At 43.4% G+C, this 288,358-nt stretch overlaps 4 protein-coding genes across 16 annotated transcripts in view; all 4 read left to right on the plus strand.

The window, feature by feature from the left end:
- Nucleotides 1-6,160: 6,160 nt before the first annotated feature.
- On the plus strand, nt 6,161-65,826 carry LPAR3 (lysophosphatidic acid receptor 3). 4 transcript variants are annotated; one of them, XM_056532528.1, is made up of 3 exons: nt 6,161-6,177; nt 39,774-40,529; nt 65,333-65,826. In XM_056532528.1, exons 1-3 carry the CDS (start codon nt 6,165-6,167, stop codon nt 65,653-65,655), a joined length of 1,092 nt encoding a protein of 363 aa, XP_056388503.1. In that variant the 5' UTR covers nt 6,161-6,164; the 3' UTR covers nt 65,656-65,826. The 4 variants fall into 4 exon arrangements, with proteins under 4 accessions (XP_056388503.1, XP_056388505.1, XP_056388504.1 ...); XM_056532530.1 differs by lacking the exon at nt 6,161-6,177 and adding an exon at nt 13,246-13,403; XM_056532529.1 differs by lacking the exon at nt 6,161-6,177 and adding an exon at nt 27,348-27,852.
- An 11,359-nt stretch (nt 65,827-77,185) lies between these two features.
- Nucleotides 77,186-161,516, plus strand: LOC130283282 (atrial natriuretic peptide receptor 1-like). Of its 5 annotated transcripts, none has more exons than XM_056532524.1 (22): nt 77,186-77,486; nt 81,513-81,603; nt 82,920-83,052; nt 90,786-90,909; nt 93,371-93,475; nt 111,495-111,597; nt 114,626-114,771; nt 117,393-117,462; nt 117,754-117,832; nt 121,909-121,995; nt 123,086-123,226; nt 124,108-124,229; nt 124,921-125,059; nt 126,218-126,266; nt 126,387-126,488; nt 133,551-133,670; nt 138,395-138,488; nt 148,085-148,172; nt 150,595-150,734; nt 152,948-153,199; nt 158,152-158,243; nt 160,980-161,516. In XM_056532524.1, the coding sequence occupies exons 1-22, from the start codon at nt 77,439-77,441 to the stop codon at nt 161,043-161,045; spliced, it is 2,391 nt and encodes a 796-aa protein (XP_056388499.1). In that variant the 5' UTR covers nt 77,186-77,438; the 3' UTR covers nt 161,046-161,516. The 5 variants fall into 5 exon arrangements, with proteins under 5 accessions (XP_056388499.1, XP_056388498.1, XP_056388500.1 ...); XM_056532523.1 differs by having other exon boundaries at nt 77,187-77,486; nt 117,688-117,832; nt 160,980-161,334; XM_056532526.1 differs by lacking the exon at nt 77,186-77,486 and adding an exon at nt 81,304-81,378 and having other exon boundaries at nt 117,688-117,832; nt 160,980-161,269.
- Nucleotides 161,517-170,667: 9,151 nt separating this feature from the next.
- Nucleotides 170,668-213,787, plus strand: SSX2IP (SSX family member 2 interacting protein). 6 transcript variants are annotated; one of them, XM_056532534.1, is made up of 15 exons: nt 170,669-170,834; nt 184,546-184,682; nt 185,985-186,087; nt 192,165-192,307; nt 193,127-193,336; nt 193,439-193,549; nt 201,512-201,647; nt 201,744-201,819; nt 203,395-203,572; nt 203,656-203,806; nt 203,890-204,026; nt 208,842-209,015; nt 209,911-210,022; nt 211,569-211,710; nt 213,434-213,784. In XM_056532534.1, the coding sequence occupies exons 3-15, from the start codon at nt 186,051-186,053 to the stop codon at nt 213,468-213,470; spliced, it is 1,644 nt and encodes a 547-aa protein (XP_056388509.1). In that variant the 5' UTR covers nt 170,669-170,834; nt 184,546-184,682; nt 185,985-186,050; the 3' UTR covers nt 213,471-213,784. The 6 variants fall into 6 exon arrangements, with proteins under 6 accessions (XP_056388513.1, XP_056388509.1, XP_056388511.1 ...); XM_056532536.1 differs by having other exon boundaries at nt 184,611-184,682; XM_056532538.1 differs by lacking the exon at nt 184,546-184,682 and having other exon boundaries at nt 170,668-170,834; nt 208,890-209,015; nt 213,434-213,787.
- A 9-nt stretch (nt 213,788-213,796) lies between these two features.
- The window catches only part of LOC130283217 (uncharacterized), an 83,767-nt gene continuing 9,205 nt past the window's right edge, over nt 213,797-288,358 (plus strand). Inside the window, 57 exon segments of the mRNA XM_056532421.1 lie at nt 213,797-213,929; nt 242,759-242,779; nt 243,771-243,922; nt 244,722-244,973; nt 245,077-245,238; nt 245,328-245,476; nt 245,573-245,723; nt 245,832-245,989; nt 246,101-246,266; nt 246,361-246,486; nt 246,735-246,953; nt 247,044-247,267; nt 247,520-247,617; nt 247,698-247,822; nt 248,392-248,493; nt 248,575-248,694; nt 248,782-248,971; nt 249,055-249,148; nt 249,260-249,445; nt 249,586-249,733; nt 249,818-250,040; nt 250,135-250,307; nt 250,404-251,054; nt 251,133-251,177; nt 251,335-251,430; nt 251,514-251,726; nt 253,002-253,144; nt 253,277-253,415; nt 253,505-253,640; nt 253,723-253,903; nt 254,569-254,663; nt 254,755-254,852; nt 255,873-256,032; nt 256,141-256,296; nt 256,414-256,503; nt 277,105-277,168; nt 277,878-278,073; nt 278,637-278,888; nt 279,353-279,517; nt 279,598-279,746; nt 280,249-280,399; nt 280,583-280,740; nt 281,324-281,483; nt 281,746-281,871; nt 282,806-283,024; nt 283,135-283,358; nt 283,443-283,540; nt 284,005-284,129; nt 284,236-284,337; nt 284,417-284,536; nt 284,619-284,808; nt 285,220-285,313; nt 285,445-285,630; nt 286,402-286,549; nt 286,757-286,976; nt 287,388-287,557; nt 288,002-288,358. The exon segment at nt 288,002-288,358 is cut by the window's right edge and continues 132 nt beyond it. Coding sequence (XP_056388396.1) covers nt 213,818-213,929; nt 242,759-242,779; nt 243,771-243,922; nt 244,722-244,973; nt 245,077-245,238; nt 245,328-245,476; nt 245,573-245,723; nt 245,832-245,989; nt 246,101-246,266; nt 246,361-246,486; nt 246,735-246,953; nt 247,044-247,267; nt 247,520-247,617; nt 247,698-247,822; nt 248,392-248,493; nt 248,575-248,694; nt 248,782-248,971; nt 249,055-249,148; nt 249,260-249,445; nt 249,586-249,733; nt 249,818-250,040; nt 250,135-250,307; nt 250,404-251,054; nt 251,133-251,177; nt 251,335-251,430; nt 251,514-251,726; nt 253,002-253,144; nt 253,277-253,415; nt 253,505-253,640; nt 253,723-253,903; nt 254,569-254,663; nt 254,755-254,852; nt 255,873-256,032; nt 256,141-256,296; nt 256,414-256,503; nt 277,105-277,168; nt 277,878-278,073; nt 278,637-278,888; nt 279,353-279,517; nt 279,598-279,746; nt 280,249-280,399; nt 280,583-280,740; nt 281,324-281,483; nt 281,746-281,871; nt 282,806-283,024; nt 283,135-283,358; nt 283,443-283,540; nt 284,005-284,129; nt 284,236-284,337; nt 284,417-284,536; nt 284,619-284,808; nt 285,220-285,313; nt 285,445-285,630; nt 286,402-286,549; nt 286,757-286,976; nt 287,388-287,557; nt 288,002-288,358 — 9,228 coding nt within the window. The 5' untranslated portion in view covers nt 213,797-213,817.

The raw sequence follows: 288,358 nt of genomic DNA on the forward strand, positions 1-288,358 counted from the left end.
ATAACATAACCCCTTACACAAAAGTTTAGTCTAGCCCTCAGTCCTCCACTCTCACATACTCTGACTAGGCATGAGGTTGCTAGGTAACATACTTAAAGCTACAGACACCTAATAACGGATTGCTAAGTTATAACAGTGCAAATACACATTAGAAATGGTTGAGTCCCTGCAGGGGAGCCCCCAGGACACTGGAGGTCTCAATCTGACAGGGCCTAAAATACCTTGACACAATTTACCTGTACTGGGACACCACAAGATGTCTTGGGGCCGGAGTACCCCTTTAAACGTGGCCACAGTATTATCGTTTACAGCCAACAACATAGTGTAGTGTATTTTGTATTATTGATGAAGCCCTACAGAAGTGTTTCCCAACCTTCGGCTGTCCGGGCATGCTGGGAGTTGTAGTTTTGCAACAGCTGGAGGCCATAGGCCCTATAGAATTTCTCATGCACGTCTTTTCTGCTGGCACCTGGTAAACTATTCCTATGTTTTGTCTGCCCCAGTAGGTGAGCGCCTGCGAAAAGCACTAGGACTTAGTGTTCAGTAACCGGATCCAAACCATATTATATATACTCCATTTCCTTTTACTCCGCAAATGGAATCATTAATGTAGTTTCTAGTGTATTCTCAGGATGGACCGGAAGCTTTACAGGACAGACAGCGGCAATGTACTGTAGGAGTACCATCAAATGGTAAATAAGGTTCTCCCTCATTAGAGGGGGATTCTGTTCTGAGAATCTAGCAGGAATTAAATATAAAGCTACATCTCTGCTGAAATGTTCACTTGATAACGTGAATAGTACGAGATTTTGTGCTCATATAGGGACATATCTGTTGAGCTAAACAGTAAAACTATGGATGTCATAATTCAGAAACATGGAAAGACTGTTTAAAGAAAATATTAATGAGCTACTATATACAAGATTTTAGATAGTCTTTATAATAGAGACACAAAAATCTATAGAGACCTAGACACAGTTTACAGCTTTGCAGATGTAAGATTCTTGGTATCCTATTACATGTCTTTACTGGAATTGTATTTTATATATTTTTTTTTGTATTCTTTTTTTTTCTCTTTTACCCTTGTTCCCATTGGGTATTTCCCCTTTTCTCCCTTTTTTTTACTGTATTAAAAATGTTCTTCTATTGATAAAACAATAAATAAACAGTTAAATAAAAAAAAGAGGGGGATTCTGACCCCAGACATTTATGGCATATTTATAGGATATTCCATAAGTGTCTACTAGATGTGGATCCAGCTCAAGCACTTATTTTTAGAGCCAGGGCCCCTCATCCGATCTGTCATGATTGTCTGAGATAGGACTCTGACAACCTTCAAAAAGAAATGTATTTTAGAAATGTACTCCATCACTATGGGGGAGAAATGTTTTCAAAACCTGTATAGAGGAAGAGCAGTGCAGTTGCCCATAGCAACCAATCAGGTCGCTTCTTTCATTTTCACAAAGGCCTCTTAAAAATGAAAGAAGCGATCTGATTGGTTGCTATGGGCAACTTACTGCACCACTCTTCCTCTATACAGGTTTTGATAAATTTCATTAGTCTGGCATATTAAAGGGGTACTCCGGTGGAAAACCTTCTTTTTTTTTTTTTTTTTTAAATGAACTGGTGCCAGAAAGTCAGGCTGGGTTCACATCACGTTTTTGCCATACTGTTTTCAATCAGTTTTTCTAAAGAAAACCGTATGGCAAAAAAACGGATGGACTGTATGGGAAAAAGTAAACCGTATGCATTTTTAAACAGTATACTGTTTTTAAAAGTGCATACAGTTCCATCCGTTTTTATTAACAAAAAAACTATACATTCTTGAAAATGTTGTCCATTTTTAATGGGTGGGGACTTTAGGATCCAAATGCACATGTGCAAAGTAAAAACCGTATACGGTTTCCCGTATGGAACTGTATACATGTGCGTTTTCCATTGACGTCCATGTTAAAAAAAAAAAAATGCACACATACCTACTGAGGAAAGGGCCGTGTTCTGCTTCTGCTAGGTGTACGATTTTAGCACCGATATTTTACTCACCTCTGAAGGACTGATTGTGGGTCAAACCAGCAATACCATCTAAGTCTACACATCCAGGCGGCGTTGCCAAGCGCCTGAGACGTCACACGCCATCAGGATACCACGAGTTCTGCACCGCTAAGATTCCAACTGGCAGCGAAAGATCACGGGAGCGGCTATCATTCACACTGGTCTGTGGCAGGCAGACCGCCGCGGTGACGCATGCCAGCGTCTTTTCACCACCCGAGATTTGCGGACCTCATCAGTTGTCCTCAGGTGACGTTACAGTGGGACTCTATTCAAGCTGGTAACTATTAACCCACCCATTCCTTTCAGTATATCAGGATTCTATATCAGTTATGGGACTTTAACACATCTCTGGATTTCCAGTTACCAGACTATTGAAAAAGTGATATATTTTATTATATTTTTTTTGTATTTTATATTATATTTTTGTAGAAATATCAGTTTATATATTGCAAGTGTATGTCTAAGTAAATCTATTTCTTCTCCTCGGCACAAGGGCCCTGTGCAACGAGGCTAAGTTACATCAATTGACATTTTATATAATTTTTAATAAAATTGTATCCTATATTTGAAGCACGATCCAGCTAATTATTTGTATTATTTTTCATCCATGTATCAGGTAACTGGTACTAGTCTTGAGGGGTTGGTTATTGTTTGAAAATATTAATTTACAAATCTGTTTAACTTTCTGGCACCAGTTGATGTGAAAATTTTTTTTTTTTTATTCCACAGGAGTATCCCTTTAAGGCCTTGTTCACACTGGCAATGTGCTCCGGTAATGGGAGCTCTGCCGCTCAGTCCGTTGGAAGGACGAGAGATTTCTGAGCGGGGGGAAAAAAATAATCCATGTCCTAATTCTTCTCCACTCAACTTCTGTAAAATACCAGACACCGACAAACCCCATTCAAGTTATGCTGGGAGTTGTAGTTTTGCAACAGATGGAGGCCCCCTGGTTGGTAAAGGCTGCCCCAGCGCAATGTAGACCAGGCGGTCATCTAAATTCTCCCCTTTGTGTCACAGTTTCTCACCATTTTCAAGATCACTGGTTGCCCTGAGTGAATGGAAACCCTGTTTACATCCAGAAGCTAAAGACCGTACAGACCTAACAGGTCTGGTGCAAAGATTTTTGCCTCCATGTCTGCCTCGAAGGTAGCGCTGCGCTTCTCCCGCAGGATGAAAAATGCAGATTGTGGTGTGGAGGTGAGGTGTATGGGGCAGATGTAGCACTGGGGCAGGTGTTCTTAACCCCTAAATGTTCGTGAGGCCAGGGCGTGGTTTTCCTAAGTAACCACCCAAAGGTAGCTCCACTATCCCTAGGTTAGGCGGGGCAATAATAGTCCAAGACCAAATTAGGGTTAACGGTAGCTTTACTGAGTTAGACAGATGGGAATAGTCTTTACAGCTAGGCCAGGATCCCAGAGAGGTGACCAGTAACATAGAAGGACCTCACAGCTTGCTGGGACTTGTAGTGACTTTGACAGACTTTAGGACAGCCACGCTTACCATAATAGACTTGACTGTAGGTAGAGACAGCAGACAGAGATGACTTACCGACATGTGGCTGTAGATAGGCTTGAGGCCTCCAGATGTGCTGGACACTGGCTCTGAGTAGTCTGGTCTTTACTGTACCGCAGGATCTAAGAGCAAAAGAGGCAGATTGCAGCTCCTCCCTTCCTTATAAAGGGGGGCTGAGCCAGAAGCCCATAGGTCAAGCTGCAGGTCACATGGTTAGCTGGTGCTCTCTGGGTAACAAACACATCAGGTGAACACATTATCATGTGACTAACTCAAAGGTCCTTTATACATAACACACAGAACACTATACATAATATATATTACTACGGGGGAGACCCTGCAGGAGGGCCCCTAGGACACAGAGGGACTTAACCTGACAGGGCCTAAGTACTATACGGGACTATATCCCATACTGGGACATCACAATAGTATGGGTGGGGTAGCATGGCAGAGTTTTGCTTGATGGGTGGGTGCTTCGGATGCTGGCTAGCTTTATTGCGGCAGGCAGAGCGGCGCCCCCATCAAGAGGACTCTGTAGGCTGCTGCCTATTTTGCCTATAGGCAGAGCCGTCCATAAGACTTAATTCAGCTGAGGGTTTGCTACAATTGTATCTAGTCTTAGCATAAGCAAAACCCATTAAATTGCTGACTATTATATTTATCCACACTTAATATATTGTAGCATATTATCAAGACAGGGACAGATGAACATGATGAATTTTAGCAAACTCTCCGTTGTAAAAAGTAATATTCGGTCTTTCACAAAGCCTCTTTGAAATGGACATTTTTCTTTTACTCCCAATCAGCTTCTGAAACGTAAAGAAAACTGGAGAATCGTGTTATACGGGCGGCGTGTGCAGACCTGCTGCCTGAGTAACCTGAATCCTCTCCTTGTTAATTTCAACCGCCATCTCATCCACACTGTGTTATATATGAAGTGAAGCTTCATATCCAGTGTGTGGGCGCGCTAATGTCAATCAGTCTGGCTGCCCAATGCCCTGAAAAATGGAGATTCAAGTAACCGGATACATGTTAAAAGGAAAGTAGCACAGTAATCATAATGAACCTTCATGCAAGATACCTGCAAATTGTCATGTGTGCGAACATCAGGAACAGCGCTATTGCTGGCCATTCTATGACTTTTACTGGTATTTTCACCAGTTTTCCCCTCTGCAGGCAGTTGTCAGTTTTCTCTCAGTCCAGCTCCTGAAATGGAGCAAAGATTAGCTTCTATCTTGTCTCCAATGCACAACACAAGCACAGAAGAGAAGATCATCTCCCCTATGTCTCTCTAGAAGGTACCTCAAATACACGATAGGGGATACATTTTTCTAAACTGGACTATGCCTTTAATTCAAACTGTATATGGTGATCACAGTGCACAGTATATACGTTCATATAATGGGGGCTCAGTATACAGTATGAATCAGGAGGCACGGTGTATGCCTGTTATACTTAGAAGGCAAAGTGTGGTCACTGTTATTCACAGCGGACAGTGTCTGGTAGAGTTACATACAGGGGGCACTGTGTTTGACAGGGTTATATTCAGAGGTTACAGTGTGTGGCAGGGTTGTATTCAAAGGGAACAGTGTGTGGCAGGGTTATATTCAGTGGTGCAGTGTGGCGCAGGGTTATATTCAGTGGTGCAGTGTGTGGCAGGGTTATATTCAGTGTGGCAGGGTTATATTCAGGGGGCACTGTGTGTGGCAGGGTTATATTCAGAGGGTACAGTGTCTGGTAGGGTTATATTCAGAGGGCACAGTGTCTTGTAGGGTTACATTCAGAGGGTACAGTGTCTGGCAGGGTTATATTCAGAGGGAACAGTGTGTGACAGGGTTATATTCAGGGGGCACTGTGTGTGGCAGGGTTATATTCAGAGGTGCAGTGTCTGGTAGGGTTATATTCAGGGGGCACTGTGTGTGGCAGGGTTATATTCAGAGGGTACAGTGTCTGGTAGGGTTATAGTCAGAGGGTACAGTGTCTGGTAGGGTTATATTCAGAGGGTACAGTGTCTGGTAGGGTTATATTCAGAGGGTACAGTGTCTGGTAGGGGTATATTCAGGGAGCTCAGTGTGTGGCAGGGTTATATTTAGATGGTACTGTGTTGCAGGGTTATATTCAGAGGGTACAGTGTCTGGTAGGGGTATATTCAGAGGGCACTATGTGGCAGGGTTATATTCAGAGGGTACAGTGTCTGGTAGGGGTATATTCAGAGGGCACTATGTGGCAGGGTTATATTCAGAGGGTACAGTGTCTGGTAGGGGTATATTCAGAGGGCACTATGTGGCAGGGTTATATTCAGAGGGTACAGTGTCTGGTAGGGGTATATTCAGGGAGCTCAGTGTTTGTCAGAGTTATATTCAGAGGGTACAGTGTCTGGTAGGGTTATATTCAGGGAGCTCTGTCTGCGGGTGTCCGTCATGTCAAGTAGGTACCTGTTGTTAAAAATGTAAGTCTCATCGCTGGGTATGCCAATGCTTCATGTAACAAAAAAGAATATCCAGACGGGCAGAATTAGGGGTCCTTGTCTTGCTTTCTTATTGAGGGTGAAGCAGATCTATGACAAGATACCCACTTCCTTCTCCACAGGACCCAAAGCAATGGCCGTGCATGGTAAGTATGCGACTGAATTGCTTGGGACCTCTGTCTCCTATATCCAATGAGTTTCATACGTTGCAAAACTAGAATTTCTAGCATGGCCTTACAGTAGTACCCACAGTGTGTATCAGCATCCTTTTGTTTTTATTGTACGAAAAAGACAACGCTTTTTCGCACAATAAAAACAAAAGGATGCTGATACACACTGTGGGTACTACTGTAAGGCCATGCTAGAAATTCTAGCATGACCAAATGTGGTCAGATGATACAATAGAACCATTTCTAACTTTTGCATCGATAGCTAATAAGACAATGCAGAAGATTTAGCGGAGAAAATCGTCGTACTGCATTGCAATTATAGAAGAGAAAAAGACCTATTAGGGGGCATTTATCAAGGCCTGTGTGCCTCATCCGAAAATCATCCATTAAGACTGGCGACTGCGCATAAGTCGCACTATGGGACTTTTCGTCAGCGCACATGCTATTTGCGCTGTGTACGCCAGAGGGCGTGCTAAGTAGGAAAAGTGGTTTTACCAGCATTTGCTTATTAATTAAATAATCCATTCATTAATTATTTTAAATTATCTAAATATATATATATTAATTATTTATTAATTATTATTTTACGTTTGAAAAGTCGCACTTAAGGGAGTATTCCAGGAAAAAAACTTTTTTTTTATATCAACTGGCTGCAGAAAGTTAAACAGATTTATAAATTACTTCTATTAAAATATCTTAATCCTTTCTATAATTATCAGCTGCTGAAGTTGAGTTGTTGTTTTCTGTCTGGCAACAGTGCTCTCTGCTGACATCTCTGTCTGTCTCGGGAACTGCACAGTAGAGTAGAAGAGGTTTGCTATGGGGATTTTCTTCTACTCTGGACAGTTCCCGAGGCAAGTGTCATCAGAGAGCACTTAGACAGAAAAGAACAACTCAACTTCAGCAGCTCATAAGTACTGAAAGGATTAAGATTTTTTAATAGAAGTAATTTACAAATCTGTTTAACTTTCTGAAGCCAGTTGATATGTGTATATATATATATATAAAGTTTTTTCCTGGATAACCCCTTTATTTGTGCATTGTGTCTTTGTGCGCCAAACGACAACATCACGTCACACTTTACAATTAGCTGGAATTAATAACAAAGGGTATTACTAGACAGTGAAAATTGAGCAGAATATGTGCGCCAGGTCGTACCAAAACACAGCAAATAATAAATCGCCCACAGAATAGGCCTAAAGGGGATTAAATGTATACAACATGATAGAAGATGACAGTTCTCGGTGTATTCCCTGTAGTGGGGAGCACTGTAGAGTCATGGGGGCAGCCATGTTTACTTTAGATCAGTGTTTTCCCCAACCAGGGTGCCTCCAGCTGTTGCAAAACTACATCTCCCGGCATGCCCGGACAGCCTTTGGCTGGTTGGGAAACACTGCCATAGACTATAGCAATAAATATTGAAGTGTATATACTGTTACAAAATAGGAGATACAACAGTGGATTCTCCAGGACACGAAGCTAAAACAGTGTTTACAATGGAGAAGGTAAAGGACGGTAATGTATATAATAGCCTCGGAGATAACGTAATATTTCATGTATAGGGTATAATGAAACAATAAATTTTGCAATGTTTAAACTACAACACAATATAACGTAGTAGGTAAAAAGAACATTTTCCATTATGTATCAGAAAGGCCTATTATTGTGGTCTCCAAACTGTATGGTGGTCTCCGAGCTGGTGCAAAACTACAACTCCCAGTCGTTGGCAGTCCGGGCATGCTGGGGGTTGTAGTTTTTTCAACAGTTGGAGACACACGGTTTGGAAACCACTAAGCTAGAAAATCCCTTTCAAGGGGTACTCTGCTGCTCAGCGTTTGGAACAAACTGTTCCGAACGCTGGAGCCGGCGCCGGCAGCTTGTGATGTCATAGCCCCGCCCCCTCAATGCAAGTCTATGGGTGGGGGCGTGACGGCTGTCACGCCCCCTCCCATAGACTAGCATTGAGGGGGGCATGGTGTGACGGCATGAGGGGGCGGGGCTATGACATCACGAGCTCCCGGCGCCGGCTCCAGCGTTCGGAACAGTTTGTTTCAAACGCTGAGCAGCAGAGTACCCCTTTAATTGCCAATGAATCTAATAACCGTTTCCTATACAGAGTGCCATTCAAGGGTGTACAGGCAGTCCTGCATCTTTAAGTAGGCCAACAAGGCCCAGGCCTAGGGCGGCACTTTATCAGGCGGCGGCTAGGATTATTTTTTTATTTTTTTTTCATTAAATCTTCTTTGGACAACCAACTTTAGAGAGTGGCACAAGTGACACTGTGACAGCCCCCTGATGAGTGTAGGGTAATACTCCTGTGTAAAGGGTGCGGCCTTACGGCAATTTCGATTATGGGGGTGCATGAGTTTAGTTTAGGCATAGGGCAGCTTAAAACCTAAATACATCACTGTGTGCAGGGTCTGTATGGTTCTAGATCTAGGCACTCTACATAGAGTGTCCTGTGGCTTCGGACTACCTCAGGCAGACCTGCGGCATAGGTGTTGGGCCCGAGGGACTTATGATTGTGTTTATTATGTCCCAGCACTTTGCCAAGAATTAATGTATTTTTATAATTGTTCTGTTGTGTTATTTTTATATGCGTTAATTAAATGTTATTGTGGTGTCCCGGTACCATATTACATACCGTACCTAGTGTAGAGGTCCCCAAAGTCAGAGTAACTACGTTCAGGTAGGGTCCCTCAGGTGGGACAGCCCCTAGTTGCCTCTCCTCAATTCTAATTCTCCAGTGTTGATCCATGTATATATTTAATAATAGTGTATATCTAATATAATGTATAGTACTTACCTTGTTTAGCGTCGCAGGACCTATGGTCATGTGACCACGTTTATCTCTTCTATGGTATGTTGGAGGACCTTTGGAGGTCCTTGGGTCACGTGTTGCCCACAATCCTTTGTAATGGTGATTGACACAAGTGTGGACCAATTAGCACTAGTCCAGGCCCTGCCCATATAAGGGAGCTGTAGCCAATTATCACTCTCTTGAGTTGCTGCTCTCGTGGATGCCGGACTAGCAGGACGGATCTGCGCAACTTGCAAAGACACGCTAGGCCTGAAAACCTACCGGCCTCAGCTGAACTAAAACTGTGAGTTCTAAACTACAACGCTAAAGCTAGTGTGACTACTGGACCACAACTAAATCCCCTAAATCCAGTGGAACAGCGCATAATACCTTAAAGACTCTAAATTGCTAAAGTCCCAACCTTTGTCAATCGCCAAAGAAAGCAGTTGTATGCATAGAGACTGTTCCGTTTATGAAGCTTGCAGAAAATCTTCAGTAAAAGTTATACCTGTTTCAGAAAACTCTCCGGTAGTGGACATTCTATTATTATCTACCTCCCTATCCCTCTTGGAAGGGTGGCGGTAGAACAAGCATTACTGAGGAGCCCTCACCCTGGCATCACGAATATCAAGGGTTAACAAGCACCCTTTAATTACCGCACAGCTACACTCCCCATACCCTACACCCCCCAGGCCATCACATTATTGTACCTTTAAGCAGAGGAGCAGTGCACCCCATGTGACCTTCCTGCCAATGGGAACCCCTAAATTCTTGTCCATATAGTGTTTAGGGGGCAGGATTTACCCCAGTTCAGTGCTAGTCACTGTGGAGAGCGGAGCTCAAGTGTGGAGAAGCCCCAAGGGAAGGCCCAGATCAAATCTATCTCATCCAGTCATTCTGCAAGGATCACACGCATGGTGGAAGTTCATGCCCTGGCGGAGACAGCTACAGGACCTTGACAGAACCCCAGCTGCCAGGATCAATCTTCAATTCTCTCAAGTCAGTATCAATTTATTGGGTAAAAGCATCACAAGTCCCAGCAGTGAAACAGGGCTCCCAAGGGGTTATGCTGCATCCTCTCACTCTGCACCATACTGTCCGTGTAATACCATCTGCTCCCAGCTCAATGAAGAAGCTGTCTCCAACCTCGGACCGTGTACAGGATAACAGTGCCCTGGCGTCACGAAGTGATAAGGTATTTTCCCTACACCATCCGTGTACCGCATTATACTGCGGATAGGGGATAAGTTTTAGATTGCAGGGGGTACCCCCGTGATCTCCTATACGGGTCCCTGGCTCTCCCCGGGAGCGGCGCTTCAAGCCCCCCATGCCCCGTCCATATATCTCTATAGGAGAGCTGAAGATTGACGAATGGATAGGGGATGAGCTTTTCAGTAATGTTTAGGATGAGAAACCTCCTATAACAATCAATGGAAAAGGATTTACAGTCTAGGCCAAAGATTTCAGTAGGTGCCGTATTGTGACTCCGTACAACTCTGCTGTACAACTCATGTAATACGGTTGTGTGCATGACGCCAATTATCACCAACCAGTGGCATCTGTTTCATGACACCTGCTAAGGGCTCGTTCACACTGTAAATAGAGCTCAATCGGCCAGTCTATCGGAATGATGGGAGATGAGTGGGGTAAAAAAATAGCGCACGTCCTAATTTTTTCTTCGCTCAACTACAGTTAAAAACCAGATTCCAGTTGGACCCCATTTTTTATTTAAAAGAAGAAAATCTTTCACAAGAAGATATAAATTAAGGGGATTAGGGTTCATGCAGTAATACCAGAAAGTATGACTTTACTGAGAGAGTAGTGGATGCATGGAATAGCCTTCCGGCAGAAGTGGTCGCTGCAAATACAGTGAAGGAGTTTAAAGGGGTACTCCGCCCCTAGACATCTTATCCCCTATCCAAAGGATAGGGGATAAGATGTCAGATCGCCGCGGTCCCACTGCTGGGGACCCCCGGGATCCCAGCTGCGGCACCGCGCTATAATTACAGCACAGAGCGAGTTCGCTCTGTGCGTAATGACGGGCGATACGGGGGACGGAGCAGCGTGACGTCATGGCTCGTCCCCTAAATGCAAGTCTATGGGAGGGGGCGTGACGACCGCCACGCCCCCTCCCATAGACTTGTATTGAAAGGGGCGGGCTGTGACGTCACGAGGGGCGGAGCCGTGACATAACGATGCTCTGGCCCCTGTACTGCCCATCATTACGTGCAGAGCGAACTCGCTCTGCGCAGTAATGATAGCGCGGTGCCGCAGCGGGACCTCGGCGATCTGACATCTTATCCCCTATCCTTTGGATAGGGGATAAGATGTCTAGGGGCGGAATACCCCTTTAAGCCTGCATGGGATAGGCATATGGCTATCCTTCATATAAGATAGGGATAGGTATAAGGATATCCTTCATATAAGATAGAGATAGGCATAATGCTATCCTTCATATAAGATAGAAATAGATATAAGGCTATCCTTCATATAAGATAGAGATAGGTATGAGGCTATCCTTTATATGAGAAAAAGATAGGCATAAGGCTATCCTTCATATAAGATAGAGATAGGTATAAGGATATCCTTCATATAAGATAGAGATAGGTATAAGGTTATCCTTCATATAAGATAGAGATAGGTATAAGGCTATCCTTCATATAAGATAGGGATAAATATAAGGCTATTATTCATTAGTGTTGAGCGGCACAGGCCATATTCGAATTCGCGATATTTCGCGAATATATGGACGAATATTCGTCATATATTTGCTAAATTCGCATATTCGTAATATTCGCATTTATTTTCGTATGTGCGAAAATTTGCGTAGGTGAAAATTATCATATGCGAAAATATGCATATACAAAAATTAGCATATGCGAAAATTCTCCCGCCTGTCTCACACAGTAGTATTAGAACCTTCTTTACACCACATAAGCTGGAAGTAGAGAGGGATGATCACTGTGATGTGTACTGTGAAAAAAAAAAAGAATATTCATAATTACGAATATATAGTGCTATATTCGCGAATATTCGCGAATTCGCGAATATGTGATATTCGCCAATAAAATTCGCTTTGCGAATATTCGCGAACAACACTATTATTCATATAAGATAGAGATAAATATAAGGCTATCCTTCATATAAGATAGGGATAAATATAAGGCTATCCTTCATATAAGATAGAGATAGTTATAAGGCTATCCTTCATGTAAGATAGGGATAAATATAAGGCTATCCTTCATATAAGATAGGGATAAATATAAGGCTATCCTTCATATAAGATAGGGATAGGTATTAGGATATCCTTCATATAAGATAGGGATAAATATAAGGCTATCCTTCATATAAGATAGGGATAAATATAAGGCTATCCTTCAAATAAGAGAGATAGGTTTAAGGCTATCCTTCATATAAGATAGGGATAGGCATAAGGCTATCCTTCATATAAGATAGAAATAGATATAAGGCTATCCTTCATATAAGATAGGGATAAATATAAGGCTATCCTTCATATAAGAGAGATAGGTATAAGGCTATCCTTCATATAAGATAGGGATAGGCATAAGGCTATCCTTCATATAAGATAGAAATAGATATAAGGCTATCCTTCATATAAGATAGAGATAGTTATGAGGCTATCCTTCATATAAGATAGAGATAGGTATGAGGCTATCCTTCATATAAGAGTAGAGATAGGTATAAGGTTATCCTTCATATAAGATAGAGATAGGTATAAGGCTATCCTTCATATAATATAGAGATAGATATAAGGCTATCCTTCATATAAGATAGAGATAGGTATAAGGCTATCCTTCATATAAGATAGGGATAGGTATAAACACATCTATGTTTCTATAATATCATTGTATCGTAACACAAAAACCTATCTTAGCAGATTTTGTGATACATTTGTTTCTCCACATCAAAGTTGCCCCCGACCATAAATCCAGTTAATCGTAGGTCACAAGGGGGTAAATCTTGAGGACCCCCTGACTTGACCTTTGTATTGAGCTTGAATGTTGTAGCTGTAGGTGTAAAGATCCAGGATAAGTGCGTTGGAATGTGGTGTATATGTGGGTACAGCAGGTAGGTAGTTTATTGTACAGGTGCTCCTGGTGATTTATAGAGTTGAGGTTTTTTTAGACAAAGCATATGATGAGTTAATCTGGGAGGGAGCGGAATGCTCTTCGTTGCGTGGGGTGGGACAAGTAGAAAGCAAGCAGACTGCCTTACAAGTTGTAACCAGCAGCTCTCCCCACATCACTATAGTGTGATCGTCTCCTGTGTCCATCCAGCACCATGTCCTGGGCTCCTGTGGAGCAGATGCTGCGGATGCATCGACCTGCACCGGACACCTGCGAAGACCAACAGGGCATCTGACTTAGAGACCAGCCCAGTGGTGAGTACCCTAAAAGCACTGGACTCTTTACAATATTCTGACCTAAACTTTCATACGAAGTAATAAGACTTTCATTTATCAGGTTCCACATGTACACTGTCATGGTTTAAGGGGTACTCCTCTGGAAAATATTATTATTATTATTATTATTATTATTTTTAAAATCAACTGGTGCCAGAAAGTTAAACAGATAGTTACATAGTTACATAGTTAGTACGGTCGAAAAAAGACATATGTCCATCAAGTTCAACCATCGAATTAAGGGGTAGATTTGTAACTTACTTCTATTAAAAAAAAATGTTATGCTTCCAGTACTTATCAGCTGCTATATGTTGCACAGGAAGTTGTTTTCTTTTTGAATTTCCTTTCTCTCTGACCCCAGTGCTCTCTGCTGACACCTCTGTCCATTTTAGGAAGTGTCCAGAGTAGGAGCAAACCTCTCCTGCTCTGGACACAGAGGTGTCAGCAGGGAGCACTGTAAGCAGACAGAAAGGACTTCCTGTGAAACATATAGCAGCTGATAAGTTCTGGAAGGATTAAGATTTTTAAATAGAAGTAATTTACAAATCTGTTTAAAGGGGTATACCAGGAAAAAAAAAACATATATCTATCAACTTGCTCCAGAAAGTTAAACAGATTTGTAAATTACTTCTATTAAAAAAAATCTTAATCCTTCCAATAATTATCAGCTGCTGAAGTCGAGTTGTTCTTTTCTGTGCTCTCTGCTGACATCTCTGCTTGTCTCGGGAACTGCACAGAGTAGAAGAGGTTTGCTATGGGGATTTGCTTCTACTCTCGACAGTTCACGAGACAGGTGTCATCAGAGAGCGCTTAGACAGAAAAGAACAACTCAACTTCAGCAGCTCATAAGTACTGAAAGGATGAAGATTTTTTTATAGAAGTAATTTACAAATCTGTTTAACTTTTTTGGAGCCAGTTGATGTGCTTGGAACTTGCCAGATAAGGTGGCAGCAGACGCCAGGGGAGGAGACTACCGAATCTCAAAGCTCCTGCAGGTATCCAGCAGGTAGTGCCCATTGGTATACGCCTCCAGTACATCACCCGATACATTTCACATGGCGTCTCTGGACACCTTTTGGCGAAAAGTAACATTTTAGGGTATTTTTTTTTTTTTCTTCTGAAATGTGGTAGTGAGGAGCAGAGAAGATAGATATATCTGTGCTTTAATAGGACTCGTATAAGAAGCTTTTGATATCTCAGTATAGATATGAGTAGGAATAGAGGAGTTGATCCCTTACCCAGTGGATTTGGGAATCAAGTTGTGCCTAGGGTTGCCACCTGGCCGGTATTTTTATATTAAAAAAATACCAGCAATGCAATGGACAGTATTTATCCAACCAATCCTCTAACTCCTGGAATGTTGCGCCATATACTATACCAGTGTTTCCCAACCATAGCACCTCCAGCTGTTGCAAAATTACAACTCCCAGCATGCCCGGACAGCCGTTGGCTGTCCGGGCATGCTGGGAGTTGTAGTTTTGCAACAGCTGGAGACACACCTGGTTTGGAAACACTGACCTATACTATATACTACTATATAGTCCAACATGCTGGGATTTGTAGTTTTGCAACAGCTGGAGGCACCCCTTGGTTGGGAAACACTGAACTATACTTTATACTACTATATAGTCCAACAGGCTGGGAGTTGTAGTTTTGCAACAGCTGGAGACACTCCTGGTTTGGAAACACTGACCTATACTATATACTACTATATAGTCCAACATGCTGAGAGTTGTAGTTGTGCATTAGCTGGTTCACCCCTGGTTTGGAAACACTGACCTATACTATATACTACTATATAGTCCAACATGCTGGGAGTTGTAGTTTTGCAACAGCTGGAGGCACCCCTTGGTTGGGAAACACTGACCTATACTTTATACTACTATATAGTCCAACATGCTAGGAGTTGTAGTTGTGCAATAGCTGGTTCACCCCTGGTTTGGAAACACTGACCTATACTATATACTACTATATAGTCCAACATGCTGGGAGTTGTAGTTTTGCAACAGCTGGAGGCACCCCTTGGTTGGGAAACACTGACCTATACTTTATACTACTATATAGTCCAACAGGCTGGGAGTTGTAGTTGTGCAATAGCTGGTTCACCCCTGGTTTGGAAACACTGACCTATGCTATATACTACTATATAGTCCAACATGCTGGGAGTTGTAGTTTTGCAACAGCTGGGGTCACCCCTGGTTTGGAAACACTGACTTATACTATATACTACTATATAGTCCAATATGCTGGGAGTTGTAGTTTTGCAACAGCTGGAGGCACCCCTGGTTGGGAAACACTACCTATACTATATACTACTATATAGTCCAACATGCTGGGAGTTGTAGTTTTGCAACAGCTGGAGACACCCCTGGTTTGGAAACACTGACCTATACTATATACTGCTGTATAGTCCAACATGCTGGGAGTTGTAGTTTTCCTTTGAGGCAGCTGCTGAGCTACAGGCTGTATCAGAGCATGCTGGGAGTTGTAGTTAGTAACTAACTGCAACTCATGAATTTAATTTAAAAAAAAGCGACTAAAAAGTCACATCAAAACAAAAATGGTACTGTTAAAAACTACAGACCGGGGCGCAAAAAATCCGCCCTCATACAGGCCTGTATAAGGAGAAATGAAAATGTTATAGGGGTCAGAATAGGACAAAATTTCCCCCGCATATGTAATTGATTATGCAAATGAGCATGGCCGGTATTTTTTTAGTTGCAAGAAAGATGGCGACCCTAGTTGTGACCTGTCATTGGGATCCATTGTATGAATTCAAATGTTGTACTTTGATGACTTTATTGACTCGGTCACTGGATTTCTTCTATGGGTGGATGATAAATGGGAGAACAGGTTGATACATCACAACCGAATTCCAGATCTGACTGATATAGTAGGAGCTGAATGATTTATAGATCATATTAATGTCATTATATATATATATATATATATATATATATATATATATATATATATATAATCTGCAGTGATGGGGTGTCAGGATTATCCTCCCAGATAGAATGTGGTTTGTTCTGTTACTTCCTTGCAAAGTCATTGACTCGAAATGGCAAATGATTCTTAAAGGGGTACCTCGGTAGAAAACTATATATTTTTTTTTAAATCAACTGGTGCCAGAAAGTTGAACAGACTTGTAAATTGCTTCTAATAATAAAAATCTTAATCCTTCCAGTACTTATTAGCTGCTGAATACTACAGAGGAAATTATTTTCTTTTTGGAACACAGTGCTCTCTGCTGACATCATGAGCACAGTGCTCTTTGCTGACACCTCTGTCCATTTTATGAACTGTCCAGAACAGCATATGTTTGCTATGGGGATTTTCTCCTACTCTGGACAGTTCCTAAAATGGACAGAGATGTCAGCAGAGAGCACTGTGCTCGTGATGTCAGCAGAGAGCTCTGTGTTCCAAAAAGAGAATAATTTCTTCTGTAGTAATCAGCAGCTAATAAGTACTGGAAGGATTTTTAACTGGAACCTTTTTAACTTTCTGGCACCAGTTGATAAAAAAAAAAAAAAAAAGTTTTCCACCGGAGTACCCCTTTAAGCTAATAAAAAGAAGGTTACGTGTGAGAGGCCAGAAATCCAATAACACATACAAAATAGATAGGGCAAAATTGAATAAAACTGGCATGGGTGTGAATTCGGGGATATAAGTGGGCAACAGACTGAACTGTATCAACTAGTGTCAGGCAGCTGCTGCTTAAAGGACATCTGCAGCGGTACAAACACTTATCCCCTATCCTCAAGATAGGGGATAAGTGTTTAATCGCAGGGGGTCAGAACGCTGGGGCCCCCGGCGATCTCCTGTACGGGGCCACGGCTCTCCCGTGCAGGGGGCGTGCCAGCCGCAGCATGACGTTGCGCCTGCACACCTCCTCCATACATCTCTATGGGAGAGGCGGGGAGGCAGCATTCGTGCCTCCCCGCATCCCCCATAGAACTGTATGAGGACGGGGAGGAGACGGGGCGTCACCGTCGACCTCTAGGTCGACGTTACGCCACCATGGGCGCTAATGCCGGCGCCCCGTTAGGGAGATGGGGGGGGGGGGGTCCCAGCGGTCGGACCCCCCACGATCAAACACTTATCCCCTATCCTGTGGATAGGGGATAAGTGTAATGCCGCTGCAGTTGTCCTTTAAGCAAATAAGATCACAGGATGATTCCACAAAGGCAAAGATGATAAGAAAATGGTTCAGACACTTTACAAATCAATAGCCAGAATTCTCCAGGTATACGGGGCCCAATTTAATATTACTGTCTGAAATTTAGAAGGCTTAAAACTAGGCTAGACAGCCAGAAGATGGGCCAAAATTGTTATAGTAGTGCACTCTGGGGAAGGAAATCCAAAGAGGAATGGCCTCCTGTGGCCCAGCATATTTTCCAATATTTATGACTTATAAACTTATAGCTGAAGTTATAGCTGGCGTAGATTTCAAAGTGCGGCACAAAGACAGTCACTGATGCCCCAGATTGATTAAGAGGTTGGTGCCTCTTAGGCCCCTTTCACATGGACGTTGTGCCCCGTCGTTTTTTTGTGTGCCTTTTTGGACAATCTATTTGACAGGGCACAACGAAAAACATCAGGACCCGACAGATCCCATTTATTATTATGGGGTCCATTGGGTGCCAATGTTTTTTGGCGGGAGTAAGAGGAGGAAAAAATGTTGCATGATGTATTTTTCCTCCCGCTACTCTTCCCGGCTTCCCCGACGGATGTCACACTGCCGTAAGAAGCCTTAATAAAATTGGTGTATCTTGCGCTAGGGCACCCTCCCTTAAGGACCAAGGGTGTACATGTACGCCCTGAGTCCACTCCCTTTCTATAACGCAGGTTCACGCCGTGACCCCGAGTCATAACCCCGACCTTTAACAATGGCTGGGACCTGTAGCTAATAGCGCGCGTCACCGATCGTGGTGCAGCATGCTATTAACCCTTCTAAAGTTGTATGCACCCCCCGGCAGCTCAGTCGGGCTGATCGGGACCATCGCGGTGTAACCGCGATGTCCCGATCAGCTAGGACACATCACAAGGGTCCCTTACCTGCCTCCTGCACTTCCGATCGCCGAATGACTGCTCCGTGCCTGAGATCCAGACAGGAGCAGTCAAGCGGCAGAATCAGTTATCAATGTTATCCTATAGGATAACAATGATCAGTGTAAGAGATCAGTGTGTGCAGTGTTATAACCCCTAGAGGGGTCTATAACACTGCCTAAAAAAAGTTTTAAAAAAAAGTTAATAAAGATCATTTAACCCCTTCCCTAATAAAAGACCAAATCACCCCCCCCCCCTTTCCCATTTAAAAAAAAATACAGTGTAAATAAAAATAAACTTATATGGTATCGCCGTGTGCGGAAATGTCCGAACTATTAAAATATATTGTTAGTTTAACTGCACAGTTAATGCCGTATGCGCAAAAAAATTTCAAAGTCCAAAATAGCGTATTTTTGGTCACTTTTCATACCATAAAAAAATTAATAAAAAGCGATCAAAAAGTCAGTTCAAAACAAAAATGGTGCCGATAAAAACTTCAGATCACGGCGCAAAAAATAAGCCTCATATCACCCCTGTACGTGGAAAAATAAAAAAGTTTTAGGGGTCAGAAGATGACAAGTTATGATTTTTTTTCAGAAGTAATACAAAATCAAACCTATATACCGGTAAGTAGGGCATCATTTTAATCGTATGGACCTACAGAATGAAGAGAGGGTGTAATGTTTACAAAAAAATGCATTGCGTAGAAACGGAAGCCCCCAAAAGTTAAAAAATGTTGTTATTTCTGCAATTTTGTCGCACAATGATTTTTTGTCGCATATGGATTTTTAGGTGCAAATTGAAAGGGTTATGATTTTTAAAAGGTAAGGAGAAAAAAAACGAAAGTGCAAAAACTGAAAAACGCTCAGTCCTTAAGGGGTTAAAGGGTATCTGTCATGTGTATTTGCTGCCTAGAGCTGTAGACACCAATGAATAGCTGTTAGGGTATAAAAGCAAACTGTATATTTCCTGGAGCTGATGGTGGCTGCCAAACGTATAAAAATCTCCTTTTTATTTCTCAGCCAAGTGTCAAGGAGGAGGAGCTCAGCTGCTCAAGTGCCTGGAATGCCTCCTCACTTGCCCTCACCTCCCATTAGCTCTTTGAGTGATTGAGGAGGTGTGCCAGAGTGTGGCACTTGAACAGAACAGCTCCTCCGGTCCCTAGACTGGGCTAAATGCCCGGGACATCAGGAGAGGTATGACAGGTCAGGTCAGCAACACATCGGCAGAATAGATACCAAATCAGCAGTCAAGCCAGAATATCAAAACCTGGAGGACAGCGCTGTAAGAAATCAGAAGGCAAAAGAATAGTCAGGGAACAGGCAAAAGGTCATGTCACATTAGATCAATTTAGGGAAACAGCCAAGTAAATCTGTTGAAGGGAGAAATACACAATCACGGACAACTAAGCTGCCCGCTTAAATATCCCACTGCCGGGAGGAGCAAGTTTCGGCACTGCAGCTGATTGCTGATTGATAGGCTGAGACGGCTATGTCACAGAATGAGGAATGGCCCTCCAACGTTCAGGGTCATTGTCAGGACAATGAAATACAGTGCCCGCCGTGCCAATTAAAGACTGGAGGTGGCGCTGGAATCAGGCCAGGTAAATCAGTTGGGTTAGTCCCAAAAGAAAGGCCCACTGAATGGCTTGTATGATGCTACAGGAGACATTAAAAGCTCACGTTTTGGGGGGGGGGGGGGGGAAATAATATATTTAATTTGATTATTAATGCCATAATTTGAGCCATAATCGAATGAAATCTGCAATAAAGTCTTATGTGTTCTGGGGGGATTAATGGATTGTTCTGAATAGACTGCAATGGTTTGCTGGAATCTATCACTTTACGGCAGTGTTTCCAAACCAGGGTGCCTCCAGCTGTTGCAAAACTACAACTCCCAGCATGCCCGGACAGCCTTTGGCTGTCCGGGCATGCTGGGAGTTGTAGTTTTGCAATAGCTGGAGGCACCCTGGTTGGGAAAGAGTGCTTTATGGTATTGTTAATGTCACTTTATGGTGGTGCTAATGTCCCTTTATGGTGGTGTTTATAGGGGAGGGGGGGGGGGGGGGCTTTCAGTATTTCAATATTGTAAGTAATATAAAAGAAGCATTCATCCTTGTTTGAGTTCCATGTGGTTTGTATCCGTATGTAAGAATTTAGGAGTTCTAGTGAGTCATTGTGTAGTTGTCAACTGTCTCTAATTCCAAAGATTATCACAGATTATAAACACTTGACCATTACACTGGCGTATAAACAGTAGAGACTGTTATACCTCTTGTCCTGTGTATGCAATATAGTCAGGGGTCAAGTCCTGGGAAAAAAAGTGAGGGAACTCACCCAAGATTTCCACTCAAGAGCTGGTCCTGCAGGACTCCTGCTAATGGGAATGGTGTTCCTGCTGTGGAAAAAGTGCAGGAACTCAGTTCCCACATGTTCCTGCAGGACTTGAGCCCTGAATATAGTACAATATATATATATATATATATATATATATATATATATATATATATATATATATAATTTTTATTTTTTTTATTCATATTCTAGATATCTGATATTTGTCAATAGTAAGACGATAAACAAGTCGCACTCACCCGAGTATTTTCATAATCCCAAATGTGATAGCCTGGGGGATGTAGGGTATGAGGAGTGTAGCTGTGCGATGATTAAAGGGTGCTTGTTAACCCTTGCTATTCGTGACGCCAGGGTTGGGGCTCCTCAGTAATGCTTGTCCTACCGCCACCCTTCCCAAGAGTGATAGGGAGGTAGATAATAATAGAATGACCACAACCGGAGAGTTTTCTGAAACAGGTATAACTTTCACTGAAGATTTTCTGCAAGCTTTATAAACGGAACAGTCTCTATGCATACAACTGCTTTCTCTGGAGATTGACAAAGGTTGGGACTTTAGCAATTTAGAGTCTTTAGATATTAGGCGCTGTTCCACTGGATTTAGGGGATTTAGTTGCGGTCCAGTAGTCACGCTAACATTAGCGGGGGTAGTTCAGAACTCACGGTTTTGATTCAGCTGAGGCCGGTAGGTTTTTTGGCCTAGCGTGTCTTTGAAAGTTGCGCAGATCCGTCCTGCTAGTCCGGCATCCAAGAGAAGCAGCAACCCAAGAGAACGATAATTGGACGCAGCTCCCTTATATGGGCAGGGGCTGGACTAACGCTAATTGGTCCAATACTGATGTCAATCCCCATTACAAAGATTTGTGGGTAACACGTGACCCAAGGACCTCCTAAGGTCCTCCAACATACCATAGAGGTTATTAACATGGTCACATGACCGAAGGTCCTGCGTCACTAAACAAGGTAAGTACTTTACATTATTATTAGATATATATTATTATTATTATTATTAAGTATATACATGTATTAGCATTAAAGAATTAGACTTAAGGAGAGGCTACTAGGGGCTGTCGCACCAGAGGGACCCTACCTGAGCGTAGTTACTCTGACTTTGGGGACCTCTACACTAGGTACGGTATGCAGTACGGTACCGGGCCACCACACAAATCTTGCTTTATTCCAAAACCTGCAGTTTCCAAACAATCAGTCAGACAAACGCGGGGAGTGAGAGCAGCTGGAACACCTAGGCCGGAAGAAGCGTCTGAACATGACGTGAAACTAGTTGCCTCCAGTGGTGTACCCCGCGTCCGAGGCGGCTGCTCTTGCTCCCCGCATTTGTCTGACTGATTGTTTGGAAACTGCACGTTTTGGAATAAAGCAAGATTTGGGATTATGAAAATACTCGGGTGAGTGAGATTTATTTATCTTCTTACTATTGTCATATCGATGAACTGTTGGATTGAAGAGTCTGCACCCTGGAGCAAATCCTGAACACTTCAATATCCAGTCTGTGCTCCGTCTTATTGGGAAGAAGTGGTATATAGCAGTGCCTGACCAGCCACTGCTGTTTTCCTACTATATACATGGACACTGATATTTGTCTCTACATTGGCCCAGGTTCTGCCGTCACCCCAGGCCTAGAGAAAAGGCTTCTGGCTTTTGTAAGGCAACTTTTAGACATGGTGGATTTGTCCAAGATGTTGTTTGGTGCATTACAATGTGGTGTGCCACTGTGGTGAGTGGCAGGGCCACGGGTGTTGCGGTGATGAGTGTTGGGATCAGATGTTATTAACCCCGGGGATCAGATGGTATTAACCCCTATGTGTTTGTGACGCCAGTGTGGTTTTCGGGTTCCGGAACACCACACGCCTGGATTCTCCGCTATCCCATGGGCTAGTAGTGAATAAAGAGTCCACAACCAGTTGAGGGTAAATGGAGACTTTACTGTATAGAAGACAGGTGTAATTATCGTCACAGCTATGGCCAAAATTCACAGAGAGGGGACCAGTACCCAGAGGACCTCGCAGCTTGCTGGACCAATACTTGTACTTTGACTTGTAATTAGACTTGACTTGTAATTAGACTTGACTTGTACTATATGCAGAACTTGACTAGTGGTAGTGACAGCAGACATAGACTTGTAGACTTACTAAAGAGACACGTTGCTTTGTGGCCTCCAGATGCTTCAGCAAAGACTTGTTCTCAGATCAGATGGTAGGGTCTAAGAGAGCTAATTAAAGATGGCCGCCCCTTTATATAGTGGGGGGCTGCACTTTAGCCCATTGGTCAAGCTGTGGGTCTGAAGACTGCCGATCACGGGGCCGGAGTATCGTGACATCACGGCTCCGCTCCCATGTGATGTCACGCTCCGCCCCCTCAATGTAAGTCTATGGCAGGGGGCAAGACAGCTGTCTCGCCCCTGCCATAGACTTGCATTGAGGGAGCGGGGCGTGACATCACACAGGGGCGGAGCTGTGACATCACGATCACCGGCCCCGTCATCAGACCCGGAGCGGATGTTGGCTCCGGAGCCTGATGAGAGCGGGGTGCTGCATGCAAGATCGCTGGGGTCCCCAGCGGCGGGACCCCGCGCGATCAGGCAACTTATCCCCTATGCTTTAGATAAGGGATAAGTTGTCAGCACGGTAGTACCCCTTTAAAGGCACATACACCACATTTATAAATTAACAGGAGAACAAGGGGAGTCCCTGCAGGGGAGCCCCCAGGTCACTGAGGGACTCAACCTGACAGGGCCTACAGGTAGTACAGGACCGTGTACCTGTACTGGGACATCACAACAACATGGTGAAATCTACGGAAAAGCTGCAGTAAAATCTGCATGTAAAACACATATTGCAGCAGAATTCCCGAGTATAATCTTACTTCTCCTAAATCTCCTAAAGGTACTTCTGATATCTATATACTTAAAGCACAACGGTCTGAACCTTTGAGTCCTATAACCTAACACCAGTATGCTATAGGGCTTTAGAATTGTAATTGAACATTACTCGTGTTCCCTTTATAGCAGCTTTGCTCATCCTTAAAAACGTTTATTTCTGCAGTCACCAACAGTCGGATAGGCATGGCCAGGGGTACGCAATGCCATGGGGCCGTCACCCCTATCTCCTCTACGTAAGGGCTGGGACCGCTGTGTGATTGACGTGCCCATGGCGAGTTCACTGAGCAAGTGCTCCCTCTGGATACTTTCCTACTTAGAGGGCTTGTGCAATGTCAAGCGCCTGGCAGACGGGTACAGGGAATAGTTAGTATGGGGGATAGGATGTGAGGATAGGAGATAAGGACGGGATATGAGGTAGTGATATAAGGTTGGCATATGAGGTTGGGATATGAGGTCGGCATATGAGGACGGGATATGAGGACGAGATATAAGGACAAGATATAAGGACTAGATATGAGGACGAGATATAAGGATGGGATATAAGGTCAGGATATGAGGTCGGGATATGAAGTTGGGATATGATATCGGGATATACAGTAAGGAAAAGATATAAGGATGAGATATAAGGACGGGATATAAGGTCGGGATATGAGGTTGGTATATGATATCGGGATATAAGGGCAAGATATAAGGACAAGATATAAGGACTAGATATGAGGACGAGATATAAGGATGGGATATAAGGTCGGGATATGAGGTTGTCATACTAGGGCAGGATATGAGGTTGGGATCTGATATCGGGATATGAGGACGAGATATAAGGATGGGATATAAGGACGGGATATAAGGTCGGGATATGAGGCCGGGATATGAGGTCGGAGCCTTCATTTTTACTTTTCCCACAAGGTTAGGGTAGTAAGAGCGGCAAGTCGGGTACTTTGCCAGTTACATAATAATTAAGGAAGAACAGTCACCTCTCCAGACATATCTGTTTCAGAAAACAATTGTATTTCCCATTATATAATGTGATGGAGAATCTTTTCTTCAATTTTATTCTTCCTGGAAATCTATAAATAATACCATCCCACTTGTCAAAGGGCATATCCTTCCATATTACCACAGTCATCGGGACATGCTCTACTGCAGTGTTTTTCAACCTTTTTTGTGCAAAGGCACACTTTTTTCATGAAAAAAATCACGAGACACACCACCATTAGAAAATGTTTAAAATATTTAACTCTGTGCCTATATCAGTATTTCCCAACCAGTGTGCCTCCAGCTGTTGCAAAACTACAACTCCCAGCATGCCCGGAATTGTAGTTTTGCAACAGCTGGAGGCACACTGGTTGGGAAACACTGGTCTATATTGACTATATATAAAGTAATATACAAATACAAATAAAGTAATAAACAAATTCCTATGCACACTGCATATATCTTATCTTGCATATATCTTATTTCCCCCACATTAGGTTGGCAGTATAGTTACCCCCACATTAGGTTGCAGTTCCCCAACATTAGGTCCAGTATAGTTCCCCCACATTAGGCCCAGTATAGTCCCCCCACATTAGGTCCAGTATAGTCCCCCCACATTAGGTCCAGTATAGTCCCCCCACATTAGGTCCAGTATACTCCCCCCACATTAGGTCCAGTATAGTCCCCCCACATTAGGTGCAGTACAGTTTCCCCACATTAGGTGCAGTATAGTCCCCCCACATTAGGTCCAGTATAGTCCCCCCACATTAGGTCCAGTATAGTTCCCCCACATTAGGTGCAGTATAGTCCCCCCACATTAGGTCCAGTATAGTCCCCCCACATTAGGTCTAGTATAGTTCCCCCACATTAGGTGCAGTATAGTCCCCCCACATTAGGTCCAGTATAGTCCCCCCCACATTAGGTCCAGTATAGTCCCCCCACATTAGGTCCAGTATAATCCCCCCACATTAGGTCCAGTATAGTTCCCCACATTAGGTTCAGTATAGTTCCCCACATTAGGTCCAGTATAGTCCCCCCACATTAGGCCCAGTATAGTCCCCCCACATTAGGTGCAGTATAGTTCCCCCACAGACATACAGCCTTCAGCCATACAGTGTATTACTGAAGGCTGTATGCCTGTGTACTGCCCCACTTCGGTGTTCCGAGCACCGCTCCTCCGGTCCGGCTATAGCAGTAGGTCCCGGGACCGGAGGAGCGGTGCTCGGGACACCGAAGAAGACGCGCCGCTGGTAACACTTACCAAGTTGACAGCGCGCGTCCTCCTCGCTGCTTTTGTTGCTATGTTGCGATGGGCGCACGCAGGGACGTCAGTGATGTCCCCGCGTTTTTAAAGTAAACGCGGGGCCGCAGGGACTTAATAGAGGCATCCCTAAGCAACTTTCGGGACACAGAGATGTCCCGCGGCAAAAAACACCCGGCGGGTGTTTTTCCCACGGCACACCTTACACTATGTCGCTGCACACTAGTGGTTGAAAAACACTGCTCTACTGAATGCTAGGCTCAGTTCTCAAAACATTCATGTATTTCCAGGAGTTTTATAACAAAGGAACAAAAACAGCACATGGTTCTAAGATAAGATTATTAGGAATTTTTATGGGGACTTCAACTATCTAATAAACATGTTGATAGCTGACCTCTTTAAATAATGAGAATTAAAGGGGAACTCTGGTTTTAGGATACTTTTGGCCACTAGAGAGCACAGCGGACATGTGATACATGCACAATAAGGCACTTTATAAGCATGCTAGGACTTGTTCCCATAGATTCTCACTATGACACATATCCATAATATAGTCGTGCAGGATTTTTGCACCTTAGGCAAAAGCGAATCTTGCCGCCCCCTTGACCCCGTCCATTGTGACATGCTCCACCATACTACTTGGGTGACACACTGTAACAACCCCCCCCCCAATGTAATCTCCTTACTCTTAGGGGGAAGCACTGTAACGAACCTCCTCCTCATGTAATCACCCAACTATTGAGGTGACACACAGTAACAAATCCCCTCCTCATGTAATCACCCTACTATTGGGGTGACACACTGTAACAAATCCCCTCCTCATGTAATCTTCATACTATTGGGGTGACACACTGGGAGGGGGAGGGGGTGGTGGCGGAGAGACGGATGTTATGAGAGGCAAGTGCTGTCAGGATGCTGGATGGACCTCAGAGAGGAGAGATGCATGCAGTGGTGCTGCGCTCCTCTTGCAGACTAAAGAATGCTAATTATTATGGTACCGGGGTGGGTGTACTGGGTGCACGCTGTCAGGATGCTGGACAAACCTGACCTGGGTGATCGCGTCTGTGTGCTTCATAGAGGAGGAGAGCAGCGCTCATCTCACAGGCTGAAAAATGCTAAATATTATGGTAACGGGGTGGGGGGCATTGATGGGAGTGGTGCTGGCTGTGAGTGGGTGGTTCAGGTCGTGGCTGGCTAAATTTTTTGCGCTAGGAAAGGCAGCGCCCCCCTCAAGAGGGCGCCCTAGGCAGCTGCCTATTTTGCCTATAGGCAGAGGCGTCTCTGCAGTTATGTGAATGAGACCCAGTGATGCCCCAATTATTATGTAGCATAATGCATAAACAGCCCAACATGATAGATAACCATAAGGCATGTTAAAGCCTTGCGTACTTGCAGTATTCAGCAGCTTCTGTTATTGCAACAGTATTGCTATAAAATCTTGTGCCAGCCCATGTGCCAGCCCGTGCCCTTCAAGGGCACCAGAAGGAATGTTTATTCATCCTGGAACCAGCTATCTGTTCCTCGTACACTCCTGGCACTACACTAGATGCACGGCTGGTAACTTTTGACACATTTTAGCCGCTTGGTTCAGACTGTGGGAATTGTGTCACTACACACCCATCTGTGCAGGGAATTAAAAAAACATATAATTATCAACATGGAACCTCCTTGCGTTTCCCTGATAGGATCGAATACTCTGAAGTTGATGTATGGAGGGTGTAGCATGACTCCGGGATACTATTCCTTGATTTTAGGTATGGATAGTCTCTATGACAAGGGCATACATACTATAGAGGAAAAACACGTGGCTGCTGCAGGGTCCCTGGTGGATCCTATTCCCGGTGAAAATAGGTGGCGAGAAGCTGTGGAGGACTCTATTACTGAACATGGGTAAGTTGGAAGACAAAGTGGAATTGTGGGAGTGTAAAGCATTGTGGTAGCCTGGGGATGTAGGGTATATGGGGTGTAGCTGTGCAGTAACTAAAGGGTGCTTGTTTAACTCTTATCACTCGTGATGCCAGGGTGACGTCCTCTGTATATGCTTGTCCTATCGCCACCCGTCCCAAGAACGATAGGGAGGTATAATAAATGATTTTCCACAACTGGAGGTTTTCATAAAATTGTCGGAACCTTTACTGCAGATTTTGAGCAACATTAAACAGGAACAGTCTTGGTACAAGAGTCTATTACGATCCTGACAGTTGGTTGGGACCTTATGAGTTCTGAGCTTAGAAAAGGAATAAGTGCTGTTCCGCTGGATTTAGGGGATTGAGTTTAGGTCCAGCAGTCACACAGCTTTAGCGGGGAGTTGTATGGTAACTCACGATTAGATTCAGGCTGAGGCTGGCAGGCTTCAGGCCTAAGCTTGTCTTTGTAAGTTACACGGATCACTTCTCTCTCCACTAATCTGGAACCCAAGAGAGCAACAATTGGTTGCAGCTCCCTTATATGGGCAGGGGCTGTCCTTAAGCTCACTGGTCCATACCATCTGTCATTCACTTTACAAGGAATTATGGTCTAACCATGTAACCACACATGAGACCTCCAAAGGTCCTTCAACACACCTTACTAGAATTAACATGAGTCATGTGACCTAAGGTCCTGCGACACTATATAGCTAATTAAATATACAACTATTTATACATGTAAACATCACAGAATTGCATAAGAAAGAGGCGACTAGGGGCTATCCCACCAGGAGGATGCTATTGGAACGAAGTAACTCTGACTTTGGGGACCACCATACAAGGTACGGTATACTATACGGTAGCGGGACACCACAGCATGGTGAAGAACTTTAAAGACTAACCACGAAGTTTCGCTAGAGTTCGAAACTATTTCTTCAGAAGTAAATAGATAAAAATGAGCAATGTAGATCCCTAAAACACTTCAACTATAGTTATACTGAAAATTATACACACTTCTCAAAAAAATAAAGGGAACACTTAAACAACACAATGTAACTCCAAGTCAATGACACTTCTGTGAAATCCCACTGTCCACTCAGGAAGCAACACTGATTGACAATCAGTTTCACATGCTGTTGTGCAAATGGAACAGACAACAGGTGGAAATTATAGACAATTAGCAAGGCACCCTGAATAAAGGAGTAGTTCTGCAGGTGGTGACCACAGACCACTTCTCAGTTCTTATGCTTCCTGGCTGATGTTTTGGTCCCTTTTGAATGATGGCAGTGCTTTCACTCTAGTGGTAGCATGAGATGGAGTCTACAACCCACACAAGTGGCTCAGGTAGTACAGCTCATGCAGGATGGCACATCAATGCGAGCTGTGGCAAGAAGGTTTGCTGTGACTGTCAGCGTAGTGTCTGGAGGATGGAGGCGCTACCAGGAGACAGGCCAGTACATCAGGAGATGTGGAGGAGGCCATAGGAGGGCAACAACCCAGCAGCAGAACCGCTACCTCCGCCTTTGTGCAAGGAGGAGCACTGCCAGAGCCCTGCAAAATTACCTCCAGCAGACCACAAATGTGCATGTGTCCACTCAAACGGTCAGAAAGAGACTCCATGAGGGTGGTATGAGGACCCGATGTCCACAGGTGGGGGTTGTGCTTACAGCCCAACACTGTGCAGGACGTTTTGCATTTGTCAGAGAACACCAAGATTGGTAAATTCGCCACTGGCGCCCTGTGCTGTTCACAGATGAAAGCAGGTTCACACTGAGCATACATGACTGACGTGACAGAGTCTGGAGACGCCGTAGAGAACGTTCTGCTGCCTGTGACATCCTCCAACATGACTGGTTTGGCGGTGGGTCAGAAATGGTGTGGGGTGGCATATCTTTGGGGGGCCGCACAGCCCTCCATGTGCTTGCCAGAGGTAGTCGGACTGCCATTAGGTACCGAGATGACATCCTCAGACCTCTTGTGAGACCATATGCTGTGCGGTGCGGTTGGCCCTGGGTTCCTCCTAATGCAAGACAATGCTAGACCTCATGTGGCTGGAGTGTGTCAGCAGTTCCTGCAAGAGGAAGACATTGATGCTATGGACTGGCCAGAAGTTGGCGGATGCTTTAGTCCAGGTCTGGGAGGACATCCCTCAGAAGACCATCCTCCACCTCATCAGGGTCATGCCCAGGCGTTGTAGGGAGGTCATACGGACACGTGGAGGCCACACACACTAATGAGACTTATTTTGACTTTTTTTTAAGGACATTACATCAAAGTTGGATCGGCCTGTAGTGTGGCTTTGCACTTTGATTTTGAGTGTGACTCCATATCCAGACCTCCATGGGTTGATAAATTTGATTTCGATTGATAATTTTTGTGTGATTTTGTTGTCATCACATTCAACTATGTAAAGACGAAAGTATTTCATACGATTAGTTCACTCATTCAGATCTAGGATGTGTTAACTTAGTGTTCCCTTTAATTATTTGAGCAGTGTATATATATATACAGGCTGTCCGGTCATGCTGGGAGTTGTAGTTCTGCAACAGCTGGAGGCACACTGGTTGGGAAACACTGCTTTAGATCATTATTATACATAAATATCAGTGTTAACAGAAAAAAAAAAAAAAAAACTAGCTCGGCACCTAGATCTGGTGGTTTGCATCCTAGTGCTCTTAGAGAACTTAGGTCAGCACTTAGACCTGGTGGATCGCATTCTTGTGTTCTCAGAGAACTTGGGGGAGATTTATCAAAACTTGTGCAGAGGAAGAGTGGTGCAGTTGCCAATAGCAACCAATCAGATCGGTTCTTTCATTTTTTAAACGGCCTCTGAAAGATGGAAGAAGCGATCTCATTGGTTTCTAGGGGCAACGGCACCACTCTTCCTCTACACAGGTTTTGATAAATCTGCCCCACTGGTCCGGCTGCTAGACTTCATAGTTTGTGTCCTTGTGTAGTCAGCAAAATTAGTTCAGCAACTAGATCTTGTGGTTGACATCTATGGGGGAGATTTACCAAACCTGTCCAGAAGAAAAGTTGCTGAGTTGCCCATAGCAACCAATCAGGTCGCTTCTTTCATTTTTGAAAAGGTCTCTGAAAAATGAAAGAAGCGATCTGATTGGTTGCTATTGGCAACTCAGCAACTTTTCCTCTGGACAGGCTTTGATAATTCTTCCCCTATGTGTTTTTAGAGAACTTAGTTTAGCACCAAGACCTGGTGGTTTGCATCCTTGTGTTTTCAAATAACTTAAAATTGAGTCATTAAAGGGGTACTCCGGAAGAAAAAAATTGTTTTGAAATGAACCGGTACCAGAAAGTTTAACACATTTGTAAATTACTTCTCTTAAAAAATCTTAATCCTTCAAGTACTTGTATGCTCCAGAGGAAGTTGTGTAGTTCTTCCAGTCTGATCATAGTGCTCTCTGCTGACACCTATGTTGATGTCAGGAACTGTCCGGAGAAGGAGAGGTTTGCTATGGGGATCTGCCCCTGCTCTGACAGTTTTTGACACAGATAGAGATGGCAGCAGAGAGCACTGTGGTCAGACAGAAAAGAACTACACAAATTTCTCTGGAGCATACAGCAGCTGATAAGTGTTGGAATGATTATGATTTTTATATAGAAGTAATTTACAAATCTGTTTAACTTTCTGCCACCAGTTGATTTTACCCCTTCGGAGTACCCCATTAAAAGAAAGCGTCCTGTGTGTGGAACCCCATTATACAACACACACATGCCTACTAGTGTTGCTCGCGAATATTCGCAATGCCAATTTTATTCTCGAATATCGCATATTCGCGAATTCGCGAATATAGCACTAAATATTCGTAATTACGAATATTTTTGATTTATTTATTTATTTTTTTCACAGTACACATCACAGTGATCATCCCCCTCTGCTTCCAGCTTGTGTGGTCTAAAGAAGGCTCTAATACTACTGTGTGAGATTGGCGTACGAATTTTCGTTTATGCTAATTTTAGCATATGCGAAAAAATAGCGTGAATATTACGAATATGCAAATTTATGACGAATATTCGTCCATATATTCGCAAAATATCACGAATTCGAATATAGCCTATGCTGCTCAACACTAATGCCTACACATGTCTACAGAGAATACGGACGGTGTTTATCTTATTCTTACAACCCCTTTAGGTTCAACACACCAGTCAAAACATGGAGAAATCCAAGGTGTGAACAAGCCCTGACAATTTTGTACATTTGTCTGAACAAATACAATAGATATGCATTTGCTATTGGTTCACCTGTCGTTAGTAACTAAACTTAGTTTTACTTTAAACATTTGAAAGTATAAACAACTCGGAATGAGCAGTGCTGCAGTGTAAAGCATGGCCAAAGTACACCAGAGAAACCCTAAAACGAGGGGAGAATGGATGCAGATTTCAGACTCCCTAAGAATAATCTACAGTTGTGCCCTAGTAGAACCAAAATAAAAACTAGCCAAAGAAATGCATATTAAATCAATGCCCAGTGAGAATTACCGTATTTATCGGGGTATACCACGCACCGGCCTATAACACGCACCCTCATTTTACCAAGGATATTTGGGTGAAATTTTTTTTTTACCCAAATATCCATGGTAAAATGAGGGTGCGTGTGTGCGCGTGTATACCCCGATACACCCCCAGGAAAGGCAGGGGGAGAGAGGCCGTCGCTGCCCGCTTCTCTCCCCCTGCCTTTCCTGGGGTCTAGAGCCCTGCTGCCGGCCCTTCTCTCCCCCTGGCTATCGGCGCCGCTGCCCGTTCTGTCCCCCTGACTATCGGTGCCGGCGCCCCATTGCCGGCGCCGATAGCCAGGGGGAGAGAAGCGGCGCCGACAGCCAGGGGGAGAGAAGGGGCAGCGGCACCCATTGCCTCCCCCCATCCCCGGTGGCATAATTACCTGTTGCCGGGGTCGGGTCCGCGCTGCTGCAGGCCTCCGGCGTGCGTCCCCTGCGTCATTGCTATGCGCTGCACGGCGCGGCGCATGACGTCATGCGCCGCGCATAGCAACGACGAAGGGGACACACGCCGGAGGCCTGCAGCAGCGCGGACCCGACCCCGGCAACAGGTAATAATGCCACCGGGGATGGGGGGAGGCAACGGGGCAGCGCCGCCGGCAATGGGTGCCGCTGCCCCTTCTCTCCCCCTGGCTGTCGGCGCCGGCAATGGGGCGCCGGCACCGATAGTCAGGGGGACAGAACGGACAGCGGCGCCGACAGCCAGGGGGAGAGAAGGGCCGGCAGCAGGGCTCTAGACCCCAGGAAAGGCAGGGGGAGAGAAGCGGGCAGCGAAGGCCTCTCTCCCCCTGCCTTTCCTGGGGGTGTATCGCGTATAACACGCACATAGACTTTAGGCTAAAAATTTTAGCCTAAAAAGTGGGTGTTATACGCCGATAAATACGGTAAACTATGTTATAATGGTGATTGACATCAGTATGGCCGCAGATCCCAGAGCAGTGAGGGACTCTTCTATCCTAGGAAGAGGGTAGGCATCCTTGTGGGTTACATCATTCAACTTCCTGTAGTCCACAGTTATTTTTACTCATTTTACACTAAGGGTGTTTAAGATTACACAAAAAAATTGTCTGTACAATATGAGTTGAAGCGTGCCTGTCATATCACAGAAAAAAAAGTGCTTCTATATGTTACTTACTAGGTCATATAGATTCTTTATGTGTCTAGCATCTGTATTCAGCTCACAAATCCCTGTGTTCTGCTTTTCACTCATTCTGACATCCACTGCTTAGGAAGCGGTGTGGCTGAGGCAAGCACTGAGCCCGCCTTTACTCACCATGCATTAAAGGAGTAGTCCGGCGCGCACTTTTCTCATTTTATCCCATCCGGGCTGCAAAATAAAAGAAAACAAACTTTCTTTTACCTGCCGATGAGCCCCATGAGCTCCGGTACAGGTGTTCGGTCCCCGGGCTGTATTCTTCTTACTTCCTGTTAGCCCGGCACGTCACACGGAGCTTCAGCCTATCACCGTCCGCAGCGATGTCCCGCCTCGGCTGGTGATAGGCTGAAGCTCCGTGTGACGTGCCGGGCTAACAGGAAGTAAGAAGAATACAGCCCGGGAACCGAACACCTGTACCGGAGTGTACCGGGGCTCCGGGGCTCGTCGGCAGGTAAGAGAAAGTTTGTTTTCTTTTATTTTGCAGCCCGGACCGGATACAATGAGAAAAGTGGCGCCGGACTACTCCTTTAACTTCCTCCCTGAGTCTGCTGTGCTGTGTCTCTTCCAATCACTGCAGGCTGTTCTGTAACCCCCTCCTCTTTTTTCATTCTGTAGTCTGATAGGACAGGAGTGAGCACAGAAGAATGCTAGTCCCTTCCTCACTCACTAGACTTTGTCCCGGCCTGTGCTTCAGCTGGGACAAAGATGATGCTGCAGCCGGACAGGATTATATTCTGGATGGAATGAGGACCCCTAGTTGTCTTTTTTTATGAGCCATGATTTATATAAAAAAGAAGATAAACATTTTTATGGAGTATATAAGAAAGGTTCATATAAAAAATTAATTTTGATTTAAGAACATTTAAGAAATTGGCTTGTGATGTCCCAGTACAGGACATGGTCCTGTACTACCTTTAGGCCCTGTCAGGTTGAGCCCCTCAGTGACCTGGGGGCTCCCCTGCAAGGTCTCCCCCTGTTGGTTTTATAAAGGTGGGTATATCACTTTAATGCCTAGACAGTCTACTAATGTATAAGTAGTACAAAGGACCTGTGGGAAGTCTCAAGGAACTTTGTGAGATTGTCACATGTTATGTTATGCAGTCACATGATTTGTTGTTACATGTTCTCCCAGAGAGCACCAGCTTAACCTATGACTGCAGCTTGACCAATGGGCTTTAGTCCAGCCCCCCACTATATAAAGGGGCGGCCATTACAATTTCTCTCAGATTCCATCTTCTATTGAGCACAGCTACCACCAGAGATCTCAGTGCAAGTGATCCGCATCTGGAAGACCCCAAAAGCTACAGTCATTCCAGTAAGTCTCAAGTCAATGTCTGCTGACACTACAAATAGTCCAGTCCTGCATATAGTCAAGTCCAATATCAAGTAAAGTTAATTGCAAGTATATTGGTCCAGCAAGCTGCAAGGTACTTCTGGGTTCCTGGCCACCTCTCTGGGAAATCTGGCCTTAGATGTGAAGATAATTCCATCTGTCTTCTTCTCAGTAAAACCTCCGTTTGACCATAACTGGTTGTGGACTCTCATTTCACTACTAGCAACTGGGATAGAGGAGAATTTTGGTGTGTGGTGTTCCGGAACCCTAAAACCACACTGGCATCACGAACACTAGGGGTTAATACCATCTTGCCCACGGGGTTAATACCATCTGATCCCACCACTCACAACGCTACACCCGTGGTCCCGCCACTCACCAGTGGTCACCCAAAGGCTTTTTATGTAATAATGACTTCAATGCAAAAAAAAAAATGGCCATAATTCCAATGTTGTGTGCGCCCTATTTTTCATGTAATTTTACAATGTGTGTACCCAGCCTGAGAATGCGCAATTCACAGGGGATTTCTATTCCTTTATTGTAACAAACAATGGGGGAGATTTATCAAAACCTGTCTAGAGGAAAAATTGCCGAGTCGCCCATAGCAACCAATCAGATGGCTTCTTTCATTTTTCAGAGGCCTTTTCAAAAATGAAAGAAACAATCTGATTGGTTGCTATGGGCAACTGAGCAACTTTTCCTCTCGTCAGGTTTTGCTAAATCTTTCCTAATGTGCTTCCCCTCTGATTTTTGTTGACACCTTCTTAGTGTTCATAGTTTAAATCATTTCAGTATTATGGTAATAGATATGTGTTTCACAGAATGTTTTTTCAGACTAGACGGCACCAGGCAGCACTGTCCGGCTAAACATTATTTTCATGATTTAATCAACAAATTACAAAGGACATATAATGCACCCAAATTGTGGGGCGGGATGTGCTAATCTCTGCTCCTATAATGAAAAAGCTTGTGGTAGCCCTTGGGGGGTGTATGGTAGTTGGGGTGTTGTTCCGGTAAATGAGGGGTTAATGTTAACCCTATAGTTCGTGACGCCAGGCTGAGGGCTAGTATGCTGAGGTAATTCTCCGGCCTATCGCCGCCCTTCCCAGTAACGATAGGTGCATATACAAAATGACTGAAGGTCCACAAGGTACTTGAACTTGAACAAACTTTACTGAAAGGCTTGCGGTACATCCAATGCACAATAACAGTCTCAGGAATACAGTCTCTATATAGTGCAATGACTGACAGTTGTTGCGGACCTTGACTTTTAGATACAGTCTCTGAATTTAGGGTAATATTTGCAGATCCGTCCGGATTTAGGGGATAGATAAGGTCCGGTGATCATGCAGAGTGCTTAGGGATTGATACACTCTCAATTTAGACTCGATTAGCCGTTGCCACAAGGCTCGGGCCTAACACTGCGGAAGATGTATAGACCCCTTCTCGTCAGGAGCGCAGGAGCAAAGAGAAAGAGCAATGGCCGCCGCTCCCTTATATGGGCAGGAGCAGGGCCATTTTGGATTGGTCCCAGTAACTGTCACTCACCGTTACAAGGAGTGATGGGTAGAATACGTCACAGGGACCTCCAAAGGTCCTAAAGCAAAAACCATAGAGTTTACCTGATCACGTGACCCGCAGGTCCTGCTACGCTGTATACAGGTAATTAACTATTTATAGACATTTATACAATCATATTTACATGCATCTTAAATAAACCATTAGCTCAATAACTATCTAGATGAGAGGTGACCAGGGGTGAACTAGACAATGGGGACCCCGACGTCCTAGGGACTCTGGCTAAGGGGACCCACATACGCAGGTACCGGATAGGATATGGTACCGGGACACCACAAGCTCATATGGGAATACAAACACCTAAAGGGGTACTCCAGCGTTTTAAAGCTGATTAACAGCATAGGGGATAAGTGTCTGATCTCGTGGATGTTGCCCGTCCCCTCCATGCACTTTCTATGGGATTGTTGGCGATACACCAGCGCTGTACTTGTGTATCTTCGGTGCTCCCATAGAAAGGTATGAGGCACTCATACATTATTGTGTTTCCCAACTAGGGTGCCTCTTAAAAGTCTCCTGGAAAACCCTTTTAGAATGTGTGGTATGGGGTGTGATGCAGGGCAGATGGAATTACCCTAGGGGCAGATGGCATTAACCCCTTGTATTCCTGACGCCAGGGTGTGGTTTATCCTCAATACCACCCGAAGGTATACCGCTGGATCCTGGGCTAGGCACGGGGGCCATAATGACTCAGACGCCAAGTTACGGACAATGGTAGCTTTACTGAGTGACAGATAGTACAGTCTACACATTTTAGCCAGGCCCACAGAGGTGACCAGTGACTTCAGAGACCTTAAGGGCTTGCTGGGACTTGCGGTGGTTTTGGACAATTTAGTGCAGGCCACATTGACTTGACAATAGATGACAGTGACTGACATGACTTGACTGGAGACAGACTAAGCTGTGACTTTATATTACTTGTAGACCTGTGGCTGTAGACTTGACTTGAGGCTCCTATGACTCTTAGACTCGACTGCACCTCAGCAAAGACTCAGGAACTAAGAGAGAGAAGAGACTCCTCCCAGGGCTTTTATGGGGGAGACTCTGGTGGGGTCCCAGTGGTCACTCTTAAGTTACCTGGTCACCTCCTGGGTAACAATCACATGACAACTGATGACCACATGTTAACCTTTCTTAAAGATACAACATTCTTATATACATAACATAGGGGATAATATACAATTACAGTAGAACAGATGCAGGGGGGGGGGGGGGGGGCACAGGGGACACTGCAGGGAGGCTGCCTGACAGGGCAGCAAGGGTACGGGGTAACAACTCCCGTACTGGGCCACCACAAATGGTGCTATGGTAGCTTTATTGATCATTCAGCCGTCATTACAAGTCATAAAATAAATTACAATCACACAAAGCATGATGGTACAATATACTGCACAGGTTCCCGAAGCTATACACTATGTGGTGGCCCAGTACGGCACGTGTTTTTGGACCCTTGCTGCCCTGTCAGGCGGCCTCCCTTCAGTGTCCCCCATGTAAATATGTTTATTAAGTATTATACTGTGTAATGTGTGGAGAAAGCGTTGTCACTTTAGTACTGTTTACCGTGTGAGTTGTCATGTGATTGTTACCCAGGAGGTATCAGTGACTACGTGCCTTAAGGGTGACCAATGGGATCCCCCTAGAGCCTCCCCCATAAATGCCCTGGGTGAAGCCTCTGCTCTCTCTCTCTTGCTTCCTGCTGAGGTCCAGTCAAATCGAGCCTAAGATTGTGTCCAGAGTCATAGGAGGCCTCAAGTCCAGTCTGCAGCCACAAGCTACAAACCTGCAAGTAACCACAGTCACAGCCTTGTCAGTCATCAGTCACAAGTCAAGTCAGTCACAGTCATCATTTGTCAAGTCAACATGGGCTGCATTAAATTGACCCCATCTCCTACAAGTCCCAGCAAGCCCTTAAGGTCTCTGAGTGACTGGTCACTTCCATGGGCCCTGGCTGAACTGTATAGACTTTTCCACCTGTCTAACCTCAGTAAAGCTACCGTTATCCATAACTTGGCGTCGGAGTCATTATTGCCCCTGTGCCTAGCCCAGGATCCAGCGGTATACCTTCAGGTGGTATTGAGGATAAACCATTCCCTGGTGTCATGAATACAAGGTGTTAATGCCATCTTCCCCTAGGATAATTCCATCTGCCCTTTGCATCACACCCCATACCACAACTATACCACATGCTACACTAACATTCCGCTCCATCACTCGATATCGAAGAAACAAAGTAAAAAAACAACAGTGCCCCAGTTACGCACCAAACAGTAAGGGACTTTTGTAGGTACAGGGATAAATTATAGGGTGGTACCAATTAGTATTTCCCCTTAGGGATAGTGCTGAGTAGATTAGGGTGCACCTTACAGACTGCATTATATCATTTCTTTTTCACCATAAGTGACCCCTGTCACTAGCCTCCGGGTTATTATTCATATCCCTTATCCCATAATCCTATAAAGGTGCTTCAGGGTTTGGATTTGTAAGGAGTATCTTTTAGCCACCTGGGGTGTGTGGCAGGCACATTGTTGGGGTTCGATTTTTCGTTCATTTTAAAGGATATATTAAAAAGGTACATTTGAAACATTTCAGTACTACTATACCCCAGTTTTTAAGTATAATTTTTATTATCAGGTGTTTTTGCACAAAGCTGCAACATAACAAAATGTGAAAAAAAGTGAAAGGGTCTGAAAACTTTCTGAATGAATTGTAGATGTATTGCATTGTATTTTAGAGATTGGGAGGAACCAGGTTCCCAAAAGAAACACAAAAAGAATATATATATATAAAGTTCCAAGCAGATGTTGCATTCGTCGCATTGAAGGTTGTGGCCCAAGTGCTGCAAAAATTGTTCGGTCACCCAAAGTTGTCAGGCGGCACAGAGTATTTTAGGAGATGATTATTTTAGAAGTTATGTTTTATACTACAGGCTGAGTATTATGATCTGATAAGGGGAATGTAAGCAGGATATGTATAAAAAAGAGTATCCACCCCTTACAGTTAAATGGGTACTCTGCCCCTAGACATCTTATCCCCTATCATGCCACGCCCCCTCCATTTATGTCTATGGGAGGGGGCGTGATGACCGTCACACCTCCTCCCATGGACATAAATGGAGGGGGCGTGGCATGACGGCACAACCACGGCCGGCCAAATATCAATGTTCAAAACGCCAGGGTGCCGGCACGGAGATCACAGACCCCCCTGCGATCATACGTCTTATCCCCTATCCAAAGGATAAGATGTCTAGAGGTGGGGTACCCCTTTAAGGAAAGCTTTGTCTTACTGGATATATTACAATGATTTTGTCTCTCGCCCTGTAGGATGCGGGGTCCCTCTCAGGATGAACATCTGCCACTATGATAAAAGCATGGACTTTTTCTACAATCAGAGCAATTCACAGACGGAAGACGACTGGACAGGAACCAAGTTGATTTTGTCCTTCTGTTTCGGGGCCTGCTGCTGTTTGTTCATATTCATCTCTAACATGCTGGTCATCGCGGCCGTGGTCAAGAACAAGAGATTCCACTATCCCTTCTATTACCTTCTGGCCAATTTAGCCGCTGCAGACTTTTTCTCTGGAATTGCCTACGTCTATCTGATGTTTCATACTGGGCCGGTGTCCAAGACACTTACTGTACACAAGTGGTTCCTGCGCCAGGGCCTCCTGGACACGAGCATGTCAGCATCACTGGCCAACCTTTTGGTTATTGCTGTTGAGAGACATATATCCATCGTCCGAATGAGAATCCACAGCAACCTGACAAAACGGAGAGTGACTTGTCTCATTTTGCTCATCTGGGGGGTGGCCATTTTTATGGGCGCTGTCCCTACCTTGGGCTGGAATTGCATCTGTAACATAACCACGTGTTCCACCCTTGCCCCCATCTATAGTCGGAGCTACCTCACCTTTTGGACGGTCTCTAACCTGGCTGTTTTTATTATCATGGTGATAGCTTATCTCAGAATCTACATGTATGTACAATGGAAGACAAACGTGTTATCTCCACACACCACCGGTTCTATAAGCCGACGGCGGACTCCAATAAAGTTGATGAAGACTGTCATGACTGTGTTAGGTAAGGCTGGTGTATGCTTCACATGGATAATCTGACATGTGACCAAGTCCTTTGTATGTCCTGTACTCCGGTGGAAAACAAATTTTGTTTTAATCAACTGGTGCCAGAAAATTAAACAGATTTGTAAATGACTTCTATTTAAAAATTGTAATCCTTCCAGTACTTATCAGCTGCCAGAGCTGGAGAGGTTTGCTATGGGGATTTGCTTCTGCTCTGGACAGTTCCTGATATGGACAGAGGTGTCAGCAGAGAGCACTGTGGTCAGACAGAAAAGAACTACACAACTTCCTGTGGAGCATACAGCAGCTGATAAGTACTGGAAGGATTTTGATTTTTAAATAGAAGTAATTTACAAATATTTTTTTACTTTCTGGCACCAGTTGATTTAAAAATAAAAATGATTTTTTTTCCCACTGTAGTACCCCTTTAACAGGGACACTCACACATAGATGATTTCATAGGAACATGATAAAAGGGGTATCCCAGCATGTCTTGCTGAGGCAGGTGAACAATAGACAAAAAAAAAAAACACCCTTACCTAGCACCGGTCCCTCGCTGGTCCCCTGCAGCTCCCATTCAGTTCTGTTGGGTCCCTTGATCTCCTTCTGAGACAAGCACTTGGTGCAGAATCTGCCAGCTCAGGCAATTGTGGTGAGCCAAGGGGCGTGAAGGTGAGGTGTTGGGGCAGATGTTGTAGCCCAGGGGCAGATGGTATTAACCCCTAAATGTTCATGATACCAGGGCGTGGTTTTGCTAAATAACCACCCGAACGGTAGCACCGCTATCCCTAGGTTAGGCAGGATAATAATAGTCCAAGACCAGCTTAGGGTTAATGGTAGCTTTACTGAGTTAGACAGATGCTAATAGTCTTTACAGCTCGGCCGGGATCCCAGAGAGGTGAACAGTAACATGGAGGGGACCTTGCAGTCTTTGGACAGACTTCAACTCAGCCATGCTGACTATAATAGACTTGACTATAGACTTGACTGTACGCAGTGACAGCAGACATAGAGGACTTGACTTACTGGGATGTGACTATAGGTTAGGCTTGAGGCCTCCAGATGTGCTGGACACTGGCTCTGAGACGTCTGGTCTTTACTGTATCTCAGCAGGAGTCATAAGAGAGAGATTGTAATGGCTCCCCCTCTTATAAAGGGGGCTGAGCCAGAAGCCAATAGGTCAAGCTGCAGGTCACCTGGTTAGCTGGTGCTCCCTGGGCAACAAACATGTGACAACAACATCATGTGACTAACTCAAAGGTCCTCGAAGGTCCTTTATACCTAATACACCTAATATGCAGATAAAACAATGGGTGAGACACTGCAGGAGAGTGGGATACAGAGGGACTTAACCTGACAGGGCCCAAGTACTGTACTGTACGGGACCATATCCCATACTGGGACATCACACAATCACTGACCATATTGGTGTCCCGTCTTGGCCAATGATTGGCTGCATGGGCAGGTGGACTTGTCTTAGAAGCAGGAAGAACATAGAAGACATGGGAGCTGCAGGGAACCAATAGGAGACCTAGGCTAGGTCAGTATGTAATTTTTTTTCACTTTTCACTTGGCCAACAAAATATATTAAAACTGAAGAACTTCCCATCCAGAAGCAGACAACTCTGTACATTGCGTCATGGAGATGACAGCCACTGCAATTCAGTGGCAATTTACTTCTATAGGGTCCGAGCTGCTGTAACAGATCAGAGCCTCTACAAAGTATACAGGGCCATGTGCTTCCATCTCTTTTTGCTGTATGTGGGGGCAGTGTTGCTCTGGTCAGCTGATCAGAGAAGGTACCTGGTGTTGATCAGATATTGGCGGCCTAAGTACTGTAAAACCTTATAGGTGTTCCCTTTGGCTGTGCTCCTGAAGTAATTTAATGGGGAAGTATGGGATCAGCTTGTCTGTTCTTGCCTGTATGTTCACACGGCAGAATTTCTGAGTAAAATCCAGCATAAAAATTCAGCTCGGAAATTCTGTTGCAGCAGAGTCCCTCATTATTTTCAATGGGATTCTGCTGCACCTTGCACTTGGCGGAAATCTCTATTTTGCGGAATTTACTTGGAAATGCATTGCTGTCTATGGAGAAGTGGTCCTAGCACCAGCTAGACATTCCACAAAAATCTGCCATGTGAACATAGCCTTAGGGTATTTCTTAAAGGGGTACTCCGCCCCTATACATCCTATCCCCTATCCAAAGGATAGGGACTAAGATGTCTGAACGTGGGGGTCCCGCCGCTGGGGACCCCCGCAGTCTCACTGCTGCACCCGGCTTTCATTTAGAGCATCGGGTGCAGCGCCGGAGGCTCGTGACGTCATGGTCACGCCCCCTCAATGCAAGTCTATGGGAGGGGGCGTGACGGCCGTCACGCCCCCTCCCATTGACTTGCATTGAGGGGGCGTGGCCGTGACATCACAAGCCTCCGGCCCACATCGCCAGTCATCCGGCACAGAGTGAAGTTCGCTCTGTGCACTGTATATCTGGGGTGCTGCGGCCGAGATTGCGGGGGTCCCCAGCAGCGGGACCCCCGCGATCAGACATCTTATCCCCTATCCTTTGGATAGGGGATAAGATGTCTAAGGGCGGAGTACCCCTCTAAAGTAATTGACTGATTGCTAAAGGAAGCTCCTCTAAATTTACAACCAATATGGCGGCTACTGCAGCTTCCTAAGATATTGTTTATGCAGCTTTCTAGCACTCAGATTGCTGAAACAATAGAAAGATGTTTTATCTATGAGGCCATATTGGCTGTTGCTTGGTTTCCCCAAAAAATCAGTTGTCCTATTTTCTTTTATCATTATAATGATTGACATATCCCTATACATCAGTCCAGCAACTAATTTATTATAAGGCACGTTTATACATCTATACGTTTATATATATATATATATATATATATATATATATATTGGAAAATCGCATGATCCATATATAAACATATCCATAGACCTCATACACCTGATAAAGGGCATAAAGTGTCATTTCGGGCTCCATATGTACGTCTGCCTTTTTATTGAGGTTTATGTTTATGTACCGGATGTAATAGAGTCGGATAGCAGAGGTATACATCAGGGAGACCCCCAGCACATACCTCCACTGGACACTGCAAGAACGCAGTGTGAAAAGAGGCATAAATATGTAATAGTCACTGACCACATTACATTGCTGAGATAACTGCTATGAGGATGAGATTACAGGCCTGTTGCATGTTGCAGCCGCTGACTCATTGTTGTCCATTAGGCTCTGTTTTAGTAACTGGAATGCCTGACTTGTAGGAAATTGTATTTGATTTTGACTGATGAGTACATTAAAGCGTGACTGTCATTTCTGGTGACTTTTCAGGATAAAATACCCTGTGCGTTTACATGAGGAACATTATATAACTTGTATATGGTATTTTTCAGCAGATTCAGCTGATTTTCAGCTTTATCTCTATTTTACAGTTCTAGCAGAGCTGGTGGGAAGAGCTCCCTCACCTATATACTTGTGTTGCTTGTCTTGAGCTCCCTCCTGCCCTCTTCATAGACTTGTATTGCTTGTCTTGAGCTCCCTCCTGCCCCCTTCATAGACTTGTATTGCTTGTCTTGAGCTCCCTCCTATCCGCTCCATAGACTTGTATTGCTTGTCTTGAGCTCCCTCCTATCCGCTCCATAGACTTGTATTGCTTGTCTTGAGCTCCCTCCTCTCCCCTTCATAGACTTGTATTGCTTGTCTTGAGCTCCCTCCTATTCGCTCCATAGACTTGTATTGCTTGTCTTGAGCTCCCTCCTCCCCCTCCATAGACTTGTATTGCTTGTCTTGAGCTCACTCCTGCCCCCTTCATAGACTTGTATTGCTTGTCTTGAGCTCCCTCCTCCCCCCTCCATAGACTTGTATTGCTTATTTTGAACTCCCATTATCCCCCTCCATTGTCTTGTATTGCTTGACTTGAGCTCCCTCGCCCCCCCCCATAATCTTGTATTGCTTGTCTTGAGCTCCCTCCTCTCCCCTTCATAGACTTGTATTGCTTGTCTTGAGCTCCCTCCTATTCGCTCCATAGACTTGTATAGCTTGTCTTGAGCTCCCTCCTCCCCCTCCATAGACTTGTATTGCTTGTCTTGAGCTCACTCCTGCCCCCTTCATATACTTGTATTGCTTGTCTTGAGCTCCCTCCTCCCCCCTCCATAGACTTGTATTGCTTGTCTTGAGCTCCCTCCTCCCCCCTCCATAGACTTGTATTGCTTATTTTGAACTCTCATTATCCCCCTCCATTGTCTTGTATTGCTTGACTTGAGCTCCCTCGCCCCCCCCCCCCATAATCTTGTATTGCTTGACTGAGCTCCCACCTTCTCCCCTCCATAGACGTGAATCGCTTGTCTAGAGCTCCCTCCTCCATACACTTGTATTGCTTGCCTTGAGCTCCCCCCCCCCATAGACTTGTATTGCCTGTCTAGAGCTTCCTCCTCCCCTCTCCATAGACTTGTATTGCTTGTCTTGTAAACACAAGACAAAGCTGAGCTGATTTTCAAAGTGGAATACAGTCTCACAGCAGAAGGGGGAAGAGGAAAGAAGCTTGATAACAGGAGAAAGAAGCATTTTTGTTCAATAAATCATATAACAAAGTTTCTTATATCCGCTTGTACTATTGATCTATGCAAAGTTTGTTCAAATGACAGTGCCCACTTGAGCAATAAAAAACATATATTTATTCTTGCTCTGCACCTGTGTCATTATCACTTGACCAGGACCGAGAAGGTTCTCATTGCTCATTGCATAACTGCAAGCAGAGATCTTGAAAATTAGGGGGAACTGATAAAGAAAGTACACTGGAAAATTATACAACTTTTTTTAATGAATGTATTATTATTATTATTATTTTATGTATTATTATATTAACTTTATTATTATTATTCAAAGAATAACTATTATTTGCTTTTACAATTACTTAGCACCAGCTATTAGAATTATTATTATTATTTTATGTATTATTATCATAATTATTATTATCATTATTATTATTAACTTTATTATTATTATTATTATTATTATTATTCGAAGAATAACTATTATTTGCTTTTACGATTACTTAGCACCAGCTTTTATTATTATTATTATTATTATTATTTTATGTATTATTATTATTGTTATTATTATTATTATTATTCAAAGAATAACTATTATTTGATTTTACGATTACTTAGCACCAGCTTTTATTATTATTATTATTATTATTATTATTATTATTATTATTATTTTATGTATTATTATTATTGTTATTATTATTATTCAAAGAATAACTATTATTTGCTTTTACAATTACTTAGCAAAAGCTTTTTTTATTATTATTATTTTATGTATTATTATTATTCAAAGAATAACTATTATTTGCTTTAACTATGACTTAGCACCAGCTTTTATTATTATTATTATTATTATTATTGTTATTATTATTATTCAAAAAATAACTATTATTTGCTTTTACGATTACTTAGCACCAGCTTTTATTATTATTATTATTATTATTGTTATTGTTATTGTTATTATTATTCAAAGAATAACTATTATTTGCTTTTACGATTACTTAGCACCAGCTTTTATTATTATTATTATTATTATTTTATGTATTATTATTATTGTTATTATTATTATTCGAAGAATAACTATTATTTGCTTTTACGATTACTTAGCACCAGCTTCCAGATAACTCAGATAAGCCGCAACCACCACTTTATTTGCTTCCAGACGACTTCCTTGCAATTTACAGACACATTTTTTTTATTGCTTTGCTTTCTGAATCTTCGCACGATGATTTTTTTTGTCTTTTATCCCCTTAATGTACTTCTCTCCTTACAGGCAAAAACAGAGCACATTTCTTATAAGTCATGCATTCTGATCATTTAGCCGAAGCGTAATTAACCGAAATGAGTCAGTGACTGGAACCGGCAGCCGGCCCAGAGACTCATTTTATACCCTGGTTATCTCAGTAATGTAATGTGGTCGGTGACTGTATAACATGTTTATGCCTTATGATGATTATTAGTATTAATGTTATTTTCTGAATTTCCCTATGATTCATATATTATAAATCAGTGTTTTCCAAACAGCGTAACTCTGGCTGTTGCAAAACTACAACTCCCAGCATGCCCGGACAGCCGAAGGCTGTCCGGGCATGCTGGGAGTTGTAGTTTTGCAACAACTGGTGGCATCCTGTCATAGATGTTGTACATCATGGTGATCCTCAGTAGTGTTGCTCGCGAATATTCGCAATTCGAATTTTATTCGCGAATATCGCATATTCGCGAATATTTGCGAATATAGCGCTATATATTCGTAATTACGAATATTCTTTTTTTTTTTTTTTTCACAGTACACATCACAGTGATCATCCCTCTCTGCTTCCAGCTTATGTGGTGTAAGAAGGCTCTAATACTACTGTGGGAGACTGGCGTGCATATTTTCGCATATGCGTAAATTTGTGTATGCCACTTTTTCGCATATGCGAATTGTAGTCTGCGGCGATTTTCGCATATGCTAATTTTCGGTCATACAAATATTCGCATATGCGAATATAAAACGATAACATTACGAATATGCGAATATTCGTGATTATGACGAATATTCGTCCATATATTCGCGAATAATCGCGAATTCGAATATGGCCTATGCCGCTCAGCACTAATCTTCAGGTGCTTGCCCCCGGAGCAAAAGAAAAGAAAGCCTGCATTTACCCATTCACAGGTGGCAGTCTGGGTGATCGGTCCCTAATATATCCAGTTACAAAATCAAAGTGTTGACCAGTGGATAGTGTTGAGCGGCATAGGCCATATTCGAATTCGCGAATATTCGTCATAGTCGCGAATATTCGCATATTCGTAATAATCTCGGTTTATTTTCGCATATGCGAATATTCGCGTATGTGAAAATTACCATACGCGAAAATTTGTATATACAAAAATTCGCACGCGCCGAAATTAGCATATGCAAATTTTCGTATATGCGAACATTTGCACACCAGTCTCACACAGTAGTATTAGAGCCTTCTTACACCACATAAGCTGGAAGCAGAGAGGGGTGATCACTGTGATGTGTACTGTGACAAAAAAAAAAAACGAATATTCGTAATTACGAATATATAGCGCTATATTCGCGAATATTCGCGAATATGCTATATTCGTGAATAATATTCGAATTGCGAATATTCGCGAGCAACACTACCAGTGGATACAGCTGCTGCAGAAACTCTTCTTCTTTGGTATAAAATCAGTACGTATCTATACAGCCGGACAATAGAGCGGGTTTGACGCGTTTCGGTGTACAAACCTTAGTCATAAACCATACTCTGTACACAACATACCACTCAAAGGCGTAGCTTGTAGCTTCTGGGCCCCGATGCAAAATCTGCAACTGGGCCCCATATACCAATTATAATACTGGTCTCTTATGGGGCAGATTTGCTTGGGGGCCTCCCTTAGGCACCAGGGCCCCAATGCGACTGCTACTTCTATAGCTACGCCCCTGATACCAGTATTAAATAGGTAGGGAGACAGTCACATGACTTGGGTGTGACTTAAAGGAGAACTCCAGCGAAAGTAAACTTAGCCACTATCCACAGGATAGGAAATAAGTAGCTGATCGCGGGGTGTCCAGACACTGGGACCCCCCTGTGATCTCTGGGATAGCTCTCTCAGTGAGGAGTGCGTGTCGCCCCCCCATTCATTCCTATGTGAGTGCCGATGATGCCCGAATGCTGTACTTGGGTCTTTCTGGGGCTCCCATAGAAATGAATGGAACGCATGCCCCCTGCAGCCAGATCTCGTCGTGGTGATTGAGGGGGGGGGGGGGGGGGGTATATGTGTGTGTGTGTGTATGTATATATATATATATATATATATATATATAACGGGTATATGTTAACCCTTGCTATTCATGACGCCAGAGTGAGGGCTCCTCAATAAAGCTTTTCCTACTGCCGCCCTTCCCAGGAACGATAGGGAGGTAGATGATACTGAGTTTAAGTAGATAGTAATAATGGATTGTCCACAACCAGAGAGCTTCTGAAAACAGCGTTAACTTTACTGAAGATTTTCTGTATACTTCATCAACATAACAGTCTCTCATTAATACAGCTTCCTTTTGGAGATTGACAATGGTTGAGACTTTAACTTTAAGAGTCTCTAGACTATTGCGCTGCTCCACTGAACTTTAGGGAATTAGTTGCGATCCAGTAGTCAGGCTAGTATTAGCAGGAATTAGTATAAGACTCACGATTTTTTGTTCTGCTGAGGCCGTAGGTTTTGAGGCCTAGCGTGTCGTTGAAAGTTGCGTAGCACACCGTCATGTTAGTCCGGCATCCACAAGAGCGATAATTGGATGCAGCTCCTTTATATGGGCAGGGGCTGGACTAACGCTAATTGTCCATATGGATGTCATTCACCATTACAGAGAATGCTGGGTAACACGTGACCCAAGGACCTCCTAAGGTCCTGCAACATACCATAGAGGTTACCAACTTGGTCACATGACCGAAGGTCCTGCGACACTGAACATGGTAAATACTATACATTCCTATATAATATAGCTATAATTATTAGTGTTGCTTGCGAATATTCGCGAATTCGCGAATATTCGCGAATGTAGCACTATTCGTAATTACGAATATTCAATTTAAATTTATTTTTTTGTAATTTTTTTTTTTTACACAGTAAACATCACAGTGATCATCCCTCTCTGCTTCCAGCTTGTGTGGTGTAAAGAAGGTACTGTGTAAAGAATACTACTGTGTGAGACTGGCGTGCGAATTTTCGCATATGCGAATTTATGTCGTAATTTCAGTATATGCTCATTTCCGCATATACGAATATTTGTTACTGTTGATTATGGTTGATGATACTTTTCGCATATACGAATTTCGGTTAAGGTAATGTTCGCACGTTACCAAATATTCGCATATGCGATTATTAGTTTAGCCGCATTTGTTAATTTTCGTATATGCGAATATTGATTTATGCTGATTTTCGCATTTGCAAATTTTGCTTATGTTGATTATGGTTTGTGATAATTTTCGCATGTCAATCGCATATTGCGAAATATTTCGCATGTTAATTATGGTTGATGCTACTTTTCGCACATACGAATATTGAATATTCGCATGCTGCCAAAATTTCGAATATGCAAATATTGGTTACTGTTCGCATATGCGAATTTTGGATTGTATAGCTTTCGCATATGCGAATATTGGTATATGTTTTCGCGAATGTTAGTATATTCGAATTTTTGCTTATGTTAATCATGGTTTATACTAATTTTCGTATTGAGCGGCATAGGCCATATTCGAATTTGCGATATTTAGCATATACGAAAATTTGCATATGCGAAAAATTAACACACGAAAATTCGTAAATGCGAAAATTAATATACGCGAAAATTCGTAAATGCGAAAATTACCATATGCCAAAATTTGCATAAGTGAAAACTCGCAAAATTCGAAAAGTTGCATATGCAAATTTTCGTATATGCGAAAATTTGCACACCAGTCTTACACAGTAGTATTAGAGCCTTCTTTACACCACACAAGCTGGAAGCAGAGAGGGATGATCACTGTGATGTGTACTGTGAAGAAAAGAAAAAAAAAAGAATATTTGTCATTCCGAATATATAGTGCTATATTCGCAAATATTCGCGAAATCGCGAACATGCGATATTCGCAAATAAAATTCACATTGCGAATATTCGCGAGCAACACTAATGATCACTGTGATGTTTACTGTGAAAAAAAATAAAAAAATTTAACGAATATTCGTAATTACGAATATATAGTGCTATATTCGCGAATCCGCAAATTTTTTATTGCGAATATTCGCGAGGAACACTACAGTGATGATGTCCTAAAATGGACACTGTACATGCAGAATAGCAGTGCAACAGACAAAATGTAAATGCGTACAAGCTGAACACACTACACCCATACGGTGCAAACAGTACACTGGCTATATTAGGCCCAGAATGATACTGCAAGTATAAACCCACACCCAAGAACCAGTCGGACGAATAGAAGGGGTACAGCTTACAAATCCATATAATTATAAGTATGCTCCACCAGTATACTCCACCAGTATACTCCACCAGTATGCTCCACCAGGACCCCATACGTTCCTTTGAGCAGCTTCCTCAGGGGTGTAGAGTGTGAAACAAACAAGATTTCTTATGGACCTATACATATTAGCCTCAGCTGGATTAGTATACCCGGTGGGTGGGTGTCAGTCAGGGACATTTAAAGGGGTACTCCGCTGCTCAACGTTTGAAACAAAGTGTGCGCTGGGAGCTCGTGACATCATAGCCCCGCCCCCTTGACGTCACACCCCGCCCCCTCAATGCAAGTCTATGGGAGGGGGCGTGACGGCTGTCACGCCCCCTCCCATAGACTTACATTGAGGGGGCAGGCCGTGACATCATGAAGGGGTGGGGCTAGGATGTCACAAGCTCCCGGCACCGACTCCAGCGTTCGGAACACTTTGTGCCAAATGCTGAACAGCGGAGTACCCCTTTAAAAAAAAAAAAATTTGGTGTAAAGATTTATCAACCTGTCTGAGACAAAAAAAAAAAAATATGTCCGATTTTTGTTTCTGAAAGATAGATTAGCTGTGATTGGTTGGACAAAAATTGGACACATCTGTGAATCTGGTCCTAATATGTGAGGGATTGTTTTTTGCAGGGCGAGCTGTAGCTTTTATTGGTACTGTTCTGAGGTAGATGTAGCTTTTTAATTGATTTTTTTTAAATTTTTCGTGAGACAAGCATAAATAACATTTTTGTTTTAAAGGGGTTTGTTCAGTGCAAAAAAAAAAATTATCAGATTGTCGGGGGTCAGACCGATGAGACTCCCATGCTCTCCAAAATGGGGCACCAGAGCAGGAGAGGTTTCTATTGGGTTTTGCTCCAACTCTGGACAGTTCCTGACACGGACAGAGGTGTCAGCAGAGAGCACTGTGGTCAGACAGAAAAGAACTTCACAACTTCCTGTGGAGCATACAGCAGCTGATAAGTACTGGAAGGGTTAAGAATTTTTTTTATAGAAGTAATTTACAAATCTGTATAACTTTTTAGCACCAGTTGATTTAAAAAAAATAAAAATATTTTTTTTTCCCACTGGAGTACACCTTTTAATTTCTATAGGAGCGCTGGAGATGCCAAGTGTTGTACTTGGGTATCTTCAGTACTTTCTAAGAACCCCGTTCTGGAGATCATGTGGGTTCCAGCTGTTGGATCAAGTATGCTTAGTTATTTCTTTTTAATGTGTTTTTCATAGGATAAATAGGGAGAAAGGGTGAATGAAAAAATTTTTTTACAGTGTTTTTTTTTTTTTCATTTATACTTATAGCCCTTAGGGGATGACGTGACAGCTTAAATTGGTATTCCAGGAAAAAACTTTTTTTTTTATATCAACTTGGCTCCAGAAAGTTAAACAGATTTGTAAATTACTTCTAATAAAAAAAATCTTAATCCTTCCAATAATTATCAGCTGCTGAAGTTGAGTTGTTCTTTTCTGTCTGGCAACAGTGCTCTCTGCTGACACCTCTGCTTGTCTCGGGAACTACACAGAGTAGAAGAGGTTTGCTATGGGGATTTGCTTCTTCTCTGGACAGTTCCCGAGACACGTGTCATCAGAGAGTACTTAGACAGAAAAGAACAACTCAACTTCAGCAGCTCATAAGTACTGAAAGGATTACGATTTTTTATAGAAGTAATTTATAAATCTGTTTAACTTTCTGGAGCCAGTTGATAAAAAAAAAAAAAACTTTTCCACCGGAGTACCCCTTTAAAACAGTCCAGACAGTGGTAACTTGCAAACAAGGGTGAACTTTACTTGGCAATGGCTTCCTTTTATGACACAGGGTTGCAATGTGTATATATAAAAAAGTTTTTTCCTGGATAACCCCTTTAATCCCTTTTATAATACACTACTAATATACAAGACAATGCTAAAATATTGCAGTGTATTACAATCCGGCTCCTCTGTAAGAATTAGAAAAACAGTAGGAGGTATCCAGCATCACAGCAAACTGTTAAAATGTTCAAGCTTTAATGTAATCCATTAAAAACATGGTGATATATGGTAAAAACAACCGCGCCGACGTGTTTCATTCTTACTATAAGTCCTTAACGGGGTACTCCGGCGCTAAGACATCTTATTCCCTATACAAAGGATAGGGGATAAGATGGTTGATCGCGGGGGTCACGCCCACTCCATAGGCTTGCATTGAGGGGGCTGAGCGTGACGTCACACAGGGGCGGAGCCGTGACATCACTATTAGAGATGAGCGAACTTACAGTAAATTCGATTCGTCACAAACTTCTCGCCTCGGCAGTTGATGGCTTTTCCTGCATAAATTAGTTCAGCCTTCAGGTGCTCCGGTGGGCTGGAAAAGGTGGATACATTCCTAGGAAAGAGTCTCCTAGGACTGTATCCACCTTTTCCAGCCCACCAGAGCACCGGAAAGCTGAACTAATTTATGCAGGAAAAGTCATCAACTGCCGAGCCGAGAAGTTCGTGATGAATCGAATTTACTGTAAGTTCGCTAATCTCTAATCACTATGCTCCGTCCCCGTGATCGCCAGTAATCAGACCCGGAGCGAGCACCCTCCGGGGGCTGATTCTAACGGGGTGCGGTGTGGAAGATCACGGGGGCCCACAGCGGCGGGACCCCTGCGATCAGGCATTTTATCCCCTATCCTTTGGATAGGGGATAAGATGTCTTAGCGCCGGAGTACCCTTTTAATCATGGCAAGTTATGAACAGAACTGTGCTGGTTTAAAAAAATTACCTGAATGTAACACAGTACCAGGGCTGTGCTAGGTGCCTCATTGGGCCCCCAAAGGCCATTTCAGTCAAATAGCATCCTGCGATTGCATTGGAGGCCCAATTGGAAGCAAGTACAACTATCCGGTACCTAACCACTTAGATGCTGCGGTCTCTATTGACTACTGCATCAAGGGGGTTAAGATTAGCTCTGATCCCAGGTGCTGATAGAGTTATCAGCTGCAGGTCGCAGTCTCCGCTCCTAAATCCACTCCGTGTCGGCTTCCCCACATTGTGATGTACGTGGACATCGGAAGCCAGGAAGGGGTTAAAGCCAGGTGACACAAGTCTGCCATCACTCCTATGGCGCTATTTATTTCCGTACTAAGATCAAACAAAGAACAAAACATTCACAATATGTTATCTGCTACTTTCTGTGCTCAAGGTCTGAGATGATACCGGCGGGCGCCTATTTAAAGGACGGGGGTCATGGGAGACGCTCGGACTCCAAATAGTTTTTTGTCACGTCTGAACTTGCCGACTTGCTGATAGGGATAAACATCTAAGTAAATTGCTTCTCTAAAAATCAGTCGTAGACAATGGGGTTTATTTACTAAGAGTGGAGTTTTCTCTGCGGGTTTTGATTTCCGACAGGAATTTTCCCAAGGTATTTACTAAGGTTTCCCTACATTTTGCGCTTTTATCTACATTTTGCGCTTTTCCCTACATTTAGCTTATTTTACACGTGCTCTGATCTGTAGGGTTTTCTTCTGCTCAAATCCACCACATTTTCTGTGGAAACCTTAGTAAGGCTGGGTTCACACTACGGTTTGTATTTACGGTTCCCGTATACGGCTGGGAGGAGGGGGGCGGGGCTCAGCCGTATTCGGGAACCGTATTTAATGCATGTCTATGAGCCGACCGGAGTGAACCGCAGCCTCCGGTCGGCTGCGTTTTCGGCCGTGTGCGTTTTCCCGACCGCAGGCAAAAACGTTGTCGACCGCGTTTTTGCCTACGGTCGGGAAACCGCATACGGCCGAAACGCAGCCGACCGGAGGCTGCGGTTCACTCCGGTCGGCTCATAGACATGCATTAAATACGGTTCCCGATTACGGCTGAGTGCGGGTGCCACGATTAAGCCCCCTCCTCCCAGCCGTATACGGGAACCGTAAATACAAACCGTAGTGTGAACCCAGCCTAAATATGTTGCGATTTTTTCAAAACTGTCGGGGACACGCCCAATTTCTCCATTGGCCATGCCCCCTTTTCGGGTGTTTCTTGTAAAATGGAAGGTTTTGGGTTTTTTTCAGTCGCAAATTGTGTCGCATGGAACGTGCGACACAATTTGGGTGCAAAACCCGACAAAAAAAAGAGACGGGATCACGTTAGTAAATAAACCCCAATGTGTTATCGGAACGCCATATTTTTCCTCGCATCAGTTCATCATCTAGATCAGTGGTCTCAAACTGTGGCCCTCCAGATGTTGCAAAACTTCAACTCCCAGTATGCCCGGACAGCCGTTGGCTGTCCGGGCATGCTGGGAGTTGAAGTTTTGCAACATCTGGAGGGTCACAGTTTGAGACCACTGATCTAGATAAACAGTAGTAACTGAGCTGTATACTAAAAAGGTCTTCTCCACTGTATACACACTGAAATGTCAGAGATCCATAGTCTCACTGCTCTTACAGTAAAGAATCCCCTTCTATGTTTGTTTTGCAACCTTCTTAAAGGGGTACTCCGGTGGAAAACAGTTTTTTTTTTCTTCTTCATATCAACTGGTTCCAGAAAGTTATACAGATTTGTAAGTTACTTCTATAAAAAAATCTCAATCCTTCCAGTACTTATCAGCTGCTGTATGCTCCAGAGGAAGTTGTGAAGTTCTTTCCAGTCTGACCACAGTGCTCTCTGCTAACACCTCTGTCCGTGTCAGGAACTTTCCAGAGCAGGAGCAAATCCCCATAGCAAACCTCTCCTACTCTGGACAGTTCCTGACACGGACAGAGGTGTCAGCAGAGAGCACTGTGGTCAGACAGAAAAGAACAACTCAACTTCCTCTGGAACATACAGCAGCTGATAAGTACTGGAAGGATTAATATTTTTAATAGAAGTAATTTTACAAATCTGTATAACTTTCTGGCACCAGTTGATTTGAAAACAATTGTTTTTCACCGGAGTACCCCTTTAAAGTCCTCAAATAGTGGATACCCCTTTCTCATGATTGCAGACCTAAAAAATAACAAGATTATGAGATATATTATCTGTGTACTGTCCATTCTATGTGCTAGACTATATAATTGCCAGAAGCATTTATGTCTTAAGATGCATCCCGTTAGTTTAAAGCAGATCTGTCAGTATTTAGGATATAAAGTTAGGCCATGGATGTATAGGGCTTTTAATTATGAATCCATACATACCTCTCATTAGTTAAAGGGGTATTCCAGGATTTTTTTTAATTTAACTTCGCTACAGGGGATGTAACATTATTGTAGTTCATAATATATGTGTCTGTACCTGTCTGTGATCGTGGTCTCCCAATTCTTCTGTGATTTTTGGCCCAATGTTCATTTTTAACAGCATACAGAATGAGTGTCGTCTCAGGTTTTCCCAGGTTGCAGTGCGGCCCGAGACATTACATCACTAGTCAGGTGTTCAGAGGTAGCCTGTCTTTGCTTAACCCCTTAAGGACCGGAGGTTTTTCCGTTTTTGCATTTTCGTTTTTTGCTTCTTGCCTTTAAAAAATCATAACTCTTTCAAATTTACACCTAAAAATCCATATGATGGCTTATTTTTTGCGCCACCAATTCTACTTTGTAATGACGTCAGTCATTTTGCCCAAAAATCTATGGTGAAGCGGGAAAAAAAATCATTGTGCGACAAAATTAAAAAAAAAACGCTGTTTTGTAACTTTTGGGGGCTTCCGTTTCTACGTAGTACATTTTTCGGTAAAAATGACACCTGATATGTATTCTGTAGGTCCATACGATTAAAATGATCCCCTACTTATATAGGTTTGATTTTGTCGGACTTCTGGAAAAAATCATAACTACATGCAGGAAAATTAATACGTTTAAAATTGTCATCTTCTGACCCCTATAACTTTTTTATTTTTCCGTGTATGGGGCGGTATGAGGGCTCATTTTTTGCGCCGTGATCTGAAGTTTTTAACGGTACCATTTTTGCATTGATAGGACTTATTGATCGCTTTTTATTCATTTTTTCATGATATAAAAAGTGACCAAAAATGCACTATTTTGGACTTTGGAATTTTTTTGCGCGCACGCCATTGACCGTGCGGTTTAATTAACAATATATTTTTATAATTCGGACATTTCCGCACGCGGCGATACCATTTATGTTTATTTTTATTTTTATTTACACTGTGTTTTTTCTTTTATGGGAAAAGGGGGGTGATTCAAACTTTTAATAGGGAAGGGGTTAAATGATGTTTATTCACTTTTTTTTTGCACTTTTTTTTTGCAGTGTTATAGGTCCCATAGGGACCTATAACACTGCACACACTGATCTTTTACATTGATCACTGGTTTCTCATAAGAAACCAGTGATCGATGATTCTGCCGCATGACTGCTCATGCCTGGATCTCAGGCACTGAGCAGTCATTCGGCGATCGGACAGCGAGGAGGCAGGTAGGGGCCCTCCCGCTGTCCTGTCAGCTGTTCGGGATGCCGCGATTTCACCGCGGCTATCCCGAACAGCCCACTGAGCTAGCCGGCATGCTTTCGGTTTCACTTTAGACGCGGCGTTCAACTTTGAACGCCGCGTCTAAAGGGTTAATAGCGCGCGGCACAGCGATCAATGCCGCGCGCTATTAGCCACGGGTCCCGGCCGTTGTTAGAGGCCGGGCCCGACCCGCTATGACGCAGGACCACGCCGTGGCCCCGCGTTATAGATCGGGAGTGGACACATGACGTTCCAGTACGTCATGTGTCCTTAAGGGGTTAAATGGGTGGAGGGACCGCTGGGTGGGAGGGAGATCATTCTGCAAGAATTGTAGTTGTGTAACAGCTGGAGGCACCCTGGTTAGAAAACACTGGTCTATTGCATGGAAGGGAGCACAGTGTGTGTTTTATTGGGCGGGGTGGCTGATGTGTGGGAGGGAGAAAAATGACCTCACACTTATAAACAAGGAATTATAGGACTTGTAGTTTGAGGCAGGTAACTCCAACAGTAAAGCCAGTTCACAAAAAGACAGCCTCAGTGTTATGGTTCATGGACTCAGAATATAGCTGTTTAGCTCCAAAACAAGGACGGATCCTTCCTAAGCATGCCCATTACTGGCAGGTAAGTTAGAAAATCACCTTATTGGGGATAACTCCTTTCATTGACCCCTCCAGCGCCGAGATATCAAAGTTAAAAAAAATATGCAAATTAAGATTTGGAGCCCCCTGGGTGTTCCCTTACAGGGGTACTCCCATGGAAAACTTTTTTTTTTTTTTTATCAACTGTTGCCAGAAAGTTAAACAGATTTGTAAATTACTTCTATGAAAAAAAAAATCTTAATCCTTCCAGTACTTATTAGCTGCTGAATACTACAGAGGAAACGGTTTTCTTTTTGGAACACAGAGCTCTCTGCTGACATCACGAGTACAGTGCTCTCTTCTGACATCTCTGTCCATTTTAGGAACTGTCCAGAGTAGGAGAAAATCCCCGTTGCAAACATATGCTGCTCTGGACAGTTCCTAAAAGGGACAGAGATGTCAGCAGAGAACACTGTGCTCATGATGTCAGCAGAGAGCTCTGTGTTCCAAAAAGAAAATAATTTCCTCTGTAGTATTCAGCATGCGCTATTTCTTCCGTTCATTCTCCCATCACAAAATAACGTCCGTTATTAATAACGGACTATAACGGATTAAAACGGATAATGTAAAAATCCCATAGACTATAATGGGATTTTCTAACGGACGTTTAATGGCCGATTTTCTGGGTTTTCATAACGGAACATCAAACGGATCTTTAAAACGGATGAATTTTATAGTGTGAAAGTAGCCTAACACAGGAACCCGGACACCACACCATGATGTCCAATAATAAAAAATAATCCTCCCAACTAAGAATCTATAGGGGGAGATTTATCAAAACCTGTCCAGAGGAAAAGTTGCCCAGTTGCCCATAGCAACCAATCAGATCGCTTCTTTCATTTTCAACAGGGCCTCTGTAAAATGAAAGAAGCGATCTGATTGGTTGCTATAGGCAACTGGGCAACTTTTCCTTTGCACAGGTTTTGATAAATCTCCCCCCCCCCATAGTGTTTATCTTGGAATATACAATGCAGCGCAGTTGGTCTGATTTTACTATGCATTAAGGACGTTCCTATTAGCCCACAGTAGTATCGCCACTTTATATGAAATACATCATTATTCTATTATCTTTCTATACACTCTGTATGTATTGGGTGCTGGAATGTTCTAGACAGATTCACAGAATTGATGCAGGTTGTGGGAGCCGACTCTCATGTCGTGCTGGGTGTTTCTGTTCTGTCATTTCCTGCTCTTCTGTGTTTTCGCTCCTGTTGGGACCTGTCGAGAGTTTTGCCACTTTCTTCATCAGAGTCATTATCCAAAAGAGCAGAGACTGGAAAAACTCCCTTTTCACTGGCAGCTTTGAAACTCATCATCAGATGAAAGGAGCGAGTGCGAGGCCGGACGTATCCATGGAGTCCATGCATGCTGGGAATTGTGTGTGTTCTGCAATCACGGAATCGGATTTGGGAACATTAGATAGCATTGCCTGTCCCTTTCTGTACAGAAGTGTAGAGTGTGACAATCTAAACGTTCTGTGCTTTTTTTGTTCATGTCTTCTGTCGTCCATACTGTGCAAAAAAAAAAATAATTAGAAATGCTAAGGTCTGGTCATTTAAAAATTTTTGCAAAAGAGAGCCTCCAGCTGTTGCTAAACTACAACCCCCATCATTCCCAGACAGCCAAAGGCTGTCTGGGAATGATGGGGGTTGTAGTTTAGCAACAGCTGGAGGCTCTCTGATGCTAAATTACAACTCCCATCATTCCCCGACAGCGAAAGACTGTCTGGGAATGATGGGGGTTGTAGTTAAGCAACAGCTGGAGGCTCTCTGATGCTAAATTACAACTCCCATCATTCCCCGACAGCAAAAGACTGTCTGGGAATGATGGGGTTTGTAGTTAAGCAACAGCTGGAGGCTCTCTGATGCTAAATTACAACTCCCATCATTCCCCGACAGCGAAAGACTGTCTGGGAATGATGGGGGTTGTAGTTAAGCAACAGCTGGAGGCTCTCTGATGCTAAATTACAACTCCCATCATTCCCCGACAGCCAAAGACTGTCTGGGAATGATGGGGTTTGTAGTTAAGCAACAGCTGGAGGCTCTCTGATGCTAAATTACAACTCCCATCATTTCCCGACAGCCAAAGACTGTCTGGGAATGATGGGGGTTGTAGTTTGGCAACAGCTGGAGGCTCTCTGATGCTAAATTACAACTCCCATCATTCCCCGACAGCCAAAGGCTGTCTGGGAATGATGGGGGTTGTAGTTTGGCAACAGCTGGAGGCTCTCTGATGCTAAATTACAACTCCCATCATTCCCCGACAGCGAAAGACTGTCTGGGAATGATGGGGGTTGTAGTTAAGCAACAGCTGGAGGCTCTCTGATGCTAAATTACAACTCCCATCATTCCCCGACAGCCAAAGACTGTCTGGGAATGATGGGGTTTGTAGTTAAGCAACAGCTGGAGGCTCTCTGATGCTAAATTACAACTCCCATCATTCCCCGACAGCGAAAGACTGTCTGGGAATGATGGGGGTTGTAGTTAAGCAAAAGCTGGAGGCTCTCTGATGCTAAATTACAACTCCCATCATTCCCCGACAGCCAAAGACTGTCTGGGAATGATGGGGTTCGTAGTTAAGCAACAGCTGGAGGCTCTCTGATGCTAAATTACAACTCCCATCATTTCCCGACAGCCAAAGACTGTCTGGGAATGATGGGGGTTGTAGTTTGGCAACAGCTGGAGGCTCTCTGATGCTAAATTACAACTCCCATCATTCCCCGACAGCCAAAGACTGTCTGGGAATGATGGGGTTCGTAGTTAAGCAACAGCTGGAGGCTCTCTGATGCTAAATTACAACTCCCATCATTTCCCGACAGCCAAAGACTGTCTGGGAATGATGGGGGTTGTAGTTTGGCAACAGCTGGAGGCTCTCTGATGCTAAATTACAACTCCCATCATTCCCCGACAGCCAAAGGCTGTCTGGGAATGATGGGGGTTGTAGTTAAGCAACAGCTGGAGGCTCTCTGATGCTAAATTACAACTCCCATCATTCCCCGACAGCCAAAGGCTGTTTGGGAATGATGGGGGTTGTAGTTAAGCAACAGCTGGAGGCTCTCTGATGCTAAATTACAACTCCCATCATTCCCAGACAGCCAAAGACTGTCTGGGAATGATGGAGGTTGTAGTTAAGCAACAGCTGGAGGCTCTCTGATGCTAAATTACAACTCCCATCATTCCCCGACAGCCAAAGATTGTCTGGGAATGATGGGGGTTGTAGTTTAGCAACAGCTGGAGGCTCCCTGATGCTAAATTACAACTCCCATCATTCCCCCACAGCCAAAGCCTGTCTGGGAATGATGAGTGTTGTAGTTGAACAGCTAATCCCCGGTCGGCTCCTTGGAATATGAAATCACGGCACTGTAATTTCATATTTCCCGCCGGGAGCCGTGATTGGCAGGGCAGTCTTTCATTTTGAAAGCAGTTTTTTTGGGGCCCTGTAGCACAGCGCACCCTAGCCACACCTCTTTGACATTCAATGCACCCCTTAAAAAATGTTATTTTTGTTTAGCGAAATAAAGGAACAGACAACATCTATGAAGATACTATACGCAAAGTATCCAGACATCAACATCTTTTTGGCTATGCTAGCAATTTCATAGGTAGAAGGCTTCTTTCACACTGCCGCTAGGACACGGTAGTGTGACGGCTGTCGGGGGAGCCTGGGGGAATAGCGGGAGAAAAATTACGTTGTTTTCTCCTGCTAGTCCCATTACAAAATAACAGCGCCCGACGGACCCCCTTATAGTAAATGAGATCCATCGGGACCCGTTATTGCCTGTTGTGCCCCGTCCCAAAAAAGGCCATTTAAGAGCCGGGAACAACAGCAGTGTGAAACTAACGTACGACAGATGCACTTTAAACAAATTAAATTTTTCGCAAGTGTGACCCCGCCTATCTATAGTGCCCAAATGGTAATGCCATTTCTTTGTGGGACTCACAGGCAATATCTTTTCTTATTAGAGTCGTCCTCTTTTAAAGGGGTACTCCCCTGGAAAACATTTTTTTTTAAATCAACTGGTACCAGAAAGTTAAGCAGATGACACGTTTCGGGTCAAAGTGGACCCTTAATCATGCCATGATTAAGGGTCCAGTTTGACCCAAAACGCGTTGGTGTTTCTGTGTGCTCCATGTGATCGCTAATAAAGTTCCTGTTTGACCTTATCCTGCGCTGGACATTCCTTCTTCTAGTTCTGACTAAAAGTTATAAGTAAATCTATCTATAGTAGCTGAGCGAAGATAAGCAGATATGCCATTCAGGAGCCCAGAAAAGCTAGGTGACGACTTCTCACCTTGCGTTTTCATGCTCCTGAATGGCATATCTGCTTATCATAGCTCAGCTATTATAGACAGATTTGACTAAAAGTTATAGGTAAATCTATCTATAATAGCTGAGCTATTATAAGCAATCATGCCACTCAGGAGTATGGAAAAGCTAGGTAAGAAATTGTCACCTAGCTTTTCTGTGTACCTGAATGGGAAATCAGTTCATGGCTGGTGGTACCTTTGGGGAGACTCCAGAGGCAGAGACCGCTGGCGGGACCACAGGCAGGCAGCATCCAGTAGGGGAGGAGCTTCCTACACTACCCTGACGTCACATGGGGCACGCAGCAGTGACATACGTACGCAGGTCAGGAGGTTACGCAGCCCATGTCATCAACCAGGGCCTAGGTAAGGAAACAGGGCAAGCCTGGGACATCGCAGGGCCGGCCCTCTTTTTCTGCAAATGTAGCTGCCACGGGCCACCTATGCAGGCTGCTGGACCTATTTTAACATAGGGGCTAAAGGGCTAGGTGCTTTGGGCACCCAGGAATGACAGGGCCCAGGGCAGCTGCCCCTTTTGCCCTGCTTTAAAGACGGCCCTGGTGATTGGTAGGAACTGATCGGGGAAGTTACAGTGCCCTGGTTTCATATTCCGCATCTGAAGCCGTGATTGGCCGGTCCTGACCAATCAATGCTCCCAACAGGGAGTATGAAATCCTGACACTCATACTAAACCTAATGTTCCCCGCTGGGAGCCATGACTGGTGGGGAGCAACTGGACAATCACGGCTTCAGGCAAAAAATATGAAATCATGCACTCTAAAGGCAGTTTTTTTGTAAGCCAGGTCTGGGCTGTGTAGATTTGCAGTATTTTTGTGCGACATTCGTACTTGATTCTTTATCACTGCAAAGTAAAAATCTGAAATTGCCTTTGGAAAGGCTGTGCTTAGACGCATGCGCGACATTACATGCGCCAAATGGTAGCAAGAAAAGAGCCTTAAATCAATGATAAATTTCCTCCTAAGTCCCTTTACAAGACTTGAGTTACAAAAAGCACATCTCACTCTGGAGGACCAGACATGTCTGTGCGTGACACCGATGGTCAGAACACTGCACCTTAATAGGACATATTAGTGTCACATTGCCAGTGTGACCCCATTCTTGAAAATTGGGGTAGATTTACTAATACTGTCTGATACCTGTTACTACAGTGTAAACTTAGTCTAAAATATGCCAAATTTATCACAGTAGCTCATGCTGTATAATAAATCTAGTGATAAATCTTTAGACTGTCTAAACCACTCTTCATACTTTTTCATACGGAAATTGCTTGCTCCTTTCCTTCTAAGCCACGTACCATATCAATGGGCAAAAAAATGTTTAGAAAGTGTCTATTATCCATTTTGGAATCGATAACTTTGTAGTCCATGTTAAGGCCCTATAGAAATAGAATATTGATTTAGGATTTAGAGCAGACTGTGGAGAAAGTAGAATGGGATCACTTAGGGCTGGTACAAGGATTTTTGCCACCCCCTTTTCTTAGCCCATTGGCTCCACCCTTTGACATGCCCCACCTTACTGCTGGGGTGACACACTGTAACAAGCCTCCTCTTCATGTATTCTCCTTACTACTGGGGTGACACACTGTAACAAGCCTCCTCTTCATGTAATCACCTTCCTACTGGGATGACACACTGTAACAAGCCTCCTCTTCATGTAATCTCCTTACTACTGGGATGACACACTGTAACAAGCTTCCTCCTCATGTAATCACCTTACTACTGGGGGGACACACTGTAACAAACCTCCTCCTCATGTAATCACCTACTACTGGGATGACACACTGTAACAAGCCTCCTCCTCATGTAATCACCTTACTACTGGGGTAACACACTGTAACAAGCCTCCTCTTCATGTAATCACCTTACTACTGGGATGACACACTGTAACAAGCCTCCTCCACATGTAATCACCTTACTTCCGTGGCTACACGCTGTAACAAACATCCTCTTCATTTAATCACCTTACTACTGGGGTGACACACTGTAACAAGCCTCCTCCTCATGTAATCTCCTTACTACTGGGGTGACACACTGTAACAAACCTCCTCCTCATGTAATCTCCTTACTACTAGGGTGACACACTGTAACAATCCCCCTCCTCATGTAATCTCCTTACTACTGGGGTGACACACTGTAACAACCCTCCTCATGTAATCTCCTTACTACTGGGGTGACACTCTGTAAGAAACCTCCTCCTCATGTAATCTCCTTACTATTCGGGTGACACACTGTAACAAACCTCCTCCTCATGTAATCACCTTACTACTGGGGTGACACACTGTAACAAACCTCCTCTTCATGTAATCACCTTACTACTAGGGTGACACACTGTAACAATCCCCCTCCTCATGTAATCTTACTACTGGGGTGACATACTGTAACAAGCCTCCTCCTCATGTAATCTCCTTACTACTGGGGTGACACACTGTAACAAGCTTCCTCCTCATGTAATCACCTTACTACTGGGGTGACACACTGTAACAAGCCTCCTCTTTATGTAATCACCTTACTACTGGGGTGACACACTGTAACAAGCCTCCTCCTCATGTAAGCTCCTTACTACTCGGGTGACACACTGTAATAACCCTCCTCTTCATGTAATCCCCTTACTACGAGGGTGACACACTGTAACAAACCTCCTCCTCATGTAATCTCCTTACTACTGGGGTGACACACTGTAACAAACCTCCTCTTCATGTAATCACCTTACTACTTGGATGACACACTGTAACAAACCCCCTTCTCATGTAATCTCCTTACTACTGGAGTGACACACTGTAACAATCCCCCTCCTCATGTAATCTCCTTACTACTGGGGTGACACACTGTAACAAGCCTCCTCCTCATGTAATCTCCTTACTACTGGGGTGACACACTGTAACAAGCCTTCTCCTCATGTAATCTCCTTACTACTGGGGTTACACACTGTAAAAAAAACTCCTCTTCACGTAATCACCTTACTACTGGGGTGACACACTGTAACAAACCTCCTCCTCATGTTATCTCCTTACTACTGGGGTGACACACTGTAACAAACCTCCTCTTCATGTAATCACCTTACTACTGGGGTGACACACTGTAACAAACCTCCTCTTCGTGTAATCACCTTACTACTGGGGTGACACACTGTAACAAACCTCCTCTTCGTGTAATCACCTTACTACTGGGGTGACGGACTGTAAAAAAAAAAAAAAACTCCTGGAGACAGAGTGCAATAACTTTTTAGCGGCAGGTGGATGGTGCCCCTTATTAAGAGGGCGCTATAGGCGGCTGCCTATTTTGCCTATAGGTGGAGCTGGCCCTGGGATCACTTATAGTTAAAATGTTCTAAATATGTGTAAATTTTGTCTTAATGTTAAGATCTTCTCCTTGTATCACTAGGTGCCTTTGTTGTGTGCTGGACACCAGGGATGGTTGTTCTTCTTCTCGACGGCCTCAACTGCACTTCTTGTGGCCTCCAGCAAGTCAAGCGGTGGTTCCTCCTCCTTGCCCTGATGAATTCTGTCATGAATCCCATTATCTACTCGTACAAGGATGAGGAGATGTGGAGGACTTTCAAGAGCATGTTATGCTGCTTCATATACAAGGGGAAACGACGGTCCTCCAGGTTTCCATCAACCGTACACAGTACGAAAAGTACAGATACCACCAGTTATTACCTAGAAGATCTTGCCAACCAACTACCGCCGGAGAAAGTACCCTAACGCCATAACAAAACATCCCAACGACCCGGCATTACCCTCCTTGCTTTTATCCCCATATTTATGTCACAATGAAAACATTGTTATAAAAAATATGGGGGGAGATTTATCAAAACCTGTCCAGAGGAAAAGTTGCTGAGTTGCCCAAAGCAACCAATCAGATCGCTTCTTTCATTTTTCACAGGCCTTTTCAAAAATGAAAGAAGGAAGCTGATTGGTTGCTATGGGCAACTCAGCAACTTTATCAAAACCTGTACTGAGGAAAGTTGCTGAGTTGCCCATAGCAACCAATCAGATTACTACTTTCATTTTTGAAAAGGTCCTATGAAAAATGAAAGTAGTAATCTGATTGGTTGCTATGGGCAGCTCAGCAACTTTTCCTCTGGACAGGTTTTAATAAATCTCCCCCATGTTGTGTATAGTGTATCATAAAGGATAGAGAAACAAGATATAAAATTGCCCTCCGAGGACAATACTGATGTAAATAAAACAATGTGTGTTTAGTGAATGTTAGAATTTTTTTATGTAAGATATTTGTTGGTTTTTTTTAATGTGTTTTATATGTTACTTTGTGCTTTGTCTCAGGTAGAGTATTTGCATATAGCTGACTTAAAGGGGTACTCCACTGGAAAACTTTTTTTTTTTTTTTTTAACTCAACTGGTGCCAGAAAGTTAAACATATTTGTAAATGATGTGTAGCAACCAGAAAAAAAAAGAGAGAAAAGCATAAAAAAAGGAATTGGCACTGAATATGTCACTATGACGATTACAGTGTATCGGAGTGTGCGGACAATAGGTAGGGAGGAGGTGTATAAATTCCAATATAGATCTCAGGAGGTGCTCCCCCTGCTGTACATTCCGTTAAGAGTCTGCTGACCCCCAGAGATATATGTACTGGGTGAGTGCTCTGTTTTTCGATATTTTTGGTATCAATATATTTGTAAATTACTTCTATTAAAAAAAAATCTTAATCTTTCCAGTACTTATTAGCTGCTATTTGCTCCACAGGAAGTTCTTTTCTTTTTTGAATTTCCCTACAGTGCTCTCTGCTGACACCTCTGTCCATTTTAGGAACTGTACAGAGTAGGAGAAAATCCCCATAGCAAACCTCTCATGCGCTGGACAGTTCCTAAAATGGACAGAGGTGTCAGCAGAGAGCACTGTGGTCAGACAGAAAGGAAATTGAAAAAGAAATGAACTTCCTGTGGATCATATAGCAGCTGATAAGTACTGGAAGGATGATTTTTTTTTTTTAATAGAAGTAATTTGCAAATCTGTTTAACTTTCTGGTAGCAGTTGATTAAAAAAAATATATATTTTTTTTCCAGTGGAGTATTCCTTTAAGATCAATGGTGTCAAACTGTGGCCCATCAGACATTGCAAAACTTCAACTCCCAGCATGCCCGGACAGCCGTTGGCTGTCCGGGCATGCTGGGAGTTGAAGTTTTGCAACATCTGGCGGGTCACAGTTTGAGACCAGTAGTTTAGAACGTATGAGCCAACCTCTTGACGGCAAGCAGTTGGGTTAGCCATACGAGTTGATAGGTTAGCCAGTTTAGGGGCCAGTATAAAAGGTCAGCTGATGACAGGACTTAGCTGTGGCCATTCATCATCTTAGTCAAGGGAATATATAATAGAAGAAGCTTATGTGGCCTTTATAGGGTTACTGGAAAGAGGGGCCCAAATCTGGTAGATCTCATCCTCTTACATGCTGTCCTATTCCATTGTTAGCAAGTAAGTGTATAGAACATCGTCCCAATGGACATGGAAGAAGGGTAAAATCACCAGTGGCACTATAAAAAGGAACTTCTTAAAGGGGTATTCCAGGAAAAAACTTTTTTTTTTAATTTTTTATATCAACTGGCTCCAGTAAGTTAAACAGATTTGTAAATTACTTCTATTAAAAAAATCTTAATCCTTTCAATAATTATCAGCTGCTGAAGTTGAGTTGTTGTTTTCTGTCTGGCAACAGTGCTCTCTGCTGAAATCTCTGCTTGTCTCGGGAACTGCACAGAGTAGAAGAGGTTTGCTATGGGGATTTGTTTCTAAACTGGGCGGTTCCCGAGACAGGTGTCATCAGAGAGCACTTAGACAGAAAAGAACAAATCAACTTCATCAGCTCATAAGTACTGAAAGGATAAAGATTTTTTTTTTTTTTTTTATAGAAGTAATTTACAAATCTGTGCTTGCAGTAAGAAACAGCATTCGGCACTGCCAGCCGTGCAGCCTAGTAATCGCTCTTGGTAAAACAGGTGTGCATATATGTCGCTGCTGGTGGGGTGCTCGGCCGGGACAGAGTCATACATCAAACGTGTGAGAGAGCATAGAAAATGAGCGGCACTCACCACAAACAGCTAGCGACAACTTCTTTATTTCTTAGACGTGCAGTTAGAACATACAGGTGCAGGGAGACAGGAACGCCGGTAAATCTGGCTGACTGGTCACAGCCGTATCGTGTTTCCGCACTTCGTCTGTTTGTGGTGAGTGCCGCTCATTTTCTATGCTCTCTCACACGTTTAATTTACAAATCTGTTTAACTTTCTGGAGCCAGTTGATATATAAAAATTTTTTTTTTCCTGGACAACCCATTTAATGGTCTTGTGATTAGTATTCACATTACACCCAAATATGTAAAGGTTTTGGACAGCGATGGTAGCCAATGGTGTATGGGGCCCATTGGGTACCTCATGTTGGTCTTCTACATCTTCACCTACACCACAGGGCTCTCTATCTCTATAAGGAGCACAATGTTAGTAGAAAAAGTGGGCAACCCAGGGATTATGGCGGCCTAATCCTCTACTAGGCACACACATGTTGGACCTCTGTCATGGGATGGGGGGGGGGGGGTTTGAGGGAATTAAACAATTGTTAACTTTTTCCATGTCTGAACATTACATAATATTAATGCCTCAACTTCCTGTTTATCCCCGGCTATATAAACCATAGGGCAGTGTATATACAGTAAAGTACATTAACTAGACCTAATAATGCCGTGTTGTTTTGGATTAAGGGATGACACGATCTAATCCTATTTAAGACATTTTTTTCCCCATGTATTTTGGAAACAGTAGCGAAGAGGCCATATGCGTATGCATTCTGTGAGTTATTTTAGTGCTGATCTTCTGAGGTTACTCACATCAGGACTCTATGGCTTTCTAAAAGTTTAAAGGGGTACTCCCGTGGAAAACTTTTTTTTTTATTTAAATCAACTGGTGCCAGAAAGTTAAACAGATTTGTAAATTACTTCTATTAAAAAAAATCTTAATCCTTCCAATACATTTTAGGGGCTGTATACTACAGAGGAAATGCTTTTCTTTTTGGATTTCTCTGATGTCAAGACCACAGTGCTCTCTGCTGACCTCTGCTGTCCATTTTAGGAACTGTCCAGAGCAGCATATGTTTGCTATGGGGGATTTTCTCCTGCTCTGGACAGTTCCTAAAATGGACAGCAGAGGTCAGCAGAGAGCACTGTGGTCGTGACATCAGAGAAATCCAAAAAGAAAAGCATTTCCTCTGTAGTATACAGCCCATAAAAAGTACTGGAAGGATTAAGATTTTTTAATAGAAGTAACTTACAAATCTGTTTAACTTTCTGGCACCTGTTGATTTAAAAAAATAAAAAAAAAGTTTTCCACGGGAGTACCCCTTTAATGCAGTAGCAAGAAGGACACGTTTATTGTACTTGAACGTAGACAGGGGTTCAGCTGACATTTCCCTAATGTGTATAGGGGCCTTTAAAGTATTACAAGGAGCAAGTACCAGGTACAGGACTCTTATTTAGCCAGTGTGGAGAACAGTCATACAAGGATTCTCCCTCTTGGTGAGGGGCTTGGCGCTGTCATTTATTTTCTATGGGCATTGCAATACTTTATTTCCCCAGTGGTGGCACTGCAGGGAAAATGAACACTTACATCCATTAGATCACAACAGATAATTGGGGGCCTGAACAAGAGAACTATATATCAGCTTAAAGGGGTACACCCATAGACATTTTATCCCCTATCCAAAAGGGATAGGATGTCTGATCGCGGGGGTCCCGCCGCTGGGGACCCACCCCCACGATCTCCCTGCATTTGTTTAGAGCGTCGGGGGCTTGTGACGGTCACGTCCACGCCCCCTCAATGCAAGTCTATGGTAGGGGGCGTGACGGACGCCACGCCCCCTACCATAAACTTGTATTGAGGGGGTGTGGCCGTGACATCACAAGTGGGGCGTGATGTCACAAGCCTCCACCCCGCATCGCCAGTTATCCGGCACGAGCGAAGTTCGCTCCATGCACCAGATGTCTGGGGTGCCGCAGCCGAGATCGCAGGGGCCACCAGCAGCGGGACCCCCACTATCAGACATCTTATCCCCTATCCTTTGGATAGGGGATAAGATGTCTGGGGGCGGAGTATACTTTTAACATTGGGTGACCTGTCTGGCAAAAAACGTATTGTTTAAAGTAAATAACGCCAATTAAATGACATATTAAGCTCTACTACATCAGTATATGGCTATTGTTTTAAGCTAATACAGTAGATAAGCATGCCCAAGCCCCATTTGGGTGACCATGTTTACAGCCTGACCCTGTCCATTTAGCAATATATTTAATATTTTTGATCTGAAGAACAGATACTTTTGAAAAAAATCTATTTCATTAGAACCCTCCAAGGTATAACATACTGCCATTAATACTCCAACTAATACTTAATTTATTCTTCAAAACACTGTATTCTAATGCTTTCTTGGATAAAATTACAGGGGGGGGGGGATTATTCAAAATTTTATTTGCCTTTTTTTTCCCCGTAAACTGTGGCAGAATGGTTGAAAAAAATGTCTTGAGGCACATTCTCAAATTAACTTTGCCTTGTTTGCGCCATGTGCCTGGTTTTTCCCAAAAGAGGGCTTGGCCTCTGAAATAGAGCTTAAATTGTGCTAAATTGTCAACAGTATTCCCCAAAAATTCCTGGTGAAGACGAAGACTAGATAGTGGTAAGATACACCAGATTTTCAACACTGTTAAGAATCTGATGGGTACTTCTCTGGAAAAAATATTTTTTTTTTAAATCAACTGGTGCCAGAAAGTTAAACTGATTTGTAAATTACTTCTATTTAAAAATCTTAATCCTTTCAGTACTTATCAGCTTCTGTATGTTGCACAGGAAGTTCTTTTCTTTTTGAATTTCCTTTCTGTCTGACCACAATGCTCTCTGCTGACACCTCTGTCCATTTTAGGAACTGTCCAGAGTAGGAGCAAATCCCCATAGCAAACCTCTCCTGCTCTGTACAGTTCCTAAAATGGACAGAGGTGCCAGCAGAGAGCACTGTGGTCAGACAGAAAAGAACTACACAACTTCCTGTGGAGCATACAGCAGCTGATAAGTACTGGAAGGATTAAGATTTTTAAATAGAAGTAATTTACAAATCTGTTTAACTGTCTGGCACCAGTTGATTTAAAAAAATAATGTTTTCCAGAGGAGTACCCCTTTAAGTTAAAACTATTACATTTTTGAATATCTCCCCTAAAAAGTGAAGTAAATTTTTCAGTATAATTGTTAAATTTTTCATTGTCTCTGCTGTATGTAAAGAAAATTATACTGTAAGGATTTAAGCATTGTGGCAATGTTATAACCTATTAAATCGGTATTTCCATCTCCTAAATTCGTCTCCCTGGACCCCTTCGGGCTGTTTGTGGCTGAAAAGCACAAAAAAAGTTACGCAATTTGGGTAACTTCCATTTACTTTAATGGGAGTTGCGCAAACTTCGTAGCCCCGTGAGCTTCACTGTTTACGTACACTGGTTGCTCAACTCCCATTAATGTCAATGGGAGTTATGAAAGTTGTGTTACTTCCCCATTATGGCAGCTTTTGGCCTTCCCGGCCCTCCCGACCACCCTACAGTGGCCATAAGCAGGGGGGGTCTGAAAAGGGAAATTTAGGGGTTCTGCTTAAGAGTTTTGCCCTTAATCTGTTTATTTGATGTTGTTCCCTCTATCATGCATGACTTACCATTATCCCCTAGCCCTCACCCATACAGAACTGTGTTTTAGTTTCTAAATAGCTAATTCTAAATTTGTCCAGATAATGTGTATATTAAAGGGGTACTCCTGTGGAAAACGTTATTTATTTATTTTTTTATTAAAATCAACTGGTGCCAGAAAGTTAAACAGATTTGTAAAATACTTCTATTAAAAAAATCTTAATCCTTCCAGTACTTTTTAGCAGCTGTATACTACAGAGGAAATGCTTTTCTTTTTGGATTTCTCTGATGTCAAGACCACACTGCTCTCTGCTGACCTCTGCTGTCCATTTTAGGAACTGTCCAGAGCAGCATATGTTTGCTATGGGGATTTTCTCCTGCTCTAGACAGTTCCAAAAATGGACAGCAGAGGTCAGCAGAGAGCACTGTGGTCGGGACATCAGAGAAATCCAAAAAGAAAAGAAGCATTTCTTCTGTAGTATATAGCCCCTAAAAAGTACTGGAAGGATTAAGATTTTTTAATAGAAATAATTTAAAAATCTGTTTAACTTTCTTTCACCAGTTGATAAAAAAAAAAAAAAAAAAAGTTTTCCACGGGAGTACCCCTTTAAAGGGGTTATCCAGGAATCCAAAAATAGACCTATATTCTTTTAAAGAACGCTCACTGTCTGTCCCCAGGTTGTGTGTGGTATTACAACTTGGCTCCATTGACTTCAATGGAACTGAGCCGCAGAACCGCACCCAACCTGGAGACAGACAGGGAACGGTCTTTGAAAGAAATTATCTCTGTTTTTTTTACTCCTGGAAAACCCCTTTAATACAATGTGCCTCTAAAAGTGAACACCTGTATGGCAGATGGATACAAGATGACAGCATTCAAGATGGTCATCATGTTGGTTGACATAGCCCAACTGGGATTTCCCGTCCTTCTCAGCTCGTGTCTGAAGTTAGATCCCCATCTCCCAAATAGTTCATTTTCTGTACTGTTTACCTCTTCTAAGACATCCTTATATCTTAGGGGTCCATTAGATTGGAGATTGTTCCGCTCTCCGGCTATAGTAGAGGAAGTGCTAAATGGACGTGCACAGACATTTTGGGGGCAGGGCCTGAAGTGAATTAAGGAAACTTCTCATAATTAATTATGTAAATGCCCAAATAATGATGCCCCACTGCCCAGTGTCAAAAGGGCAGGGGCTCATGTGTGCACGTCCCTGAAGTGCTACATGAGTGGTCTCCAAACTGTAGACCTCCAGATGATGGAAAACTACAACTACCAGAATGCCCGGACAGCCAACGGCGCACTGGTCGAAAAACATTGCTCTATACTCTCTATTTTGTATGACCAAGAATATGTTTAAAGATATCGGGGGAGATTCATCAAAACCCGTCGAGAGGAAAAGTTGTCCAGTTGCCCATAGCAACCAATCAGATCGCTTCTTTCAGTTTTGAAACGGCCTCTGAAAAATCAAAGTGATCTGATTGGTTGCTATGGGCAACTCACAACTTCTCCTCTGGACAGGTTTTGATAAAGTTGTGGAGTATAGAAACCAATCAGATCGCTTCTTTCCTTTTGCAGAGGCCTTGTCAAAAATGAAAGAAGCGATCTGATTGGTTGCTATGGGCAACTCAGCAACTTTTGCTCTCGACGGGTTTTGATCAATCTCCTCCATCATGTCTGTCGTCACTACCAAACCCTATGCCTGCCAAATATATTCTACTTAACACATTTCAGAGGGAATATTGATACAAATACTAGACGTAGAAGCCGTATTGTATGTCACCGCCGTATATCACCCACTGCACTGTAAGTCACTATGGTTTGCTGGACAGATCAGAACATTTTGCTGTTGTTAATAAAGAGTCTTATTCTCTGCGTCTGCTTGATTTTTTTTTTTTTTTGAGTCCTATAATGCCTTTATTCAAAATGTTCAGTTTAAGGGAGGAAATAAGCCGCTGCCAGACACTTCTGGCTCTGCTTAAAGGGGTACTCCAGTGGAAATTTTTTTTTTTCAAATCAACTGGTGCCAGAAAGTTAAACAGATTTGTAAATTACTTCTATATAAAAATCTTAAGCCTTCCAGTACTTATCAGCTGCTGTATGCTCCACAGGAAGTTGTGAAGCTCTTTTCTGTCTGATCACAGTGTTCTCTGCTGCCACCTCTGTCCATATCAGAAACTGTCCAGAGCAGGAGAGGTTTGCTATGAGGATTTATTCCTGCTCTGGACAGTTCCTGACATGGACAGAGGTGTCAGCAGAGAGAACTGTGGCCAGACTGGAAAGAACTACTCAACTTCCTGTGGAGCATACAGACGCTAATAAGTACTGGAAGGATTAAGATTTTTCAATAGAAGTAATTTACAAATCTGTTTAACTTTCTAGCACCAGTTGTTTAAAACATTTTTAAAAAGTTTTCCACGGGAGTACCCCTTTAATACTGTTCATAGAGATACCTAAAAACTGTAAGATACAACAAGGAAAAAAATGTTTTTCCCACAGCAAGTGGAATTTCAAAATATACGGATAAAGCCATAAAGGCCTGAAGCAAATACAAGCAGGAGAGTCTGATCTACTGATAAAAAGAACATTTCCAAATAATAAACTAATCTAACATCAGGTATCTTCGCTTTAAAGAGGGGTACTCCCATGCCCGAGCCTTCTGAACAACCAGTTCAGAAGCTTTGGAGCAGCGGCGGCAGCCGCGACGTCACCCCCCCCCCCCCTCTCGTGACATCACGCCACACCCCCTCCATTGATGTCTATAGGAGGGGGCGTGACGACAGTCACGCCCCCTCCCATAGACATCAATAGAGGGGGCGTGGCGTCACGAGGGGGGGGGGGGGCGTGAAGTTGCGACCGCTGCCGCTGCTCCAAGCCTTCTGAACCGGATGTTCAGAAGGCTCTGGCATGGAGTACCCCTTTAAGCACCTAATACAGAAATATACAAAAAATCTACAGAAATAATAATAATAAAAAAATAATTAAAAGATAAAGTAAAGCCCATAGGCAAACTTCTATAAAAAACTTAAAAAAAAATTAATTGCCATCAAAATGAAAACAAGAAGGATCAAATTATTTGGGGTGAATGGGAAGAAGCTGAAATTATGATTTAAAAGGGTACTCCGGTGCTCCAGCTAGTGTTGAGCGGCATAGGCCATATTCGAATTCGCGAATATTCGCGAATATATGGACGAATATTCGTCATATTTTCGCATATTTTCGCATACGCGACAATTCGCGTATGCGAAAATTAACGTATGTGGAAATTATCATACGCGAAAATTTGTATATGCGAAAAGTAGCATATGCGAAAATTTGCATATGCGAATATTCGCATATGCGAATTTACGCACGCCAGTCTCACACAGTAGTATTAGGGCCTTCTTTACACCACACAAGCTGGAAGCAGAGAGGGATGATCACTGTGATGTGTATTGTGAAGAAAAAAACAAAAAAAAACGAATATTCGTAATTACGAATATATAGCACTATATTCGCAAAATGAAAAAATATTCGCGAGCGACACTAGCTCCAGCGTCCTGAACATTTTGTTTAGAACGCTCGGAGCCGGTGACCATGATCATGACGTCACAGTCACGTCCCCTTGTGACGTCACACCACGCCCCCTCTATTCATGTCTATGGGAGGGGGGGTGTCGCCTTCCATAGAATGGAGGGGGGCGTGGCTTGACGTCCTGAGGGCATGTGGCCGTGACGTCATGACCCCTGCTGCAGGAATGCGTTTGTTTAGAAAGCCAGGTGCTGAGGGAGATGGGGAGATGAGGTAGCGGATAGACATGAATGGAGGGGGCGCGTCATGATATCATGAGGGGGCGTGGCTGAGGCATCTTGATCACGGGCTCTGAGCGTTCTGAACAAAATGTTCAGAATGTTGGAGTACCCCTTTAGCTAAGCTCCTGGTTCTGGCCACGACTTGGTCGACCAATCAGGAGCGACCCCGCGGCCAACGTGCTTAAAGGCCATCTACAATAAAGTATAAAAAATGATCAGCAAGGGGAAGGGGGCATTAAAAGCTACTCTTTGCTGGTGACGCTCTACTATGACTAATAAAGAGATTCATATGTGCGGACCCCACTATGGCAACCATAAGCCCTAATAGAGGTAAGAGGTAATTAAAAGATACATTGTTTGTAATTAACAAATTACGTGTGTACAAAAGTCCCAAAAGGAGGGACTCAGGAATGAGCAGCTGTTGGGATCAGGATTCTATTTCCCTAAAGTCACATTTAAGTGTCTTTTATACTCTCTATAGTATCATTACAGACAGTGGTTTACAGTAATCTCTATATCTCCTTTACATCTTTCCTACCGGTGAGAAAAAACATCAGCTTAAGAAGATCGTGAGCGATAAGGCGGCAAACCTGAACTAGGGCAAAGAACTCGGTGAGTCGGAGAGTGAGTCATTGTCATAGACATACAGAACGTGTAGGAACAAAGCACGAGAGCAGAAGAATAAGATCTTACTCCTTCTATGTCAGAAGTCTCAAACTCGCAGCCTGCAAGCCATTTGGGGCCCGCAGAACAAAAATAGGCAGCCATGTAGGAAGGCCAGGTATGTACATAGTTAGGTAGCCAGGTATGTTGGTAGGTAGCAAGATATGTTGGTAGGTAGTTAGGCAACCAGGTATGTAGGTAGTTAGATAGCCAGGTGTGTAGGTAAGTAGTTAGGTAGCCCGGGAGTTATTCAAGTAGATAGCCAGCACCCCCTCCACCCAGTGTCAGATCCTGAGTCTAGTCTCGGGAGGGGCATTATGAAAAAAACCCTATGTAGTTAGTAGGTAGTAGGGATCGACCGATTATCGGTTTGGCCGATATTATCGGCCGATATTCACGATTTTGGACGTTATCGGTATCGGCAATTACCTTAACCCCACCCATTGGCTCCACCTTTGACACATCCCACCTTCCTACTGGGGTGACAGACTGTAACAAACCTCCTCGTCATGTAATCACCTTACTACTGGGGTGACACATGGTTACACCCCCCTCTGTAACACCCCCCTTCCTGCGAAGGTGGTGCTGGCTGGGCGGGTGCTTCGGATGCTGGCTTCTAACTTTCTTGCAGCAGGCAGAGCGGCGCCCCATCAAGAAGATGCTCTAGGCGGCTGCCTATTCTGCTTATAGGTAGAACCGGCCCTGGCCACAGTTTAAGAACACTGCCCTAATAGATCATAACCCCAGGACCTGTCTGCAGGAGACAACCCCTTTAAGCAAACCAGATACCAATTGGTGAGATGGAACTTATGTCCACTGGGATCTTTGATCCTCCTCTAGGTCTCCAATGCAAATCATTATAATGGGTTGAGCTCAACGTTCATGTTATTTGTGGATTACAACCCTAGAAGGTGAATCTCACCGCGTTCATCTCCATATCCTTCCCAACCTAAAGCCTCCATCTCTTAAAGATTTAGCCGTTGCTCTTACTCTTCCTCCTCCATGTCCTCCTCCTCGGAGCCTCCTGCACACATTACATTGTGGACTATGTCTAATATTTGGAGATGTTTTTCCTAAAAATGTTCTTGGTACCTTCTATGATAACCTGCCCCTTCATTTCCTCAAGAACTTGACTTGAATCATCTGACGCTGCTTATTGGATTGGATTTAAGACAAATAAAGTCGACATCTAAAAGATATTTCTTCTTGGACATATATGTTGTCTCCATCAAATGCCTGGACCTCAAGACGGGTGAAGTCTAGGAACCAACATCTAAATTGGCGTAACTCTACGATAGATACGAGTGCCATAATTTATCATTGAAGTTCTATCTGGCTTGTAGGATCGGTACATGGTGAACCTCTCGTCCAAATGCAGCTGTCATTATTGTTCGGATCACATCTGCTCCTCTTCTTCAAGGTAAGTGAGACCATTGATGGACTGAACAGAAGGGGAGATTTATCAAAACCTGTCCAGAGGAAAAGTTACTGAGTTGCCCATAACAAACAATCAGATCGATATAGAGGATAGAAGAAGCGATCTGATTGGGGAATTTATCAAACCATTTCGGCCTCGTTCACATTGCCGTTCGCATCCATCTCATTAAAGGGGTGCTCCACTGGAAAACATTTTTTTTAAATCAACTGGTGCCAGAAAGTTAAACAGATTTTAAATTACTTCTATTAATAAAATCTTAATCCTTCCAGTCCTTATCAGCTGCTGTATGCTCCACAGGAAGTTCTTTTCTTTTTGAATTTCCTTTCTGTCTGACCACAGTGCTCTCTGCCGACACCCCTGTCCATGTAAAGAAACTATCCAGAGAAGGAGAGGTTTGCCATGGGGATGTTCTCCTACTCTGGACAGTTCCTGATATGGACAGAGGTGTCAGCACTGTGGTCAGACAGAAAGGAAATTCAAAAAGAAAATTACTTCCTGCTGATCATACAGCAGCTGATAAGTACTGAAAGGGTTAAGATTTTTTTTTTAATAGAAGTAATTTACAAATCTGTTTTACTTTCTGGCACCAGTTGATTTAAACAACATGTTTTCCAGTGTAATACCCCTTTAACCCCTTAAGGACTGATCCATTTTTTACCCTAATGACCAGGCTCTGTTTTTTATTTTATTTTACATGTGTCTCTTTAAATGTTAATAACTTTAGAACGCTTTTTCTGAGCGGAGCGATTCTGAGATTGTTTTTCGTGACATATTGTACTTTATATAAGTGGTGCATTTTTGTTCACACATGCAGCATTTTTTGTGAAAAACTCCAAAATATTGTGAAAAACTGGAACATTTCTGGTGTTTTTTTTTTTTTATATTTCTTTATGGTGTTCACTGCACAGTAAAAGTGATGTTCTATTTATTCTGTGAGTTGGTACGATTGTGGCGATACTCATTTTATATTGCTTTTTATGTTTTTTTTCCTTTTCTGAGCAAAATTCTTTTTTTCCCCTTTTTTGTGTTATCATTTCCGACAGCCGTAACTTTTTTATTTTTTGTCCTACACCATTGAACAAGGTCTTATTTTTTGCGGGACAAGCTGTACTTTTAATTGTTATAATTTTTGCGATACATGCTACCTTCTGATCTTTTTTATTCCACTATTTGCACCAAAATTGGCAAATTTTGCTCCGCTTTTTTGTTGATTTTTTTTAACGTCGTTCACCATGCAAGATAATTTACATTATAGCTTTATAGTACACGTCATTACAGAGGTGGCAATACCTAGTATGTATATTATTTGTGTTTTATTTTTTTTTTTATCATAATACATGGCTTTTGTTGGGAAAGGGGCATTTATTTTATTTTTTTTAACATTTTATACTTTCATTGAAGAACCTTTTATAATTTTTTTTTTCCACTTTTTACAGCTTATACTATGCTGCAATACATTTGTACTGCAGCACAGTATGACCTGAGGAGCTGCCCACACTACAGCCTCTGGCTGTATCTCACAGGCTTCCATAACAGGCATACAGGAGGTCATCATCTGACCTCCTGCTGCCATAGCAACCAACGGCGACCCGCGATCATATCACGGTGCCGCTGTTGGTGAACAGAGGGAGCACCCGCCTCCTGTCAACACCATAGATGCCGTGATCTGATCAGGGTTGATCACGGCATCTATGGGGTCAATGCTGCCGGGACCAACGCGATCGCGGCCCCGGCAGCTGTGATTGACAGCCGGGTTCCGCAGGCGATCTCCTGCGGCACAGAGCAGGAGATCACTAGGACGTATGCATATGTCAAGTTGCGCTAAAAAGCTAGCAACTTGGATGTATGCATATGTCCTGGACGGAAAGAGGTTAAGGGTCTGATCAGCTGTTTTCTTTTTTTTTGCCTGAAACGGGTCAGATGCAGACAGCTACAACCGGTTTCCGACGGACCCCATTCACTTGCATTGGGGTCCGTCGGTGATCCGGTAATTTTACAGGAATTTAGCGGAGAAAAAAATAGTGCTTGCACTATTTTATTTTTCTGCTGAACTCCCGTCCTGCTGGCCAAATTACCGACAGAACTCCGAATCGCGGAGTCTGACGTCAATGTGAACGAGGCCTAAAACTGCATTTCTGTCTAAAAATTTGTCGCTTGAAAAGTTGCAAGTTGGCCCCGTGCGACATTTTCAGCGACATTTCATTTAGAACGTTTATATTTCCCGACCATGAAGTGTTCTTATCTAGAGCCCCTTGTGCAGTGGTCACTGATTTATCACGTGCAACGTGGAATGTCGCAGAATGATCGCAAGAATGTCACACGGGCCAGATTTAGGAGTTATCACAGGGCAGCTCATTGGTTCTGTGCGACCATTGTATTAAAGGGGTAGTCCAGTGATGAAAAACGTATCCCCTATCCTAAGGATAGGGGATAAGTTTCAGATCGCGGGGGGTCTGACTGCTGGGGCCCCGACTCGCTGGCCAAATAGCACGTGTTGACCACAGCACGAAGTGGCGGATGACACACCCCCTCAATACATCGCTATGGCAGAGCCGGAGATTGCCGAAGGCAGCTCTCCGGCTCGGCTCTGCCATAGAGTTGTATTGAGGGGGCGTGTCAGCCGCCACTTCATGCTGTGGTCAACACGTGCTATTTGGCCAGCGAGCCGGGGCCCCATACAGAGAGATCGCGGGGGCCCCCAGCGGTCGGACCCCCCGCGATCTGAAACTTATCCCCTATCCTTAGGATAGGGGATACGTTTTTATGCTTATGCTAATTTTTGTATATACTAATTTTCGCATACGTGAATTTTTCGCATATGCGTCGCATGCTCGTAATATTCGCGTTTTATTTTCGCATATGCGAATATTCTCGTATAAGAAAATTAGCACAAGCAGAAATTCTAATATACGAAAATTAGCTAATACAAATTTTCGTATATGCGAAAATTCGCACGTCAGTCTCAAACAGTAGTATTTAGAGCCTTATTCGTTAATATCGCACATTCGCGAATTCGCGGATATAGCACTATATATTCGCAATTACGAATATTCGTTTTTTTTTTTTTATAGTACACATCACAGTGATCATCCCTCTCTGTTTCCAGCTTGTGTGGTGTAAAGAAGGTTCTAATACTACTGTGTGAGACTGGTGTGCGAATTTTCGCATATGCGAATGTTTCGCATATGCGAAAATAAAACGGGAATATTGCGGTTATGCAAATATATGACGAATATTCGTCCATATATTCGCGAATATTCGCGAATTCGAATATGGCCTATGCCGCTCAACACTAGTCAATATCAGGGTATATTCACACGGCAGAATTTCCGCTTGTGGAATTCTGCCTCAAATTAAATCCCATGGACTTCTATGGGTTTCCGCACTTGTGGAAATTCAGAAGTGTGAATGGGAGTGCGGAATCCCATAGACGTCTATGGCCTTTAATTTGAGGCGGAATTACGCAAGTGGAAATTCTGCCGTGGGAATAGACCCCCACTGTGATTGTCTGCAGCGATTATCTGATATGTCATGTCATTGCTGAAGTTAGGCAAAAAGGCACTAAGAGGGGCCAGGTAAGCACAATGGGGGAGATTTATCAAAACCTGTGCAGAGGAAAAGTTGCTCAGTTGCCCATAGCAACCTATCCGATCGCTTCTTTCATTTTTCACAGGCCTTCATAAAAATGAAAGCAGCAAGCTGATTGGTTGCTATGGGCAACTGGGCAACTTTTCCTCTGCACAGGTTTTGATAAATCTCCCCCAATAGCAGTAAAACTGTCGTTTTTTTTTGTTTTTGTTTTTATTGTGATTTGTGCAGCTTAAGGAAAATGGCACAATTTTTGCTGCAACTTCAGAAGAATTGCTAGAAAAAGGTTGCAAAAAAATGCGGCACAACTGCAAAGTGTGAACGCCTAACAAATCTTAACACAATTTTAATGCTGCAAAATTCTGAGAATGTAGATGAAATTTGTACAATCAAATGTATTTGTCATTCTTTTACTTACAGATCACTTCTGCCTGGCATGACCTTGATAATACGGAATTCGACTGCTGGCCCAATGATCAGCCCAATGAGCAGAATATGATTGACTGTATGGGTATGTATGATGAGCAGTTAAAGGGGTACTCCGGAGGGGGGGGGGGGGGGAATTCAAACCAGCTGGTGCCAGAAAGTTCTACAGATTTGTAAATTGTTTCTATTTAAAAATCTTAATTCTTCCAGTACTGATCAGCTGCTGTATGCTCCACAGGAAGTTGTGTAGTTTTTTCCAGTCTGACCACAATACTCTCTGCTGCCACCTCTGTTCGTGTTAGGAACTGTCCAGAACAAGAGCAAAGCCCCATAGCAACCTTTTTTTGTTCCTCTGGAATACCCCTTAAGGGGGTATTCCGCCCATAGACATCTTATCGCCTATCTAAAGGATAGGGGATAAGATGTCTGATCGCTAGGGGCCCGCTGCTGGTACCCCCCGGGATCTCCGTGCAGCACCTGGCATTATGTGCGAGGCTGCTACTCCAGTCTCGGACACCTCTGAGTTTCCTAGACTGGAGACATGACGTCACACCACGCCCCCTCCATTCATGTCTGTGGGAGGGGGCGTGACGGCTGTCACGTCCTTTGGATAGGGGATAAGATGTCTATGGGCAGAATACCTCTTTAAAGGGGTACTCCGGTGGAATTTATTTATTATTATTATAATTTTTTTTTTTATCAACTGATGCCAAAAAATTGAATGGATTTGTAAATTACTTCTATAAAAAATTCTTCATCCTTCCAGTACTTATTAGCGTCTTTATACTACAGAGGAAATTCTTTTCTTTTTGGATATCTTTTCTGTCACAACCACAGTGCTCTCTGCTGACACCTCTGTCTGACATGGACAGAGTTGTCAGCAGAGAGCACTGTGGTCGGGACAGAAAAGAAATCCAAAAAGAAAAGAATTTCCTCTGTAGTATACAGACGCTAATAAGTACTGGAAGGATTAAGATTTTTTAATAGAAGTAATTTACAAATCTGTTTAACTTTCTGGCATCAGTTTCTTAAAAAAAAAAAAAAGTTTTCCGCCAGAGTACCCCTTTAAGTGAGTCATGTAGTGGCGGCTCCTCTTAAAATGGTATGTTTCCTTTAAATTCAAACAAACATACCCTTTTAAGAGGAGCCACTACTTGTGTCCATTTAAAACAACATTTAGGACCACATAGCACATGTTTGTGTTCAGTCTTTCAGAGTGAGAGACCATTTTTGTAGCACATCTGGCTAATAAGAGGGTAATAAAGATCTACAGCTCCAATCATGCCCTGCCAGGTTTCCCATTGGGAATGGTGTTTTGTAGCAACTTAAAATTCTAAAAGTTCCCTTTTCAATAATTTAACATCCATTGGGGGTGATTGATTCCAGCTTCCTCTGTTGCAGGGTTGGAGATGGACTGGATTGACAGGCCTCCTGCCAAGGTGATAGCCGGACAGGACTTCAATGTTAGTTACACAGTTTGGGTACCAGATAGTTTTTACCAGAAGGCCGTGGAACAAAACATTCTCAAATTCAGGTGAGTGCTATACATTTGAGTTCTATACAAATATTTTTACGTTCTTTTCCATTTCAGTTTTATCACAGATAGTCTTATAAAGGATTCAACTACACCACATCATCAACCATACTGATCGAAACCAAAGTGGCAGAATTAGAATTATATACATATGTGTTGTATATAAGTGCTCATGTTTGTTTGCTCCTTTGACTACCCTTTGGTGTGGTTATGGCGGGTGGGGGGTTGTGGGTTGTTAGGGGCTTTTTTTCTGTTTGTTTTATTCCGTTCCATAGGTGGTATTGCTATCTTCCCTTTGGCCATCTGCCTTTAGCTGAGATGGGCTGGTATTGCCCCCACTTTGGGTTGGTGGCTGGTGGGATGCAGCCTTATAATGCTTCACTGGTACTTGTTTTGGACTTGGCCCTCTGGGTACCTGGCCATCTTTACATGTCTATTTGTCTTTCCTCTTGGTCAGCTTCCTTTCTAGCTGTTCCTATTGTCTGTCTCCCCCTGTTTTGCTCTTCTCTTGCCTTTTCTCTTAATGCACGACAAGATCTCCCACTACCTTACCCTCCATAAACTTCCCTCTTTATCCTCTGATGCATGGGATCACCTTGAATTGCCGCTGGAGCTTGAGGAGCACTTTTTAGATCTTGCCCTGTCGCATTAGGCTATGGGTCCACAATTTCATCATCGTATCATGGCCCATCATCAAGTTGCGACAGCGCAGGTGAAGGTTAATGGGACTCTTTCTGAGCCTTTTACCATCCACAATAGGACACGACAAGGCTGCCCTCTACCACCTCTATGTTATTGCCATGGAATACCTGGCGGTAGCTCTGCGACAGAACGATTCTATCACTGGCCCGTCCCTGAATACTAGCTGTTATAAACTTTCCCTTTTTGCAGACGACCTGCTCCTCTATGTCACTTCCCCGTTAGTTTCCCTTCCTGTTACTTTAGCTGAATTTGAAGAATATGGCGCCCTCAGCAGTTTTAAAGATAACACCCATAAGTCGGAACTCCTCAACATCTCTCTCTCCTCAGTGTTGTTTGGACAGGTCTCCTCCCTTTTCCCTTTCAAGACTTTGCCCAGTCTTCTTCGTTATCTTGGTATGATAGAGGGTATGATGCAAAGGGCAGAGGGAATTACCCTAGGGGCAAATGGCATTAACCCCTTGTATTCGTGATGCCAGGGCGTGGTTTATCCTCAATACCACCCGAAGGTATACCGCTAGCTCCTGGGCTAGGCACGGTGGCGATAATTACTCCAACGCCAAGTTACTGATAACGGTAGCTTTACTGAGGGTAGACAGATGGTAAAATCTATACAGTTCAGCCAGGGCCTACGGAGGTGAGCAGTGACTCAGAGACCTTAAGGGCTTGCTGGGACTTGTAGTAGATGGGGTCAATTTAATGCAGGCCACGTTGACTTGACAAATGATGACTGTGACTGACTTGACTGATGACTGACAATACTGAGACTGTGGTTACTTGTAGCTGCTTGTGGCTGCAGACTGGACTTGAGGCCTCCTATGACTCTGGACTCTCTCTAGGACTTGACTTGACCTCAGCAAAGACTTGTAAGGAAAGAGAGAGAAGCTCCACCCAGGGCTTATATGGGGGAGACAAGCAGGGAGCCCATAGGTCACCCCTGGAATCACCTGGTCACTGGAACCTCCTGGGTAACAATCACATGACAAGTCACATGGTAAACAGTCTTAAAGAGACAGCACTTTCTGAACACATTCCATGGTATAATACATTAGAAACATATTTACATAGGGTGACAGATGCAGGGGGGCCAGGGGACACTGTAGGGAGGCTGCCTGACAGGGCAGCAAGGGTACGGGGTAACACCACCTGTACTGGGCCACCTCATTGGTATTTACTGCTTATCTCAATACTCTTTTTGAGGTCAACTACCTCCCGTTATTACGGGTCCTTGAATGGGACCTTAGCTCCTGGAGCACCCTCACTCTTTCATGGTTTGGTAAAATGACTGTGATTAAAATGGACATCCTTCCGCGACTTCTTTATTATATGCAGACGCTCCCCATGCGGATCCCGGCCTGCTTCTTCTCCCGTCTTTGGACTCTAGTGACATGCTTTATCTGGTCTCCGGGAGGACCTTGCCTCCGTCACGCGCTGCTTGTCCGGGGATGGGAGAGAGGGGGGGTGGTCAGTCTCCCAGATTTTCATCTTTATTATATAGCGGTAATCTGCTCCAGAGTTCTTGACTTCTGCCACAATGCCGCCTCGAAGCAGTGGGTGTCTCTGAAGATTGACCTTTCCGTAGTTCACCTGGCGGCCCTCCCTTGCCACCTGACCTCCCCCCCCCCCCCCCCCCCGGGTTCTCGCCCATCTTGCTTAGAATTTCCCTACTTCTCTCGCCTACTTCTTCCTGTCTGGGATTCTCTTCTACTCACCCCTGCCCTTACCTCTAGACCAGGCCCTCTTACCCCTTTGTTCAGTAACCCTGGCCTTCCCTCTGACCTTGAGGTTCTGTCTATTTTAGGTAGTCCTGATGCCCCTTGTCCTTGCCTTCGGGCTGTCCTCCAGAACAGGTCCTTGATTCCCTTGGAGTCTCACCCTTCGACCTCCCCGGGAAGCTGGTTCACATATGAACGGCTTCGTTCCTACTATTTATCCCTTCATCCCAAGACGCAACTGCATCGCCTGTTAACGGTGTTTGAACGGCTCTGTGTTTTAGATTCCCCCCCCCCCCTTACATACTGTATCCTTGGTCTATGGAGTGCTGCGGGGATTGGTGGAGATGCCTTTGAAACCGGCTTACTTGCTTAAATGGGAATCTGATTTGGGAAGGGAGTTTTCTGAGGTGGAGGTAACTCGAATGTTTACCTTGACTCATAGAGCCTCTCTTTTGTCCAGCAACCAAAAAAGTGCCCCAAGAGGAGGGGAGGGTATATCTGACACTAAGCAACAATTGTGCCCATAACCCACTAAATTCCTCCTAATCCCTACTCTTATAAAACATAACTTTTATTTAAATTAAACCGGGAGAATTATTAAAATCACAACTAGTTCCATTGTATTTAATCCACTATCCTTCCCAGTGTATGTATCACTGTTCCTGTTCAGAACTAGTTTGGGAAGGATATTCAGCACCAACTAGTGCTGACTAATATAGCGAGATTCCAATGCCAGATCGGGCACCTGCAGTGTGCAATGCCTCTCACTTATCCTAATGTGCCAGTGGATACTAGTGCAATTAAAATCGTATCTCTGCTACCATCCTACATGTTTCACCACTATATGTGGCTTTATCAAGGATGGCAGGTAGCAGGATGAATGCTCCGTGTGTCAGCTCGGGCTTTTATGCCCTCCGAGTCTGACGTCATGGCCAATTAGTCCGCACTTGTTGCACAATAGAACTGCAACACCAATCACTATGTTCTTTACCTGTAAACATACACACCTTCATAGACGCTGTGTCAGTCCCGATCCAATCATTTGTCTAAAATACATACCTCTGGACGTACCGGGCTCCACCCCTGGATTGCATCTGTGATCGTGCACCCGTGGCGCCTAGGTTTGCGCCGCGCATGCGCGTCAACAGCCAATCCATCTCATCTCATCCTTGCCGTCCCGGGTGAAGTGCGCATGGCATCGAACTTAAACTGTTCTTCACACTAAGGTTTCTATGGCGCATGACGTGACTGTTCATTGTTTCTCATCTTGTTTATTCCACGGAGTGTCTGTCCTATATGCGATCTGTCATATGTCAGTTCTAGCCACAGAATCATGATATGTCTCAGCCATATAAATTTCTGGAATCAAAATCAGACTATTCCATTTCAGATATGGTATCAATACTTAATTACAAGGATTACAAAAATTATTACCAGAGTAACAAAAATCATTAAAATTATTATTATTCTATTTTATTTATAACCCATAAATAGTGTTGCTCGCGAATATTCGCGAATATCGCATATTCGCGAATTCGCGAATATTCGCGAATGTTCGCGAATATAGCACTATATATTCGTAATTACGAATATTCGTTTTATTTTTTTTTTTTTATCATCCCTTTCTGCTTCCAGCTTGTGTGGTGTAAAGAAGGCTGTGTGAGACCGGCGCACGTATTTTCGCATACGCGAATTTTCGTTTATGTTAATTAAGGTTTATGCTAATTTTCGCATGTGTTAATTTTCGCATGTGTTAATTTACGCATAGGCGAAATTAAATCGGGAATATTACGAATATGCGAATATTCGCCAAAATATGACGAATATTCGACCATATATTCGCGAATGATCGCAAATTCGAATATGGCCTATGCCGCTCAACACTAGTGTTGCTCTCGAATATTCGCAATTCGAATATTATTCGCGCATATCGCATATTCGCGAATTTGCGAATTTCGCGAATATAGCGCTATATATTCGTAATTACGAATATTCGTTTTTTTTTTGTTTGTTTTTTTTTTCTTCACAGTACACATCACAGTGATCATCCCTTTCTGCTTCCAGCTTGTGTGGTGTAAAGAAGGCTGTAATACTACTGTGTAAGACTGGCGTGCGGAAATTCACATATGCGAAAATTATCATATGCCAATTTTCGCGTATGCTAATTTTGTATATGCTAATATTCACATGATAATTTTCGCATACGCGAATTTGCGCATATGCGAAAATTAAACGAGAATATAACGAATATGCGAATATTCGCGGATATATGACGAATATTCGTCCATATATTCGCGAATATTCGCGAATTCGAATATGGCCTATGCCGCTCAACACTACTCAACACTACCCATAAACCATTTTATTTATAACCCATACCAAAGTTATAGAGAATATTGATCCATTATTTCATTTTATTTTGATTCTATTTAGATTTTATTTATTCTAAATTTATTTTAATCTAGATTGATTTCATTTTCTTTGTTTTGGCCTTTTATTTTATTTATCTCCTCACATCCTTGATGCTCTTATAATATCAATTATATGTTTACTATGTAGTCATTTCATTCATTTCCGTCCTTGTTGTTACTACAATAAATATGGTGTTCCTAGACTTACCAGATACACCAATTATATTTAATTATACATATGACATATATGTTAATATATGGCCAAGGGTCATAAAAATGGCGGCTCATGTGGAACTGGTGTATAATAATTTTGGATCAATTCTAATCAATTGGTCATGTGCGATTTCATATGTAAATGGAGCATTCACTTATATCCTCTCTGTTTTGTTTCCTTTTTCTTATTTCTTTATTCTATAAATCCCATATCACAACTGTTATTCAGATGAATGGTGTAAAGGTGAACCCCTCATTTAATCCCAAGGGGTTCAAACTCTTTAGGTGAAGATCCACTTTGCCTCTTCCTTCAATAAGATCTTATCCAGGTTTCCTCCTCTTGGACCCATTTTAATTTACTGTATACCGAAAAACTGTAGATCTTTCGGATTCCCTTTATGTTTGGTCCAAACATGTCTTGCCAGGGAAGTCTCGACGGGCGCACGATCACAGACGCGATCAGGGGGTGGAGTCCGGTACGTCCGGAGGTATGTATCTTAGATAAATGATTGGATCGGGACTGACACGACTTCTATGAAGGTGTGTTTGTTTATAGGTAAAGAACATAGTGATTGGTGTGACAGTTCTATTGTGCAACAAGTGAGGACTAATTGGCCATGACGTCAGACTCGGAGGGCATAAAAGCCCGAGCTGACACACGGAACATTCATCCTGCTACCTGCCATCCTTGATAAAGCCACATATAGTGGCGAAACATGTAGGATGGTAGCAGAGATACGATTTTAATTGCACTAGTATCCACTGGCACATTAGGATAAGTGAGAGGCATTGCACACTGCAGGTGCCCGATCTGGCATTGGAATCTCGCTATATTAGTCAGCACTAGTTGGTGCTGAATATCCTTCCCAAACTAGTTCTGAACAGGAACAGTGATACATACACTGGGAAGGATAGTGGATTAAATACAATGGAACTAGTTGTGATTTTAATAATTCTCCTGGTTTAATTTAATTTAAATTAAGCAAAAGTTATGTTTTATAAGAGTAGGGATTAGGAGGAATTTAGAGCCTTATGGGCACAATTGTTGCTTAGTCTCTTTTGTCCAGGATACAAGAACAACATTTAAAAATTCTTTCTAGGTGGTATAGTTGTCCTGACCGCATACATGCTATCTTTCCATCTGCTCCGGCGACCTGCTGGCGTTGTGGTCGGGAGATAGGTACCTACCTGAACACCTGGTGGTCCTGTCCGCTTCTCCTACCTTTTTAGGAAGCTGTCTTCTTTAGTGTTGAGCGGCACAGGCCATATTCGAATTCGCGAATATTCGCGAATATATGGACGAATATTCCTCATATATTCGCGAATATTCGCATATTCGTAATATTCGTGCTTTATTTTCGCAAATGCGTAAATTCGCGTATGCGAAAATTTACATATGCGGAAAATTTGCATAGCCAAAAATTAGCATAAACGAAAATTCGCATTTGCGGAAATTATCATACACAAATGTTCGTATATGCGAAAATTTGCACGCCAGTCTCACACAGTAGTATTACAGCCTTCTTTACACCACACAAGCTGGAAGCAGAGAGGGATGATCACTGTGATGTGTACTGGGAAAAAAAAAAAAAAAAAAACAATATTCGTAATTACGAATGTATAGCGCGAAATTCGCGAAATTCGCGAAATCGCGAATATGCGATATTCGCGAATAATATTCGAATTGCAAATATTCGCGAGCAACACTAGTCTTCTTGCTTTATAACATGGTCTCCTCGTGCGCCATTCTTTTTAGCCCCGATGTAGCTCTTCTTCCCCTCCTGCCTGGATCTCTTTCCTTGGCACAGAAAGGCCTCCTGAGACATTTTCTGGGTGCCGCCAGGGCTGTTATCCCCCGGCACTGGAAAACAACAGCCTCTCAGCTTTATGGGCACCTTTTATGGGCACCTTGGGACCGTTTTCGGGAGTCACCTGGCTTCCTAGGATGGCTGCAGTAAGTCGTCTGTTTCCATAGGATCTCTTTCTCATGTGTTTTCCATATGAGACCTACCCTCCCTTCCCTTCCCTCCCCTCTACTTTTCCCTTTCCCTCTTACCCTCTTTCCTCCTTTCTTTCTAACCACTGCCCCTCTCTTGTCTCTTTTCCCCTCTTTCTTTCTTAATTTTTGTTTCTTAGTTTGTACTCCTCTGTCCTTAAGGGTTATTTATCCAAGACTTATTGTCTCATATAATCCCAGAGGTTTGGAGTACTAGGGGTATCACCCCTTTCCTCCTGGGATATGTGTAAATATTTCTTGATGGGTTAACCCCTGATGTTTCTTCTCCCTGGGAGATATTATTCCTGTGTGAGATTCTTATACATGACCATGAGTCTGTTATTTATCATTGTTTTGTTGTTCTGTTTCTTCTGAAAACTTTAATAAAAACAGATTTACCATTGAAAAATGGAATCGGAATTTCCACGGCAGATGTTTCTGCCGCAGAAATTCTGCCATGTGCGCGGTGCAGCAGAATCCCAGTGAAAACATTAGGACTCCGCAACAGAATTTCAGAGCAGAGTGTCTTCGCCGGATTCCGCTCGAAAATTCTGCCGCGTGAACGAGGCCTTAAAAGTTAATTTACCATTGCGTGTAATGGATGAGTGAGAGCATTGCAGTAATGGATTATTTCTGTAGTCTCTTTTATTCTATAGTATGTGACAAATAAATTATATGTATATAAATATGTATTTTTAGTAATGCCAGTGAAGCTAAAAAATTTTGCGAAGAGGTTGAATGTCCAGCAGACTGGAAATATGCTAGTGCCGAAAACTGCTGTATCTACCATGCAAATATCCACTCCTGTCCACTGGCTTTTATGGTTAGTATCTATTTATCTATCCCATGTCTATCTATCTATCTCATATCTATCTATCTATCTATCTCATATCTATCTATCTCATATCTATCTCATATCTATCTCCTATCTATCTCATATCTATCTATCTATCTATCTTATATCTATCTATCTACATCATATCTATCTCATATCTATCTATCTCATTTCTATTTATCTCCTATATATCTATCTATCTCATATCTATCTATCTTATATCTATCTATCTACATCATATCTATCTATCTATCTCATTTCTATCTATCTCCTATATATCTATCTATCTCATATCTATCTATCTATCTCATATCTATCGATCTCATATCTATCGATCTCATATCTATCTCTCATATCTATCGATCTCATATCTATCTCTCATATCTATCTATCTCATTTCTATCTATCTCCTATCTATCTATCTCATATCTATCTATCTCATATCTATCTATCTCATATCTATCTATCTATCTCATATCTATCTCTCATATCTATCTCATATCTCTCTCATATCTATCTCTCATATCTATCTATCTCATATCTATCTATCTCATTTCTATCTATCTCCTATCTATCTATCTATCTCATATCTATCTATCTATCTCATATCTATCTATCTATCTCATATATCTGTCTGTGGAGGCTAACAGTGTGGCGTGTTGTAGTGTAGTGACAGGGTGTAATAACTGGAATAGAGTTTGTGAAGCCAGGGTAGTGTTAACCTCCACACTCCAAGGATAAACAGCATCCTGGGCCAAGTGCTAGGGAAATAAAGACTACAGATGCAGGGTTATGGAAACAACTTTTACTGAACGTTCTTGCAGGCAGATGTTACAGTCCATGCAATTATAAAAGCAAACTTTTGTAGTGCAATAACTGGGATAAAGTTGCATAGGATGCCACTTTAAATCTCTGGGCTCTCTGGGACTTGTAGTGGTGATCCAGCTTTGACCACTTGACTTGACTGGACATAGCTGAACCTAAGACTGACTGAGAAGAATCTATCTATCTATTTAACTTATATATCTATCTATCTATTTTTCTATCTAAAATATCTTTATCTATATATCTATCTTTCTATCTCAAATCTCTCTTTCTCTCATCCATCTTTCTGTACATCTCATAAATCTATCTATCTCATATATCTATCTCATATATCTATCTATTTATCTATATGAAATATATATCTATCCCATCAAAAACAATCGGAAGTTGCTGCACCGGAATTAGTAAGCGCAGCTTAGGGTGGGTTTATTCTGCGCTTGGTTACGTTTATACCTATTAGACACTTGAAAAGGAAATAACCTATACGTTAATGGATGCTAAAAACAGATGCCGCTGTATACCATGCAGAATGGGTTTTTTATTGACTTACATTATAAAAAGAAAAAAGAAAAAACAGATGGCAATGTTTACTTTTTTTGGAGTACACAATAGCATAGCTGACTATGTTTTTGTATACAGAAAAATTAAACGTACTGTATGGATATAAAAACGCAGTGTGAACCTACTCATACAGTGATCCCTCAACATACAATAGTTTCAACATACAATGGTCTATTCTGGACCATTGTAACTTGAAACCAGACTCAACACACAATGTACAGACAGTTCAGATCTGCGAAACGTGTCGATGGCTGGAAGAACCAACCAATCAGAATGGACATTCTCTGGTAAAAACTCCTGTATTACTGAAGTGCATGCACTGACTGGCTGTCTGGTAGCGCCCCCTACAGTACAGGGACGTATTACATGTTCTGTACTACTATTTACCAGTTTTTTTTAGGACACTGTGTACTGTACAGGACCCTGAAGAAGCTCCTGTCCTCTACATAGAAAGTGATTACAGCTCCCAGCAGATCTTTATTACTTTTATATGTAAGGACTGGCTTTATCTGTATTAGTTATTTACTTATTTCTATTTAATCCTCACTTTTTTCCTATTTTTGGATGACATTTTTGGGGGCTTCAGAACCAATAACCTGGTTTCCATTGAGTTATGGTCTCAACATACAATGGTCGTCCTGGAACCAAGTAATATTGTAACTTGAGGGACCACTGTATATAGTTGGAAAATCCCTTTAAAAGTAAGTGTTCACACAGTGACTGACTCATTTGTTTAGGTTGAGGAGGGGAGGAGGGGGGAGGGGGGGTTACTATGCAATCCCAGGATGTAGAGAAGATTAGTACGGACATGTATACATATGAGAGACTAATGACAGGGAACGCTACTAGTCACCCACCGCCGGGGATTCCACCAGTTCCTCTCTTTGTTGTGACTGGTGATGGTGTCTTTTTGGGTCCGGTTTTCCTGAGTTTCGAGGAGATCTCCTGATGTCACCGGAGCTGTAGTATACATTCCTAGGGGTCTGGGAATAAACAATCTTTGATCTGATCAGCTGCTATAGACTCTTACTATGTTGTTTTACCTCTTGTTTTTCCAATACAGAAGCAGCGTGGGATCTGTGGGCCGTGGATCCCGGACGATGGTAAAATAGTCACACATACTGTGTCACAGGCCGGGAAAATGACACAGCTGAACTGGACAGCTAAGGTAAATTCTTCCCCTTAAAGGGGTACTCCACCTCTAGACATCGTATCCCTTTCCAAAGGATAGGGGATAAGATGTCTGATCGCGGGGGTCCAAGGGGCATCACAAGGGGGTGGTGTCACAAGGGGCATGGCATCACATGGGTCATGGCCGTGACGTCATGACCCCTGCCACCTGCTCCAAGCGTTGGTACAGTGTCCATTTTAGGACATCGTCAGTCAGCATCCCGCCTCATCCCTCGGACCAATCGCCATCAGGCATCAGCTGCAACTCCCTCCTTTGTCATCCTAAAGTCTCTCATCCAAAACTCCGTCATCCTTCAGACGAAAAACCATCCTGCCATGTAGCAGAGCCAAGTCAGTGTCGGCTCTCTGCTATACGGGTTCTGCTGTACATGCTATTAAATGTCGACTCTGCTATACAGTGCTGTGCAGTGTCGGCTCCGCTATGCGGCAGGCAGTTGCGTCTGAGGGAGAATCGTCTGAGGCATGACGGCGTTTTGGATGAGGGAGTTGGGGCTGAACGATGACAGCGAGTGGTGTGAGGGAGGAGGCGGGATGCAGTTTTACCTGATGGAGGACGGAGTTGCGGCTGACAACTGACAACGATTGGTCCGAGGAAGAGGCGGGACGCTGTTTTGCATGACGGAGGATGGAGTTGCGGCTGACGACTGACAGCGATTGGTCCGAGGGAGGAGGTAGGACGCTGTTTTGCCTGACGGAGGACGGAGGTATGGCTGAGGACTGACAATGTCCTAAAATGAACACCGTATGTTCGGAACAAAATGTTCCCAATGCTGGGCAGCGAAGTACCCCTTTAAGTCCAGGTAAGGCTATGTTCACACCAACAATAGAGCCGAACGGACCCTTTGCAAATCAATCACCGCCAGGTCCTGATGAATCCTATTGACTTGAATGGGGTGCGTCGGATGTCCATTATTTTAGGAGAGTTGAGCGAAAAAATTACTAAATGTCCACACATTCATCCTAAATAACTGCAAGGCCTTTTTCACATGGTAGAAATATTGGGTGGAATCAGATTCCACTCGGAAATTCCATTGCAACAGATTTGCATTGTTTTCAATTTGATTCTGCTGGATCGGGCACATGGCAGAATTTCTGCAACAGAAACATCTGTTGTTGAAATTCCAATTCTAGCCTCCACAGAAAGAATTGACATGTCTGCAGAATGCGTCCAGAAATTTTCCGGTTGGACTTTCCACCGTGTGAACATAGCCTAAATTTGCAATTTGTCTAAATTCTGCACAGTAAATTTCAGTAAAGTTTATTCCTGTTTGTAAGTTACACGTGTGTCTGTGTGTTGGAGTGTCTCAATTACACAAACACTATCATAGGTTTATCCCCCAGACACCTCACCACGTGTACCCCAGGGTCAAGGGCTTCTTATGGTGTGCATACCCCTATTGACAAAAACTTCTACCAAGGGATCTACAGCAGGGCCGGCCCAAGACATTGTGCTGCCCGGGTCCATGAGTAAAATGCTGCGCCCCCCCCCCCCCAAAAAAAAAAAAAGAAGAAAAAAGCATTAGGTAGGCAGCAGTTCCCCCACATTAGATAGGTAGCATAGATTCCCCACATTAGGCAGCAGTTTCCCCACATTCGGTAGCAGTTTCCCTACATTAGGCAGCAGTTTCCCCACATTAGGTAGCAGTTTCCCCACATTAGGTAGCAAAGTCCCCCCCCCCCCCCCCCCGCGACACACAGACACACACAGACAGACACACAAAGACAGACAGTCACACACACAGACACACTCACCTTGCCTGCGCAGCGCTTCTCCTCTCCAGTGACTTCCTCCTGCGCGGGTCTGCAGAAGAACTTCACTTGCGCAACGTCCCTCGTCAGACCTGGGCCGGCTGACCGCAGGCTCACTGTGGTAAAGTGGCTGCTTTAGAACAGTGAGCAGCTGCTGGTCTGTCCCAACCATGGACCTAGGTGGCACAAAAAAAAGGGGGCAGCAAAGTGCCAACCCTGAAAAGTGCCACCTGGGACCAATGGTCCTACCAGGTCCCATGGTAGGGCTGGCTCTGATCTACAGGGTTAGCAAGCCACAAATCCTTTTTTTTTTATATATATATATTTTTTTATTAACTTTTTCAAAATAATACAAGCCAAAGTCCACAAATGGACGTAACAGTATGGCACAATGGCGTAGACATCCAATAAACCTCGCAAAGTATCAAATCTACCCCCCCCCACCCTCCCCAACTCCCCACCCTTGAACATACGTGGCAACAAAACACATGAGGCGAAGAAGACAAAAAGAATATACTCACAGTTATGAAGAAGCGCAGCATGCCTATTCGACCCCCAAGAAACCAAGGGATAGGTGTGGCTAATTTCCACCATCATCTAATCGTAACCTACCTAATTCTCCTGAGACATCTCTAGTCAGATACCACGTTGCGTCTTTAAATATCGTCATAACCCGTATAATGTCATCTCTAGAGAGGAAAGACTCAATAAAATTTCTCCACTTCTGAAAAAAACCCTTGGCAGATTTCTCTCTTGACCTACCCAACTCAGTCATGTCCATGAACAGATAACGTTTCATCTGCATCAAGACCTCCGGTATGGATGGAACCGAAACTTCCAACCAATGCGCCAGAATACACCTCTTAGCTACCAAGACGAATGTGTGTATCAGCAGAGTCATATTCGTATTCTCCGGTGGAATGTGTAATAAGAGCATAGGTACATCAAAGGGTAAGTGAATTTGCAAATGACGGTTAATGTAGGAAAGTAAAGCCATCCAGAATTCCTCGCTCTTAGGACAGGTAAGTAACCCATGCAGGAGGTCAGTCCGGAAGGCCTCACACTGCGGGCAATGTTCTATTCTATCAGGGTGTTGGGAAGTGTGGGGGAACGAGAAGCCATATGTGGCGTGATGTATGATACGGAATTGGGTTTCTCTCCAAGTTTCGCTTATCGCTGCCTTTTCGCCACCCTTCCAATATGGGTAGAGTCAACTCGGATATATTCAACTTGTCCTCGCAGTATCTGAACAAACGGACATGCAAGGTATCACTACCCTTTCTCTTCACATGCTTATATAATAATGACAAGGAATGATAAGCGGAACTTGACGAGATGAAAGGGTCAAAGGATGTTGAGGCATGTTCCCTGGTCAAGTCCGTGAGCCTAGATTTAAGGAAGTTAATTACTTGACAGTATAGGAGGTAGTGACCGTTCGATATGCCAAACTCACTTCGGAGTTTGGAAAATGTGAGGTAACGAGCTTCCGCACTATGGAACAACTGACCAGCTATTGATATTCCCCTCTCTCGCCACACACGGTACATCTTATTATCCCGACCCTGAGGGAATTCCGGTTGTCCCCACAGCGACATATGTTTGCTAATAGTGAATGGCAGAGACATAGCTGCTCTACAGGCTTTCCAAGCTGCAATAGTGTCTCTCAGAATTAAGCTGGAACGAATCTTTCTGGGGAAGGCTCTGAACATGGTATGTAGCAAAGCCGACAAATCCCAAGGTTCTAACAAAGCCCTCTCCAGAGCGTTATTAGAAAAGGAGTCACTACCTCTCAGCCAATCAATACCATGACGATAGAGACAAACAAAATTATAGTGTCGGACATCAGGGAAGTTAACTCCCCCCTTATCTTTAGGCAATATCAGCTTTCTCAGCGCTATCCTGGGCCGTTTATTGGCCCAAATTAATTTGGTGAATGAAGAATTGAGAAGGTTAACATCCTGATGTCGTAGTAGTACTGGGATCGTTTGAAGAGGATACAATAATTTGGAAAAACTAAGCATCTTAACCAGATGGCAGCGGGCTAACAGAGGAAGCGGGAGAGACACCCATCTGCGCAATTCGTTCACTACCTTCGTAATAAGGGGGGTAAAATTGAGACTGTATAGGGAAGCGGGAGTCCTGCCAACCCAAATCCCTAAGTATTTCACCATTGAGGAGGTCACCTAAAGCTCGAGTGGGAAGTCAGATGCAGCAAGACGTGGGGCGCCAGGGGATAGGTCCAGCAACGCACTCTTACTAACATTCATTCTATAGCCTGAGGCGAGTCCAAAATCAGCGAGTCGCTGAAATACCAAAGGGACATCTCTAACAGGGTGCTCTAAAAATAACAATACGTCATCGGCAAAGAGAGCATGCCCCACCTGGATATCACCCACCCTTATCCCCTGAATGTCCATATCAGTTGCCAAAACTATAGAGAGAGGTTCAATTGCCAGATTAAAAAGCAACGGGGAGAGAGGACACCCCGGTCTCGTACCTTTTTGCGGGACGAACGGGGACGACAAAAACCCTGTCGTAGCTATTCTAACTAGGGGTGTGGAGTACAGAGCATTCAGGTAAGTAAAAAAGGGGCCCTGAAAACCCATATGCCTCAATACCCGCCACAGCCAATCCCACTTGACATAGTCAAAGGCCTTTTCAGCATCTATTGATATTAAGGCCGTTGAAGTGTGGAGGGACGGACGCATATGGATTTCATTTAAGATAGTAATAACTTTTCGTAGATTAGTGACCGTAGAGCGTCCTTTGACAAAACCCACCTGCCTGGGAGAAATTAAACGGGGCAGTACAGAAGCCAATCGGTCGGCAAGAATTTTGGACATTATCTTAATGTCGATATTTATCAACGAGATCGGACGGTATCCATCAGGCGTAAAGTGATCTTTCCCAGGTTTGGGAAGCACCCTAATGTGAGCCGTATTCATGGATTCAGGAATTGGGGTCCCCTGCAGGTAGGCATTATACAACGGAAGCAATGCAGAGGACAACTTGTCACAAAGGATTTAGTAAAAGTCCCCGGTAAAACCATCCGGTCCGGGGGCTTTACTCCCCACTAGTTTTTTAATCCCCTCCTTCCAGTCACTATCTGTGAGCGGAGCGTTTAAAAGCGCAAGCTCATCATCAGACAGTGTCGGAAGATGAGCAGCCCCAATCCAATCTAAAGTGGGAATTTGATTATCAGGTGTCTGCGAGTAAAGGTCTTGGAAATAGTAGCGATGAATATCAGAAATGCATTTCGGATCCCTGTGGCAGCAGCCATGGACATCCTTCATCATTGATATATGAGAATGAGGGAGAGCACCCTTGGCAAAACGAGCCTAGAGCCTCATATTGGGTACGTGAGAATGCCTCCTTCTTTTCCAACCAAACCGAATATGCCGACTTGGCCAGGGACCATGCCTCCCTATTCTGAGATGTGGGTGAATCTGAAAATGAAGTGTACGCCTGTTTAAGAGCTGAACCCAATCGCAGCAGTTGTGCCGCAACCTTTTTTTCAAAGACGTAGTATACGCCAGTATGCGACCTCGTAAAACCGCCTTAGCTGCCTCCCAGAAGAGTTGTGGGTTAGATTTGTGGGCCTCATTATCTGTCACATATTCAGTCCACCAACCCTTGAGCATAGATCTAAAACTGTCGTCTCTTGCTATCCCCGATGGAAATCTCCAAATGTAGTCCGTACCCCTTGGTAATAAATCGGTCAAGTGTAAAGAAATAGGGGAATGGTCCGATATCACCATGTCTTCAATAGACACTCGGTGTACCCGAGACAATAGAGAAGTGGGCGAGAATACATAATCTATTCTCGACCAGGACTCGTGGGCATGAGAGTAATGGCTAAAATCCCTAGCTTCTGGGTGGAGCGTGTGCCAAATATCAGTCATTCCCACCCGAAGGGCCCAATCTGCCAGATAATCATCCAAAGGCCTATGCGCAGGGTTAAGAAGTCTGCCACTCCTCCTGTCTTCCTTCGGGTCCATGACCAAATTAAAGTCCCCCGCTACCACGTTAGTCTGAATCCCACTCCCCAGTATCCGGTGCGTCAAGTCATAAAAAAAAACATCATCTAGTAAGTTTGGGCCATAAACATTTACCACCTCAAATTCCTCTGCTGCAGTTCTCACATGCACCGAACAGATGCGACCGCTCGAGTCATGCGAGGAGGCCAGCACCTCCCCCTGAAAAGATTTACTAATAAGAATGAGTACCCCAGCCTTCTTATTTACCGAGGGAGAACCAACTACTTGACCAACCCACCATTTAGCCATCCTACCATAATCTTGCTCTTCCAAGTGGGTTTCCTGCAAGAGGGCTATATCTACCGACAGGCGTTTCAGGTGACAAAGAACCATGCTGCGCTTCTGAGGGGACCTAAGTCCCTTGACATTCCAGGAGACTATGTGCATTAAGAGAGAAGAAAAGTAGAGTTAGCATAACATGCCTCAACAGTAAATCAGGTGATAACAATCAGGCCAACAACATGAATGAAAAACATTTTCCGTCCCCCAACCCGACTCCCCCCCCAAACAACTCACCCTTGAACACCGATATGCCCTGCAGTAACATAGATTTTTTTTTAAATTAGTATAAAGAAAGCACGTGTGTGTTGTTTATCCCACCCCAGGGTAATCCCCACCACCAGCTACCCATCCCCTCTCCCACCACCATCCTCCCCCTCTACCGCCACGCCCCCCCCCCTAGAACCTCAACTAAAGATAACAAACAATATACAATATACAGGTATACCGGTACCCCCCCCCCCCCCCCTAGCCTCAGATCCCCCCCCCCCCCTAGGTAGAAGGAGGACTAAAGGAAACCTAAAGCATAATCGGTCCATCCTTATGCGTGTACAAACCAACACTATACAAGTGAGCGCCACCCTCAGTCTATCAGCAAAGCAGCTCCAGAGAGGTCCGTAGAGCTTGAGGGGTTCTCAGTCCATGTTAGCTGCAGGCAACCTCCCCAGCGAGGCAAGGGGCAGCTGACAAATAGAAGAAAGAAATATGATGCGCTCATTCCGGGGTCAAGCGGCGTCAGTCAGGTTCCTAGGCCTGGGGGCTTTAGGCGATTGCGGCCAGTCGTCACTGCGAGGCGGGGAAGACCACGAGGTACCTCTGATTCCCGGCTCCCCAGACAGCTCCTGTTGAGAGTTCTGCAAATCTGGGTCCATGCGACGAGGAGGAGTCGCAGCCCCCAGGGGTGGCAAGTCCCGCAGACCACTCGAAGCATCCTCCGGTGTACGAAATGTCCCAATAGATCCGTCAGGGAAGAATATTCTTAGGAGAGCAGGATACATCAATGTGAAGCGTATTCCTCGCTTATGTAGAGAAGTGCAGGTTGGCGCAAATAATTTGCGCTTTCTATAGACCTCGGCAGAAAAGTCCCCAAATAGTAGCAGCCTGGCACCGTCGAAAATGAGCGGGTCCCTGCGTCGACGGAAAACCCGCAGTATAGCCACTTTGTTCGTAAAATCGAGGTATTTGATAATAACTTGCCTCGGTTTGTTTCTGTGAGCAAGGGCAGGGTGCAGGTTATCAGTGGAACCCTGACGCAGGTCCGGGCCCAGACGATGCGCCCGCTCCACTTTGCAGGGCTTCGGCAGTCCTAGGGCTTTGGGCAATTCCACCTCACAGATGTAGACTAAATATCTCCCCGGCACAGTCTCAGGAAGGCCCACTACCCTCAAATTGCTCCTGCGTGATCTATTCTCGAGGTCCTCCACCTTGTCACTCAGGCGGCGACACTCCACCTCGAGCGTGCCTAGTTGAGAATCTGTCTTCTCTCCCCGTTCCTCCTCTCACAGCACCCTTTCTTCAACCGTTTGCATCCGCTCACCTTGTTGCGATACAGCCTGCTGTAGGAAGGCCAGGGTGGACTGGATCGTGGCTATAATAGCCTACTGCACTTTGGGGGCTATAGATTTAGCTACCGCTTCTGCGAGCCGGGAATAGTCAAGCCGCTGGGGTTCAAAATCATCCCCGTCATCCATAGATCCCACGTCCGAAGGTGAGGGTGAAGCAGCGTGACTCGAGGCAGGCGAAATCGCCATCTTGGATTTACCTCCCCAGGTCTTTGCGGGCTGCGCCCGAGTCTTGGAGCGGGAGGGCCGGTCCATAGGTAAGAGGAATCGGTCCATAAACTTGTTCTCTCTCAAGAGGTTAAGAAGCGGGATTGTCCGGTAGGAGATTGCCGGTATAGATAACCGGAAAGCAGGTGGTAGACCGGGAGCTCACACACCGCACGTCTTCACTCCATGGCGCCGGAACCGGAAGTCGCCACAAATCCTTTGATGACATCATCATAGGTTTTGCCCGAGGGACTACTACCTCTGCTACCCCGGACTATCTTCCTTGTGGGCACCCCATTTGTGAAAAGTGTTGGTAAATGTTATACTTAAAATCCTGAACTTTAAGGACTTTAAGGACTGTCTGTGACCTTACTACCCAAATGAATGGACACCCATGCAATATATATTATGCAATCCGTGTGCCCCAGAGTGAAACCCATTGTTAAGGAAGAGGGTGGCTCAAGGACCTCTCTCTATCACATCTATATACCATAATACAGTGTAGCTTAAAAAGCCAAATCCATTGTGGTCAGTTAAAAAGCAAATTTTCACCATTACGGAAATGTCTTCACAGTTGCATGAGATCCCACTCTTGCTTGTCTGGTCACAGACCTCACAATAAAGGAACTCTAGTGCTTATCTGCTTTATCTATACCAGTGTTTCCCAACCAGGGTGCCTCCAGCTGTTGCAAAACTACAACTCCCAGCATGCCTGGACTGCCTTTATTTACTGAACAACGGCTTTGAACTGCAACAAAATTCCATGTTTTGAGCATACAGAAATTCCGCCGAAATTCTGCTCAAATTCTGCAAAATTGCAAAAATTACTCAGCAAGCTTTGCAGAACGGAATTTGAGCAGAATAGCAGAATTTCGGCCATGTAAACATAGCCTAAGGCTGCATTTACATGATGTTTGGGGCATACAGTAGCCGGCAGGAGAATTAGGAATCCCTCTGCTGCGTATCCTCATAGTACCTTATTCATTTCAACAAGCTGGGCAGAGACAGGGAGTGACTCCAGTCAAATCATTTTTGAGCTGTATTTTGGACAGTCCAAAAATGATGTTTTCGTTGCCAAATGAAAACCGGAGCAGAAAGCGGTTTTAAGTTTCAAAAAGAGAAAAAAAAAAACGATATGGTCTAAAAATTACCCAATCGGAGTCAATAGCTGACTTATTCAGGTGCATTGAAATGAATGTGGTACGGCACAGGTCCGGCAGCAACCAGTTTTCAAATTCTCTCACTGGATCTGGCTGCTGTATGCTCCAAACGTGATGTGAATGCAGCCTTAGGGTGCCTTCACACTACGCAATTCCCGTGGAATTCCATGGGCAGAATTCCACTAGCGGAATTAGGCACAGTGAACTTTTGCATCAGTGTGAATGGGTTTCCACGAGACCTGTTCACACTGGGAAATTTCAGTGGCGGAAAATTCAGCCGCTGAAATTGTTACACACGGAGAATGAAAATGTTCATTCTTTGTGCGGAATTTCGCGAGCACTGCATAGCCGTCCATGGTGACGGCGCAGTGCCACAGGGTCCTACCGCCAACGGCGGCTGCCAGGCTGAATCTCTGCTCACTGAATTCCGTGAGCGGAGATTCAGCATGTGTTCCACTGTGTGAATGCACCCTTACTGTTCACATGAGCTGAAAAGTCGCCACAATGTGATTTGCACTGATTCAAATAAGATTTCATACCGGATACAAGTGAGGTCAGAAAATCCTTTGGCCCTTTTTTATCACAACTATTTAAAAGATAAACTGCCCATAGTGACCAGTCAGAGCTCAGCTTTCATTTTACCTGAGCAGCTTACAGGGGTACTCCACCGGAAAACATGTTATCCCATATGCAAAGGATGTCTAACTGCGGGGGTCCTGCCGCTGGGGATCTCCGCTGCGGCGCCCCAGTCATCCGGTACACGCAGCAAACTCTGCTCTGTGCCGAATGACTGACGATTACAGCCGCCACGCCCCCTCCATTCATGTCTATGAGAGGGGGCGTGGCGTGATGTCATGAACACGAAAGCTCCAAGCTTCCCATGATCAGATATCTTATCCCCTATCCTTTGGATAGAGGATAAGATGTTTTCCAGCAGAGTACCCCTTTAAAAATGTTATTGAAATTGGTGGCTATGAGCAACAAAGGCTGTCCGGCATGCTGGAAATTCTAGTATGACTATGGACTATGCACAACTAGTGACTATGCATATAACAGACATAAGTGACTATACATTTCTGACTGACTAGGACATTTTATGACACCGGACTATGTCTGACTTTCTATTATGACTATGACATCACACTTTATGAGTACTGCGACATTTGATTAGTACTATGATATATCTGACTATGACTGACATTTGATTGACTATTAGACTTGGTATGCATGGTGACGGCAATGCTTATATATACACTTTGACATTATACCATTGTTTATTTTTGCTGTAAGACACTGGTTGTGGATTAGGTTGCCGGAGGCTTTCTGCCCAATACCTTGGCTACTAAGGTATATCGGCATTACACACTTACCCCTAGAACACTTTACTTTAGATAACATTTGACATTCTGTTACCTTACTTTTGTATGTGCATTTGGTTAGCTACAGGAATACCTTCTGGCCAGTAAAGTACCCTGGGCACGCAAAGAGAAGAAGAAATTACATTAGTTACATGACATTTTAGAGACTAACAGTGATGTGGACTGATATAAGAATGATTCAGTCCCTAATGTACATTTGACTCAAGTTTGTGACTGATGTACATTACTTTTGTGATTTAGACTTATGTGTACTGAACATATGTGTGTACACTATTTAGGTCAGTCTAGATATCTAGCTGGCAGTTGTTCTTGTGTCGACCTTTGGGACAAACGCAACACCACCTCTTGGGACTCAGGAACATTCTCTGCTTCGGAAGCTCTTGGTGCTTCTGGAGTAGCAGGACACTCTTGCAGACTGAACTCCGGAAATGAAATAGGTCCTGGACTAGCTCAATCCACATGGTTTAAAAGTGATACTGAGGAACTGGAATCCGGAGTACAAGCTGATGCCACATGAGACAGAAGAGGAGCCGGTGAAGGAACTAGGGATGGTTGCACCAGCCCTTCTGATGCCATAGCACAGAAGACTGCAGGCTGACTAGGGGAGAACATAGGGACATCCATGGATGGGTGTATCCCCTCTCCAGGTACATACTTCCTCACGGGTCTAGCAACAGGTGGAAGAGGTGCAGGAAGTTCAGGCAGATCTTCTCTAAGGGACAATTTTATGCAACCAATCTTCTGAATCTCGGACATCGGAGTCTGGATAGGGTACTGCGGTGATAGTGTAGGGTTCTGTTTCCCAAATGGAGTCCATCTTATGCGTCCTTGGGAACTTCCGCAGCCAAACTTTGTCTACCAACTGTAGACGCTTGGCAGAGGCATGACGGTTATAGTCTCTTTGCTGTCTTTCTTGAGCCTCGCCCATTCTTCTACCAACAATCTCCTTCGCTCTGGGATTCTTCTCTGATGGTCTGAGGCCCAGTCTCGTGAAGCCTGCGCAGAGTTGTTAAAGGGCGCTTGCAGTCCAAATGCCCGATCTTTTGGCAGTTGCCCATGTCGACCCATCATCAGGAAGAACGGGGTGCATCCAGTGGAGCAATGAATGGTATTGTTATAGATCTCCAACAATTCTGGCAACAGCCGGGGCCACTCTTCATGCTTATACACAGACGCTGCTCACAGCATGTGGATGAAGACTTGATTGATGCGCTCACATAATCCATTCCCCTGGGGGTGGTAAGCTGTAGTCCGGAATTTCTTGCAGTCGTGGAAGAGACACAATTCTTGGAACAGTTGTGCCTCAAAGGCTGTTCCCCGATTTGTGAGGACCGACTCTGGACATCCCAGGGTCTGCACCCAGTTAGAGTAGAATATCTGGGCAGCTGTTTTGGCTGTGAGGTTTTTGACAGGCTCAACTACTACCCACTTTGAGTAGTGATCTACCATGGTAAGAGCTTGAGTGTACCTAGACCGGGTAGAAGACAACTTGACATGGTCTAGCGCGACCATCAAATGTTGGAAAGTAGCAGGGGCGTTACATAGCCCAAAGGGCATACTCTTGAATTCAAAAAACCCCATCGGGGTAACGAAAGCAGTCTTCTCTCGGTCCTCTTCAGTCAAGGACACCTGCCAGTATCCGCTGGTTAAATCTAATGTGGAGAAGTATGTGGCTGATCCTAAAGCAGTTAAGGACTCTTCTATCCGGGGTAGAGGATAGGCATCTTTATGCGTGACATTATTCAATTTCCTATAGTCCATGCAGAAGCGGATGTCCCATCCTTCTTTTTGACAAGGACCAGAGGAGCTGCCCAGGGACTTTGACCCTCTTGTATGACGTCAGCATCCTTCATTTCAGCCAATATCTTCTTGACCGTCTGGTACATGCCCGATGCCTCTCCTTGATTGGTGGACTGTCGCCTGTTAGGATCCGGTGTTGTATCATGGTGGTCTGGCCGAAGTCGGTGGGGTGCCTGCTGAAAGCTTCATGGTACTGCTTGGCCACTTTAATGACTCCACTGACCTGTTCTTCTGGGGTGTTCTCGTCCCCCACTTGGAACTGGGTCCACCAAGGTTCAGGATGACTTGTTCCAGGCCCCGAGGCTGGCTGAGTTGTTCGCAACTGGGCCACCTGGGTCCTAGTGAGGATGTCCTTTGACCCGATGAGATACAACTGAGCAATTGGAGTATATTTCGGCAGGATGGTGGCAGTGTTGGACAGGTTAACTAGACAGACTGGGACTTTCCCTTCAGAGACAGTGACCAGACTTCTTGCTGCCCGGACTAAAGGGTGATCCTACAGCTGCATCGGCTCCAGCAATGCTTGGTAATCTTTGTTCCCAATTCGAGGTCGGGCATGGCACCAGATGATGGTCTCCATATGAGGCTGCAAGACTACTGACCGAATGTCTCGAATCCGCACTCTGCAAACTTCTCCTCGGCGATTGACAAACTTCTGCTCTACTTAAAGGATCTTCAAGTGGTGCTGCACAGCCTGCTGGCCTAAAGGTGACTAGTAGGGAAGCGAGGCATGCAAAGAACCCACTACTTCAGCTAAACAGTGTCTCATAATATTCATTCCCAATATAAACTCTGCAGCCCCCTTATCGGATACATTGGTTACAATCACTCCCTGTCCTCTGAGTATATGCTCTCCCACTTGAATGGCTGGCTCCCAGTATTCATGTCTGGTTACTGGTTTCCCATTCCCTGCCACTACCTTAAAATCAACATCATCAGGTTCACATAACAAGTCAGCACTCCAATATTTATAAAAGATATCCTTGGGTATGGTGGACACCTGAGATCCCGTGTCAATTAGGGCCACCAACTGTACCCCTTCTACAACAACTTTTACAAAGGGGCCTGGGGCAACGTAAAGGGAGAGTCCTGACATGCTGAATATGGACCTGGTGACGACTCTCCTGAGGGCAGGTCCACGACCTCAGGGGATTCCCATTTAAATCCCAACATTGTGCTCCAATGTTGTCTTATTACTATGGCTACAGAAGGGTCTCTGAGTCCCTGGAGGTCTGTTAGAGGGAAAATTACAGGAGTGAGCAGGACGGGGAGCAGGGACAGGTTTTCTAAGTGTAGGTGATTCCCGGCTAGGCGGATTGGTCTGGCTAGAAAGCTCTTTTACGGCCTTGGTCAGCTAATCAATGTCCTGCTTAACACTTTGAAGTTCTGAGGCTGCAGGGACAGATGGGGCAGGTGTTACTGGCACGGGAGAAGGTGCCAGTCCGGACCCAGCCCCGGACTCAATAACTTGGATGGCCAGTCTCTTAAAAGCAGGGAATGACAAACTAGGGTTCTGTACCGCTAACATTCCAAGTTGAGCATTGTCCCATTTGTTATGAGCCCCATCAATAAATCTGTCCATCAATACCTTGTTGCCCTGCTCGGGAGTTGTACCATCTAGTCTCTGGACAGTCTCTAGGACATTTTGTAAGGCTACAGCATAAGCTCGAAGGGTCTCACCTGGTTTCTGTCATCTCTCATACAGGCGAAGGCGTACCTCTGACAGAGAATGAGATTCAAACACTTGGTACAGCCCCTCAAAGATCTGCTCAACCGTTGCCTTCTTGGAGGCGGGCCAGGTGCAGACTTCCTCAAGTGCTGGTCCTTGTAGCTGTCCAGTGAGCAACTGCACCTGTTGATTAGGGGGAAAAGAATAAAAAACAAAAAGGCTTTGGATCTTCTCTTTAAAATCTTGCACAGTGAAGGGCTCCCCATTGTATGTGGGAAGAACGGGGTTCCCCAAGAAGACTGGTGCAGCCACTGGAACTCCTAAATTGTTGCGATGACCTGGAGGTGGAGAGGGTAGAACCCTCCAAGTTTCCAAAGCAGGTGGTGATCCAATGCCTGGGTTGAAAAGGCCCCCTCGTTCCATTGGTCCTGGAGAACTGGGTGCTGACATCTTGCAGGCTTGACTGAGTGTGTTGTTGCTTTAAGAAGTTTTGCATGCGCTGTCTCTTTAAGAAGTTTTGAGCGCACTGTTGCTTTAAGACATCCAGTGATGTGCTGCAGCAGCATGGGTAACCTTTGGCTGGGGTCCCCTAATGTATACCACTTACTGGTATCCCCTGTTAACTTTCACAGAGTCTGCGCAGCGGTGGACTGATACGGTGATGCAGGCGCATCCGCCGGAGCCTTTAAGACGGCTACGCCCGGGGAACTTCCGCTGGGTCCAGTTGAGAAATGCCTCCCCACTGCAACATGGGGCAGACTTTCGTTCCTCCCTGCAGGCAAAGGAGGCGTGACTGCAACGGACTGGTGGGGCAGAGCTGCGACAACTCGCGAGAAGACCCAGGACTGACTGCTAACCCTTGCAGGTACACTTCGCAGCAGCAATACAGTGTTCATCACCTCCCCCTTACTTTTTTATCGCCCCGGCAAAGCACAATCTCACAGACAATGTCCCGTACACTTTTTGGCCACAATCTCTGTCGCAGCTTGCGACAATTCCGCACAATTCCTTGAGCACAGTTTTGACTAGGGGAAGGACTAGTTGCTTTGTGGCAATGGCACACACCCGTATTCTGTTCGTGAAAGACTGTGGTACCCGGGTGGTGTAGTGCAGGTAGTAGTAGGGCAGATGGAAATAACCCAGGGACAAATGGTAATATAATCCCTTGTAGTGTTCGTGATGCCAGGGTGTGGTTGTATGGTGTAGGGCACCACAGAGTCCAAAGCACTTCTACAGAGGCAACCGGGACACAGGGAACCTCTCAGGCTTGCTTGGACTAGTAGTGATGATAATGATGATGCAGGCCACTGTGCTACTGTTATGACTTTTGTAGGGACAGTAGAGACTTCACTTGTAGACATAGACGAGACTTACAGATTAGATGTGGCTGCAAACTTGTAGCCTTTGGCTGTACTGGATTGGACTGAACTTGTACAGGACTGGTGCTTGCTTTATTGTCGAAGAACCAAGAGCAGGAACCAAGAGAAAGAGCGTGGAGACTACAGCCCTTTATGTAGGGGCTGGACAAAAGCCCATTGGTAGCTGGTTGCCTGTGGTTACCTGTGCCCCTGGAACTCTGGGTATCAGGTGATCACCTATCACATGACCATAGGGAGGTCCTATACAGTTTAAACATCCTAATAACCTTTACACATAGCTTGTATTCACTGTACAATGTGGTGCCTTGGGGTTGCAATTATGTAGCAGGGTCTGGTGGTATTAACCCTGTGGTGTAAGGTATTATTAACCCCTGATTAGTCGTGACACAAGGATATGATTGTTTCGGTATAAGGCCCTGCCAACAACCAACCCAGAAAAGGCAGGCAATAAAGGAATGTCCACAGCAGGAATTGTGAAAATAACTGGAACTTTTACTTGGAATTCTTATCAAACTGTTTCTCTAGAGGCAATCGGGATGCAAGACTTGTAGTATTGAGATGATTTATGCAGGCCACTGTGCTACTAATATTATTCTTGAGTTGAGTAGTAGTCACTAGAATTGTAGATAGAGCTTGATAACTCACGTTTTAAAGTGGCTGCAGGTTCTTTAGGCTTTGGCCTAGATGAGATGAATTTAGATAGTACAGGTATTGTGCTTTCTTATGAATCCAGGAATCAAGAGAGAGAGTTTAGAGACTACAGACCCTTATATACTAGAGGGGCTGGACTAAAGCCCATTGGTTGCTAAGCCTGTGGTTCCTGTGCCCATGGCACTCTGGGTAGTGTCACATGACAGTGGTTCACATGACTAACCTCTATACATTTGTACAACTTTATGTATAATGAACAATATGTACACAACACATTTACAATGCATTAACAGAAGGTGAGCAAGGGGTGAGCCCTGCAGGAGAGCCGTATGGACTGCAGGGACTCTTCCGGAGGGGACCTAGAGGGGACACCACAAATACCTAAAATAAACGTATATAATTAATGTACAATAGAAATCATAATAATGACCTAGGGAGATCCTGCAGGACGGCCCTGTGGACTTAAGGGACTCTACCTGAGGGGACTTTAGGAACTGTGCAGAGCCATGTTCTATACAGGGACATGACATAAGTTTAAGGGGGAGGAGTTCAGGGGAGTACTTTAGGGCCAAAGAGGTGAAGGTCCTGCCTTGGAACTGGTTATGGGGCGTTGTGTAGGTGTGTTGGCAGATAAAAGGGTCCTTGGAGGTAGTCATTTTCAGGGTATGGAATGGGCCTCCTGGTGTTTGGGGCCCCAGGAGTTATTGGGAGCATGCACTGGGTGCCCTTGGGTCAAGTGAATGCAGCCAAGGGTAAGAGATTGTTATTGCATGAGGTTATTTATGAAATGAATAAATGGTTTAGCCCACGTTATTAGATTTTCAAATAAATATCTTTATGATGTTATTTAAATATTTATTATGTTGCGCTTAATAAACGGGCCGAGGGGCTCATTTTCATCTTATTTAGTGTCCTTATATTCTGTGGGTTTAAGGGGGTTTGGGAGTTATGGTAGGGGTTTTCTTAAGGGGTTTTAGGTTAGTGGTGGCGGGGTGTGTGGTGCAGGGCAGATGTTGTTACCCTAGGAGCAGATGGCAATAACCCCTTGCATTCGTGATGCCAGGTCGTAGTTTAGCCTATAACCACCCGAAGGTATACCGCTGGATCCTGGGCTAGGCACGGGGGCAATAAAGACTCCGATGCCAAGTTACGAGTAACGGTAGCTTTACTGAGGGTAGACAGATGGTAAAGTCTATACAGTACAGCCAGGGCCCAAGGAGGTGACCAGTGACGCAGAGACCTTAAGGACAATGTAATGACTTGACAGATGACAGGGACTGACTTGACTTGACTCATAAAGCTGTGACTTTATCTTACTTGACTTGATGGTGGCTGCAGGACTGGACTTTGAGGTCTCCAACACTCTGGATATACACACTAGGCGACTGCACTGGACCTCAGCAGAAGAGCAGAGCTCAAAGAGAGAGGAACTCCACCCAGGGCTTATATGGGGGAGACTAGCAGGGAGCCCATAGGTCACTCTTGGGGTCACCTGGTCACTGGAACCTCCTGGGTAACAATCACATGGTATAACTCTTAAAGCAACATTACATTTTATAACACTTTACATGGTAAAACATATTTACAATGGGGAAACAATAAACGGGCCGAGGGGCTCATTTTCATCTTATTTAGTGTCCTTGTATTCTGTGGGTTAAAGGGGGTTTGGGAGTTATGGTAGGGGTTTTCTTAAGGGGTTTTAGGTTAGTGGTGGCGGGGGGTGTGGTGCAGGGCAGATGTTGTTACCCTAGGAGCAGATGGCATTAACCCCTTGTGTTATATATTAAATATATATATATATATATATATATATATATATATATATATATAAAATTAACTATTGGGGACACTGAAGGAGGCTGCCTGACAGGACAGCAGAAGCACGGGGTAACACCTCCCGTACCGGGTCACCACAGGTTAAAGGGGGAATGTATCTAAAATCCTTTCAGTCATGTTTTCCTCAGAGATGAGCAGTGCTAGATATATCTGGCAGCCACTGATCTCTCCTTTTCATTTTAAAGTGGTAAAAGACAATTTCTCAGTGGTTGTTGCTGTTGTGTCATCTTGGTTTCTTTATGCACAGTAAAGGGTTGTACGGTGCTGAATAAATGGGTGTAATTGCAGGTTGTTTTGGTCCACCTCGGCCTCACCTCATTGATCGCTCACATCAAAGTCGGAACTTTTCAGGTCGCTTTAGAAGCTGAATCCACCGTGGTCAGTGGAAAAGGTAATTTTCATCATTACGGAAATGTCTTCACGGTTGCATCAGATCCTGGTCTGTACTTGTCTAGTCACTGACGTCACATTAAAGGAACTATTGCGATTTTGTCAGGCCCTTTTGTCTGCTTTGTCTATAGCAGTATTTCCCAACTAGGGTGCAAAACTACAACTCCCAGCATGCCTGGACAGCCAACGGAGTTGTGGTTTTGCAACCGCTGGAGGCCCCCTGGGTGGAAAACATTGATCTATAGCAGTGGTCTTCAATCTGCGGACCTCCAGATGTTGCAAAACTACAACTCCCAGCATGCCCGGACAGCCGTTGGCTGTCCGGGCATGCTGGGAGTTGTAGTTTTATAACATCTGGAGGTCCGCAGGTTGGAGACCACTGATCTATAGTGTAGTCCATGTAACAATGGGGGAGATTTATCAAAACCTGTGCAGAGGAAAATTTGCTGAGTTGCCCATAGCAACCAATCAGATCGCTTCTTATATTTTTTTACAAGGCCTCTGCACAATGAAAGAAGCGATCTGATTGGTTGCTATGAGCAACTAGTCAGCTTTTCCTCTGCACAGGTTTTGATAAATCTCCCCCGATGTCTATTGTTTTGCACTAGTCTTTTCCAATATGGCACCTCTACTTGTAAAGACTAGTGCAACAAACCACACGACTAAGGCTGCATTCACACCACGTTTTTGCAATACAGTTCCCGTATAAGCTTTCAATGTGAAAACCGTACGGAACCGTATTGAAAACCGTATGCATTGACTCTCCATTGAAAACCGTATGCCAAACGATGCATCCAGTTGCATCTTGTACGGTTTTGTCCATTTTTTTTCCTGTACCCAAAAACGTAGCCTACTACGGTTTTTGGTCCGGGTGAAAAACCGCATTAAACCGTATAAGTTTTTTTTTTTTTTAACATGGGAGTCAATGGGAACTGTATAGAACCATATGTGTGTACGGTTCCATACGGTTTTCACCGTACGGTTTTTGACTTTGCTCAGTTTTTTTTTTTCTTGGAATTTCAATCAAACAAGAGAAACTCTATTCATTGTGGAATGAAAAGTTAAAAGCTTATGTTTTTTTCTTAAAAAACGGATGCAACTGGACATCATTTTTCAAACCACAAACGGTTTTTAACCGTATATGGGTTCAAATTTGTACACACGTTTTGATACAGTTTTGTCCGGTGTTGAGGAATACGTTTTTCATCAAAAACCTGATACGGGAACTGTACTGCAAAAACGTGGTGTGCATGCACCCTAAAGCTGGGTACACATATATCCCGCAGCTTTGCTCAGTGAACCCAGCCTAAAACTGGCCGCAACTGATGCCACAACTGATCACTTGATATTGGTTGTCTAGGAGGCGGCGGTATTGTTTTTGCAGGCCACCCTGAAGAAGAAAAAATTAAAATTAAAATGCATGTGAACTGTTAAAGGGGTAAAATATATCCCCTATACAAAGGATAGGGGATAAGTGTCTGACCACAGGGGGGGGTCCGACCGCTGGTATCCTGCACAGCACTGTGACTCTCCTAGAGCACAGAGCGGGGGTCAGCACGCGTCCTCCATGTATCTCTATGGGAGAGCGGAAGTACTGTACTCATGTATCACCATCTCTATGGGAGAGCTGGGGCACCGGACAGGAGAAGGCTGAGGGTCCCAGCGGTCAGACTCCCCACAATCAAACACTTATGCCCTATCCTTTCGATAGGAGATACATTTTCCTAAATTGGACCACTCCTTTAAAGGGAACCAATCATCAGATTTTGCCCTATATAATGCTTGGCAAAGCGTTATATAGGGTAAAATCTTTATTTTCACCATTCCCGGGGGACGCTCCTGCCCCCAGAGATGGTGAAGATATGAAGTTATAAACTAGTCACCGCCACCGCCGTAAGTAGTCACCTGGGCGGGGAGCTCTTCTCATCTACTCCCGTTCTTCGGCCGGGAGCGACGCCCCCTCCGCTTGATTGATGGGCCGCGTCATTGTTCCGCTCACTGAAAAGACGGAGCAGAGCGATGACGCTGCCCATCAATCAAGCGGAGGGGGCGTCGCTGCCTGCAGAAGAACGGGAGTGGGTGAGAAGAGCTCCCCGCCCAGGTGACTACTTACGGCGGCGGCGGTGACTAGTTTATAACTTCATATCTTCACCATCCCTGGGGGCAGGAGCGTCCCCCGGGAATGGTGAAAATAAAGATAAAATCTGATGATTGGTTCCCTTTAAGCATTTTCCCATTCAATTCAATGTAATTCAGTGGAGAAAAAAAATTGCTGTAAAAACGGGCATCAGAACAAACTAAGGCTAAGTTCACACATAGTAAAATGTACTAAAGTATTTTATTTTACGATCGTATTTTCACCCTCAATTTTTTTCCCGTTACCACAGAAAACACGCATTCCTAACCTAGCCTAAAAAACTGTGTGAACATGGCCTTACACAATGGGGGAGATTTATCAAAACCTGTGCAGAGGAAAAGTTGTCCAGTTGCCCATAGCAACCAATCAAACCTTTCATTTTTAAAAAGGCCTCTGCAAAATGAAAGAAGCAATCTGATTGGTTGCTATGGGCAACTGGGCCACTTTTCCTTTGCACAGGTTTTGATAAATCTCCCCCTCAGTGTTTTTTACCCTTTTTTTTTTTTTTTTGCGTGTAAATGCTTCAAAACTCTTGAGAATTCCAGGCAAAGGTTTTGGCGGACATACAATATACATGCATGTTTTCCAACCAGGGTGCCTCCAGCTGTTGCAAAACAACAACTCCCAGCATGCCCGGACAGCCTTTGGCTGTCCGGGCATGCTGGGAGTTGTAGTTTTGCAACAGCTTGAGGCACCCTGGTTGGGAAACACTGGTATACATAGTAAGGGTGGGGATTGGTAGGAGTAGCTCACAAATATACTAGACTCATTAACTATGGCGCAACCCTTTTATGTGCCGTTTTGGCTGCTAGGAGTACTGACCTGAAGCTGTAATATGTTGCCCTTACCCAATGCAGCACAAGGCGGCTCTAATGTCTCTTCTCGTTCGCAGTGTGTGGGGATGACGTCTGCAGTCAAGATGAGAACTGTGCCCTGTGCCCTGCGGATTGTGGCCCATGCCCAATGCCAACTACAGTGAAGATCGCCATCGCATTTCCCCTGACACTGTTCTGTAGCGGTTTCATCTTCACACTAGTGGTATAATTTATTTATTTTTTGCCTTAAAGGGTACCTCTCATCAAAAAAACTTTTGATATATTATAGATTAATGTATGCAGAATAACTTTACAATTGCAGGTTATTAAAAAATATGCTTCTTTCTATTTAATTTTCCATTTTGAAGAAATGACCACTAGGGGTCTCACTACCAGTCCTGGCAGCAAGCATTTCAGACTCATGCTGGAGTCCTAAACACTACGAGCTGCCAGTCTGCTTTGTTCACAAAGGAGAACACTAAGAGCTGCCAGCCTGCTTTGTTCACAGCCTGTTTGACTGTGAACAAAGCAGGCTGGCAGCTCTGAGTGTTTAGGACTCCAGCATGAGTCAGAAATGCTTGCTGACAGGACTGATCGGGAAAAATACAATAGAAAGAAGCATATTTTTTCATTAACATGCTATTGGAAAGTTATTCAACATTCATTAATCTAAAATATATCAAAAGTTTATTTGATGAGAGGTACCCTTTAACAACACAGGATGTAAATGTACTTAACGCACCAGGACCGGTGCTTGCATCATGCACGGCAGGTCCCGGCTGTTATCAGCAGCCACGGACCCACCGGTAATGGAGGACATCGTTAGGGCCGCCGTCAGGGGGGTACAGCCAGTACTCCAGTAAGGGGCCCCGGGCCCCCGCTGTGCCCCCCTGCAGCTGCCGCAGCACAAATGCAGGGGACCGCTGTCTACACACCGCTGTCCAGGACGCATTAAACTATAAGCGCGTCTTACAGACGCGCCTATAGTTCAATGAGGCGCTCGGGCTCTGCTGATTGACAGAGCGAAGATCCATTAGCTCCTCGCCCTGTCAATCACTCTCATGGCCCACCCACATTATGGGGGGGGGGCAGGCCTTGAGCTGTGTAAGGGGTCCCAAAATTTCTGATGGCAGCCCTGGACTTCTGCAATAGCGCTAATGTCCACCATTAACCCCTCAGATGCCGTGATCAATATAGATCACGGCATCTGCGGCAATGCGGTCGTTTGAATGGATAATCGGATCGCCCATGGCGCTGCTGCGGGGATCTGATCATCCAACATGGCGGCTGGAGGTCCCCTTACCTGCTCCAGCCATCATCCCGAGGTCTTCTCCTCTAGTCTGACATTGTGTAGACCAGAGAAGAAGTTCGCCAATAATACTGATCAGTGCTATGCCTATGCATAGAACTGTTCAGTATCTGCAATCTATTGATTGCTATAAATAGTCCCCTATGGGGACATAAAAAGTGTAAAAAAAAATTTTTTAAAAGTTTTAAAAAATTTGAAAAATCCCCTCCTTCAATAAAAAATTAAATGGCCCCTTTTTCAATTTTATCCCAAAAAGCGTAAAAAAAATATAAACATATTTGGTATCGCCACGTTCTTAAATGTCCGAACTGTAAAAAATATAATGTTAATGATCCCGTACGGTGAACGGCGTAAACTTTTTTTTTAAAGTCCCAAATTGCTGCTTTTTTGTCACATCACATTCCAAAATAAATTAATAAAAAGCAATTAAAAAGTTACATATACGTAAAAGTGGTACCAATAAAACTACAGATCACAATGCAAAAAATTAGACCGCCCCGTATATGGAAAAATGAGAAAGTTAGTGATGGTCAAAATAGAGTGATTTTAAACATACTCATCTTGCTAAAAAAAAAAAAAAAGTTAGAGATTTTTTTTAAAGCGGTACAATAATAAAAAAAAAGTATTTAATCATTTTTACCATAAAGTGTACAGGGTGACAACTTAACCTTCAAAAGTTTGCAAAATTGCGGTTTTCTTTTCAATTTCCCCACACAAATAATGTTTTTTGGGGTTTGCCGTACATTTTATGGTCAAATGAGTGCTGTCATTACAATTGGTTGCGCAAAAAACAAGCCCTCCTATGGGTCTGTGAATGGAAACATAAAAGAGTTATGATTTTTAGAAGGCGAGGAGGAAAAACGAAAATGCAAAAATAAAACTGGCTGTGTCCTTAAAGGGGTACTCCGGTGGAAAACTTTTATTTTTTTTAAATGAACTGATGCCAGAAAGTTAAACAGATTTGTAAATTATTTCAATTAAAAAATCTTTACCCTTCCAGTACTTTTTAGCAGCTGTATGCTACAGAGGAAATTCTTTTCTTTTTGAATTTCTTTTTTGTCCACAGTGCCCACTGCTGACACCTCAGAAGTGGTTCGCAGCATAGGTTTGCTATGGGGATTTTCTCCTGCTCTGGACAGTTCCTGATACAGGTATCAGGTGTCAGCAGAGAGCACTGTGGACAGAAAGTTCCTGATACAGGCATCAGGTGTCAGCAGAGAGCACTGTGGACAGACAGAAAAGAAATTCAAAAAGAAAAGAATTTCCTCTGTAGCATACAGCTGCTAAAAAGTACTGGAAGGGTAAAGATTTTTTAATAGAAGTCATTAACAAATCTGTTTAACTTTCTGGCACCAGTTGATTTAAAAAAGAAAATGTTTTCCACCGGAGTACCCCTATAAAGTATAAGATCAAGATAGACCCCCTGTGAGTGGATCATGTCCCGGCACCAGCGTCCCCTACCACCTCGGAACCAGAATGGATTCCTGTTCTTCATAATGATATAGTATTCTGATGATACTGTCTTGTTTTCGCAGTGGTTCCAATATCAAAAGCAGAAGATGCTTTGGGACGAGAGTTGGATTCTGACGGTGAAAGACTTACCCGGTAAGTTGTAGTGTCAGTCCTGTTACATTGAGGGAGTGTTTCCCAACCAGGGTGCCTCCAGCTGTTGCAAAACTACAACCCCCAGCATGCCCGGACAGCCGAAGGCTGTCCGGGCATGCTGGGAGTTGTAGTTTTGCAACAGCTGGAGGCACCCAGGTTGGAAAACACTGCATTGCCATAATAAACGCCACTCAAAAAAAATGTTTTTAAATCACTTTCCTTTAGGAGATGAGGTTTGGAATCAGCTTGGCAGTACCATCAGCCTGAGACACAACAACAACCTAATTCCAGGTCAGCGTCCGGAGTTATTGGCGAAGACGGTCTTCATATGTGGTTCCTCTACAGAAAACTCAACACAGACAGGGATCTAGTGAGTAAATTATGGTACATTCCACTAGGAAGATGTTACCCTGTCTCTTTGGTCTGCTATGAGCAGAAGTATATTTGAGCCATCATTTAGGGCTAGACAAATCCCAGGCGCCAGGTCATGCCGGTGTCCATCATTTGACAGTTTAAACTAGTGCCCATACCTGGTGGTCCGATTGGCCCCTCCCTGCGATGAATAGTGTTGAGCGGCATATGCCATATTCGAATTCGCGAATATTCGCGAATATATGGACGAATATTCGCCATATATTCGCGAATATTCGCATATTCGTTATATTCTCGTTTTATTTTCGCGAATGCGAAAATACGCGTATACGAAAATTACCATATGTGAAAATGCGCATATGCGCAAATTAGTATATGCTAATTCTCGCATATGCGAATGTTCGCACGCCAGTCTCACACAGTAGTGTTACAGCCTTCTTTACACCACACAAACTGGAAGCAGAGAGGGATGATCACTGTGATGTGTACTGTGAAAAAAAAAAAATAAATAAATAAATATTCGTAATTACGAATATACAGCGCTATATTCGCGAAATTCGCGAATTCGCGAATATGCGATATTCGCGAATAATATTCGAATTGCGAATATTCGTGAGCAACACTAGCGATGAAATCGAGAGGTGCCGATCAGTTCTCAAGCCAGCCCTAGGCAGTCTGTAGCAATAGAGTCTGTACCAATCTTCTTAATTCATGCTGTTTTAGGAAAACACTGAAAAAAAAAATGATATAGATATATATATATATATATATATATATTAAAAAATAACACAAATATAGTATAACACATCTAAATATATATATATATATATATATATATATAAAAAACTCAATGTGTGTGTGTATGTTCCAGTATCACGTCTAAACGGCTGAAGATATTAACATGAAACTTGGCCACATATAACTCATATGTCAACAACAACCATAGGATAGGTAATTTAACCCTTACTCACCCCCATTTGCTAGGGTCGGGGTTTTTGTTTAAAGTCCCATACAAATCTATGGGAATTATATGTTACTGCATAACTTCCAAATGGCTGGAGATATTTCAATACCTGGTACACATATTACTTACATGTCAAATAAAAATATATGATAGTTAAATTAACCCTTACCTACACCCTTATTTAAAAGATGGGTTTTTGTTTCAAGTCCCATGCAAGTATATGAGACTTCCAGTACCTTACTCCACAAGCTCCGCTCTGCTTCTCCTGATGAAGGTGTCGGTCCGGCTTGCAAGCCACATCCCATCTCACAGAGATACATCCACTGTTTAAGCCCCACCCCTTTTATTATCTACCATTTTTGTGCATCAGTCTGGCTTGCAAATCACGCCCAGTCCCACAAAGCCACTTCCCCTTCTATTTTCAGCTTACAATATCTTCATCACAAATCAGTCCCACCTGAGGATTAGTGTTGAGCGGCATAGGCCATATTCGAATTCACGATATTTCGCGAATATATATATATATATATATATATATATATATATTCGTCATATATTCGCTAAATTCGCATATTGGTTATATTCGCGTTTTATTTCCGCATATGCGAAAAGTAGCATAAACCATAATTAGAATAAGCAAAAATCCGCATACACGCATACGCGAAAATTATCATATCCAAAATAATTCGCATATGCGAAAATGAGTAAACGTGAAAATTGTCAACCTAAATTCGCATATGCGAAAATTAACATAAACCATAATCAACATAGGTTAAAATTCGCATATACGAAACTTAGCACATGCGAAAATTACCATGAACCAAAATTCGTGTATACGAAAATTAGCAAAAGCCATAATTAACGTAAACAAACATTCGCATATATGAAAATTAGCAAATGTGAAAATGAACATGCACCACAATTCGCACATGCGAAAATTAGCACATGCGAAAACTTATATAAACCACACAGGGTTTATTTTCGCATGTGCGAAAATTAACATATGTGAAAATTAACATAATTAGTATACACGTAAATGCGCATATGCGAAAATTAGCATTTCGCACGCCAGTCTCACACAGTAGTATTACAGCCTTCTTTACACCACACAAGCTGGAAGCAGAGAGGGGTGATCACTGTGATGTGTACTGTGAAGAAAAAAAAACAAAAAAAAAACGAATATTCGTAATTACGAATATATAGCGCTATATTCGCGAAATTCGCGAATATGCGATATTCGCGAATAATATTCGAATTACGAATATTCGCGAGCAACACTAGTCAGGATATGAGGACAGAATATGAGGTTGGGACATGAGGACAGGATATGAGGACAGGATACTTGTAGTGTTGAGCGGCATAGGCCATATTCGAATTCACGATATTTCGCAAATATATGGACGAATATTCATCATATATTCGCCAAATTCGCATATTCGTAATAGTCGCGTTTTATTTTCGCATATGTGAAAATTCACGTATGCGAAAATTAACATAAACCAAAATTTGCATATGCAAATTTTCGCATAACAGAAACTTCGCACGCCAGTCTCACACAGTAGTATTAGAACCTTCTTTACACCACACAAGCTGGAACCAGAGAGGGATGATCACTGTGATGTGTACTGTGATAAAAAATACAAAAATAAAAAAAACTAATATTCGTCATTACGAATATATAGTGCTATATTCGCGAATATGCGATATTCGCGAATAAAATTCGCATTGCGAATATTCGCGAGCAACACTAGATACTTGGATGGGAAATGAGGATGGGATATAAGGTCGGGACTTAAGGACGGGACATGAGGTTGGGATATGTGGGTTGGGATATCAGGTCGGGAAATGAGGACGAGATATGAGGATGGGATACGAGGACTAGTGTTGCTCTCGAATATTCGCAATTCGAATTTTATTCGCGAATATTCGCGAATAAAGCGCTATATATTCGTAATTACGAATATTCTTTTTTTTCGTATATGTGAAAATTCGTATATGTGAAAATTTACATATGCGAATGTTCGCATATGCGAATTGTCGCTTATGTTGATTTTTTGGGATGTGCAAATTTTCGCATATGTTAATTTTCGCGCATGCCAATATACGCATATGCGAAAATAAAACGAGAACATTACGAATATACGAATATTCGCGAATATCTCGAATATTCGTCCATATATTCGCGAATATTCGCGAAATCGAATATGGCCTATGCCACTCAACACTAATGAGGACACAATACGAAGTCGGCATATGAGGTCGAGATATGGGGACGGGAAATGAGGACGGAAAAGGAGGACAGGATATGAGGACGAGATATGGGGACGGGATGTGAAAACACTATATGAGGATGGGGTATGAAGTCAAAAGCTTCCTCCATTGTTGATTTTCCTCCCCAACAAGGATTAGGAAGGAAAAACCGGGCAACGCCGGGTACTCAGCTAGTATAATAAAAAAAATAATTATCACCCTCTTTACGCATTTACCAAATGAAATAAAATATGCAGATTTGGTATCGCTGTGTGTGAAATTTTCCAAACTATGAAATTATTACATTCCTGATCCTGCACAGTCAATTGCGTAAATGCAAAAAAAAATTCCAAACGCCAAAGCGATTTTTGGTCGCATCACATCCCAGGAAATTTTTTTTTTTTAAATCAAAACTATGCAAAAGGGGTATCGATAAAAACTACAGCTCTCGGTATAAAATCTCCCTGTTTAAAAAAATCCTTTATGGAAAAGATAAATTATATATATGTATTTAAAAAACAAACAAAAAAATATTTGCTTTCAACTTTTTTAGCTTGCTCCTAAATTGCAAAACAAATTTCAAAACGGAAAAACTTGCAACATCATTTTCAACATTTATACACCAGAAAATTTGCATAAGTTGGTTAGTAAATTCTCCCCAATGTTAGGTGTAAACATTTTATAAACAATTATCTCCCTCTAGTGGCAGCAAAAAACAATACAGGGGTGTAATTTTACGTAGTCAATTCACAATTCAGACAGGAAATTTCTTGTGTTGCCAAAAAGTCTAATTTTATGGTGTAGAAACCAACGTGATAATCCCTGCAGTAACGGAAATTCTTCTTCTTGTTGCCTTTTAGCGACGGGCGAATTGTTTACGTCAAAAGGATATTTAAGAAAAATTTCGCCATTACTAAAACCGTAAGAAAGGAGGTGCAGCTTGTACGGTAGGTGATATCTACATCGCTCCTCACATGTTCTTCCAGTATTGTCAGTATAGAACAGTATTTACCAACCAGTGCGCCACTAGCTGTTGCAAAACTACAACTCCCAGCATGCCCGGACAGCCTATGGCTGTCCGGGCATGCTGGGAGTTGTAGTTTTGCAACGGCTGAAGGCACACTGGTTGGGAAAGTGCTGCACAGTGTGTCCTTTATGGCAACTACAATAAATGGACGTTAAATGAAAAAAAAATGTTTTTAAATCAACTGAAGCCAGAAAGTTAAACAGATTTGTAACTTACTAATGTATAAAAATCTTAACCCTTTCAGTACTTATCAGCTGCTGTATGCTCCACAGGAAGTTGTGTAGTTTTAGCCAGTCTGACCACAGTGCTCTCTGCTGCCACCTCTATCCGTGTCCAGAGTAGGAGCAAATCCTCATAGCAAACCTATCCTGCTCTGGACAGTTCCTGACATGGACAGATGTGTCAGCAGAGAGCACTGTGGGAAGACTGGAAAGAACTACACAACTTTGTCTGGAGCATACAGCAGCTGATAAGCACTGGAAGGATTAAGATTTTTAAATAGAAGTTTACAATTACAAATCTGTATAACTTTCTGGCACCAGTTGGTCTAAAAACATTTTTGTTCCTCCGGAGTACCCCTTTAAAAGTCAGAAAAGTGTTAACAGAATACTACAGTATCTTGGAAAAGATGGAGTACAGCCCTTACCCCTGAGGCCAGAGATTAACACTAAAGCTGCATACAGAGCCTTATGTGCATACTCTGTATGTGGTTTATTGTATTACAACAGAGCTGTCATCCATTGTAAGTTCCTTGCTTCTAATGATAATGAGACGACATTGCTGACTCTGCCCCAGTCTACACAGCAAAGCTACAAGATGAGCTGCAGAAAACAGGAAATGCCAGCCTATTGTGTGTTCATGTGAAAACTGGATTAATCAAGCAAAAAGACACAAAATGAAAAATGTTGGCCTAAAAATCCATATGTAGCCTCGTCCATAATAATCAGTGATAGCCCGAAAACTGGAAATACTTGATCGAATCAAATCATGTAATTATTTTTAACCCGTAGGATGCTGGATCACCAGAACATATGTAAATTCATGGGGGGATCAGTGGAAGGAAACATCTTCATCGTCACAGAATACTGTCCGAAGGGAAGTCTGAACGATGTATTGTTGAATGACGATGTCCCTCTCAACTGGGGCTTTAGGTGAGTTATGGCTTCTTGTTTATGTTCTGTTTACATTGTGTTTTTAGTATATGTCAGGCCTGTTTACAAGCAGGAATTTCTGAGCAGAATCCAGCGGAAAATTCCGTCGCAGCAGAGTCCCAATGTTTTTAATGGGATTCTGCTGCACTGTGCACATGCCCAATTTCCATGTCGGAAACTTGTGGCGCGGAAATTCGCTCCCATAGACATGCACATAACGTGTGCCAACACACCACTCCATGCACAGAAAAAAAAAGCCCTGTTCTGGAGGTTGTGGGGGGTCCCAGGCCCACCCTTACAGGCCCACCCCTCTACTACATCTATGTGCCCACCCCTACAGCCCCACCCTTCTACTACATATATATGCCCACCCCTCTATTACATCTATATGCCCACCCTTACAGGCCCACCCCTCTACTACATCTATATGCCCACCCCTACAGCCCCACCCTTCTATTACATCTATATACCCACCCCTACAGCCCCACCCTTCTATCACATCTATAAGCCCACCCCTACAGGCCCACTCCTCTCTTGCATCTTTATGACCCACCCCTACAGGCCCACCCTCTACTACATCTATATGCTCACCCCTACAGGCCACCCCTCTATTACATCTATATGCCCCCCCCCCTACAGGCCCAGCCCTCTATTACATCTATATGCCCCCCCCCCTACAGGCCCAGCCCTCTATTACATCTATATGCCAACCCCTACAGGCCCACCCCTCTATTACATCTCTATACTTACCCCTACAGGCCCACCCCTTTATTACATCTCTATACTTACCCCTACAGGCCCACCCCTCTATTACATCTATTTGCCCTTTTTTGATTTAGCCTTATATAATGACAATAACTAAGTTTTTCTGTCATTTCTAGACTTTCCTTTGCCACAGACATAGCACGAGGAATGGCTTACATGCACCATCATAAAATGTGCCACGGGAGACTGACGTCACATAATTGCGTCATAGACGACAGATGGGTTTGCAAGATCTCAGGTACAATATAGGGTGTAAACTGGAGCTGAGCTTTGGAAAGAGACCTGTATACATGATTATGATTCCACAAACAGCGCCATCCCTGTCCACATGTTGTGTTTAGTATTGCAGCTTAGGTCCATTGACATATATAAGGCTGAGTTTTCATACCGCACACAACCTGTGACTGACTGTGATTTTCTGCTGCGGAATTTCCGATGCGGAAAATCCGTCACAAGCCCGATTGAAGTCAATAGGGTCAGTGGCGGATTTTCCGCAGCAGAAATTCTGCAGCAGAAAATCTGCTACGGAGAGCCCGCCTCCTAACCAGGGTGCCCGCAGCTATTTCAGAACTACAACCCCCAGCATGCCCAGACAGCCGTTGGCTGTCTGGGCATGCTGGGGGTTGTAGTTTTGCAACAGCTGGAGGTACCCTGGTTGGGAAACACTTTCAGAAGTCATGACTGGGACCCCAAAAGCTGATATTACTAGTTGCTTTTGTTTACTAAAGAGTTACTATGGTCATACTTATCAGACATGGAGTATGAGAATCAGCGGTGTCTGAATGACCGCCTATGTTTGTAACTTCCTGTTTGAAATCAATGGGACTCTGCTGGAGTAAAATGTCTATGTGGAATATTCCAGTAGAATTTCGCACGGGTATTCCGACGTGTGAACATACCCTGATCCTGCCATTTTTGTTTGTGTATAGATTACGGTTTAATGGTTTATAGACGGGATGAGTTTAAAGAATTAATCGAGAAAAAGCCGGCGCCTATCTACTGCCCCCCAGAGGTTATTCAGAGTAACAGCAGTCCTGTCCTGCCGACCCCCGCTGCTGATGTATACAGGTAAAATCCAGTAAAGCAGAATTATAGTACCATTGATTTCTGGGTGACCAGCACGGTAAAAAAAAAAAAAGATACACATCCAAAAAAAAAGAGAATCCAGTTTTTCGGTGTAAAATGCTTTATTTTTTTCATCCAAAGAGGGGTACTTCGCCCCTAGACATCTTATTCCCTACCCAAAGGATAAGGGATAAAATGTTTGATCACGGGGTCCCGCTCCCTGCTACACGGGGCGATTATTTAGAGCATTGGGTGCAGCGCTGGAGGCTTGTAATGCCACGCCCCCTCAATGCAAGTCTATGTGAAGGGGTGTGACAGCCGTCACGCCCCCTCCCATAGACTTGCATTGAGGGGGCATGGCCATGACGTCACGAGCGGGGCACAGCCTTGACGTCATGAGCCTCCGCCCCGCATCGCCAGTCATCCGGCACAAAGTTTCTCCGTGTACTGGATGCCTGGGGGGCCGCAGCCGAGTGGCGGTACCCCAGAGATCAGACATCTTATCCCCTATCCTTTGGATTGGGCATAAGTTGTCTGGGGGCGGAGTGCCCCTTTAAAGGTCATACTGACCCCAAACCCATCAGCGTTTATTGTCCTATGTTTCTTATGGCCATGATTACTCTGGTGGAAACCTTTTTTTTTTTTTAAATCAACTGGTGCCAGAAAGTTAAACAGATTTGTAAATTACTTCTATTAAAAAATCTTAATCCTACCAGTACTTATTAGCTGCTGAATACTACAGAGGAAATTATTTTATTTTTTGAACACAGTTCTCTCTGCTGACATATCTGTCCATTTTAGGAACTATCCAGAGCAGCATATATTTTCTATGGGGATTTTCTCCTACTCTGGACAGTTCTTAAAATGGACAGAGGTGTCAGCAGAGAGCACTGTGGTCATGATGTCAGCAGAGAGCTCTGTGTTCCAAAAAAAAAAGAATTTCCTCTGTATTATACAGCAGCTAATAAGTACTGGAAGGATTAAGATTTTTTTTTAATAGAAGTAATTTACAAATCTGTTTAACTTTCTGGCACCAGTTGATTAAAAAAAAAAAAAATTCCACCCGAATACCCCTTTAAGGCTGATGCTACACACATCCACATATCCATACTGTCTTTTACTTCAGAGAACAAAAGTTTTATCCTGTGGTTCTTCTTGCAGTTATGCCATTGTTCTAGTTGAAATTGCCAGTCGCTGTGATACGGTTGCGGTAAGTGTTTGGGTTTTGGCCTCCATTAACTGAATATATTGGGATCTGATCATTACATATGCAATCATAATAAATAAATGACACGTTACATTATCTGGACATCTTTCGTTAAATTTCCAGGGATATTCTTACCTTAAAGATGTGACATGGAGACCGGAGATACCGGATCTGAGTGTCGGCAAATCTGACCCTGACTGCCCAAACCAGGCAGATTACTCAGAGGTTAGTACTACTGCCAGATTGTCCAGATTTGATGATGGAGGGCCGTAAAGGGGTTATCCAGGAACAGAAGAACACAGCAAATTTCTTTCAAAAACAGCTCCACGTCTGTCCCCAGGTTGGGTGTGGCTTTACAACTTGGCTCCATTCACTTCTAAGGAACTGCGCTGCAGAACCACACCCAACCTGGAGACAGACGGGGAGTGGTTTTTGAAAGAAAGTAGCTGTGTTTTTCTATTCCTGGATAACCCCTTCAATTACTATGGCTGTGGTTGGTTGAAGTGGAGGTCAAACGTATTAATTAATTAACTACACACAGGTTTGTTTGTTACATTGGAAACCCAAAAGTTTGCATAAAAGCTGTGTACACAAAGGGATAGGATATGTTTTATATAGACTATTCTCCAGGATTCGACTATTTGAAAATGAAATTTAAGAAGCACTCCAGAATACTCTTTGGTTGTATAGTGTGTCATTAGAGAATTATGTAGAGGTTCTTGTGTATGCCTTGTGCTTACCTATTTTAACTGATGTGTCAGACATGGGATCGGCTCCATACTTATTCCAGTTCCGTCAGTGAAATGATTTCCTAATGCTGCTTACATTTTCCATGGCTTTGCAGAGAGAGGGGGTGGAGTTCATTGTACCTGGTCATCCCATTGGGCTGCCTGTGCAGGAATTCCCCCAGATGAACTGATCACACTCATAAATGGGTTGGTGTCAGTTCACACTGGGGGAGATTTATCAAACTGTGTGAAAGAAAAAAAGAGAGTGATTTTCCCCCAGCAACCAATCACCGTTCAGCTAACGAGCTCTGGTAAAGTGAAAGCTGAGCTGTGATTGGTTGCTGTGGAAAAGTCACTCTATTTTTTTCTCTCAAACAGTTTGATAAATCTGGGCCATTATGTGCAGTTTTGATAGCTTTCATTTTCAAAGTGAGTTTGTTAGTGAAACATTTCCAAGAGGCGAAAGGGATTTGACTTAAAGGAAATCTGTCGGTAACGACAGGTAGTGCAGGTGACAATGATGACAATGGTACTTACCTTGTCCCGTTCCGTGGCGGGGATATTCGGTAATCTCCTCTGTTAGCTCCGCTCCAGGCACCTGGCTTGGGGCATGGGCGGAGCTTAGTGATGTCACTGCTGCTGTTCTCTAACAGCGAGACTCAGCAGAGATCAGCAGGGGCATGGGGCGGAGCTTAGTGACATCACTAAGCTCCGCCCGAGCCCAAAGCCGGGTGCCCGGAGCGGAGCTAACGGAAGAGATTACCAAAGATCCCCGCCACGGAACGGGACAAGGTAAGTACCATTGTCATCAGTGTCACCTGCACTACCTGTCATTACCGACAGGTTAGTGCAGGTGACACTGGTGACAGATTTCCTTTAAAATGACAATTGTGGTGTTTCATAAAGATTAAAAGTCTTTAGGCTGTGTTGGCAAATTTTTCACACATTTTGACTGCATTTTTGCTGACATTTTCCAATGTCTGTCGTTACCGTCAGGTGTCGACTGCCATAATGTAAATGTATGTCATGGGTCGGGAAGGGGTTAAGGAAGGGGTTAAATCAGTTATCCATTGGCTGGGTTCAAAACTATGCCCACTCCTCAGCCTCCTGCCCTCCCAGGATGCCTCAAATCTTCTGTTCTGGGCCCGCAGCGATCGACTTCTTGAGCTGCAGAGTGACGTTTTGGGCCCAGAAAGCACCGGAGCCCAGCGTGTGTCACTGCAGCTCAGCCAATCATCGGCCGCAGTGATGTCCCGCCTCAGAGATATGACATAGTCCCTTAAAACAGTGGTCTCCAACCAGCGGACCTCCAGATGTTGCAAAACTACAACTCCCAGTGTGGTGAACCAGGAGAGTTGTGGTGTCTGGGGTGTTGCGATAATGTTACAGGGTCTGGTGGTATTAACCCTTGAATGTCGTGACGCCAGGGTGAGGTCTCCTTAGAGTTAATGGTTCTACCGCCAACCGGCCCAGAAACAGCAGGGAACAAACGGAATGTCCACAGCAGAGTTTATGAATAAACTGAAGAACTTTACTTGAAGATTTTATGCAACAGTCTCTATACATAACAGTCTCTTAAGCGGTAATCGGAATGCAGGTTCCTCACAGGTTTTGCTGGGACTTTGAAGCAATGAGCTTTGATGCAGGCTACTGTGCTACCAATTATAATATTCTAGCTGGTAGTATTCACACAAACCCAGGGCCTCAGCCCGGGGGCACTAAATCCCTATAGTTGAACCCCCCCAAAAAATTTAATATAACTTTTAATCAATATGAAATAAAAAGATGATATGTAATTAAAATGACAGTTTCCCAGCTCCAGATATATATATATTATAAGCACTGGGATATAGTTCCAAACAATTGGAATGCTGTAAAACTAGGTTAAAATCAGAACATTTGCCTCCTCTACTAGTTTCGGCGCAACTGCACCGTCCTCAGGGGGAATGTTTGCCATTCATTCCCCCTGAGGACGGTGCAGTTGCGCCGAAACTAGTAGAGGAGGCAAATGTTCTGATTTTAACCTAGTTTCACAGTATTCCAATTGTTTGGAACTATATCCCAGTGCTTATAATATATATATATATATCTGGAGCTGGGAAACTGTCATTTTAATCACATATCATCTTTTTATTTCATATTGATTAAAAGTTATATTTTATTTTTTGGGGGGGTTCAACTATAGGGATTTAGTGCCCCGGGCTGAGGCCCTGGGTTTGTGTGAATACGTTTAGTGGGATCCCTAACCCACCTAGGGGAACCTTTGTGTATATCTAGCTGGTAGTAGTCACACAGGATTTGATAGATTGAGTTTTGGTAACTCACGGTTTAGTGGCTGCTGGATTCTTAGGCTTTGGCCTAGTTGAATTGAGATTTGTGCTGAGATATTTGTGCCTGCTTCCATGTACAGGTCCTAAGAGTAAGAGAGTGAATTTAGTGACTACAGCCCTTTATAGAACGAGGGGCTGGACTAAGCTCATTGGTCAGCAAACCTGTAAGTCTTGAACCCAGTGAACTCTGGGTACATCACATGACCCAGTAAGGTCCTTAAGCAATTATACATTACAACTGTACATCACGTGACCCGGGAAAGGTCCTATACATATGTATTTCCTATACATTCAATAATATATTAACATATGTTGTATGAGGCGACCAGGGGTAAGCCCTACAGGAGAGCCCTATGGAAATGGAGGGACTCTAGCTGAGGGGACTTTAGTCAGGGACAGGACCAGGTCCTGTACCGGGACACCACACCAGCCTTTGTTTTACAGCATTATGGCAGTGGTCTGCAACCTGTGGACCTCCCGATGTTGCAAAACTACAACTCCCAGCATGCCCGGACAGCCAACGGCTGTCCGGGCATGCTGGGAGTTGTAGTTTTGCAACATCTGGAGGTCCACAGGTTTCAGACCACTGCCGTAATGCCGTAAAACAAAGGCTGTACATATCAGTGTTTACCAACCTGTGGCTCCCCAGCTGTCGCAAAACTAAAATTCCTGACAATTATAGGCTGTCAGAGCATGATGGGAATTGTAGTTTTGCAACAGCTGGAGAGCCAGGGGTCATCAACTTGGTCTGCAGAGCCTCTCTTCAGAACTTGTTGGCAACAAAGAAGGGAATTTAACTCAATAAATATGGAGGAAATGTGGTGGAAGAAACATATATCAATCCCTTTATGTCCTACGTGACAAAAACTGGCACCATAGTGGGGACCAATTATGAGCCTTGCTATGGGACCCCCCTCTGAATGCACAACACTTATAGGACTTCAAATAGCTGCACATCCTCAGGCACACAGATGTCCTTGCATGACATGTTTAGCTTCCACTAGCATTTGGCACGATCGCTTGTAAATTGGAGTCATTACTCCGGACTGAGTCACTAAACCCTTGTTTACTAGAGATAAAGGAAAAAGTAAGTGATGTCCCTGCAGCTGTTTACATCACTCCGTCTGTTGTTTCTACCCATAAAATGATATAGCAATGTTATGGCCCCCCCAAAAGTATGATCCATGGTACTGTTGGGGGGGTGGGGAGTCAAATATTCAATCAAACATAAAGTTTTCCAAAAGATAAAATGGAAAAGTATAAAACAATATAAAGTCAGACAATAAAACATTATGAACACAATTGATACAACATGTAAATGTTATTAATGGGCCTGGCGAAGCCGATGTGTTTTACCATTAATATTTAATCCAGTAATCAAGTAGAGTTTACAGAAACTCAAGTAAAGCACCGAGGGGCCCTTCATATGGTTTACAGGGATAGCAAATACAAGGAGCTCGGAATGAAAAAGATATTCATTAGCTGTAAAAAATAATTATGTTATGTAAGGGCCCAACCTGCAGAAAATGGAACCGCAAGTGGGAAGTCCTAAAGGGTATTTGCTTCCAAAAATAAAAACATTAGTAAAGATGAGTAATTGTTATGATTCGGCAGGCTGGAGGTGGATCCTCTGTGTCAGAGAGGGATTGGCGTGGACCGTACCGGTGGACCGGTTCTAAGTTGCTACTGGTATTCACCAGAGCCCGCCGCAAAGCGGGATGGTCTTGCTGCGGCGGTAGCAACCAGGTTGTATCCACCGGTAACGGCTCAACCTCTCTGACTGCTGGGACGGGAGCGGTACAAAAGGACAAGGCAAGAGCAAGGTCGGACGTAGCAGAAGGTCAGGGCAGGCAGCAAGGGTCGTAGTCGGGGGCAACAGCAGAAGGTCTGGAACACAGGCTTGGGACATACACTAAACGCTTTCTCTGGCACAAGGCAACAAGATCCGGCAAAGAAGTGAAAGGGAAGTGAGGTTATATGAGCAGGGAGCAGGTGGAGGCTAATTAGACTGATTGGGCCAGGCACCAATCATTGGTGCACTGGCCCTTTAAATCTTAGAGAGCTGGCGCGCACCCTAGAGAGCGGAGCCGCGCGTGCTAGAACGTGACAGCCGGGGACCGGGACAGTAATTTGTTGATGCATACTTAATGGAAGGGAAGAGTATTCTTGTACAGTGCATGGTATCCTAACCTATCTGAAGGGGTGGCTAGGGTGAAATGCAGACTATCACCCTACCATTACTAGGTAAACATTTTGGTGCATATTTTTTTGCTGCAGAAAATCATCTGCAGAAAATCGGAAGCAAAATCCATCTGTGTGAAGGCCCTAAGGGCTCGCTCGCAAACGGATTTACTTTAAAACTTGCAGTGTGTTTCCCGCTGCGAGTTTGAAAGGGGGCAGGCTCTATGCAGCAAATTTTCGGCAGCGGAATGACTTCAATGGGTATGTGGTAGCCTGGGGGTGTAGGGTATATGGGGTGTAGCTGTGCGGTAACTAAAGGGTGCTTGTTTAACCCTTATCACTCGTGACGCCAGGGTGACGTCCTCTGTATATGCTTGTCCGATCGCCACCCGTCCCAAGAACGATAGGGAGGTATAATAAATGATTGTCCACAACTGGAGGTTTTCAGAAAACTGTCGGAACCTTTACTGCAGCTTTTATGCAACATTAAACAGGAACAGTCTTTGTACAAGAGTCTATTACGATCCTAACAGTTGGCTGGGACGTAGTGAGTTCTGAGCTTAGATAAGGAATAAGTGCTGTTCTGCTGGATTTAGGGGATTGAGTTTAGGTCCAGCAGTCACACTAGCTTTAGTGGGGATTGATATCGTAACTCACGATTAGATTCAGGCTGAGGCTGGCAGGCTTCAGGCCTAAGCTTGTCTTTGTAAATTGCACGGATCACTTCTCTCTTAACTAGTCCGGAACCCAACAGAGCAGTTACTGCTTTGCAGTACAGGAACAAGAGAGCAAGACAAGAGCGCGATCACAAGAGAGCGAGGATTGGCTGACAGCTCCCTTATATGGGTAAGGGCTGGCCTTAAGCTCATTGGTCCATACCATCTGTCATTCACTTTACACAAGGAATTATGGTCTAACCATGTGACCACACATGAGACCTCCAAAGGTCCTTCAACACACCTTACTAGTATTAACATGAGTCATGTGACCTAAGGTCCTATATAGCTAATTAAATATACAACTATTTATACATGTAAACATCACAGAATTGCATAAGAAAGAGGCGACTAGGGGCTATCCCACCAGGAGGATGTTATCTGAACGAAGTAACTCTGACTTTGGGGACCACCACAGAAGGTACGGTATACTATACGGTACTGGGACACCACAGGTAGCACAATATGCTGACGAAAATCTTCAGCAAAATACGCAGCAAAACATGCACCTGAAAAATGCACCCAAAGGGACCGCATCTGCTGTGGATTTCTCACCGTGGGAAATCCACTGTGTATTCTGCGGACCCATTGACCTTAAAGGACATCTATAGTGCAAAATAACTTATCCCCTATCCGAAGGATAGGGGATAAGTTATAGATCGCAGAGGGTCCGAGCGCTGGGGCCCCCCGCGATCTTCGGTACGGGGCCGCGGCAATATGCAGGAAAGGGGGCGTTCCGTCCCCACATGACGCGGCGGCCGACACGCCCCCTCCATGTACCCCATAGTGATACATGGAGGGGGAGTGTCTGCCGCGGCTTTCTGCTGGGGACGAAACTTCACTTCCGAAAGACTGCCGCGGCCCCGTCCAGGAGATCCCGGGGGCCCCAGCGCTCGGACCCCCCGCGATCTATAACTTATCCCCTATCCTTTGGATAGGGGATAAGTTATTTTGCGCTGGAGTACTCCTTTAATAAATCTGCAGTAAATATGCAATAAGGGTGTTCTTGCAGATTGTCAGCTGACCCAGTCAGGTCAATGGGTAGCAGAATACGCAGCAGATTTCCTGCAGTGTGAAATCTGCGGTACATGTAAATGTACCCTAAATGCGTGTGTTCAACCCAAGTGCCTAGGGCAGGACGAGCTGTACGGGTGCCATAGCTGAACCTGATAGATTCTGAGTCAATGGTGCCTGCGGACTGCTGTTGGTGCCCATCACATGACCCAATCCAGCACTTTATCCTAAAATAAAGGGGAAACTAGAAATAAGAATGCAAATGAGAACAGAGTGTGACTATAGTAAATATTAATTTTGGTTTTCTGTTTGGCGTAGCTGATACAGAAGTGTTGGGCCCATAATGCTATGCTGCGACCCCCGTTTGAGCAGATAAAGAAAAGTCTAGAGAAGATGAATCCTCACCGAGTCAGCCCGGTGGATATGATGATGAACCTGGTAAGTCTGGCTGTAATATTCCTCGGATCTGAATTCCTTAATGGAGGGGTCACACATGCCATATTTTGCTTCAGATTTTCTGCAGATTTTCCAGTAAAGGAGAACTTCAGCGAAAGTAAACCTATCCCCTGGATAGGGGATAAGTAGCTGATCGTGGGGGTGTCTGACCAGTGATCAGTGATCAGTGAGGAGCGCGTGTCCTATACTAGTAGGCGGCACGCCCTCCATTCATTTGTATGAGAGCCCAGATGATGCTGCACACCGGTCTTTTTTGGTGCTCGCAGGTGGCATGCGCTCCTCACTAAGCACCGGGTTCCGCGCTCGGACCCACAATGATCAGATACTTATCCCCTATCCTGTGAATAGGAGATCATTTTATTTTTGCTGGATTTCTCCTCTAAAGGGGTACTCCGGTGGAAAACATTATTATTTTTTTTTTAATCAACTGGTGCCAGAAAGTTACACAGATTTGTAAATGACTTCTATTAAAAATCCAGTACTTTTTAGCAGCTGTATGCTACAGAGGAAATTCTTTTCTTTTTGAATTTCTTTTTTGTCTTGTCCACAGTGCTCTCTGCTGACACCTGATGCCCGTATCAGGAACTGTCCAGAGCAGGAGAAAATCCCCATAGCAAACCTATGCCGCTCTGGACAGTTCCTGACAAGGACAGAGGTGTCAGCGGAGAGCACTGTGGACAAGACAAAAAAGAAATTCAAAAAGCAAAGAATTTCCTCTGTAGCATACAGCTGCTAAAAACTACTGGAAAGGTAAAGATTTTTTTAATAGAAGTCATTTACAAATCTGTTTAACTTTCTGGCACCAGTTGATTTAAAAATATATATATATATTTTCCACCGGAGTAACCCTTTAATTTCAGTAGGTAGGAAAATATGCCGCAGCAATATATGCAACAAAATACGGCACATGTGACCCTACCCTTATTGAGTGTTGCTGCATTCAGTTTATCTTAGTATGAGACTGTTTATAGTTATGTATTAATAATATTTATTCTACATAAAAACCTCTCTTTAACTTGATTGTAAATTTCTGATTCAAAAGGCCAAATTGGTTTCGCTTTCTATCTCTTTCTAGTATATCGGATGTTGCTTATAACCAGGGGCGCAACTATAGGGGTGAAGAGGCAGGAGCAGCACCTAGACCCAGTTCTCTAATGGGAAAAAAAAAGATCCCTTTTTCTATTCGAAAGCTAAATTCAAACACCCAGTTACATGGGGATTTTTACATCCGAAAAAATCTCAGTCTTGAGTGTGGTGAGCCACAGGGTTGCGATCTGAGGTGTATGGGGCAGATGTGTAGCCCAGAAGCAGATGATATTAACCCCTAAATGTTCGTGACGCCAGGGCAAAGTTTTCCTAAGTAAACACCCGAAGGTAGCTTTGCTATTCCTAGGTTAGGCAGGGTAATAATAGTCCTAGGCCAGGTTAGGGTTAACGGTAGCTTTACTGAGGTAGACAGATGGTACAGTCTTTACAGCTCGGCCGGGATCCCACAGAGGTGGCCAGTAACACAGGGGACCTTGCAGCCTGCTGGGACTTGCAGTGACTTTGACAGACTTTAGCTCAGCCACGCTGACTATAATAGACTTGACTGAAGATAGTGACAGCAGACAGAGATGACTTGACTTACTGACTTGTGGCTGTAATTTAGGTTGAGGCCTCTAGATGTGCTGGACACTGACCCTGAGACATCTGGACTGGACTTGACCTCAGAAAGTGTTGTGGAAGAGAGTGATTGTAATGGCTCCCCCTCTTATAAAGGGGGGCTGAGGAAGGAGCCCATAGGTCAAGCTGCAGGTCACCTGGTTAGCTGGTGCTCTCTGGGCAACAAACCTGTGAATTGAACATGTGACAACAGTATCATGTGACTAATTCAAAGGTCCTCAAAGGTCTGTGGTAGCCCTTGGGGGGTGTATGGTAGTTGGGGTGTTGTTTTGGTAGATGAGGGGTTAATGTTAACCCTATAGTTCGTGACGCCAGGCTGAGGACTAGTATGCTGAGGTAATTCTCTAGCCTATCGCCGCCCTTCCCAGTAACGATAGGTGCCTGTATAAAATGACTGAAGGTCCACAAGGTACTTGAACTTGAACTTGGATAAACAAACTTTACTGAAAGGCTTGCGGTACATCCAATGCACAATAACAGTCTCATGCAAACAGTCTCTATATTGTTCAGTGACTGACAGTTGTTGCGGACCTTGAATTGTAATACAAGTCTCTGAATTTAGGGTGATTTGCGAAGATCCGTCCGGATTTAGGGGATAGATAAGGTCCGGTGATCTTGCAGAGTGCTTAGGGATTGATACACTCACGGTTCTGAATAGATCAGCCGTTGCCGCAAGGCTCGGGCCTAACTCACTGCGGAAGACAGCTGCGCAGATCCTGCTCGTTTGACAGCCCGGGAACAAGAGAGCGAATAATGGCCGCCACTCCCTTATATGGGCAGGGGCGGGGTTATTCTGATTGGTCCGAATATCTGTCATTCACCGTCACAAAGCCTGGTGGGTGCAATACGTCACAGGGACCTCCAAAGGTCCTTAAGCAAAAACCATAGAGTTTACCTGATCACGTGACCCGCAGGTCCTGTTACGCTCCGGACAGGTAACTAACTAGTTATATACATTAGTACTATTATATTTACATAAATCCTGAATAAACTATTAGTTTAATGACTATCTAGATGAGAGGTGACAAGGGGCAGATTAGACAAAAAGAACCCCGACGTCCTAGGGACTCTGGCTATGGGGACCTATATACAGGTACCGGATAGGATGCGGTACCGGGACACCACAGGTCCTTTATATCTAATACACATAACACTATGGGGGAGATGCTGCAGGAGGGCCCCTAGGATACAGAGGGACTCAACCTGACAGGGCCTAAGTACTGTACGGGACTATATCCCATACTGGGACATCACATGAGCTTTCTAGATCTTACTGTGGTGTCCCGGTACAGTATTTCATACAGTACCTTGGTATGAGTCCCCTAAGTCAGAGTTCCTAGGAACCGTAGGGTCCTCAGATTTAGTCCTCCCTTAGTCACCCCTTAGATAACTAATATATTGCATAATTAAATGTATATAAATGTATATAGAAAGTGTACTTACCTTGCGCTAGCGTCGTAGGACCTACGGGTCAAGTGACGAGGTTTAGTCTCTATGGTTAATGCAAAGGACCTTTGGAGGTTCATAGGCCATGTGATACCCACAATGCTTTGTGAGGCTGATTGACAGATGGCATGGACCAATCCTAAAACAGCCAGTCCCTGCCCATATAAGGGAGCTGCGGCCATTATTCTGTCTCTTGTTCCTGCGCTGCCAAGCAAGCAGCATCATTGCTCTTGGGTTGCTGTCACTGAATGAGGTAGGACCTCCGCAACTTTCAACGACAATTACTAGGCCAAAGCCTTGCGGCCTCGGCTGAATTACACAGTGAGTTATCCTAAATTCTCCTTTGATAACGGCAAGGACCCTGGACCTAAATATATCTCTACATCCAGCGGATCTGCGCATACTAAATTTCTACAAGATAAAGATCTTACTAAAAGTCTCAACCAACGGTCAATCTCAGCCAAGCTGTTCATAGACTCTGTTACAAAGACTGTTTGTATGTTCGCAAGTTACAGAAAATCTTCAGTAAAGTTTATGAAAGTTTTCAGCGAAGCTCTGTTTGTGGACAATACTTTATTCTGCAAACACCTATCGTCTTTGGGAAGGGTGGCGATAGGCCAAGTCATACAGCATTTAACCCACACCCTGGCGTCACGACTGACAAGGGTTAATAGCTCCCTTTATAACCTGCACAGCAACATCCCGACCACCACATCCACCCACAAGGCTATACCACAGAGCCCACCACATTACTATACTATTCCGAAGCAAAAAAAAATAAATTGCGTGCAATTAAACTGATGAAATCAGTAATACGATTCAATACAATTTACATAGGCCAATAACCCCTTTAATGTCTATATCAGTGATTTTCAACCAGGGCCCCTCCAGCAGTTGCAAAACTTCAACTCCCAGCATGTCCGGACAGCCAATGGCTGTCCGGGCATGCTGGGATTTGTAGTTTTGCACCCGCTGGAGGCATCCTGGTTGAAAATCACTGATATAGACATTAAAGGGGTTATCCAGGAAAAAAAAAACTTTTATATATCAACTGGCTCCAGAAAGTTAAACAGATTTGTAAATTACTTCTATTAAAAAATCTTAATCCTTTCAGTACTTATGAGCTTCCGAAGTTAAGGTTGTTCTTTTCTGTCTAAGTGCTCTCTGATGACACGTGTCTCTGGAAACGCCCAGTTTAGAAGCAAATCCCCATAGCAAACTTCTTCTAAACTGGGCATTTCCCGAGACAGGTGTCATCAGAGAGCACTTAGACAGAAAAGAACAACCTTAACTTCAGAAGCTCATAAGTACTGAAAGGATTAAGATTTTTTTAATAGAAGTAATTTACAAATCTGTTTAACTTTCTGGAGCCAGTTGATATATATAGAAAAGTTTTTTCCTGGAATACCACTTTAATGTTATGAAAATCGGATTTTGAATGAAGTAACCATATCTGATAAACACATAATCAGACAAACAGGATTTGTTCTATAGAAGTCAATGGATAAAACTAGAAATACGACTGTAGACAATTTTCAGGTAACAAATCCTGTTAACTAGTGTAAAACTAGACTTATTGTGTTGTTTAATTGTAGATGGAGAAGTACAGTAAACATTTGGAGGCCATTGTAGCCGAGAGAACTCAAGATCTCTTACAAGAAAAGCAGAAGACTGACCGTCTGTTATACAGTAAGTAGACAAATGGAGTGACCGCTACAATGGCTACCATGAGACGTTCTGCTAAAAACACTAAACGAAAACCAACCACATTTGTATTCAGCCCTAAATCAAGGTTTATCCATGATAAGGCTATGTTCACACAGTGTATTTTGTCCATGATTTTGCTCATTATTTTTAACTAAAACCATTATTTTTGATCAAAACCAGGAAAAACCGAACCACAGAAAAAAGTGGAAAAAGCTGTAAATAATATAAATAATATAAAAAATAACAAAAATGATCAATAAAATAATATTCTGCATTTTAATAATGAATAGAAATCATATATGCCATAGATACTCATCCCCTATCCGCAGGATAGGGGATAAGTGTCAGATCGTGGGGGGTCCGAAGGGACCCCCCACAATCTTCTGTACGGGGACCCGGCATTACGTGGCTCTGCGTGGCTAATGAGCGTGTCGTCGACCTCACTGAGACACGCCCCCTCCATACAGCTCTATGGGAGAGGCAGGGATGCACAAAGGCTGCATCTCCGCCTCCCCCATAGAGATACATGGAGGGGGCATGACACCTCCTGCTCGGATGAGCCGCGACAGAGCCGGGGCCCTGTACAGGAGATCGCGGTGGGTCTAAGCATTCGGACACCCTGCGATCAGACACTTATACCCTATCCTGGGGATAGGGGATAAGTGTCTATGGCTGCAGATCTCCTTTAAAGGGGTACTCCAGTGGAAAACTTTTTTTTTTTTTTAAATTCTTAATCTATTAAAAAAATCTTAATCCTTCCAGTACTTATAAGCTGCTGAATACTACAGAGGAAATTCTTTTCTTTTTTTAGAACACATAGCTCTCTGCTGACATCACGACCACAGTGCTCTCTGCTGACATCTCTGTCCATTTTAAGAACTGTCCAGAGTAGGAGAAAATCCCCATAGCAAACATATGCTGCTCTGGACAGTTCCTAAAATGGACAGAGGTGTCAGCAGAGAGCACTATGCTCGTGATGTCAGCAGAGAGCTATGTGTTCCAAAAAAGAAAATAATTTCCTCTGTAATATTCAGCAGCTAATAAGTACTGGAAGGATTAAGATTTTTTTAATAGACCTAATTTACAAATCTGTTTTCTGTTTAACTTTCTGGCACCAGTTAATAAAAAAATAAAAATAAATAATAATAATTTAAAAAAAAGTTTGCCACCGAAGTCAATTTACATAGCATATTTGCAGTGTGCACTTAGCACCACACATTTGCATGTCTGTTCCCTTAGTCTAGTGCAGCGCTTTGCAACCAGGGTACCTCCAGCTGTTGCAAATCTACAACTTCCAGCATGCCCGGACAGCCGAAGGCTGTCCGGGCATGCTGGAAGTTGTAGTTTTGCAACAGCTGGAGGCACTCTGAATGGTAAACAGTGGTCTAGTGTCCCCTTCTCTACATATTACATAATCTAATGGTCTATATTGGAAAATATCACAACTTACGTAATCCACCTTACAGGACCATGTTATGGCTGCAGTATGAATGCTGCAAACAGATGAAATATATAGATATGGCCATACGTGTCAGGAGTAGTAAACAAACTATACAAGGCAAAAGACGTGACATACCTTGGTGGTCTAGTTTCTCTACGTGACCCTTCAGTATGCGCCATTGCTGACGGATGCTGTTCCAAAAAGAAAATAATTTCCGCTGTAGTATTCAGCAGCTAATAAGTACTGGAAGGATTAAGATTTTTTTTAATAGAAGTAATTTACAAATCTGTTTAACTTTCTGGCACCAGTTGATTTATTTAAAAAAAAAAAATTAAAAAAATAAAAAGTTTTCAGCTGGAGTACCCCTTTAAGGTCTGTTTATCATTTAAGAAAAAACAAATAAATTTGACCAAATGTCAAAAGATTTGATCTCAGGGTCAGGGTCTCAGTGCTGATACCCCCACCTCCCGATCAGGAGAATGAATGGGGAGAAGCATTAGAAGTCTATGGGACCACAGGACAGAGATTACTGTGAGCCGGCGAGTGAAGAGTGCTACCATGTTCTTCTCCCCGCTGGTTCTTCAAAACGTTTGACTTGTCTCTGTGATATGGAAAAAGCTTTTTTTAAATGACAGGGAAGTGCAAGGTTTGCAATTTTTTTATTTTTTTTTCCTCCAAGGGATTTTGAGAAATTAAAGGGGTAGTCCAGTGGTGAAAAACGTATCCCCTATCCTAAGGATAGGGGATAAGTTTGAGATCGCTGGGGGTCCGACGGCTGGGGCCCCCTGCGATCCCTCTGTACAGGGCCCCGGCTCTCCGGCCAGATAGCGGGTGTCGACCACCGCACGAAGCGGCGGCCGACACGCCCCCTCAATACATCTCTATGGCAGAGCCGGAGATTGCCGAAGGCAGCGCTTCGGCTCTGCCATAGAGTTGTATTGAGGGGGCGTGTCGGAAGCCGCTTCGTGCGGAGGTCGACACGCCCCCTTCCCGCAGGCTGTCGGGGCTCCATACAGGAGATCGCAGGGGGCCCCAGCGGTCGGACCCCCCGTGATCTCAAACTTATCCCCTATCCTTAGGATAGGGGATAAGTTGTTCACCACTGGGTCACCACTGGACTACTCCTTTAAACAAATTTGTAAATACTCCTTATAAAAATAAATGTCTCCATGTTAACAGACTACAAATTAACCCCATGTAGTCGGATCTCTTGGTCATATTGCTATCCTTTTTGTTCTTTGTCCTAGTGTCCTAGTGTACATTTGGTATATTTACAGTAGGGGGATTTTTTTTTAAATTACTGCGCAGGTGGACATAGGCCAGGGTGCTCACGCTACGAATACCAAATGTGGACAGACCATGTATCCTATAATTATACGCGACAAAGATAAAAGTTATTTCTCAAAAATAAAATATGAGGATGGGGGACATTTTTTTTTATTTTTTTATAAACAGGCAGATCCTTAGAGGCCGACACAATCCCCTCTATAGGGGGAGATTTATCAAAACCTGTCCAGAGGAAAAGTTGCTGAGTTGCCCGTAGCAACCAATCAGATTACTACTTTCATTTTTGAAAAGGCCTGTGAAAAATGAAAGAAGCGATCTGATTGGTTGCTATGGGCAACTCAGCAACTTTTCTTCTGGACAGGTTTTGATAAATCTCCCCCATAGTGAAGATTTGGAACATAGGAATATCGTAGCAGAAATAGAACGCCAACAATAAAATATGCAAAAATAGATACTTTATTAATTGAGAATATAGAAATATTAAATTAAATAGATATTACAGTTCAAGACAATATAATGGATGCAGTGACTGTCTGCATGCGACTTTGTTAATGGAGAACTCAATAATGGCTTTTCAATATTTTGCACTGGAGACCAGCAAAAAAAAAAAAAAAAAGGCAGAATTTATATGGCGCAAAAGGGGTCATCTACAATTTTGGAATGTAACCAGGTAGAGTGGAAATTTTACATGTTCCTGGTTTGGGATTTAAAAGGGGAACTCCCGTGGAATTTTTTTTTTCTTTTTTGAATCAACTGGTGCCAGAAAGTTAAACAGATTTGTAAAGCACTTCTATTAAAAAATCTTAATCCTTCCAGTACTTTTTAGGGACTGTATACTAAAGAGAAATCCAAAAAAGAAATGTATTTCCTCTGATGTCATGACCACAGTGCTTTCTGCTGACCTCTGCTGTCCATTTTAGGAACTGTCCAGAGGAGCATATGTTTGCTATGGGGATTTTCTCGTGCTCTGGACAGTTCCTAAAATGGACAGCAGAGGTCAGTAGAGAGCACTGTGGTCATGACATCAGAGGAAATGCATTTCTTTTTTGGATTTCTCTTTAGTATACAGTCCCTAAAAAGTACTGGAAGGATTAAGATTTTTTAATAGAAGTGATTAACAAATCTGTTTAACTTTCTGGCACCAGTTGATTTAAAAAAAAAAAAAGTTTTCCAAATGACTACCCCTTTAAATGCATATAAGTGTGATGTATGCAAAGAACCATTATAGATAAAAAAAAAATTTAAAAAAAGGTCACTTTCAGGTATTTATTAGTGTTGCTCGCGAATTTTATTCGCGAATATCGCATATTCGCGAATTCGCGAATATTCGCGAATATAGCACTATATATTCGTAATTACGAATATTCTTTTTTTTTTTTTATTTATTATAATTTTTTTTTTTTTAATCACAGTACACATCACAGTGATCATTCCTCTCTGCTTCCAGGTTGTGTGGTGTATTGAAGACTCTAATACTACTGTGTGAGACTGGTGTGCGCATTTTCGCATATGCGAAAATTTGCATATGTTAATTTTCGTATATGCAAATTTTCACTTACGCTAATTTTCACATATGTTAATTTTCGCATATGCAAAGTTTCACATATGCGAAAATAAAACGCGAATATTATGAATATGCGAATTTAGCGAATATATGACCAATATTCGTCCATATATTCGCGAATATTCGCGAATTCGAATATGGCCTATGCCGCTCAACACTAGTATTTATATGGTAGTTATCGCAAAATGACCCCATCAGTAATTTAGTGTACCACATGCGACATACAAGTAGAGCAGTGGTCTCAAACTGTGGCCCTCCAGATGTTGCAAAACTTTAACTCCCAGCATGCCCGGACAGACGTTGGCTGTCCGGGCATGCTGGGAGTTGAAGTTTTGCAACATCTGGAGGGCCACAGTTTGAGACCACTGACATAGAAGATCCAGATAAAATGTAAAGAAGTAATTCGGATTCTGAGCTGTTGTTCATAATGGAGACCAATTGAATTTCCAGCTTATTCAGGGGGGACAGATGGCGCACAGCAGGCAGGTGTCGTTTGTCGTGTTGCCTAGGACACTGTAAAAGGCCTCACTTCACAGTCTGAATAGGGACTTGAAATGAATGGAGATCGTCTATATCAGACATAGAGATCTTACACATAGAGGCTGCTTGTTTCCATATACAGTCAGTGACAACTCCTGAATTGGTTAGAAATCAATAGACATTATGAGCCAACCGTGTAAGGCTGGGTTCACACTACGTTTTTCAACTACGGTTCCCGCATACGTTTTCTATCAAAAACCGTATGGGAAAAAAACGGATGGAACAGTATGGGAAAAAGTAAACCGTATGCGTTTTTAAACTGTATACTGTTTTTAAAAGTGCATACTGTTCCGTCCGTTTTTATTTTTATTTTTAAACTTACGTTTTAGAAACTTTTGTCCATTTTTAATGGGAGGGGTGTTGGGTGGGGACTTTAGGATGCAAATGCGCATGTGCAAAGTAAAAACCGTATACGGTTTCCTGTATGGAACTGTATACATGTGTGTTTCCCATTGACGTCCATGTTAAAAAAAAAACATATGCGCTTGCAGTACGGTTTTTAAACCGGAGGCAAAAACGTGGTCAACCACAGTTTTGACTCCGGTTTAAAAACCGTACTGTAACCGCATACGTTTTTTTTTTTAACATGGACGTCAATGGGAAACGCACATGCATACGGTTCCATACAGGAAACCATATACGGTTTTTACATTGCACATGCGCATTTGCATCCTAAAGTCCCCACCCAACACCCCTCCCATTAAAAATGGACAACATTTTCAAAAACGTATGTTTGTTTTTTTTGTTTTTTTATACAAACGGACGGAACTGTATGCACTTTTAAAAACAGTATACGGTATAAAAATGCATACGGTTTACTTTTTCCCATGCTGTTCCATCCGTTTTTTTGCCATACGGTTTTCTTTAGAAAAACTGATTGAAAACAGTATGGCAAAAACATGATGTGAACCCAGCCTCATACATGTCAGTATGAGAGCTGCTCTAATATATATATATATATATATATATATATATATATATATATATGTGTATATGTATATGTATATATATATATGTATATATATATATATATGTATATATATATATATATGTATGTATATATGTATATATGTATATATGTATATATATGTATGTATATATGTATATATATATATATATATATATATATATGTATGTATATATGTATATATATATGTATATATATATATGTATATATGTATATATATATGTATATATATATATATGTAGAGGCTCTAGGAGGACATATGGAAAGTTCTGGCCTTAATGACACAACCCCTTTAAAGAGAGTCCCTCAGAATTTTTTTAGCCTACCAAACAACACACAGCGCTAAAGTAGGTCATATCCCATGGCGTACCATTATTTCATGTTAAACAGGTCGCTCTCATGAGTTGGCATCAAACTACTTCCTTGTGATGGTGTGGGCACAAGAGCTGGACCTGTGCCATCACTTATTGTACAATGGCCACCCTACTCTTAAATGCCCCAGCCATTGCTGACCATCCATGACATCTATTGGTTTGACAAAAGAAGGGGGTGCCCTCTATGACCCCACCACCCTCCATCCCCCTGTGTGCCATCTTGGAATGCCAACTGTGTGCTGTAACATAACATCTAGTGTGGACCCGCTGGTTCGGCTCTGAGCTGATCCTAAAAGAGGAGTCTGAGTACCTTGTAGGTTTCACCCTTTATCCCACTCCAGGTTGGGCAACTGGACTTCTGCTGCTAAAGGGTAGCAGGTTCCCAAGTGTGATCCAGGTGTGGGTAGCAGCTGGCCAGACAGACTAGACCAGTGGTCTCCGACCTGTGGACCTCCAGATGTTGCAAAACTACAACTCCCAGCATGCCCGGACAGCCGTTGGCTGTCCGGGCATGCTGGGAGTTGTAGTTTTGCAACATCTGGAGGTCCGCAGGTTGGAGACCACTGAACTAGATGGTGCCTTGTGTTGGGACTGTTGTAGGAGTGAGTAGAAGACTGGCAACTAGGTAGCAAATTTAAGTCCAGGTAGCAAAGATTTGGCAGGTGAAACAGGTTTAGTGTCAGCGGTCTTGGGGATACAGAAGAGAGTCAGTGTGGTATAGACATGTGCAGAACCAAAAATTTCGTTTTGTTCGTTTTAGTTTTAAAAACATTTTCGGCTCTGTGAATATTCGGAATGCTGTGCATTCGTCATATTCGGTTTTCGGATGCATCCACGAATTTTTTTTGCGTTTTCGGATGCATTCGTTAATAACATCGAATGCATTCGTTAATTCAGATCTTTCGTTATATCTGTAAAATTTGTTAAATTTAGCATTCGTTACTAAACGAAATGCACATTAGTTTCACTTGCTGATCCTCTTTTGTAATAAGTAGCAGGTGTTACCTTAGGATTCTTGTTGTTTTCACCTTTTTTTGCAGTTTTCTCTGTGTAGGAAGGCAAGTTTTCTTCAGGTAAACCCAATGAAAAAAATCTAATTAATTCCTTACTTTCTGTTTACTGATAACGAATGCATTCGTTAACTGTATATTCGTATTCTTTTTCGGAAATATTCAATTTTTTTTTTTTTGCGTGCATTCGGATTTTAACGAACACCCGAAAACGGGAAAATTCGTTACGTTTAGTATTCGTTCCGAAACGAATTGCACATGTCTAGTGTGGTACACAGGGGTCAGGCAGAAGCAGCCTCAGGTAAACAGGCACAGGTCAGGATAGGAGATCAGGAAAATGCCCCTTCACAAAGGCAAAACTACAATATTTTTTATATCAACTGGCTCCAGAAAGTTATACAGATTTGTAAATGACTTCTATTAAAAAAATATTAATCCTTCCAGTAGTTATCAGCTGCTGAAGTTCAGTTGTTCTTTTCTGTGCTCTCTGCTGACACCTCTGCTTGTCTCAGGAACTGTCAGAAGCATTAGAGGTTTGCTATGGGGATTTGCTCCTACTCTGGACAGTTCCTGAGACAAGCAGAGGCGTCAGCAGAGAGCACTGTTGTCAGACAGAAAAGAACAACTCAACTTCAGCAGCTGATAACTACTGGAAGGATTAAGATGGAAGTCATTTACAAATCTGTTTAACTTTCTGGAGCCATATATAATAAAAAAAAATCCTGGACTATCCCTTTAAATAGGTAATGCCAGGCAGGGATAGGTGGTGGATACATAAAAATGAAACCCAAATAGCAGAACCCCCAAAAATAGTTTAATGGATTTGGTCCTATTGGAAACATTGATGAGAAAACAATAAGACTTAAAATAAATTTTGTATTGCATAAAGAAAAAAAAACATGCATAACATAACAAACAGTAAGGTATAGTATAGCACAAAATCAGACAAATGCAATGTGTATATTTGCCTCACCTACCCAAGCACCCCAAAAGCCCACGCTTATCTTCACCCTAGCAACTGTTGGGTACCTTCAGTTGGTGCACATTAAATAGATGAGGTTGTGGTGTTGGGGTGTGAGGTGCAGAGTAGATACATGTCAGATGTTATGCCCCAAGGGGCAGATGGTATTAACCCCTCTTGTCGTGATGCCAGGGCGTCGTTTAGCCTTAACCGCTGATCCTGGGTTAGGCATGGGCAATGAAGACACCAACGCCAGATTAAGGATAACGGCAGCTTTACTGAGGCAAGACAGGTGATCTAGTCTTTGCAGTACAGCTAAATATCCCTGGGAGGTGACCAGTGACACAGGGGGACCTCGCAGGCTTGCGGGGACTAGCAGTAGTTAGACTGACTTTAGTGCAGGCCACGGTGACTACAGATGAACTTGACATGACAGAGATGGTGACTGACAATACGATGACTTGATTTACTGATGACTGACTTTTGGCTGCAGGACTTTAGGCTTGAGGCCTCCGATGCTCTGGACACAGACACTGAGATGACTTGACTGCACTGGACCTCAGCAGGAAAGAGAGAGATTGCAGCCCCCCCCCCCCCCCCTGGTTATATAGGGGGCTGTGCAAGGAGCCCATAGGTCACTTGGTGGGTCACCGGGTCACTGGAGCCTCCTGGGTAACAATCATGTGGTACAAACATTAAAGCAACAGTACATTAAATGGGGCAAACCTATATACATAATAAGGTTATGCTGCAGGGGAGCCCTGGCGACATGCAGGGACTCTATCATCCAGTACTGGGACATCACTGGGTCCCTACAAAGTCCTGCCCCACAGTGTTACTTGGAGTAGGCCTAAACTATCAAAATGTCCGCAAACAGATCCCAAGGTCTTTTTTTTTATTGGTACGTGTGTTCAGAGCGGCCTGTTGTGGGACAGGGAAGAAGGGTTTCAAGACTACCATTACACAGGCTGTAAATCAGGTCCGTCCAACTTCAAGTTCTTTTCACTGCTCACGAAGGCTTTCCTGCTACCAGCACTGGGTTCAACCTGCTAGCCGATTCCTCTCAGCTGCTGGAGGCACTCCAACCAGGATTCCTCACAGGCTGTCCCCGTATGTTATCTCTCTCTCTCTCTCTCTCTCTGCTTGCTATGTTGGAACTGAAAAATTCAAGATAGCTACCAGCACATGTCCACAAAACTCCTCCTTCTCCAACTTTAGTCACTGCTCACTTCATTTGTTTGTGAAGCCCGCCATCTATTGGACACTTCATGTAATTGCAGGATAATATACAACTATAAACCTAGATTTACAGTGGATACTGACACACACTGAACGACTGTCAATGAATTTCCCTTCACTGTAATTTTTCATAATTCTTGTTCATGTAGGCAAGCGCAATTCTAACCACACATTGTAATATATGTACGTTACCAGGTATGCTTCCCAAACCGGTAGCGGATGATCTGCGACAAGGCCTGACCTGTGAAGCCCAGAGTTACTCTAGTGCTACTGTCTACTTCAGGCAGGTTTTATGCATGTGTCTGTGGTTTTGTGAACTTGACTGTGAGTGTTCCTTTATTATATTCCTTTATACAGTGGTCCCTCAACATACGATGGTAATCCGTTCCAAACGGACCATCGTTTGTTGAAACCATCTCATGTTGAGGGATCCGTGCAATGTAAAGTATAGGACAGTGGTCTACAACCGGCGGACCTCGAGATGTTGCAAAACTACAACACCCAGCATGCCCGGACAGCCATTGGCTGTCCGGGCATGCTGGGTGTTGTAGTTTTGCAACATCTCGAGGTTCGCAGGTCGTAGACCACTGTTAGAGGAAGTTGTACTGACCTGTCCCCGCCGCTCCGGACCGTCACCACTCGTCACCGCTTCCCGAGATGTCGCCGTCCATCACTATCGCCGCGTCCCCGTGGTGTCCCCGACGCTCCGGCAAGGCCTCTGCTTCCCCGGCATCCGCGCTCTCCGTCGCCGCCATCACATTGCTACGCACGCGGCTCCTATTGGATGACGGGACGGCGTGCGTGGCGACATGATGACGACAATGGAGAGCGCAGACGATGCAGGGAATCCCGAAGAGGACGCGCCGGAGCCCCGAGGACAGGTAAGTGATCGTCAGCGGACCACACGGGGCACCGTAAACGGCTATCCGGTGGCAGCTGAAGCAGTCTGAGCTGCAGGATAGCCGTTTATGCGATGGCCCCGACATACAAAAGCATCGTATGTTGATGCTGCCTCTGAGAGGCCATCGTATGTTGAAATTATCGTATGTCGGGGCCATTGTAGGTCGAGGGGGCACTGTAATAAAAAAAAAAATTCCTGGGGGGAATAATAGCAATCACTTACATCAGTCAGCACTTAGGCATTAGAGCCATATGTGGCCACATATTTTCTTGCATAGGGGTCCCATGAGACCCCCATTTCTGATTTGGAATTCAATAAATATTGGATGAAGTGCTACATCTGGGCCAATATCTGGTTACTGTCTGATGCAAAATAGTGTTATATGGTGTCAGAACTGTTATAAACAGGAAAATGAGAGGTATGGAGGGGAGTAAGGGTGGGCTCACACCACGATTTTACTATACGGTTTCATAAAAAAAAAAACGTATGCTACCGTACAGAAAGCTGTGCCCATAGACTTCCCATTCAAAACCGTATGCACCATTATGTACAGTGACCCCTCGACCTACGATGGCCCCGACATACGATAATTTCAACATGCGATGGCCTCTCAGAGGCAGCATCAACATACGATGCTTTTGTATGTCGGGGCCATCGCATAAACGGCTATCCGGCAGCGCAGACTGCTTCAGCTGCCACCGGATAGCCGTTTACGGTGCCCCGTGTGGTCCGCTGACGATCACTTACCTGTCCTCGGGGCTCCGGCGCATCCACTTCAGGATCCCCTGCATCATCTGCGCTCTCCATCGTCGACATCACGTCGCTGCGCACGCCGTCCCGTCATCCAATAGGAGCGGCGTGCATAGCGACGTGATGGCGGCGACAGAGAGATGCCGGGGAAGCAGAGGCCTTGCCGGAGCGTCAGGGACACCTCGGGGACGCGGCGACAGCGATGGAAGGCGACATCCAGGGCAGCGGTGACGGTCTGGAGCGGCGGAGACAGGTGAGTACAACTTCCTCTAACATTGGTCTACAACCTGCGGACCTCCAGATGTTGCAAAACTACAACACCCAGCATGCCCGGACAGCCAACGGCTGTCCGGGCATGCTGGGTGTTGTAGTTTTGCAACATCTGGAAGTCCGCAGGTTGCAGACCACTGTCCTATACTTTACATTGCACGGATCCCTCAACATGCGATGGTTTCAACAAACGATGGTCCATTTGGAACGGATTACCATTGTATGTTGAGGGACCACTGTATACAGTTGTCTCCGTTTTTCAAACCAATACGGTTTTTTACTTTTTTTTTCTGGACAGAAAACCTTGGCCTTCCACAGTTTTTGGTCCGGGTGAAAAACTGTATTAAACCGTATACGTTTTTTTTAAACATGGGAGTCAATGGGAACCGTACAGAACCATATGTGCATACGGTTCCATCCGGTTTTCACCGTACGGTTTTAGCCTTTGCTCAGTTTTTTTTCTTGGAATTTCAATCAAACAAGTAAAACTTTATTCATAATGGAGTGAAAAGTTAAAAAAACGTATACGTTATTTTTCTTCAAAAACGGATGCAACCGGACATCATTTTTCAAACCGTATACAGATAAAAATTTGTACACACGTTTTGATACAGTTTAGTCCGGTTTTGAGGAATCCGTTTTTTTATCAAAAACCTGATACAGGAACTGTACTGCAAAAACGTGGTGTGAACTCAGCCTAAGATGTAAAGTACCTGTATAATCTTCTGGGTCTTGTTGGGTTCTGTAATGGCTGTCATCTTATCTCATCTTATCTTATCTTTAGTGACATTGTAGGTTTCACGACACTGTCTGGGGCAAGCACGCCATACCAAGTAGTCAATTTCCTAAATAAGTTGTACACCAAGTTTGATGATATCATTGACAACTATGACGTATACAAGGTGGAAACCATCGGCGATGCATGTAAGTATGGGAATTTCAATGTACCTATCTGAAAAGTTTATCTATGATGTGGGAGGATTTCTGCATTGCGACTCTTATTTTAGAGATCTTGCATGTAAAGCTGCACGCTCTGGGCTTAGTTGGTGCTCACTATGAAACTGCTGTCTTTTGTATCAAAATATCACTTAAAGGGTACCTCTCATCAAAAAAACTTTTGATATATTATAGATTAATGTATGCAGAATAACTTTACAATTGCATGTTATTAAAAAATATGCTTCTTTCTACTTAATTTTCGACTTTGAAGAAATGACCACTAGGGGTCTCCCTACCAGTCCTGGCAGCAAGCATTTCAGACTCATGCTGGAGTCCTAAACACTACGAGCTGCCAGTCTGCTTTGTTCACAAAGGAGAACACTCAGAGCTGCCAGCCTGCTTTGTTCACAGCCTGTTTGGCTGTGAACAAAGCAGGCTGGCAGCTCTGAGTGTTTAGGACTCCAGCATGAGTCAGAAATGCTTGCTGCCAGGACTGATCAGGAAAAATACAATAGAAAGAAGCATATTTATCATTAACATGCTATTGGAAAGTTATTCAACATTCATTAATCTAAAATATATCAAAAGTTTCTTTGATGAGAGGTACCCTTTAAAGGAGTACTCCGGACCTAAGACATCTTATCCCCTATCCAAAGGATAGGGGATAAGATGTCTGACCGCGGGGGTCCCGCCATTGGGGATCTTGCATTCGGCACCCACCTCTTTGAGCTGCATGCCGCGCCGCCAACTCACAAACTGCCGGGTGCCGACCACGGGGCCGGAGTATCGTGACGTCACGCCCCGCCCCAGCTATGCAAGTCTATGGGAGGGGCCTGTCCGGGCATGCTTGGAGTTGTATTTTTGCAACAGCTGGAGGCACCCTGGTTGGGAAACACTGCTTCAGATAGTTGTTGGCCGGATGTTCATTAGGCCTAATGTGATCTTTTCTCAGTGTGCGCGTGTTTTTTAATAGGGAAGTGGGTGAAGGCTTCTACCTTTCCTGCTGTCTCCCCAAAAACGAAAGGATTAGGAATGTTGAATTTGAACATTTCACCCTTCTCTCTGTGACATCTGCCATCAGAGGATATGAAAACTCCTTTTGGGCACGTTGCCACTTGGCGTATGCGCAGCATATTTCATGCTGCGCAAAATCTGCAGAAGCAGGGGGAAATATGCTGTGTATCTCTCGCTCACCATTCACACAGGGCTTTCCGGCGGCAGCCCTATGTGTGCAGTGAGTTTTGGAGGCGGGGCCGTGTGTTGGCGTGACTGTGATGCGCGGCTCCGCCTTCAAAACTCACTGCACACATAAGGCTGCCGCCGGAAAGCCTTGTGTGTAGGGTGAGTGAGGGATACGCAGCGTATTTTCCGCTGCTTCTGCAGATTTTGCACAGCATGAAATACGCTGCGTATACGCCAAGTGAGAACGTGCCCTTAAGGGTTTGGCTGACCATCTAATGCAGTGGTGTCCAAACTGTGGACCTTCAGATTTTGGTGGCCTCCAAACTGTTGACCTCCAGCTCTTGCAAAACTACAAATCCCAGCATGCCTGTACAGCCAAGTTGTAGTTTTGCATCATCTGGAGGTCCACAGTTTGGAGACCACTAACATCTGGAGGCCCACAGTTTGGAGACCACCAACATCTGGAGCTCCACAGTTTGGAGACCACCAACATCTGGAGCTCCACAGTTTGGAGACCACCAACATCTGGAGGCCCACAGTTTGGAGATCACCAACATCTGGAGGCCCACAGTTTGGAGACCACCAACATCTGGAGGCCCACAGTTTGGAGATCACCAACATCTGGAGGCCCACAGTTTGGAGATCACCAACATCTGGAGGTCCACAGTTTGGAGACCACCAACATCTGGAGGCCCACAGTTTGGAGACCACCAACATCTGGAGGCCCACAGTTTGGAGACCACCAACATCTGGAGGTCCACAGTTTGGAGACCACCAACATCTGGAGGCCCACAGTTTGGAGATCACCAACATCTGGAGGTCCACAGTTTGGAGATCACCAACATCTGGAGGCCCACAGTTTGGAGATCACCAACATCTGGAGGTCCACAGTTTGGAGACCACTGCAATACTATTGATAGACCATCATACATTTTAGGTCAGAAAACCCCTTTAAGGGCAAGGTTCATGGTAATGCTAATCCATTGCTACTCACCAGTCAGTCTTGTGCCCTGTAGATATGGTGGTGTCTGGAGTACCAAAAGAAAATGGCATTAAGCACGTAGCCGAGATCGCGAGTATGGCTCTAGACCTGGTTGCTGTCTGCCACTCCTTCAAGATTCCACATATACCAGATACTAAGCTGAAGATCAGAGCTGGAGTACATTCAGGTCCTTTAGTAGCTGGAGTAGTTGGGACTAAAATGCCACGTTATTGTTTATTTGGAGATACTGTGAACACAGCTTCAAGGATGGAGTCAAACAGCGAAGGTAAAATCCGCACCAAAGTGAGGAGGGCATTGTGTACTGTGCAGTCTGGTATGTATTAATATCCAATCAGATATATGACCCTAACACCGATCTACATCAAAACTCTGCTGCACACTGGTCGGTGGATCTAGATTAAGATGTCTGGCTTCAAAACATTGGCCCCCCCTGATTTACTCAAATCCGAGTGTTCTTTCTGGAGTGTTTTAGATTTCACTCCTCTGTTTCTGGGAGCTGATTTACTAATGTGCCGCACAGGAAAATGTGTCGCATATACTCATCAATAGCATGTGCTAAACCAAACAAGCAAGATTTAATGGGAATTAAGCAACAAAATAGAACAAAACAAAAAATAAAATTAAATGGACTTAGACCATCTAATATTGGAGTTTAAAAACACCCTCACAAAAAAAAAATGTAAATAAAAAATACAATTAAAGGCATATTTTAAAGTTTAAAATGCATTGTATATTCGGAAAATCCTTGTGTAGAACTTAAAAACAACGAAAGAAAAAATAGTTTAAGCACTCCCCACCACGTCAAGCTGTGCCTTTGCCAAAACCACTCGCTTTTGGTAGTTTTTACACATCCTCTTGGCTGTTGGTTTTTCAGCAAATACAATTTACATAATTTACAGAATGTATTCCAACTTTTTGCATTTTGTCGGAACCACGCCCTTTTAACAAAAAACACGCCCATTTTCTCAGTAAAAAAAAAATATAAACTCTTAGGCTAGGTTCACACTGCAGAATTTCTGGGCAGAATCTGAGCCGGCGGTGCTAGGACCGAGCAGACTGCATTGCGGTCCCCATAGACTGCAATGCATTTCTGGGTGGATCTTTTGGGAGATCTGCTCAGAAATGCATTGCCATCTATGGGAACGGAAATGTAGCCCACGCGATCTTAGTGCCGCCGGCTCGTTCTCCGGCAGAAATTCCACAGTGCGAACCCAGCCTTAGTGTTTGAAAAACTGTTGGTTTTGCGGTGTAAATTTCGGGCACACATTTGGTCGCACGTTCAAAGCCTTTAGTAAATGAGGGCCATTGTGTTCTTCGTTGTTGCTCTGGGGGTCTCATATTAAGGTTTCTGATCTGGGTTAGATTTTTGGTACTTTAGGGGTCTGGTCTGGGGTTAGATGTTTGGGTCCCTCAGGGGTCTGTTCTGGGGTTTGATTTTGGGTTCCCTTAGGAATCTGTTGGAGGGTGTCTTCTCTGGGCTTTGATTTCAGGGCTCCTCAGAGGTCTGATTTAGGGGCCTGGTCTGGGGTTGGATTTTAGGGTTCCTCAGGGATCTGATTTCGTGGTTTAGGGTCTGAATTAATATAGTGTTCTGACATAGTAACACAGTTCCTAAGGCTGAGAAAAAATCCATCCAGTTCCTCGTACAACCCAACAGTATAGACCCAGAGCAGGCAAAAACTTTCCCCATTTTAGGTAGAGAAAATTCCTGGATCAATGCCCTTTCTCCAAAATCTAGTATAACCTGTAAAGTTATAACTCTCCAGGCCCCTGCTGCTCTATTTTACGGAGTTCACCATGACAGACAGATAGATAGTAAGATAGATGATGCTTGAAAAGGGTCGCATGTGGTGACCAAAACGTAGCACTTTGGATGGAATCAAATAATCTAATTTTCACCTGGACATGAGTTCTGCAACCCATTTTTTTGTATGTTGTAAGATAGATAGATAGATAGATATGAGATAGATAGATATGAGATAGATAGATAGGTAGATATGAGATAGATAGATATGAGATAGATAGATATGAGAGATAGATGAGATAGATAGATATGAGATAGATAGATATGAGATAGATATGAGATAGATAGATAGATAGATATGAGATAGATATGAGATAGATAGATAGATAGATAGATATGAGATAGATATGAGATAGATAGATAGATAGATAGATAGATGCAATTGTGTATGGCTTTATTCACCCAACATCAGAGGCAACGTTTTGTCGCCTCTGATGTTGGGTGAATAAAGCCATACACCTTTTACTCCAGAAAGAATTGTGTGCCGCCATCTTCTATTTTTTGGATTATCTGGGACTTTTTCGGGACAGAGTCCAGCTGTGGCAAGCACCTACCAGAACTTTTCTTAAAGTGCTGCCCAAATTTCTTGGAAACTAGATAGATAGATAGATAGATAGATATGAGATAGAGAAGCAGGTGGAGCAGCACTCAAGTTGAGTTAGGTGCAGTGGGTGCAGGCTGTGGATGGGCCCTGGTCCTCGGGCCCCGATGAAATACAGCAACCAAGTAAACGCAGCAGCACTCCAGCGTAGTGAAGAATAGTGACTTTTATTTATCACCAAAAAGTAATAGCGACGTTTCAACCACCTCACGTGGCCGTCCTCAAGCAGTGCAAGTTACATAGTAAGTGCATTAAATAGGGAGAGACAATGTGACCTCACTTCCTGTGGGCGTACAATAATTTGCAAGTGTAAACAAACAAGTAAGATTACAGTAATGTACCTCTATACATCTCATGTACAGGGAACCCTGTTCTACTGCAAAAAATAAAGTGTAACAACAAAAGATGAAAAAAACAGAACATTTGTGCTACGCATACAATATACGATTGCTATGCAGTGCAGTGTTAAAGAACATTATTCCGTGCCAGTCAGTCCATACCTCCAGTCCCAGGCGTGGGACCCGAACATACAGATCCCAAACAATCCCCCTGATACCTCCATAGGAACAAAAAAAGCAAAATGGTAAATGATCGGCGTCCTTGCCGACTGTAGTAATTTCCGATGGCCGGATCCAAACTTCCGGTTCAAAGGCCTGTGGTACTCCAATTCACACATGCGGGGCGTTCCAGCTGGAGACTATGCGCCATCTTGAGTATTGGCAGGCCCTTATTCGTAGTGCTGGCGCCTGCGCACTTGTCGACCGAGCTCGCGCTTGCGCATCGACGCCTTGAGCTCCCGGTCGGCCATCTTAGGTGCTGGAAAATGGACAGTTTAAGGCTTGACATAGTCCCTGTGTTGCCAGTACTTCTCCCAGCGGGCCCCCGGTGTCAGTGCAACTGATGATTATTCCCCCACTGGTAGGGGTAGTTCACCAGTGCACCGTGATCCATGCTAAACCGCCAATATAGAGCGGGTTATAGCAGAGCAGACACCGGCCCCTGATATGGAGAATAAATGTACCCAATGGATGTCTAGCCCGTCCATAGCATCCAGTTCTCCATAGCAGGAAAACGCCACTTTAGTTAAACTGGAGTCCACAACCTGGCCCAAAATAGATAATAAAAAATATAAGGTATATAAAAAAAGGAGAAACAAAGAATACTCCTAATGGAGGTTTCAGCTTTCAGGTGGATGATGGAGATCTCGTCGGGTTTCCACGTTGGACCTGGATCTTCTTGTGCTTTGATCCAGGTCCAACGTGGAAACCCGACGAGATCTCCATCATCCACCTGAAAGCTGAAACCTCCATTAGGAGTATTCTTTGTTTCTCCTTTTTTTATATACCTTATATTTTTTATTATCTATTTTGGGCCAGGTTGTGGACTCCAGTTTAACTAAAGTGGCGTTTTCCTGCTATGGAGAACTGGATGCTATGGACGGGCTAGACATCCATTGGGTACATTTATTCTCCATATCAGGGGCCGGTGTCTGCTCTATATTGGCGGTTTAGCATGGATCACGGTGCACTGGTGAACTACCCCTACCAGTGGGGGAATAATCATCAGTTGCACTGACACCGGGGGCCCGCTGGGAGAAGTACTGGCAACACAGGGACTATGTCAAGCCTTAAACTGTCCATTTTCCAGCACCTAAGATGGCCGACCGGGAGCTCAAGGCGTCGATGCGCAAGCGCGAGCTCGGTCGACAAGTGCGCAGGCGCCAGCACTACGAAAAAGGGCCTGCCAATACTCAAGATGGCGCATAGTCTCCAGCTGGAACGCCCCGCATGTGTGAATTGGAGTACCACAGGCCTTTGAACCGGAAGTTTGGATCCGGCCATCGGAAATTACTACAGTCGGCAAGGACGCCGATCATTTACCATTTTGCTTTTTTTGTTCCTATGGAGGTATCAGGGGGATTGTTTGGGATCTGTATGTTCGGGTCCCACGCCTGGGACTGGAGGTATGGACTGACTGGCACGGAATAATGTTCTTTAACACTGCACTGCATAGCAATCGTATATTGTATGCGTAGCACAAATGTTCTGTTTTTTTCATCTTTTGTTGTTACACTTTATTTTTTGCAGTAGAACAGGGTTCCCTGTACATGAGATGTATAGAGGTACATTACTGTAATCTTACTTGTTTGTTTACACTTGCAAATTATTGTACGCCCACAGGAAGTGAGGTCACATTGTCTCTCCCTATTTAATGCACTTACTATGTAACTTGCACTGCTTGAGGACGGCCACGTGAGGTGGTTGAAACGTCGCTATTACTTTTTGGTGATAAATAAAAGTCACTATTCTTCACTACGCTGGAGTGCTGCTGCGTTTACTTGGTTGCTAGATATGAGATAGATAGATATAAGATAGATATGAGATAGATAGATATGAGATAGATAGATAGATATGAGATAGATAGATATGAGATAGATAGATAGATAGATAGATAGATATGGGATAGATAGATAGATAGATAAATAGATAGATAGATAGATAGATAGATAGATATGAGATAGATATGAGATAGATAGAGAGATAGATATGAGATAGATAGATATGAGATAGATAGATATTAGATAGATATGAGATAGATAGATATTAGATAGATAGATAGATAGATATGAAATAGATGGATAGATAGACATGAGATAGATAGATAGATATGAGATAGATAGATATGAGATAGATAGATAGATAGATAATGATATAGATATGAGATAGATAGATAGATAGATAGATAGATAGATAGGAGATAGATGGATAGATATCTAAGATGGATAATATTTAATTCATTTTTCTTTCTTTAGCCTTAAAGATTCAGTGCAGCTCCAGCGCAGCCGAACTACTGATGAAAATAGGCGGCTACACGCTGGTATGCCGGGGCACGGTGGATGTAAAGGTAATATAGTGACTCCATGGAGGCTGAGATGTGATGGGTGACATAGATAAGAGGACCCGCACATCACCAGATAATGGCTGTATCCATTATAACTCACAGAATCATCAGATGGCAGATCGATATATTAGACTGAATCAGACTGCGAGTCACTGATAAGATTACGGTGAGATGAGAAGGACACGTGTAAGGCGGCATTCACACCACGTTTTTGTAATACAGTTCCGTATCAGGTTTTTCATGAAAAACCGATTCCTCAAAACCGGACAAAACTGTACAAATTATAACCCCTGTACGGTTTGAAAAATGATGTCCGGTTGCATTGTTTTTTGTTTTTTTTAAAGTATATGTTTTTAACTTTTCATTCCATTCGGCGTGCACTGCGCATGGGCAAACTCAAAAACCGTATTGTGCAAACCGGATGGAACCGTACGCACATACGGTTCTCATTGACTCCCAGTTAAAGGAACCGTATACAGTTTCAATACAGTTTTTCACCCAGACAAAAAAACGTGGTAGGCTACAGTTTTGGGTACGGGAAGAAACGGACAAAACTGTACAAGACGCAAAAAGTACACAACCGGATGCATCTTTTGGCATACAGTTTTCAATGGAGAGTCAATGCATACGGTTTTCAATACGGTTCCGTACGGTTTTCAAATTGAAAACATACATGGGAACTGTATTGCTAAAACGTAGTGTGAATGCATCCTCTTAAAGGGGTACTCCGCCCCTAGACATCTTATCCCCTATCCAAAGGATAGGGGATAAGAAGTCAGATCGACTGGGTGCCGCTGCTGGGGACCCCCTGGATCTACTATGCAGCACCTACCTGCAGCGGCTTCCGGAACTGCTGGAGGTCCTCAGGCTGAGTCCATCTCGACCACCGGGACAGACGATCGTGACGTCACGACTCCGCCCCCGTGTCACACCCTGCCCCTCAATGCAAGTGTATGGGAGAGGGCGTGACAGCTGTGACGTCACAATCTTCCGTCCCGGTGGTCGAGATGGACTCAGCCTGAGGATCTCCAGCGGTTCCGGATGCCGGTGGGTGCTGCATGGTAGATCCAGGGGGTCCCCAGCAGTGGGACCCCAGCGATCTGACATCTTATCCCCTATCCTTTAGATAGGGGATAATATGTCTAGGGGCGGAGTACCCCTTTAAATACATGAGGTTCATGTCCAAACACCTTATTTTGTGGCACGTGATCATAGATATTTTCTTGCTGCTATTTTATAAGATAATTCTAGCACTAATTTGACAGAGGTTATTTAACGATGGAGGATAAGTAGCCATGAATCAGCTATGGGGCCGCTTATCAGATTCCTTGTATTTAAAGGGGTATTCCGGGCAAAAACATTCTATGCGGGGACTGCGTCTCTAGTTTCAGAAACCTCCGGGTTTCCGGGGCTGTGGATGTGATGTCATGCCACGCCCCCTCCATTCATGTCACGCCATCACGCCCGCTCCCATAGAGATGAATGGAGGGGGCATGGAGTGACGTCACGTCCCAGTCCCGGAAACCTGGAGGTTTCCTAAACTAGAGATGCAGTCCCCGCATAGAATGCGGGCGCTGCAGGGAGATCGCAGGGGGTCCCTTTGTGGTGTCCTGGTACAGGACATGGCCCTGTACCATCTCTGGGTCCCTATAGTCCCTATAGTCCATAGGGCTCTCCTGCAGGGCTCACCCCTTGCTCACCTTCTGTTAATGCATTGTAAATGTGTTGTGTACATATTGTTCATTAAACATAAAGTTGTACAAATGTATAGGGGTTAGTCATGTGAACCACTGTCATGTGACACTACCCAGAGTGCCATGAGCACAGGAACCACAGGCTTAGCAACCAATGGGCTTTAGTCCAGCCTCCTTAGTATATAGGGGGCTGTAGTCTCTAAATTCACTCTCTTAGTCCCTGGCTACAAAGCGAGCACAATCTTTGCATCTACTAAATTCATCTGCACTAGGCCAAAGCCTAAGGAACCTGCAGCCACTTCAAAACGTGAGTTATCAAGCTCTATCTACAACTCTAGTGACTACTACTCAACTCAAGAATAATATTAGTAGCACAGTGGCCTGCATAAATCATCTCAATACTACAAGTCCCAGCAAGCCTGTGAGGTATCCTGCATCCCGGTTGCCTCTAGAGAAACTGCATATTTGTAAAGACTGTTTAATAAGAATTCCAAGTAAAAGTTCCAGTCATTTTCACAATTCCTGCTGTGGACATTCCTGCAGGGCCTTATACCGAAACAACCACATCCTGGCGTCACGACTAATCAAGGGTTAATAACACCTTACCCCACAAGGTTAATACCACCAGACCCTGCTTCACCGTTGTAACACCCCGGCACCACACCAGCAGTGACCCCCCCCCCCCCCCCCCCCCCCCCCGCGATCAGACATCTTATCCCCTATGCTTTGGATAGGGGATAACATGTTTTTGCCGGTAATACCCCTTTAATCTGTGGTCCGGAGGCCCTCCTTTGCCTCACACAGTCATGTCCTTAGGCTACATTTTCCCAGGGAAGCAGCAGATTTTACAGCTTCTATTGAGTTCAATACTAGCTATATAAATTCATATGAAATGAGCGCCCCCTAGTGGAGGCAAAACATGAAAACTGCAGCTCTGATACATGAAGTGACAAACAATCAAAACTTCTAATAAATGTATTGTAGCAATAAATTGTTTGTGGGGGAAAGGTTGAATAGTCATCTTATTTTTATTACATATTTACAGGGAAAAGGAGCAATGACAACATGGTGGCTGGAGGGGAAAGAGAAAGATGGAAACTGGAACATTTAATAAACTACAAATTCATCTGATAAATGTCATATATACCGTGTGCAGTCATGTGACTTTGTCTTAAAGAGATTTTAGATCAAAAAACATAATCACTGTATAAATAAAAATTCTAACAACGTGTGCACATTCATTGGCTGCCGTCCTGTACAAAGCTTGCCCTGCTGAGATGAGAATATTAAATGTATCTACCCTGGAAAATGCTCTGTGAGCTAAAAGTGATAATACGCACAGCACAGTGATGTTACAGAACAAGGATAATGCACACAGTGATGTCACAGAACAAGGATAATGCACACAGTGATGTTACAGAACAAGGATAATGCACACAGTGATGTCACAGAACAAGGATAATGCACACAGTGATGTCACAGAACAAGGATAATGCACACAGTGATGTCACAGTACAGGGATAATACACAGTGATGTCACAGTTCAGGGATAATACACACAGTGATGTCACAGTACAGGGATAATACACACAGTGATGTCACAGTACAGGGATAATAGACACAGTGATGTCACAGTACAGGGATAATACACACAGTGATGTCACAGTACAGGGATAATACACACAGTGATGTCACAGTACAGGGATAATAGACACAGTGATGTCACAGTACAGGGATAATAGACACAGTGATGTCACAGTACAAGGATAATAGACACAGTGATGTCACAGTACAGGGATAATACACCCAGTGATGTCACAGTACAGGGATAATACACAGTGATGTCTAAGTACAGGGATAATACACACAGTGATGTCACAGTACAGGGATAATACACACAGTGATGTCACAGTACAGGGATAATACACACAGTGATGTCACAGTTAGTGTTGAGCGGCATAGGCCATATTCGAATTCGCGAATATTCGTGAATATATGGACGAATATTCGCCATATTCGTAATATTCTCGTTTTATTTTCGCATATGCGAATATTTGCGTGTGCGAAAATTAACATATGCGAAAATTTGCATATACAACACATTAACATAAGCGTAAATTCGCATATGCGAAAATTAGCATATGCATATTTTTGCATATGCGAAAATGCTCACACCAGTCTCACACAGTAGTATTAGAGCCTTCTTACACCACATAAGCTGGAAGCAGAGAGGGATGATCACTGTGATGTGTACTGTGAAAAAAAAACAAAAAAAAAACAAATATTTGTAATTACGAATATATAGCGCTATATTCGCGAATATTCGCGAATTCGCGATTATGCGATATTCGCGAATAAAATTCGAATTGCGAATATTCGCGAGCAACACTAGTCACAGTACAGGAATAATATACACAGTGATGTCACAGTACAGGGATAATATACACAGTGATGTCACAGTACAGAGATAATACACAGTGATGTCACAGTACAGGGATAATATACACAGTGATGTCACAGTACAGAGATAATACACGGTGATGTCACAGTACAGGGATAATACACCCAGTGATGTCACAGTACAGGAATAATATACACAGTGATGTCACAGTACAGGGATAATACACAGTGATGACAAAGAACATGGATAATACACCCAGTGATGTCACAGTACGGGGATAATACACACAGTGATGTCACAGTACGGGAATAATACACACAGTGATGTCACAGTACGGGAATAATACACACAGTGATGTCACAGTGCGGGGATAATACACACAGTGATGTCACAGTACAGGAATAATACACACAGTGATGTCACAGTACGGGGATAATACACACAGTGATGTCACAGTACAGGGATAATATACACAGTGATGTCACAGTACAGGGATAATACATACAGTGATGTCACAGATAGGGATCGACCTATATTGATTTTTTTTACAGCCGATACCGATGCCAATAACCTGTGAACTTTCAGGCCGATAGCCGATAACTTATACCGATATTTCGTGCATTTTAATTTTTGGGCATTTTAAAGCAGGTCTCTGTACACTGAGGACAAGCATGTTCTGTACACTGAGGACCAGCAGGGCTCTGTACACTGAGGACAAGCAGGGCTTTGTACACTGAGGACAAGAAGGGCTTTGTACACTGAGGACAAGTAGGGCTCTGTACAATGGGGACAAGCAGGGCTCTGTGCACTGAGGACAAGCAGGGCTCTGTGCACTGAGGACAAGCAGGACTCTGCACACTGAGGACAAGCAGGACTCTGTACACTGAGGACAAGCAGGGCTCTGTACACTGAGGACAAGCAGGGCTCTGCGCATTAAGGACAAGCAGGACTCTGCACACTGAGGACATGCAGGACCCTATACACTGAGGACAAGCAGGGCTCTGTACACTGAGGACAAGCAGGGTTCTGTACACTGAGGACAAGCAGAGCTCTGTGCACTGAGGACAAGCAGGACTCTGTACACTGAGGACAAGCAGGGCTCTGTACACTGAGGACAAGCAGGGTTCTGTACACTGAGGACAAGCAGGGCTCTGTGCACTGAGGACAAGAAGGGCTCTGTACACTGAGGACAAGCAGGGCTCTGTACACTGAGGACAAGCAGGGCTCTGTACACTGAGGACAAGCAGGGCTCTGTATGAGAGAGAAAGAGCAGGGCGGCGGGCACACTGATCAGTGGCACAGTGAACTCAGACGTGGCGCTGCTGCGCTTAGACGTGAGGTCACATCACCCCCACGGTGACGTGACCTCACGTCTAAGCGCAGCAGATCCACGCCGGAGTTCAAAGCGCCTCTCCCAGGCAGCCAATGTGGTTCTCTTACAGGGCTGCCGTGACAAAACAGCAGCCAGCAGCACCGTTCTCCAGGCCCGGGAGTCGAGGGCAACACGCATTATCGGCAAAGTTGGATGCCGATACCGATAACTAACAAAATCGTGAATATCGGCCGATAATATCAGCCAATCCGATAATCTGTCGATCCCTAGTCACAGTACAGGGATAATACACACAGTGATGTCACAGTACAGGGATAATATACACAGTGATGTCACAGTACAGGGATAATACACACAGTGATGTCACAGTACTGGGATAATACACACAGTGATGTCACAGTACAGGGATAATACACACAGTGATGTCACAGTACAGGGATAATACACAGTGATGTCACAGTACAGGGATAATACACACAGTGATGTCACAGTACAGGGATAATACACACAGTGATGTCACAGTACAGGGATAATACACACAGTGATGTCACAGTACAGGGATAATACACACAGTGATGTCACAGTACAGGGATAATACACACAGTGATGTCACAGTACAGGGATAATGCACACAGTGATGTCACAGTACAGGGATAATGCACACAGTGATGTCACAGTACAGGGATAATACACACAGTGATGTCACAGTACAGGGATAATACACACAGTGATGTCACAGTACAGGGATAATACACACAGTGATGTCACAGTACAGGGATAATACACACAGTGATGTCACAGTACAGGAATAATACACACAGGAATATCACAGTACAGGAATAATACACACAGTGATGTCACAGTACAGAGATAATACACACAGTGATGTCATAGTACAGGGATGATATACACAGGAATATCACAGTACAGGGATAATATACACAGGAATATCACAGTACAGAGATAATACACACAGTGATGTCACAGTACAGGGATAATACACAGTGATGTCACAGTACAGGGATAATACACACAGTGATGTCATAGTACAGGGATAATATACACAGGAATATCACAGTACAGGGATAATACACAGTGATGTCATAGTACAGGGATAATACACACAGTGATGTCACAGTACAGGGATAATACACAGTGATGTCATAGTACAGGGATAATACACAGTGATGTCATAGTACAGGGATAATATACAGTGATGTCACAGTACAGGGATAATACACAGTGATGTCACAGTACGGGGATAATTGATGTCACAGTACAGGGATAATACACAGTGATGTCACAGTACAGGGATAATACACACAGGAATATCACAGTACAGAGATAATATACACAGTGATGTCATAGTACAGGGATAATATACACAGGAATATCACAGTACAGGGATAATACACAGTGATGTCACAGTACAGGGATAATACACACAGTGATGACACAGTACAGGGATAATACACACAGTGATGTCACAGTACAGGGATAATACACACAGTGATGTCACAGTACAGGGATAATACACACAGTGATGTCACAGTACAGGGATAATATACACAGTGATGTCACAGTACAGGGATAATATACACAGTGATGTCACAGTACAGGGATAATATACACAGTGATGTCACAGTACAGTGATGTCACAGTACAGGGATAATATACACAGTGATGTCACAGTACAGGGATAATATACACAGTGATGTCACAGTACAGGGATAATACACACAGTGATGTCACAGTACAGGGATAATATACACAGGAATATCACAGTTCAGGGATAATACACACAGTAATGTCACAGTACAGGGATAATACACACAGTGATATCAAAGTACAGGGATAATACACACAGTGATGTCACAGTACAGGGATAATACACACAGTGATGTCACAGTACAGGGATAATACACACAGTGATGTCATAGTACAGGGATAATATACACAGTGAAGTCACAGTACAGGGATAATACACACAGTGATGTCATAGTACAGGGATAATATACACAGGAATATCACAGTACAGAGATAATACACACAGTGATGTCACAGTACAGGGATAATACACACAGTGATGTCACAGTACAGGGATAATATACACAGGAATATCACAGTACAGAGATAATACACACAGTGATGTCATAGTACAGGGATAATATACACAGGAATATCACAGTACAGAGATAATATACACAGTGATGTCACAGTACAGGGATAATACACAGTGATGTCACAGAACAGGGATAATACACACAGTGATGTCACAGAACAGGGATAATACACACAGTGATGTCACAGTACAGGGATAATACACACAGTGATGTCACAGTACAGAGATAATACACAGTGATGTCACAGTACAGAGATAATACACACAGTGATGTCACAGTACGGGGATAATACACACAGTGATGTCACAGTACAGAGATAATACACACAGTGATGTCACAGTACGGGGATAATACACACAGTGATGTCACAGTACAGAGATAATACACAGTGATGTCACAGTACAGAGATAATACACAGTGATGTCACAGTACAGGGATAATACACAGTGATGTCACAGTACAGGGATAATACACAGTGATGTCACAGTACAGGGATAATATACACAGTGATGTCACAGTACGGGGATAATACACACAGTGATGTCACAGTACAGGGGGAATACACAGTAATGTCACAGTACAGGGAAAATACACACAGTGATGTCACAGTACGAGGATAATACACACAGTGATGTCACAGAACAGGGATAATACACACAGTGATGTCACAGTACAGGGATAATACACAGTACATGGATAATACACAGTGATGTCACAGAACGGGGATAATACACACAGTGATGTCACAGTACAGGGATAATACACACAGTGATGTCACAGTACAGGGATAATACACACAGTGATGTCACAGTACAGAGATAATACACACAGTGATGTCACAGTACAGGGATAATACACACAGTGATGTCACAGTACAGGGATAATACACACAGTGATGTCACAGTACAGAGATAATACACACAGTGATGTCACAGTACAGGGATAATACACACAGTGATGTCACAGTACGGGGATAATACACACAGTGATGTCACTGTTCGGGGATAATACACACAGTGATGTCACAGTTCGGGGATAATACACACAGTGATGTCACAGTACAGGGATAATATACACAGTGATGTCACAGTACAGGGATAATACATACAGTGATGTCACAGATAGGGATCGACCTATATTGATTTTTTTTACAGCCGATACCGATGCCAATAACCTGTGAACTTTCAGGCCGATAGCCGATAACTTATACCGATATTTTGTGCATTTTAATTTTTGGGCATTTTAAAGCAGGTCTCTGTACACTGAGGACAAGCATGTTCTGTACACTGAGGACCAGCAGGGCTCTGTACACTGAGGACAAGCAGGGCTTTGTACACTGAGGACAAGTAGGGCTCTGTACAATGAGGACAAGCAGGGCTCTGTGCACTGAGGACAAGCAGGGCTCTGCGCACTGAGGACAAGCAGGACTCTGCACACTGAGGACAAGCAGGACTCTGTACACTGAGGACAAGCAGGGCTCTGCGCATTAAGGACAAGCAGGACTCTGCACACTGAGGACATGCAGGACTCTATACACTGAGGACAAGCAGGACTCTATACACTGAGGACAAGCAGGGCTCTGTACACTGAGGACAAGCAGGGCTCTGTACACTGAGGACAAGCAGGGCTCTGTACACTGAGGACAAGCAGGGTTCTGTACACTGAGGACAAGCAGGGCTCTGTGCACTGAGGACAAGAAGGGCTCTGTACACTGAGGACAAGCAGGGCTCTGTACACTGAGGACAAGCAGGACTCTGTACACTGAGGACAAGCAGGGCTCTGTACACTGAGGACAAGCAGGGCTCTGTACACAGGACAAGCAGGGCTCTGTACACTGAGGACAAGCAGGGCTCTGTATGAGAGAGAGAGAGCAGGGCGGCGGGCACACTGATCAGTGGCACAGTGAACTCAGACGTGGCGCTGCTGAGCTTAGACGTGAGGTCACATCACCCCCACGGTGACGTGACCTCACGTCTAAGCGCAGCAGATCCACGCTGGAGTTCAAAGCGCCTCTCCCAGGCAGCCAATGTGGTTCTCTTACAGGGCTGCCGTGACAAAACAGCAGCCAGCAGCACCGTTCTCCAGGCCCGGGAGTCGAGGGCAACACGCATTATCGGCAAAGTTGGATGCCGATACCGATAACTAACAAAATCGTGAATATCGGCCGATAATATCAGCCAATCCGATAATCTGTCGATCCCTAGTCACAGTACAGGGATAATACACACAGTGATGTCACAGTACAGGGATAATATACACAGTGATGTCACAGTACAGGGATAATACACACAGTGATGTCACAGTACAGGGATAATACACACAGTGATGTCACAGTACAGGGATAATACACACAGTGATGTCACAGTACAGGGATAATACACACAGTGATGTCACAGTACAGGGATAATACACACAGTGATGTCACAGTACAGGGATAATGCACACAGTGATGTCACAGTACAGGGATAATATACACAGTGATGTCACAGTACAGGGATAATACACACAGTGATGTCACAGTACAGGGATAATACACACAGTGATGTCACAGTACAGGGATAATATACACAGGAATATCACAGTACAGAGATAATACACACAGTGATGTCACAGTACAGAGATAATACACACAGTGATGTCATAGTACAGGGATAATATACACAGGAATATCACAGTACAGGGATAATATACACAGGAATATCACAGTACAGAGATAATACACACAGTGATGTCACAGTACAGGGATAATACACACAGTGATGTCACAGTACAGGGATAATACACACAGTGATGTCATAGTACAGGGATAATATACACAGGAATATCACAGTACAGGGATAATACACACAGTGATGTCATAGTACAGGGATAATATACACAGGAATATCACAGTACAGGGATAATACACAGTGATGTCATAGTACAGGGATAATACACACAGTGATGTCACAGTACAGGGATAATACACAGTGATGTCATAGTACAGGGATAATACACAGTGATGTCATAGTACAGGGATAATACACAGTGATGTCACAGTACAGGGATAATACACAGTAATGTCACAGTACGGGGATAATTGATGTCACAGTACAGGGATAATACACAGTGATGTCACAGTACAGGGAGAATACACACAGGAATATCACAGTACAGAGATAATATACACAGTGATGTCATAGTACAGGGATAATATACACAGGAATATCACAGTACAGGGATAATACACAGTGATGTCATAGTACAGGGATAATACACAGTGATGTCACAGTACAGAGATAATATACACAGTGATGTCATAGTACAGGGATAATATACACAGGAATATCACAGTACAGGGATAATACACACAGTGATGACACAGTACAGGGATAATACACACAGTGATGTCACAGTACAGGGATAATACACACAGTGATGTCACAGTACAGGGATAATACACACAGTGATGTCACAGTACAGGGATAATACACACAGTGATGTCACAGTACAGGGATAATATACACAGTGATGTCACAGTACAGGGATAATATACACAGTGATGTCACAGTACATAGATAATATACACAGTGATGTCACAGTACAGGGATAATATACACAGTGATGTCACAGTACAGGGATAATACACACAGTGATGTCACAGTACAGGGATAATACACACAGTGATGTCACAGTACAGGGATAATACACACAGTGATGTCACAGTACAGGGATAATACACACAGTGATGTCACAGTACAGGGATAATACACACAGTGATGTCACAGTACAGGGATAATACACACAGTAATGTCACAGTACAGGGATAATATACACAGGAATATCACAGTACAGAGATAATACACACAGTGATGTCATAGTACAGGGATAATATACACAGGAATATCACAGTACAGAGATAATATACACAGTGATGTCACAGTACAGGGATAATACACACAGTGATGTCACAGTACAGAGATAATACATAGTGATGTCACAGTACAGAGATAATACACAGTGATGTCACAGTACAGGGATAATACACAGTGATGTCACAGAACAGGGATAATACACACAGTGATGTCACAGAACAGGGATAATACACACAGTGATGTCACAGTACAGGGATAATACACACAGTGATGTCACAGTACAGGGATAATACACAGTGATGTCACAGTACAGAGATAATACACACAGTGATGTCACAGTACGGGGATAATACACACAGTGATGTCACAGTACAGAGATAATACACACAGTGATGTCACAGTACGGGGATAATACACACAGTGATGTCACAGTACAGAGATAATACACACAGTGATGTCACAGTGCAGGGATAATACACACAGTGATGTCACAGTACAGAGATAATACACAGTGATGTCACAGTACAGAGATAATACACAGTGATGTCACAGTACAGGGATAATACACAGTGATGTCACAGAACAGGGATAATACACACAGTGATGTCACAGAACAGGGATAATACACACAGTGATGTCACAGAACAGGGATAATACACACAGTGATGTCACAATACAGGAATAATATACACAGGAATATCACAGTACAGGAATAATACACAGTGATGTCACAGTACAGGGATAATACACAGTGATGTCACAGAACAGGGATAATACACACAGTGATGTCACAGAACAGGGATAATACACACAGTGATGTCACAATACAGGAATAATATACACAGGAATATCACAGTATCAAAATCACAACTCCCATCGTGTACATAACGCTCTCTCCCCCGCTCTCACTCAACACTGTCTAATAGGCCCCGCCCACAAGCAGTAGCAGGTGTCCCAGCTCTCTCCCTTCCCGACATCCTTCGCGCTGCGAAACAGGTGCCGAGGCCCCGCCCCTCCGCTCCCTGGTTGCCTGGTGACCAGCCAGGTCCCGCCCGCCGCTCTTTGGTTACTTAGTAACCGCTGAGGCCTACGGGGCCGGTAGTTGGTGGGACGAGACTATAAACCGCCTTAGGCCAAGGAACCCCGGGCTCTGTGCTGCCGTGTATCCCGGTGAGGTGGAGGAGAGCAGGTACCGGGCTGGTGAGAGGCGGGAGGTGCGTTAGTAGCGTCACATGGGGCCGCAGCCATGTGCACTGTGCATGACACTATCCCTGACACCTTCTAGTGAGGGGGCTACTGCTTGTCAGGGCATGCTGGGTATAGTAGTCCGTCATTTACTGGTTGTCAGCCCGTGTCTGGCGCTGTAGGTGTCATTTATTAAAGGGGCAGGCACACTTTGATTTTTATATGGGGCTTCTACGTTGTTTTCCCAACCAGGGTGCCTCCAGCTGTTGCAAAACTACAACTCCCAGCATGCCCAGACAGCCGTTGGCTGTCTGGGCATGCTGGGAGTTGTAGTTTTAAAACAGCCAGAGGGGCACTGACTGGAAAACACTGGTTGTCATGATTAAAATTCTGTGCAGCAAATGGGGGAAAATGATACGATTTTGACCCCTGTTGGAAAAGCCAAGATGGGGTTAAAAGGGGGTACTCTGATGGAATGTTTTTTTTTTTTTTTTTTTTTTATCAACTGGTGCCAGAAGGTTAAACAGATTTGTAAATTACTATTATTAAAACATTTTTTTCCCTTTCCAGTACTTTTTAGCAGCTGTATGCTACAGAGGAAATTCTTTTGTCTTTGAATTTCTTTTTTGTCTTGTCCACAGTGCTCTCTGCTGACACCTGGTGCCCGTAACAGGAACTGTCCAGAGCAGGCGAAAATCCCCATTGCAAACCTATGCTGCTCTGGACAGTTCCTGACACGGACAGAGGTGTCAGCAGAGAGCACTGTGGACAAGACAAAAAAGAAAAGAATTTCCTTGGTAGCCTACAGCTGCTAAAAAGTACTGGAAGGTAAAGATTTTTTTTATAGAAGTCATTTACAAATCTTTTTTTACTTTCTGGCACCAGTTCATTTAACCCCTTAAGGACTCGGGATTTTTCCGTTTTTGCACTTTCGTTTTTTCCTCCTTACCTTTTAAAAATCATAACCCTTTCAATTTTCCACCTAAAAATCCATATTATGGCTTATTTTTTGCGTCGCCAATTCTACTTTGCAGTGACATTAGTCATTTTACCCAAAAATGCACGGCGAAACGGAAAAAAAAAATAATTGTGCGACAAAATCGAAAAAACGCCATTTTGTAACTTTTGGGGGCTTCCTTTTCTATGCAGTGCATATTTTGGTAAAAATTACACCTTATCATTATTCTGTAGGTCCATACGGTTAAAATGATCCCCTACTTATATAGGTTTGATTTTGTCGCACTTCTGGAAAAAATCATAACTACATGCAGGAAAATGTATACGTTTAAAAAATTTTCCACGTACGGGGCGGTATGAGGACTCATTTTTTGTGCCATGATCTGAAGTTTTTATCGGTATGATTTATGTTTTGATCGGACTTTTTGATCACTTTTTATTCATTTTTTAATGTTATAAAAAGTGACCGAAATACGCTTTTTTGGACTTTGGAATTTTTTTGCGTGTACGCCATTGACCGTACGGCTTAATTAATGATATATTTTTATATTTCGGACATTTACGCACGTGGCGATACCACATATGTTTATTTATTTATTTATTTTTTTTACACTGTTTTATTTTTTTTATGGGAAAAGGGGGGTGATTCAAACTTTTATTAGGGAAGGGGTTAAATGACCTTTTATTAACACTTTTTTTTAACTTTTTTTTTGCAGTGTTATAGGTCCCATAGGGACCTATAACACTGCACACACTGATCATTGTTATCCCATAGGGACCTATAACACTGCACACACTGATCATTGTTATCCCATAGGGACCTATAACACTGCACACACTGATCATTGTTATCCCATAGGGACCTATAACACTGCACACACTGATCATTGTTATCCCATAGGGACCTATAACACTGCACACACTGATCATTGTTATCCCATAGGGACCTATAACACTGCACACACTGATCATTGTTATCCCATAGGGACCTATAACACTGCACACACTGATCATTGTTATTCCATAGGGACCTATAACACTGCACACACTGATCATTGTTATCCCATAGGGACCTATAACACTGCACACACTGATCATTTTTATCCCATAGGGACCTATAACACTGCACACACTGATCTCCTATGCTGATCACTGGCGTGTATTAACACGCCTGTGATCAGCATTATCGGCGCTTGACTGCTCCTGCCTGGATCTCAGGCACGGAGCAGTCATTCGTCGATCGGACACCGAGGAGGCAGGTAAGGGCCCTCCCGGTGTCCGGTCAGCTGTTCGGGACGCCGCGATTTCACCGCGGCGGTCCCGAACAGCCCGACTGAGCAGCCGGGATACTTTCAGTTTTCTAAAGGGTTAATACCGCACATCGCCGCGATCGGCGATGTGTGGTATTAGCCGCGGGTCCCGGCCGTTGATTAGCGCCGGGACCGACGCGATATGATGCTTCATATCGCGGGAGCCGGCGCAGGACGCAAATATACGTCCTGCGTCGTTAAGGGGTTAAAAAAAAAATAATAATTTTCACACCGGAGTACCCCTTTAATAATGTCCATGGTGAAGGTGGGGGGTGCCTCTGCTAAAAAGGATGTACTCTGATATTCCAGATGTACACTCCATGTAAATCTGACTGATCTAGAGAGCAGCGGCGCTTGCTGTGTGTTCCTGGTAGATAAGTGGTGTCATGTGTTCAGGCTTCATTGTAGCTCAAGAAATATTACTGCACCCATCATGCCCTGATGGCCAATCAGGACACACTGAGAGTTGTAGTTTTGCAACAACCGATGTGAAGGAACCCTATTTAAAGGGGTATTCCAAGAGAAAAAAACTTTTATATATCAACTGGCTCCAAAAAGTTAAACAGATTTGCAAATTACTACTATTAAAAAAAAATCTTAATCCTTCCAATAATTATCAGCTGCTGAAGTGGAGTTGTTGTTTTCTGTCTGGCAACAGTGCTCTCTGCTGACATCTCTGCTTGTCTCGGGAACTGCACAGAATAGAAGAGGTTTGCTATGGGGATTTGCTTCTACTCTGGACAGTTCCTGAGACACGTGTCATCAGAGAGCACTTAGACAGAAAAGAACAACTCAACTTCAGCAGCTCATAAGTACTGAAAGGATTAAAAAAATTTATTAAATAGAAGTAATTTACAAATCTGTTTAACTTTCTGGAGCCAGTTGATATATATATATAAAAAAAAATTTTTCCTGGTTAACCCCTTTTTTAAAGCAACTCCAGCTGTTGCAAAACCACAACTACATTTGATACGTGGCGGCGGGTAAACATGTGAGTTCAGCAGCGGGTGGCTCTGTGAGCGGCGGCAGGCATGTGAGCAACTCAGCGGGCGGACATGGGAGTGGCGGTGGCTGGCGGCAACATGAGCAGTGGCTGGTGGAGAGAGTGCTGAATAATGTGCGGCGCGAACCCCGTAGCTGCACCAGCCGTCATCGGCTGTTCCCCCGTGCGCTCAGCGCTCTGATGTCGGCTGTTCCCCCGTGCGCTCAGCGCTCTGATGTCGGCTGTTCCCCCGTGCGCTCAGCGCTCTGATGTCGGCTGTTCCCCCGTGCGCTCAGCGCTCTGATGTCGGCTGTTCCCCCGTGCGCTCAGCGCTCTGATGTCGGCTGTTCCCCCGTGCGCTCAGCGCTCTGATGTCGGCTGTTCCCCCGTGCGCTCAGCGCTCTGATGTCGGCTGTTCCCCCGTGCGCTCAGCGCTCTGATGTCGGCTGTTCCCCCGTGCGCTCAGCGCTCTGATGTCGGCTGTTCCCCCGTGCGCTCAGCGCTCTGATGTCGGCTGTTCCCCCGTGGGCTCAGCGCTCTGATGTCGGCTGTTCCCCCGTGGGCTCAGCGCTCTGATGTCGGCTGTTCCCCCGTGGGCTCAGCGCTCTGATGTCGGCTGTTCCCCCGTGGGCTCAGCGCTCTGATGTCGGCTGTTCCCCCGTGGGCTCAGCGCTCTGATGTCGGCTGTTCCCCCGTGGGCTCAGCGCTCTGATGTCGGCTGTTCCCCCGTGGGCTCAGCGCTCTGATGTCGGCTGTTCCCCCGTGCGCTCAGCGCTCTGATGTCGGCTGTTCCCCCGTGCGCTCAGCGCTCTGATGTCGGCTGTTCCCCCGTGCGCTCAGCGCTCTGATGTCGGCTGTTCCCCCGTGCGCTCAGCGCTCTGATGTCGGCTGTTGTGGAGCTCCGGGGTGGTGAAAACTCCTGCGTCCCTCATGGCTGACAGAACCTGGAGGGAAGCAGGAGATTTCATCACACAGGCAGTGCAGGTCTTTACTTACCCCGTCCTCACTCCCGGCTACGCACTTACACAGGCAGAGTGGGGGCCGGGAGCGAGCATACATGCAGCCCTGTCAATTACCACCTGTGTCCATGTCGTAGGTGATGACAGCTGGACACGGCCGGACTGGTATGTGTCCAGGCAGGCAGGGGGACATTTTTTTTTCAGTTTTTTTTTCAGCATGAATTTGTGAAAAATCTCTGATGAAAGCAATTGTAAAACTTATGGTTTTGAAATGCTTTACAACATATCAAAAGTTTTTGTATCTGACAGTGCCCATTTAAGGCCTCTTTCACACTGTTGTTGTCGCACGGTAGTGTGACGGCCGCCGGGGAGAATAATGGGAGAAATGTTATTTTTTACTCCCATTGAAAAACAGCGACGCCTGACAGACCCTATTGACTATAATGGGGTCCATTGGGACCGGTTATTGCTCGTAACAGCCGTCAAACTAAAAAAAAAAAAGTTTAAAGACCATACTAAAGGGGGAACAACGGCAGTGTGAAAGAAGCCTAACCCTATTGTCAACGCATGATTCTTCATAACCCTGTTAGTGTCCGCTGATATGTGTTATGGTGGTCGCTGACTGGCATTGTTTCACCCATTGGGTGTTTTTTTTTTTTTTTTTTTTTAACGGCACAGTGGAATTACCCCTTACAGGAGGTCTAGTCTGGTAGTAGCAGGTGCTCCAAGGCCTCATTCACACAGCAGAATTTCCAAATTTTCCATAGGCTTGTATTGAGGGTTCGGAGCGTGACGTCACACGGGGGCGGAGCCGTGATGTCACTATGCTCTGTCCACGCTCCGGGGGCTGATGCGGCGTGGAAAATCACGGGGGTCCCCATTGGCGGGACCCCTGCGATCAGGCATCTTATCCCCTGTCCTTTGGATAGGGGATAAGATGTCTTAGCGCCGGAGTACCCCCTTAACTACTTCATTGCTGCTGTCAGTAGTGACCACAGCAATCAATTAACTGGGGCTCCCACTGTCAAGCCACCAGTGCCACAGGCTGCTGGTAATGTGCCATGGTAGTCGGGGAGCTAATGATGAACACTGTATTGCAACTAAAACAATAAAACCAAAAAAAAAATATATATATATATATATATATATATATATACACACATATACATGCAGAAAATCAGTGGAAAAAAATTGGTCACTATGGCTCCAAATGGACCTGCTGTTTATTTGGTGTAAGCTGTCACTGTAAATCGGTTCCTTCCGATTGCTGGTATAAGGAACACTGGTGGCAAGTTTGTGGTAGTGCCCAGCATGTGGATCCAGTGGTACGTTGCTTTTTGTTGCATGGGTGCTACAGATATCCCAAAATGAGTAGCTGTTCATGGTGTTTTATCCAGTGACACCCTCTACGCTGAGTGACCCATAGGACAGTGTTTCCCAACCAGGGTGCCTCCAGCGGTTGCAAAACTACAACTCCTAGCATGCCCGGACAGCCAACGGCTGTCCGGGCATGCTGGGAGTTGCAGTTTTGCAACAGCTGGAGGAACCCTGGTTGGGAAACACTGCAGTAGGAAGATACTGTTATCAAACCCTTGTAAATGAATATAACCGCTCTCCTCATAGGAACTTATAATACATTTCAGTGAGTGCTGATGCTGTGCTACCTGTCATCAAATAATCCAGTGTTTCCCAACCAGGGTGCCTCCAGCTGTTGCTAAACTACAACTCCCAGCATCCCTTGGCTGTCCGGGCATGCTGGGATTTGTAGTTTTGCACTGGTTGGGAAACACTGGAGCTCTGGGAAAGGGGGGGGGGGGTGACTCTGACCCCTGTGGGGTATTAATTTGAGATGGGGGGGGGGGGGGGGGTTTGACTTGTACTTTAATTGTCATTGGAACCTGTTACCCCTGGTGTTTTATTTAGGTTTACATGGACACCTTCCTGAACAGATGCTCTCCCTGACAGCTGAAAGGTCTTTGTTTATCCAGCTGATGCCTCTGTTTACAGGTTTATGGTGTTAATCAATGGGAAGGTCAGATCCCTTTATCTACAAAAAGAGGATGTGACCATTGACCCATTGCACACTGCTGCGTCCATATACAGTATTTTTATGGCACAGGCCCTATATGGCAGGCAGCACATGGAATCTCTATGATCCCTCATGGTATCCTGCCCAATAGGGCATCCAAAGGGCACCGTGTTCTTATAGACTCTGTTCACATCTTCATTAGTTTCCCTTTTTTTAGGGTGCGTTCACACGCTATTATTAGCAGCGAGTTTCACGCTGCAGGAAACCTTCTGCAAGTTACGCTACCATTAATTTAAATGGGTCCGCGGACAGTACGCAAATCTGAAACTATTGCGGACGGTCTGTGGACCCATTCAAATCAATGGTAGCGTAACTCGCAGCGTGAAACCCGCTGCTAGTAATAGCGTGTGAACGCACCCTTAACCCCTTAAGGACCAGGCCATTTTACACCTCAGGACCAGAGCGTTTTTTGCACATCTGACCACTGTCACTTTAAACATTAATAACTCTGGGATGCTTTTAGTTATCATTCTGATTCCGAGATTGTTTTTTCGTGACATATTCTACTTTAACATAGCGGTAAAATTTTATGGTAACTTGCATCCTTTCTTGGTGAAAAATCCCCAAATTTGATGAAAAATTAGAAAAATTTGCATTTTTCTAACTTTGAAGCTCTCTGCTTGTAAGGAAAATGGATATTCCAAATAAAAAAAATTTTGATTCACATATACAATATGTCTACTTTATGTTTGCATCATAAAAGTGACGAGTTTTTACTTTTGGAAGACACCAGAGGGCTTCAAAGTTCAGCAGCAATTTTCCAATTTTTCACAAAATTTTCAAACTCACAATTTTTCAGGGACCAGTTCAGGTTTGAAGTGGATTTGAAGGGTCTTCCCATTAGAAATACCCCACAAATGACCCAATTATAAAAACTTCACCCCCCAAAGTATTCAAATTGACATTCAGTCAGCGTTTTAACCCTTTAGGTGTTTCACAGGAATAGCAGCAAAGTGAAGGAGAAAATTCACAATCTTCATTTTTTACACTCGCATGTTCTTGTAGACCCAATTTTTTTATTTTTACAAGGGGTAAAAGGAGAAAATGTATACTTGTATTTGTAGCCCAATTTCTCTCGAGTAAGCACATACCTCATATGTCTATGTAAAGTGTTCGGTGGGCGCAGTAGAGGGCTCAGAAGTGAAGGAACGACAAGGGGATTTTGGAGAGTACGTTTTTCTGAAATAGTTTTTGGGGTGCATGTTGCATTTAGGAAGCCCCTATGGTGCCAGAACAGCAAAAAACCCTCACATGGCATACCATTTTGGAAACTAGACCCCTTGAGGAACGTAACAAGAAATTAAGTGAGCCTTAATACCCCACAGGTGTTTCACGACTTGTGCATATGTAAAAAAAAAAAAAAAAATTTTCTCACTAAAATGTGTTTCCCCCCAAATTTCACATTTTTGCAAGGGTTAATAGCAGAAAAGACCCCCCAAAATTTGTAACCTTATCTCTTCTGAGTATGGAAATACCCCATGTGTGGACGTCAAGTGCTCTGCTGGCGCACTACAATGCTGAGAAGAGAAGGAGCGCCGTTGAGCTTTTGGGAAAAAAAATTGTTTGGAATGGAAGTCAGGGGCCATGTGCGTTTACAAAGCCCCCCGTGGTGCCAGAACAGTGGAACCCCCCACATGTGACCCTATTTTGGAAACTACACCCCTCACAGAATTTAATAAGGGGTGCAGTGAGTATTTACACCCCACTGGCGTTTGACAGATCTTTGGAACAGTGGGCTGTGCAAATGAAAAATACAATTTTTCATTTTCACGAACCACTGTTCCAAAAATCTGTCAAACACCTGTGGGGCGTAAATGCTCACTGTACCCCTTATTACATTCCGTGAGGGGTGTAGTTTCCAAAATGGGGTCACATGTGGGTATTTTTTTGGGGGGGTTTATGTCAGAACCGCTGTAAAATCAGCCACCCCTGTGCAAATCACCAATTTAGACCTCAAATGTACATGGTGCGCTCTCACTCCTGAGCCTTGTTGTGCACCCACAGAGCATTTTACACCCACATATGGGGTATGTCCGTACTCAGGAGATATAGCGTTACAAATTTTGGGGGTCTTTTTTTCCTTTTAACGCTTGTGAAAATAAAAAGTAAAGGGCAACACCGGCATGTTAGTGTAATTTTTTTTTTTTTTTTTACACTAACAAGCTGGTGTAGCCCCAACTTTTCCTTTTCCTAAGGGGTAAAAGGAGAAAAAGCCCCCCAAAATTAGTAGTGCAATTTCTCCCGAGTACGGAGATACCCCATTTGTGGCCCTAAACTGTTGCCTTGAAATACGACAGGGCTCCAAAGTGAGAGAGCGCCATGCGCATTTGAGGACTAAATTAGGGATTGCACAGGGGTGGACATAGGGGTATTATACGCCAGTGATTCCCAAACAGGGTGCCTCCAGCTGTTGCTAAATTCCCAGCATGCCTGGACAGTCAGTGGCTGTCCGGAAATGCTGGGAGTTGTTGTTTTGCAACAGCTGGAGGCTCCGTTTTGGAAACACTGCCGTACAATACATTTTTCATTTTTATTGGGGGGACAGTGTAAGGGGGTGTATATGTAGTGTTTTACTCTTTATTAGGTGGTAGTGTAGTGTAGTGTTTTTAGGGTACATTCACACTGGCGGGTTACGGTGAGTTTCTCGCTAGAAGTTTGAGCTACGGCGAAAAATTTGCCGCAGCCCAAACTTGAAGCAGGAAACTTACTGTAAGCCTGCCCGTGTGAATGTACCCTGTACGTTCACATGGGGGGGGGCAAACCTCCAGCTGTTTCAAAACTACAACTCCCAGCATGTACTGACAGACCGTGCATGCTGGGAGTTGTACTTTTGCAACAGCTGGAGGCACCATGGTTGGAAAACCTTCAGTTAGGTTCTGTTACCTAACTCAGTATTTTCTAACCAGTGTGCCTCCAGCTGTTGCAAAACTACAACTCCCAGCATGTACTGATCGCCGAAGGGCATGCTGGGAGATGTAGTTATGCAATAGCTGGAGGTACGCAACTACAACTCCCAGCATGCCGAGACAGCTGATTGCTGTTTGGACATGCTGGGATTTGCAGTTTTGCATCTGGAGGGCTACAGTTTTAGAGACCACTGCAAAGTGATCTCCAAACTGTGGACCTCCAGCTGTTGCAAAACTACAATTCCCAGCATGCCCTGACAGCAAACAGTTGTTTGAGCATGCTAGGAGTTGTAGTTTTGCAAGATCTGGAGGGCTACAGTTTAGGGACCACTATATAGTGGCTCAAACTGTAGCTCTCCAGCTGTTGCAAAACTACATATTCCAGCATGCCCAAACAGCAGTCTGGGCATGCTGGGAGTTGTAGTTTTGCAACATCTGGAGGGCTACAGTTAGAGACCACTGTATAATGGTCTCAAACTGTACCCTCCAGATGTTGCTAGGCAACTCACCGGCTTCCGTCGGATCCAGCCGCACGTCATCGCCGCCCGCCGATCTCCGTCGCCTGCAGCCTCCGACGCCCGCCCGGATCGGTAAGTGGATCTTCGGTGCCGGTCCCCGTCGTTTCCCCGTCCCGTCCTGCCCTGCCTATTGTGGGAGGGCAGGACGGGGAAAACGAAAGTAAACCCCCCCGCCCCCGATCTGCTATTGGTGGTCGCGTCTAGACCACCAATAGCAGGGATAGGAGGGGTGGCACCCGTGCCACCTCACTCCTATCGCTTCAGGGGGATCGTGGGTGTCTTAGACACCCGCGATCCCCCTTAAATTCCGGGTCACCGGGTCACTATAGACCCGTAATGACCCGGAATCGCGCAAATCGCAAGTGTGAATTCACTTGCGATTTGCCGCGATCGCCGACATGGGGGGGGGGGTCTGATGACCCCCCTGGGCATTTGCACGGGATGCCTGCTGAATGATTTCAGCAGCCATCCCGCTCTGATCCCCGCCCGGCGCACGGCGGGGACTAAAACTGCCCATGACGTAAATGTACGTCCCTGGTCCTTAAGACCCAGGGTGTCGGGACGTACCGTTACGTCATGGGTCCTGTAGGGGTTAAAGGAGTACTCCGGTGAAAAACTTCCTAAAATGGACAGAGATGTCAAAGAAAAGAATTTCCGCTGTAGTATTCAAGTATTCAGCAGCTAATAAGTACAGGAAGGATTAAGATTTTTTTAATAGAAGTGATTTACAAATCTGTTTAACTTTCTGGCACCAGTTGATTTAAAAAAAAAAAAAAAACGTTTTTCACCGGAGTACCCCTTTAAAAGAGAACCCACACACCATCCAGGATCCAACCATACGCCTGACACCAGCTACTCCTGATATATATATATATTTTTTTCCCTATTGGTTTTTGCTTGGGGTAAAAACTTAATGCTGCATATAATTATCTTTTTTATTTTTTTTTTTTCTACAAATGTGACAGAATCTGTGACGGCGCCTTCAGTGCAGATGTGAACAGAGCCTTAGATCTGTGGTCCCCAAATGGTTTTGCAACATCTGGAGGTCCACAGTTTGGAGACCATTGGCTTAGATGAAGCATTACACAGTTCCCAATTAAATCAATGGTTTTCTTTTTGTAACATATGGATGTGCCCTGTCTTTTTCCACACGGCGGAGTTCAGCAGAAAAATTCCACTTGTTTTTTTTTTTTGTTTTTTTTTAATGCCCGGAATTTCTGCAGGCGAATAATTCTGTATTGTGCATCCGGTCTTAGAGTAGTAGTCTCCTAAGGTAAGATGAATATCACGACCAGGGGACTGCTTCTCTGAGAGGTGTATCCCAATGTTTGCCAACCAGGGTGCCTCCAGCTGTTGTGAACCTACAACTCCCAGCATGCCCGAACAGACTTTGGCTGTCTGGGCATGCTGGGAGTTGTAGGTTTGCAACTGCTGGAGGCACCCTGCTTGGGAAAGCTTAGTGTATCCAGCTGAATATTACCTATCCATTACAACCTATAAATCTCAACTGGTTATAAACTACATCTGCCGCTTGCAGACCACTTTGTTGCTGCACATTATTGGGCCATCACACATCTGAGATTAATATGACCCTTGTCCATTGCTGGTGAAGGAAAAGCTTTAGTATTTGACCTTTTAACACCAGGCGGGGTGAGCTGTATGGGCTGTTCCCCTGTATAAGCTTCTTATCTCCCAGTGCAGAGTAGTAAATGCTGGAGGAGATAGACTCCACACGCTCCCTGACATTGAGGCGCTTTGTCTTCTGCAGTAAGTGTGTTGTGTTGTAGAATATTTCTCTGGATATTTTGTATTTACTTTGTTTTTACAGTCGTGATACATTCTTATGTGTTACCTCCTTACATTAGACCAGTGTTTTCCAACCAGGGTGCCTCTAGCTGTTACAAAACTACAACTCCCAGCATGCCCGGACAGCCTTCGGCTGTCCGGGCATGTTGGGAATTGTAGCTTTGTAACAGCTGGAGGCACCCTGGTTGGAAAACATAGCAATAGGCCCCTTTCACAATACCGGTATCATCCTGTATAAAAAAAAAAAACCTCCGTTATTACTCCCGGCAAAAAGTCCTGAAAACGGCCGTTAAAAAAACCCATTCGTGTCAATGGGATTTTTTTGAACATCCTTTTGCATCAGGTATGTCCGTTTTTACTAATGTCAGTTATTTTTGCCGGCACAAAAGTGCATGCACTAATTTTTGGTCCGGCAAAAAAATTTAATAAAAAAAAAAATGTTGAAAAACCGGATGCTAAAATTTTACATTGTAGTCTATGGGAACTGGATGTTCAAAAAAAATCATCAGTTATTGTCAGTTTTTTTTTAACATCAGTTTTTTTTGTACTGAGCATGCTCAGTAAAGCTGTACAAAAAAGGGTTTAAAAGCCTGAAAAAGAAAAACCTTATGTAACTGGTAATAATGGATTTCATCAGGTTTTTTAAGAAAGTAAACAAAAACAAAACAAAAAATAACATTTGATGGTGATCAGTTATTGCATCCGTTTATTTTTTTATTTTTTATTTTTTTCATCAGTTATTGTAAAATAACGGCAGTAAAAAAAAAAAAAAAAAAAAAAAAGTTATGGCTATTTAGGATTGTAGAGTTGTATTTACACAATCTATCCACAATGGCGCAGACGTTTCTGACATCAGCATCAGTACGGTCACTATATAAACACCACCGAACAACTACACCGGCCAGTGTAATGTAAATATGTGATGCTTGGCATTTACTGATTATTTTCACATACATTTTTAATCAAACTATAGTAATTATTATTCAGTTGACACGGCGACCGGCACGCTCCCCGTATATCCCATAGAGATACATGGAGGGGGCGTGTCATGGGGGTCAAGTCCTGGGGAAAAAAAGTGTGGGAACTCACCCATGATTTCCACTCAACGGTTAGTACTGCAGGACTCCTGCTAATGGGAACAGTGTTCCTGCTCTGCAAAAAGTCTGTTTAGGCGCAGTTCAGCATATTTTGAGACTTTTATGCGTCTTTTTATATAGACAGTTTAACTTTTTTTTTTTTTTTTTTTTTTTTTTAACCAGTGAAACCTTTTTCTTTCTGACCATGCAGTGGTCGCGTATTTATCATTTGCGACTTTTGTCAAAAGTCGCTATTTTATGCGCAAAGGTACTTTTTTTTGGGGCGCAAAGCTACACCACCTACTAGTAGGCGTGAGAATCACTTCTACCTTCCGCAATTCAACCTTTAACCTCTTGTGGACGACAGCGTCCCACTCCCCTTCTATGACACGTGTTTAGGAGCTGAGTGCGGGTCATAGCTGGGTGGTCCTGGCCACTATCTGCCACCATGACCCATCTCTAATGCCAGACATCAACGATCACGGTGATGCCCGGCTTTAACCCCTTAGACACCGCAATCAAATTTGATTGTAGAGTCTAAAATGCAATTAAAAATGTCCCGGCAGCTCTGAAAGTAAGTAAAAACCCCTAACCTGCCAAATTCAGGACCCAGGAAAGTGTTTACTTCCCTCCCTCACAAGTGTCCAGAAAAAAAGTGTATGTGGTAGAGCTTTTCCCACAACAAAATTCATCATCCTGCTGCACCTTCTTGATAAATAAGATGCCCGCTAGTCAAACCCACCACCCAAATAAATGTGGAAAAATACCTCTACCGTAGACATTCTTTGATAAATCTGGGCCATGGTGTCCTTTATCAGTGCCATAGTTATAAGTATAGTAATACCCTATTGTCCCTGTGTTAACTTTTAATGGGGTGATGAGGGGAATGTATGTTTTGTTTTAAAGGGGTAATCCAGTTGGGTGCTGCGGGCAAGATCACGGGGGTCCCCAGCGGCAGGACCCCCGCAATCAGGCATCTTATCCCCTATCCTTTGGATAGGGGATAAGATGTCTAAGCGCCGGAGTACCCCTTTAATCCTTTACCAGGACAGTGAACATTTTATGATCCTTTGCTTGTTTTGTCCTAATATTTCTCTCCATTTATATTATAGTTTCTGGTGAATACTAGTTCAGGAATACAGAAAAGATGATCTGTCCCTATTCTTTGCATTTGTAGAATAGACTAGAAGTGTATTTAATGTGAGCAGGGCCATCTGGAGGGGATTACATGGATAAAACAGAGATGTCTGTAAGTAGATTGAAGGCTTAATGTTTCTTTACTCGCTGATTCTTACCAAGCAGTGGTTACTGTCCGGGTTAATGTGTACAGTAGGCGGCATTAACTATACTGGTTGTGATAAATCAGGTGGCACCAGATGGCATGTGTTGTTATACCCACATGAATGAGGGCGCAGAGTAGAAGAGACCTGGAAGTGACACAAGGGTTGGTTCATATCACTACAGTGGCCCGGATTTGCTAAGAGTGGAGTGTAAGTTTCTTTGTGGGTTTTATTTCCCTACAATTTTTTTTTCCACGGTTTTTAGGCTGTATTCACATCTCGTTTTTCCATTATGGGTGCAAGATCCGGCTGGGGGAGGGAACAAACCGGGCACTCCCGTACCCCAGCCGGACCAGCGCTAAAACTCCATTGACTTTAATGAGCCGACCGGAGTCAAACAGTGACTCCGGTCGGCTCATTTTTGACCGGTATCCAGTTTTGTGACCGGACTAAAACCGTAGTATACGGTGTTGTGTTTTTTGTTTTTTTTTATTAAACTTTTTTTTTTCTTTATACACTTTATTAGGAGAGATCATTAGATTCCTCATACAGATCAATGCAGTTCTATTGAACTCCATTGATCTGTGTTCATTTGATTGAGCCTGCTCAAGGCAGGCTCAATCAAATGCAGATCCAAGGGGGCAGCCATGAATGCAGAGGTAAGCTGCGGCTACCCCACAATTGCTCTGCAGGCGGGGCGATCCTCCCCACTAGACCACCAGGGATGTTTCTAGATCAGGGGTATCCAAATGAAATTCAAAGCTGTCCTGTAAAGGAAAATTTCCTTAGGCAAAGGTATGAAAAATCATAATGACTAACCTGCTGTATAGTATTGTAGTATTGTGTTATAGCCTGTGGGTAGTGAAGGCCCCATCATGATTTTATACATGTTAAGGATTTGGCAATAGTACTTGACCAAGACGATGACAAAGTAGAAAAGTGAAGATATTGGTTTTAAAAGAGGGTTTAAGAAAAAATGCAGAAAAGTTTGGAACATCTGGTACTTTCATTAGAGGTGGATTTGATGTAGACTTTTTAGTGCGGATTCTATTCAGAAATCTGTGTCAAAATCTTGTGAACTTGGTAAAGGTGCGTAACATAAACAAGACACTGGTTCCTATGTGTTGTGTGTATCCTGGAACATGTGAACACTGTCCTGTCCCTCTACTACTGAGCGTCTTTATACCAGCAGTATTCTGATGTACGACCATTGTCTGCTTTGTGTTGGGCTCCCAGGTTTGTTGATTTCATCTTCTATTTTTTTATTATAGGGAATGTCTACATAGAGGATTTCTCCCTCTGCTGGATATCGCTGATCTGCATGTTGTAGGCTGGCTATGGGTGACTGGAGGACGGGAAACATGCCGGAATCAGGTAATTCTACATTCTTGTCGGAGTCACATTAAATGTGCGTGAATGTTGCTATAAGTTATTGCAGGCCGTCTGGATTTTGCTGTACTGCAGATTTCACCCCTGATACGTTGAAGTCTGCTGTGAAAATCAATGATGTCTGCAACTGAATGAACATGCTGTGGGGATGGGGATTTGTATGGAGATGTTGCCAGGAAATATGGAACGGCAGTGGTTCTGCAACACAGGGGTACATTTTATACATAACTGTACCACATGGGATGTGGCTGAGATAAAAATTAAACTTTCCCTTGTGTCCTGCTGGTCCATTCTAGTGGTACCCTATCCTGGCTTAGCAGCACCTTCTGCTTCCCTATCGACACAAAAAAATAGCCATTTGCTGCCTAAGGTGGGTCTCTGAAGGTATTTGTGATGGAGGCTCCGACACAAATGTGAATATAGGCTACTCTTCCTCAGTTTGGGCCATTAATATAAGATTAAGGGTGGATCCAACTACTGGCAACCCTCCTGATCAGCAGTTTACAGAAGCTATCACCACAGCCTCCTTAAAGGGGTACTCCTGTGGAAAACACTTTTTTTTAATCAATTTTAAATAAACTGGTGCCAGAAAGTTAAACTGATTTGTAAATTACTTCTATTAAAAATCTTAATCCTTCCAGTACTTTTTAGGGGCTGTATACTACAGAGGAAATGTTTTTTCTTTTTGGATTTCTCTTCTGTTACAACCACAGTGCTCTCTGCTGACCTCTGCTGTCCATTTTAGGAACTGTTCAGAGCATCATACGTTTGCTATGAGGATTTTATCCTTCTCTGGACACTTCCTAAAATGGACAGCAGAGGTCAGCAGAGAGCACTGTGGCCGTGACAGAAGAGAAATCCAAAAAGAAAATAATTTCCTCTGTAGTATACAGCAGCTAATAAGTACTGGAAGGAATAAGATTTTTTTTTTTTTAATAGAAGTAATTTACAAATCTGTTAAACTTTCTGGCCACAGTTGATAAAAAAAAAAAAAAAAATTCCAGGGGTTATCCAGGAATAGAAAGTTTCTTTCAAGAACAGCACCACGTATGTCCCCAGGTTGTGTGTGTTATTACAACTTGGCTCTATTCACTACAATGGAATGGAGATGCAGAACCATACCTAACCTGGAGACACAGGGAGCGTTATTTGAAAGGAATTCTGTTTTTTCTATTCCTGGATAACCCCTTTTAATGTTTTCCTCTTCTCATCCATGCATTGCTTTACTACTGTTAGCATTGTCCCGTTCACTCAAGTGGAACAACATTGCAGTACCATGCACTGCCGCTACCAATAGTACAATGATGCAAAAATGAACACAAGTAAACATCAAAGACTCTGTGGCACTCACCCGAGCAGCTGATTGACTGGGATACTAGAATCTAATATTGATGGCTTATCCTGAGGATAGCGCATACATTTTTAAAGGGGTACTTCCGTGGAAAACAGTTTTTTTTTATTTTTTTTTATTTTTTTTATTTTTTTTTTTTTTTTTAAATCCACTGGTGCCAGAAAGTTTAAACAGATTTGTAAATCACTTCTATTAAAAAATCTTAATCCTTCCAGTACTTTTTAGGAGCTGTATACTAAAGAGAAATTCATTTCCTCTGATGTCATGACCACAGTGCTCTCTGCTGACCTCTGCAAACATATGCTGCTCTGGACAGTTCCTAAAATGGACAGCAGAGTTAGAAGTGATTTACAAATCTGTTTAACTTTCTGGCACCAGTTGATTTAAATAAAATAAAAAATTCACGGGAGTACCCCTTTTTAAAGCCCAGATAACCCCCCTTTTTAAAGCCAAAATTCTAACTCAGGCTTATAGCGTACCTGTAATGCAGTGTTTTGCAAACAGTGTGCCTCATACTGTTGCAAAACTATAACTTCCAGCATGCCCGGACAGCCTTTTGGCTGTCCGGGCATGCTGGGAGTTGTAGTTTTGCAACAGCTGGAGACACTGTTTAGGAAAACACTTCTCTACAGCTGGAGACACTGTCTGGGGAAAAAACTGCTCTACTGCCACGGTCAGTTTTCTGGGACTGTGCACAATAGTAATTATAATTTATTTATTTATTTATTTTTTTTAAACAAAATTTGGCGCCTAAATCCTTGAGTAGGATGCAGTTTTTCCCCGTTGTCCACTGTATATTTCTATGCAATATGAAACCGCTTCCCGCTCTGTCTCTACAGCACCCATCTTCAGTGCAAGACCCAGTGCCATAGATTTACATTACACCTGGTCTTGCGTTAGAGATTGGTCATGCACAGTGCTGCACAATAGTCATTCGTCTAAAAAGCACTAGCGATAGCAAGGAAGTATCCGATATATGCTTGGAAACTAACGGGCTCCTCTACCAGGACATACGTGTATATCCTTGGAAGGGAAGGGGTTAAGCAGGATACATTTTAGTAAATTGTCTTAAATGAATTCCAACATGCAAACTCATGCCTACTTGTGTTCTCCAATGGCCACACAATGCTGTCAGGATTAATGGCCTCTAGTAAACAAGGGGGGGGAGTAATATTGGCCGCATAAAACCATCATCTAGCATAATGACCCATTCACAAGAATATCAAAATGTGAACACTAATCTGATGTAAGTTTGGAAGAGTTCAGAGATGTCTTTTCTCCGTTCAGCTTTCTGCTTCTGGTCTTGTGAATCCCACGTTATACAGTTCTGTCCTGGAGTAAAATTTTCTCAGAATGTCAAATACCCAAGTAATAGGATTTGGCTGTATGTGGTGAAAGGCTATGTTTTACATGATGGAATTTCCGTGCAGAATTCTGCTCAGAGATTCCGCAGCAGCTGGGTCTGATTGATTTCAATGGGATTCTGCTGCGCTGTTTACACAGCAGAATTTCTGCACTGGAAATATCTGGCGCGGAAATTCAAATTCCGGTGTCCGCAGAAAGAATACAAATGTCCATTTTTTTTTACTGCGGACTCCGCACGGAAAAATGCATTGCTGTCTAGGAGAAGGCACATTTCCGAGAGGTCCTTGCACCGTTATTACTTCTGCTGGAGCACTGCGGTCAGGGGCAATGTCGGAGATAAGATTTTCTGTGCGGACAATTATTTATTTTTATGTTGTGCCAGGTAAATTTCTTGCCCTTGTACAGCACTACGGAATCTGTGTGCTATACGAATAAAGAATTCTTATTATTAATTTAGTAAATCTGGTTATAAGGACATTTTCTGCTCTGCTTCAGGTGGTTTTTGAGCTCATTCTACATTGTGGTTACTAAGTCTTTTGTAATAAGGCCCAACAGGCTGCTGATCTTCTTCTCCTGGCAGCTTTTGGAGGAATTCCTTTGTGGTTAATCACTTTTCTCAGTTGGCTGCATTGGGGGACACAGAGACCGCGGGTATATGCTGCTGACTCCTGGTAGATTATATACCCGCCTACAGACTGAGCTAATCAGTTTTAGCTTAGTGTCCGTAGGAGGCAGACACAGGTCTGGCGTTCTCCAGACCTGGTCTTTTACTTTCTTATTTTTTTATGTAGATTTTTTCCTCCCTTTTATTTCTCTTAGGTGGAGATTCAGGAGCAGGGCACCATCTGTTCCCCCATATGCCAAGAAGGGTCACAGACATAGAGTTATGCACTGTCAACCCCTTCTCGCCAGCGCCTGGGGTTGCACCTTGGGTCCAGGTCCCCCTACCTTCCCTGCTCGTCTCGCTGTCTCAGCCCGGCATGATTCAGGTGTTTAATAGCTGGCCGAAGACTTCAGTAGGTAAGTTTTTTTTATTTATTTATTTTCTGGGACAGGGTGAGTATATTTTTTCCCCCTTTCCCTAATCTCCTATCAGTGCGGTGCATGTGCTGCAGGAGTCTTTTCTTGGTGCCTCCCTCCTCTCCTCCATTGAGGGCCATGCTGCATCTGGCTCTGCCCCTTCTCCTTAGGCTTAGCCCTTCTCTCTCTCATCTTCATTTTTGCTTGCACCTATGTCTGGACCCCCCCCCCCCCCACCAGACAGGTCACTGCAGCCCTGCTCACTTATTACTCTTGTGTGGGCTGCAAAACTAAAAATGCCTGGTGGTTCACCCCCCCCCTCCAGACTTTGAGGGGACTAAGAAGGTTCAGGCGCAGTTTCCCTTTGCCCAGTACCTGATTGCAAAATGGAGGTCACCGCCGGCTGTTGAAATTGACTACTCTACCACTGGCGGATGCGGCATCCTTTAGGCTAGGTTCACACTGTGGAATTTCTGGGCCTAATTTCTGCCGGAGATCGAGTTGGCAGCACTAGGACCGCGTGGACTACATTGCCGTCCCCATAGATGGCAATGCATTTCTGAGCAGATCTCCCAAAAGATCCACCCAGAAATGCATTGCAGTCTATGGGAGCAGCAATGCAGTGTGCTCGGTCCTAGCGCCACCTGCTCATTCTCCGGCAGAAATTCTGCCCAGAAATTCTGCAGTGTGAACCTAGCCTTAAGGACCCGGTGGACAAGAAGATTGAGAACCTGGCCAAGTTCACCTTTTGAAGCGGCAGGTTCATCCTTGTTTCCTGCTTTCGCTTCTGCTTGGGTGTTCAAAGCCCTTTCTGTCTGGGCTTCCCAGCTCCGCCAGCGCATTTTGTCCGGAGCCCCTTCGGAAGATTTGGCAGATCTTGCTCTTTAACTCTACAATGCTGAAGACTACTTGTACTCTGCTTCTTTGCAGTCTGCCCGTTGTACGGCTTTTGCCACAGGTAACCTGGTGGCGATTTGTTGCTCCATGTGGATCAAGGCCTGTGACGCCGATGCCACTTCCAAGAAATCTCTCACTGAGCTTCCTTTCTCTGTGACCCGACTCTTCAGGAAATGCCTTACTGATTCTTGCCATACAGATTCCCGCAGGAAATCAACCTCCTTTCAGCCCTTTCGGTCTCTTGGCTCAGGTAGCCAGACCAGTGCCCTCTCAGGATAGGAAGGCTACTTCCTTCAAGGCTCGCCCCTCCTGAAAGTCTGATACCCGTTCCGGCTGTTTTGCGGGCAAGTTGGGCAACCGTAAGCCTCCCTCCTCCTGAAGGGACGCCCCTACCCGTCAATTATTTTCCAGTGGGAGGTCATTTGTCCTTATTCCGGGACGTTTGGATTGCCCACGTGCAGGACTTTTGGGTCCGAGATGTCGTTTCCGACAGCTATCAGATAGAATTTGCTTCCTTTCCAAGGGACTGCTTTTTTCGATCCAACCCTCCTCACTCTCCTTTCTTAGCAGCGGCTTTTCGGGGCACACTTCGGACCCTTCTCGCTCAGAGAGTGATCGTCCAGTTCCTCCCAAGGAGCGTTTTCCGGGTTTCTATTCAAGCCTGTTCATCGTCCGCCCGATCCTGGATCTGAAGCTCCTCAACTGCCACCTTCTCCTGGGCCATTTCTGTGTGGAAGGGTCTTGTCCAAAGTCTTGGTGGCAGTGATCGTCATCCTGCGTGCCCGTTGTGTGTCAGTCATCCCCTACCTGGACGACCTCCTGTTCATGGCTCCAACCCGAGATCAGAATCTCCTTCTCACTCTTCAGACCCAGCCTTCCACCTGAGTTGCTTGGGTTCTCTTCCCACCTGGGGGACTGCTTTCGTACATCCCACAGTCTGTGTCCCCCAATGGAGCGGACCGAGAAAAGTAGATTTTTCTGCTTACCATAAAATCTTTCTCAAAGGATCCATTGGAGGACACAGCACCCACCCATTTGTTCTGGTGTCCTTGGTTCGGTTGCCTGTCCGAGGGTTGGTTCGGTTTATTTATTTTTTGTCTGTGCTTTCCTCGGACAGTTGCTGTTTTTTCTTTCCCTGTCGGTCCTCTCCTACTGCTTTTGGGGCTAAACTGATTAGCTCAGTCTGTATGTGGGGTATAATCTGCTGGGAGGGGCCGACTCTTTGTTGCCCAGTGTCAGCCTCCTAGTGGCAGCAGCAGCAGCATGTACCTGTGTCCCCCAATGGATCCTCAGAGAGATTTTACAGTAAGCTTAAAATTAGACTTTTAATGCACAGCGCTGAACATTTAGCCTTTTTATGCATGCTTGTACTGTGTGGTCTTTCCTATTCATTCTGCATTTTCTCCATGTACTTAAATTTTTTTTTCAGAAAGTAGAATTATTTCACGCTACAACTCTGAGCCCAGAATGACTTCACCAACCCTCCTACAGCCCCCGTTCAGCATAGCCAAAATCTCTGAAGAGTTTTGTAATGAAGACAATGTAGAGCAGTGTATATCGTACATTGACCAGGTGAGTACAGTGTTCTTTCATTGCAAAATAAAGTTCTCAGCTGCATCAGTGGGCCTGATAATGTCCCTGCAAGGGAAATCTACATTACATGATGTCAACTCAGATGTATGGCAGAGGCGCATATATATATATATATATATATATATATATATATATATATATATATATATATATATATATATATATATATATATATATATATATATCTATCTCTATATATCTATCTATATCTCTCAAATGCAGTGCCTTAATATAGAATATCAGCAGGATTTGTCCTGACAGGACAACCCTTTTTAACCTTAAAGGTGTATAGTCATCTCAACAAAGTTAAACTTGTAGGGCAAGTAAAGTTAAAGGGGAACTCTGGTACAGAACATCTTATCCCCTATACACAGGATAGGGGATAAGTGTCTGATCGCAGGGGTTCTGACCGATGGGACCCCACACGATCTTCTGCCGGCAACCTGGTGTTCTGAACATTGTCGTTCACATCATAGGCTCTTTTTTTGCTAGAAGTGGCCGTGGTTGACACGCCACCTCCATTTATCTCTATGGGAGAGCCAGAGATACAGCGCTCGAGTTTTTAGTTTTGCAACAGCTGGAGCCATCCTGGTTGGGAAACACAGCACTGGCTGTTATGTCTGATATATCTTTTATCTACATCCATATATCTCTCCACTGTACCCTTGGAGAGAGTGGTGTAAATCCTCTAAAATTGCATATATTTATGCAGAAATGACAGGTTTTTAAACAAACCTTGCCATTTCTGCGCAAAAAAAAATGGATTTCTCATGACAATTATGTTTTTTGTTCCTGTAGGAGCTTGTAACATTGGGTTTTCCGTCTTTGCAAACTGTGTCTAAAAATGGCGGCGGAAGAAGGCTTCATGTGGTGTCCATTATGAACTGCATCCATGAACTGCTCCAGCGACACACCCGAGACCTTAGAAGGCGCGAAGATGTAGAAATGCAGCTCCTTAAAGTAAACAGCGATATGGAGCATCTGCAGAACAGTCAAAGTAAACTTAGGGTGAGACCTGTGGATCACATTTCGATAAGTAATGCGTACGCTAATGTGAGTTCGTTGTTTACGTTCTTAACGCTTTGTATGTGTTTTCTTTTACAAACTCAGGATCAGCTGGATCTGACTAAACGAGAAAACGCTGCTCTCCTGGAGAGAGAGCGACAGCAGCAGTGCAAGAACCACAACCTCCTGCAGCTGCTGAAGAATGAAAAAGAAGAGGTTAGTTATGTGGAATAGGTCGTCGAGCATACGGCAGCCAGATCCAACGTGAGAATTTGCAAACAGGCTTCTGCCGTATCCCCTACGGACCCGTGCCATGCACCATTCATTTTTGTACTTTAAGTGCTTTTGTTGCCAGACTGAAAACCATGCTCTTGCTGTTTGAGTCCGGCAACAAAAACTGATTCGGTCCATGCTAGTCACTAGCTGACTCCATCCGGCTTACTGAAATGAATGGGGCACGGCACCGCTCTGACGGGGATACAACAGGAGATGGTTTTCAAATTCTCCTGCCAGGTCCACCTGCCGTATGACCCAAACTTAATGTGAATGCAGCCTATATAACAAAAAAAAATGGTCTGGATGCCCATGCAGGGATGCCAGGCTATGCCATTTCTATCTCCTATGCAAGGAAAAAAAACTATCTCTTACCAAGTAATATTCAGCTGTCTTGTCACTATAGGTGACCATAAAACGATATGGAGAGTCCAAACCATACATGAATGTGCTTTGGGACCTTTTCTATGGTAACAAATAGCGGTGCTAATGCATAACAAATAGGAAGATGTCGTCATGTGGTGTCTCAGTGGTTAACCCTCTTGTCGTGCATCTCTTAGATCAATAAAACCAGATGGATTGTGTACTGTGGAGAGGTTCACATAGATAATGAGGGAAATTAATCAAAACCTGTGCAGAACAAAAGCTGACCAGTTGCCCCTAGCAACCAATCAGATCGCTTCTTTCAAGTTTAAAAAGGCCCTTGAAAAAAAAATCTTATTAGTTGCTATGGGCAACTGGTAATTGGCTTTGATAAATCTCCCCTCTTGTGTTGTAGTAAATAGGTGCATTCTCTATAAAATATGGGACTATGTAGTGTTGTTGTTCTCCTGAAATGGAGAGGGAGAAATAGCTGTGCATCATGGAGGAGACTCAGCAGTAAGAGGCCAAAAAATCACCTTGTCGCCACTCAGGATGTATCTAACAAAACCATGCAGGTTTTTAATTGTCTTTAGAAACCGCAAGTACACTTTAACCTTAAATGCTCAGGAGAGGACTGGCTGGCTGACAGGATTGACACTAACCTGCATACAGCTACATGCAGTTACTTCTAATTTGTGTAGACTGCAGAAAAAGTTATAATTTCTTTAAAATTACAGAAGTGTGTGTATGTGTTTGTGTGTGTATATAATATATGTGTGTGTGTGTGTGTGTGTGTGTGTGTAAAAAAGAAATATATATATATATATATATATATATATAATATTATATATATATAATATTATATATATAATAATATATATATATATATATATATATATATATATATATATATATATATATATATATATATATATATAAATATATATATAAATATATATAAATATAAATATATAAATATAAATATATAAATATATATAAATATAAATATATAAAAAAATATAAATATATAAATAAATATAAAAAAATATAAAAAAATAAAATTAAATATAAAAAAATAAAATTAAATAAATAAATAAAAATATATAATCTATATCTATCTCGGTGTTTTTCTCCCAGGGTGCCTCCAGTTGTTTGGCAAAACTACAACTCCCATCATGCCCAGACAGTCAAAGGCTGTCCGGGCACCCTGGTAGAAAACCACTGAGCTAAGTAAAAAGGCACAGGGAGAAAAAAAAAATCTTCTGCTTCCCTACTCCCGGTCCCTGCAGATGCCGTTCGTCTGTGCGGTCCGGTGTCTCCTCTTTACCATACAACTAGTTGGACCTTTTCCTTTTTCAGCCAATCCCTGGCCGCAGTGGTGTCATGTGTCAAGCCAGTGATTGGCTGATGTGGAAAGGTCTTTTCTCTATCGGCTCCATTGGGGGACACAGACCGTGGGTGTATGCTGCTGTCTCTAGGAGGTGACACTATGGCAACAAAAACAGTTGGCTCCTCCCAGCAGGATATACCCGCCTTCAGGCTCTGAGCTAATCAGTTTAAGCTTAGTGTCTGAGGAGGTGGACATGGTCTGGTTTGCTCCAGACCAGGTCTTCTGTTTTTTTGTTTTCCTAGTTAGGGACGTGTTAGTTTTTTTTATTCCTTTTCTTTTCTTTCCTGTTTTCAGGTGGGGACTCAGGGACTGCGGTTCCCTGTTTCCCCATTGCAAGTAAGGGGGCACAGACATTGCGTATATGCGCTGTTAACCCCCCTCGCCAACGGTCAGCGCTTGGGTGGTACCTCATGGGTCTGCGTCCCCCTATTTACCTGCTCGCCTCGCTCGTGCATAGCAGCCAGGCGTGATGCAGGTAACTAAAGCTGACTGAAGACTCCTTTAGGTAAGTTCTTCTGACTGAGGTAAGTACTTTACCCCCTTTTTTTTCTCCATAGGTACGGACTCTCAACCACTGGAGACCCCCTGTTTTGGCCCACCTACACTTTATGGGCTAGCCTCTGCAAGGGCTGTACTTTGTTCTGGGGGAGCAGTGGCACCTGAGGGGGCATTTTTTATGGGGCTCTCAGCGCCGGTTTACTTTCGTTTTGTCGGCAGCGCCTTATATGCGGCTGATAGCCGCGGCGCTGCAGGGCGCTTCAGCGCCGTCTTACTTTCTCTTTCACAGTCAGTCTCTGCCGGTGCTTTGTCCGCCAGCTCTCTTCCCCTGGGCGCATAAACGGCCGTCAGGTGCGCTCGGGACAAGGAGTTAGACGGGGTCAGTTAGTGAGTGCCTTGCTTCAGGCACGCCCCTCTCTTCCTATTGGCTGGCCTGTTCACTCTCTTTCTAACTTCTCAGAGCGAGTTCTCCTCACTGCAGCTGACAGGGGACACAGACTAGGGTGAGAAAGTTCCTATCTCCTTTTTTCTTTCTACATTATGTCCGTATCCAGAGCTGTTCCTTCCTCTAAACAGAAACCTGGAACTTCAGTGACTTACTATCTCTGTAAGCACTGTAATATCAAGATGTCTGGCTCTGCTGAGCCCACTTGCCCTGCCTTTTCCACTGCTCCCCCAGACCCCCTGGTACCCCCTGATGTCCCTTCGGTCCCGGTGGGTTCAGCCGCTCCTCCAGCCTGGGTTTATTCCCTGTCCCAGTATATGGCTGACTTGACCAAAGTCTCCCGTTCGGTGGCAGAGGCCCGGGAAGTGGTGTCCGCCTTGAAGGGGTCTTCCCTGCGCAGGACCTCTGGAAGGGCCCGTTTCTCATCTCCACATACTTCACGCTCTCACAAGCGTCCTAGGGGTACCTCGTCTGACTCTTCATTGAGTCTTCAGATAGACGCGAGTGTTTCCCTCGTGGGTCCTGCCCCCCGGTCATCTGGGCACAAACGTCGTTCCTCTAGAGGACATTCTCGGAGTCGCCGCTCTGCCACGCCAGAGCCGCGTACTCTGTCAGGGTCGCCCCCTCCAGGACTGCCTCTACTCATTCTCATTCCCCTGGTGAACTGGTGGACGAGGCTTCCGAGTCAGCATCTGACTCAGAGGACCACCTGGACTCAATTGCAACGGTGAACTCTTTGGTGACAGCCCTAAGAGTCACCTTTCACTTAGAGGACCCAGGATCTTCGGATGTCAATCCAGGAGTATCCTTTCATCGTTCTAAGCCGCCACTTCAAAGGTTCAGCTCTCACGCTGACTTTGATGACATTCTGGAAACCGCATGGAAACATCCAGACAAGAGGTTTCCGGGAATCAAGACAATTCAAGAACGTTATCAATTTGACAAGGACCTTGTCACTAAGGTGGTTTCCCCTCCCTCAGTGGATCCACCAATTTCCCGGATCTCTAAGGCGACTACACTGCCTCTGGCAGATGCCACAGCCTTCAAGGATCCCACGGATAAGAAGGTAGAATCCTTAGCAAAGTTTGCCACTGAAGCAGCTGGCTCTTCTCCTCTTCCCCATCTTCACCTCGACATGGGTGTCCAAGGACCTGGCGGAGTGGTGCCAAAAGCTCCATCAGGATATCTTAGCGGGATCCCCCCCCGGAGGATCTATCTGCTCTGGCTCTCCAATGCTCTAAAGCTGGGGACTTCCTGTGCACAGCTTCCATGCAGGCAGCCCGTTGTTCTGTTTTTGCTGTGGGTCACCTAGCGGCTCTCCGGCGCTCTATGTGGCTTAAAGCTTGGAATGCGGATGCCGCTTCCAAAAGGTCCCTCACTGAGCTTCCCTTTATGGGCAGCCGTCTTTTTGGCAAACGCCTTGATGAAATTATCTCTGAGGCAACGGGAGGTAAGAGTTCCTTGTTACCTCAAAATAAGGCTCGCCCTACTTCCCTTTTCCTTTCGGACCTCTGGCTCCTGCAAAGGGTCCGGGCAGGCGCTCTCGCGGGACGGGAAGGCTCCCTCGTTCCGGCCACGCCAGTCTTGGAAGTCGGACTCCAACCGGTCCGGCCGTTTTGCGCCCAAATCAGGCAACCGCAAGCCCACTTCTGCATGAAGTGAGGTCCCCACCCGCGGTTTCTTCTTGGGTGGGAGGTCGTCTCTCGTTTGAGACATTTGGACCTCTCACATTCAGGACTCTTGGGTCAGGGATGTGGTGTCCAATGGTTACCATATCGAATTCGCCTCCCTTCCGAGGGATTGCTTTTTTCGCTCCCGGGCTCCCTGGTCTCCTCCTGGCGAATCAATTTCGAGCGGCTCTCCAGTCTGCTTCTTCAGGGGGTTATTGTTCCCGTTCCTCCAGGGGAACGGTTTCGGGGTTTCTGTTCAAATCTTTTTGTGGTTCCCAAGAAGCGTCTCAACAATCACCTTCTCATTCGCCACTTCCGAATGGAATCTCTCCGTTCAGTGGTGGCATCTCTGGAATAAGGGGAGTTCCTTTCATCAGTGGACATCAAGGATGCCTACCTCCTTGTGCCAATATTCCCAGGCCATCATCTGTACCTCCACTTTGCGGTTCCGGAGGGGCACTTTCAATTTGTAGCTCTCCCCTTCGGTCTAGCCACAGCTCCTCAGGTCTTTACAAAGATCCTTGCGCCAGTGATGGGCCTGTTACGATCGAGGGGAATCTCGGTGATACCCTATCTGGACGACCTTCTCATCAAGGCTCCAACCAGAGCCCAGACTCTGGAGAATCTGGACGTCACTCTCCACACTCTGACTCTCCGGGTGGATGGTCAACCGGGACAAGTCAGTCCTCCGCCCTACCCAGTCTCTAACCTTCCTGGGACTTCATTTCGACACGGCCTCTGCCCGGATTTGTCTTCCCCCAGTCTGGTGCTCCGGTCGGGGGTCCCGCTCCCTTCGGTCCCGGTCCATCCGCACTTGTATGGAAGTCCTGGGTCGGATGGTGGCAACTATGGAGGCCGTACCCTTTGCCCAGTTTCATTACCGCCCCCTTCAACTGGCGATTCTTTCCCGATGGAACAGGTTTCCTCTGTCCCCCAATCGTCAGATTGTTCTCCTTCGCAGGGTCAGTCAGTCTTTGCTCTGGTGGCTCCGCTCCCCCCCTTCTCCAAGGGCTGTCGTTTCTTCCTCTTCACTGGCAGGTTGTTACAACGGATGCCAGCCTGTCGGGCTGGGGCGGCATGTTCAGGGATTGGACGGTTCAGGTACTCTGGTCTCCCCAGGAGACCCTTCTTCCGATAAACCTATTAGAATTACGGGCGATTCTTCTTTGTCTTCTTCATTGGGAGTCCCGTCTTCAGTCCCGTCCTGTCCGCGTTCAGTTGGACAACGCCACGGCCGTGGCGTACATAAATCGACAGGGCGGCACTCGCAGCTCGGCAGCCATGGCCGAGGTGACCAAGATTCTCACCTGGGCGGAGAGCAAGGTTCCGGGCATTTCAGTGATTCACATTCCGGGGGTGCTCATCTGGGAAGCAGACTTCCTCAGTCGGTCCAACCCCGGCGAGTGGTCTCTACATCCAGAGGTCTTCGCACAACTCTGGGGCATTCCGGACGTGGACCTCTTCGCGTCCCGGCACAATTCGAAGATCCTTCCTTTTGTGTCCAAGTCCCGGGACCCTCTGGCTCTGGCCGTGGACGCCCTAGTGATTCCTTGGGCAGGGTTTGCCCTACCCTCCTCTTCCGCTCCTTCCCAGGGTGCTGAGGAAGCTCAGGGCAGAGGACGTCCCCGCCATTCTGGTAGCTCCAGATTGGCCCTGAAGGTCGTGGTACGCCGACGTAGTCAGGCACCTGGACGACACTCCACTGCGCCTTCCGCTCTGTCCGGACCTGCTCTCTCGGGGTCCTCTTTGCCAATTTACAGCCGCTGCATTTGACGGCATGGCCGTTGAGACCGCGGTATTGAGGGCCCGCGGGTTCTCTTCCCAAATCATTCACACCATGCTCAAGGCTCGTAAGCCCTCCTCTGCAAGAATTTACCACTGTACTTGGCGGTCTTATTTTCGTTGGTGTGAAGCTCAAGACTTCTCCCCGGTAACCTTCTCGGTTCCCCGTCTTCTCTCCTTTTTGCAGTCGGGGTTGGAACTAGGGTTGTCTCGCAGTTCCCTTAAAGGTCAGGTTTCGGCCCTTACTGTTCTTTTCCAGCGGCCCCTGGCTTCTAATTCTCATGTCCGGACTTTCCTTCAAGGAGTGACGCATGCTGTTCCTCCTGATCGGTCATCCTCTCCCCCTTGGGACTTGAATTTGGTTCTGAGTGCCCTCCAGGGTGCACCCTTTGAGCCCCTAAGAGAGGTGTCTCTCCGCCTCCTTTCTTGGAAAGTGGCGTTTCTTGTTGCTATCATCTCCATCCAGAGGGTGTCTGTATTGGCAGCTCTCTCCTGCCGTTTTGTTTCTGGTGATCCACCAAGACAAGGTTGTTTTCCGGCCAGATCCCTCCTTTTTGCCTAAGGTGGTTTCGGCATTTCATCTCAATGAGGACATTATCCCCCATCTTTTTGTCCTGTTCCTTCTCATCCTAAGGAGCGCTTACTACACAAGCTGGATGTAGTTCGGGCTGTTCGGTCTTTTCTCTCAATCACTTCTTCGTTCCGTCAGTGATTCCTTTTTCGTCCTTACGGAAGGTCGTCGCAAGGGACAACCTGCTTCCAAGGCCACCATTTCTCGGTGGATTCGGTCTGCCATTTCGGAGGCCTATCGCTGTAAGGGGAAGATTCCTCCTTTCAGGGTTGTGGCTCATTCTACCCGTTCTGTTGGGGCATCCTGGGTTTTAAATGTTTAAAAAATTTTTATTAGTTTTATTTATTTTTAAATTATTTTTTTTAAATCTTTGCTTTTATTTCCTTTACTTTTTGTTTGTTAACCCATTAACGACCATGAATGCAAAGTTACTTCCTGATGCAGAGTTACTTTTCTTTTTATTTATTTACTTTTCGCTTTTTTTCCCCGTGCAACAGAATTTAATATCGTGCGACAGGAATTTTCCCGACATGTGGGAAACAGTGATAAATATGTGTGAGAAAAATAACACTCTGAAAATAACCCGACACTCTTAGTAAATCAGGGCTAATGTATTTTACTCTGCACTGTTCACACTGCGTAAATTCCACTCGCGGAATTCCATTCCACTAGAAGAAAGAACATGTTCATTCTTCTTGCGGAATACGCGAGCAGAAGTCCATTGAAGTCAATGGTAAAAAAAATATCCGCTTGAAATCGTTTCCGCTCAGAATTTGCGCGAAATTCCGTGCGAAAAAAAATTATAATAAAAATGTGACATTCCAATTGGTGGTTGTAGTCCAGCAAAAAAAAAAGTTTCATTCTAATGCTGCGTTAATTCGGCGCGATTTTCGCAAAAAAAGTAAATTCCGCAGCGGAATTTTTATGTGAGGATTCCTCTCCTATTCCTCAATGTGAACGCACCCTAAGGGGATCTCACTGGATAATTCCCTGAAAATCCCAAAGCTGAGTCTGCACTGTAAATATCTTTCTATGTGATAGATCTATGTTTATTGTAAAGATATAAGGACAGGGATCGATACGCCTGGTAAATGCATAATGTGCTTTATAATCTGCAGCCACCATGTAAGCTAATAATGATAATGTCATAGGTTTTAGTACTCATCAATTCTCTTGTTACATGCAGGTTCAGAAGCTGCAGAATATCATTACCAGTCGTTCCACTCAGCATAATCATAATATGAAGAGGAAGGAGCGGGAGTTTAACAAGCTGAAGGAGAGACTGTACCAGCTGGTGATGGACAAGAGAGACAAAAAAATCTGTAGGTGAAAAGTATCCAGTGCATATGCATGATCCACAAGTTGTACATAAAGTTCTTCTTTATACCCGGTAAATAATACGTATGTGTATTCAACAGCCATCGATGTGCTGAACTATGTTGGTCGGGCTGATGGCAAGAGGATGGCTTGGAGAACAAGCAAAACAGATGCCAAGTGAGTAAAACATGCCTTAGAGGGTTACTCTGCTGCTCAGCGTTTGGGGGAAAAAAAATTCTGAACGCTGGAGCCGGTGCCTCGCGGTGTAATAGCCCTGCCCCCTCATGCCGTCACATTCCACCCCCTCAATGCAAGTCTATGGGAGGGGGAGTGATACATGTCACGCCCCCTCCCATAGACTTGCATTGAGGGGGCGGGCTATGACGTCACGAAGCGTCGGCTCCTGGGGCGTACAGGTACGTCCTTCATCCTGAAGGAGTTAAAGACAATAAAAGAACCCCTTCACCCTAACCAAGAAAAGACCTTTTATTGAGAGTCCAAAACATGACCTGTTTTTGGGGGCAATACACCTTCAGACTCAGGGACAAGATGAGTGCCCTCCCCCCCAGGAGGTATAGTTGTTACCTTCACAAAAACAAATATACTTTTGCTTCCACTTTTGACAGGGTCTTCTCTTCCGATGTCTGGTGAAGTCTGCACTTCATAACTTCATATGTGTATGTTCCAGCATCACGTCCAAACAGCTAAAGATATTAACATAAAACTTGGCCACATGTTACTTATATGTCAAAAACAAACATAGGATAGGTGATTTAACCCTTACTCGCCCCCATTTGCCAGGGTCGGGGTTTTTGTTTGGAGTCCCATACAAGTCTATGGGAAATATATGTTGCTGCATAACTTCCAAATGACTAGAGATATTTCAATAATACTCGGTCACATGTTACTTATATGTCCACTAACAAGAGGATAGCTAATTTAACCCTTAACTACCCCCATTTGTGAGGGTCAGGGTTTTTGTTTAAAGTCTCATACAAATTTACAGGAAATGTTCCGGCATAGCTTCTGTACGGCTGGAGATATTTCAAGAATACCTGGTACACATATTACTTATAGGTCATATAAATTAACCCTTACCTACACCCTTCCATAAAAGATGGGTTTTTGTTTCAAGTCCCATGCAAGTATATGGGACTTCCAGTACCTTACTCACTCCACAAGCTCCGCTCTGCATCTCCTGGTAAATGTGTCAGTCTGGCTTGCAAGCCACACCCTCCATGCCTGCCACGCCCCATCTCACAAGACATACCCACTGTTTAAGCCCCACCCCTTTTATTTTCTACCCTTTTTTTTATGCATCGGTCTGGCTTGCAAATCACACCCTTTTCCACAAAGCCACGTCCCCTATTTTTGGCTTAAAATATCTTCATCACAACTCAGTCCCACATGAGGGCGGGACATGACGACAATATATGGGGACTGCATATGAAGTCAAAAGCTTCCTCCTTTGTTGATTTTCCTCCCCACAAGGATTAGGAAGGAAAAACCGGGCAACCCCGTATACTCTAGTAATAAATATATATATAAATATATTTTTGTGTGTTTGTACATATAAAAAATATATGCATGCATACACCGTTGCATTTGTTAGGTGTCACATGTTTGGCGGTTTCCCAGGGTATGCTGTGAATGTGGTGTGAATATAACTTTACTGTGGGTTTTCTATAGTATCATTTTATGGGTTCCTCTGCCTCTTGACAATACATTATGTGTATGTTTTTCCCTTTTCAGAAATGAAGAGGAGATGTACAAGGTTCTGCTCGGTGACTATGAACAGCGGCAGAAGCAGCTAATGCTTGAGAATGCCGAACTGAAGAAAGTCCTGCAGCAAATGAAAAAAGAAATGATCTCCATCCTTAGCCCGCAGAAACAGAAGACTAAAGAGAAACTAGAGGACAGTCTGGGCCCAGTAGGTGTTTTGTCCCATTCTGTTCCATACTTCCTTAGTGTTATTGGTGATCATTGCCATTGACTAAACTCCTGCGTTTCCAGATTCTGTCAGATGGGGAAGAGGACACTGCAGACTCCAGTAAGGACCACCTGATCGAGTTATCATGTGTGGCAGTCAGGGAGCAGCTGGTTAACAGCATCCGTCAGCAATGGCGCATACTGAAGAGTCACGTAGAGAAACTAGACCACCAAGGTATGTCACGTCTTTTGCCTTGTATAGTTTGCTTACTACTCCTGACACGTATGGCCATATCTATATATTTCATCTGTTTGCAGCTTCTCAAGTACGCGTGGTATCCCCGGATCGCAAAGGTTTGATTTCCAGGGAAGAACATGAAAAAGAGCTCGATCTACTAAAAGAGGAAATACAAAGCTGTAAAGAAACCATAAATAACCAGCAGCAGCTGTTACAGGTATTCATACTGCAGCCATAACATGGTCCTATAAGGTGGATTACACAAGTTGTGATATTTTCCAATATAGACATTAGATGATGTAATATGTAGAGAAGGTGACACTAGACCACTGTTAACCATCCAGAGTGCCTCCAGCTGTTGCAAAACTACAACTTCCAGCATGCCCGGACAGCCTTCGGCTGTCCGGGCATGCTGGAAGTTGTAGTTTTGCAACAGCTGGAGGTACCCTGGTTGTGAAACGCTGACTAGACTAAGGGAACAGACATGCAAATGTGTGGTGCTAAGTGCACACTGCAAATATGCTATGTAAATTGACTTAAAGGGGTACTCCGGTGGATTTTTTTTTTTTTTTTTAAATCAACTGGTGCCAGAAGTAGAGATGAGCGAACTTACAGTAAATTCGATTTGTCACGAACTTCTCAGCTCGGCGGTTGCTGACTTTTCCTGCATAAATTAGTTCAGCTTTCCGGTGCTCCGGTGGGCTGGAAAAGGTGGATACGGTCCTAGGAAAGAGTCTCCTGAATGCTGAACTAATTTATGCAGGAAAAGTCATCAACGGCCGAGCCAAGAAGTTCGTGACGAATCGAATTTACTGTAAGTTCGCTCATCTCTAGCCAGAAGGTTAAGCAGATTTGTAAATTACTTCTGTTAAAAAAATCTTAATCCTTCCAGTACTTATTAGCTGCTGAATGCTACAGAGGAAATGTTTTTCTTTTTGGAACACAGAGCTCTCTGCTGACATCACAAGCACAGTGCTCTCTGCTGACATCTCTGTCCATTTTAAGAACTGTCCTAAGTAGGAGAAAATACCCATAGCAAACATATGCTGTTCTGGACAGTTCCTAAAATGGACAGAGGTGTCAGCAGAGAGCACGGTGCTCGTGATATCAGCAGAGAGCTCTGTGTTCCAAAAAGAAAAGAATTTCCTCTGTAGTATTCAGCAGCTAATAAGTACTGGAAGGATTAAGATTTTTTTAATAGAAGTAATTTATAAATCTGTTTAACTTTCTGGCACCAGTTGATAAAAAAATTTTTTTTTTTTTTTTTTTTCTTATTTCCACCGGAGTACCCCTTTAACTCGCACTGCTACTACAGTAATAAGTTGTGGATTCCACTAGAAAGAAGGAAACCACGGCATTGGTTTTATTTTCATAAGAATACCCTTCTTTATTGCAGCATTTCAGCACACATAGAGGTAGAACAAGGCGCCGACGAGTGCTGGTTTCGCATGTAGTGACGTTTTGTCAAGGCTGGATGTCAAGGATGCCTTGACAAGGCGTCACTAGACGTGAAACCAGCGCTCGTCGGTGTCTTGTTCAACCTCTGTGTCCCACAGTGCTGTAATAAAGAAGGTTTTATTTGCAGAAGAATACCCGGTGCCGTGGTTTCCTTATTTCTAGTGGAAGTCTGACTTTTACACTGAGCACGGGTATTGTGGATTTTGGTCTCTGTACTGCAATTGATGTCCTAAGCAAAGTGTGAGTGGTGCGGGATCGCATTGCTTCCTCCTTCTACATAAGTTGTGGATTACCAGCCCATAAATCCACAGCTTATATGTCCTGTGTAAATGCACAAACTTTTCCCGTTAGAACAGGGTGCCTCCAGTTGTTAGAAATACAACTTCCAGCATGCCCAGGCAGCTTAAGGCTTTCTGGGCATGCTTGGAGTTGTAGTTTTGCAACAGCTGGAAGCACACTGTTTGGGAAACACTGCATTAGAAGCTAGTGGGGATATTTTATTGAGTAACGGTGCGTTCCCACAGGGCATATACGCAGCGTATTTGACGCTGCGCAAAATTTATGGCAGCAGCGGGAAATACGCTGCGTATTCCTTGCTCACTATACACACAGGGCTTACACGCATAGGGCTGCCGCCGGAAAGCCCTGTGTGTGTATAGTGAGCGAGGAATATGCAGCGTATTTCCCGCTGCTGCCGTAAATTTTGCGCAGCTTCAAATACGCTGCGTATACGCCCTGTGGGAACGCACCCTAAAGGTGCACCAACTAACCTGTGGTACTCTACTGACACAATGTAACAAATAAGCCTGCAAAGCTGTTGGGTGGCATTTCATTTAGGATGCACTGCTGCCATCTATTGGATTTTGGTTAACATTACATGAAAAGTTCTTATTTTACAAGCCTCTTGCTTCCTTAGAAGGGTACTCCCCCTTTTTTTTTTTTTTTTTTTTTTATATTAAATAAATCAACTGGTGCCAGAAAGTTACAGATTGGTAAATTACTTCTATTTAATTTTATTTAGTACTTATCAGCTGCTGTATACTGCAGAGGAAGTTCTTTTCTTTTTGAACTTCCTTTTTTGTCTGACCACAGTGCTCTCTGCTGACACCTCTGTCCATTTTAGGAACTTTCTGGAGCTGGAGAGGTTTGCTATGGGGATTTGCTCCTACTCTGGACAGTTCCTAAAATGGACAGAGGTGTCAGCAGAGAGCAGTGTGGTCAGACAGAAAGGAAATTCAAAAAGAAAAGAACTTCCTCTCTGAGACATACAGGAGCTGATAACTACTGGAAGGGTTAAGATTTTTAAATAGAAGTAATTTACAAATCTGTTTTAACATTGATTTAAAAGAAGAAAATGGAGTACCCCTTTAATGTTAATCAGTTCCCTAGCCATTTAGAGCAAGATACTGAAAGGTGTTTTTTATTTTATTTTATTTTATTTTTTTTTTAAATAATTCTCCCCCTGATATATTCTGGGTTTTCTTTTTTTTTTTTTTATTTCATTTTAGTTTATTCAGGTTATGTCAGGTTAATATTATTATTTCTAATATTATTATTCCTAGTGACCATAATGAAAACTGCCAGACTTCAGAATTCTATTATAAAATGGGTATTACAATGGAAAATTAGAAAGACACAATTTAATCTGTTTAAAGGGGTACTCCACTGCCCCAAAGTCCAGAACATTTTGTTCTGAGTGCTGGGTGCAGTCAGCGAGGGTTGTGACATCATGCACACGCCCCCTAGTGGCGTCACGTCGCGCCCCCTCAGTGCAAGTCTATGGGAGAGGTGCATTGAGGGGGCTTGGCGTGACGTTACTTGGGGGCGTGACAGTGATGTCACAACTCCAGTATCCCACACCCAACCTTCAGAACAAAATGTTTTGGATGCTGGGGCAGTGAAGTACCCCTTTTAGGGTCTATTCACACGTACAGTATTCTGTGCAGATTTGATGCGCAGGATTTTCTGCTGCAGATTTCAATGTAAACTGAACACAGCTTGAAATCCTGCGCATCAAATCTGCGCAGAATACTGTACATGTGAATAGACCCTAAAGGGGTATTCTAGCACTAATAGTCTATCCCTATGTACAGGTCTAATTAATGGGACTCTCTGTGATATGAAGAACAGGGACTTTAGTCTCCAACAGAGTGTTATCAGTGACTAGCACGTGTAACCACTGCACCATTGATATTCATAAAGAATATATACTGCCATAAAGAAAGAATGGTATTGTGGTGTGCACACATGACTGCTGCTCCATTTTTATGGGTTCCTCCCGCAATAAGACGCTACTTCTCTAGCTTGTGGATATATCAACGTCTGTTGGGGGGGACAACCCCTTTAAGTGCATGACTTCATGATGTGTGAATGGAATCTATGACCTGATGTGGCTGCTGCGATAAATGAGTAATAATAAACTTAAAGGGGTTATCCAGACATGGAAATAAACTATTTCTTCTAAAAACGGCACCACATCTGTCCTCTGGTTGTGTGTGGTATTACGACATGGCTCCATTCGCTTCAATGGAACTGACTTGCAATTATACACACGACCTGATGACAGGTGTGGGACGGTTTTTGGAAGAAGTGAGCTGGGTATTTTATTTAATTTTTTTTGCAATCCCTTTAACCTAGCCTTGCCTGTAAGAGCATGTTCACATGGCATAAAATGTGCGGAATGTCCTCACAGAAAATGCATGTGGACATTCTGCAGATTTGCCCCGTTCGGCGGACTCTATAACCGCTCATAAATGGGCCGTCTCATAGATCACAATGCATTTCCGAGGGAAATCCGCATAAAGAATAGATTATTCTTTTTGAGGACGCCAGAATCTGGATTTTCGCTGAAATTTTTATTTTTTTTCACTGTGTGAACACTGTTGCAAAATCCCATTGAAATCAAAGGGACTCTGCTGCAGAGGAATATTCCTGTGGAATTCCGCACGGACATTCTGCCTTGTACACCTACCCTCAGGCTATTGTGCTTCATTCAAGCACTGTCATCCCTGGCAGTACTGAACAAGCTTAAACTAATATCTGGCCATATACATTAGATAAGTGTCGACCCGGCCCTATAATTTCAGTGGGACTACCAACCGTCTGATCTTTATGGCGGCCTACGAAGTCTGATGGCAGATATTGGGGCATGCTGGAGCTCAGCTGCCAGGTTGCTTTGTTGTTAAAGCTAAGTTGCTACCAGCAAAGGTTTGTTTTTGGGGTTGTTTTAGTTTTTTGGGTTTGTTTGTTTTTAGTTTTTTGGGTTTGTTTGTTTTTAGTTTTTTGGGTTTGTTTTATAGTTTTTTGGGTTTGTTTGTTTTTAGTTTTTTGAGTTTGTTTGTTTTGGGTTTGTTTGTTTTTAGTTTTTTGGGTTTGTCTTTAGTTTTTTGGGTTTGTCTTTAGTTTTTTGGGGTTTTTGTTTTTGTTTGGGGTTTTTATTTAAAAAATTTTTTTTTGGGGGGGGGGGGTGTTTTTGTTTGTTTGGGGTTTTTTTTTTTTTTTTTTCTCAGTCACCTTTTGTGTATGGCCAGCTAAACCAGTCTTCCCAACTAAAGATTTATATTTTCTTACTCAGCAACAAGTTGTTGTAGCAAGTGATGACGATACCTCCACCCTGCTGCAGGATTGCTACCTCCTAGAAGACCAAGAGCGACTCCAGCAAGAATGGAAACTCTTCAGTGAGCAGAAGAAAAACTTTGAAAAGGAAAGAAGAAGTTTCACCGAAGCTGCAATCCGGCTCGGTCATGAGGTAAACTGTCTGCCCTTGTTCTATCCCATACCTTACCCTGCTTAGGCTGGGTTCACACCACGTTTTTGCAATACAGTTCCCGTATCAGGTTTTTGATATAAAAAAAAAAAAACGGATTCCTCAAAGCCTGCCTAAACTGTATCAAAACGTGTGTACAAATTTTAATCCGTATATGGTTTGAAAAAATGATGTCCGGTTGCATCCGTTTTATAAGAAAAATAAGTATGTTTTTAACTTTTCACTCCATTATGAATAAAGTTTTTTACATGTTTGCACAGTTTTTTTTCTTGGAATTTCAATCAAAGTCAAAAACCGTATGGTGAAAACTAGATGGAACCGTACGCACATACGGTTCTGTTCGGTTCCCACTGACTCCCATGTTAAACAAAAAAACATACGTTTTCAATACGGTTTTTCACCCGGACCAAAAGCCGTGGTAGGCTACAGTTTTGGGTACGGGGGGGAAAAAAATGACAAAACCGTACAAGATGCAAAACGGACACAACCTGATGCATCTTTTGGCATACGGTTTTCAATAGGGAGTCAATGCATACGGTTCTGTACGGTTTTAAAATTGAAAATGTATACGGGAACTGTATTGCAAATTCGTGGTGTGAACCCAGCCTTATTCTAGAACATATCTTTTTACTGCAGCATTTCCCAACCATGGGGGGGGGGCCTTTTATCTGGGAGTTGTAGTTTTGCAACAGCTTAAGGCACCCTGGTTGGAAAATGCTGCCTTACTAGTTGTTTGCTGTTGAAGACACTAGTATTCTCTATCGCAATAAATTACTATAAACACTAGAAAAGTGCTGTACATCTGGGGTATACATGCAAAAGGTCAACCGATGTACGAATTAATACCTGTTTTGTTTTGTTTTTTTCCCCTTTTTAGAGAAAAATGTTTGAGGAAGATCGAGCGCTGTGGTTAAAACACCAGTTTCTGAATATGACCCTGTTTACTGACCGAAAGAGCTCAGAGCACTGCCAACCTCTAAGTGCCTTAAGTAAGTTTTTTAAAAGTTGCAGGACCTGTATCCAGTTATGGGGATTAAGATTGAGCCGTGCGGATTTACAGTTTCAACAGCGAATTTTGTGGTGTAAATCCTAAAAATATACACTTGCCACTATGTAAATATGATCTGCAGAAGAAGCAGAGCAAACCTTAGACTATTCCATTTACACTAGCCCTAGATTGCTGCCATTATCTAGCCAGCACACGTTAAGCGCAAAGGGATTGTCCAACAGGCACAGTCTCCTATATGAGTCATACAGATTTGTAAATTACAGATTTGTAAATTACTTCTATTAAAAAAAGCTTAATCCTTCCAGTACTTATCAGCTGCTGAAGTTGAGTTGTTCTATTCTGTCTCAGAACAGTGCTCTCTGCTGACATCTGTCTTCTCAGGAACTGTCCAGAGCAGGAGATGTTTGCTATGAGGATTTGCTCCTAATCTGGACAGTCCCTGAGACAGACAGAGGTGTCAGATTGCAAAAAACTATAAAACTTCCTGTGTAGCACACAGCAGCTGATAAGTACTGGAAGGATTAAGATTTTTTAATAGAAGTAATTTCTTCATCTGTTTAACTTTCTGAAGCCAGTTGAAATTTTTTTTTTTTTTCTCTCAAAGAAGCTGACCACTGGATGTCTTTTGTACACACTTTAAAGGGGTACTTCGCTGGAAAACATTTTTTTTTAAATCAACTGGGCCCAGAAAGTTAACAGATTTGTAAATTGCTTCTATTTAAAAAAATCTTAATCTTTCCAGTACTTATCAGCTGCTGTTATGATCCACAGGATTTGAATTTCCTTTCTGTCTGACCACAGTGCTCTCTGCTGACACCTCTGTCCATTTTAGGAACTGTCCAGAACAGGAGAGGTTCGCTATGGGGATTTGCTTCTGCTCTGGACAGTTCCTAAAATGGACAGAGATGTCAGCACAGAGCACTGTGGTCAGGCAAAAAGGAAATCGTGATGTCACGACTCTTACCCTCGTTTGACATCACGCTTCGCTATGCAAGTCTATGGGAGGGGGTGTGACAGCACTCACGCCCCCTCCCGTAGACTTGCATAGCGGGGGCGTGACGTCCCACGGGGTCAGAGTCGTGACGTCACGATGCTCCGGCTCCGTGGTTGGCACACCACAGCGCGGCGTGCAGCCCCAAGAGGTGGGTGCCGAATGCAAGACTGCAGGGGTCCCCAGCAACGGGACCCCCTTGGTCAAACATCTTATCCCCTATCCAAATATGTCTTGGGGCCGGAGTATCCCTTTACAAACGCTCACCTCTCGCACCGGAGTTCTCCTTTAAGGACCTGAAAGAGTCCATGTTGGTAAGAATACCGCCCTTACGATGGCCAATGTTTGCCACATATTGTAAACTTGCACAATTTTTAGGGAATCTTATTATCTATTTGACCAGAAATGCAGGGAGATCATCCTGGCTGGCCAAAATTAATGGTCGAATGTAATCTACGACTTTTCTGCTTTACAGGTTAACTGTAGCTCCGACTATAAACCTCTTGTAATATTTAGGATTATTGTTAATTTTCAGGCCCTGATCAAGAGTTTCCTAATGGCCAATCGAAGTCTCCTCAAAGTATTCTTCGTCCATCAACCTCATCAGATGTCACAAGAAGCATTGGAAAATCACTGCCAGCTACTCCTGCTCCCAAACAACCTCTTAATAGATACAGGTACATGTCGTCTGGATTATGCAGAAAGGACACAATTCCAACTTTTTATAGGTTATTTAAAAAAAAAATAATAATAATTTTACATAAATATAATGTAAGTTTATGTGTCATGTTAAGGCATAGAGAAATACTGAAGTTTTCCACAATTAGTGGTTGCCATCAGCACTAGAGATGAGAGAACTTACAGTAAATTCGATTAGTCACGAACTTCTCGGCTCGGCAGTTGATGACTTATCCTGTGTAAATTAGTTCAGCCTTCAGGTGCTCTGGTGGGCTGGAAAAGGTGGATACAGTCCTAGGAAAGAGTCTCCAAGGACTGTATCCACCTTTTCCAGCCCACGGGAGCACCTGAAAGCTGAACTAATTTATGCAGGATAAGTCATCAACTGCCGAGCCGAGAAGTTCGTGACGAATCGAATTTACTGTAAGTTCGCTCATCTCTAATCAGCACCTAGAGGGACTAAAGTGTAAAAATAAAAGCAAAAAAAAAATATTTAAAGAAGAAAAAAAATAAAATAAACGTAATCCCTAAAAATAAAATAAATCTAAACCAAATAATGGTACTGATAACAACTTCACATCACAGTGCAAAAATAAGAACTTGCAAACCCCTGTAACGCCTATATAATTTTAGTGTGAACATGTGATATATATATATATTTTTTTTTTTTTGTGAGACCCTGTTCTGAACTACAGCTCACAGCATGCCTGGACAGCCAATGGCTGTCCAAGCATGCTGAGAGTTGTAGTTTTGTAACATCTGGAGGTCTACAGTTTAAAGACCACTGAAGTAGAGCTGCACTTTAAACCCATTTTAGGATGAAGAGGTGTCTTATTTTAAAGGGGTACTCTGCCCCAGGCACCTCATCCCAGGGGTCCTGCCGCTGGGAACTCTTGCAGTGTCTCCTTTAGCACCCTGTGTTTACTGCTGCATGGAGCAAACGTCACTCCGTGACTGATGACTGGCGATAGAGGGGGTCGGAGGATCGTGATGTCACGGCCCCGCCCCCTGGTGTCGTCATGGGCCGCCCCCTCAATACAAGTCTATGGAAGGGGGCGTGGTGACCGCCATGCACACTCCTATAGACTTATATTGAAGGGGTGGAGCATGACATAACAAGGGGGCGGGGCCGTGACGTCACAATCCTCCGGCCCCTGTATCGCTAGACATCAGGCACGGAGCGACGTTTGCTCCGTGCAGCAGTAAACACAGGGTGCTAAAGGAGAGATTGCGGGGGTTCCCAGCAGCGGGACCCCCATGATCAGACATCTTATCCCTATCCTTTGTATAGGGGATAAGATGTCTCGGGGCAGAGTACCCCTTTAAGGCTGCTTGATTTACTTACTGCTTGTATAGCGGTCTACACCTTTCTAAACTAGAAAGCATATGGTGAAGTGATAGTTATTTTGTTATTAAAAACCAAGATGACCATAATTTGTATATTTAATATAGCATATATCCATACTGTAACACTTCCTGGCTTTATTCCACATCATAAGGTGTTTAACCTGACTGTACTGTTAAAGTATACACGTAAACCTCCAGCAGATGGCGCTGTTCAATAGCATAAAACTATTGTGCAGATTTAATTGTGGGAAACATTGCCCAAAAAAACCCTTCTGTTATTGAAAATGTAAATTTTATATTGAGTTGAAAGCTGGACAAATTCTTTCCTCTTTGCCTTGTTCTAAAAAATTTTTTCTTCCCTTTGTTTTCTTTCAGATCATTTCGAATCGATCCTAATGGCAGCGACTCGTGAAGTCCGGACAGACTTTGACGCTGGCTCATCCTCAGCACTTGCACACACCGGCCAGTGGCCTTGTTTCTAAGTTGTCTAAATTATGACTACGTCTCTCCCTGGTCTGATCTTTCTTTTTGCTATGAATTTAATTACTGCCTGGATAAATGAGTTGTCTGTTCTGAATTCTGGAGCAAATAGATTATTTAGCCTATGTGGCCCTTTTTACGTTAGCGGCTTGTGTGCTCCAGACTGGGGCCCGTGTATGTATGTGCTGTATGTGGATTTCATAGCTTATGACTGAATGAATAGAGGTTTTTCTTTTCTTTTTTTCTCAGGGAATAATAAAAGTTTTAAAGAAATATATCATGGCCTTACATTGGCTGAACACATTTGATGTCTCATACATATACATGAACGTAGTTCAGTCTGGCAAATTAAGAATGGAAAAGTTTATACTAGGGTGCAATGTGCCTGCAGGTAGGCCTCTATGTAATGCCCTGATAGGTCTCCCACTGGTTTGGGGGGTAACTAAAGTTTTTGAAGTGTTGACATATATATTCATATGATCATGTATGGTGAATAACAGAATGTGTGATGCAGATAAAGAGCCGTCAGGTCTGAGGTTTACTACTATGTAACTACCACTCCCACCATATTCTTAAAGGGCTACTGCAGCGAAAGGTAACTTATCCCCTATCCACAGCAAACAGACCCCCCTGTGATCTGCTAAATAGGCCCTGGATCTGAGAGGAGTGTGTGCTGGGGTCAGCAGGCGCTCCATTCATTTCTATGGGAGTGCCAGAGAACAGCACTCAGGCCTTTTCGGCACTGAATTGAGCGCGGGCCGACACCAGCACACGCTCCTCTAAGAGCTAGGGCTTGTTCACTAGATTGCCGGGAGGTCCCAGTGGTCAGACCCCCGACAAACTGACACTTATACCTCTATTCTGTGGATAGGTGATAAGTTACCTTTCGCTGCAGTACCCATTAAAGGGGTACTCCCATGGAAAACTTTTTTATTTTTTATTATCAACTGGTGTCAGAAAGTTAAAACAGATTTGTGAATTACTTCTATATAAAAAAAAAAAAAAATCTTAATCCTTCCAGTACTTTTAAGGGGCTGTATACTACAGAGGAAATGCTTTTCTTTTTGTATTTCTCTTCTGTCACGACCACAGTGCTCTCTGTAGACCTCTGCTGTCCATTTTAGGAACTGTCCAGAGCAGCATGTGTTTGCTATGGGGATTTTCTCCTACTATGGACAGTTCATAAAATGGTCAGCAGAGAGCACTGTGGTCGTGACAGAAGAGAAATCCAAAAAGAAAAGCATTTCCTCTGTAGTATACAGCCCCTAAAAAGTACTGGAAGGATTAAGATTTTTTTTTAATAGAAGTAATGTACAAATCTGTTTTTAAACTTGTTGGGCAAGGCCACATATATACCTATTTATCATCAGAAATCACATCTCAAAATTCTGGACTATGTGCACTTGATACACAACTGCCTTGTTTTGTATGAAAAAAAAAAAGAAAAAACTAAAAACTTCTTCAATAAAAAATATTTTGGGGGGGGGGGGGGAAATAAATAAAAGAATTTCCACGGGAGTACCCCTTAAAGCTTGCACCAATCGAAGCATGAGTTGAGTAGTAGTGCACTGTTAAAGAATCCTCAGTGTCCTATCACAATGGTGACCTCGGTTGGGCTGCATTGTTACTGCTCTTGGTCCATCTGGTGGTGGCTGCTGTTCTTCATGTTTGCACATTGTAGACCCATTTGAAGCAATATTATGGAGATAAATCTATAATTGAGATTACTATTAATAGGGACACCCTAAAACATTTTTTTTACTTCTGAATTGCAAAGAATGTCTGTAGGGCCTATAAAGGAGACCTCTGAAGTTCTCAACATGGTCTAGAAGTGCTGGAAATTATAGACTTGGCACATGAAGACTGAATGAGATTGTTCTATCCCATACCTTGCTCTGCTTATTCTAGAACATATCCCTTACTGCAGCATTTCCCAACCAAGGGGGCCTTTAGCTGTTGCAAAACTACAACTCCCAGCATGCCCGGACAGCCTTCGGCTGTCCGGGCATGCTGGGAGTTGTGGTTTTACAACAGCTAAAGGCCCCCTGGTTGGAAAATGCTGCCTTACTAGTTGTTCGCTGTTGAAGACACTAGTATTCTCTATAGCACTAACTTACTATAAACACTAGAAAAGTGCTGTACATCTGGGGTATACGTGCAAAAGGTCAACCGATGTACAACATGGAGCAAATGTAGTCTATTAATACTAGTTCAGCCTGCTTCCGACTTTATTTTGTGGGGCTCAAATGTACCCAAAATCTACATTTTGGAAAGGACGAAATGTATGCTCACTAGTAGAGCATACTAGTCCATTAAAGGGGTATTCCAGGAAAAAACTTTTATTTTATATATACGTGTATATATAATAATAATGAACTGGCTCCAGAAAGTTAAACAGATTTGTAAATTACTTCTATTAAAAAATCTTAATCCTTCCAGTAGTTATCAGCTGCTGAAGTTGAGTTGTTCTTTCCAATCTGACCACAGTGCTCTCTCCTGACACCTCTGTCCATGTCAGGAACTGTCCAGAGCAGGAGAGGTTTGCTATGGGGGATTTGCTCCTACTCTGGACAGTTTCTGAGACAGACAGAGGTGTCAACAGAGAGCACTGTTGTCAGACAGAAAATAACAAAACTTCAGCAGCTGATAACTACTGGAAGGATTTAAGATTTTTTATCAGCTGCTGAAGTTGTTCTTTTCTGTCTGACTACAATGCTCTCTGCTGACACCTCTGTCTGTCTCAGAAACTGTCCAGAGTAGGAGCAAATCCCCCATAGCAAACCTCTCCTGCTCTGGACAGTTCCTTACATGGACAGAGGTGTCAGCAGAGAGTACTGTGGTCAGACTGGAAAGAACAACTCAACTTCAGCAGCTGATAACTACTGGAAGGATTAAGATTTTTTAATGGACAGGGGTGTCAGCAGAGAGCACTGTGGTCAAGCAGAAAGGAAATTAAAAAAGAAAAGAACTTCCTGTGGATCATAACAGCAGTTAAGTACTGGAAGGATTAAGATTTTTTAATAGCAGTAATTTACAAATATGTTTAACTTTCTGGAGCCAGTTGAATACCCCTTTTAAAGTATATAGGCACACTACAGTATACATTAGCACGCCTTTTTGCTCATATGCCGACATATGACGCTTTTCTAGTGTAAGTTGGGGTACGCGCTGACGTCGGCCCTTTCCTCGACGAGCCTGAGAACCAGATTGCTGCTATATTGTTATATGCATTTACCCTTTTGTTGCATATGGCTTTGCATACCTCTTCATTTGTGTACATTTTTATTCTGATTATTAATGTCTCGGCAGCTGAACTGCTGACTATGTATTAGGCTTTGGAAGCACATAAGTAGAATATTGGAGAGGACATCCTCAAAAATCTGATTGTTGTCACAGAGAACAGTGCACTACGAGGCCTTAAAGGGGTACTCCAGTGGAAAACATTTTTATTTATTTTTTTTTAAATCAACTGGTGCCAGAAAGTTAAACAGATTTGTAAATTACTTCTATTAAAATCTTTACCCTTCCAGTACTTTGTAGCAGCTGTATGCTACAGAGGAAATTATTTTCTTTTTGAATTTCTTTTTTGTCTTGTCCACAGTGCTCTCTGCTGACACCTGTCAGTGTCAGGAATAGAAGATGAGCGAACTTACAGTAAATTCGATTCGTCACGAACTTCTCGGCTCGGCAGTTGAGGACTTATCCTGCATAAATTAGTTCAGCTTTCAGGTGCTCCGGTGGGCTGGAAAAGGTGGATACATTCCTAGGAGACTCTTTCCTACGACTGTATCCACCTTTTCCAGCCCACGGGAGCACCTGAAAGCTGAACTAATTTATGCAGGATAAGTCCTCAACTGCCGAGCCGAGAAGTTCGTGACAAATCGAATTTACTGTAAGTTCGCTCATCTCTAGTCAGGAACTGTCCAGAGCAGAAGAGGTTTGCTCTGTTCTGGACAGTTCCTGATACGGGCATCAGGTGTTAGCAGAGAGCACTGTGGACTAGACAAAAAAGAAATTAAAAAAGAAAAGAATTTACTCTGTAGCATACAGCTGCTAAAAAGTACTGGAAGGATAAATATTTTACAAATCTGTTTAATTTTCTGGTACCATTTGATAAAAAAAAAAAAAAAAAAAAAAATTATTCCACTGGAGTACCCCTTTAAAGCAGAACTCCAGCAAAAATTAACTCATCCCCTAATCACAGGATAGGGGATAAGCAGCTGATTGCAGGAGTCCGACCACTGTGACCCCCTAGAACTCCGAAACGTGACCTGGCTTTGTGAGGCGTGTGTGCTGAAGACGGCACGTGCTCCATTCATTTCTATGGGAATGTTGATGATGTCCGAGAGCTTTACTCGGGTCTCCTCAGCGCTCCCATAGAAATGAATGAAGCACGTGCCGTCTTTAGCACACGCTCCTCACTGAGAGCCAGGTCCCGTTTCGGAGATTACGAGGGGTCCCAGCGGTCGGACCCCCACAATCAGCTGCTTATCCCCTATCCTGTGATTAGGGGATAAGTGCATTTTAGCTGGAGTTCTCCTTTTATGGCCCCATATTAAAATAGCCTTTTGCACCACCTAGTGGCCAAACGTGACAAACTGCCCCACATTTGAGATGTATTCTGTTTAGAGTTCTATTGTAGGAGTTCGGGTTCTTATAGAAAGACTCTTTAGGAAAAGTAATATGTGACACTGCCCGTAATGTTCCAGCCTCCTTATCTGCAGGAGTCTTGGCGCTTGTCAATGTTCATCTCTGGCGGATGATCATCTGCAGTTGGGATCTAGGGTCTGTTCTATCTTAATTTTTCTGTAGGCATTTGTCACAGGCGCTTAGATATGTATATTCAGTTTCTTCCTTGTTTTGTCTTTAGATTTATAATAAAGCTTTTTTTTCCATTTTTAATATGTGTACTGTCATTCCTGATGGTAATATGAAGACCTTGTCGCCTGCCATCTGATCTGTTACATATATTAATGAAAAAAGGAAATTATGGAGACAATGGACATCAGTTATCAATTCCGGTATACGGAAAGATAAGCTACCATAGATTTTAAAAGGGTTCTCTGCTGCTAGACATCTTATCCCCTATCCAAAGGTCCAGCCGCCGGGACCACCACGATCTCCGTGCCGGCACCCCGGTGTTCTGAACATTATGTTCAAAACGCTTTGTTTTGGAGGCTGTGGTGGTGACGTCAAGCCACGCCCCCTCCATTCATGTCTATGCTGCCTTTTTGATAGGGGATAAGATGTCTAGCAACAGAGTACCCCTTTAAAGGGGTATTCCACCCCTAGACATCTTATCCTCGGGAATGGAAGTTTGTGACGTCACGCCCCGTCCCCTCAATGCAAGTCTATGGGAGGGGGCGTGACAGCCGTCACGCCCCCTCCCATAGACTTGCATTGAGGGGATGGGGCGTGACGTCACACGGGGCGGAGACGTGACGTCACAAACTTCGGTTCCCGAGGTAGGGACCCAGACCCTCCAGCGCTTCAGGACCAGAAACAGGTGGGTGCCGCATGCTATACTGTGGGGGTCCCCAGCGGCGGGACCCCTCCGATCAGACATCTTATGCCCTATCCTTTGGATAGGGGATAAGATGTCTAGGGGTGGAGTACCCCTTTCAATGACAAAATACTGTCAGCCCGCAGCCACTACTGGATGCTTACTATATATTAATTCATACAACTCCTATTTATTTTATGAACTCTATAAATCTGTATGCAGTTAGCTCCCCCTAGTGACCGTTGCAGGAAAACTGAATTTTATGGGCTTAATAAATAGGTTTATTAATATAGTCGGTTTATTCACATTTATTTATTTTGAAGTCCTCACAGGGGACTATTAAAAGCAATCTTCGACAGCGCTGATCAGTGTTCTCAGATTTCTGCTTCTCCAGCCTTCCAAAGCAGTTTAGAGAATCAGAGAGAACAGACAGCACGGAGGAAAGTAGGGACCATCGGACATCTTTTTTGCCCCCTTAACCCATTGGCATCGGTATTCCATCAATAATAATACAATCGTAATGTGCATCTGGCCTTACTAATAATGGAAAGATTGACTATTTATTTGTTCCCTGCCAGTGCAGAATATATGAATTTTCCATTATTCAAATCGGTGCTCACTAAATTATGGAATGTGTGAGGAAACGGGAGTACCCGAGAAAACCCTCACAAACGCTGGGAGAACATACAAACTCCTTTACTGATGTAATGATGGATTAAAACCTAGGACCTAGTGCAATCCCAGAGCCACCGTGCTGCCCTTTGCAATAAGGGAAACTTTGAGGGCCTCCCTATTTGAGCCATCTGAATAGCTTCCATGTAATTCTACCCTGCAGGAGAAATACATGGCTGGCCACAGCTTTCTCTGGCAAAATCTGTTTGAGGTGGCTGGAACGCCCCAAAGACCACTATTTTTGGCAGGGTTTGCAAGATCTTTAAAGGGCTTCTCCGATGCAGACAATGTACCCCATGTTCACAGGATGGATAAGTCTCTTGTAAAGGTCCAACTGCTAAAACCTTCACCAGTAACAGGATTGGGCTTTTGAGTGTCCTGGTTTGAGAAGAGGAATGATCGCGCGTGCATACTGCTGTTCTGTTCAAACTCTATGGAATTGCTGAAGTTAGCCAAATAGCCTGCACGTACGACCATTGCTCCTTTAGCACGTGGGCTCTTGGGACCCCTATTCTCAGAATTCATCTAGGGGTTCCCAGCAGTTAGACCCCCTACCCATTAGACCAGTGGGTCTCCATCTAATGCAAACTACAACTCCCAGCATGCCTGGAAAGTCAAATGCTGTCCGGGCATACTGGAAGGTGTAGATTTGCAATATCTGGTGGCAAACCGTATTAGACACTTAAAGGGGTATTCCAGGCCAAAACTTTTTTTTTATATATATATATATATATATATATATATATATATATATATATATATATATATATATATATATATATATATATATATATATATATATATATATATATATATATATATATATATATATATATATATATATATATATATATATATATAATATCAACTGGTTCCGGAAAGATAAACAGATTTGTAAATTACTTCTATTAAAAAATCTTAATCCTTCCAATAGTTATTAGCTTCTGAAGTTGAGTTGCTGTTTTCTGTCTAACTGCTCTCTGATGACTCACGTCCCGGGAGCTGTGCAGTTCCTATGGGGATATTCTCCCATCATGCACAGCTCCCGGGACGTGACATCATCATTGAGCAGTTAGACAGAAAACTTCACAAGCTAATAACTATTGGAAGGATTAAGATTTTTTTTAATAGAAGTAATTTACAAATCTTTTTTTAACTTTCCGGAAGCCAGTTGATATATAAAAAAAAAGTTTTTGCCTGGAATACCCCTTTAACACTTTTTTAAAATCCCTTTAACTGAGAGCTCCCAAAAGTTATCCAAATGTGTTTTGGAAACCTTTTTTAAAATGTTCTTTATTTAAAATAAAGAAAAAATGCTGTTATATGAAAACAGCAAAAAAAAAAGTGGTGGTATTTACCCAAGCGGTGACACGGGACAGATACCAGGACCTGCGCTGGTAAAAGTACATTTGGCAAGTAAATACCAATGTCACCGTGACCCATTCCAAAAAAACACAATTCTATGAAAATATCTTCTAATGTGCAATTCTAAAATCTTGTGGAACACAAGTGTCACCAGTAAGAGTTTGTGCTAATAATGCTACAACATTGCAGATTTCTGCCCAATGTATTTTTAGACTCCAATGTGACGTGGTTATCTTTTTGCAGCGATCGGGGATTTATCGTCTGCAGATTTTTTTTATTAAATTGTCACAATTTTTTTTTTTTCCCCACATGAACCTTAGAAAAGTCACAAATGTACACCAGCCACAAGATGGCATCATTAGTTTAATGCAGTGGTCTCCAAACTGCGGCCCTCCAGATGTTGCAAAACTACAGCTCCCAGCATGCCCGGACAGCCAACGGCTGTCCGGACATGCTGGGAGTTGTAGTTTTGCAACATCTGGAGGGCCGCAGTTTGGAGACCACTGGTTTAGTGGATGTCATTTATGTATTTCATTTTATCCTTAGCACAATTTTTGACAAAGTTCTGAAGTCACCGCTCAGCGCCAACAAGTGGCTATGATGTGGCTAGTGGGCTTGTACGTTATAATCTTAACGTGCACAAACGGCCTATTAGAGATATATATGTAAGCTCAGGATTAGAGATGAGCGAACTTACAGTAAATTCGATTTGTCACGAACTTCTCGGCTCGGCAGTTGATGACTTTTCCTGCATAAATTAGTTCAGCTTTCAGGTGCTCCCGTGGGCTGGAAAAGGTGGATACAGTCCTAGGAGACTCTTTCCTAGGAATGTATCCACCTTTTCCAGCCCACCGGAGCACCTGAAAGCTGAACTAATTTATGCAGGAAAAGTCAGCAACCGCCGAGCCGAGAACTTCGTGACGAATCGAATTTACTGTAAGTTCGCTCATCTCTAGTCTCATTCTGCAGTATTTTGCTGACATAATCAGTGCAGACATTTCTCCATATTTACCGTATTTTTCGCTCTATAGGACGCATCGGCGTTATAGGTGCAAAATCTAAAAAAAATTAAGATTTTGAACCAAATAGTGGTCTTCAATCTGCGGACCTCCAGATGTTGCAAAACTACAACTCCCAGCATGCCCGGACAGCCGTTGGCTGTCCGGGCATGCTGGCAGTTGTAGTTTTGCAACATCTGGAGGTCCGCAGATTGAAGACCACTGCATAGGAAGTAATACTCACGTGTCCCTGCCGCTCCGGACCCGTCACCGCTGCCCTGGATGTCGCTCCATCACTGTCGCCGTGTCCCTGTCGCTCCGGAACGTCTCTGCTGTCGGCCGGGTATCCTCGCTCTCCGTCGCCACCATCACGTCGTTACGCACGCCGACGCACGTACGCGACGACGTGATGACGAGGAAGGAGAGCGCCGGCCATACAGGGGATCCCTGAACGGAGAAGACACCGAGGAGGCAGGTAAGGTCCCTCCCGGTGTCCTGTAAGCACTAACCCGGCTGTTCAGTAGGGCTGTTCGGGACCGCCGCCGTGAAATTGCGGCGGTCCCGAACAGCCTGACTGAACAGCCGGGTTAGTGTTATTTTAGCTTCAGACCCGGCGGTCAGCTTTGATCGCCGCGTCTGAAGGGTTAATACAGGGCATCACCGCGATCGGTGATGTCCTGTATTAGCCGCGGGTCCCGGCCGTTGATGGCCGCAGGGACCGCCGCGATAGGGGTGTATTCGCCGTATAAGACGCACCGACTTTTTCCCCCCAGTTTTGGGGAAGAAAAAGTGCATCTTATACGGCGAAAAATACGGTAATTTCCATCATTTAATTTCCGATCAATTGTTCTGGTGTTTAACCCCTTAAGGATGGACCCATTTTTTACCTTAATGATCAGGCTCTTTTTTTAAAAAATATGACTTGTCCCTTTAAATGGTAATAACTTTAGAATGCTTTTTCTGAGTGGAGCGATTCTGATATGCTTTTTATCGTGACATATTGTACTATGTGTGTGTATATGTATATATATATATATATATATATATATATATATATATATATATATGCAGAAATTGGCTTTTTTATTTATTTATTTTTTATGGTGTACACTGTGCGGTAAAAGTGATGTTATATTTATTCTGTGGGTCAGTACGATTATGGCGATACCCATTTTATATCGCTTTCTATGTTCTTTTTCTGAGCAAAATTCTTTTTCTGCCATTCATTTTCCAACAGCCGTAACTTTTTGATTTTTCGTCCGACGCCATTAAGGGCTTATTTTTTGTGGGATGAGCTCTACTTTTCATTGGTATAATTTTTGCGATACATGCTACCTTTTTGCTATTTGTACCAAAATTGGCAAATTTAGCGCATTTTTTTTTTTTTTTTTTTTTTTAGGGGTTTCAGCATACGTAATCATTTACATTATAGTTTTATAGTACACGTCATTACGGACGTGGAAATACCTATTATGGATATGATTTGTGTTTTTGATCTTTTTTGGTGATAATATAGGGCTTTTATTGGGAAAGGGGCATTTTTTTTTTTTTTTTTTACACTTCATACTTTTATTGAAGAACTTTTTATTTTATTTTTTGAACTGACCTGATGGCTGTATCTCACAGGCTTCCGTAGCAGGGAGACAGGAAGTCATGATCTGACCTGCTGCTGCAATAGCAACCAACGGCGAACCGCGATCACATCGCGGTGCCACCGCTAGTGAACAGGGGCACTCCCCCTGTCAACACCATAGATGCCGTGATCAGGATTGATCACGGCATCTATGGGGTTAATACTGCCGGGACCGGCGCGATCACGGCCCCGGCAGCTGCGGCGGGATCCCCGGCTGTCAATCACAGCCGGGGATCCCGCCGCAGCTGCCGGGGCCCGCTGCTGATCCCCTGCGCTGCCCGCGGCAGTGCATGAGATTGCCAGGACGTATGCATACGTCCCATTGCGCGAACATATCGGAGGCTGGGACGTATGCATACGTCTCATAGCGGGAAAGGGTTAATATCTATATGTATTCATTATTTTATACAATTTTATATATTTAGAGTAATATTGTGTGTGTATATATTTCTTAACCCGTTCAGGACATCGGGCTTCACTCGCTTCAGAGCAGTGATTGTCGACTACTATCGGTTACCAGACACTCACTGCTAATGACAGACAGCAGGGATCCCGCCACTGCTGGTCGTTTAACCCTATAGATGCAGTGATCAACGCCGATCACGCAGTCTTAAACGAAAATGAAAGTTCCCTGTAGCTCAGTGAAGCTCGCCGAACCCTCCGTGACGTGATTGCAGGGGTTTGGGGAGCTAAAATGGCGGAGGAGAATCCCCTTAACTGCCTCCTGCTGCCGATCCAATGATGTAGCCTTGGCTTTATTACTGGGTCACCGATCTCACTGTGTAATGTTATGCCCTAGGCATAGCGTTATACAATGCATGTAATCTAATGATTGCATATAAAAGTTCCCTATGGGGACTTAAAAAGTGTGAAATAAAAAGTTTGTAAAATTATATAACCCCTCCCGCTAATAAAAAAAAAATCACCTTTTATTTTCCCATTTTGCAAAAAAAAAAAAAAAATTACATTTTTTGTATCACCGCTTGCATAATTGTCCAAACTATTAAAATATGTTTATGATCCCGAACTGTAAATGCCGTGAACATAAAAAATACCAAACACCAAAAATACAGATTTTTGTATTTTTTAATCACATTATATATATCAGGAAATAATTTTTTATTAAATGCAATCAAAAAGTCCCATCAAAAATGGTACAGATAAAAATTACTGCTCAAAAAAATGAGCCCTCATACACCCCCATATAAGGGAAAATAAAAAAGTTATAGGGGGTCAGAAAAGGACAATTTTATGCATACCAATTTCTTTAAAAAAAAAAAAAAACATTTTTTTAAAAAGTAGAACAGTAATATACATTTCCACTCACAAATAAAAAAAAAATGTTTTTGGTTTTATGGGTCTTATATGGGTCTGTTTATAGCTTCTAAGAGAAGAGGAGAAAAAACGTAAATTCACAAATGAAAATGGGCTGTGTCCTTAAGGGGTTAAGAAAATGACTATATAATGCAATTATATCTTTTCCGTTCAGGCTATGTACACACAGGGTTTTTTTTTTTTGTAATTGTTTTTTTTTTTTTTAGAGCACATTTTATGTCACAATTTTGGAGTATTTTGCGGAGTTAATCAGTGCAGATGTTTCTCCATACTTTAATTTCCATCACATACAATTTAATCACTATGTTTTTCCGCTATTTATTTGTTGTAATATCTAGAGTTCTTAATTATCATTATCATAATTATCAATATTACCAAGAAACATTTTAAGTAATATATTAAATTTAAATACATTTCTATATAATACAATTGTGTATTTACTCCACTTCAGGCTATGTCCGTATTTTCAGCAAGTTTTTCTATTACAGTATTTTTAGTTTTTTCATCTTTTTTTTGGCTGCAGCAAATACTATTATGTAACAATAGCTTCCAAAAATGTGCAAAGAAAAATAATTTGAAACTATAAACGCCATTTGAGCCATAAACAGACCAAAAAAAAAAAATATAGCTCACTTAATTTTTGGCACTTTTCTCATTCAATAGAACTAAAAAAAAAGTCCCTAAAATGTTTTTTTGATTAAGTAAAAGAACAGCCAAAATACTGTGTGTGTGTGTGTGTGTGTGTGAAAATAGCCTCAACCTGTTATTTGCTTTCCTTTATATATATACTCCGCTTTATTTCAATATATATATTTTTTTTGCAGCTACACACTCTTTTGTTTTCCTATTAATGTTAAAATATTCAGTTTTATTTTTCATTTATTTAGTATTTTTATCAGCATTGCCCATGATTTACGGTATATAGCACTATCATATCATTCAGCATATTGCATACAATGCACTTACAATTTATTTTTACGAAATAATGAAATTGAAATCTCAAAAAGAAAAGGCCCTTTATATAGAGTAGATTTTCACTCTTTTATACTCATAACTACATGGTACCAGTAATACAATTTTTTATTAATTTATTTTTTAAATAAATTTCATTAAAAAAAAATCTATTTTGTTCAAGGAATTGTATTTTTGCCTTTTTTTTTTACCATCATATATAATACAATATAGATGACATTATCAGCTAAAAATAAAAATTACTTTTATATGAGACATATATATATATATATTAAAGGGAACACTTAAACAACACAATGTAACTCCAAGTCAATGACACTTCTGTGAAATCACACTGTCCACTCAGGAAGAACACTGATTGACAATCCATTTCACATGCTGTTGTGCAAATGGAACAGACAACAGGTGGAAATTATAGGCAATTAGCAGGACACCCCCAATAAAGGAGTGGTTCTGCAGGTAGTGACCGCAGACCACTTCTCAGTTCCTATGCTTCCTGGCTGATGTTTTGGTCACTTTTGAATACTGGCGGTGCTTTCACTCAAGTGGTAGCATGAGATGGAGTCTACAACCCCCACAAGTGGCTCAGGTAGTACAGCTCATCCAGGATGGCACATCAATGCGAGCTGTGGCAAGTAGGTTTGCTGTGTCTGTCAGCGTAGTGGCCAGAGCATGGAGGCGCTACCAGGAGACAGGCCAGTACATCAGGAGACATGGAGGAGTCTGTAGGAGGGCATCAACCCAGCAGCAGGACCACTGCCTCTGTCTTTGTGCAAGGAGGAGCACTGCCAGAGCCCTGCAAAATGACCTCCAGCAGGCCACAAATGTGCATGTGTCCACTCAAACGGTCAGAAACAGACTCCATGAGGGTGGTATGGGGGCCCAACGTCCACAGATGGGGGCTATGCTTACAGCCCAACACCCTGCAGGATGTTTGGCATTTACAAGAGAACACCAAGATTGGCAAATTCGCCACTGGCGCCCTTTGCTCTTAACAGAGGGAAGCAGGTTTACACTGAGCACATGTGACAGAGTCTGGAGACGCCGTGAAGAACGTTCTGCTGCCTGCAACGTCCTCCAGCATGATCGGTTTGGTGGTGGGTCAGTAATGGTGTGGGGTGGCATTTCTTTGGGGGGGCTGCACAGCCCTCCATGTACTTGCCAGAGGTAGCCTGACTGCTATTAGGTACCGAGATGAGATCCTCAGACCCCTTGTGAGACCATATGCTGGTGCAGTTGGCCCTGAGTTCCTCCTAATGCAAGACAATGCTAAACCTCATGTGGCTGGAGTGTGTCAGCAGTTCCTGCAAGAGGAAGGCATTGATGCTATGGACTGGCCCGCCCGTTCCCCAGACCTGAATCCGATTGAGCACATCTGGGACATCATGTCTCGCTCCATCCACCACAGACTGTCCAGGAGTTGGCGGATGCTTTAGTCCAGGTCTGGGAGGACATCTCTCAGGAGACCATCCGCCACCTCATCAGGGTCATGCCCAGGCGTTGTAGGGAGGTCATACGGGCACGTGGAGGCCACACACACTACTGAGCCTCATTGTCACTTGTTTTAAGGACATTACATAAAGTTGGATCGGCCTGTAGTGCGGTTTTCCACTGTGATTTTGAGTGTGACTCCATATCCAGACCTCCATGGGTTGATAAATTTGATTTCCATTGATAATTTTTGTGTGATTTTGTTGTCAGCGCATTCAACTATGTAAAGACGAAAGTATTTCATACGATTAGTTCATTCATTCAGATCTAGGATTTTATCTTAGTGTTCACTTTATTTTTATTTTTTTAGCAGTGTATATATATATCCTTTCCTTTTTGCTTGTTTTTTTATATGTTAGTTTGGAGTAGCAATATTAATCCAGTATATATCCTCAAATCCCTAGTAACTAAACCATCAATAGTAAAGTCTGGAGCAGAAATATATATAAATAATGTGTAAATATTTGCATAAATCTTTTCCATATGAAATGTTTTTTAGTGTATACGCCTGTTGTGGTGGAAAAGTTATTTGTGTATGTTGTACACCCATAGACGTGTATGCATTGTATTCTATATTCATGTTGAAAATGAAATAAATATAGATTTCTGGAAAAAAGAAAATGTTTTTGGTGAGAAGCCAAAATCTATTTATGTGAATTTGTCTGGTGCGTTATTTGTCATAAAAAAAAAAAAAATACCTGGCAAGTTAGAGAGATCATGGGTCTAAATGAGAAAACAAGGAGATGGAAATTAAAGAGACAGTAAGAAAAAATATACCATTAATATCACATGAATAATAAAAGCAATTACAACTGCATGGTACAAATTATAGAATTTGTTTTTATTGATTTATTCGTTTATTTTTAATTTTTTAACCTGTTTAATTTCAGGACATTATTATGATTATTATTATTAATAATAGTAATAATAATAATAATAATTTACTTAAAGATAAAAACCAACATGAATTAATCACGTGTAATAAAACACAGAAAAGAATGTAAACTATCTTGTGGAAATTCATTTACTCTGGGGACACTAAAGAGTACAGTACAGTGGTCCCTCAACATACGATGGTAATCCGTTCCAAATGGACCATCGTTTGTTGAAACCATCGTATGTTGAGGGATCCGTGCAATGTAAAGTATAGGACAGTGGTCTGCAACCTGCGGACCTCCAGATGTTGCAAAACCACAACACCCAGCATGCCCGGACAGCAGTTGGCTGTCCGGGCATGCTGTGTGTTGTAGTTTTGCAACATCTGGAGGTCCGCAGGTTGTAGACCACTGTTAGACGATGTTGTACTCATCTGTCCCCGCCGCGCCGGACCGTCACCGCTCGTCACCGCTGCCCTGGATGTCGCCGTCCATCGCTATCGCCGCTTCCCCGGGGTGTCCCCGACGCTTCCCCGGCATCCGAGCTCTCCGTCGCCGCCATCACGTCGCTACGCACGCCGCTCCTATTGGATGACGGGACGGCGTGCCTAGCGACGTGATGACGACGATGGAGAGCGCCGACGATGCAGGGGATCCTGAAGAGGACGTGCCGGAGCCCCGAGGACAGGTAAGTGATCGTCAGCGGACCACATGGGGCACCGTAAACGGCTATCCGGTGGCAGCTGAAGCAGTCAGCGCTGCCGGATAGCCGTTTATGCGATGGCCCCGACATACAAAAGCATCATATGTTGAAATGATCGTATGTCGGGGTCATCGTAGGTCGGGGGGGTCACTGTATATAAATATAGCAAATAGATAAATACATCTCAAAGGAAGTACAAGACACTATCAGGCTGTGGTCACATAGAGGGGCAGATTTATCAAAACCTATGCCTGTGCCCATAGCGACCAATCAGATCGCTTCTTTCATTTTAAAAAAAAGACCTCCAAAAAATAAGAAACAATCTAGTTGCTATGGACGACTGCTCTACTTTTCCTCTGCACAGGGTTTGATCAATCCCCCCCCCCCCCCATTTTCTGGCATAAAATACACGTTAAAAACTTTTTTTTTTTTACAGCTCTTATAGAGAGCGGTACATCTATAGCCAACCATATGCACTATAGTTCTGAAGTATATCTGGCACCACTGAAATGTAATTGTGGATCATGATAACATGAAGCGGATGCATCACAAATTTAAAATCCCAATTGTAATAAAGTCGGTCACTAGATGGCGCCACCTTACATATGATCACTCAGTGATGGAACTGGTGGAAGGAAAATAACATCTTTCAGTGAACAGGTCATGTCAGACATCTAGGATCAGAAGCAGCTCTAGACTTTTTGTGGCCTTAGGCGAAACGCGATCATGAGGCCCCTAAACCACAACTCGTCTCCACAGAACCTGCCAGACAAACATTTTAGACTGTGCACTTTTCCAGCACCTATAGCGCTCCAAACTGTTATAATAAACCCCTTAGTGTCCCACAAAGTAAAGTGGGTAGATAAAAGTGGGTTTGGGAAGAGTAGGTTGCCGACACCATTAGCTAGTTAGGTCCTTTCACATTTTCTCCCCCATTACACAGATGCCCCGAGTAGGTAGGTGCCACCTGTAGGTAGTTGTTCCCTGTAGATAGCTTCCACCTGTAGGTAGTAGCTGCCTCCTATAAGAAGGGTTTACTCCCTGTAGGTAGGCACCCCTGTACATTGTTGCCCCCTGTATAACTTTACAGTTCCCTGTATATGGTTGCAGCCCCCCGCATATATTAGTAGCAGCCCCTCTTTAGGCACTAGGAGCAGCAGCCACCTTTAGATAGTAGTAACTCCTTTTAAGTAGTATTAGCAGTCCCCTTTAATAACCGACTTTAGATAGTAATAGCAGTCCCCTTTAGTAACCTCCATTAGGTGGTAATAGCACCTCCTTTTAGGTAGTAGGGGCATACCCCTTTAGGTAGCTTTAGTGTCAGAAATAAATAAATACAAAATACTACCAGGCTCCCCCATACTGTGTCCTCTCTTCTCCTCTTCTCACCTCCTGTCTGTGCTCTGGCGCATGATGACGTCACTCATGTGTCGGAGCACAGACCGGAGTGCAGAGGAAGAGACGCTCTGGCCTCTTGTGGTTGCCTGCATATGGCAGGAGGCCACAAGAGTGATTGACAGGGTGGGGAGCCAATGGCTCTTCCCTCTGTCAATCAGCCGATTGACGCAATTAACTATACAGCCCTTTTAGTTAAATGAGTCTCGAACCCGGCTCTACATTGTACGCATCGCCACTCACTTAGGGGGCGAGTTAGGCAGCCACCAGGCCCCCTCATGCACAAGGCTTTAGGCGGCTGCCTAACTTGCCTAATGGTAGAGCCGCCTATGTCTAGGATGTATAGCATAGCATTAAAATATACTTAAAGGTACACAGGGAAAACAAATAGAGTATAATCATGTGTTTTGCAGCAGGGCCCTTGCAGATATAGAAATTTAAAATAAGCAGATAAAATGCAAATAAAAAACAATACATAATATAAAGAAATATTTTTTTTATATTGCCTTTGTTTATGGTCCACATGTAAATAATACCTATTAATTGTCGCTTTAAACATCCTTATATATGTATAGTATATTGTGTTATGTGAAATTATCTCATTTGGATTTTTTTAATTTTCTTTATGATTATTATAAAAACATATATATATATAGATATATATAGATATATATGGATATGTGTATGTATATATGTATCCTGTTGTATCAGAACAGGCACAGCAGAAGGTATATTGGGGAGATTTATCATTGTGTGGCTGTGTGAAGTCATTCCTTCTGGCTTGTTTTATTTTTATTTTTTCTTCATTCTTTGGCTTTCTTGCACCAAATTTATTAATAAGGCAGAGACTTTGATACATTTGTGCAAAAGAAAAATCACCTCAGAACTTGCTGTAGGATGTCACTTTTCTAAGGCAAGGCAGACGTGGTATGAATTTGTGTATTTTTGTTTTTTTTTGTTGTTGAAACGTTGACACACTTTTCTTTGCGCCTATTTTCGTGGTAAATGTCTTCTGCAATGTCTATAATGAATCGTTGCATTTCACAGTCTGTTTGGCAGAAAGTGGTCTGTTTTGAAATTGCGCAAATTATTTGCACAAAAACTAACTGAGCAAACATTTTGTGCCATATTACAGCCAATAAAATGTCAGGAAGGCAATGATAGATCCCTCCCAGTGTTCCTCCAGCTGCTGCAAAACTGCAATTCCCAGCATGCTGGGAGTTGTAGTTTTGCAACAGCTGAAGACACACAGTTTTGAAAACACTGCTCTATTCACTTACCCTAATTTTCTGTGTATAATAGTTCTCTAATGTGAGAATAAAATAATAAAAAAAAATTAAAAATTAAAAAGATTTTTTTAAAAGTATATAAAAAAGCCCCTCAAAAGTTCAAATGACCCCCCCCCCTTTCCAGTTTTTTTTAATAAAAAATAAATAAAAATAAACATATTTGCTTTCACTGCATGTGGAATTGTCTGAACCATTAAAAAATATAAAATTTTTGATCCCACACGGTGAACACACTAGACACAAAACAATACCGAAAGAAACATGGGATGAAAAGTGATCAAAAAGTATACATATATGCAAAGTGGTACCAATAAAAAACATTTGTACCAGAAAGTGCACTGCCTTCCCTTAGCAAGAAAAGAAAAAGTTGCAAAAATGTGTTTTTCTTTAACCTCCACCCCCCCCCCCCCCCCCCCAAAAAAAAAATTTTTTTTATTCTGCTGTACATAAAAGAGTAATGTCTCCTAACCTGTTAAGGATGAAAGGCGTACAGATACGCCCTTGCGTCCTGGTCCATAAAGGGGATATCCAGGAAAACCTCTCATATATATATATATATATATATATATATATATATTTATATCAACTGGCTCCAGAAAGTTAAACAGATTTGTAATTTACTTCTATTAAAAAATCTTAATCCTTTCAGTACTTAAGAGCTGCTGAAGTTGAGTTGTTCTTTTCTGTCTAAGTGCTCTATGATAACATCTGTCTTGGGAACCGCCCAGTTTAGAAGCAGATCCCCATAGCAAACCTCTTCTGCTCTGTGCAGTTCCCGAGACAAGCAGAGATGTCAGCAGAGAGCACTGTTACCAGACAGAAAATAACAACTTAACTTCAGCAGCTGATAATTATTGAAAGGATTAAGATTTTTTAATAGAAGTAATTTACAAATCTGTTTAACTTTCTGGAGCCAGTTGATATAAGCAAAAAAGTTTTTTCCTGGAATACCCCTTTAAGAACCAAGGGAGTACCTGTACGCCCTTACTCCGTAAGCTGCTTTGAAGCGAGCGCAGGGGCTGTGCTCGCTTCAGAAGAGTGACTGTCGGCTACTATTAGTAGCCAGACACTCACGGTTAGTGACAGGTACTGCCTGTCATTAACCCTTTAGACTCCATGATCAATGCTGATCACAACATTTAAAGTGAAAGTTAAACATCTGCGGTAACCCAGAGGGGCTTATGGAACCCCCGCGATGTGATCGTGAGGGTTCTGTGAGCTACAATGGCGGAGAAGGGTCCTGCCGCCAATCACCGCTTCACTGATGTAGCCTGGCTTAGCAAGGCTATATCAGTGGATAGCCGATCACACTGTATAATGCTATGCCATAGGCATAAATGCAATCTAATGATGGTAGTAAAAAAGAAAAAAAAAAGTTTATAAAATGATATAATAAAAATAAAAAATAAAAAAATTAATAATTAATAATAAAAAAATAAAATTACCCTTATTTTCCCATTTTACAAAAAGGAATTTTTTTTTTACATATTTGGTTAATGTCCAAACTATTAAAATATAATGTTTATGATCCCGCACGGTAAACAGTATAAACGTAAAAAAAATATCAAACACCAAAAGTGCTAATTTTTTTATGACATCATATATATCAGAAAAAAATTATAAAAAGCGATGAAAAAGTCCCATCAAAGCAAAAATTGTACAGATCCTGACACAAAAAAATGAGCCCTCAAACATCATTGTATACAGAAAAATAAAAAAAGTTATACGGGTCAGAAAAGGACAATTTCATGCATATGAATTTTGTTTAAAAAAAAAGTTAGTTTTTTTTTTTAAGTGGTAAAATAATAAAAAAATCTATATAAATAGGGTATCAGTGTAATTGCATTGACCTACAGAATAAAGATGATATATCATATTTACCATAAAGTGCACTGTGTAAAAACCAAACCCCCGAAAAATGCAAAATTGCAGTTTTCTTATAAATTTCCACCCAAAAATATAAATTTTTTTGATTTCATGGTAAATTTTGATAAAATGAAAGATGTCACAAAGTACAATTGGTCACGCAAAAAACAAGCCCTCATGTGGGTCTGTAGGTGTAAAAAGAGTTATGGGTTTTAAAAGGGAAGGAAGAAAAAACAAAAATGCAAAAATGACAATTGGCCGGGCCTGAAGGCCAAAATGGGCTTTTTGTCCTTAAGGGGTTAAAAGAAACAAATAAACAATAACTGAAACACAAAAATGAATGAAAATTGGCTGTGTCCTCATGAGGTTATTTTGTAATTTTTTTATACCCAAAACAGTCTGTATTTTTATATTTTAGAAAAACCCTTTAAAAATACAAAATCTGACATTTTTTCAAATAATTGTATTCAATAAAAGTCAGTAAACGGTTATATATTTGGTATGGCCATAATACTCCTCTTCATGCATTTAACAATGTTATACTGTTTATTATTGTGAATGATAAATGCTGTACCACAAAGATCGAACGCTACTGAAAATGTGCAGAATGTCTGCCCGGAAAACACAGGCAGACATTCCGCACACTTGAATGATCCGCAGGGCATTAGGACCACTCGGAAATGCACCGTTTGCATAGATGGCAATGCATTTCCGAGCGGAATCTGCTGAAAGAATAGACATGGCTGCAGCAGAAAATACGCACATGTGAACATACCCTTAGGCTGGGAACACACCTTGTACAGTGGGGCAAAAAAGTATTTATTCAGCCACCAATTGTGCAAGTTCTCCCTCTTAAAAAGATGAGAGAGGCTGTAATTGTCATCATAGGTTATAACCTCAACTATGAGAGACATAATGAGAAAAAAAATCCATAAAATCACATTGGCCCTCATTTACTATTCTAAACCCGACCTCTTTTGTCGGGTTTTTTAGTCGCATCTTTGTCTGCGCCATGTCGCAGACATCGTGCGCCACTATGCGACACGATGCAGCATTTTTTCCCGACGGACCCGATGTGGATGCTCCCAAACCCGAAAAAGGGGCGTAACCCGACATTTCTGAGCTTTCCCACTTATTTATAAAGGTTTCCAACCCGAATTTGTTGTATTGTTGTGGATTTTTTCCCGACAGCTCAGAGGAGTTGGAAACCAAAACCAACAAAACCCAGTGCGACAAACAGGATGCGACATAATAATAAATACCAGAGGAAAAAAGCCGTCGGGTAAGAAAGCAACTGTTACGCCGAGCGCTCCGGGTCCCCGCTCCTCCCCGGAGCGCTCGCAACATTCTCGCAATTGCAGCGCCCCGGTCAGACCTGCTGACCGGGTGCGCTGCGATACCTCTCCCAGCCGGGATGCGATTCGCTATGCGGCAGGCGCCCGCTCTCGATGCGCATCCCGGCTCCCGTACCTGACTCGCTCTCCGTCGGTCTTGTCCCGGCGCGCGCGGCCCCGCTCCCTAGGGCGCGCGCGCGCCGGGTCTCTGCGATTTAAAGGGCCAGTGTGCCGCTGATTGGCGCCTGGTTCTAATTAGTGAATTCACCTGTGCACTTCCCTATATAACCTCACTTCCCCTTCCCTTCCTTGCCGGATCTTGTTGCCATCGTGCCAGTGAAAGCGTTTCCCAGTGTGTTCCTAGCCTGTGTTCCAGACCTCCTGCCGTTGCCCCTGACTACGATCCTTGCTGCCTGCCCCGACCTTCTGCTACGTCCGACCTTGCTCTTGTCTACTCCCTTGTACCGCGCCTATCTTCAGCAGTCAGAGAGGTTGAGCCGTTGCTAGTGGATACGACCTGGTTGCTACCGCCGCTGCAAGACCATCCCGCTTTGCGGCGGGCTCTGGTGAAAACCAGTAGCAGCTTAGAACCGGTCCACTAGCACGGTCCACGCCAATCCCTCTCTGGCACAGAGGATCCACCTCCTGCCAGCCGAATCGTGACAGTAGATCCGGCCATGGATCCCGCTGAAGTTCCACTGCCAGTTGTCGCCGACCTCACCACTGTGGTCGCCCAGCAGTCGCAACAGATAGCGCAACAAGGCCACCAGCTGTCTCAACTGACCGTGATGCTACAGCAGCTACTACCACAGCTTCAGCAATCATCTCCTCCGCCAGCTCCTGCACCTCCTCCGCAGCGAGTGGCCGCTTCCGGCCTACGACTTTCCTTGCCGGATAAATTTGATGGGGACTCTAACTTTTGCCGTGGCTTTCTTTCACAATGTTCCCTGCACTTGGAGATGATGTCGGACCAGTTTCCTACTGAAAGGTCTAAGGTGGCTTTCGTAGTCAGCCTTCTGTCTGGGAAAGCTCTGTCATGGGCCACACCGCTCTGGGACCGCAATGACCCCGTCACTGCCTCTGTACACTCCTTCTTCTCGGAAATTCGAAGTGTCTTTGAGGAACCTGCCCGAGCCTCTTCTGCTGAGACTGCCCTGCTGAACCTGGTCCAGGGTAATTCTTCCGTTGGCGAGTACGCCATCCAATTCCGTACTCTTGCTTCCGAATTATCCTGGAATAATGAGGCCCTCTGCGCGACCTTTAAAAAAGGCCTATCCAGCAACATTAAAGATGTTCTGGCCGCACGAGAAATTCCTGCTAACCTGCATGAACTCATTCATCTTGCCACTCGCATTGACATGCGTTTTTCCGAAAGGCGTCAGGAGCTCCGCCAGGATATGGACTTTGTTCGCACGAGGCGTTTTTTCTCCCCGGCTCCTCTCTCCTCTGGTCCTCTGCAATCCGTTCCTGTGCCTCCCGCCGTGGAGGCTATGCAAGTTGACCGGTCTCGCTTGACACCTCAAGAGAGGACACGACGCCGCATGGAGAATCTTTGCCTGTACTGTGCCGGTACCGAACACTTCCTGAAGGATTGTCCTATCCGTCCTCCCCGCCTGGAAAGACGTACGCTGACTCCGCACAAAGGTGAGACAGTTCTTGATGTCAACTCTGCTTCTCCACGCCTTACTGTGCCTGTGCGGATATCTGCCTCTACCTTCTCCTTCTCTACTAAGGCCTTCTTGGATTCCGGATCTGCAGGAAATTTTATTTTGGCCTCTCTCATCAACAGGTTCAACATCCCAGTGACCAGTCTCGCCAGACCCCTCTACATCAATTGTGTTAACAATGAAAGATTGGACTGTGCCGTGCGTTACCTTGGACTACCTTGGCTTCAACGCCATTCCCCAACCCTTGATTGGTCCACAGGAGAGATCAAGAGCTGGGGTACTTCTTGTTTCAAGGACTGTCTTAAACCGGTTCCCAGTACTCCCTGCCGTGACCCTGTGGTTCCCCCTGTAACCGGTCTCCCTAAGGCTTATATGGACTATGCTGACGTATTTTGCAAAAAGCAAGCTGAGACTTTACCCCCTCACAGGCCTTTTGACTGTCCTATTGACCTCCTCCCGGGCACTACTCCACCCCGGGGCAGAATTTATCCTCTGTCCGCCCCAGAGACTCTTGCTATGTCTGAATACATCCAGGAAAATTTAAAAAAGGGGTTTATCCGCAAATCCTCCTCTCCTGCCGGAGCTGGATTTTTCTTTGTGTCCAAAAAGGATGGCTCCCTACGTCCTTGCATTGATTACCGCGGACTTAATAAAATCACGGTAAAGAACCGCTACCCCCTACCTCTTATCTCTGAACTCTTTGATCGCCTTCAAGGTGCCCACATCTTTACCAAACTGGACTTAAGAGGTGCATATAATCTCATCCGCATCAGGGAGGGGGACGAATGGAAAACTGCATTTAACACCAGAGATGGACACTTTGAGTATCTGGTCATGCCCTTTGGCCTGTGCAACGCCCCTGCCGTCTTCCAAGACTTTGTTAATGAAATTTTTCGTGATCTCTTATATTCCTGTGTTGTTGTGTATCTGGACGATATTCTGATTTTTTCTGCCAACTTAGAAGAACATCGCCAGCATGTCCGCATGGTTCTTCAGAGACTTCGAGACAATCAACTTTATGCCAAAATGGAGAAATGTCTGTTTGAATGTCAATCTCTTCCTTTCCTAGGATACTTGGTCTCTGGCCAGGGACTACAAATGGACCCAGATAAACTCTCTGCCGTCTTAGATTGGCCACGCCCCTCCGGACTCCGTGCTATCCAACGTTTTTTGGGGTTCGCCAATTATTACAGACAATTCATTCCACATTTTTCCACTATTGTGGCTCCTATCGTGGCTTTAACCAAGAAGAATGCCAATCCTAAGTCCTGGTCTCCCCAAGCGGAAGACGCATTTAAACGGCTCAAGTCTGCCTTTTCTTCTGCTCCCGTGCTCTCCAGACCTGACCCATCTAAACCCTTCCTATTGGAGGTTGATGCCTCCTCAGTGAGAGCTGGAGCGGTCCTTCTACAAAAAAATTCTTCTGGGCATGCTGTTACTTGTGGGGTTTTTTCTAGGACCTTCTCTCCGGCGGAGAGGAACTACTCCATCGGGGATCGAGAACTACTGGCCATTAAATTGGCACTTGAGGAATGGAGGCATCTGCTGGAGGGATCAAAATTTCCAGTTATCATTTACACCGATCACAAGAATCTCTCCTATCTCCAGTCTGCCCAACGGCTGAATCCTCGCCAGGCCAGGTGGTCGTTGTTCTTTACCCGTTTTAACTTTGAAATTCATTTTCGCCCTGCCGACAAGAACATTAGGGCCGATGCTCTCTCTCGTTCCTCGGATGCCTCGGAAGTAGAGGTCTCTCCGCAACACATCATTCCTCCTGACTGTCTGATCTCCACTTCTCCAGTCTCCATCAGGCAAACTCCTCCAGGGAAGACCTTCGTTTCTCCACGCCAACGTCTCGGGATTCTCAAATGGGGTCACTCCTCCCACCTCGCAGGCCATGCGGGCATCAAAAAGTCCTTGCAACTCATCTCTCGTTTCTATTGGTGGCCGACTCTGGAGACGGATGTTGTTGATTTTGTGCGGGCCTGTACTGTCTGTGCCCGGGATAAGACTCCTCGCCAGAAGCCTGCTGGTCTCCTTCATCCTCTGCCTGTCCCCGAACAGCCTTGGTCTCTGATTGGTATGGACTTTATTACAGACTTACCCCCATCCCGTGGCAACACTGTTGTTTGGGTGGTCGTTGATCGATTTTCCAAGATGGCACATTTTATTCCTCTTCCTGGTCTCCCTTCAGCGCCTCAGTTGGCAAAACAATTTTTTGTACACATTTTTCGTCTTCACGGTTTGCCCACACAGATCGTCTCGGATAGAGGCGTCCAATTCGTGTCTAAATTCTGGAGGGCCCTCTGTAAACAGCTCAAGATTAAATTAAACTTCTCTTCTTCTTATCATCCCCAATCCAATGGGCAAGTAGAAAGAATTAACCAGGTCCTGGGTGACTATTTACGGCATTTTGTTTCCTCCCGCCAGGATGACTGGGCAGATCTTCTACCATGGGCCGAATTTTCATACAACTTCAGAGTCTCAGAATCTTCTGCTAAGTCCCCATTTTTCGTGGTGTACGGCCGTCACCCTCTTCCCCCCCTCCCTACTCCCTTGCCCTCTGGTTTGCCTGCTGTGGATGAAGTGACTCGTGATCTTTCCACCATATGGAAAGAGACCCAAAATTCTCTTTTACAGGCTTCATCCCGCATGAAAAGGTTTGCCGATAAGAAAAGAAGAACTCCCCCCATTTTTGCGCCCGGAGACAAGGTATGGCTCTCCGCTAAATATGTCCGCTTTCGTGTCCCCAGTTACAAACTGGGACCACGCTATCTTGGTCCTTTCAAAGTCTTGTGCCAGATTAATCCTGTCTCTTACAAACTCCTTCTTCCTCCTTCTCTCCGTATTCCCAATGCCTTCCATGTCTCTCTCCTTAAACCACTCATCATTAATCGCTTCTCTCCCAAATTTGTTTCTCCCACTCCTGTTTCCGGCTCTTCTGACATCTTCTCCGTGAAGGAGATTCTGGCCTCCAAGACGGTCAGAGGAAAAAAATTTTTCCTGGTGGATTGGGAGGGCTGTGGTCCTGAAGAGAGATCCTGGGAACCTGAGGACAACATCCTAGACAAAAGTCTTGTCCTCAGGTTCTCAGGTTCCAAGAGGAGGGGGAGACCCAAGGGGGGGGGTATTGTTACGCCGAGCGCTCCAGGTCCCCGCTCCTCCCCGGAGCGCTCGCAACATTCTCGCAATTGCAGCGCCCCGGTCAGACCTGCTGACCGGGTGCGCTGCGATACCTCTCCCAGCCGGGATGCGATTCGCTATGCGGCAGGCGCCCGCTCGCGATGCGCATCCCGGCTCCCGTACCTGACTCGCTCTCCGTCGGTCTTGTCCCGGCGCGCGTGGCCCCGCTCCCTAGGGCGCGCGCGCGCCGGGTCTCTGCGATTTAAAGGGCCAGTGTGCCGCTGATTGGCGCCTGGTTCTAATTAGTGAATTCACCTGTGCACTTCCCTATATAACCTCACTTCCCCTTCCCTTCCTTGCCGGATCTTGTTGCCATCGTGCCAGTGAAAGCGTTTCCCAGTGTGTTCCTAGCCTGTGTTCCAGACCTCCTGCCGTTGCCCCTGACTACGATCCTTGCTGCCTGCCCCGACCTTCTGCTACGTCCGACCTTGCTCTTGTCTACTCCCTTGTACCGCGCCTATCTTCAGCAGTCAGAGAGGTTGAGCCGTTGCTAGTGGATACGACCTGGTTGCTACCGCCGCTGCAAGACCATCCCGCTTTGCAGCGGGCTCTGGTGAAAACCAGTAGCAGCTTAGAACCGGTCCACTAGCACGGTCCACGCCAATCCCTCTCTGGCACAGAGGATCCACCTCCTGCCAGCCGAATCGTGACAACACTGGATCCGCTGCTGATTTGAAGCAGTAGAATCTCTAGTTGCGAATTTTTCAAGGCAGTTTTTCTGTATTTTTGATTGGCTTGTCAATTAATGTGATCGGCAACTGTGGATCTGCAACTTCAAGTCCGCATCAGATACGGTGTGTCTAAATATATCCTTACAATATGTATAATTTTGGCATCCTAGGTTGGTGTGACTGGTAAGTAGTAGTAGCTGGGGCCATAGTTTAGAACCAGGTGTAGAGCAGTATTCACACATTACGATATAGTGCATTATAGTTATAGGATTTTATACTCTGTACCATTCACATACCTGTAGTCTGCACTTTATTTATCTATCCATATTACTGAATATGTGTTTCTGGTGCTATCTGGGGCAGGGATGGTCACACGTGTATATAAGCGTGGATGATTATACGTGTGCTTGTTTTGCTCCCGTATGTCTTTTTTGGGTGCAGCTTAAAGGGGTATTCCGGGCTAAAACATTTTATCCCCTATCCAAAGGATAGGGGATAAGATGTCTGATCGCGGGGGGGCCCGCTGCTGAGACACAAGCCCCCCCCCCTCCCCCCGATATCTCCCTGCTGAATCTCCGGTTTCGGAAACCTCCGGGACTGGGGACGTCACGCCACGCCCCCTCCATTCATGTCTATGGGAGGGGGCGTGACGGCACTTTTACGTTTTTTCTTATTTCTCGTCTTCATTGGTTTGCTATACAATTTGTATTCATTCAGTTTTGGGTGTTTTTTCTTTTTCTCTCATAGCGTTCACACATAACTGAAAACACTAATAGAGCCCCCCCCCCCCCAATTGTATTTTAATACAGTATTTGGTTGAAACCCCTTTTCTTCTAATAATTTAGTGAATTCACTCGGGTCATACAGACAGCCCTATAGACCCCCTAAATTCCAGGGAAAGTATTCGTTCATCATTTTGGGATTATTTGATGACTGCGGATTTGTTTGGCCAGAGACAGGTCAAAGTGACCGAGCCAAAGTTAACATAACCTGGACCTTGTCTAAAAAAAAAAAAAGGTAACTATGCACAAAAAGTAACGTAAAATTAAATATACAAACCACAGACTTTCTATAACACCCTGAAATAAAGTTCTAATATATATGCGAGAAAATATTAGGATTTCTACTTTTTACTGAATTAAAAAAAAAATATATATATACATTATTTTATTTTAATTTTTTTATTTTTTTTGGTGGGGGGGAGGGGTATTGCAAAGTTAATAGCTGATAGAAAGATTTCCTGGGCCAAAGCTGATAAGGACACAGTGGCGTGCCAGCGGTGATGTATCCAAGGAGTGACCTGTACCAAGGGTTTTTCTATAAATATGCTGGACTCTTCTTTGTCAGACATTCACCATCATCATGAGGGGAATCATCCTAGCACTAGTGCTCGCACTAGCGGGTGAGTGATTGCTACTGAATCTAATCTATCTCATATCTATCTATCTCATATCCATCTATCTGTCTCATATATATATATATCTATCTCATATCTGTCTATCTCATATCTATCTATCTCATATCTATCTATCTCATATCTATCTATCTCATATCTATCTATCTATCTATCTCATATCTATCTATCTCATATCTATCTCTCTCATATATATCTATCTCATATTTATCTCTCTCATATCTATCTATCTCATATCTATCTATCTATCTATCTCATATCTATCTCTCTCATATCTATCTCTCTCATATATATATATATCTATCTCATATCTATCTATCTCATATCTATCTCTCTCATATATATCTATCTATCTATCTATCTATCTCATATCTATCTATCTATCTCATATATATCTATCTCATATCTATATCATATCTATCTATCTCATATCTATCTATCTCATATCTATCTATCTCATATGTATCTATCTATCTCTCATATCTATCTATCACATATCTCTCTCTCTCATATCTATCTATCTATCTATCTCATATCTACCTATCTCATATCTATCTATATATTTATCTATCTCATATCTATCTATCTATCTATCCATCTATCTCATATCTATCTATCTCTCTCATATCTATCTATCTATCTATCTATCTCATATCTATCTCATCTCATATCTATCTATTTATTCAAACTGATATAGCAGAGCTGAGTTTGTAGTCAATATATCTCTGGTTTTATACCTACTTCATTAACTCATATGTCTAACTTTTTATCAACCATTTAATACTTTATCATTACGCTATCATTAATATGTCTTAATTTTCTTTCTAATATTTACCTCTGTTTTCCCCCACCAGGCGCTGACAATGCCTATTTAGGTAAGAATAATACTATAAATGAAATTAGAATTGTGTGTTGCAAGTATTCTGTCACAAGAGACATGTCTATGTAGCTTGTTTCTTATAAAACAATAAAATTATATAAAAAGAAATAAACGTAATTATATGTCTAGTAGTGACAACAATACGCGTCTATATACACATACAACAGATTAGCTGTACAAATGTCCGTGACTGTCCCATTCATCTGAATGGGACTTGTAGTAAAACTAATAGATTAAATGGTTAATTATGGCTTTAGGCGATTATTATGGCTTAATATATAGTTTCCGGGTTCAGAAAACCAATTTGCCATAAAATGTTATGCCATTAAAGGGGATATCCAGGATTTGAAAAGCAGAGCTTATTTCTTTCAAAACCAGCTCCCCATCTGTCTCCAGGTTGGGTGTGGTTCTGCAGCTCAGTTCCATTGAAATGAATGGTGCTAAGTTGTAATACCATACACAACCTGGGGACAGACGTGGAGCTGTTTTTGAAAACAAAAATTACCTCTGTTTTTCTATTTCTGGATAACCCCTTTAAATTTCACCAGCCCTGTGCCTCCTTCAATCTCACAACTGATGATGGGTCCTATGTGTCAGACCCTCACTGATCATTAAAGCTAGCTTATCCTTACCATCACTTTAGAAGATGGGAGAACTACTTAAAAAATGAAAGCTGAAATCTCATTGACTACTATCTATACAAGTTGCTTCGTAATACAATAAGACCGTCCCCTCAAAGGGAACCTGTCACTATTAAAAGTGCAATCCAATCTGCAGGCATCAGGTTATAGAGCAGGAGGAGCGGAGCTCCTCCTGCTCTATAACCTTATGCTTGCAGATTGGACTCTATTAACACCGTGAATGGTTCCCTTTAGGGCCACCCCATCTTAAGTCAAAACCCTACTACTAAATCACTTACATTGGAAAGCAATAGTTAAAATTGTATATTTTTACCTCACAGTAATACATTTTTTGTCCCATTTCAGATCCTACGTTCAGCCAGAACAAAGTCACTGTTTACGACTATGAGGCCTTTGTCATGACCGGACTTCCAGAAAATGAATTTGTCCGAGCTGGAATCAATATCGCCTGCAAGCTCGAGATCAGTCCCTATTCCCAGAGGATGTTCCTATTAAAGGTAAAGAAGAAAAATAATAAAACTAGACAATAAGCCACCCAATATATCTCCACTAATTTCTAGACATTCAGTTACAATGGGGGCCTCTACTAACCTATTCCTAGTCCCTATGGCCTAGGCGAGTGGCCTCCAAACACGCTCAAGATCAATCCCTATTACCAGAGGATGTTCCTATTAAAGGTAAAGAAGAAAAATAATACAACTAGACAACAAGCCACCCAATATATCTCCACTACTTTCTAGACATTCAGTTACAATGGTGGCATCTACTAACCTATTCCTAGTCCCTATGGCCTAGGCGAGTGGCCTCACACATGTTCGAGATCAGTCCCTATTCCCAGAGGATGTTCCTATTAAAGGTAAAGAAAGAGAAAAATGGAGAAAAATAATACAACTAGACAACAAGCCACCCAATATATCTCCACTACTTTCTAGACATTCAGTTACAATGGTGGCATCTACTAACCTATTCCTAGTCCCTATGGCCTAGGCGAGTAGCCTCCAACATGTTCGAGATCAATCCCTATTCCCAGAGGATGTTCCTATTAAAGGTAAAGAAGAAAAATAATAAAACTAGACAACAAGCCCCCCAATATATCTCCACTACTTTCTAGACACTCAGTTACAATGGTGGCATCTACTAACCTATTCCTAGTCCCTATGGCCTAGGCGAGTGGCCTCCAACATGTGTCTCCTAATCTAAGACAAAGGCTGAGAACACTGGATTATATTTAGTAAGTGAAGGATTTGTAATCCATGTTTTAATCCATACCATTTTGCTCCTTTTTTTTTTTTTTAGGTCCAATCTCTGGCCATAAAAGAAATCAATGGTGCATGGCCCAAAGATCCATTCACTCGCTCCTCCAAGTTGACGCAGACTATTGCTGATCAGTTTTCCAAACCCATCAAGTTTGAGTACCACGATGGAAGAATCAGAGACATTCACGCTTCTAGCGAAATTTCTGAAACTGTGGTCAACATGATCAAAGGAATTCTCAGCATGTTCAATGTCAACATCAAGAAGACACAGAATGTCTACGACCTGCAGGAAGTAAGTAATGATGTTCTACGGTGTTCCATACGGTGTTCTATTGTAACAAATGTCTATTTTCTTATGCTGAGCTCTTACTATGGTTTTCATTTCCATTCCATAGACAAGCATTGCCGGTGTTTGCCACACAAGATATGTGATCCAAGAAGCAAAGAAAGGACAGGAACTGGTTGTTGTGAAGTCCATCGACTTAAATAGCTGCGAAGACAAAGTAGCAAAGAATTTCGGAATCGCCTTCATGGATGACTGTATCACTTGCAAGAGGGTACATTCCTTATTTATCTTCAACAGGCCTAAAAAATAGCCATCCTATCGCCTACCAATTGTCTTTTTTCTATATGATATTTCATGTAGATGCACAGGAACATCCGAGATGCTGCAACTTACACCTACAAGATGAAGGTCAGGGGACACAATACCATCATCACACAAGTGACCTCTGAGCAGATCATACATTACTCTCCATTCCAAGAACGTAATGGTGGAGCTGTCATGGAAGCCAAGTAAGGGTTTATTTTTATCCCAATAAATTTACATAGAAAAACTGAAGAATAGTTTATTGATTTGCTTCAATTTTGGAATTTGCTTTTATATTTTAGGCAAATTCTTACCTGGGCAGGATCCAAGAGCAGCCAACAGAATCCCCCTCAACTTCAGCTTCAGAACCGTGGAAATCTTCGTTATAACTTTGCAGATGAAATCTACCAAATTCCATTTGTTCTTATCAACACCAAGAGCCTTGAGGCACAGGTACGAAGGGGGGAGGGGGATATTTATAACTCTTTGTACATATGCAGGAAAACAGTCTCCATCCTCATCTCTATGGCGAAAACCTTCAATTATTCTTTCTTCCATCAGATTGTCGCAATTCTTCAGCACTTGGTACAAAACAACCAACAAGTACTCCATAAGGACGTCTCTTCAAAGTTCATTCAATTGGTCCAGCTTTTGCGTCATGCCACCCCTGACATCATGCAGACCATTTGGAAGCAGTTTGCCGAAAAGTCAAAATACAGGTTGGCATTTTCATATTTTAGCAATTTAATGTACTAAAATCTTGAGAGCAGCCGTTACACCATCTTAAGATCTTGTGTTGGCCGTTGACTGACATATATGTTTTTTTCCAGATCCTGGCTCCTCCAAGTTCTTCCAATGGTTGGAACAGCAGACAGCCTGAAGATGGTGCGCCAGCTTATTCACAACGGAGAACTGACAAATGCAGAAGCCCGCGCATTGCTTACCTTCGCATTGCACTATACCAGAGGAAGCCAGCAGGCAATACAGATTGCTCAAGTACGTGCTTTATAATACTCATTCTTCTCTCTCCGTACTTTCGACTAGTTATATAAATCAGTAAAACAAAGATAAATCCTTTTTCTTGCTCTAGAGTTTAATCAAAGACCCCAAAGTTGAGAAGAGCCAGTCATTGTTCAAAGCTGCCATGCTTGGATATGGTTCATTGGTGAAGAAATACTGTGACCATCTCAGCACTTGCCCTGAATCAGTCCTGGAGGTGAGTTATGTCTAATACTGGTCACAATGATGAGGCCGATAGGACCTGTTATTATTACTGAGGCCTACAAGGAAAGGAGGGAAACTATTTTGGAATGTGGTTTGCATGGGAAGGTAGCCAACCCGTGGTACCCACCATTAGAGGTGACCAAACCAGCACCATAACTCACAAGAAAGGAATATACAGAATCTTATAGGGGTTTATAAGTTCATAAGGATTTTAGTTTAAAAAAAATATTTCTTTTGTAGCCTATTCAAGATTTTGCAGCTGAAGCCCTGAGCAAGCTCCATGAAGAAGATATGGCTCTGGCATTGAAAGCCCTGGGTAACGCTGGTCAGTCTGAAAGCATTAAACGTATTCAGAAATTCTTGCCAGGATTTTCTGCCAGCGCTGCTCAACTTCCAACCAGGATTAAGGTTGACGCTGTCATGGCTTTGAGGAATATTGCCAAGCAGGACCCCCGTAAGGTAAGATAACTGTTTTGATCTTCTCATATATTATTTTACACATGTTAAGGTCATTTTCTCATAATAACTCTATTGGCATGTACATTCTAGGTTCAAGAAATCCTAATGCAAGTCTACATGAACCGCGATGCCCGGACTGAAGTGAGAATGGTTGCTTGTTTGGCCTTATTTGAGACAAAACCCAACCTGGCCATGGTTTCCAATATGGCCAATGTGGCAGTTAGAGAGAGCAAGGTTAACCTTCAGTTTGCCAGTTTTTTCTACTCCCAAGCAAAAGCTCTGGCCAAGAGCAGTGTACCACAACTAGAACCACTGTAAGTACTGACTACCACATATAGAGTAACAAACGGCTGCTTAAGTCATGGCAGGATAGTTTATGATTATAATGACTCAAGAAGAGTAAGGCATTTTAGGCTCAAATGAAGAAGCCATTTTATGAGCTAAACGAACAAACAGTATGATACTTGGGTTCAGCTGCAAAATGACTGCTTCTGTTATATAGTATAACTAGTGTTGTTCTATAAGGTTCAAGTACATGAACCTGTGTCCTACATTTTGTCTTTCAGGGCTGCTGCTTGCAATGTTGCTCTCAAACTGTTTAACCCAAACATTGACAATCTGGGCTACCGATACAGCAAGGTCATCCGTATGGACGGATTCAAATGTAAGTCTATAGAAGGTTACATAATTATTGCCTTATGGATTATTACTTCATTTTTTAAAATTATTTACTTCATGTTATAGACACTATGATGAGTGGAGTTGCAGCTAAATTGTTCATCATGAATAGCCCCAGCACCATGTTCCCTGTGTTTGTTATGGCCAAGTTGAGAACATATTTGGGTGGAGCCGAGGCTGACGCTGTAGAGGTAAGAAGAGTGAAGAAATTATTAATGTTAATCAAAAACATCAATGGAACATAATACATTAGTACTATTAGAAAATGGCAATATTGAAGACTATGTTGTGGTGACTTAATCTTAAAAATAAAAGGTTTGTCTTATGACCCCAGCCCATGTGCTCTATTAGGGGCATATGGGGGATCATATAGGGAGGTCTCCGGCTCATGTTTTTTTCTCTATGAGCCAGAACAGAAAGCCACTGTATGTGTGCCTCCGATCCTGGAAGACTCAAGCTATCATTGTATTAAACTGATGCCCAATTGTCTGACTGACCACCATTTTATACTATAGTTCCCCTATAGTTGACACAGCAAGGGAAATACCTGACTGGCCACGGCTTCTCTTGACAAAATCAGCTATTTTATGGGGGTTCCAGGACGATAACCCAGGGCCAAAAGCTAATTGACCCACCAGCCATTATTTAAAAGGGAAACCCCTTTAGTGTCTTGCTTCGTACAGAAACCTTTCTGTCAACCATTGGTCAACTCGTGAAGACAATAGCCATCAATGTTTCCCATTGTTGTTATTCTCCACAGGTTGGTATCAGAGCAGAAGGAATAGAACAGATCATAAGAAAGCAAGGCATCCAGTTCCGTGATTTCCCAATGAAGAAGAAGATTATGGAAATTCTGAAATTGGTGAGTGTTTTTCTTCTCTCCTTCATATTGTCTAGATGTCCTTACCTGTAATGAATGCTGTAATTTTACTTTCTTTGGCAGATGAGGGGATACAGATCTCAAACACCTCAATCTCCACTTCTGTCTGGATACATTAAAGTCTTTGGCCAAGAACTTTCCTTCAATGATATCAACAAAGAGACTATCCAAGCTTTGACCAGGGTGAGTAAAATGTATAAATTTACATCATGTGTATGTTATGTAGTCCATATGTCCATTGTGGCTTATAATTTGATTGGATTATTGCAGGCATTGAATGAACCAGCAGAAAGACACGCTACAGTGAAGAACATCATAAACAAGGTTTTGAATGGACTGGTTGGACAATATGCCCGGGCAATTGTTGCATTTGAAGCTCGTCATATCACCCCAACAACTGTGGGGTTGCCAATGGAGTTCAGCTGGTATGCTACTGCTGTGGCTAATGCCCCTGTGAACGGTATGTATATATGGATAAAAACCTTTTCTTGTCTTTTCATGTATGAGTGGTATATTGATAAGAATATTCATTCCTCACTACAGTTGACGTGAAGATGACCCCAGGCTACACACCCGATTTCAGTATTGCTCAGCTGTTGGATTCTCAGTTGCAGGTCAATGCAGATGTCAACCCCAGGTGAGATCTGACTTTTATAAGGATGAAATCAACGTTTGTTGTTGACTTAAGGGAGTGGTCTGGTTAGATGTGCCATCCAACAACGTCTTGTCTTCTCTATCATAACCACAGTGCGTTAGTTCATCTTGTAGCAACAATGGGAATCAACACCCCCTTTGTCCAGAGCGGAATTGAATTCCATGGCAAGGCCCTCACAAACGTCCCAGGAAAATTCACAGCACGTGTGGATATGAAGGAAAGGAACATTAAATTTGAAGCACCACCTTGCCAGCAAGAGAATGACTTACTTCATTTAAGGTATATTTTAAAGGTCAATATTTCATAGGCCAATATGAGTAAGAGTTCCTCACGTGAGTCTACTGAGATGTCAACACGAGCCCACAAAATGTGTAAAAAAAATTGGTTCAAAAATAATATTTTCTTTAAATTTTGTTTAGCGCACAAACATTTGTTATCTCAAGAAATATTAACGAACTGGATGCTGTTAAGAAGACACCCCTTGTGCCAAGTGAAGTCAGCCAAAGCATCCTCAGGAAACACTTTGAGTCTACAGGCAGGACTTCAGCCGAAGGAGCCAGTATGATGGTAATATATGATCATTTCTATAGATCTGCAGAAGCATATTTCCATGTATCTCTGTGATCAATCCCTTCTTGTTCTATTTACCAGGAGGCCTCCTCAGAAACTGGATCCAAGAGATACATGGGTCTTGCAAAAACACACAGCCGACTTTCCAATATTGCCTCTAAGTTATATAAACCCTGCATAAAAATCCCCAAAATTCCCATAAGATTATGCATTGGCTTTAAGTCTCGTAATGCTGCAGCACGCAAACACTCACTCTTCTATCAAGTGATAGGAGAGCACGAGGCTAAGTTCACAATGGAACCAGGTCAGTGGGAACTTGGCACAGAACTGTTAGCTTCTTGGTATCTATGTTCCATTGGTTCCAAGTTGTTTGACATGTGGTTTATGTATGTTTACAGCTCACTCTGACGGCGTTATTGAAAAGATCCAAATTGAGGCAACAGCTGGACCCAAGGCAGCCGCAAAGGTTATCGCCATGGTTGATATGGAGATGAAAGAAGGTGAACAACTTGAAGAATCTGAGATCCAGAAGAGACTTAAGACCATCCTTGGCATTGAGGAGCAAATTGCAGTAAGTTTACATTAACCCACGTTACGTTGATTTCCAGGAATAAATTACATTGACAATCGGTCAAACTCTTATTCTTTTTTTTTTTTTCTCCTACAGGCCACAAATGAAAGCCTGGCCCGGCGTGCCAAGAAGCAACAACAAAAGAAAAAGCAAAAGCAAAACCATAAGCAACTTGCTGCAGATGGCACAGAGACCGAGATGGCCCGTGTATTATCCTCCTCCAGCTCTTCATCTTCCTCTTCTTCTTCTTCTTCATCTTCTTCTTCATCAGCAGCACCTGGTCAAAAATCTAAAAACAGACAACCTGGTCAGAAGAAGCAAAGCTCTAGCAGTTCTAGCAGCAGCAGCAGTAGCAGTAGCAGCAGCAGGCAAGGCCAAGCACAAAGACATGAAGGAGCTCAGACTAACCGGGGCCATAATAAGAAAGGCAGCTCTAGTAGTAGCAGCAGTAGTAGCAGTAGCAGCAGCAGCAGCAGTAGTAGCAGGAACAGCAGAAAACCAAGAGGGCATGGGGCAAGAAGCAGCAGTAGCAGCAGCAGCAGCAAGAGTCTAAGTGGAAGCAGGAGCAGCAGCAGCAGCAGCCGCAGTAGCAGCAGCAGCAGCAGTAGTAGCAGCAGCAGCAGCGCAAGGAGGAACAGCAAGAACAGGCAACAGCAACGTGAACACGGACAGCAACATCAAACCCAACAGGGACCAAGGAGCAGCAGCAGCAGCAGTAGCAGCAGCAGCAGCAACCAATCCTCCAGAGTATGTCCCATTTACTTAAGAATACAATGCAAAAGTATGTTACGTATCTGTCCATTAATGTACTATTCTCATTTACAGAGACATTTTTATAACCTTCGCTTCAGACCAGTACGGAAACAAAGAGTGAGTGTTCGCTTTTCTTAAATCATTTGTCGAATTTCTTACATTTTCTCCATATTAGGCCATTTTTAATGTGCGTACTTTATGTAGGAGATGATAGAATCTTGTGTCGTGAGAGCTTTGCCTGTGATATCCTGACATGATCCATTATTTGTTATAGACCGGCAGCAAGCAGCAGATCTCCTCTTCATCCTCAAGCTCCTCGTCTTCAAGCAGCAGCAGCAGCAGCAGCATGGCTTCTAGACACAATCGCCAGGTAGATGCTGTTGGCACTCGTGCCGAATCTAAACTCTCTTGTCATTTATTGGACATCCCATAACAGGGTATTTATGCTTCCAGGGTAGATTTATGGGTGACAACAAACCCCCAGCATTTGTCGTTACCGTTCGTGCCGTCAGAAACGACAACGTCCGTCAGGGATATCAGTTCATCCTGTATGCAGACTATTCTATCTCCAAACCTCGTCTCCAGGCTTACGTCGTAGATGTCTCTAAAGAAAGCAGGTGGAGAGCATGTTTCAATGCTGAAGTCTTGAGCTCTCACGTAGCTGAGGTAAGCCATTGTCCATGTTGGGTAGACTTTTGGGACTCTAAAGAGGGTTCACTGCTTCTATCAATTCCTGCTTGTTAGAAGGCCTCCTTAATAATAATAATAAGCTGATGACGAAACATACCCCTGCGGGCACCTTCAGCGATCAGTTGTTATCTGTAAGGAAATCACAACTACGCTGCAGCACCACCACAGGGGAAATTAAGTATTACATGGTGCCCATTTAAATAAATCGATCAAGAAGGTAACTGGAAACAGGGCAAGAATAAATTCGTCACTGGACGAAGGAATTTCGCAGGATCACGAGAGTGAAACCAGGCTTGTTTATTGTGCAAAGATGCAGCACGTTTCGCTGCGCATGCGCAGCGAAACGCGTTGCATCTTTGCACAATAAACAAGCCTGGTTCTACTCTCGTGATCCTGCGAAATTCCTTCATCCAGCGCCAAAGTAATTCCTGCACTGTTTCCAGTCACCTTCTTGATCACTCTATACCATTATCCTTACGCGCTCTCCATTGTTGTGTGTGAGTTCACCCAACCTGCTTTGGTAAGCGGCGGTTGGCTCCCCTCCACCCCACTCTGCCATGCCTAGATCCTACACGCGGAGCGCCTTCTGCTTTCCCATTTAAATAAATGGGCTTTTTGTGTAATATAGGACAGAAGGAGTCCTCCAGAGCCTCTCTCAGCCAAGAGACCCATATCATAATTTAGAATTCCAAATTGGGTATATGAAAATGTGTTCTCTAAACTGTACAACTCCTTTTAAAGGGGTACTCTGGTGGAACATTTTATTTTTTATTTTTTAATCAACTGGTGCCAGAAAGTTAAACAGATTTGTAAATGGCTTCTATTAAAAAAAATCTTAATCCTTCCAGTACTTTTAAGCAGCTGTATGCTACAGAGGAAATTATTTTCTTTTTTTATTTATTTTTTTGTCTAGTCCACAGTGCTCTCTGCTGTCACCTCTGTCCTTGTCAGGAACTGTCCAGAGCAGCATAGGTTTGCTATGGGGATTTTTCTCCTGCTCTGGACAGTTCCTGATACGGGCATCAGGTGTCAGCAGAGAGCACTGTGGACAAGACAAAAAATAAATTCAAAAAGAAAAGAATTTCCTCTGTAGCATACAGCTGCTAAAAAGTACAGGAAGGGTAAAGATTTTTTTTTAATAGAAGTCATTTACAAATTTGTTTAACTTTCTGGCACCAGTTGATTAAGTAGGGTTGGAGTACCGCCTTTAAGTTATCTGTATTTAACATACCAATATTTTAACCAATTTAGGCCAGCCTGAAGTGGGGACAGAACTGTCAAGATTACAAGATTACAGGCAAAGCTCAAACTGGTCACCTGGGTACCCAGCCTGCAGTAAAGGTCACCGTCAACTGGCCAAAAGTACCATCCAAACTGAAGTCTGCTGCCGGACAGTACGTTGTTTTCATCACCATCTTGAAATGTGCTATAAGTCTATAATAAGGGTTGAGAGCCAAAGGTCTAGAAGTCGCAGTAGACTGTCTCGTGACATATTATGGGTTAATAAAGTCAATATCTGTTATTAGTGTTTCAGAATATGTCCCTGGAGCTGCCTACCTGTTAGGATTCTCTGAAAAATACAAGAAGAATACTCAACGCCAAGCAAAACTCATCATGTCCCTAAGTTCTGCAAGAACCGCTGATGTTGTTCTCCAGTTGCCAAGGGTAAATTGGAAATCAATTGAAGTTGTATTATCGACAAATTTATGAAAATAATAATAATAATAGTTATGTACCTAACTTCCTTCCTACAGCTGACAATGTTCTACAGAGCTCTCAGAATCCCACTTCCAGTCCCAGTTCGACGCGTTTCACAAAATGAAATCCTACAAGCGCCAACCTGGAACATATTTGCTGAAGCTCCTCAGAAGTTCCTGGAGTCTCTACAAGGTTTGATAACACGGAATGTTCAAAATAAATAGAATTTCTTTGATGTGCTGTTTTTTTTATCACGTCGATTCAACTTTTACAGGTGAATGCAAGGTCAATAAAAACCTCCTCACAACCTTTAATGGCGTTGAACTGGCTTACGCCATTCCTCAAAACTGCTATCATATCCTGGCCCATGACTGCACCGATGAGATGAAATTCATGGTGATGATGAAGGAAACAACTCCAGAATATAAGGACATTAACATTAAAGCTGGCTCATAGTAAGTATAAAAAAATTCAGATCGCTACATCACAACATTCAACATTTTAAAGGGGTACACCCGTGGAAAACTTTTTTTTTAAATCAACTGGTGCCAGAAAGTTAAACAGATTTGTAATTTACTTCTATTAAAAAAATCGTAATCCTTCCAGTACTTATTAGGGGCTGTATACTACAGAGGAAATGGTTTTCTTTTTAGATTTCTCTAATGTCATGACCTCTGCTGTCCATTTTAGAAACTGTCCAGAGCAGCATATGTTTGCTATGGGGATTTTCTCCTGCTCTGGACAGTTCTTAAAATGGACAGCAGAGTTCAGCAGAGAGCACTGTGGTCATGACATCAGAGAAATCTAAAAAGAAAAGCATTTCCCCTGTAGTATTCAGCCCCTAAAAAGTACTGGAAGGATTAAGATTTTTTAATAAAAGTGATTTACAAATCTGTTTAACTTTCTGGCACCAGTTGATTTAAGGAAAAAAAAAAGTTTTCCAAGGGAGTACCCCTTTAAAATATGACATTTAAAATTTTATTGCAATTTTAAAATTTGGAATCCTCTGTTCTTCAATCCAAGATATTTGGTGCATTGTTGTAGTAATGTTCTACAGGTAGAAGTAATATTGTAATAATCTACTATGGCCAACACTCAACTGGATTTTCTTCTCATATAGTGATATCACCATGTCCTATAAATCTGAAGCACCAGAGATAACTCTTAATGGAGTTCCCTTGTTAGAAAGCCAACTTCCATACAGATCATTTGCTGGTAGGTGCCTATACATGATATAACCATGGATGGGAAGTCTGCAGTATTGGGTATGATAACTTTACTATGTCCTTTTTTTTTTATCTTTTAGAGCCAATTTTGGAGATTCTGAAGACAGAAAATGGTGTGACTGTCATGGCACCAGAATATGGCATTGAGAAGATCAACTATGATGGAATGAATGTTCAGGTACTTCACATCATGGCTATAATTATATGGTGGACATCTTTAGGTCCTCCAGGATCTTCTAGTAAATAAATCAGCTATATCCATGTGTGAGATCCCCAAAAGGTAAATCAGAAGACAACAGTCCATCTCACATACAGATAAATGTGGCAGTCTTAGATTTAAAGGGGTACTCTGGTGGAAAACAAGTGGAAAACAAATGTTTTCAAATCAACTGGTGCCAGAAAGTTATACAGATTTGTAAATAACTTTAATATAAAAAAAATCTTAATCCTTCAAGTACTTATCAGCTGCTGTTTTCTACAGGGGTAGTTGTGTAGTTCTTTTCAGTTGACCACAGTTCTCTCTGCTGCCACCTCTGTTTTCTGCCCCTCTCCCCAGAAGTAATAACATTCGGGGCTCACATCTCATTCACCCAGTAGCAATCACATTCATGGATCACATCCCCCCCCTTTAGTAGTAATCACATTCAGGGATCACATCTCCCCCCCCCTTTAGCAGTAATCACATTCAGGGATCACATCTCCCCCCCTTTTAGTAGTAATATACATATATAAATATATATATATATATATATATATAAAATCTTAATCCTTCCAGTACTTATCAGCTGCTGTATGCTACAGGGGTAGTTGTGTAGTTCTTTTAAGTCTGACCACAGTTCTCTCTGCTGCAACCTCTGTGCATGTCAGGAACTGTCCAGAGTAGACGCAAATCTCCATAGCAAACCTTTCCTGCTCTGGACAGGAGTGGCAGCAGAGAGCACTGTGGTCGGAGTGGAAAGAACTACACAACATCCTATGTAGTATACAGCAGCTGATAAATACTGCAAAGCTTAATTTTTTTAATAGAAGTAGTTTACTAATCTGTTTAACTTCCTGTAACCAGTTGATTTGAAAAAAAAAATTCCCACCGGAGTACCCCTTTAAGACCTATCATTAGGGTTTAAAAGGGTCTGAAACTATTCCAGGTCATAATAAATCAATCCACGGAATGAACTGACCAAACGTTCTGCTTTGTCAGGTGATGCCAACTGTATCGATGAAGGGCAAGACCTGTGGTTTATGCGGTCGCAACGACGACGAGACAGTACAAGAGTACCGAAGGCCCGATGGCTCCGTGGCAAAGGATGAAATGAGCCATATTCACTCTTGGATTCTTCCATTCAAGACCTGCTCTGAAGGTAACTGAAGAAGTGGAGAACCTCTCGCTTCATAGTCATAAGTAGCCATGTTATTGTATTAATATTGATCGAGAATGTGGTCTAAGACATTCTGTATCTTCGGTCAAGGTTGCAACGTTAAACATTCTCTTGTGAAACTTGAGAAGGAAATCGATGGTGAACCCTCTAAGTGCTATTCCATCCATCCTGTACTAAAATGTGCCAAAGGATGTTCCCCACTTGCAACCACCAAAGTTGCCACTGGTTTCCACTGCCTGCCTTCTGGTAAGTGTAACCTTTACTTATTGCTAAATATTTTAGGACCCCGCGGTCAAGCAACGATGACATATTTGGATAGGTCGGCTCACTTTTTGACCCTTTTGTATCTCTTCCTCCATATAGGAGCCACTCTGGAACTGTCTGAAGGACAAGTATACCTGGACAAGTCTGAAGACTACACAGAACTTGTTGAAGCGCACACGTCTTGTGCATGTGAAAACGCAGATTCCTCGTCTTAATCCACCGTCCCCTCCATCACTTTAGATACTTTAATTCCCTGTATTATCTGTGCACCCCACAGAGACATGATTTTCACATAGACTTTGTAATGTATTTCATTCCCAATAAAAGTTTGCATTCCAAAATACTTCTCTCGTGGTTCTATTTTCTATTATTGATCAGCATGATTGGTTATCATTCATAAACGTGATAAATAATACAGAGCTCTAATGAATAGCCATATACTAGTGGTCTTGAAACTGTGGACCTCCAAATGTTGCAAAATTACAACTCCCAGCATGCCCAGCAACTCCCAGCATGTATAGTATATGGCAATAGTATCCAAACTGTGGACTTCCAGATGTTGCGAAACGACAACTCCCAGCATGTATAGTAGTATATGGCAATATATGGCAATAGTATCCATGGCAATATATGGCAATAGTATCCAAACTGTGGAATTCCAGATGTTGCGAAACCACAACTCCCAGCATGTATAGTATATGGCAATATATGGCAATAGTATCCAAACTGTGGACTTCCAGATGTTGCGAAACGACAACTCCCAGCATGCATAGTAGTATATGGCAATATATGGCAATAGAATCCATGGCAGTATATGGCAATAGTATCCAAACTGTGGTCTTCCAGATGTTGCGAAACCACAACTCCCAGCATGTATAGTATATGGCAGTATATGGCAATAGTATCCAAACTGTGGACTTCCAGATGTTGCAAAATTACAACTCCCAGCATGCCCAGCAACTCCCAGCATGTATAGTATATGGCAATATATGGCAATAGTATCCAAACTGTGGACTTCCAGATGTTGCGAAACGACAACTCCCAGCATGTATAGTAGTATATGGCAATATATGGCAATAGTATCCAAACTGTGGACTTCCAGATGTTGCGAAACCACAACTCCCAGCATGTATAGTATATGGCAATAGATTCCAAACTGTGGACTTCCAGATGTTGCGAAACGACAACTCCCAGCATGTATAAACTACAGTCATTGAGCTTGGACTCCAATATTGTTGAGTGGATTAGGCAGTGGCTGAGTAACAGACAACAGAGGGTTGTAGTCAATGGAGAATATTCAGAGCAAGGTCTTGTCACCAGTGGGGACCTCAGGGATCTGTACTGGGACCAATTTTGTTTAATATCTTCATTAGTGAAATCGCAAAAGGTCTCGATGGTTCGGTATTGGTCTTTTTGCTGATGACACAAAGATATGTAACAGGGTTGATGTTCCTGGAGGGATCCGCCAAATGTAAAAGGATTTAGGAAAACTAGAAGAATGGTCAGAACTCTGGCAACTGAAATTTAATGTGGATAAGTGCAAGATAATGCACCTGGGGCGTAAAAACCCTCAGGCAGAATATAAATTATTTGACACAGCCCTGACCTCAGTATCTGAGGAGAGGGATTTAGGAGTAATTATTTCAGAAGAATTAAAGGTAGGAAGACAATGTAATAGAGCAGCAGGAAACGCTAGCAGAATGCTTGGATGTATAGGGAGAGGTATAAGCAGTAGAGAGAGAGAAGTGCTCATGGGTGTATAGGGAGAAGTATAAGCAGTAGAAAGAGAGAAGTGTTCATGGATGTATAGGGAGAGGTATAAGCAGTAGAAAGAGAGAAGTGTTCATGGATGTATAGGGAGAGGTATAAGCAGTAGAGAGGGAGAAGTGTTCATGGATGTATAGGGAGAGGTATAAGCAGTAGAGAGGGAAGTGCTCATGGGTGTATAGGGAGAGGTATGAGCAGTAGAAGAGAGAAGGGCTCATACCGCTGTACAGAACACTGGTGAGACCTCACTTGGAGTATTGTGCGCAGTACTGGAAGCCGTATCTCCAAAAGGATATAGATACTCTAGAGAGAGTTCAGAGAAGATACTAAACTAGTACATGGATTGCAGGATAAAACTTACCAGGAAAGGTTAAAGGACCTTAACATGTATAGAAGGAAGAAGAGACAGAGGGGATATGATAGAGACTTTTAAATACATAAATGGGGAGAGCATATTTAAAAGAAGAAAAACTAACACAAGAGGACATAGTTTTAAATTAGAGGGGCAAAGGTTTAAAAGTAATATCAGGAAGTATTACTTTACTGAGAGAGTAGTGGATGCATGGAATAGCCTTCCTGCAGAAGTGGTAGCTGCAAATACAGTGAAGGAGTTTAAGCATGTATGGGATAGGCATAAGGCGATCCTTCATATACGATAGGGCCAGGGACTATTGATAGTGTTCAGATTATTGGGCAGACTAGATGGGCCAAATGGTTCTTATCTGCCGACACATTCTATGTTTCTATGTATAGTATATGGCAACAGTATCCATGGCAGTATATGGCAATGGTATCTAAACTGTGGACTTCCAGATGTTGCGAAACTACAACTCCCAACATGTATAGTATATGGCAATATATGGCAATAGTATCAATGGCAGTACAGTATATGACAATAGTATCCAAACTGTGGACTTCCAGATGTTGCGAAACCACAACTCCCAGCATACCCGGACAGCCAACGGCTGTCCGGGTATGCTGGGAGTTGTAGTTTCGCAACATCTGGAAGTCCACAGTTTGGATACTATTGCCATATACTATACAAAACTGTACAACAACAGGGCAAATCTTGGTCTGGGCGCTCTAGGTACCCACTAGGGTGCCTACTATTAACATAGCAAACTTGCACACTCCTCTCCTGCTGCTCTCATCATTCTCATCATCCTATCGGCTCTGTGGTGTTATATATGACTGATACGACTAGTGCCCTCCTCTCAGGACACCATACTTGCCTACTTTTGAGAAATAATTGCAGGAGGCGTACATTGCACATAATAGTGCTGTCCATGGTGCCCCCATTAGAGTGCCAGTCAAAGTGCTCCTTAAAGGACTGGACTGCACTGGAAAACATTTTCTTTTAAATCAACTGGTGCCAGAAAGTTAAACAGATTGGTAAATGACTTCTATTTAAAAATCTTAATCCTTCCAGTACTTATCAGCTGCTGTTTGCTCCACAGGAAGTTCTTTTGTTTTTGAATTTCTTTTCTGTCTGACTCCACACCTCTGTCTGTGTCAGGAACTGTCCAGAGCGAGAGAGGTTTGCTATTTGCTCCTACTCTGGACAGTTCCTAAAATGGACAGAGGTGTCAGCAGAGAGCACTGTGGTCGGGCAGAAGGGAAATTCAAAAAGGAAAGAACTTCCTGTGGGGCATTCAGAAGCTGATAAGTACTGAAAGGATTAAGATTTTTAAAAAGAAGTAATTTACAAATCTGTTTAACTTTCTGACACCTGTTAATTTAAAAAACTGTTTTCCAGTGGAGTACCCCTTTAAATACTGCCAGCCACAGTACTTCTATAAATGTGCTCCCTATAGAGTGCCAGACACACTGCTTACTGTATCAGTGTCAGCCATGATGCCTATTTATTACTGCCTGCCACAGTGCTCACAACAGTGCCAAAGTGCCCCTTATATCAGTAGCAGTCATAGTGGATGACAGAGGGCAGCAGCAGTTACAATGCCCCCTATACTAGACAGGGCAGAATAGTGTTACTTCTATAAGCCATAGACATAGAAGCCCTAAGAGTAGGGTCACACGTGCCGTATTTTACTGCAGATTTTCTGCAGCTGATTTTGCCACCCATTGACTACACTCGGTAGGAAAATATGCAGCAGAAAATACGCATCAAAATATGGCACGTATGACCCTACCCTTAAAGAGAGAAGAACGTCAATTATATAGGGGTTGGACAAAATATCTAGAACAATGCAATTTTTTTTTAAGTTGGACCTTTCCTAACACCCACCATGGTCCCCTTTTTATTACTTGCAGTGATCTAAAAATCTGGTTATGTTGGAAGGTCAGGTTTACATGGTTGTGTTTCTTTTTACTGCTTTTCTATGGGGGGGGGGGGTGTATAATTAATTTCACCCTTTTTTTTGGTGCAATGGGCGATTTGCACAAACAGTGTGACTTTTCATTTTAAGTGTCATATCACAGAAAAAACATAATGCTTCTATATGTTACTCACTAGGTCATGCAGATGCTTTGCACATCTTTTTATGTGTCTAGCTTCTGTACTTGGCTCACAAATCATGTTCTACTGCTCACTCATTCTGACATCCACTGCTCAGGAAGTGACGTGCCTGAGGCAAACACTGAGCCCGCCCTCACTCACCATGCATTCACTTCCTCTCTGACTCTACTGTGCTGGTTCTCTTCATTCAATCACTGTAGGCTGCTCTGTAACCCCTTCTTCCCTGTTTTCATGCTGCAGTCTGATAGGACAGGAGTGAGCACAGAGGAGTGCTAATCCCGCCCTACCTTACTGGACTTTGTTCCGGCCTGTGCTTCAGCTGGGACAAAGGTGATGCTGCAGCCGGACAGGATTATATTCTGGATGATATGGGGACCCCAAGTGGTCTTTTTTATAAGCCATGATTTCTATAAAAAGGAGATAACATATGTTATAAAGTATATACTCTTTTAAGAAAACAAATTAAATGTAGTTTGCAATGGTCCATGATTTATGAACTGCAACATAAAAAAAAATTGCGAATGCTTCTTGATAAAATTTGAGGAAAGAACAAATTGGAACGTCACAACGGTAACAACAAATTGGCTTCTCATCTTCTTTGCTTCAGAGTTCCTGGAAACAGTACAGGGGCACTGACCAAACCTGCCACAATTATCAAACCCAATCTCTTAGGCACCATGGCAGAAGGAGTACTTCACCTTTTCACACCTTAAGCTACTCAGGCACACCTATCATGGACCTCTTGTACCAATTTACACAATCTGGCAAACAGAGCGTTTCACAGCGACTTCTTCACAAAATGGCCCTCACTCTCTCCCTCCAGTGGTTTTTACATATGGGCCAGTGCGGTCTCTCTCTTATAGTCTGTATATGAGACTCGCACTTCAGGTGCAGTCATTTCTTCTTCTCCCCACACATCCATTCTCCTTTTTATCAACCTGGGTGCATCCTTCATGTCACGTGAATAACTTGTGGGCTCCAGGCAGCCACATTACCTGGCTGTAAACTTTGTGAGGTGAGGGTGTTGGAAGGGCAGATGTTGTTAACCCTTAGGGCAGATGGTATTAACCCTTAGTGTTAGTGACGCCAGGGCGTGGTTATCCTCTACACCACCCTTAGGTATGGCCGCTGGTTCCTGGGCAAGGCGCGGGGCAAATAATCTCTCCGATGCAAGGTTACGGAACAACGGCACTTTACTGAAGCAGACAGATGTTAAAGTCTTTACAGCTCAGTTTAGGACCAAGGAGATGCTCAGTGAACTTTAGGAGGCTTGTTGGCTCGCTGGGTTTTGTAGTAGACTTGGATTGACTTGTGCAACCCACGCTGACTTTAGTAAATGACACTTGACTATGCTGACTAGACTTCTCCCCTGTATTTGTGCTTACGCGGCTTTGACGTTCACCTGCAGGGGTTACTGGTAGTGGCTGCGTGACTAGGCCTTGGTCTCTCTCACGAACACCAGACACTCTCAGGTCTTCACTTGACTGCATCTGCACTCAGAACAGAACTGACTAGGCCAGCTCCTCCCTGGTATATAAGGAAGAAATTTGGAGGAATCCCATTGGTCACCAACAAGTCACCTGTCCACTTGCACCTTCCTTGGTAACAGCAATATTTAAAGGCACAAGTACCTCAAAAGAGTAACCAGCATATAACATAAGACAATATTAACACTTTAGAGTCTGTAGGAGGGATGTGGACCCAAGGGAACTCTGAAAGGGAATCCGCCACACAGGACAGACAGGTGTACAGAAGGACAACTCCTGTACTTGGCCACCACATTTGGGTACCATGACTAACTAGACTAGTCAGCACCTCCATTAATAAGTTGAAGATAAATGTGCACATGCATGCTGCTATGGCAAACATACAAAAGTATATGTATGTATATGTATAGGCATATAAGCACTATAGACATGGAATATACAAAATTGCATTACTGCTATATACATATACTATATATTAATGTATGTATGTTCCAGTTTAACTTCGAAAAAGCTGGAAATATTTCGATGAAACATGGTACACATGTTATTTATATGTCAACTAAAAAATATAGTTGCGAAGTGGGGGTTTTCTCTAAGGTCCCAGTCTATGGGGCTCCAGTACATCTCCTGATCATATTGCTCTTGGGTGCAGAGATTGCCGGTACTTTAAAATATCCTGCCGACTGTCTGGGAGACAGGTGCAGAGACTGGAGAGTGCAAGGGACGGGATATGAAGACAGGATATGAGGTTGGGATATGAGAATGGGATATGAGGTTGGGATATGAGGTCGGGATATGAGGTTGGGATATGAAGATGGGATATGAGGTCCTGATATGAGGTCTGGATATGAGGTTGGGATAAGAGAATGGTATATAAGGTTGGGATATGAGGATGGGATATGAGGATGGGATATGAGGATGGGATATGAGGTTGGGATAAGAGAATAGTATATAAGGTTGGAATATGAGGACAAGATATGAGGACGGGATATGAGGATGGGATATGAGGTTGGGGTATGAGGATGGGGTATGAGGTTGGGATAAGAGAATGGTATATAAGGTTGGGATATGAGGATGGGATATGAGGACGAGATATGAGGTCGGGATATGAGGTCGGGATATGAGGATGGGATATGAGGACGGGATATGAGGTCCAGATATGAGGTCTGGATATGAGGTTGGGATAAGAGAACGGTATATAAGGTGGGGATATGAGGACAGGATATGAGGACAGGATATGAGGACGGGATATGAGGACGGGATATGAGGTCGGGATATGAGGTCGGGATATGAGGACGGGATATGAGGACGAGATATGAGGTCGGGATATGAGGTCGGGATATGAGGATGGGATATGAGGACGGGATATGAGGTCCAGATATGAGGTCTGGATATGAGGTTGGGATAAGAGAACGGTATATAAGGTGGGGATATGAGGACAGGATATGAGGATGAGATATGAGGACAGGATATGAGGACGGGATATGAGGTCCAGATATGAGGTCTGGATATGAGGTTGGGATAAGAGAACGGTATATAAGGTGGGGATATGAGGACAGGATATGACGACAGGATATGAGGACGGGATATGAGGACAGGATATGAGGTTGAGATATGAGGATGAGATATGAGGATGGGATATGAGTGTGGTGACTAAGGGTGGCGTGTATGATGTACTGGTGGGGTGTTGTGACACCAGGAGTGTAAACCACCACACTACCAAGAATAAGCAGTTGCCTGTGCCAGGCAATAAAATACCTCAATTGCCAGGTTATGGTAACCACTTTAACTTTACTTTCAGGAACTTACAGTAAAAACTTGTTGCCTTTAGGCACTATGGGACTTATAGTCCGCCTCGACTAACTTGTTGCTTGACTGAAATATATGGTAGATTTGTCTGAGCTTGAATTGAACAGACTGACTGTATGACTGGAGTTTGACTTTAGTAACTTGAAGACTTTGGAGCTAACAAACACTGACTCTGCTCTTCACTGAGGGAATCCTGTGTTAGGGCTTACTGCCAGACTGGACCTAACTGGACCTGAGTTGCCTGAGGCTTTCTCTCATTTTATCCTTTCAGAACTTGACTTGCCTGAACTTGAATTGGGCAGTGCAAGGTCTGGTCGGCGGGATCCTGTGAAGTTGTTAGGTCACATCCACCTGACAAGTCAGGTAGACAGGTGTGTTCCTGTAACAGCTTACCGTAATGGCTGAGTAGTGGATCCGCTGTCCTGTGTGAACAATGGCTGAACCGTACCAGGGAGTGGAGTCTACAGTGCTGCTGGTTTTGCCGCCGCAAAGCGGGATGGACTTGCAGCGGCAGGTGGCACCCAGGTCGCTACCCCTGGCATGATCCGTCCACACAGTTTGCCTAGGTGTAACTTGGCACAGATGGTATAGCGTAGTCAGGACAAAGCACAGGTCAGAAGGCAGGCGGCAAAGAAGCGAAGTTGGATCACGGGCACACGGTCAGGAGAAAAGGAGCAAGGTCAGGTCACAGGCTGGAGGTCATAAACACTAATATGGCACACACTATGAAACGCTTTCTCTTAGTTACAAGGCACGAAGATCCAGCACCATAATAGGGAGGTGCCAGACTAATATAGAGTCTGCCCAGCAAAGAACCAATTATGGGCGTACTGGCCCTTTAAATCTAGCAACGCCGGCTATTATTTGTGGGGGGGGGGGGGGAAAGAAAACCGCAATTTTGCCACTTTTAGGCTAGGTTTCCAGACAGGTTTTTTCTGCCGTTGCCATTACAGTTTTTGAGCCAAAGCCACAAGTTTATTTACAAGAAATGGGAAACTATATATATATATATATATATATATATATATATATATATATATATATATATAAAAAGAAGGTAACAGAACAGGCAAGAAAACAGAAAATGCATCTTATATAACATTTTAAGGTTATACCTTGGACATACAGTACTCCCTCAAGTTACAATATTAATTGGTTCCAGGACGACCATTGTATGTTGAAACCATCGTATATTGAGACCAGAACTCTATGGAAACCTGGTAATTGGTTCTGAAGCCACCAAAATGTCATCCAAAAATAGGAAAGAGTGAGAATTAAAGAAAAATAAGTAGATAACTAATATAGATAAAGCAAATCCTTACATATAAAAGTAATAAATATCTGCTGGGAGCTGTAAATCACTGTCTCTTTCAGTGTTTCCCAACCAGGGCGCCTCCAGATGTTGCAAAACTACAACTCCCAGCATGCCCGGACAGCCGAAGGCTGTCCGGGCATGCTGGGAGTTGTAGTTTTGCAACAGCTGGAGGCAGCCTCTTTGGGAAACACTGGTCTATGTAGAGGACAGAAGCTTCTTCAGGGTCCTGTACAGAACAATGTCCTAAAAAAAAGGAAAATGGAGTCGCCCTCACCTGATGCCCAAAGGAGCAGCTAACCCTGGTAGAGGTAAAGAGTACAGAACATGTAATACCTCCCTGTACTGTAGGGGGCGCTACCAGACACCAGTCAGTGCATACACTTCAGTAATACAGGTAAAGAGTACAGAACATGTAATACCTCCCTGTACTGTAGGGGGCGCTACCAGACACCAGTCAGTGCATGGACTTTAGGAATACACAGGTTTTACCAGTGAAATATCCATTCTGATTGGTCGGTTCTTCCAGCCATTGACCTGTTTCGCAGATTCCATAGCATTGTATGTTGAGTCTGGTTTCAAGTTACAATGGTCCAGAAAAGACCATTGCATGTTGAAACTATTGTATGTTGAGGCCATTGTAAGTTGAGGGATCACTGTATAAGAAAATCTGGTAGTAGAAAGAGACTCCAACATTGTCATTGCTGGAACCCAAGTGTCTTAGTGTGGCATGTCCAGATCAAAGAACGGGACGAGATGAGCCTGGAACCATTCATAACCCTCAGGGGATTTCTATATAACTGTATAATACTGTATATACACTGTGGCACTTTACTGGCACCATTAAATCGCTGCTCTGGTGGCCAGAAACAGGTACGGGGACACTCTGCTGCTATTTTAGCTTATCGGCCCCCTGCCATCATGTTGCCTGATTGCCATTGATCATGGCGGCTAAAGGATTGAAGGAGTACTCCAGTGGAAAACATACGGTATATATTTTTTTTAATAAACTGGTGCGAGAAAGTCAAATAGATTTGTTACTTCTATTTAAAAATATTAATCCTTCCAGTACTTATCAGCTGCTGTATGCTACAGAGGAAATTCTTTTCTTTTTTTTAAATTTCTTTCCAGTCTGACCACAGTGCTCTCTGCTGACACCTCTGTTTATGTCAGGAACTGTCCAGAGCAGCATAGGTTTGCTATGGGCAGGGAGCTAATGGGGCTGTAGCCCCGGGCCTCTGGCTACCGCAGTTTTCTTATTTTTTTTTTTTTTTATTGCCACTGCTGCTTTAACCCCTTAAGGACACAGGGTTTTTCAGTTTTTGCATTTTCGTTTTTTCCTCCTTACCTTTTAAAAATCATAACCCTTTCAATTTTCCACCTCTTATTTTTTGTGCCACCAATTCGTCTTTGCATTGACATTAGAAATTTTACGCAAAAATCATTGTGCGACAAAATGAAGAAAAAACGCCATTTTGTAAATTTTGGGGGCTTCCGTTTCTACGCAGTAAATTTTTCGGTAAAAATGACACCTTATCATTATTCTGTAGGTCCATACGGATAAAATGATCCCCTACTTATATAGGTTTGATTTTGTCGTACTTCTGGAAAAAATCATAACTACATGCAGGAAAATGTATACGTTTAAAATTGTCATTTTCTGACCCCTTTAACTTTTTTTTTTCTGCATATGGGACGGTATGAGAGCTCATTTTTTGCGCTGTGATCTGAACTTTTTATTGGTTCCATTTTTGTTTTGATCGGACTTTTTGATCGCTTTTAATACATTTTTAATGGTATAAAAAGTGACCAAAAATACGCTATTTTGGACTTTGAATTTTTTTTTACGTGTACGCCATTGACTTTTTTACTTTTTTACGTGTACGCCATTTTTACGTGTACGCCATTTAATAAACTATATATTTTTATAGTTTGGACATTTACGCACGCGGTGATACCACATATGTTTATATTTATTTTTATCTACATAGTTTTGTTTTTTTTATGGGAAAAGGGGGGGTGATTCTGACTTTTATTAGGGAAGGGGTTAAATCACATTTATTTACACTTTTTTTTTTTCACTTTCTTTTTTGCAATGTTATAGGTCCCATAGGGGGCTATAACATTGCACACATTGATCTCTTACACTGTTCACTGCCATGCATTAACATGGCATTGATCAGTGTAATCGGCGCTTGACTGCTCCTGCCTGGATCTCAGGCACAGAGCAGTCATTTGGCGATCGGACAGCGAGGAGGCAGGTAGGGACCCTCCTGCTGTCCTGAAAGCTGTTCAGGACACCGCGATTTCACCGCGATGATCCCGAACAGCCCGACTGAGCTGCCGGGATGCTTTCGATGCTTTTGATCGCCGCGTCTGAAGGGTTAATACCGGGCATCACCACGATTGGTAATGTCCCGTATTAGCCGCGGGTCCCGGCCGTTGATGGCCACCGGGACTGACCTGATATGATGGCGGGGCTGATATCGCGGGAGCCGGCGCAGGACGTAAATATACGTCCTGCTTCGTTAAGAAGTTAAGACAGTGATGGCTTCTAGGAAGTTCCATGATGCTCCTGGCGCCTCGGTCTCCTGGCACAACTCCTTGCAGCAGACAGACTGTGGAGTGCAGACAGAAGAAGCGCTCCATAGACCTGCTCCTATTGCCTGCGCCGCACATCTCCTGGCCTGTCCACCACTAACCTCACATAGCAACCCCCGAAAAAATGCGTGATGTTCCCCCTTTATTTGTAACCAGCCAGGTAGAAAAAAAAACAAAAAAACAAAAAAAAAAAAAGATTTTAAAAATACATAACCCTCCCCTCCCCCAATAAAAATTTAAATCGTCACCTTTTCCCATTAAAAATTTTTCCCATTTCAAAATATGATAAAAAAAAATAATAAAAAAAACACTTAATATCTGGTATTGCCACATGAGTAAATGTCCGATCTTTGAAAATCTTTAAAAAATTCCAAACGTCAAGATGATTTATGATTTCTGATCCCATCCCAGAAAAAAATTGAATAAAAAGTGATCAAAAAGCCAGAACTGCACAAAAGTGGTGCCATTGAAAACCACAGTTCATGGGGCAAAGAATAAACCCTAACACAGCTCGAAACAAAACGTATCTAAGTTTGGTACCATTGGAATCTTACTGACCCACAGAATAAAGTGAGCATGTTAGTTTTACCGTATTGTGAAGTCAGAAAAAATGATTGCCCCGAAAAATTTGTCAATATTTAGGATTTTGCCCTACATATACCGTATTTTTCGCCCTATAGGACGCACCGGCGTATAAGACGCACCCAATTTTTTGCGGCAAAATCTAAAAAAATAAAGATTTTGAACCCAATAGTGGTCTTCAACCTGCGGACCTCCAGATGTTGCAAAACTACAACTCCCAGCATGCCCGGACAGCCGTTGGCTGTCCGGTCATGCTGGGAGTTGTAGTTTTGCAACATCTGGAGGTCCGCAGATTGAAGACCACTGCATAGGAGGTAATACTGACGTGTCCCCGCCGCTCCGGACCCGTCACCGCTGCCCTGGATGTCGCTCCATCGCTGTCGCCGTGTCCCCGTCGCTCCGGAACGTCTCTGCTGCCGGCCGGGTATCCTCGCTCTCCGTCGCCGCCATCACGTCGTTACGCACGCAGACGCACGTACGCGACGACGTGATGACAAGGAAGGAGAGCGCCAGCCATACAGGGGATCCCTGAACGGAGAAGACACCGAGGAGGCAGGTAAGGTCCCTCCCGGTGTAAGCACTAACCCGGCTATTCAGTCGGGCTGTTCGGGACCACCGCGGTGAAATTGCAGTGGTCCCGAACAGCCCGACTGAACAGCTGGTTAGTGTCACTTTCCCTTCAGATGCGGTGGTCAGCTTTGATCGCCGCGTCTGAAGGGTTAATACAGGGCATCACCGCGATCGGTGATGTCCTGTATTAGCCGCGGGTCCCGGCCGTTGATGGCAGCAGGGACCGCCGCGATAGGGGTGTATTCGCCGTATAAGACGCACCAACTTTTTCCCCCCAGTTTTGGGGAAGAAAAAGTGCGTCTTATACGGCGAAAAATAGGGTAGTTTTTCTCTGGCTTCGTAATGCATTATATAATAAAATTAAGTACGTAAAATATATATATTGTATATGGCACAGTATATGGTCTGTGGTGGTAATGATGGTGGTTGTCAGTCTGTCATTAAACTGAGGTGATTATTGCTCTTAGAGGTATTCCCAAAATTTAAAATGATTCCCTATGATCCCCTATCTGCCTGCTGGGACATCCACCGATCACCAGAATGGAGGAGTAATGTCCCTGAGGCATGTGTCTGAGGGCGTGGTTAGAGCATGTCTGAGGGCGTGGTTAGAGCATGTCTGAGGGCGTGGTTAGAGCATGTCTGAGGGCGTGGTTAGAGCATGTCTGAGGGCGTGGTTAGAGCATGTCTGAGGGCGTGGTTAGGGCATGTCTGAGGGCGTGGTTAGGGCATGTCTGAGGGCGTGGTTAGAGCATGTCTGAGGGCGTGGTTAGAGCATGTCTGAGGGCGTGGTTAGAGCATGTCTGAGGGCGTGGTTAGGGCATGTCTGAGGGCGTGGTTAGAGCATGTCTAAGGGCGTGGTTAGAGCATGTCTGAGGGCGTGGTTAGAGCATGTCTGAGGGCGTGGTTAGGGCATGTCTGAGGGCGTGGTTAGAGCATGTCTAAGGGCGTGGTTAGAGCATGTCTGAGGGCGTGGTTAGAGCATGTCTGAGGGCGTGGTTAGGGCATGTCTGAGGGCGTGGTTAGGGCATGTCTGAGGGCGTGGTTAGAGCATGTCTAAGGGCGTGGTTAGAGCATGTCTGAGGGCGTGGTTAGAGCATGTCTGAGGGCGTGGTTAGGGCATGTCTGAGGGCTTGGTTAGGGCATGTCTGAGGGCTTGGTTAGAGCATGTCTGAGGGCGTGGTTAGAGCATGTCTGAGGGCGTGGTTAAAGCATGTCTGAGGGCGTGGTTAGAGCATGTCTGAGGGCGTGGTTAGAGCATGTCTGAGGGCGTGGTTAGAGCATGTCTGAGGGCGTGGTTAGAGCATGTCTAAGGGTGTGGTTAGAGCATGTCTGAGGGCGTGGTTAGAGCATGTCTGAGGGCGTGGTTAGGGCATGTCTGAGGGCGTGGTTAGAGCATGTCTAAGGGCGTGGTTAGAGCATGTCTGAGGGCGTGGTTAGAGCATGTCTGAGGGCGTGGTTAGGGCATGTCTGAGGGCGTGGTTAGGGCATGTCTGAGGGCGTGGTTAGAGCATGTCTAAGGGCGTGGTTAGAGCATGTCTGAGGGCGTGGTTAGAGCATGTCTGAGGGCGTGGTTAGGGCATGTCTGAGGGCTTGGTTAGGGCATGTCTGAGGGCTTGGTTAGGGCATGTCTGAGGGCGTGGTTAGAGCATGTCTGAGGGCGTGGTTAAAGCATGTCTGAGGGCGTGGTTAGAGCATGTCTGAGGGCGTGGTTAGAGCATGTCTGAGGGCGTGGTTAGGGCATGTCTGAGGGCGTGGTTAGAGCATGTCTGAGGGCGTGGTTAGGGCATGTCTGAGGGCGTGGTTAGAGCATGTCTGAGGGCGTGGTTAGAGCATGTCTGAGGGCGTGGTTAGAGCATGTCTGAGGGCGTGGTTAGGGCATGTCTGAGGACGTGGTTAGAGCATGTCTGAGGGCGTGGTTAGAGCATGTCTTAGGGCGTGGTTAGAGCATGTCTGAGGGCGTGGTTAGAGCATGTCTGAGGGCGTGGTTAGAGCATGTCTGAGGGCGTGGTTAGAGCATGTCTGTGGGCGTGGTTAGAGCATGTCTGAGGGCGTGGTTAGGGGGCGTGGCTAAGCTTTGGGCTAGCAATGCCCCTGGCTATGGGGATTTGCTCTGGACAGTTCCTATAATGGACAGAGGTGTCAGCAGAGAGCAATGTGGTCAGACAGAAAAGAAATTCAAAAAGAAAAGAACTTCCTCTGGAGCATACAGCTGATAAGTACTTGAAGGATTCAGATTTTTAAATAGAAGTAATTTACAAATCTGTTTAACTTTCTGGCACCAGTTGATAAAAAAAAAAAAATGTTTTCCAGCGAAGTACCCCTTTAATGACAGGAAACAACAGTTACATATAGTATACTACGGTTTTCAGTCCGGTCACAAAACCGGATACAGGGCAAAAATGAGCCGACCGAAGTCACTATCTGACTCCGTCGGCTCATTCAAATGAAAAAGATGTGGGCCGGGTCTGGCTGGGCATTGCACCTAGCTGACACCGCAGATGCATTTCTCGCTATGTTTTATGTAGCATGTCTTATTTGTCTCCCGAAGCTCTGGAGGGTCCCCGAAATTCAAGGAGGTATCTTGGAGGAAATTTAGTCGTGGAAGGAGGTGTCTGTCTGTGTCCTTGTGTGTCCCTGAGGGGTAGCCAAGGAGGAGAGCTCGACCTATGTCACGGGGAGAAGATGCTAAAAGCCAATTTGCCCAATGGCACAGGACCGGTTGCGAATGATAGCCTACGGCAGTGCTGGCCCGCCTTTACATGTTACATGTTACATGTTTGTATTGTCTTATATGTTCGTAAATCCATGTGGTTCCTGCAGTTGCAAAGCCTTAGAACCTCACATACTCGGGTACCCTAATGTTGGCACAGTTTACAAAATTTGTATGGTGTTAGGTTCTCCACAAGGCACCAACTATATCCTGGAAGTGACTTTGCACTAAAAAGAAAATCTCTCCTACCTCAAAAAGATTGCTCTTTATCACTCCTCAGCCGCCAGGACTGGGCGCCGAGGATAGCTGCATTTTAGAGGGGGAGTTTGTGGTGTCCCAGCACCAATGGCTGTCCTGTGGCTTCGGACTGCCTTGGGCAGCCTGGCAGCAAAACTGTTGGGCCCACCAAGAGACTGAACATTTTAATAATGTTAATTAATTATTATTAATTATTAATTAATTAATTCTGCTGTTGATACCCTAATGTATGTTATTTATGTGTTACTGTACCAAAAGAGAAAGAAGCTGTGTAAACCCCATGTGACCCTGCATGCCAATGGGACCCCAAAAATTCTTCCCCATATAGTGCAGGGGGGGGGAGGAGTTGCCCCAGTTCATCTCCAGTTACTTTTGAGCTACAGTGTGGTAAAGGTGTGTTGTGTGTAGAAGCCTCAGGGGAAGGCCCAGATAATTAATTAAATCCAGTCATTTTGCAAGGATTACCTGTACAGTGGAAGTTCATGCCTGGTGGAAAAGTCTACAGGACCTTGACAGAACACTACCTAGCAGGATTCATCTACCCGTCTTTCAAGTCAGTATTAATTCACTTGGTGAAAGCACCACAAATCCCAGCAAGGCGACAGGGGTTACGCTGCATCCTCTCACCCAGCACCAGACTGTTTGTGTAATACCATCTGCACCGAGCTCAGTAAAGACCGTTATCTGTAACCTGACGATCGTGTGTTCATTTACTCCCCGTGTCTGGCCCAGGAGAAGCTGTCTCCAACCTCGGACCATGTATAGGATAACGGTGCCCTGGCGTCACAAAGTATTTCTCCTAACACCCCATGTACCACAAATGAATCCCCTAAACCAGTGTTTTCCAACCAGTGTGCCTCCAGCTGTTGCAAAGCTACAACTTCCAGCATGCCCAGACAGCATAGGCATGCTGGAAATTGTAGTTTTGCAACAGCTGGTGGCACACAGGTTGGGAAACACTGGCCAAAACCAAGCTGTTGTATCATATATACTGCCCCCTGGTGGCAGAGCGCAATGCTTTAAAAAAAAAAAAAATGTTTAGTCAGTTTCCACGCCAAGACAAATAGCTCAGTGTTACATAAGGCCCCATGTCACTCTGACATCCAAACATAATCTCACATTATGTGCACAAACACCTTGCCAGGAACAATGAAATGCTGTGGATAGGGACTCTGTACCTTAATAACAAGCACAGTTTTATAAATATACACATGTAAAATCCTGAAACAGGGTGCCTCCAGCTGTTGCAAAACTACAACTACCAGCATGCCCAGACACCTTATTTCAGAGCTAGTTTTCACAAAATCGCAGCATGTTCAGAGTATGGAGTTTTTGTTTTTGTTTTCCTGTTTTTTTGTTTTTTTCAGGAAACTCAATTTTAGTCCATAGCCCATTTTTTAGTTAATAAACTCCATATAGACTTCTCCCCCCCCTCTCACATGAGTCACATAAATGAAACGCATGACTTGAAATGAAAAAAAGGCAGGGGATATATCATCAAAATAAAATAAAAGTCTGTACTAAAATAAATACAAAAATGCAAAACTAGTAAGGAGTTGGTGTGAAGTTGGGTCTATTCATTTACATTGAAATCTGCAGCTTCAAATCCTGCGCATACTGTGAATAGACCCTTATACAGTTTAGGAAAAGCAGTATTCCCTGGTGGTATTCGATCTGTTGCTTTACTGGGGTTGCTTTCATTAAGAAGTGTCTCCTGATGAACCCTATGTTTATTTTTTGAGGGAAACACGTTGAGACCCATATATGTTTTTGAGATTTGAATTAGAGGTGTTTGGAGGACCATTAAGGGGATCAGGTGGTTTGTGTCCCCTTCTTTGGAGGCTCTGATTATAATTTTTTGTGTTCTAATTTTTGGGAAGATATCAGGTATTCAGGAAAAACCTTAAAGTTGGCCTATTGGAGGTAGGGCTCACCATAGTGCTTACGCTGGTATTAGGGCCATTTTTAGGTAGATAAGTCCACCAAGGCATAGGGTGTACCAAGAACGGATTCTGGTCCCTTGGGCCAAGTGTCATTTACCTCCCCTAACATAATTAGGATATAATTTGGGGCCATAGCTCATTTCATTAATGAGGCTCAACTAGATAGCTTCCAATTCTCTTAATGGTATAAATTAATTAAAAAGTGCCACCCTGTCCATAGCATGTGCCTAGTATTGCACCTATATACCAGTGTTTCCCAACCAGTGTTTGCAACCGCTGGAGGCACACCGGTTTGGAAACCTTTTATATACTATGCAATGCACTATATGCGCTGTAGACTTCTCTAGACGCTTTACTTCTGTAAAACTGGAAGCACACAGGGGTCCAACAGCAGGCAATGGGCATCACGTTAGGGATCGGTACTATGCCTACTCCTCTGTCATACAGACGAGATCATGCTTTCCCTTTTTATTTATTTTTATTCAAATAAAAAAAAAGTGTGACATAAAAAGTTGATTTCAATTTAAAACACTTGCTTTATATTTTAGTAACATTTATAGTGAGCGTCGTAAAATAAGAATGTGACTGTGATTTATTTTACAATTAAATGAATTTTAAAATAGAGTCACATAAATGATGTTTAATTCGGTAAAAACAAAACAAATCTAACAATAAAATCAATATTATGTCCATTGGGAAAGTTGGGAAAGTGGAATTATGCTGCCACCTGGTGTTCAACAGCGTCTTTGCAGAATATTTTTTTGATTCCTAATACGCTTTTAAAATATATATCAATGGCCATTTTAATGCTTATTAGTCTATGTCCTGGGCTATTTAATTACAGATTAATTTCAAATACAGCTGAGAAACTGTATAGAAGCTTTAATGGCTGCTATTTCCTGTTATCATGGGTTCACTTACTAATACATTATACCAAGGTAACAAGACAAGAGAAAGATTTGTGCTGTTAAAGGGGTACTCCGGTGAAAATTTTTTTTCTTTTAAATCAACTGGTGGCAGAAAGTTAAACATATTTGTAAATTACTTCTATTAAAAAATCTTAATCCTTCCTGTACTTATTAGCTGCTGAATACTTCAGAGGAAATTCTTTTCTTTTTGGAATGCTCTCTGATGACATCACGACCACAGTTCTCTCTGCTGACGTTATTATAATAATAATAACGCTTTATTTATTGTTGTCCTTAGTGGGATTTGAACCCAAGTCTAACCACTGAGCCACCATGCTGCCCTTAGCATACATCTGCTTTGCATGGTTGCTAAAATGGACAGAGATGTCAGCAGAGAGCACTGTGCTCGTTATGTCATCAGTGTTCCAAAAAGAAAGGAATTTCCTCTGTAGAATTCAGCAGCTAATAAGTACTGGAAGGATTAAGATTTTTTAATAGAAGTAATTTACAAATATGTTTAACTTTCTGACACCAGTTGATTTAAAAGAAAAAAGGTTTTCACCGGAGTACCCCTTTAATGTATTTGGCCTGGGAAGGTTTTCAGCCACAGGATAGCCAAACAATATAGTTAATTATGTTCTTTTTCTAATCAATTAATGTACAGATCCCAATGTATTAGATGATACTCCAGTTATCTGACATTAACCCATTATTTTGCCATTTTCTAACCCTTTTAACTTTTATATATGCATACTCTGTAGATTTTATTGTTACCATTTGGGCATTTATGAGACTTTTTCATTGCTTTCTATTAGAATTTTTGTGAGATGTCATGTGACAAAAAAAATACAATTCTAGGGTTTGTTTTTATTTTTTATTTTTTTGCTGTTTACGCCATTCACCAAGCAGAGTCAATAATGTTATGTTTTAATAGTTTGGACAATTCCACACGCGGTGATACCAAATATGTTTTATTTTCATTTTGTTTACAATTTTTTTTATAAGGGAAATGGGAAAAGTTGGGTGATTTAAACTTTTAGAATGGAAGGGGTTAATTTATATTTGTAAACTCTTTATTTAATTTTTCACTTCACCCTTATCTAGCCCTCCTGGGGGACTTGTAAGTGTAAGTGTTTAATTATTCCTATAGATCAGTGTAGTAGGTCTATACTGTATGATCTGTCACATCTGGGCTCTATTGGTAAAGCCTGCCACAGAACATCCATTTTAATTTCTTCTTTTTTTTTTTTTGCTATTTTTAAATTATATAAACCTACATCAACAAAATCATCAGAAAGTTATTCAGTTCATCAAATAAATCTTTATCAGTACATATAGTAATCCATAAAATATCATAAAAAGTCCACAAAAGGGCATAATAATAGATGGTACAGGGGTAGGAATCCCGACGTGTTTTGCTGACACAGCTTTGTCCACTCCTGGATAAAGCTGTTCCAGCGAAACACGTCGGAGGATTGGTGGGGTTCACTGTATTTACACATATGTAGTAGTTACTTTACTTAAACAGTTTTATATTTATCGGCCACTATAATAATGCATGGTTTTAGGCATACAGACTACATATATAATTGTCAGTTTTCCCAGCTTTCTGCCTTTTGTGGCCTTTTTATGATATTTTATGAATAACTATATGTATTAATAAAGATTTATTTCATAAATGTAATTACTTTCTGGTGATTACGTTAATGTTAAAGTTTATATATTTCTGTTTTAACCTGGAAATCTATTATACATTGTGAGCCTAGTTATAGAGGGTACTATATGTTGGTGTATATTTGTGAATTTATTTATAAGAATTTACTTATCTCTACTAAGGCACAAGGCATGAGTTATGAAAAATAGTCACGAGGTATCAGTATTCCAATAGATTATGAATATTTCATTCTTTATAGAGCCAAAATGGCGTCTTCCAGAAATATACGGAATAAAAAAAAATATATATTTTTGGATCCATTTTGGCAAAATTCTTAAAAAATTCTTATCAGCAAGATTAGATGTGATGTATTCTGTCACAGTGACCAAGAGCAAACAAAGTCATCCTGACCTGCCCAATGATTAACCACCATTATGAATTCTGTAAAAGTACAAAAAGAAATAGCAAAAACTAAAAAACAAAAACTAAATGACTATAAACTAAAATTGAAATAAATTCATAAATTCTCCATTCTCTTCAGATATAGTTTCCATCTTTGGATTGTAGTTATATATGATATGATTATAAATTATTCTTGTTGCATAAACAAAGTTGGAATAATTGGAAGTCGGTCAATCATTTACCGGTGGCGATCGCTTCCAAGATGACGTGCTCCAGAATTTTTTGGGTATAAATACGGCAGGCTGTTGAAGGTTTGGTATTCACCATCATCATGAGGGGAATCATTCTAGCACTACTGCTCGCACTAGCGAGTGAGTATCTAAGCCTAATCCAGCTTTAACTTATAGACTATTTGATTTTTTTTTGCATATACAATTTCTAATATTTCTTGCCAAAAATGTACTTAAATATGTAGATATAATTGTAGAATTTATATTATATATTTAGCATTTATAGCAAATTTATTTCATACAATATATTGTCTTTTATACCATAAAATAAACTTTTTTTTAAAGTTTTTTTAAGCATGATATTAACAGATTTTACTCTGTTTTTTCCTCAATGTTACAGGTAGTGATAAAAATGGTAAGTGATTTCTTTTTTATTTGTCATTTAAAAAAAAGTATAAATCTGACCCTCAATTTGACCCTTAATTTTTAAAATATAAAAAAAACTTGTTGCATAGTTAGAATTGTAATTTTAATTTAGCCATATCAGGCCATTGTAAACAAAGATATCCAGCTATGCCTTATCTGGAGACTACACTTGTCCATTTAGTATAGTCCCTTTTTGCTTGAATGGTCTTGTGATCACAGGGTGTTCTGATGATCATCTTTAATCTATGGGAGAATCGGGAAGCAACTGTTTACCAGGAAGGGCTTATAAATTACACAATTCCCATTGTAATCAATGGGTTACCCATTTAATATATGAATGTTTTGGGAGGTAATCTGTGGCGGTCTCCAATGAGAAATCTCCCTCTATTAACTCAGAATAACAATCAAAAATAGTTTTTTCTATCTAGACAGGCCCATCGCTCAAACAAAATATTTTTTCCTGTATTTTTAGAACAACTTTTAAACCCAACCAAGACCTATGTGTACAACTATGAAGGTATTACCGTGAGTGGCTTGCCAGATAATGGCTTGTCCAAGGCCGGACTGAAGTTGAACCTGGAGGTTGAGATCAGTGGCTATGCTCAGAAAATGTTCATCCTGAAGGTAAAAATGAAGAAATGGGATCAATTTGTGGATTTATCAATCTAGTCTACATGATAAATAATGAGAAACCAAATTTTGTCTCATTCTGCGGTGTTGAAGGAGTAGTCCCATCTCAGATGTTTATGGTCTATCCACAGGATATGTCTGATAGATGCATGTCCCACCCCGAAGACCTACAACTATGTCTAGAACAGGGGGACCCCCAACGCTTGATGTCCACATATACACAGAACAGAGCTTGAAGCAGACAGCTCCGTATATTGTGTAGTGGCCGTGCTGGGTTACCGCAGCTCAGCTCCTATTGAAGTGAATAGGAGCTGAGCTGCAGTTACCCAGTACGGCCACTACACAATGTACGGAGCTGTCTTTTTCCTTATCTTTTCTCTCTATATGTGGGCACCACAGCAATGGCAAACAGCTTATCGGTGGGGTGGATGGTGTTGGTTGTTGACTGATGCTGAGGATAGACCATCAATTGAAAACATTTATTTGATTCAATTCTTTATATAAGGAGGATGAAAAAAAGTGGACTATTCATTATAAATCTGCCTCTTTCCTTACAGGTCGACAAAGTTGACATCAAGGAATATCATGGTCAATGGCCAAGAGATCCTTTCACTCGGTCGACTAAACTGACCCAAGCCATTGTTGAACAGATCAAACATCCCTTTAAGTTCGAATACCATGATAACCGTGTCGGTGACGTGTTTGCTGCCGAGGGTGTCTCAAGTGTAGTTGTCAATATCATCCGAGGATTGCTCAATCTGCTGCCAGTCCATATTAGAAAATCCCAGAATGTTTATGACTTGGAAGAGGTTTGTACGGCTCCTTCTTTATCTTTTTCATCTCTCTATTGCTCTATTTCACAGCCCCAGTACCTACCACCTTTAACCCACAGCCACAAGGAGCATAGACATGGTGAATAAGAGGGCATGGGTTGGTAAACCCTAGACTCCTGCTGTGCTGGAAAATGCTCCTTAGAATCCTAAGCAATAGGGGGTCAGATGGGGACTGGAACCTTAAGTTGGGATGTGGTCTCAAGTGCCCAGGAGCCCCAAATAACAGACCAGCCCTGGGCCTACCATAAATGTGTTGACGACAATATTTTCAATCATGCTTCAGATACAAACAGTGTTTCACACATTTACTCAACTCAAAGCACCGTGCTTTTGTGGCAACCTACAATTTCAACCTAAATCTTGTCTTCAGACTTCAGCTGTGACTCTCCTATATAATCCATTTTATAATTATTAACAGAATTCTTGCTTTCTTCATCCAGGACTGTATCTCTGGAAAATGTCCAACAAGATACGTGATCCAAGAAGAAGACAAGAAGTCCAGTTCCTTCATTGTCATTAAATCCCGGGACCTTGGAAAGTGTGCAAACCGTGCACTAAAGAGAACCGGATTGACTTTCCTAGAACCTTGCAGAGCATGCCAACAGGTAAATGTGAATTTGTGTGCAATTTAATGCAATCTGAAGCATGGACATTGTAGGTTCTTATTCATTCTTGATGTCTTCAGAAATCCCAGCACTTGCGTGGAATGCTTACATGCACATACAGAATTAAGAATAAGGCCCACGGACTCGTCATTGAGGAAGTCAAGGCCAAGGAAGTCTTCCAGTACTCTCCATTCTATGAACTTTACGGAGCTGCTGTGACAGAAATCAGGTAGAGTATATACTAAAGCATCTATCTCATGGATAATAACATGGAAACATCAGAGGAGAAGCAAATGTTCACAAAGATTTAGAGGAAAGCAAATATATAACTGGGAGAACCCTAGACATAGCTTGACGTTCATCTGAAGACACTCTCAAGAGAGCACTGTTAGACTGGTCATACCTTTCAGAAATCTGTGGATTGAGTATTCATTCAGCGGACAGCTTTCTCTTCTAAATCCCACACACTGGACAAATATACATATATCCTAAACCGAGAGAAGCTTTAGGAAGGTAAATCATTGAGGAACACAATCCTACATTTGTACATCGTAACACAGTGTTAATATAATGAATGCAATATCCATGGTGGGCCAACAATTCCTTGATACGGGGGGACATGTTTAAAATATTACTATAATAGACATTTAGGTAATATATGTATAATCGCTGGGACCCCCACCGCTGGGACCCCCACTAATCACAACAATATGATGTTTTTCTATTTCCAGACAAATCCTTACCTTGAAAGAGATCAAGTCCAGCAGGGTGAATGAACCACATGTGCAACTAGAAAACCGTGGAGGACTGAAATACCGATTTGGCTCTGAAATTTACCAGATGCCACTTCACTTGTTCAATTCTAAAAACATAGAATCTCAGGTAAGGTGCAAAACTAGAGTCAAAGTCATGTGTTGCTAAGAACCTTGAATCACTAGTTGTGGCCTAACTTCGTCACCGTAACTGATGAGGCTATTAAATTGGTGTCTAAAGCTATACCCAGGTGTCACTAGGTCTTATAATGTCCTGCCATAAGACATCTAATGTTATATATACTTTCCGCAGATCTCAGACACTCTGCAACATCTGGTACAGAACAACCAACAGGAGGTACAGGGAGAGGCTCCAGCTAAATTCCTGCAACTGATCCAACTCTTGCGAGATACCAACCCCGATAACATCCAGGCCATCTTCAAGCAGTATGCTGACAGACCTCAGTACAGGTAAGAATATGGAGGGCTTGGAATTCTCTAATGGTCTATGAACGAGGCCTGTAGATGGACTTGTAACTTAAAGGGGTACTCTGCTGGAAAACATCTTATCCCCTATCCAAAGGATAGGGGATAAGATGTCTAATTGCAGGGGTCCTGCCACTGGGGACACACACTATCTCCACTGCGGCACTCCAGTCATCCGGTGCACAGAGTGAACTCTTCTCCATGCTGGATGACTAGCGACTACAGCCGCCACGCCCCCTACCATTAATGTCTATGGGAGGAGGCGTGACAGCTACGTAGTAGCCGCCACGCCTCCTCCCATAGACGTTAATGGACGGGGCGTGGCGTGACGTCACAAACACGGAAGCTCCAAGCTTCTGTGTTCCGGATGCTGCCGCTGCCGGCCCGGAGATCGTGGGGGACCCCATCGGCTGGACCCCGTTGATCACACATCTTATCCCCTTTAAGCAACTTCTCCCATTTTTTTTTTGTTTGCTAACTTACATGCTTTCATTTCTGGTTGCCTATGCACCTATGTATAACATTTTCTATAATATATTTACTTAAATTTGATGGCCGTGTTTTTCAGACAATGGATTACAAAAGCAATCCCTCTCATCGGTACCACTGAGTCTCTTAAAGTTGTCAAGCGTAATATTCCAAACCAGAGCACCCAGGAAGCAGCTCTTTCCATCACTTTTGCCATGCAGCATACCCGTGCCAGCCAGAATTCTCTTCAGACTGCTGCTGTGAGTCTTATTGTATATGAATATATCCCCTTTCAATATGTCTGCATCAGTGGGTATACAACTCCTGGCACCCTCAACCAGTATCCCTCTGTACATTCCGTTGCAGCTGTGCTGGGTACTGCCGTTTAGGGCACCACAGCCCCGCCATCATTGCCACGGCGTAGACCCCCTTCATTCTAAAATTGATGACCATCATTATTAAAATTCTGGGGGGAAAAAAAAGTCTCATAAATGGCTCGATTTTTTTTGTCTTACTAAACAGGAAATAGTACAGGATTCCAGAGTCCAGAATTCTGAAACACTGTACAAGGCTGCCATGTTGTCCTATGGAACGATGGTCAACAAATTCTGTGCAGACTTCGAAGTCTGTCCCGAGTCCGCTCTTCAGGTAAGTGATTCATCTGTTCAGTCAAGTCATTTTATTCCACTTCAAAATTTCATATCTTAAAGGGAATGTGTCACCATTTTATTTTTATTTTTTTATAAATAAAATAATTCTCTCAAGATAAAGCATTTCATTTATGTATTTACTTTTAGGACAATGTAGTTTTAATGTTATTTATTAATAAAGTGTGTACCGGGGGCTGCCATTATTGTAGCCTCTTTGTGGTGTGTCACTTCACAACACCTACACAGTTGCTTTATGGCAGGCACAGGGCATAAGAAACTTAAGACTGAGAGTGTCTCATAGAAAAGCATTGACTGCTTACTGCACATGTGCATAGCACAGGCTAGGTGAAATGAAAGGGGGAGCAACACCATTTTCTTGAAGTCCATGAAGAGCAGTCTAGTCTGTTCTTTACCACTCTTCAGACACCAACAAAATGGTGACAGTGGAATTGAAAAAACTACAACCCCCCCCCCCCCCCCCCCTCTACTTTTGCACATAGACAGAGGCGGAAGGTAGACAGGTGAGGTCAAATTAGCAGCAGCCAGACAAGTTGCTTGCTTTCACCAGATTCCTCATGTTAGCTCCCTCTGCTGGTCAACAGTGGGAGATATGACAAGTTATTATTTCATTTTTCATATTATTTGACAAGTAAATTTTTTTATGAAAAATGTGGAAAAAAATTTGAAAAAAATGTTTAAACTCTAAAAAAAAAAAAAAAAAATCCCATTTGGTTACACATTCCTTTAAATGTGAGAGGTAAACATTGTATATGAGAAAATGGTCAGTAAACCAACTGAAAACAACCAATGAAGGGCAACCCTAAATCTAGTTCATATCAGAGAACAAAAGACAACATCTGATTGGTTCCTATGTTGTAACTAATGTACAAAAGATCAAATGTGGGAAAATGTGCCTTTTTTCCACATTTCAGGTCCTTCATGATTTTGCCGCTGAAGCTGCCAACAAGGCTCGCCCTGCAGATATCATCCTAGCATTGAAGGCTTTGGGTAACGCTGGACAAGCTGCAAGTATCAAGCGCATAATAAAATTCCTACCAGGATTTTCCGCTAGTGCCTCCAAGCTGCCGGTTAGAGCTCAAATTGAAGCTGTGATGGCCCTCAGGAACATTGCCAAGGATGAACCCAAGCAGGTAAACACCATCAAATAGGGCCCATATTTATTTTTTGTAATATATACACATAATATCGTACATGACAAGTTGACAACCCTTCATGAGTATATTTTTTTCTTTTTATTTAGGTTCAGGAACTTCTTCTCAAAGTCCTTATGGATTCCAATGTACATGTCGATGTCCGCATGGCAGCTGCTGCCGTTCTCTTGGAAACTAGACCACCTGCAGCCACTGTGACCGCCATGGCTCAGATCATACAGCAGGAGAACAAAGTCAATCTGCAGTTGGCTAGTTTGATGTACTCTTACATGAAGGCCTTAGCCAAAACCTCTGTCCCAGAATTCCAAGAGTTGTAAGTGTAGATGCCTTACTTAGACTGTCATTTCATCTAGTAGTTTGCCTATGTATTCACATACAAATTTTTATGTTACTTTAGGAATGCAGCTTGCAACCTAGCTGTCAAGATCCTAAACCCAGCACTTGACAAGCTGAGCATGCGTTACAGCAAAGTTTTTCATCTGGACACTTTCAATTGTGAGTCTGTTTTCTATTAGGAAAAGTGGCAGCTTCAAGCTCCTTGGCTCCAATGGATAACCTACCATGTGGCCTCTATGGGGGAGATTTATCAAAACCTGTCCAGAGGAAAAGTTGCTGAGTTGCCTAGAGGAACCAATCGGATCGCTTCTTTCATTTTAAACAAGGCCTCTGCAAAATAAAAGAAGCGATCTGATTGGTTCCTATGGGCAACTCAGCAACTTTTCCTCTGCACAGGTTTTGATAAATCTCCCCCTATATACTCTCTCAATGAAAACCTCTTTGTCCAGACCCTTCATGGATCTGATGGTGGATTTTTAATTTCTCCCATACCCTTTATAAATTGGCCATATTCTTTAAGAGGAAGACCATTCTAGAAGACCATCATCACTGCAATGTTGGGTCTCGGAGATGGATGCCTATGAAGCCAATATATTATTATATTGACATATTTTATTCCATAGACCCTCTGATGTCTGGAGCCACTGCCAACCTCATTGTTATGAACAATCCAACCACCACACTGCCATCTGCTGTCGTTTTAAAATTCCGTGGATACATGGCTGGTGCTGCCATAGACATTCTTGAGGTAAATGAAAAAGATTCAGCACTAAAATGATTATTATTTTTTTTATTTTTTTTACATCTGTCATATTCTAATTACCTTCATATTGATAATCTACTTCTCATTCCAGATTGCTGTTCGGGCTGAAGGCCTTCAAGAAGTCCTTAGAAAACAGAACATCCCATTTAATCGGTTTTCAATAGTGAAAACCATCATTAAGATTATTAAATCTGTGAGTATTGCCTTTTTGTCTTGGTTTCAAGGATTATCAGATGCAAAAACCTATAGTATCCTAATATTTTATTTTTTAGATGGTTGGATTTAAATCTATCCCAACTGAGGCACCTCTAGCCTCCACAAATGTTAAGGTGTTTGGTCAAGAACTCTACTACAGTGATGCCACCAAAGAAACCCTCCAGAATGCTTACAGGGTGAGAGTATTTGCACTCATCAGTCATATTTAGATAACACTTGGTATATTCAATGAGTAATTTTTTGACTGTTATATTTAAGGTCCTGACTGAGCCAACTGCCCGGCATTCAATTATTAAGAAAATCATCAAGAAGATTATTGATGGACTTGTTGGAAATTGGGCCCAACCTCTTCTGTTGGCTGAAGCTAGACACATCGTAGCCACTTCCATGGGTCTTCCTCTTGAGCTGAGCGTACACTCCGCTGCTGTCGCCAATGCTGCTGTTAATCGTAAGATAAATTACATTCTCAGGAATAAAAATTCAACAGATCATGTAACTGGTGACCTTATAACAAGTGGTTCTGCAGAGGATTAAGCTGGCCAGACACAGTAGTTAGCTGTTGGCCAACATCTTACTCTCCCAATCCAACCATTCAAAAGCATGCTTGGCTTGGCCAACCATCCATGTGTTCTCGATAAGAAAAGAGGAGGAAACAGTTGTCATACTCCTCTGATAATCTCACCAAGAAAAAAAGGAGTGGGTGATTAAAATCTCCCAAAAAGTCCCTTAATATTGGTGCATTCCATACCATCCATTGTATTCTCTAAAGTCTTTAATGTATACTACACTTATGATTAGCAATAGTTTTACCTTCTTACTTCATTTTAGCCTGAAGTTAAAACTGCTTTATATTTTTTAGTTGACATGAAAGCAAACCCAACACCCTCAAGTGACCTGAGTATTGCACAACTTTTGCAGTCCAATATCCAGCTCCATGCTGATATCACCCCAAGGTTGGTATACATTACTTTAATAATTACATTTTAATTACAGTATATATATATATATATATATATATATATATATATATATATAGCAATCTGATTATTGCAAAGCAACTGATCACCCTCCATTGTATTTTCAGCCTTTCAATGCACACAGTGGCAAGCATGGGAGTAAACACACACTTAGTACAGTCCGGTATTGAATTTCATGCCAAGGTCCAGGCCCTCACCCCAGCAAAATTCCTGGCAAAGATTGATGCAAAAGAGAATAATTTCAAGATTGAAACTCAACCAAGCCAGCAACAAAATGAGCTTGGATCCGCAAGGTAAATGTTCATTGGGGTGCATTATCAAAACATAATGGAGGCTTTACTCATTGCTGTCTGTCATATATAAAGAATTAGGGGAGTTCAAGGGAAGTGGTTGCTGCAATAAAAGAAAGACCACAATAAAGACAGCCGAAAATGAATGAAGTCAAATAGTAAGGGCTTAAACTTAAAGAGTTTGTCCAATTTGGGGTCTACCAACTAAAAGCCTATAACCAGGTGTCCCAAAGCAGTTATACCCTGCAATCAGCTCTAGTTAAACAGGGTAGCAAGCATTCAGTTTCTCTACAGCACACCCACAGGAGAAATGAAGCATTACACAGTTTTGTTTGAAAGCAATAGGCTGTCTATATATTGCTCAGATGTGTCGGGTCCCCCAAAGCAAAAAATGCTGTCCACTCCACAAGAGTTGAGGGTCCTGAATGGGGAATTCCTTCTATTGGCCATACAATTCCTTGGAACTTTTGGGAAATCCACATTGTGAGACGCATCCATTGATCACAAATTCTAACCCAGCAGTCATCTGTGTGGAAACATGGCTGTAAGTGTTAAATTTCCCTGCAGCACCAAAAAAGAAGGACGCTAGGCATTACACAGTGCCCACTTAAATCCATACGACCTCTGTGTATTACAGAACAGAACAACCCATTTAAAAGCCCACATATAAGTGGTTCAACATAAGACATCTTCATAAAAAGTTATATTTTATTTAATGAATTATTATTTATTATTATTATTATCATCATTATTATTATTTTATTTTTTAAACAGAACTCAAGCATTTGCTGTGTCCAGAAATTCCGCAGAGTTGGACGCAATGAAGAAGACGCCAATTGTCCCCAAGGGAGCTGAAGCAAGCCTTCTAGAGAAACATTTTGAAAAGTCTGGAAAGGGTTCCGCAGAAGGAACTAGCATGATGGTAATGTCTTAAGTTGTGAAACAGCTAAATGTTTGAGAGTGAGGTCCAATGTAAATTACCCCCTGAAGAGCCATTATTGCAGTAAGATGTTGACTATATATATATCATCAGATATTGATTTGGCCACATGTACATGGAAACGTAGAACCTCCCATAGGCAGTAAGGATATCCTTCATCAATATATTTCTTTTTTTGTTTTTTTTTAGGAAGGATCTTCAGAAATCATTGCCAAGAGGTATGCCTACCCGGGAGAGACAGGACAGCATCAATATTCGCCTTCCCAGTTCTTCCACTTCTGTGTCAAAGTGCCCCACGTTCCCATTAAAATCTGCGCAGGGCACAAATCTAAGAATGCTGCAGGACGCAGGAATACCCGGCTTTACCAGCTAGTCGGAGAACATGAAGCAAAACTCACAATGGAACCAAGTAAGTGAAACCCTCAATCCTCCCAATACTTTTCTAACAGCCCGTTGACCTACATGCAGGTCTGGTGCAAGAGCTTTTGCCACCCTAGGCGAAAGCTTATTTTGCTGCCCCTTGACCTCGGTGATTGCCACTGTCTACCCCGGAGGTGGCGCTGCGCTCTTCCAGCTGGCTGAAAAATGCAGATTATTATAGTACGGTGGGGTGAGGGTAGCATGGCAGGATTTTGCTTGATGGGCAGGTGCTTCGGATGGGCGGGTGCTTCGGCTGCTGGCTAACTTTATTGCAGCAGGCAGAGAGGCTCCCCTATCAAGATGGCGCTCTGAGCAGCTGCCTATTTTCCTAAAGGCAGAGCCGGCCCTGCCTACATGAAGGTTGCAGGTTGGGTGACCCTGTTTCCTTTTACTTTCACAGCTCAGCAAGACGTACCTATTGAAAAATTGCTACTGGAAGTAACTGCTGGACCCAAAGCGGCCTCCAAGATATATGCTTTGGCCGACCTGGAAGCGAAAGAAGGTGAACATCTTGAGGAATCTGAAGTTCAGAAGAGGCTGAGGACCATCCTTGGAATTGATCAGCATCTGGTAATTCAGTTTGATAGGTGCTTCTCCTTCCATGCGGCAGTGTGATGGCCATCAGGCCCGCCTGGGAGAAAATACTTTTTCTCCCACTACTGCCGCTAAAACAGCAGACTATAATGGGGTCCATCAGGACCCACTGTTGCCCTTTGCGCCCCGTGATGGCCGTCCAAAAAAAAAAAAAAGAGTTTGACGGCCGTTCTTGATGGGGCGCAACGGCAATGTGAATGTAGCCTCTGAGATAGTTACCTTAGAGCAGTGGTCTCAAACTGTGGCCCTCCAGTCAGTGCAAAACTTCAACTTCAAGGATGCCCGGACAGTCGTTGGCTGTCCGGGCATGCTGGGAGTTGAAGTTTTGCAACATCTATAAGGGCCACAGTTGGAGACCACTGTCTTAGAGCATCATTAGATTATCCCTGATATGACCCTTTTTCACTTATGATGTTACAGGCCAGAAATGAGAGCTTACGTGTACGCAAAAGCAAGAAAACCAAACAGGATGCAGACATCGTTGAAGCGGCAAAGCACAAGAAGCCACAATCCAGCAGTAGCAGTAGCAGCAGCAGCTCATCCAGCAGCGCTCAAAACTCAAAACAACAACGCCAACAACATCAACAGGGACACCATTCATGGGAAAATCAGCACCAGGGTCAGCATCAGAACAAACACAAGAGTAGCAGCAGCAGCAGCAGCAGTGGTCGCAGCAGCAGCAGCAGCAGCAGCAGTAGCAGTAGCAGCAGTGGCAGCAAAAGGGCAGGACATAAACACCACCAAAGCAGCAGTAGCGGCAGCAGCAGCAGTAGTAGC

This window comes from Hyla sarda, chromosome 7 (assembly GCF_029499605.1).
Source record: "Hyla sarda isolate aHylSar1 chromosome 7, aHylSar1.hap1, whole genome shotgun sequence".
Taxonomy (NCBI): Eukaryota; Metazoa; Chordata; class Amphibia; order Anura; family Hylidae; genus Hyla; species Hyla sarda.

Excerpts from the sequence above, each read along its gene's own strand:
- LPAR3 (XM_056532528.1), top strand. Across the intron at positions 40,530-65,332 it reads GACTGTCATGACTGTGTTAG|GTGCCTTTGTTGTGTGCTGG; the intron begins GTAAGGCTGGTG and ends TTGTATCACTAG.
- LOC130283282 (XM_056532523.1), top strand. The coding sequence starts at position 77,439 with ATGCAGCTGTCATTATTGTTCGGATCACATCTGCTCCTCTTCTTCAAG. Across the intron at positions 126,489-133,550 it reads ACCAGGCAGATTACTCAGAG|CTGATACAGAAGTGTTGGGC; the intron begins GTTAGTACTACT and ends TGTTTGGCGTAG. Across the intron at positions 150,735-152,947 it reads GGAAACCATCGGCGATGCAT|ATATGGTGGTGTCTGGAGTA; the intron begins GTAAGTATGGGA and ends TGTGCCCTGTAG.
- SSX2IP (XM_056532535.1), top strand. The coding sequence starts at position 186,051 with ATGGGTGACTGGAGGACGGGAAACATGCCGGAATCAG. Across the intron at positions 193,337-193,438 it reads ACAGTCAAAGTAAACTTAGG|GATCAGCTGGATCTGACTAA; the intron begins GTGAGACCTGTG and ends TTACAAACTCAG. Across the intron at positions 201,648-201,743 it reads CAAGAGAGACAAAAAAATCT|CCATCGATGTGCTGAACTAT; the intron begins GTAGGTGAAAAG and ends TGTATTCAACAG.